At 42.5% G+C, this 240,894-nt stretch overlaps 12 protein-coding genes and 1 long non-coding RNA gene across 28 annotated transcripts; 7 read left to right on the top strand and 6 right to left on the bottom strand.

Annotated features, from left to right (window-relative positions):
* The first annotated feature begins 764 nt into the window (after positions 1–764).
* Positions 765–28,287, top strand: disp3 (dispatched RND transporter family member 3). Of its 2 annotated transcripts, XM_034090264.1 has the most exons (22): positions 765–816; positions 1,046–1,136; positions 4,553–5,539; positions 6,027–6,246; positions 7,264–7,400; positions 7,503–7,637; positions 11,380–11,540; positions 11,711–11,850; positions 15,785–15,876; positions 15,993–16,157; positions 17,012–17,173; positions 17,839–17,979; positions 18,059–18,195; positions 18,300–18,469; positions 18,831–18,961; positions 19,213–19,397; positions 19,491–19,617; positions 20,123–20,268; positions 20,370–20,529; positions 23,441–23,554; positions 25,788–25,960; positions 26,579–28,287. In XM_034090264.1, exons 3-22 carry the CDS (start codon positions 4,561–4,563, stop codon positions 26,933–26,935), a joined length of 4,032 nt encoding a protein of 1,343 aa, XP_033946155.1. In that variant the 5' UTR covers positions 765–816; positions 1,046–1,136; positions 4,553–4,560; the 3' UTR covers positions 26,936–28,287. The 2 variants fall into 2 exon arrangements, with proteins under 2 accessions (XP_033946155.1, XP_033946154.1); XM_034090263.1 differs by having other exon boundaries at positions 784–1,136.
* Positions 28,288–30,053: 1,766 nt separating this feature from the next.
* On the bottom strand, positions 30,054–65,452 carry bmp1a (bone morphogenetic protein 1a). The gene is made up of 20 exons (XM_034090292.2): positions 65,224–65,452; positions 55,558–55,671; positions 51,234–51,359; positions 48,939–49,056; positions 47,407–47,585; positions 46,973–47,078; positions 41,640–41,764; positions 39,016–39,131; positions 38,798–38,900; positions 38,274–38,390; positions 37,740–37,885; positions 37,458–37,653; positions 37,089–37,214; positions 35,625–35,785; positions 35,293–35,473; positions 35,075–35,200; positions 34,634–34,761; positions 33,920–34,133; positions 33,054–33,304; positions 30,054–31,259 (listed from the first exon to the last, which is right to left on the bottom strand). The coding sequence occupies exons 1-20, from the start codon at positions 65,366–65,368 to the stop codon at positions 31,125–31,127; spliced, it is 2,913 nt and encodes a 970-aa protein (XP_033946183.1). The 5' UTR covers positions 65,369–65,452; the 3' UTR covers positions 30,054–31,124.
* Positions 65,453–67,402: 1,950 nt separating this feature from the next.
* Positions 67,403–91,866, bottom strand: kansl3 (KAT8 regulatory NSL complex subunit 3). 6 transcript variants are annotated; one of them, XM_034091539.2, is made up of 22 exons: positions 91,797–91,866; positions 90,261–90,532; positions 87,598–87,768; positions 84,911–85,001; positions 82,961–83,146; positions 82,715–82,843; positions 81,540–81,656; positions 81,357–81,455; positions 80,629–80,700; positions 80,432–80,506; positions 79,858–80,015; positions 77,466–77,529; positions 77,137–77,325; positions 75,885–76,041; positions 74,707–74,784; positions 74,266–74,445; positions 73,672–73,753; positions 73,370–73,497; positions 72,920–73,026; positions 71,144–71,345; positions 70,178–70,293; positions 67,403–69,171 (listed from the first exon to the last, which is right to left on the bottom strand). In XM_034091539.2, the coding sequence occupies exons 2-22, from the start codon at positions 90,470–90,472 to the stop codon at positions 69,166–69,168; spliced, it is 2,619 nt and encodes an 872-aa protein (XP_033947430.1). In that variant the 5' UTR covers positions 90,473–90,532; positions 91,797–91,866; the 3' UTR covers positions 67,403–69,165. The 6 variants fall into 6 exon arrangements, with proteins under 6 accessions (XP_033947430.1, XP_033947429.1, XP_033947431.1 ...); XM_034091538.2 differs by having other exon boundaries at positions 67,406–69,171; positions 91,660–91,843; XM_034091540.2 differs by lacking the exon at positions 74,707–74,784 and having other exon boundaries at positions 67,412–69,171; positions 91,660–91,843.
* Positions 91,867–95,279: 3,413 nt separating this feature from the next.
* LOC117452788 (uncharacterized) lies at positions 95,280–95,757 on the top strand. Its single transcript, XR_011643865.1, has 2 exons — positions 95,280–95,366; positions 95,465–95,757. It is a non-coding gene; the product is annotated as an uncharacterized lncRNA (long non-coding RNA).
* A 9,925-nt stretch (positions 95,758–105,682) lies between these two features.
* On the top strand, positions 105,683–107,594 carry LOC117452785 (beta-microseminoprotein-like). The gene is made up of 4 exons (XM_034091548.2): positions 105,683–105,706; positions 105,996–106,077; positions 106,175–106,280; positions 107,308–107,594. Exons 1-4 carry the CDS (start codon positions 105,701–105,703, stop codon positions 107,435–107,437), a joined length of 324 nt encoding a protein of 107 aa, XP_033947439.1. The 5' UTR covers positions 105,683–105,700; the 3' UTR covers positions 107,438–107,594.
* Positions 107,595–108,471: 877 nt separating this feature from the next.
* Positions 108,472–110,382, top strand: LOC117452786 (beta-microseminoprotein-like). The gene is made up of 4 exons (XM_034091552.1): positions 108,472–108,495; positions 108,784–108,865; positions 108,963–109,068; positions 110,096–110,382. Exons 1-4 carry the CDS (start codon positions 108,490–108,492, stop codon positions 110,223–110,225), a joined length of 324 nt encoding a protein of 107 aa, XP_033947443.1. The 5' UTR covers positions 108,472–108,489; the 3' UTR covers positions 110,226–110,382.
* Positions 110,383–110,482: 100 nt separating this feature from the next.
* On the top strand, positions 110,483–112,571 carry LOC117452783 (beta-microseminoprotein-like). 2 transcript variants are annotated; one of them, XM_034091545.1, is made up of 5 exons: positions 110,483–110,633; positions 111,225–111,283; positions 111,573–111,654; positions 111,747–111,852; positions 111,958–112,571. In XM_034091545.1, exons 2-5 carry the CDS (start codon positions 111,278–111,280, stop codon positions 112,094–112,096), a joined length of 333 nt encoding a protein of 110 aa, XP_033947436.1. In that variant the 5' UTR covers positions 110,483–110,633; positions 111,225–111,277; the 3' UTR covers positions 112,097–112,571. The 2 variants fall into 2 exon arrangements, with proteins under 2 accessions (XP_033947436.1, XP_033947437.1); XM_034091546.2 differs by having other exon boundaries at positions 110,483–111,283.
* A 1,101-nt stretch (positions 112,572–113,672) lies between these two features.
* On the top strand, positions 113,673–152,363 carry LOC117453067 (anthrax toxin receptor 1-like). The gene is given in 19 exon segments (XM_034091924.1): positions 113,673–114,205; positions 121,448–121,519; positions 121,599–121,670; positions 122,175–122,256; positions 122,409–122,442; positions 124,449–124,528; positions 125,189–125,257; positions 125,814–125,894; positions 127,070–127,130; positions 128,206–128,304; positions 139,215–139,284; positions 139,378–139,456; positions 140,196–140,291; positions 144,260–144,301; positions 145,102–145,197; positions 146,233–146,400; positions 147,389–147,469; positions 150,736–151,028; positions 151,030–152,363. Coding segments are annotated over 19 exon segments (1,839 nt in total). The 5' UTR covers positions 113,673–114,047; the 3' UTR covers positions 151,136–152,363.
* Positions 152,364–161,466: 9,103 nt separating this feature from the next.
* On the bottom strand, positions 161,467–188,870 carry LOC117452461 (glutamine--fructose-6-phosphate aminotransferase [isomerizing] 1). Its single transcript, XM_034091115.2, has 19 exons — positions 188,793–188,870; positions 185,326–185,433; positions 184,720–184,827; positions 184,511–184,636; positions 184,323–184,381; positions 184,113–184,247; positions 183,964–184,025; positions 183,801–183,880; positions 183,613–183,721; positions 183,314–183,477; positions 181,006–181,101; positions 180,531–180,628; positions 180,251–180,371; positions 179,746–179,903; positions 169,963–170,077; positions 168,174–168,301; positions 167,581–167,748; positions 166,532–166,693; positions 161,467–162,997 (listed from the first exon to the last, which is right to left on the bottom strand). The coding sequence occupies exons 1-19, from the start codon at positions 188,797–188,799 to the stop codon at positions 162,953–162,955; spliced, it is 2,049 nt and encodes a 682-aa protein (XP_033947006.1). The 5' UTR covers positions 188,800–188,870; the 3' UTR covers positions 161,467–162,952.
* A 416-nt stretch (positions 188,871–189,286) lies between these two features.
* On the bottom strand, positions 189,287–192,788 carry nfu1 (NFU1 iron-sulfur cluster scaffold homolog (S. cerevisiae)). Its single transcript, XM_034091117.2, has 8 exons — positions 192,646–192,788; positions 191,522–191,622; positions 191,292–191,427; positions 190,559–190,625; positions 190,345–190,462; positions 190,180–190,243; positions 189,902–190,076; positions 189,287–189,670 (listed from the first exon to the last, which is right to left on the bottom strand). Exons 1-8 carry the CDS (start codon positions 192,702–192,704, stop codon positions 189,632–189,634), a joined length of 759 nt encoding a protein of 252 aa, XP_033947008.1. The 5' UTR covers positions 192,705–192,788; the 3' UTR covers positions 189,287–189,631.
* A 65-nt stretch (positions 192,789–192,853) lies between these two features.
* Positions 192,854–196,513, top strand: c9h9orf78 (chromosome 9 C9orf78 homolog). Its single transcript, XM_034091116.2, has 9 exons — positions 192,854–192,936; positions 193,669–193,728; positions 193,818–193,869; positions 193,971–194,041; positions 194,183–194,260; positions 195,061–195,258; positions 195,364–195,500; positions 195,899–196,003; positions 196,137–196,513. Exons 1-9 carry the CDS (start codon positions 192,860–192,862, stop codon positions 196,232–196,234), a joined length of 876 nt encoding a protein of 291 aa, XP_033947007.1. The 5' UTR covers positions 192,854–192,859; the 3' UTR covers positions 196,235–196,513.
* Positions 196,514–200,101, bottom strand: med22 (mediator complex subunit 22). 3 transcript variants are annotated; one of them, XM_034091118.2, is made up of 5 exons: positions 199,995–200,101; positions 199,629–199,785; positions 199,182–199,262; positions 198,351–198,559; positions 196,514–197,128 (listed from the first exon to the last, which is right to left on the bottom strand). In XM_034091118.2, exons 2-5 carry the CDS (start codon positions 199,749–199,751, stop codon positions 196,936–196,938), a joined length of 606 nt encoding a protein of 201 aa, XP_033947009.1. In that variant the 5' UTR covers positions 199,752–199,785; positions 199,995–200,101; the 3' UTR covers positions 196,514–196,935. The 3 variants fall into 3 exon arrangements, with proteins under 3 accessions (XP_033947009.1, XP_033947010.1, XP_033947011.1); XM_034091119.2 differs by having other exon boundaries at positions 196,514–197,122; XM_034091120.2 differs by lacking the exon at positions 196,514–197,128 and having other exon boundaries at positions 197,486–198,559.
* A 529-nt stretch (positions 200,102–200,630) lies between these two features.
* Positions 200,631–229,080, bottom strand: LOC117452017 (AP2-associated protein kinase 1-like). Of its 7 annotated transcripts, none has more exons than XM_034090425.1 (21): positions 228,222–229,080; positions 222,125–222,243; positions 220,392–220,500; positions 219,717–219,859; positions 219,458–219,579; positions 219,295–219,376; positions 218,522–218,654; positions 218,291–218,394; positions 217,755–217,834; positions 216,937–217,100; positions 215,231–215,412; positions 214,186–214,299; positions 213,398–213,585; positions 212,909–213,102; positions 212,752–212,820; positions 212,452–212,541; positions 209,952–210,056; positions 209,205–209,300; positions 208,415–208,570; positions 207,986–208,075; positions 200,631–203,121 (listed from the first exon to the last, which is right to left on the bottom strand). In XM_034090425.1, the coding sequence occupies exons 1-21, from the start codon at positions 228,379–228,381 to the stop codon at positions 202,319–202,321; spliced, it is 3,303 nt and encodes a 1,100-aa protein (XP_033946316.1). In that variant the 5' UTR covers positions 228,382–229,080; the 3' UTR covers positions 200,631–202,318. The 7 variants fall into 7 exon arrangements, with proteins under 7 accessions (XP_033946316.1, XP_033946317.1, XP_033946320.1 ...); XM_034090426.1 differs by having other exon boundaries at positions 214,186–214,296; XM_034090429.1 differs by lacking the exon at positions 207,986–208,075.
* Between the last annotated feature and the right edge of the window lie 11,814 nt (positions 229,081–240,894).

Below are 240,894 nucleotides of genomic sequence, written 5' to 3'. Positions count from 1 at the left end.
CACACACACACACACACTGATGTGAGCAGCAGCCTCTTACAACCTTCTTTCTTTTTTGTTTGACTCCCACACTGCACCACCTGCTAGGTAAAGAGATTAAAAAAAAGGGTGAACGTTCACTTCCCAGCTATCCATTCCTATTTAAATGACGGATTATTGGACTAAAAGCCATTTAAAACCTGAGCAGAAGTTGACAGGTGAGGCGATGGATGTGCTGAATGTGTCTGCAACAGAGGAGAGCTGCTCATTAATGTTCGATGAGAGTGCGCGAGGGCGCTACGGTACACAGCAAAACAAAAGTACATTTCAGAAAAGAACCTAGAATATGAACTGTTCACACAGCTGTCAGATTGCATCTCCAACCAGACACAACAAGCATGAACCCCGAGATAACATACTCTTCTTAGGTAATTGTTTTAAATTGCCTGCACTTTTGTCTCCCAAATGAAGCCAGTTATTATGATAAGCACCTCCCACAAACTAAGACTAGACGAGACCATACCAACTCTGACAGCATGGGAGGGGGGCTCATCTGCAGTGTCGGAACAACTGCATCAGCTTGGTGACATAAAAGCAGCAGCATTTGAGTGGAACAAGCCCAAGGCACTTTTGGGGTGATTTATAAAACCCCTCCAGGCTGTCATGCCGTCCTCCGGTGATTCACGGCAGGTTTTCCCACTGCTCTCCCTCCTCGCCTCTCCTCCACCAGTGAGCCAGTCAGCAGAGCAAGCTGAACAAAGCCATGGGAGAGAGAGAGAGAGAGAGGAGCTTCTAGGAGGAAATGTCTCTCAATGACTCTGTCGCCTGGACAACCGGGTAAGAGAGGAGGGGAGGGTGCACAGAAGCGAGAGAGAAAGGAAAGGGGAGCATAAAAGGAGAGGAAAACAACACATTATTAACTGCCGAGATTACAGGATTCCTATAGTGTGTTTGGGGGGCGGGATGGATTAGTTTGTCATTTTCCATTTGGGGTTCCCTTGGTGTGTCTCTTTCTTGAAGAGTTATTAACTATGACAATAAAGCAGTTTTTTCTCTTCCACACCAGAGCAGAGATGAAATTGCAGAGCACAAGTTCAGCACCTTTCAAGTGGACCCTGCAGGCCTGAACGCTTCACCTGTAATTCTCTTCTCATCAGGTAAGACCATCCTCGGTGTTGCAAGCATGTGCGTTAATAGGGACGCATGGGTTCGGGCCTGATTTACAGACAGCAAGTATTAATTGCTGAAGGGAAACTGTAAAGAAATCAAGGTACTGTAATGCTAGGAAAAATCCAAATATTGATTCAATAAGCTTTAATAAATCAACGAAAAGTCCTCATATCTGTGGAGTACAAGCAGATAAATTAGTCTTCTTATGTGTTTGAATATCTTGTCTTTATGAGAAAAAGAAAATATCATCACTGTAGCTTATTTACAATATGGTATTCAGGGGAGTGTGAGAGATAGCACGGTACAGCCTCAGGATGCTTCTCAGTAGACAATGAAAAAAATAGATCTCGAGAGTTTGTCTTGAAGACTCCAGATTCCCAGTGCGTAGAAGGCACGTCCGCTATCAACACCCTGCTGAGCACTCAAGCATGAGGAGATATTCATACAGACGAGTGGTGAAATGAATGAGGTGGTTTACACCTTGCTGAATGTGTGTGCAGGTAGCATGTGATATCCATATTGGATGAGAGAGGAGATACAACTGAGGAGGGTGGGGTTATTTTTAGCTGCTGTCAATAATGAAGGTTACCCATCTCACCTTTTGTGGGAAAGGCAGAGACACGGAGATAAAAGACAGAGACATTGGAGGGGAGAAAGGGGCAGGAGAGTGAGGCAAAGCGGGGATGAGAGAGAGAGAGGATTACAGGTGAAGTGTGTGAGGATCGCAGATTGCTCAGAGCTCCCTCTTCAAACACCAGATGCAATCCAGAGATGAAGTGAAGGGTAAAAGGGCTGACAGGCTGCTTCTGTGCGCCTTTATGGGAGATAAAACACACAAGAAAACCAGCTCCAGTGGAGTTTCACCCTTCTGTTGCTCCGACGGGCTCAACACATATCGCCCTGCGCAGCACAGCACATACTGCTGAAAAGAAGGCAGGTACAGATGGCAACACTTCTGTTCACATATTCAATAGAGAAAGCGACACAGAAAGTTCTAGATGAAGTCTTACATCTTGGATTCACACAAGCTGTGTACACCTCATGAGCTGCAATGCACTTGAGGCCTGTATCTTTCACGCAGCTTAAAACGGCATTATAGACAACGAAAACACACAGCCCCCTAATATAGACTGAGCCACGAGGGAGGCAGCGCTTGTTCCAAGGATGCCAAATTACACTCTTTTTTATCCACACCTGCACAGGGTTTAAACTGACTTTGTACTCGTGTTCTTTGCAGACAAAATAGCTTGGGAGCTTGTAAACACATTAGTCATAGCAGGCTCCGCTGCACACCGCTCATAATTATCGTGCGAGGGGCAATGTTCGTGGATGTGAAGACTCATAAAGAGAGAAAAGCATGTGTCCTGAAGGCACTGTGGTTACCGTTCACTGTACCTGCATGCAAGGTGCACAGTAAGGTTAGCATGCTGCACACAGTCTGCCCTAATGTCTAATGGGCACTAAGTCTGCACATCAGTCTCTAATGAGGTCCTCAAACTGTCACACTTTGACATCGGCACCACTAATCAGCCGGTTTGATGTGGAGACTGACAGAAATGGAGATGTGCCCGTAGCCCTCTCAATTAGATTTCCCATTTGAATATTAAACAGCCGAAAAGCAGATATCTGATGGTTGTTTGTTTGATGTCATTCCCCAGGCTTTTCTTTCCTCTCCTCGTCACATTTCTGTTCTCGTGTGCTTGCCTCCTCTCATCCTCTGTTGGTGAGAGCGCCATCATCCAAACAAAGCTGGAGAGGCAGAGATGATGACATGTAACAGGATTACAATAAGGGTATTTAAACCAGAGCTGGATTCCATTTCATGTACTCTAAATGTGGAATTACATCAATTACATCCAATATTTCTCCCTGGTTTTGCCACATAATTGTTTGGGCAGAAAAACATTCGAGAAAGGAAAAGTATCTCTCATGAAAGCAATACAGAAAACAACATAATTACGCTCATTTTGAAATATCAGCCCATGATGCATGCTGATGACCAAATGATGCCACCAAGTTACGGGCGATAACATTGAAGAAAAACGATTCCCGTGTTATTGTAGACGTACAAAGCACAGTGATGACCATGTTTGCACACTTTAGCGCCGAACCTCCCGACACCACAAATGGATTTGTCTTCTGAAATAGCACGTTCACATTCGCAGTGTGTGGGCAGATGTCGGTGTGCCGCTCTCCCATTAAAAGGTGCACTGGTGTCCTTGTCTCTGCAGCGCGATGACATGGCGATTCATAAAAGAAACGTTGTGGAAATTAAAACGATTGGCCCAAGAGTCGTTTTTCCCCCGCAGTGTATTAAACAGTTTGCTTTTAATCTCAACTAACTCAAATGTAGCTTACATCTCCATAAGCATACGTGAGAAAGCTGGCGTTTAAGTTCTTTTATCAATGTCTATCTCAAAAAGTATAGAAATACAAGTAACGCTGGTATCAATGTTGACTTCCTCCATTCGTAGTGAACTTTGGTGGTGACTTTTCTCCAGCAGACGCAAACACGTTTTTCCTTTGGCTCTACTATGAAATAAAGCCAGTCTCGGTGAAAAAGCACAAACACAAATCTCATAAATCCACCAGCCTCTTGTTTATTTATAGCTTCAGGGTCCTTCCCCGCTTTCCAACTCGAGCAGTTTTTATCATTTGTACAAATATCGACCGTTTGTAAGGTCTCCTTTTTTTTGATGGATTTTCACTTCAACTCCAGCGCGGCTATCTTTCACACATAATCAAGATTCCCTGTCGTACCTGGCTGACCTTAAAGCCTCGGCTCTAAGGAGAATAAATAAATGTCTGCATTTAGTGGGCTCACTGCCACTTGAATGCAAATGGCAGTATCTTGTGGGAAAGTAGTGCCACCTATTGACACTACTATTCAAAGACTGCCCGTCACAGGAGACACCCTCTCTTAATCCACCACTCGCTCTTCTTGTCGGTAATTAGACATGTGAGATGATTTGATTTTAAGACACGGCGGCTGTTGATATGTAAAGCCACCAGCAGCTCCTCTCCGGGTGATAACGGCTTGCACACGCTGACAGAGAGAAGAAGTAAATCACATCTTTAGCCTGTCTCGCCCCCAAACTGTGATCAGCATCCTAAAGCAGGCCATTTTCTCTTCGAAGCCCTTCTGAGAAGAAAAGGTCTCCCCTCCTCAATTATCGGCGAATGTGAGCCCTTTGTCAACAGCTGCTTGAGGACAAACGCAATTCTCACGTCCTTGCTCGCTTAGTGCAACTTCTGGAAGTTATCTTGTCCTTCAGTCTGTCTGATGCATTCACTTGTGTCCTTCATCCTGGAGTTCAAACGTCCGATGTGTTCTCCTCCGAAGATGGAAAGAGGGTGTTGGTTTAGTGAGTGAGGATAAAGTGGTGTTATGTGTCCTTGACAGGTGCCAGCATGGATGTGGAGGATGAGCCGCTGCTGTTTCAGACCAGCTGGGGAGGCGAGGAAGATGAGGAGGAGGAGCAGGAGGAAGAAGATGGAGTAGAACACGCAGCAGGTCGGAGGTGCTTCTCTGGGGAGGAGTGCGGACTGTGGAGGGCAGTGGGGTGGGTGTACACTCAGCCCTGGGCCAGTGGAGTGGTGTTAGGGGTAGTTGTGTCACTACCCTGCGCCCTGTTTGCCTACATGCTCCTCTACTGCCCTCCTCTGGACATAGACCTGTCCTACAGTGCCTTTGAGGTTCACAGCCACTTCTCTGCAGAGCGCTTCGACGCCCTCGCCATCGCTGTAAAGACTCAGCTGGGGTCATGGGACAGACGTCGGCGGGACGCAGAGGACAGCGAGTCGGAGGCCCTGATGGAGCTCCTGCTGGAGAGGCTGAGGGGACAGGACGTGTTCAACAGGACGCATAATGAGGGCGTCAGCTCCCCCGCTCCTCAAAAAGTGCTTTCACAGGCAGCAGCTGATCAGAGTAGAGGATCCGCTGTGAGCACAGATCCAAGCACAGTGCGTGATATGGGTCAGGATGAAACGGGGAAGCACAAAGACTCAAATCAAACAGCCGAGGAGGAGGCGGAGAGATCACAGGATGGAAATATGACTCTCATCAGGAGGCGCAGGTTCGCTCCCAATTACTACCTGCAGAGCCAGGCCCGGTGGAGGATCGAGCTGGTGTTTGTGGCTCAAGGCGAGGGAGACCTGAACATCTTCTCTCCTGAACGCCTGCAGACCATTCACCATGTGGAGCGCCTGCTCATGCAGCACCCTCAGTTTCATCAGTTCTGCTGGAAGCCTCTGGAGATGCTGAGGGATCTGCCACTGGGACCCTCCTACTGCTCCCCCCCCAGCTCCCTCCTGTCCTACCTGTACCCCAGTGAGAGAGGAGGCAAGATCTACTACGATGGCATGGGCCCTGATCTTGCTGATGTTCAAGGTGGGTCCAATTGAACAGATTTCAAGTGTGAAGAAATCAGAATCAGAAACAGGTTTATTACCAGATAGGTGGTCTTTATCTCCCTACATCAGAGGTGGGAAGTAGTGGAGTACAAATACTTCGTTACTGTACTTAAGTACATGTTTCTGGTATCAGTACTTTACTCCACTACTTGTTTTTCTGCTGACTTTTTACTTTTACTTCTTACATTTTAAAATACCTGTACTTTCTACTTCTTTCTAGGTTGACATGCAGGCATTTGACTTGATGTCGTGGTGCATACATAAAAGTAAAAAATAAAATAAAAAACATAGATAGAGAACTATCTATCTAAAATATAGTAAAAAATATCGTAAAATATAGCAGTGTTTACATAGAAATAAAATGGAATCATATATGGAATAAAATTCGGCAGTAATAAAAAACGAAAACGGAAATATAATATAAAAAGTCGTCCTAACATATCCTGTGTTTGTATTCCCTCCAGGGTCTCTGAGTCTGGCCATCACCCACCCACAGTTCTACTGGTACGTGGATGAGAGTCTGTCTCCTGAGCGTCTCTCCTCCTCTCTCTTACGCAGTGAGATCCACTTCGGGGCTCCTCTCCCTTCCTTCTACTCCCTGCAGGACCGAGCTCACGAGCAGAGGTCACGCTTCAAAGACTTTGTGGTTCAGTACGCAGACATCCTGGCCAAGCAGTCTACCAGGTCAGGAGGGAATCATAGTACATCATCCATCCTTTCAGGGTTCATTTCGCTGCCTTTTCAGTCACTTTTGTATTTTTATTTTTTATTAAATCTGCCCTTTGTGACCTACAGTTGAGGTTTTCTGGTAGAATATAAACAAATGCACTTTCTTGTGTTTGAACGTTAATTATTAGTAAAAAAGAAAGGGGGCATACATGTGGGTGAAGCGGGGAATGCTGGAGATGTACTGAGGTATTTTTAAAGTCTTTCCCAACACAAAAGAGTAGGCTCCCATACTTTGTCAGGGGTGTCAAACTCAATTTCATCTCGGGCCACATTCACATTATGGTTGCACTTAAAGGGCCGGTTGTGACTTTAAGACTATATAAAAATACATAAATATTTAATAAATATTTAATAATATAAATAATGTATTATATTACATGATTGCCTCTGCATTGGAACTATTAGCAGATAGGGTAATAATACTACGTCTGAAAGCAGAATTCTAGGGCAAATAATTGCAAGTCTGTTCAGTGAGAATGTCATAAAAATGGTTTAAAAAGAAAAGCCACATTCTGGAAAAAAAGTCAAAATCAAAAAACATAAGTGAAAAAAAAGTAACACTTTGGAAAAAAAGTCAAATTTTGAGAAAAAAGTCAAATTTGAGATGCATTGTGGGACATGTAGTTTATGGGCAACATGCTTCTGTAAATCGCCATGTAACCGTATAATAAACATATTATATTCTTTGTAAGCTCTTGTGGGGCCACAGAAAATGAAGTCACGGGCCGGATTTGGCCCCCGGGCCTTGAGTTTGACACCCCTGCCGTATATGAAACAGAAAAAATGTGTTATCCTTACACGTTAAATCCCGTTAAGTTACCTCATTGCAGCTCCGGCTCCTAAGTTTAATTCACAACATGCACCCTTTCTACTTGATATGCATTGAAGATCATGTAAAGGAAAATTAAAACCATAAGAGATGTTTGTAAATAAGAAACAAAATGTGATGTTATTTTGTATCTGCTGCCCCAGCCAGGTGAAGGTGCTGTACGGGGGCACGGAGCTGTTTGATGATGAGGTGAGACACACCTTTCACAACGACATGATGCTGGCTGTCATCAGTGGAGCCTGCATTACTGTGCTCGTCTATGTCCTCACCTCCTTTTCTGGTACAGTAGGACCTGCTCTTTAATCCACTTTCATTCATGTTTCCTTTTGTTTGGTCCTTTGATATCATATGAATGTTAACAAGCTCCTTCTTGTCTCTGTAGTGTTTCTGACTTTCTTTGGACTCGCCAGCATTGGACTGAGCTGCCTGATGGCTCTTTTCTTGTACCATGTTGTTTTTGGCGTGAGGTACCTGGGCATTCTCAATGGAGTTGCAGCTTTTGTTATTATTGGGATTGGTAAGGGAAAAAAGAAACATATTTAAACAGACCCTATTCTGCTCATTTTTAGTTTCATATTTGTATTTAGTGCCTCTACGGCAGGGGTGTCAAACTTAATTTCATCACGGGCCACATTCACATTCACACACTCAAAGGGCCGGTTGTAAGATGTCCCCCGACAGACTAAGCCTATATCAGCAAAACTAGGGGCTGAATCTAATCAGCCCTAACTATAAGCTTTATCAAAAAGGAAGGTCTTAAGCGCACTCTTAAAAACGGATAGGGTGTCTGCCGCCCGAACACAAACTGGAAGCTGATTCCACAAATGTGGAGCTTGATAAGAAAAGGCTCTGGCTCCCATTGTACTTTTAGAGATTCTAGGGACAACCAACAACCCTGCATTCTTGGAACGCAATGCCCTAGTAGGACAGTAGGGTATAATGAGTTCTTTAAGGTAAGATGGCGCCTGCCCATTAAGGGCTTTGTAGGCGAGAAGAAGAATTTTAAATTCTATCCTGTGTTCTATAGGGAGCCAGTGTAAGGCAGCCAGAACAGGAGTAATGTGGTCACTTTTCCTAACTCTGGTTAGTACACGAGCCGCAGAATTTTGAATCAGCTGAAGCGACTTGACTGACTTCTTGGTACACCCTGATAATAAGGAGTTACAATAATCCAGCCTAGAAGTAACAAATGCATGGACTAGTTTCTATGCATCGTTTTGAGGCAAGATATGCCTGATTTTTGCAATGTTACGTAGATGGAAGTAGGCGGTCTTTGAATTTGATTTTATGTGGGCGTTAAAGGATAAATCCTGATCAAATTCACCAAGATTCCTTACAGTCTCACTGGAGGCCAAATTAATGCCATCCATAGTTAGTATATCCTTAGATAATTTGTTTCGTAGATTCTTCGGGCCAAGTACAATAACTTCAGTTGTGGTCGTGTTTAACATAAAAAAATGTAAGGTTATCCATGTTTTTAAGTCCTTGAGGCAGTCTTGAATTTTATTTAGATGATTAATTTCATCAGGCTTGATTGATAAATATAGTTGAGTATCATCCGCATAACAATGAAAGTTTACAGAATGATTCCTTATAATATTGCCTAACGGAAGCATATATAATGTGAACAAAATAGGTCCGAGCACTGAGCCCTGTGGCACTCCATGGCTAACTTTGGTTTGCGTGGAAGATTCATCGTTGACACGTACAAACGGTACAAACTGAGAGCGTTCAGATAGATAGGACCTAAAGCAGTTCCCTTTATGCCAACTAAGTGCTCTAGTCTTTGCAATAAGATATCATGGTCAATAGTATCAAATGCAGCACTGAGATCGAGCAAAACAAGAATAGAGACAAGTCCCTTGTCTGAGGCTATTAGAATGTCATTTGTGACTTTAACCAGAGCTGTCTCTGTGCTATGATGTGTTCTAAAGCCAGACTGAAATCTTCAAATAAATCATTGTTTTTTAAGACTGAAAATCTTCAAATAAATCATTGTTTTTTAAGTAATCACACAGCTGTTTTGCAACCGCTTTCTCAAGAATTTTTGAGAGGAATGGAAGATTAGAAATAGGTCTATAGTTGGCTAAAACCTCTGGTTCGAGGTTGTGCTTTTTAAGAAGCGGTTTTATCACTGCTACTTTGAATGATTGTGGAACATAGCCTGATAATAAAGACATATTCATAATATTTAATAAAGAAGTGCTAATTAATGGAAAAACTTCCTTCAACAGCTTAGTTGGAATTGGGTCTAACATGCACGTTGATGGTTTAAAAGAGAGAATCATTTAATTTAATTGTTCAAGGTTTATGGCTGAAAAGCATTCTAGTTTACTATTTAGTGTAATATTAGAACTTACGTTTCCCGGAGCTGTTGATAACACTATACTGGTCAAAGGCAAGAGGTCATTAATTTTGTTTCTAAGAGTAAACATTTTATCGTTAAAAAAGCACATAAAATCATTACTACTGAGTGCTATGGGAATAGAAGGCTCAATCGAGCTGTGGCTCTCTGTCAGCCTGGCTACAGTGCTGAAAAGAAATCTTGCATTATTCTTATTCTCATCTATTAATGAAGAGTAGTAGGCTGCTCTCGCTTTACGCAGTGCTTTCTTATATTCATTGAGAGTAATATGCCAAATTAAACGAGATTCTTCAAGCTTAGTGGAACGCCATATCCTTTCAAGTTGTCTCGACTTTTGCTTTATTTTGCTGGTTTCGGCATTATGCCATGGAGCTAATCTATGTTGTTTTATTTTCTTCTTTTTCAAAGGAGCAACAGTGTCTAATTTTATTCGCAGCGCATCTGTAGCAATATCAACAACATGATCAATTTGGGGTGGTGTACATTTTATTACATGATTGCCTCTGCATTGGATTATTATCAGATAGGGTAATAACTTCAGAATTAACTACGTCTGAAAGCAGAAGTCTAGGGCAAATAATTGCAAGTCTCTTCAGTGAGAATGTCAAATGATTTAAAAAGAAAAGCAAAATAAATTAAAAAAGTAACATTTTGAAAAAAAATTCAAGAGAAATTGTGAGAAAAAAGGCATATTTAGAAGAAAAAAAGTCAAATCTGAGATGCATTGTGGGACATGTAGTTTATGCTTCTGTAAATCGCCATGTAACCGTATAACAAACATATTATATTCTTTGCAAGCACTTGTGGGGCCACATAAAATGAAGTCGCGGGCCGGATTTGACCCCCGGGCCTTGAGTTTGACACCCCTGCTCTACTGTGACACGATAACATGCTTTAATGTTCAAAAAGCTCTTTATTTTGCTGCAGCACCTCTTTTCACCTTCTGTCTGGGAGAGAAACTCCCTCTGGAGGGACTTTAGCCTTGGCAGACCCTTTACATGCATAACACATATATAACACTGCAGGAAAGAGAAAACCCCAGAAAGTGTAATGGGGCCCTAACCCTCCTGTTGTCTTCGGGTCAAATCTGACCGCTTTACTACTTTCATCAATCATCACTTTTTCTGTTTTACATTCGAGTTGCATTAAGGCTTTATGATATCAAATTGTTGATCACCACTTTCATTGACATGTGGATTGCTTAGTCAACTTTGTAACACCCATGGTGTTCCCGTCAAAAATGACCACCATAAAGAAAAGGGAATTAGCAACCATCTGATCAGATAACACACACACACACGCACGCACGCACGCACGCACGCACGCACGCACACACACACACACACAACACACACACACACACATACTCTAGATGTGTCCCCCCCCCTTATGTGCCCAATCCCCCCATGTGAATCACACCTGGCACACACAACAGAACAATTTGATACATTTCCCGCTCTTATGTGCCCATCCCCCCACATGGATCACACCATGCACACACAATACATGTTCAGTGTCTATTCTTTCTATATTATTTACTGCAGTTTTTCATGTATACCAGTATTCTGATACAATATTTGTAGTTTGAAAGGGTGTTGAATGACATTTGGTGATGATTAATGGTTTTTGTGTTAATGTAATAGCAGATTAGACCGTTAACACCAAAGTAAGGGGGAACACGAAGACAATAGGAAGGAATAGTTCTATATTTGTGAAGTGCAAAGACTATACATCTTTAAACATGAGAGTTTAATCTTATAAGCTAAAAAGTAAAAAAAATTGTTTTTCAAAATGTCAATCTAAACATTTAAAAAAACATTGACATCGTTTTTTTTCTTTTTCGGTACATTACGGATGAAATGTCACGAGGCTTTCCTTTTCTCTTGTTGCTCAGGGGTGGATGATGTATTCGTGTTCATCAGCACCTTCCGACAGGCTTCCCATCTGCGTCAGCCGCAGCAGAGAATGATCTACACAATTAAAACAGCCGGCCGCGCTACTTTCCTCACCTCCTTCACTACCGCCGCTGCCTACGCTGCCAACACTTTCTCTCAGGTATTCTAGAGGAGAAGGACGTTAATAGGATCAGCACAGGGAGTATAAATGACTCCCCTGCTATGGATGAACAGAACTGCCTCTCTCAGCAGACAGGCCTTTTCACACGATAGGCACAAATTAAATGTTTCAAGGTCCTTTACACTGCTCTTCGTTTAACTGACACTTAGATCCCGGCCGTGCATGACTTCGGCTTATTCATGGCCCTCATTGTGAGCTGCTGCTGGCTCTGGGTCTCCGCCCTGATGCCCGCCGCCCTGTGCATCTGGACTGAGGTGGTGGAGCCTCAGGAACACGCCTGGTTGAATTGGTGAGATGTTGCTCCCTTAAAGGTCTCCTATTATACTGTTTTCATCAACATATTACAGCTCTCAGATATATACAAACATGTGTCTGATTGGCTCCAAACACCAAACAGATCATTGCAGCATTACCCATAATCCCCTCTGTTTCAGCCCTGTTTCCAAAGTGCTGATTCTCTGTCTGTTACTTTAGATGAAAATAAGGAGCCCCTCCCCACGTCCCTCTGAGAGACATTTGGTTAGAAAGAACACAATGGAGCTCTAGGAGGAGACTCAGGTGATAAGGGGGGGGGGGGGGGTTACCTTGGTTGCTGATTGGCTAATGGTTACACAAGACAACAATCGTTATGACATCATAAAGTGGCCAAAATCTGATCAGCTCATTTTCAGACAGGTTTTATAGAAATGGATCAGGACAAAAAGAGAGAGAATCTTTTTTCCTGAAACTTTCAGAGTCTCTTTCCACAGAGGGGACACATGTTGATGTAGAAGGACATGAAGAAGAGGGGACACATGTTGATGTAGAAGAGACATGAAGAAGAGGGGACACATGTTGATGTAGAAGAGACATGGAGAAGAGGGGACACATGTTGATGTAGAAGAGACATGAAGAAGAGGGGACACATGTTGATGTAGAAGAGACATGGAGAAGAGGGGACACATGTTTGATGTAGAAGAGACATGGAGAAGAGGGGACACATGTTGATGTAGAAGGAGACATGAAGAAGAGGGGACAACATGTTGATGTAGAAGAGACATGGAGAAGAGGGGGACACATGTTGATGTAGAAGAGACATGGAGAAGAGGGGACACATGTTGATGTAGAAGAGACGTGAAGAAGAGGGGACACATGTTGATTGTAGAAGAGACATGGAGAAGAGGGGACACATGTTGATGTAGAAAAGACATGAAGAAGAGGGGACACATGTTGATGTAGAAGAGACATGAAGAAGAGGGGACACATGTTGATGTAGAGGAGACATGAAGAAGAGGGGACACATGTTGATGTAGAAGAGACATGGAGAAGAGGGGACACATGTTGATGTAGAAAAGACATGAAGAAGAGGGGACACATGTTGATGTAGAAGAGACGTGAAGAAGAGGGGACACATGTTGATGTAGAAGAGACATGGAGAAGAGGGGACACATGTTGATGTAGAAAGACATGAAGAAGAGGGGACACATGTTGATGTAGAGGAGACATGAAGAAGAGGGGACACATGTTGATGTAGAAGAGACATGGAGAAGGAGGGACACATGTTGATGTAGAAAAGACATGAAGAAGAGGGGGAAACATGTTGATGTAGAAGAGACATGAAGAAGAGGGGACACATGTTGATGTAGAGAGACATGAAGAAGAGGGGACACATGTTGATGTAGAAAATACGTGAAGAAGAGGGGACACATGTTGATGTAGAAGAGACGTGAAGAAGAGGGGACACATGTTGATGTAGAAGAGACATGAAGAAGAGGGGACACATGTTGATGTAGAGGAGACATGAAGAAGAGGGGACACATGTTGATGTAGAAAAGACGTGAAGAAGAGGGGACACATGTTGATGTAGAAGAGACGTGAAGAAGAGGGGACACATGTTGATGTAGAAGAGACGTGAAGAAGAGGGGACACATGTTGATGTAGAAGAGACATGAGAAGAGGGGACACATGTTGATGTAGAAGAGACATGAAGAAGAGGGGACACATGTTGATGTAGAAGAGACGTGAAGAAGAGGGGACACATGTTGATGTAGAAGAGACATGAAGAAGAGGGGACACATGTTGATGTAGAAGAGACATGAAGAAGAGGGGACACATGTTGATGTAGAAGAGACATGAAGAAGAGGGGACACATGTTGATGTAGAAGAGACATGAAGAAGAGGAGACACATGTTGATGTAGAAGAGACATGAAGAAGAGGGGACACATGTTGATGTAGAAGAGACATGAAGAAGAGGGGACACATGTTGATGTAGAAGAGACATGAAGAAGAGGGGACACCTGTTGATGTAGAAGAGACATGAAGAAGTGGGGACACGTGTTGATGTAGAAGAGACATGAAGAAGAGGGGACACATGTTGATGTAGAAGAGACATGAAGAAGAGGGGACACATGTTGATGTAGAGGAGACATGAAGAAGAGGGGACACATGTTGATGTAGAAAATACATGAAGAAGAGGGGACACATGTTGATGTAGAAGAGACGTGAAGAAGAGGGGACACATGTTGATGTAGAGGAGACATGAAGAAGAGGGGACACATGTTGATGTAGAGGAGACATGAAGAAGAGGGGACACATGTTGATGTATAAAAGACATGAAGAAGAGGGGACACATGTTGATGTAGAAGAGACATGAAGAAGAGGGGACACATGTTGATGTAGAAGAGACATGAAGAAGAGGGGACACATGTTGATGTAGAAGAGACGTGAAGAAGAGGGGACACATGTTGATGTAGAAGAGACATGAAGAAGAGGGGACACATGTTGATGTAGAAGAGACGTGAAGAAGAGGGGACACATGTTGATGTAGAAGAGACGTGAAGAAGAGGGGACACATGTTGATGTAGAAGAGACATGAAGAAGAGGGGACACATGTTGATGTAGAAGAGACCTGAAGAAGAGGGGACACATGTTGATGTAGAAGAGACATGAAGAAGAGGGGACACATGTTGATGTAGAGGAGACATGAAGAAGAGGGGACACATGTTGATGTAGAAGAGACATGGAGAAGAGGGGACACATGTTGATGTAGAAAGACATGAAGAAGAGGGGACACATGTTGATGTAGAAGAGACATGAAGAAGAGGGGACACATGTTGATGTAGAAGAGACATGAAGAAGAGGGGACACATGTTGATGTAGAAGAGACATGAAGAAGAGGGGACACATGTTGATGTAGAAGAGACGTGAAGAAGAGGGGACACATGTTGATGTAGAAGAGACATGAAGAAGAGGGGACACATGTTGATGTAGAAGAGACATGAAGAAGAGGGGACACATGTTGATGTAGAAGAGACATGAAGAAGAGGGGACACATGTTGATGTAGAAGAGACGTGAAGAAGAGGGGACACATGTTGATGTAGAAGAGACGTGAAGAAGAGGGGACACATGTTGATGTAGAAGAGACATGAAGAAGAGGGGACACATGTTGATGTAGAAGAGACATGAAGAAGAGGGGACACATGTTGATGTAGAAGAGACTGAAGAAGAGGGGACACATGTTGATGTAGAAGAGACATGAAGAAGAGGGGACACATGTTGATGTAGAAGAGACATGAAGAAGAGGGGACACATGTTGATGTAGAAGAGACATGAAGAAGAGGGGACACATGTTGATGTAGAAGAGACATGAAGAAGAGGGGACACATGTTGATGTAGAAGAGACATGAAGAAGAGGGGACACATGTTGATGTAGAAGAGACATGAAGAAGAGGAGGACACATGTTGATGTAGAAGAGACATGAAGAAGAGGGGACACGTGTTGATGTAGAAGAGACATGGAAGAAGAGGGGACACATGTTGATGTAGAAGAGACATGAAGAAGAGGGGACACATGTTGATGTAGAAGAGACATGAAGAAGAGGGGACACATGTTGATGTAGAAGAGACATGAAGAAGAGGGGACACATGTTGATGTAGAAGAGACATGAAGAAGAGGGGACACATGTTGATGTAGAAGAGACATGAAGAAGAGGGGACACATGTTGATGTAGAAGAGACATGAAGAAGAGGAGACACATGTTGATGTAGAAGAGACATGAAGAAGAGGGGACACATGTTGATGTAGAAGAGACATGAAGAAGAGGGGACACATGTTGATGTAGAAGAGACTAACAATAGGTGACCTTTAACTTTGGTGTCAGACATGATGTGTGCATGCTGTGCGAGAACACAGTGTACTGTCTGCAGCTGTCTCTGCTCTAAGCCGCCTCCTCCCCTCTGAAGCTGGAAGCTGTTTTCAGGACTGTCAGCGAGCCACAGTCCTTTGTCAGACGAGGACGACGATGTGGCGCTTCTGTCGGTGGAGATGGAGCCAGGTGAGATGATTATCTCCGAGCACCGAGACAATCATGGGGGATGGGAAAGGGAACGAGTGGTTGTAAAACACTTCTGTCAAAGCACCTCAAAGTCTTCTGTCTTTGTCTCGGGCCAGGCTCCTGTGACACAGACGGTGATGCATCCATTCTGTCCCTGTCGGTGGAGACACCTCCGTTCGCTCCGGGGCAGCAGCACGTGGGCGTGGTGAGCACTAACCTCCGATGGGCCCTGAAGCACTTGGCGGCAGAGCCAGCGGTGGAGCGGCGGAAAGCCGTTCTAGGTGAGGTTTGATATCCATGGTCTCGCTCCAAAAGAAATCAACGGAGACCAATCAGGACTGCTGAAGGTCTACACACTGAACACCTTGGCTGCAGACGTTGCACCTACACGTAAATAACAAGTGGTAGTAGTTGAAAGAGTTAGTTCAATTGAGAATCATTACGGGCATGGCTTATTTAAAGCTAATGTTCTGAGTGTGTGACTTTATCACACTTATTGTAAGAGGCTTTGGATACAAGCATCAGCTAAATTAAATGTAATGTGAATTATTTTTATTTTTGTGTTTCCCTTTATAAGTCATAAAATACTTTCAGCAGACGTAAAAATTATCTTTTTTTCTGCATGTTTTAAATGATAAAAATCTCCATAAACAAGACTGTAATTGATGTCAACACATCCCTTTGTAAACACCTTCAGAACACAGATAGTGACACTGAAGTGGAGGCTTCTGCTGAGAGAGGATTAGAAAAACTCAGGACTCACTTTTTTGACAAGGCAATATATTCTAAAGAAAACTAGAAAATATCAGGGAGTTGTATTTTGTTCCTCGGCTCATCAAGTCAATATCTTTATTGCTATTGTATGAGAAGCATCCAGAACAAATAAGTGCTAAAAGATACATGGAACTTAAAGACACTTATTTTCACATTAAAATGGAAGGCGTGAACACAAACAGACATCCAGCCCTTTCTTGTCCAGCCTGAGGCACTTCCGCCAGAGGAAGAGCAAACACCTCTCCCCCATTCATCCTCCCTCTTTTACGGAGTGACCGTAATTGATCGTTGCTCCTGATCGGTCTCACAGCTGCTCTATCTGCCCCTCCCCTCTGCTATCATCTGTCTTCCTGTCGCCCAGGTGTCTTCCTCCTGGTTCTGCTCTTATCTGCCGGCTGCTGCTGTTTCCTGAGGCCGGCCACTCACGCCCCCCTCCTCTTCCGCCGGGACACAAACCTCCAGACTCTGCTGGCTCTGAGGAGCAACCTCAGCGGGCAGGGCATCTCCTGCCCCATGTGCTCAGGTGAGTGTCCTGCTCCTCAGGTAAAGGGATACTTCACCCTTAAAGGGACCATTTGTACATCAATGACTCACCTTCTGTTACCTTCAATCTTACAAGAAGGCTTGGTTTGTCTGACGTGCCTCTACAGTCGTCGACGAATACGATACATTAGACTAGTTTCGGTAGATGTAAGTAAATGAGTGCCATGTCTAACAGCAGCAGAACCATAGCAACATATCTAAAATAAATATTCTCACACAACTGGTGCAGCATAATCCAAGTCTCATTTATCCAGATGTCTGAAACTTTAATATTTGAAACACTTCTACAGAAACAATCGCACATTTGCACGATTTTTTTATTGCACTAACTTACCTTCTTATATATTTGTAGGTCTTAAGTACTGCTCATGGTATGTTCCACTGATGGTGGAGCTTGGGACATGTTCATTGCCACAACTATGCTGTAGCTAGAGTGCATATGACAATAAGGGTTTTGAAAAATTGTTTTATGAACTGTGTGAACCCATTTACTTTAATCCATCGGGACTTTTTTTTTACTCTTTGTTCACCTGCAGGCATGTTAGAAAAATAACTATTTCTTCAAGATTTCAAGATAACAGGGGCTTAGTAATTAATATACAAATGGCCCTTTTGCATATCTAATAATCCTGCTGTGTCCTGCAGGTGTGTTCATGGAAAAGCCCCATCCTCTGTACACACACACTTCCTCCTTTAAGTTCTCCACACATCAGCAGCACCCGAGCACATCCACCTCCAATGCTCATCGGACCTCAGTCAAACCAAATTCAAACACCAACCAAACAGGTATGAATAATACATGGTTCCTCTTTATTTCAAACCTCTCTCAGTATTCTGAAATGTTTGACTTTGTTCTGTTGTTTAGACTTTTTACTCACAGTGTTCATATCCAAGTTGGACCACGTCTCCTCTGCAACCCTTTACCGCTTCTCCCTCAACACCAGCACCCCCTCCCCGTGGACACTGTGCAGCACAGAGCATGAACAGGTGTCATCATTTCAGGTGAGAGAGCAAACATGTAATGAGTATATGACGGAGATAATGTCTCCGTGCTGCCACATGTGGCTCTGAAGCGGCTTATAACTAATCTTGTTTCATCTGAATAGGCTTATAATCAGCCCCGCGGCAATTACACCAGCAGAATGACAGTGTGTGTTTCCCATGTGTACCACCCGTACCCCAGCTGGATGATCACATCCACCTCGTGTGAACCCCGGCACGGCTGGAGCCCAGAGTTTTCCTTTTATGTGGCGACGTCTGTGCAGCAGAGCAGCAGGTGAAGACTCCAAGGAAAGACATCTCAGTATAAGTAGATGAGCTGTAATGACTTTTGAATTGTAGTAGTTTTGAAAAGTTAGTTAGGTTATTTGTATTTGGGCAACAAGTGCCTTTATCTAAGACAAGTGAACGTATTGAGAGTGGGAGTCAGAGGGGATGACACGCAGCAAATGGTCCCAGGCTGGATTCGAACCTGGGTCCTCTGCATGGGGACCCAGCCTCACTTCATCTACCAACTGAGCTACTTGTTGGACCCTTTAAATAGATGTGTTGTGCGCCGAAGTTGCTCTGCAGAAAAATGTATCTGTCCATTGTTGTGCTGTTGAGGTATATTTTCAGCCCTGCTTTTCCTATCTCAGGAGATTGTACTTTGCGCAGCGCCACCTGAGACCTCATCCCAGCCGAGTGTGTGTCAACCCGCCCGGCTGTGGCATCAGTTTTGGGCCTGATGGACCCACGCAGGGATCCTTTTATCTTCCTGTTCCCAGCGGTGAGCAAGCAAGTCTCAGAAAGCAGTCCTCCAAGAAAGCTGTCTCCTTAGAGCATGTGTCACACTGCTGAAATGTATTTTTTCCCTCACACTGAGTCCTAATAATAGTGATATACACATCTTCTTTCAAACATTGCTTCTTAAAGTGGCACGTTCTCAACCCACGGGAGGATTTCCCCACAGAATTGCAGCTATAGAGATATTTTTACACCGTATAACTAGAGATTTTCCCTCTGGTTCTATTTTCAAAGATCCCTCGTCTGCTGCCAAGATGAAGTCATCCAAAACGCTTGGGTTCAACCCTTGCAGTGGGGGGGCATGTGGCCGCCCGGCGGTGCGCCCTCTGGTGGACACCGGGGCCATGGTGTTCGTTGTGTTCGGCATCCTGGGAGTCAACCGAACCGAGCGCAGGGACAACCACGTGATCGGAGATATGGTGAGGCTCATCTTAATAATCGACAGGAATGAATCAGAGCTCGATGTGTGAATAGTCTCGTGTGGCTGACGCGGTGTTTACATCTCTTCAAAGGGCAGCATCATATTGGATCCAGACTTCGATGTGTTCCAGGAAATGGAGCATCTTTGCAAAATCTGTAAAGCTATAAGTGCAAACACACAACTCGTGAAGCCTGGGGGAGCGCAGTGTTTACCTTCAGGTAACACTCACACACACACACACACGCACGCACGCACGCACGCACACACACACACATTTCATTAAAAAAAGGATCAGTCCCGTTTACCGTTATCCCTTGTTTGAGCCAAAGGGCACTTCCTGCACTGCTTCCCACTCAGATATTCATATGTGCTGCTTTTTCTTAATGATTTTTAATAGGAAATTGAATATTTTGGGCTTTTGCACTATAGCTTGGAAAAAAGTGTAAACTTCTGCAATCTCACGGGGATTTTATAAAACCAAATACCTTATTCTGTATCATTATCATTTCTTAATTCATTTATTTTTTATAAATGAATTAAGAAATGATAATGATACAGAATAATTGTGAAATAATCAGTCAAATAAACCCTTAAACTTTATTTTAGACACTATGAAAGACTTGACTTGGTAGACTTGCTGTAAAAATACTCAAATCCAAAGCAAGATCCCGGTAAACTATTACACAACATTCTTGACAATGTGTAATGTCCTGTCCCCCTCAGGTAACAAGCTGTCTTCTGTGCTGCCTCTGCTCCACCCTGAGTGTCTCTCCCTCCCGCAGCCCAACCTGCTCCCGGGGCAGCTCTCCCACGGGGCGGTGGGGCTGCACGGAGGAAAGGTCCGCTGGCTGTCCATGGCCTTTGAGTCCGTGAGTCTCTTCATCTCCAGCTTGTCATGTTCCTGCACCACAGAGCGGCACGTTTGAATTTCACTTTCATGCCTTTAACTCGACCTCTCTCTCATCCCCAGACCACATACAAGGGCAAGTCCTCCTTTCAGACCTACTCCGACTTCCTTCAGTGGGAGACCTTCATCCAGGAGCAGCTCGCCTCTCTCCCACAATCCTCCGCTCTGCAACGGGGTTTCCAGACCTGCGAGCACTGGAAGCAGATCTTCATGGAAATCATAGGCGAGTGACAAAAATACGTGTTTCTGTTCTGAAAACTTAAGATTTAAAGGTCACCTATTATGCAAAATCCACTTCTTCATGTCTCTTCTACATCAACACGTGTCCCCTCTTCTTCATGTCTCTTCTACATCAACACGTGTCCCCTCTTCTTCATGTCTCTTCTACATCAACACGTGTCCCCTCTTCTCCATGTCTCTTCTACATCAACACGTGTCCCCTCTTCTCCATGTCTCTTCTACATCAACATGTGTCCCCTCTGTTGAAAGAGACTCTGAAAGTTTCAGGAAAAAAGATTCTCTCTCTTTTTGTCCTGATCCATTTATATAAAAACCTGTCTGAAAATGAGCTGATCAGATTTTGGCCACTTGATGATGTCATAACGATTTTTTGGCTTGTGTAACCATTAGCCAATCAGCAACCCCCCCCCCCCCCCCTATCACCTGAATCTCCTCCTAGAGCTCCATTAGGCGCGTTCACACTGCGGTACTTTTCCCACAAAGGTTCATGCGAACTCTTTAGTTCTCATGAACTAAGTACAGATCGCGTTCACACCAGAAAAAGTCCCTGGGGATGGATTAGGCAAATGAAGCCGCTGACGTCACTTCTTCTTCTTCTGCTTTGGGTTTACTGGCAGGCCGCAAACTGCTTCACGGCGTATACTGCCGCCCAAAGTCCACGGCCGGAAGTCCCCGGAATTGGGGACTGGCTTCAGTAGAAGCTGCTGGGAGTCCCAGCAGCTTCTACTGAAGCCTTCCGAGTAAATCGCCAGAACGCCGACACCTCCTCATCTCCACCGCTCCCATGTTTTATTTTGTGTTGCCATAAATTAGTCTCTCTGCGTTTCTGCGCTGGGCTAATGCTAATAATGCTAATGCTAGGATAATAAAATGGCGGCTTCCCAAAACTTTTTGGGAGTTTTACGGGGCGTGGTTTGCAATCTGCCCAGCCAATCAGAAATATAGCTCTTTTCTCACAAAAGAGCCGCTCTTAACCCTTGTGTGATGTTCGGGTCAAATTGACCCGATTTCCATTTTCAATGAATACAAAAAAATACAAGGATATTTTCGTTCAACCTGAAACTCAATGGCCGGGGCTTATTTATTGTGAAGGACATGTGGAATTGTTTTTATTTTTTTCCACTTATGAAAAAATGCCCACCCGCATTTATGTCCTTCATAAGAGGTTCGGGTCAATTTGACCCGGATACAATACCAGGACAGACAGACAGAGAAAAACACACTAAAGACACACACACACACACACACACACACACACACACACACACACACACACACACACACACACACACACACACACACACACACACTTGTATGCATAGAGAAGCTGTTTGATCCTGTTTTCCCTTGATCTTTACCCTTTGTAGTGTGTACACAAAACTATCCTAAACATTTTAGATCTTCCCGAAATGTATAAACATTTTACATTTTCTCACTCTGCCCCCCCTCGCACCTGCACGCCGGAGGAGGGACTACGCAGAGACATAACCTCAGTGTAGTAACAGTGTAGTGCAGAACTACAATTATCTACCAACAAAATGGCCAAAAGATATTCTGCTCAGAGCCTTGGAGCTAATAATGGATGAGAGTTAGTGGAATGCATTAGAAGAACACGGTGAAGTGGGACAGGAAGACATTTCTGAAGATGAGGATAATGTGGAGGTAAACTCAGAATTTGACAGCAAATTGGAAGATTAATTTGACTCAGAGCCAGCTGCTGGAAGACCCCCACAGCCAGCGGCTGAAGGACCCCCACAGCCAGAAGACCCCTACAGTCAGCTGTGAGGTCTGTGGACCCTCAAAGGACTCCAAGACACAGACTACATGCAGCAACTGCAACAAGTACATCTGTGCTATACACACAAAGAAGTTCTGTACATCATGTGTTTCCTAAACGGAATTGCCCATTGACTCACATGATGTTCTGCAGCGTCACTTCATCAATATAGTTTTCGGATATACTGTATTTTATGAATAGTGACTGTTAATTGTTTTTATTTGCTTTGTGTTTATATCTGTTCTATGTAATTTATATGGATGTTTCATTCTCTCTATATTTCACAGCCAAATACTTTTGGCTGTGTGGTTCTTGTGTTCCAATTGCTGCTAAATTGCTTTATTTCCTTCAGGGCTTTGATTATTATATGACAGATTAAAAATAATAAACATTAATGACATTTTTTTTCATTTACATTAGTCCTAGAAAAGCATGAGCAAAATGTAAACTTAGTTTTTATTACAGTGTATTTTTCTTTAACATAAATTACATTTTTATCACAAAAAACGATGGACACTTCCATTGTTAAATTTGATCTAGCAAAGAGTATTTTCAAAAACTAATCATATATTTCATTTATATTGTTGGGGAATGAGTTAAAGACAATATATATAAGGAATTGTGCATGTTGAATTTAGTTCTGTATTTTTTTTTAACCCTGAAATATGTCCCGGGTCAATTTGACCCGAATATTACCAAAGGGTGCGAAATGTGAACATAACACAAGGGTTAAGGGTAAAAAGGTTCGCATGAACTAATTTTAGTACCGGCTCTTAAGTTCTCATGAACTAAGTTCACATGAACCTTTGTGGGAAAAGTACCGCAGTGTGAATGCGCCTCATGTGTTCTTTTTATCCAAATCTCTCTCAGAGGGGCGTGGGGAGGGGCTCCTTATTTTCATCTAAAGTAACAGACAGAGAATCAGCACTTTTGAAACAGGGCTGAAACAGAGGGGATTATGGGTAATGCTGCAATGACCTGTTTGGTGTTTCGAGCCAAACACTTCAGACACATGTTTGTATATATCTGAGAGCTATAATAGATTGATGAAAGACAGTATAATAGGAGACCTTCAAGATTTAATCTGTTAACGAAACTCTGATAATATTGTGTGTAGGAGTGGAGAGCGCCCTCTGGAGTCTGCTGCTGTCTCTGGTGATCTGTGTGGCCGCTGTGTCCGTGTTCACAGCACATCCTCTGCTGCTGCTCCCAGTGCTCGTAACCATTGTCGGTGAGGGATGAGAAGTTGTATATTCAATGATAATAAAGGTTTATTTGTAAAGCACAGGATGCAGCCCACAGTGGTTTAACAACTTGGCACGTATGATAAGACAAACAGTAAAGCAGTGATGTACCTGAACGCGTTCAATGAACGATCGTTCATGAACGCGTTCATATTTTGGGCGAACGTGAACTGAACGTACTGTATTTCCGCTAGATGAACGTAATTGAGAACGCGTTCATTCTCAGCGCTGTATAACGGCGTTCAAAAGTGCGTTCATTCTCAGCACTGTATTATAACGGCGTTCAAAAGTGTGCCAGATTTCATGCCTTTCAGCCGAAAACCCAGTTAAAACACACCGTAAACAGGCTTCAAAATAATGCGGAAAACCACCCAATCTGGCAACAGCAAGCTGCCTGTGATGCGTACGCGCCTGTCACCCCTGGCTGTCGCACTAAAATATAAATATACTAAATATATCAGACTCCTCACAACAAACAATGTGGAACCGCGGAACCGGCGAGCATTGAATGAATGAATTAGTATGGACGAAGCCGAGAGCAGCTGGAGCAGCACTCGCTCAGAGTGAGACTCTACGGCAGGGGTGGGGAACCTCCGGCCTCCGGCCGTATACGGCCCGCGAGACAATTTGGTACGGCTCTCGAGGTAATTTATAAACACACGCAAAAAATAAAAAAAGTAAAGAAATCTAGACCGCAACAAAATTAAACAAGCGAGTGCCTGATTTTCCTGGCCAAGGTCAGGGTCCTTGAACACAACACGAGCCTAACGTGTCATCACGTGGTATATGTCTCGACTGACAGGGTTGCAGTTCTGACGGAGAGCACCAGAACGCCACTCCAGCACTTCAGAAATTGCAGCACCGATAAGTCCATACACATGCCGCAGTTTCTGCGTGTCTGTGTCTTTAGTTGAAAGCCCAGTGGCGATCTGCTCATCTGTCATACTGATCAGACAGTCAATAACTGTGTTGTTATCATTAGCATCTGGTTTGCTAGCTATGCTAACGAATATAAGAAGCTTTGTCTACAACCAGTGAGGTAAAGGCACATCTTTATATGATCATTATAGTTATAAAAAAAATAAGAGAATAAAGTAAACAGGTATAAAATACTATATGACAGTTATTAATAAAGAAGAATACAGTTTGAAAGGGTAGTGATTTGTCAAATATCCATAAATTAAAAGAAAATCTGCTTACAGTTGTGTTTGGGTGTTGAGAGATGTGTCCATAGATCTCCTAATGTTGCTCTCAAAGTGCAACAAATCTTCCCAGGGGAGCATGCCCCCCGGACCCCCATAGAGGAGGTTAGGTCCCCCCCACTTAAACCATGTTCACATGGATAGGAAACTAAATACATTTGCACACATCTTGTGTCCATAAATTATCTTTCTGTTTTGGTGGTCACGCCACACCGTGCACGTGCATGCATACGCGAGTCATGGTGAGATATCTGGATGAAGAGGTTGCTTTTTCTTTGCACAGAATGAAATGAATGGGCTGTGATTTTAGTTTTTTTAAGCAGAGGTCAATAACTTGTACGGCCCTCTGAGGATATTGTAAAAATTGAAATGGCCCATTAACATCGTACAGGAGACAAATAATAGCTCGCAGCAACGTATTGAAAAAAGAACTATGAACTATAAATTAGTTCATTTTTGAAACCATGAACTTTAGTTCAACATTTTGAATTATGAACTATGAACTGAACTAGTTCATTTTAAAATGTGTGAACTGTGAACTGAACTAGTTCATGTAGAAAGTGAACTTTCCCAACACTGCAGTAAAGTAATACAAAGTCAAATGTTAAAACCTTTTAGCACACATGTTTACATATTACTCCATGGCATACAAAAAGGTAAATTAAAGTATAAATACAATAAAATAAAACAAAAGTTGAAAACAGATAACCCACTCAGTAAAAGCAAAAAAGACATAGTATGAAATAAAACAGTATAATACAATTAATAGATATATTTTACATGTCAAATATATAAAGATATATCAAAATAAAGGGAAAAGTTGCTTGAAAAGTTAGGTTAAAATGTTGGAAGTGTAGTGGATAAAAGCCACTTCCCTTATCTTTTGGGAGGACCTTAGGTACTTAAAACCGTATAGAAAAAGAAAATTGTTAAGACACTCAGGAACGGGTTTTAAAATGAAACATCGAGGCCTGGGTCTGCATCATATGTGTAATTCTGAGAGTCTGTCCTCCCTCAGGAGTGATCTGTCTGGTGGTGGCCATCATGTATTGGCTGGGCTGGGAGATGGGAGCGGTCGAGGCCATTTCTCTCTCCATACTCGTGGGATCTTCCGTGGATTACTGCCTGCACCTGGTGGAGGGGTACCTGCTGGCTGGGGAGACCATGGCCTCCACGCCTGGGCATACCTCGGTATGGGAGAGTACTTTCAATTCAGCAATTAGTTAAAGTTCTGTTCACAAAAAAGGCAAGAAGCATCCTGGAGGCGCATTAAGAAAAAGGAGCCGCTTCCAGTGGTGGAAATTAAATAAGTACATTTACTCAAGTACTGTACTTAGTTACAATGATCAGGTACTTGTACTTGAGTATTATCTGTTCATGCCACTTTATACTTCAACTCAACTGCATTTCAAAGGGTAATATTGTATTTTTTAGGTCACTACATTTATTTTACATATTTAGTTACAAATTAAGATTTTTTGCAAAAAAACATAGACGTTTATGAAAAGAAAATCATTATAAATGAAACCAGCCAACTGTCAGCTTTGTTATTAAATCTAGTCATTGAGAAATAATGAATTATCATCTATGACAATTTAGATAACTTACTATTTTACTGTGAACTATTTGTCTTCCATTGGGTACTTTTTTGCTGATTAAAGTGATTTACTTTGACTTAAGTAACATTTCCAATGCAGGGTTTGTACTTTTCTTTTTACAGTGTTATACGAGTACTTTCACTTCATTAAAGGATCTGAATACTTCCTCCCCCGCTTGCTGCTTGTACTTTAATCTGTGTTTTCTCTGCAGGAGCCGGGGGTCGAGAGGCAGAGGCGGACCCTGGAGGCAGTCAACCATGTGGGCGTTGCCATAGTGTCCAGCGCCGTCACCACGGTGATCTCCACAGTCCCTCTCTTCTTCTGCGTCATTGTGCCTTTCGCCAAGTTTGGCCAGATCGTGGCTTTAAACACCGCCGTCTCCATTTTGTTCACCCTGACCGTGACTGTGGCCATGTTGGCCTGGGTGGCCCCCCCCCACTTCAACCGCACCCCCGGCGCTGTGCTGAAGGCCAGCCTCGCCGTGACGGTGGTGTCCGCCTTGGGAGCGTTTATCTGCTGGGTGGGGGGACAGTTTGGAGCGTCGGCGTGGCAACCAATCAGCACTTAAACACACACCCGTCCTCCAACTCACACTGATGTCAGACAGGGGAGTCCTCTGTTCACCGAAAGCACTCAGAATAGCAGATCAGTAAATGATCTCTACAGCACAACGATGTCAGATTCCTTTATTAGAAGCTCATGACCAAACGCGTCTTTTTATCTTGTGTTAACCAGTGGATTGTGAGCACATGTAATAAGTGTTAACGACTCACTGAAGCGGGTCGACCTTTCTTGGGTGACTCAATGAATCAGTTATTTATTTGATCTCATGTGGCCTTCAGCCTGGAGGCGGAGATGATTCAGAGATCATTGGGAAATGGAGGCTGAGTCACAGTTCTCATCGAGTTGTGAAGAGCTGATGACTGTTCTGTGAACACCGACAGCGCGCTCTGACGTGTGCTGACCGGCGCTCATAGCGTGACACATCACCTTTCTTTCACTTGTTGTAATTTCCTTCTTGAATGTTTTTACAGCCACATTTGTAAAGCTGTGGCTGGATTACAAGTTGTACTCGTCACGTTTTTACTGTGCACAGTTTGGTGATGTAAATGTTTCAGTCAGCTGCTCGCACACATCGTGAACTGAACTCTTGATGCTGCCAGCACACACACTTCCTCTTAAGAGATGCTTACACTTAAAACCCCGTTCCCTTCACGTTTATGTCTTGGAGCTCAAACTGCTTTCCTTTCGTTATCAGCTCCAAGTGAAAGAGACCTCTTGTCAGCTCCTCAGGTGTACGCTCACATCGTCCACTGCACTTACACACTCACACTCACTTACACACACTCACTTACACACTCACTTACACACACTCTGCTCAGTCTAGAGTAGCACTCAAACACCCATCAACGCCGCTCCAGTGTGCCCCTCAGTGAGGGTAAGGGCCCTTTGTCAAGCCACAATAATGCTTAGGGAGAGGGACTCGACCGCAGCGAGAACAGTCCTTTTTGTTTCGTGTGTGTGTTACTTGTGAATGTCAAATAAAACAAGTGCATGTGCCGTTTTCTTCTGCATTGTTATGGAACGGAGACCTGTCACTTTCGTTCTCTACTGGGAGAGCTACAGGATCACATCTCCAGTTGGCCGTCGTTAATTATTCATGTGAAACGGCTCAGATTTGACATTGGATTGCAGGCATGAATGTTTCATGTGGGTCATTAAACACCGGGACAGCAGTTCTGCATACAGAGGCGTTTAGTATTCAGTGAGATGGGAGCAGAACTAATGTTTTGAGTTAAAAACATTAGCACTTTTGCCCTGGAGAGTCCTCGTGTTGTTGTTTGAATAAAGCAGCAGCACCATGTTCATTATGCGGCAGAAGGAAAATAAAACTGCTGATTTACGACTGATGATACGATAGAGTTTGAATGTCAGTGTTCCTTTTACATTGATTGAAATATGAAGGTCATTTTCCCAAGAAGATGCAAATAACAAGCATCTGATATATAGAAGCTGTATAAAGAAATGGTTTTACTTTGAAAGAGTAAGATGATGATTTGGGAAAAGATGTTTCCCAGTTCAGACACACTGTCTTTACTGAAGCGAACACATCATCTGAATAGCCTCCACATTTGTGTTAATTACTATTTATTGGATATCTAGCAGAGGTGGAAGAAGATTATTTACTTAGATAAAAGTAGCAATGCTACAGTGTAAAAATACTCAGCTACAAGTACAAGTCCTGGAAAGTAAAAGTAATAGCATCAAGATATACTTAAAGTATCACAAGTTGAAGTACTTATTATGCAGAACAGCCCATTTCAGCACCATATATTTTTAAATGATTGAATTGAAATGATTGGTGTATTAATGTGTTCATCACTTCAATGTTGCACTTGGTAAAGTTGGGGTTTCTTTGAATGACTTTATAGTCAAAGTCAACTTTAATGTCAATCTTACTGTGTTTACAGACAGAGATCAAAATGACGTTTCCCTACACTACTTGCTTAACCTATTGTAATATAGAATATGTTTTGTGTAGTAAAAGCATAAAGCAGCATAAAATGAAAATACTCACGTCAAGCACAAGTACAGTATGGTAAATGTACCTAGTTATATTCCACCGTTTATATTTAGTATAGTCGGGGGTATTTCTTCACAGTTTTAACGCTTCACTTAAATGAGAAACATTTAAATCTGTAACAGAGAAGTGTAACTAAGGTATATTATATAAATCCAGAAAGTGTTCAACAATCTAAATGATACCACGTACTTAACTAAATTCAATATGGACAGATTGAAATTGCATCACCAGAAGAAAACCAATCTTTGTTTAAAGATATTGAACCTTTCAGGAATCTCCATCAAATATTCATGAGTTCGTATTGATCTTCTTAAAGTGTGTTTACCGAGACTGCAGTCCGGGTTCATCTGCGTGTATTTTGCAGCATTTTCTCTTGGTTTAAGTTTAATGAATGCAAAGTGAAGTTGTGCCACTACCGCAATTTCCCCTGTAACTACACTGCTCTGACTCGCTTCGTTTGACTTGATTAACAGAATGGTAAAGGGAAAGCATTGAGGGGGGAGAGAGGTTATATGTCGGCAAATTAATATTCAGCAAGGCGAAAAATGAAATGCTTTCCTTCTGCAGTCTGAAATGACAAGCTCCGTCTATAAATAGTGAAGCGTAGATGAAAGGATGAATGAGGGATATTATATGTGGCTTTTTCTCTGTGTTCGTGTCAGAAAGTTATTTCAAACAGACCATTTAAGTCCTCAGCTCTGTATTTCTCCTACTCACATGTCCTGGATTGCACTCAAATCCGCTGGAGCGATGCAGGACAAGGTTTTACTGTAATGGCACAAAACAGTTATCAAGTAGTATTGTGCACGAAGGTCGGCCATCAAACGGATGCTTTGTACTCCCTCGATGTGACACAACAATATTCTCATCGCGTTGAGCAATAAAGGAAGAAAAGGAATGAGTGAGCAACATGATATATTCAACACAGACCAATGGCTATACATTAGAAGGCAATTATAGGGCTAATCCAACATCACCGTTCCACCTTTACATTAGAATTACTATCACAATAAATACCCAGGCTCATTTGGTTCTGGAGAAACACTTCATTGTACCAAGAAAAAGGCATTTTCTCTGGAGAGAAATTATTTTACATCAGAAGTGTAAATCAACACTGAAACAAATCATATCTTTATTACCCCATGTTGCAGGGCACACACAATGTTCAAGTATGCCTGAGGAACTAATTTGAGCAATTAAAAAAAGAAAACAATGTAGAATAAGAGATAAAATGCATTTAAAAATAAGTGAACTGGCATTGCATTTCACAAAAATTCATAAGCTCATGATTTTGGAACAATTCACTGTAAAGTGCTAATTGGTTTGAGCTGAGAAAAGCACATGTTCCCTTTGAAAGATCATACACATTACTTTATACATGTTGTACAGTAATAGCCAGTCCTCAGGCCAGCAATTAGCAACCAGAAGACATGGACCACAATTCATGTATTAGTCCTTTAATAAGATAACTGCTTCCTTAATTTCCTTGTTAATGGTAACAACGAGAATCTTGCCACTGGGTGCCAGGACAATGCCAATTACAAATGCTGGTGTTGTCACTGTACAGTTTTCCTTCTTTCCTTTTAATTACATGCAATTGACCGACATACAGTATCAAAAACCTCAAGTCAAGTCCTTTTACAGATAGGAATCCTTGAACCAAAGGGATGTGTGAGGAGAGGAGAGCAATTATTGAGGAGTGCAGGAGACCTTCCAATACTCCTCTTCCTCTTCCCCTCCCGGATGTGGTGGGCTGGCCCGACAAAAGCCCGCCTTCCTACAGGTCCTGAGAATCCACTGTTTTCCTTTGTGCCTCTCATTAGGATGCACATTTAAAAAAAAAAAAAAGAGTAAACAAAAAAATATCTGGAGTGGTCTGGGTCAATAAATCTTCCCCTACTGTCCGCCTAAGGCAGACGTTGATCCTCCCATCCCCAATCCTAACCATACAAAGGTAAAAACAAGGTGTACTGCAGAATGGCTTTACTCCTCACAGTCTGTGGGGGGCGCTAGAGCCCCTGGGAGCTGAGGTGCGGTTGGTGGTCTTCCGGCTGTTCTGTCGTGTCTGATTTATCTTGGTGGCCAAAGGTTTCCGAGCGTCGGGCTTGCGCCTCACCTGGGGGCCCCTCCGTTTGCCCCTCTTCCCCGCACGGCCCCTCCCGGCCCCCGCTGGTCACTTGCGGGAGTGCAGCGTGTCCTGGAACTTGGTGCTTGTGTAACGCACGTGGAATCCTTTCTTGTTGATGGTGTCGTCGGAGTGGAACTTGATCACAATGGAGTCACCGGCCGAGTAGATCTCCTCTGGAGGCTGAGGGGGGGAAACAAGAGATTCATTTGTACCGTCACTTTCTGCTCCTCGGACTGCACTTCGTCAGAGGTGGGAGAAGTAGGCATACCCAAATATTCTACTTAATTAAAAGTAGAAGTACCAGAGTGTAGGAATAGGCTACTCTCTATTAAAAGTCCTGCATTCAAAATCTTACTCGAGTAAAAGTAGAAAAGTATGAACATCATATATACTTAAAGTCCTCATTATGCAGATCGGCCCATTTTAGAATAATATATATTATATGTTTTGATCATATTTATTGATGCATTAAAGTGTTATCAAAGCTGGTAAAGGTGCCGCTAGTCTCAATGACTCGGCTTGTAAATGTACTAAGTGTAACTAATGTCTGATTTAAGAGTTGATTATGTTTTACATCATTAATCCAAATCTGCAAAGTAACTGAAGATATTAAATACATGTAGCAGAGTAAAAGTACAATATTTATCTCGAATTCTAGTGGAGTAGAAGTACAAAGTAGTGCCTCGAAATTGTAAATTGTACTTAAGTACAATACTTGAGTAAATGTACTTTACACCACTGCACTTCGATTAAAACTAAGAGACTCCTCACATTCTGATACTGAAGTCTGATCATTGAGCATGACGAAAGGCTTCTGACTGCAGAGGACTGCTCGTTCTGTAACAGCCAGGGGCCGCAAGGGTCTGGGACGGTGCGGCTTTATTCTGATTAAGGCTCTGGCTGCTATTGAAGTGAGGACAAAATAAAACTGAAGATTAGTTCCATGTGCAGCGCTCTCCAAAGCTCATTTCTCCCCTGAACAAAACCATACACTGCACAGCACTTCTAAAATGTCATGAGTGCAAAGTCTGCCCTCTCCAATGAAACAAAGGGGGGAATTAACTTTATTATGTGTTCATAGATAAATATGTAACACAGGACCTGGCTGGGGTATCACATTAATATTAATTTGAAACATTGTACTTAAGTTAATTACTTGAGGTGACACACTATTGCGCTGCGATGTCGGAGAAGGCTAAGCTTGTGCAACCAACTGTAAAACACCGGGCTGTTTAATAAAGCTGTCATTCATAACATGAATAATATATCTACAATAGCCCATAAATCCTGGTTTATTGGAATTAGGTTTAAAATGCCAGAAGAAAGGGGCCAACAAATCGCATTGTACAACCGGCTGAAATGCAGTCTGCTATTTAACTGAGAAAAGCCCCGGGGCTGAGAGTAAGCCTCCCCTCACTATAATGAGTTTTCACCCGACTTCTGACTGAATTGTGTCAGTTCATTTCGACCTGTTTTATAAAAAGGAAACTTGATTGAGGAGCTTCTCCCTGGGGTTCAGGGGGTGTCATGTCCCCTCCAGAAAACACTTCACTAGAACAGGCGTGAGTAAGAGGCCACAGCTTATTATTGAAGCGTTTAAATGAAACCAAGCTGTTCTCTGACCTGAGGAAACTTGTGTTTCTATTCCCTGCTGGCCTCATTGTTCCAGTCTCAGGCTGCAGCCTCAGCAATGGCTGATTAATTCACTCTTACAACGGGATGTGAGATACTCTGATAGGCTATCGGCTCCTAGGGGGTGATGGCTTTTGTCGACCCACAACCGCCTCCGCAGAAACATCGCCAAACCCAGAGGAACATGTTGACTTAAAGTAATTCAAGCCGGAGTTTGGACTGGAATCAAGCATAGTTTAAAAAGTCTTAGCTCAGCTTATTCCAGAACAATAGTCTGGACCTCCAGCTGTTATACTGTAAAAACTGTGCTGAAATGTGCTGTGATAAGGAACACGTTCTTACCCCTGAGCCGCAGTAGCGTCCGAGCCGTGGAGACTTGATGTCGGCTCCGTCAAACAGCTCCATGTAGTCGTAGCCGCAGTCCGCCTCCTCCTCGATCTCAAAGGTCTGGAAGATGAGCTCCACGCCGTAGCCTTTCTCCGCCGAGATCACCCACTGACAGTCCGAGGCTCCGGGGTAGTTGTTGTCCCCGAACTGTGCATGGGAGAACACGTCCTTGGTTTTGACCTCAGCCTTTAGGCGACCTCCACACTCTGCGGACGGAGAAGTTGAGCCGAGTTGGACATTTTGAAAACAGAGGCCAGGAACAGCTGCTGTGCTTGGGGGTCTTTAGCTCAGCTGTGGTTTTAGAGTCGCACAGATTCAAAGGATCCTTCCACATGCTCTGCAGTTAGTCGTAATTATTCTCAGACGGGGTGGCGAATTCTTTGATCATTTACTGGAAGGCCTCTTTGTTTCGCACATTCCTCATTAGTTTATTGACACATTGAAATAAATGGGTGCTGCGTGAAACAACAGCTAAACCTTATTATAAAGATCGATTTACAAACTCTCACAAGTTGAGCGGTGTGATGAAAGTGTCCTTTAAGCAGTTGTCGTCTCACTTCTTTCCAAACACACATTGGCTTTTCCCTTACACTTGAAAACACATCTGCATAAACAGACTCTCACGGATTAATCACTCGCCCGATAAGGTGAGAGACTGTTTATGCGGAGATGTACAACACTCTGCTGACAGATGTTTTCATACAGATTTGCGGTTGTTAAACACGGCCGCTATTTACTTTACGCAAGAGTACTTGATACATGCTTTCACTGAGTGTCCTTTCAAGAGAAGGAGAATCTGTTCCAGCAGCATCTGTTCTTACCTGCAGTATGGGAGGCCTGGAAGCCTTTCTTCTGCACCGAGTTATCAGAGAAGAAGCGGACGAACAGCTTGTTGGCAGTAGACGTGATGGGTGGAGGTTTCTTGGTGCCGCAGAACCGACCCAGACTCGCAGCTTTCCCATCTCGCCCGTCGTAAATTTCGATATGGTCGTACGCACACTCCAGGTGAGCCTCCATGTCGATCTCATTGAAGGCCTGCGACAAAACAAGATGATGAGTATGTGTGACCGTGTGAAAATTAAAATGTAGGAGTTCAAATGATAAGTACTTTGAGACTACCTTTTTTTTTAAATTCAATTCTTTTGACAGTGATATGGGATTTCTAGAAGATGTATCCGCACTGAAAAAACTGATTCTCTTCGAAGCACACAGGTGGTTTGACAGTATTTGACACCAGTTTTGAATTGTTATTGAGGACAAGAAGACATGCTTTGATGTCATAAGAGAGATCTTTTTATAAGCAAATGCTCAAAATAAAAAAGGATATTCAAATAATCTACATCCCGTCAGTGACACAGTGGACATACATGCAGAAAACAACAGAAGGGGGAGCCACACATCCTGGTTAGGGCTGGCATATCAGTCACTGACAGTAAACACAGATGTCGTCGGTGGATTTAGCAATTCACTTACGCAAATCAAAAACGTGACTGACGAGAGAAAAATGACAGAGAGCGGGAGGAAGTCACACGTACGATTTTGATGCGGTGGCCGGGGGTGGTGGTGAGAGCCCAGGTGCAGGCCTTCTTGCTGGGGTATTTATCCGGCCAATTGGGGCTGGTGATATCACCGCTCACACTGTTCACCGTGTGATCGCATCCAGCTGTGGACAAGCATCACTGAGTCAACCTCTGCATCACGCTGATATGGAACACACTGTTTTAGACTCAAAGCAATCATTGCATAAGTCCGGAGCAGAAACAAATGATCTGCCAATATTATTATTACTACTAGCTGCTACTTGTAACTATGTGCAATAGCAATTTCACTAATGTTATATACCACACTTCAGATTCAGACACTTAATTTGATAAACACTGCTGCTACTTTCGTCCTACTTGATTGTGAACATCTGTACATTGTAAAAAGTAAAAGGTTTTCTGATTCTGAAATAAAGAGACTTTGAGTTGAGATACCTTCTTTGCAGTCGTGTTTGTTCTCATGCAGCACGAAGCCGCTCCTGCACTGACAGCTGTAGCTCCCGAAGGTGTTCACACACTCATGTTGACAGCCGCCGTTCTCCTTAGAGCACTCATCTTTGTCTGAGGAAGCACAGAGGACACACGCTTGGTGACCGTTTCCTTTCAAGACTGGCAGCTAGCAGCAGAACAAACATGTTTCTCTGAGGACTCACCTGAGAAATACTGCGCTTTAAAGCCCTTTTTGGAAACGGTGTTGTCTGATTTGAACTCGATGCGCATGTTGTTGTACTGGGAGGTGATAGCTTCTGGTTTCTCCGCTCCACAGAACTTCCCGTGTAGCCTTGAATCCGCCGACAACCCGCTGCGCACCTCCACGTAGTCGTACTTACAAACCTGAGCAGAGAAACGCAGCGTGTGAGGAGGATGGGGCATTTTATTTGGCTTTAATCATGAAACAAGGAGGACAGGGATGCTTGTGCAGTGACAGAGAGAGAACACGGAACAAACCCACCCTGTGCCGATTCAAAATAACCCAAGTGCTCACGTCATTGCCCTCGGTCTCGAAGACGTCAAAGAGCAGGGTGATGCGGTACTGCGTGGGGGCCACCAGCTGCCAGATGCAGTTCTTGTTGGGGGGGTATTCTCTGGGCCACCCCGGGCTGGTGATGGACCCATTCAACTTGGTGATGAAGCCTCCACAGGCAGCTGGATGGAAACATGGGAAGAGACGAGAATAAGAAGTTTGATACAGATGCACAAAGGCAGATAGAAAATAAACAATATCAACAAATAACTCCGTAAGACGTCTTCGGCGCTGCAAGCCACACAGCTGAAATGAAAGCCCTCTGAAATGTCCTTTTGTGTCCGAAATAAACCCGATTACTGAGGACTAAGGCTTTGGTTATGCAAGACACACATGTTACAACGACTGGAGTTGCCCCTCACCTGGCTATTTTTAGCTAAACCTAACATGCGGTGCTGATCCGTACCAACAGATGTGATGTTGATACATGGACTGTGAAGTTATTAAATGTGGACATGGGCGAATTGTTGGAATATTAAAGGTTTGGATTGTTGAGGCCGATGGACTTCTTGCAGACAGGTGCGTAGGAGGAAATGTCCAAAGCAAAGAGATAAGAGGATTTTGCACACTGCCCTTTTAGTTGCAATTACATTTATTTAGAAATACAAATGTTTAGTAATAGTCATACACCTTCACTTTGTAAACCTTTTGGGAGGTTTGTGTAAGTGTAAATAACATTTAATTTGTAACAATTACATTGCATTATTCAATAATATTACATTACACTTCATTTAGCTGATGATTGTATCCAAAGCGACTTACAATAAGAGCAATAATCATAGAGATAGAAAAATGCAAATATATTCACTTCAAATAATCCAAGTGCTGGTGAATGAGTTTCAAATGGGCTAAACTCATTAAGTGCTCAACATTTTGTTTATTTATTAAATGAACAAGGTGCAAGCGAAACAGGAGGGCTTTTATAGTGCGATGACAGAAGTATGTTTTCTCCTGTCCTGATGTCAAAAGGGAGCTCGTTCCACCACTTCAAACTAATGCATATAACAAACTGCATTCAATCTTTCTTGTAAAATCTTATCCATGATTTATTTCACTTTAATTTGCTTGTCTTCAATTGTTACAGTTCAATACTCTTTTCAAAAACAAAACATAAAACAGCAAAAATGAAATATTGCCGTTCATAGCATAACTGTTGACCGCTGACTTTAAGGGAAGGAGCTGCAGCACAGAGGTAAACCAGATTTGGCCCAGCTTGTACACTAGCATTTAGGTCTTAAACGACAACATATCATTTGAGATAAAAATAACGCTTGCAATGTTATGACTCAATACTGTACAAAGGTTGTGCCCGGCCAGCACATACATCACTGTTGGCATCTGGATCTGGCTTTAGAGTGACTGTACTTATTGTATTTGGGTGGCTAACTGTGTAAATGACATGGTGACTTTTCTCCCTGTACTTACCCTCGCAGCTGCGCTTGTCAGCAGCCAGCTCATAGCCTGGGTCGCAGGCGCACTTGTAGCTGCCCAGTGTGTTGACACAGCGTTGCTCACAGCGACCGTTGTCCGGCTTGGAGCACTCGTCCATCTCTGAAAACACAAAGTTATGTTTAGGATCCTTTCCGCCGGCCCCCTGGCTCGCTGGCTTACAGGAGAAACCCCTCAACACAAGCGCAGGCACAGAGGGTCCCACAGAACACGGAAAGATATCTGATAAAAACGGACAAAATGTTTTCAAAAGATAACGAGACACAGGGAGCGAGTGCTGCAACATGTCAGATTAAACAGATGTCGACTTTCTTTCTTAAGAATTTACAACCCTCGACCTCTGACCTTTGAAGAAGTTGGCAGCAAAGCCGGCCTTGTTGACGGAGCCATCTGAAACAAATTTCATCCACAGCTGGTTGGAGCTGGTTTTGATGTCATCTGGCTTGTCGTAGCCACAGAAGCGTCCCAACAGGGGGCTGTTTTCAGAGTTCCCATCGCGCACCTCCAGGTAGTCATAGGCACAACTGTCATGTCGCTCAATCTGGGGTTTGACAACAACAACACCATCTCCAAATCAGTCATAAAACTCAACAATTGTACTAATAACTGACAAAGTACTGGTCTTACCTCAAAAGACTGGAAAGTGAGGCCTACATGGTAGCCCTGCGCTACAGTTATCTTCCACACACACACTTTGTTCGGCCTGTAGTCATCAGGGTAGTTGGGGGATTGGATCTGGCCGCTGTCTTTATTCACCTCGCCTCCGCAGATGGCTGCATGTGACAATAAAAAATAAATAAAATAAAATACTGTGCTCGCTCAATAGCAGTATCATCAGCACATGCCTCTGAAGATAAAAACGTGTGCTCCGTTTCTGATTTATGCAATGAGGATTAGCTGAGATGCCTCCCAGACACACACACACACACACACACTTTGCACGGTCTGGAAACAATGGAGCCGAGTGTGAAGGCCGCCCAAAATCTGATTAATGCAGCATAAAGCTCCGGACACATCAGCAGCAAGGGAGCCACAAACTGGATATGACTGCTGCAGCCTCCAGGCACATGGTTGGATGTGTGACTGGCCATGTGTTCAGTCAGCTGAGCGGCATGCGGGGATGGGGTGCAGCGGGGTGGGGGAATGGGAGTGGGTGCTTACCTTCATAAACGGCGGAGAAACCTTTCCCAACCCAGTTGCTGCTGCTGCGAAACTCAATCCACAGGCGGCTGTCGGTGGAGATGATTGACTCGGGCAGTTTATCCCCACAGAAACGACCTGAGTCACGGGTGAGAACACACCGGAGGAACCAACATTTGATTACAATACATTATAAAAAACTTAACACACAAGTGAACTAGAGGAATTCAAAGACATACAATTGGAAAAAAGAACTAAACAATTAGCATTTCATTTAGCTAATTCATTTACTGAATGTACTTCTGACAAGCTAAAACAGAATGTTACGTTTTACCTGCTTTATCCCTTTAAAATGTCTTTACCTAAAAAAAATGAAAATAATGTACATGTTTTTGTTTGTTTGAACACGTGTTTGAAACCTGCCATCACTACCGTAACCATCTTATTTGGGATTGCATATTCATTTGGAGACGTCACCTTTTCATCAGATAATCAAATGAATCATGGTTGCAGCCCACATACAGCCTTCTCCAGTTGAAACTGACCTTTGAGAGGCGCCTTCCTCCAGTATCCATCTCGAATTTCCACATGGTCGTACCAACACAAGTGGCTCCTGTACAGATCCATGGAGGTGAAGTTGAGAATGATCTAGAAAAGAACAAAGAGACACGTTTGATATACATAATTAGTACCTCATACAGCACATCAGTAAAACAGACAGCGAACTTGTTCTCTGGCCTCTCAAAGTGCTGAGTGCTCAAACCTTCTCCCCTGGCGTGACTGATATTCTCCAGATGCAGTGCATGTAGGCCGAGTATCCATTGGGGAAGCCAGGAGAGGAGAAGTTCCCACTGCTTTCCTGCATACTGTCCCCACATCCTGTGCGTGCACACACACACACACACACACACACACACACACACACACACACACACACACACACACACACACACACACACACACACACACACACACACACACACACACACACACACACACACACACACACACACACACACACACACACACACACACACACACACACACACACACACACACACACACACACACACACACACACACACACACACACACACACACACACACACACACACACACACACACACACACACACACACACACACACGTTAGGCCTGAGCCGTGAGCATGATGCGCTGCCAATTAGTCTCTGCCTGAGAACACCTAATCCACTAATTCAAGTTATACACACATCAGCTCTGAGGAGAATTCCCCCCCCCCCGCTGCGGAGACAGATGCTGGAATTATAAAACAGCCAATGTGAAGTAAAGGGCAGCGCTTTAATGTTCAAAGGCACATCTGCTGATAATATTCGCCCACACCTCACCCTCCCCCCGACTCCAGATGATGATCACACAAAGGAATAGTGTGAGACACTTTCTCTGAGCATCCTCTGAAAATAAACCTGGCCCACTATAAATAACTGAGCCTTCTGGAGGATGTGATGCATTATGAACACATGAAAAACCACCCTTCGTTTGACTGGCACAAGTTAAAGGGGCCCTATTATGTTTGTCTGTGTTTTCTCTCTCCTGTAGTGTGTTGTAAATGTTTTAGTGCTTTAAATGGTCTGCAAAGGCTAAAATCTCTCTCCCACACTCCCCCCCTGCCTGAAACGCCTCTATTGGACTCCTTTGTTAACTTCCGTACCATAAATACATAATAATACATTTTAATAATAATAAATGTAATTTATATAGCGCTTCTCATCTGCCAAGACAAATCTCGAAGCGCTTACATTACTATATAACTGGTGCTTCTATTGGCCAGCGGGGGGCTAAGGGGCAGGACATTGATTGTTGTGCTTTTATTAATGTGTGCATATGTATACATGTGTCTGTTGATTGGGTATATATATATATAGGATATACATATTTTATACTTATTTTTATATATATTTGTAATTTTGTATTCGGGATTGTGGGAAACGGTATTTTGATCTCTCTGTCTGTACACACAAACTGAAAGATTGACAATAAAGTTGACTTTGACATAGCGGTTGGCCAATCACAACAGAGCCGTCCAGCTAACCAATCAGAGCAGACTGGGCTCTGGTGTCAGACAGAGGGTGAAAAGAGGTGCTGCAGCACAGGCAGTGTGAGAAAAATAAAGAGCTTTGTGAACATGTCACAGTACAAGAATTATATACAAATATGAAGCAAAACATGTGCAAAATATGGCCCCTTTAAGTGTGCAAGTGTGCGAGGACTGATCCCATACAGCAGGCACCGCCTCGTGGGTCTGCTGAGGGAGAGACACATTTGATTAAGACGGGGAGGAAATAACAGAGAGTAGATTGCATCTCCTGCTTTCCATTTTGAGATAAATGTATGCATTCATTATAACTCCGTGTTATCTTCACCATGAGGGGGTGTTCTGAAGGAGTCGGGAAAACATCTCCAATTGTTCTCATCTAGCACTTCCCTTGAGGACTGTGTGTAAGCAATAACACGAAGAGCCCTCAGCCCAGGGTTGTGTGTAATAATGCTTGGCAGAGGTTCGCCGGTACTAAACCCTTCATAAGCTTCCAGGCACACACCGGGGATGACAAAGGCACCCAGGAATGCTTCGTGAATGGCAGATCTGTGGTTCTTTTAGGATCTTTCATTTCCCAAGAACATGTGGAGACTCGGCACCTCGTCCCCCGCAGCGTGCGTCACCTCATCCAGTCAGTTTCTTCCTCACGAGACAGAAATGGTCGTGAAGAAAGAGACGGAACGCTTCCAATGTTACATTTAAAAATTCCTCACTAAAACCGCATAGGCTGGTCCGGCTCCGGTGACCATGACGATGCTTATTTAAGGAGCTTCAATGTGAGGCTAGCTACCCTCGCCTGACTTACAATTAACTGTCAGTCATCAAATCTATTCAGCAGCAAGCTGATCTCAAAGTACATCTGTTAATGCCATCAATCCTATTTACTTCAACAGCATTAAACCCGCTGTAATTATAAACACATTGAGTGAGGTTTTGTAAAAGTACCAAGCTTATGTAACTCTCAGTACAGTCTTTTAGTTCACATTTCACATGCTGTGAAGTGCGCACATGAGTGTTCCCGAAAATGGTTTTAGTCATTGTCTTCTCGAGGCCAGCTGTTCCTTTGCGTCTATCTGGGAAAGAGTGATGACCAACTTCCTGTCCTTGGGTAGCGTTCACACTCCTCCCAGCTTGGGACTTTCGGACGCTGTAGCCAAGGACTGACGCCACATCAAGAGACGATGCTCGGCTAGGAGCTGCATCGAGGGGAAACAGGAGGCGTGGCAGACCTCTCTTCAGCTATGTTACACACACATGCAAAAATAGACAGGAAAACCCCATAGCAGACGGCATCTGTCATTTTGGTCTTACTGGAGCATTTGTAGAGTTTGCGTGCCTGTATGATATCCCCTTTGCTCAGTCTGGTTCTCTGGCCAATGGGTGGTCGCACTCCGTTCACATCGTAGCGTGGCAGGATGGTGTCCAGGAAGATGCCTCTGTAATTCAGCAGGAGAGACCAAGGTTAATGTCGCATGAAACCCAGACGCCTGCATGCACACATCCTGATGATAGTCCAACATACACTCACGCCACAACACACGTTCGCCTGAGGATTAAGTGACTTACCATCGGATAGCGCAATCACTGTCAACATTAAGGGTTTCTAACGGATTGGAACATCTGAACACCGTGAAAGTGGGTACTGCCAGTGTGGATCAGCCAAAGTAAATGTGGTTGTGTTGTTTAGCAAATCCAGCAGACAGACAACAGGGGACACAGAGACATTATTTTTCATATACACTTTAAGTTTTTAAACAGACATATAACCCTCGACACTAGGAACTAAAGTGCATTTTTCTACTATAAAATGTCTAAATGCATTTCAGATGTCTGATGCAAAACCCACCTCTAATGAAATCTTACTAAAAGACTGATTGTGATGAGATGTGGCAGCAGTTAACAGCATGAAGCTTTTCAGAATGCACCCCCACACCTATGTGTGAGTGTTACCATGATCCTGTCTCCTGCTCGCACTCTAAACTGAACATAATAAAAGATGTGGCACATTAACAAACTTCTTATCTATGAATAAACACTCTTATAACAAATAACCAATCAGGATGCATGTTCCACTTGACCCATCGGCCATCTGTAATGAGGTACATTAGACCAGTGATGTTATTTTAATGGGGCCCTATTATGCTCAATCTCAGATTCAGATTTGTATTGTGTGCCTCCACTATGACTTTACGGTTCAAAAAGCACCTCATTTCACCCTCTGTCTAAAACCAGAGGCTGGACGCCACTGTTGTGATTCGTCAACCGCTTAGAGATGTACAAAACCTATATAACACTACAGGAAAGGAAAAACCCTGAAAAGCATAACAGGACCTCTTTAAAACGGAAAGATTTATGATTTTGAATCTTTTTTATTGCCACATGTTCCTTTTTCTCCCAACCTGTTGATATGATTGTAAAAGTGAATGCGTTTCATTTGAAATCAATTTTGTTTACTTTCAGATATGACCACTTCTCGCTGAAAGGCAGTCGACGGACAGTTGCAGTCACTTATCAAAGCTTTCCTTTAAAGTCGGGGTCATGCTCTGTTTCTGAGGTGAACACTGACATCATTCTTCACACGCGTCTGCCTTACAGATGAACCCAAACTAAAAAGCCTTTCCCCAAAACAAAACGTAACAGATGTGAAAGGAATTATAAATCCATCAGGTAAAGTTTCTTTGTAGCTTTTCAGGTGAAAAATAGCAGAACAGTAAGAACAGAACAAACTCTTTCCACACCGTGCTGTCTCACATGACACATTGCTACTTTATCATCTCCATTTTCCTCAAAGTATTGGCGAGCAACGGCCGTTCCCATGGTGACATGCCTATCAACGCCAGGCATGTGCAAACAGAGCAGCCTGAGCTAACAGTTTAGATTCGGCCTGCACGTCCGTCTGTGAGCTTCCAGGAGCCCGTATGCTGGCTGCCGGTGAAAAAAACGCCACTCCAGCCGGTGTCAGAGCAGACAAAGGGCGCACTGGCAGGTCTCTATTTGAGTTGGCACCGCTCCATGCGTCAACCCTGAAAAAATATATCGCGGAAGCGAAAGAGGGGGCAGGCCGGGTTGTGGGCCGGGTAACACACCCCACACAAAAAGCACGGGGATCAGCCCTGCTTGTCCCCTGGAGACACGGCAAAACATCAAGACGCGCCATGAAATCTTCCGAACAACACCCGAGGCAAAGGCCCTGGCTTCCCACGGTGATTTACTGTAAAACACCGAGCAAACACACGGGCTAATAACGGGGTGACAAAGGGAGACACTGGCCCAGGTAGATCAGCCAATCAGCGCTCAGGAAAAGTGCTTGGAATGACTTGTGAAAAGCTAACAGGAGCCCCTTGTCTGCTTATACAGCTCTGTGAACATTCCCCAGCAATGGCAGCCATTTCTCTCTCAGTCTAAACAGTCTTATTGATCAGCACACTTCCGAGAATTAGGACTCCAGAGTAGGAGTGAAAACAGAACATGTGGGGATTACCCGATATAAACAGGGCTGCTGCTGTGTGCAGAGAGCAGTTGTGCATACCCAAAATGTAGAGGATCAAGAGTCCATTCGTGACCATGAGAGTGACAGCAACGACATACATATCCTGTTTCAAAGGGCTGAGCTGAAGGAAGATAAAACCGTCCTCTAAAAACAACTTTTTCTCTTATTTTCTAAAAAAAAATCAAACTATTAGATATCAGCTGCAGTGGAGGTCACAAACTCATCATGTGGACCTCAAAGCCCACACTGGAGGAAAAGTAGTTTTTGGTATGAACTAAAAAATATGTCTCATGGTATATCATCATATCATACCAGAAGCTATACTATAACTTTACGGTCCCTCATTCTCCTGCTTTTCCCCAACAAAGACAAACCAAACAAGAAAGGCCGTGGCATATTTCAGCTTTAAGTGCACTCTCAGTTTGGATGCACGGGGCCCGACAGGCATTTCTGTACATTGGCCGACACCCAGCTAAGCTTACGTTTACACAAAGATTCCCTCCCTGCTTCCCAGAATCTGTTTGCTGCAAGAGCATGGCGGTTTACTCGAGAAGAGGCCCATACACTCAGAGAGTAACACGGGGCATGGGAGAGCTGGTTGTGGGGAACAAATATATATATAGAGGACACATGTAAGTCCAAAGTTCAGTGTGGTCGTAATGATACTAGTCTGGATCACATGGCACCCACTCTTGCTTACTAAACGCTGTCAACACCACTCCTGCTATAGGTAGACCTTTGCCAAGTTGAAGTGACCTGCAGCTGTCCAAAAGGTTCCCACATGTGTTTATCTAAGCGAAAAAAATGCAGTTTTCTTACACAAAACCGTCATATCCTGTACATGGCAGCAGGAGGTAACCATAATATTTACACGGCTCTATGTAAAGCTCGGCTGTCACAGCTTGCAAAATAATGTAATGTACATGGACAGGTTGTCAGGAAGGCACTTTGCAGTGAGCGTGGCGATGCATGTGCATTTACAATGATGACTCGGAGTATGAATCAACTTCCCCAAGAGGTCTATTTTGGCTGTGCAGTCACCCAGCTGGCAAATTAGACTTTAAATCAACCACAGCCTAAGATGACTAGAGTAAGAGCCCAGACTGACCAGTATTCGTCATGAGGCTTTTTCTAGTAACATCTTTCCTCGCCGAAACAGCCCTGTGCCGTGCTGAATCATTCAGCACAACATCTGGAAAAGCTTCCTGTAGCATCTGACAGGGAGTAAGGAAAGAGAATTAAGGGTTAAGTAAGGGTTAGATATTTACAGTTCCCCTTTTACAAACAGGACGTTCCCACTAATTCAATACTCAATGCGCTTTAATCTGGTTTTAATAGTTTAGCCATTTAATCAAGGTATTTAGCAACTGTCCAAAGTCTAAGATACAGACATTTAGAGTCATGTGGCTTTATGTGCTGAGCCTGGGGGTCATTAACCGTTAGCAGAGCCTTTCCTTCATATGGGAAAACACAAAGGGAACATTAATGCAGACAATAAAATGCCCACGACTGCATTCCTTACCATGTGTAGGTGATTATAAGTGGTAGACCTAAATTGTGCTTGGAGTGCAAACCACATTCAGTAGCATGGCATGTATTATAACACCTGAGTGCTATGAAGGTGCTGAAAGGCTTTGCAGCAGGCGGAGGAAATGAATCTCGGAGTCCCTGCCTATGTGGACATCATGCTACTAATCGCCATGGCCTCTTCAAAGAGCCTTCAGTAGCATAATGAGGTGCTTCATGGTGTGAAGGCACAACGTTTACAAGAAGCTTCACATGGCCTTGAGAGTGGCACAAAGACATGTTGTCATGATGAAGCAGAGCTACTGTTGCTGGGCTCGCTCAGCCCCAGGACCGTGCTGCTGCTTTATTGGGGCTGCTGCTGCTGCTCGAAAAGCAACAGGAATCAGGAGAGGAGCCTTAATTTGAACAGGCTGTGGGAAAGAGCTGGCACATCACCGAAGAACACTTTCACTATGGTCTGAAGACTTGGCTTTAACTACGACAATAAGGAGTCCTTTTGAAATGATCAAAAACACACATTTCTCAAAAACCTAAAAAATCAGAGCTGCTAACGCGGGAGAAGTTGTGACCTTAAAAGTGTAGATAAAGTTGTTGAGGGCGCCAAAAAAAGGTCAAAGCCTGTGAAGTAAGAGCTCAGCTATTGAATCTTCCGGCCCGTCCACACAGCGGCGTGCGCTGACACTTGCCGGCGGGCGTGTCTGAAACTCGACCAACAACCAATCACATGAATCTCCCGCCCCTGACACACAAGCAGCGGTTTGATTGGCTAGAGCTTGTACTGGCATATGATTCGATTGGCTGACGCTTCTGCCGAGGCGTCAAAAGTTGAACATTGCTCAACTTTGCAGCGAGCCACGCCAGCTACGCTCCACGTCGCTTCCCACGATGCATTTCGGCTAAAAGTGACGTCACCCCATTCAAAGTGAATGGGGAAGCGTCAACGCACGCCGCTGTGTGGACGGGCCATTCCGGGTCTAATTTAATTCACTCTGGATTTGCAAGGAGCCAAATGGACCCAAACATGTCAGATTTCTTGCTAAGTCTTACTTCATGCACATGTATTATATTGTAACCCTCAGTATTTCCATTACAGCAATACGCAATTTAATCCAAACATTGAATAAATCACATTAGCGCTCCTACAGTCTCCCCAAGGCCCCGTAGAATGTGAGCAACACTTGTTGAAAGAAGGCCAGCCAAAAAAAGCTAAGAGAGCACGAAATAGAGTTTTTTGTTGTACCTACTGAAGACCTACTTTCTCCCTACTTTCTCTCTCTTTGAATTTAACACAGTAAGACAATTCAGATCCAAAACAGACGTTCAAAGAACAGAGAGCCTTCTCTGAACTTTTTTTGTCCTCAGGCTACACCGCTTTTTACGATTTATTATTGGAGATATTTAAGCGTTTCTTCTTCTCTTTGGGAATCCTGCCACATTACTCAGCAGCAGCCCATAGACTCAGACCCGGTGCATTACAGATCTATAGCCATAACAAACACCCGAATGGCCGAAATGGAAAACAGAGATAATAGGTTAAAAGGTTACAGCAGTGCGGGAAACAGCTTGGCCGGACTCGACTAGTTTTCATGTCTGCGCCGTAAGAAGGGGAACTTGGCCTGACTCCTACCTGGAGAATGTATTCCTGGCATAGTGCATGATGCTGTCAAAGTCATAGTCTTCTCCCAAAGAGTCCACCTCCCCCGGCTCCATCTTCAGAAAGTTATACTCTTGTCCTGTGAGAGGAAAAGTTTACATTTGATGCAGAGTCATGCTGTGTAGCCGTATGTATGTCAAAGGTGCTTTCAGAGAAGAGAGTCACGCAATAGGGCTTCAAACACACCCGATTTATATTAAAAAGATTGAAAATGTGACAATGGTGTTAAAAAACTGGCCTGGATACTGACTATCATAACGAGCTGTTTATATGCTGTTGAGCAAATCTATTAACACTTTCCAAGGACGATTATTTTCTACCTTAGGCCAGGTTTGTGTGCAAATGTGTTACCTTTATTATGTATCGCATCTTTCCAACATTATCGCTGCGGGACGGTTGAGCCTCACCTGGTTGGATGTTGTCCCTGATAATGCTGACGTGTTCATCCCTGTCGGGCCGCGTGTGTTCGTGCCAGAATCCGATCACGTGACCCAACTCGTGCACCACAATGCCGAACTTGTCACAGTTTTTCCCGATGGATATGGCCTGAGGACCGCCTCCGCGACGACCCACATAGGAGCAGCACCTATGAATCAACACACACACACACACACCACACACACACACACACACACGCAGTGTTAACAATGCCAAATGACTAGACGTTATGTTTTAGTACATTTAAAAAACACGCGGCGGGGTGAGAAGATGAGGAAAGATTGCTGGCTCTATAACGTTTACTAGCTCCTATATTTCAACAATTTGTTCATTTTTATTGGAGCTTTTAATGAGAGCAACATTATATCAACAACCTCTGCTCTGTTTTACAAGAGAGCTGCACGAGGAGGCCCGTCATCCACACACACAGCAGTGACATTCATTCATCCGCCTGCCAGTGCTAGCGCTGAGCGGCGGTGGGAGCTGGCGGGCTGCAGCGCTCCGTCGCAGCGGGACATGAAAGCTTCAGTGTAGGAGTACGGGCACACACATCGTGTCCTGTGGGCCAGACAGCCACTCTCTAATTACCGAGAGCCTCTCCTGAGATACGCCTTGAACTTTGCACAGGACAGATGGGGGCCTTCTGAATATGCAGCGTAGTCATGCGTTCCCACTGCTAACCGCTGCCGCCTGCGTGGATAATGTCATCCCTGTTGCCCCTGAGGCCAGTCACCGGGCTAAAAATGGCTATCAACTGCTGGCTGGGAAAAGCTTGCTTCCATGAGCTGCATCCGCTTTCTGTTAAGCCGCCTCTGTTGAATGATACATATCAGTGGGAGAGGTACATTGTGTGTAATGACATAATGACTCCAGCTTGTGGTTCATTTCTAATTCTGTGTGAGGTTAAAACATGGGGGGCTGGGAACATGTGAGGCTTCTGGGAACTTAATACCTCTCCTTCAAAATGAATAGGCTGCATTGGTTTGTCTTACCAGCAGAAGCAAGTGCTTTAATTTGAAGATATGTAATCGCTAAATAAAAGAGCACTGAGCGCTGCAAACAGGTTGTCAATCGTCGCTTAGCAACAACAAGAGCCACAAACAGCACTTTCCCCTGAGTATCAGTTAGAGAGAAGAAACGCTGAGTGGACACTGAGTCTAACTTCAGTGGAGTGCAGTACACAGTGTGATGCAGGAAGTCTCTCCCTTGGATGCACTTCTGAACACCGTGTTTGACACAAGTGTGCAGTGACTGATGCAGCGCACAGGAAACATTCCTGGCCACTGAATGACCGCTTCTCCCAGGACTGGCAGGGGGTTGAAATAACAACTCACACAGAGACTGCGGTCGGAGAGGATGAACAATGGTGAAAGGCTGCAGAGCAGGAAGCAAGGGAAATTAATCAGGGCGCTAAATAATTAGCCGTAGATAAAGAAGGCCCAACAGAGGCTGACCATTGTTCGGTTCCTTCATGCGGGAGCTTCGAACCCCACTGACTCACCCACATGGTCGGTAGGTGAAGACAATATAGCTCTCCTCCTGCGTCCTCTCGACAAAGGTCACACAGGTATGCTTCTCCCAGTGACGCATGGCTTGGCGGAAAATGGCCCGCTGGCTGCCTGAAAACAAAGACAGAGAGGGGACGGATCAGTGGAGCTGACCAAAGCTCACACATTTGATAGAAAAAGGAAGGATGAAAAGAAGCATCCGGAAACAGCTTTATGGCCTGAGATTAGACAGCCGGCTCCTGGAAATGAAGACATGGGACATCACAAGGTAGACCTCTTGTCAGTTGTGTCCTAATCTTGGTTTTATCATTTAGAAATGGCACCATGTACTTTGCTTTAAAACATCACCGAGCAATAGGGATGAAAGGATATGGGATTATATCATGGCTTGTGGTAAAAACACTGATTGTTGTGAATTTAAAAAAAGTAAGAAAGAACAGACAATGCTGCTTTCTAACAATGTTTTTGTTTTACATTTATGTGTCCTTTATTTATGAAGGGGGACTTAATATATCATGATTAGCTTATAGAGGGTATATGCAGGAATCCTGAAGTCAAATGTAAGACCCTTTTTTAAAGACCCTTTCCATACATTTTAAGACCTCATCGCCACTTGGAGTTTTAACCGGTTACCTTGGCGACACACTTGACCTCACATTGACTATATACAGTATTGATTGTCCTTCCTCCTTATCTTCCAACCATTTGGACTCAGACTTGCATTTCCCCATAACGATGTTGCTTAACAACCGGCGTAAACGGACCTTCGCGCGCTATCAAGCAGTGAGCGTGCGATGTCCTGTTCAGATGACGTCAAACCCAACGGGATGCCATCAATAAACTACACAGAATCACACTGCACACCTACGCCATGATTACACTCAGGCAGACTGTAGAATACGACCTCTTTGGACCATTTATATACCTATTGAAAACAAGCTACAAAATGTAATACCTTGGAAAATGCCGTTTAATACTTTTTAATAGCCTTAATTTTCACTAAATTGATTGATCAACTTTTAATACTTTTTAGGACCCCGCGGACACCCTGTTATATAAGATACTTTTAATGTACTTTATTCACTTATAAAGGATGCAATACAAATGAAGATTACATTATGTTTGACTGTCATTTTAACAGTTTTAAGAATATTTTGATGATTACGGGATACGCTAAGATCAGCGAAGGGAATTGTTACTTTAAAAGTTCATATTGTCCAATATCTATCCAGCACTGCTCCCATCATATGCATTGTCTTAAAGGTCGCTATATAAAAAGTTAAAACAGTTCATTTCTTTATTCATTTCATGTTATTGGGAATAAGTCTCAGTTAAAAAATATGACTTGAATAGATGATATATATATGCTTACTACATTCTGCAGCAACACTGCCTTACGTCATGTACCTCAGGGCTATTCACTTAGTTTGGAACGGGGGCCGGTTGATGATCCAAAGCAAGGGGCCGGGAAAAAGATGGCTTGATATGAGCAATCATATTAAGCGCTTCAGATACAGTAAATACTACAACAGCATAGTGGAGTGCATATATTGTGTTTAATTCAATCAAACAACATAGACCCAAGACCTTTTATAGATCTAGATGGCAAGTTCAGAACTCAGTAGGCCTACATGTGAAGCTGATTTAACCATCAACATCATTTAATTTGATTTAGGTTAAATTATCTAATCATTCACACAGAGATGCAATAAATGAGAGGAGTTGTCACTACAGTAGCTAGTACCGTACTTTTCGGACTATAAGCCGCGACTTTTTTCCCCATTTTGTTTGTACAGCTAACGGCCACTAGGGAACCTCCTAAATCTATGGATTTTACACGTAAAATTAACCACCTTTAACCCTACGGGCTCTATGACCGGTCCGCGCCCGCCACCTCTAAGGGGCGGGCTCCAGCAGTAAAAGCTGGAGGCCGGAAAAGAGTGAGACAGGTAGCGCGCCAAAGTAAAAGTGGAACCGAGAGACAGAACGAGAGCAAGACAGACGGACAATTTAGCTGCTGCGGCTTATATGCAGGTGCGTTTTATGGTCCGAAAAGTACGGTAGGTGGGTTCGAAACCCGAGCCCGCCGAAGTTTTCAGGCAATGTCTTCCCCTCTATCTCTCAATTTAACTCTCTCTCTGGAATAAAGGCACTCTGGCCTTTTTAACATTATATTCAAAGGACCAGTAAATATCACCCCGGGGCCGGATTTGGCCCGCGGGCCACCAATTGAATAGCCATGATGTACATGCTATGTTAAAGAGGACAGGATGACCCTTGTTACTCACCACTGAAGTTTCCACTGATGACATAGGGAATGACGCCTTCAGGCCACACTCGTTCAGGTCTGGATGTCGCTGCCCTTTTCCTGCGGCGTGAACCTTGCCTATTTTGGATACTCTGACCGGTTGATCCTGAGAAGACACAAATACAAAACAACGCAACATGAATCACTTCTCTTGGTCCGAGCAAATGCACTTTTTATGAAGAGAAGATATGCTTTGGATTGTTCCACTAATTAGACTTTTTATCTTGAACTACAGGACATTATTCAAAGGTTTGACTCCACATAGAAAGTCTAATTAATATTTCTAATTTTGGATATGAAATGCACTCCCTTTGTTCAAATAACATTGTTCTTCCAATTTTGCACAAATGGATTTTATTGAAGCTGAATTCTTTGTTCTTCCAAATTAATTGCATCGCTTTAATGTCACTCCAAAGCTCATAAATGCAGAGTAACCATGGAGACTAAGCTCCTACCTAAAACCTGGTGATAATAATAAGAAACATTCATAAATGATCCACATGTAGCAAAATCCTCCTTCTGTATGGTAACAAGCTGCACAACTTATATTAAAGCAAATAACTGCAATCATCTGGTGTTAGCGAGATATAAACCAACTCTCACATGATGTTTGAACAGCTGCAATGTGCATCAAAGAATATTAAAAACTAATGGCAAGTACATATGGTTTGTTGATTTTATTTTATTTACTTAAAGGAGCCCTACTATGTTCATTTTCTGGTTCATATTTGTATTTAGTGTCTCTACTGGGACATGTCTCCATGCTTTAATGTTCAAAAAGCTCTTTATTTTTCTCACACTGCCTGTACTCCTCTTTTCACCCTCTGTCTGAAACCAGAGCCCAGTCCGCTCTGATTGGTTAGTTGGCCGGCTCTGTTGTGATTGGTCAACTGCTTGGAGATGTACCGCCCCTTAGCCTATCACGTACAATATGTTAGAGCCCTAGCCAATAAGCGAGAGTGTTACATAGTGATGTCATGATGTTACAGAAGAAGACAAAGGACTCTGATCGAGGTGTTGTAGGCATTGCAGACCATTCACACAAACCTTTATAGGAAAGGGAAACACCCAAAAAGCATTATTGCAAAAGTTCCTGGGAATTAATTTGGGTTTGCATTGGGTCTGAGAATAAAATAACTAATGACCAAAGACCCAGATGTCACAAGGATATGTGCTGATTATTTAAATAAAGCTAAAATGTCAACCAAACACACAAAGACGTTAAATCCTGCTGAAGCTAAAGTAAAAAAAGCAAATGTTGAAATAGGCCACCATGAAAATGTTGTTTTCCTTTCATTTTAACCACATCCAAGAATAGTATTTTCTTAGTTTTGAGTATTTGAGACCTTAGTAGGAAGTACATGTTGTCTTTGATTATGCATGCTTCATTACATCACCGTACCAAAATAAGTCCTTTCCTTATAAGGCCGATAATAACTTCTGAAGAGGGAGGACCAAGGCCGAGAACTAGAAATCAGGCAGAGCAGGAATTGTAAGTGTGTGTTGGGTTGAGTCCTAAGTTCAAGCCATAAATATAACTATTGTATAAAAGTGATGTGCTGTTGATAATGTTATTGTTCTCCGATGTGCTTTAAGGGCCGGGACACTGCCGGTTTTATCTCCACATAAAGCCGCTAACAGCATTGAGTCTGTCACTTTAGGCTTAAAGATGTGATTTAATGAAAATCCGCAGAACTCCCTAGGCAGATTGATGCATGTCCTTGGTTCGGAAGTTAATACACGTTTAATTTAAACTTTTTTAAGTCAGTTAATTAACATGTTGACCTCTATCTAATGATGAGTTTTATGCAGAAACGATAGAGTAGGGGTTTCGGGCACGACATCCTTACTTCCATGGTGCATGTAAAAGGAAAATAGCTTGAAGAGGGTGAATCTCTAGCAACACTTTTAGTATTAAGAACGACGTGGAGGACCCTGGCCAAAGCCAAAACAATAAGGTTGTTCTTTCGCTGTAGGAACAAAGACAAGTACATCTGGTTTGAGTACATCCTGCACATGGGATTGTTTTTCCAAAACAAAACGTGTGCAAGCTGTGCGACTACGAGCTTTTCTATCCAAATTTGATTTACATGCGAGCCACAGTTTGCACCGTTTTTTTCTTGTTTAAATTTGATGGTACAATGTGTTCAGTCTGCAAGAGTACATCTTAGCAGCCTGGCGAGATCAATTAGCACGTACACTTGTGTTGAAGGAATGTCTGATAACAGCCAGATCTGCTCGAGTAGCTGATAGAAACAGAGTGCTGGGAGGGAAGACTTGTGGATGATGAGTTAATTACAATAATACGATTACATCTCCCACCTTCAATTAAACTTGGGCATGGGTGTGTTTGTTTTGGCTGGAGATAAGGATTAGATTTGGGATTAGGCGAAGAGATGCGACCACACCTGTAGCTGCTGTGTTCAGGGTCTACATTCATTTTTCATTTATCTGGTTTCCTGAAATACGATAGCCTGTTTAATAATGAACACTTTTGAGTAATTTGCATACACTGAGAACTAATCGTGAAAGACCGGGTAGAAAATGCTATACAATGATTGTCTTGCTTTAAAATGTTTGTACTGATTTGTTATGGAAGATGACAGTCCCTTGTGATGTTTGAAGGAATACTTTTAAATGCTGTTTTCTCTATCAAATACTCACCCTATGTTTTGTTCTCGCCTGCCTACAAGGTGAGTGAAGTAGTCTTGATTAAAGTACAGGGGCACACGATAAACTACAGCAAAACAGTACTCACACGGACGAGTAGACACTTATGTAACCCAATTCATTGTCATAAGGACGCTAATGCCTCATAGTACAGTACATTACCTGTCACATGTTAGACGCTTTTATCCAAAGCGACTTACTTACTCAATACTGTGGACAATCCCCACAGGAGCAATTTGGGGTGAAGTGTCTCAGGGACACAACGACATGCTGACTGCAGTGGGGTTTGAACCCTGATCCCAACACCAACGCACACCCACTGCACCACACGCCTCATATAATGTCAATTAAAACCACATTCTTTAATGAGAGCTTTCACCACAAAGCTGCACACTCAAGTAATTCAATGGTAACCTAGTATGTACTCCACAAGATTCCATTTTCTATGACATTGTTTGAACGATGGGTTTAAGAGGAGTTAAAGTAGCTGACGTCAGCAGTTATATTTGAAAAGAACAGTTTTATGCAACTGCACTGATAGTGTTTTTCACTCCCAACAGTGTCCTCTTCACTCGATAACAATTAGAAGCGCAGTGACTCACCTGCTCAACGGATACTCAGAGATGCGTGTCTCCTCTTAACTCCCTGCCTCGGGGTAACTATTTACGCTATAAATCAATCGTTCTTTGAAGAGCCGCATTGTATTTCTAATCCTAAAAAAACTTTTATTTTCCTCAGCATGCCAATTAACTGAAACACAGCAAATTGACAGCGTCAGTCGCAAACGGCCGCATGCACACCCTATACGGTTTATAGGGTTGTGGATTCTATTTGGTGGCTCCCGACTCACAGCGGTAGCTTAAATACCGCTTTTTATTTTTAAGAACAACATATAACCTGACAAAGCCTCGCAATTACCGTCGGTGCGTCGTGATAACTGGCCAATTGAAGGCCTAACCATTTAAAGAGGGCTTATGATAAACACACAACTGCCACCTGACAGGTGCTGCTGCCAGCTCTCAGTCTGAGAGGATGTGAGAGGCTGGACTGCTGCAGTGGAAGAGCGTGTGTTCCCTATTATGCTTTTTGGGTTTTGTCTTTCCTGAAGTGTGACATGTAAATGGTCTGCAGGCGGAGTTTATCTCCCACACACTACTACCCCCCCCCCTGACTGAAACGCCTCATTTGGACACCTTTATTTATTTCTGTAACTTTATTTATTTCTCAAACATCATGACATCATTGTTTAATACTCGAGATTTGGCTTTTGGCTAGCGCTCCAACACATTGTACGTGATAGGCTGAGGGGCGGGACATCTCTAAGTGGTTGACCGATCACAACAGAGCCGGCCAGCTAACCAATCAGAGCAGACTGGGCTCTGGTTTCAGACAGAGGGTGAAAAGAGGTGCTGCAGCACAAGCAGGATGAGACAAATAAAGAGCTTTTGAAAATGTAAGCGTGGAAAACACTAAATATAGAGATGAACCTGATAATGAACATAGTAGGGCCCCTTTAGAAACAAAATACTTTTCTAGAGGGGCCCATGATCGTTTCACTTGTTTTGTTAGAATTTCATTATATCACCATATGTTGTCATCTTTGAATCTGTTTTTGTTGTTGTTGTTGTTGTTACCTGTATCTGTGTGATTAACCATCTGGACGGTCCTCTGAGCCAGATCTATTATTCTGTCCACTTTAAACATTCGCATGTCCTCCTCGTCAAGAGCAATGTCTCCCAGAAAGGCAACTGAAACAGAGAAAACGGCACATGTCAGAGGATTGAAAGGCAGATGCACAAGATGGAGCGTCTGCCTGAGACGCCAAGTGGCCTGGAGCCTTTCCTGCGTCCCAGACAGAGTCGGCTGCACGGAGGCCCGGTCACTTGTGTAAGGCCGGGCCTCGAGCGTGTAACACATAAATAAAAACATATACATGACTCTTTCCTGACTCTCTTAGTTACCCTTTCCTTGCAGAGGGAATAGAGTTGTGAAACAGCAGTGGATGTGTTTGGATAACAGAAAGCCGCTTTGTCTGGACTCCAAATTATAGGATATGAGAAATATAAGCAAGCAGCATTTCGCGCATGGGTCAGGAAGGTTCATGCAATGAAGAGAGAGCATGAACTCAGAAACCTGACAACGTGATTAACGTAGTATGTTCAGATGATACCAAACAACTGCATTCACCACTGTGCGCCCGGCGTCCTTGGATAGTTAATGAGAGTTAAGATATGATACTGTAAGACCTCGATGGAGTAATATGGGGCACCTTGAACAAGTAATAGCTCTTTAATGAGGCCAAGGAGAGGGAACCATAACCAAACAGTCCCACTTTATGAGGCATGTGCTTTATTGGATTCTAAATGTCCCATTTCTATAAGCTAGGAGTCCTCTCCGCAGAACAGGACGCTCACTTTTACAGGCTTTTAACACCAGCACGTTTCTAGAATTTATGGCAGGCTTGTATGCAGTTGGGGGGGGGGGTGGAAGAAGCAGAAGGGGGGAGAGAAGGGCAAAGGGGTGGCACTGTAATCCATGTCTGAACAGGAGAGGACAACGAGAGGGGAAGGACAGAGAGGAAGACGACATCCTCTCTGTGCACACCGCAGCTCGGAATAGGGAAGGCAGATGTGGAGCAGAGAGAAAATGATAGCCTTCTGCATGAGTGTTTTGCGGTGGAGTGAAGAGCAACCCAGAGGGGTAAAAAGCCAGGAGAACCACTATAAAACCGAGTTAATGCGAGTGATTTACTGAGGCTATTTGTGAAAAGTTTGTAAAAAAATCCCTCCTAGTGAAAGCAAAGCAATCATGTGTAGATACACTTTATTTTATTTACTTCCAAGCTGCTCGTGGCTTTATATTTTTATTTTAATATGCAACAAAAACATCCTAAGGAAAAATCCTTCATCTCCCGCACTCCTATAAAAGTTTGACAAAAGTCAAGAGGGAAAGGGATGAGTTGCACAATAGAAACAAAGACACAACCAACTTGGCACCAGACAAGTATTATTAACACAATCTGGAGCTGATACAAGCCAGGCTTCCACGCCGCAGGATGTGGACGACACTCCGCTCAATGACTGTGTTTGGGATTAGGAGGCTAATGACAGCAATAAGAAAAGGTGTAGATCACGACCGGCATGTCCGGACACGCACAGAGCCCGGCTTTACATTCCAGAGGTCAAAGGGATCCTTTAATTCGTGCTCGCAAAAAACAACAACTCAAATCCCTGAGATGCAAAACACACTCAATCAGCACTAACTATTGCCAAAAACACCACTGATAACAAGAGGAAGCTAGCTATCAGATGTTGCGCAGTAAAGGATGGATATGCTGACTACGGAAAGACACTTTTTTCTTTTCATTTGATTCCGAGAACTGGCTGGACGCTGCAAAGAGCAGGCAGTCCCTAATTCTACGCTTGCTGTCATAACACTGATAAAAAGTATTCAAAAACATTACCATGAAACCGTTTTCCCCTCTAAAGGCCCTGACACACCAACCCGATTTTGGGAGTCAGAGGCCGTCAGAGGCTGTCGGGCATTCGCGGCGCCGTAGTCAGGTTGGTGTGTCCCGCACCGTCGACCGTGACACGCCTTATTTGGACTGCCAGACCCGATGCATGGCCGATTCAACATGTTGAATCGGCCATGCATCGGGTCTGGCAGTCGGACCAAATAATCATTCTGATTGGCTGTTCAGCTAGCAAATCAGTGCATGAGAAGCGAAGCGGAAGTGAGGGACGTAAACAAACGATTTAAGAAGGCACACTGCTATTCATTTTCATTTCATCATGGCGATCTGGAATGATGCAAACGAAGACCTGCTCATCACCTTGATCCAGGAGAGGCCAGCTCTGTATGATATTACGGAGAAAAGATACTCTTCTTCTTCTCTGTCTTCCGGTTGTTGCCTCTTTTGAATGACGAATACACACTACCGCCGCCTGCTGGTAAGGAGAGTTATTGTCACTCACGCACTGAAGTCGGTGCGGTGTGTTCCCGTGCGACACATGGCCAAAACGCAGGAGAACACGGCCAGGCAACAGCCGACTTCAGCGTCGGCTAGTCCTCTGGTGACTGCTTGGTGTGTCAGGGCCTTTAAGGACAGACAACAATTAATGGATTTTGATTTCCACCTCCAGTGTCACCTCGCACCATTAGCAGTATTATGAGCATGACCGAATAACGCGATGACCCCCCGCCCCCTCCAGCACCGTGCAGGAGACAGGCCGGTTAATCCGCAGTGTCATTGTTCTCAGACAACAGTGGAGATTGAAGTGAGCAAATGCCCGGCGGCATTAGGACTCATTTCCCCCGGGCAGCAGTCGTCCTGGAGACGCTGTTGCAGGTTTATGGAAAGACTCCCAGGGATTGTGAATTAATCCCCTTGTCTCCTGGCTTTAATTATCCACAGACGCATGGTTTGAAGGAATCTTTTGTACACAACTCCAGGCTGGGATTGAGGACAGGCCATGGAGAAAGGTGATAACTCATCTAGAGACAGAGCGCTGTGACGGTGTAAAGTACAAACAAGGAGAGACTTGTGTTTTACTGTAGATTAAAACCCAGTGAATGTGGCAGATGGCAAGTGATCACCGCAGAGCGCCGTGCTGCATATCTACCCAAACATTATCCATTACCTAAATGACAACAGCTGCAACTGTAATATGAATATCTATGCAGAGTAGTTGGGTAATGTTGTAGGGTGTGTTGCTGCCGTTGTAGTTTAGATTAAATCAGAGAAAACAACTGAAGAAAAGAAGAAGATGATGAAGAAGATATACTTTATGGGCATTTACGTTTAAATAAGGATTGATGTGCCTATATTTCACAAACGACATATAGGACCTTTAGCGAACATATTTGATATGTGATAAAGTCCAAATCCATTGAATTGTTTTAGTTAATCTAAACCATCCTAATCCTTCTCATCTCAGACTGCCCCCATCAATCAGCACAGATTACACATGAGATCTCAATCAAATTAATCCCATTGATTCGTGTAATGCCCTCGCCTCGACCTCTGCGGTGTCAAACACTGCACGGCTATTCCCATAAATCTCCTTCCGCGAATACCAGACCACGACATCTGCCACTAAAACCTGCACACACATCAATACTAAGCCCATACAGACACCGACAGCAGTCTATATTTAGAAGGCCATGGTTTACTCCTCACTGTGCTCAGAGATGTTTAGACAGCCTTTGCCTATACAAGACCTACTGATGAGGGATGAGAAAGCCTGGAATGCATCACAATACCTTGACACCGCCTTTCACGGCCTGTGTTTGGAAACAAACGTGCATTTGAATTTAAATGGAGGCCAATAGTGTATTGCAATAAGGTGATTACCATTTTATGACAGTGTAAGTACTTTTAGTCACCTTTCAGGTTTCATTCCCTATTAGCACTTTGTGCCAAATCCTAATCTATGAATCTAAAGTTTCTCCAAATGTACCAAAAAAAGTAGCAACATAATTACATGGAGAATAATTACTCATAAATACTGAGATAAAGTACGAAGAAAAAAGGGAAATGCATAATCCTAACTACAGTGAGATGAATTGTATCGTGCATTCCTGTTGTTATACCTCTCTCCTTTATTTAAAACTGTTTTTCTTTAGCAAATGCTTACCTAGACATTTCCTTACACTGCAATTTGCTACCCAAGGCAGGGGAGGGACAAAAAGTCCACTTATCTGCACTCTGATCATTTCAAAAGTTTACGACAGAAAGGTATACGATTAGAGGAGAGATTATTTGGGAGTCTCAAGCTACAGCCTGACGATTAGAGTAATTATTCTCCAATAAAAGACTCATCACAGCCGCAGATGAGATCAAGACCGAGTTCCTGTCACCACACTACAGCTCCAATCTATTGACAACATGAGAGCTGCAAAGGGCACCCAGCATGAGACGGACTCCCCTTTAACATTCCACACTCCATCAAGCCCATTAGCAGATTGGATTTCCCAGCTCATCCCTGCCGTTGATCACTGATATACCGACTGCCCGTCAAACCTCTAATGACTCATCAGCTCGCCAGCCGTTTGTCTCTTAATGCCACCAGCACTTCTGCTCCGTATAGATGAATAATTCATCGCCACAAGGAAAGGATTTTCACCTTTGACAAAAACTTATTTTGACCATTTGGCCTGTTCTGCATGTGTGGTTCACAGAGCAGACTAACACATACGTCATGCTGTCTGGCAGAGGACATTTCTCAGAACAGATGTCCGAAGCAAAGTTTAAATGGGGTTGCGGATTAACTAAATCTAGAAGACTCTTTGGAAAACTTTCCATAAATAAAAGACGTTTTTTTAAACCAGAGGTGGAGAGAACAGAAAAATATCTCTACCAGATGAACAGAAATGTAGAACTGCTGATTTATTTAGAAAAAACCTACCGAGAAAAATGCAAAAGTGATTGCTAAGCTGCTTATTATGGAAGGCTAATTGGGCATCATTCGAGTCATTTAAATTAGCCCTTCCAAAGCATTTGTTTTCACTGTAGCTCCGAACCCAGACTTGGTATTAATGTAATGCAAGATTAGTTATTACTTAGCTCTGACGACAAACATATTGTTCAAACTAATGCAGCAAGATCGTGCCAATAGATTGGCTCCCTAATCACCTGAACCCTGCAGAGAGAGGAGAGGCCTGTAATGTAAGAAAAACACCCAGTGTGGGCTCGGCTATACAGCCTGTATTCCATGATAAAGGAAAAGCATCTGCTTAAGTGTTGCTTAAAGGCCCAATCATGAAGGTCAACAGAGAGCCCATCTCATCGCCAGAGCAGGAGGCTGCAAACGAATGGGATCTGTTTTAGGCCACGTTTACACGGAGACGAAAAACGAACCTTAGTCGATATCAAAAAAGTCTTCCGTCCGCACGGAATCGGCTCAAGAAACGTGTCCGTCCACACGAGACCGGTCGACCCACTGGAAGCGCTGTAGTGGCGCTGTACTTCCGCCACAAAATACACCAAAAGCAGCGAATAAGACCTCCCGAGCATGGTTGCCATGAGAACTTAGTACCCCAGTACCAATCGAGTTCACTCCGGAATAAGTCCCCGAGGGAAGATTACGCAAATGAGCCGCTGACGTCACTTCGTCTTCTCCTGCTTTGGGTTTACTGGCAGGCCGCAAACCACTTCACGGCGTATACTGCCACCCGAAGTCCCCGGCCGGAAGTCCCCGGAGTTGGGGACTGGCTTCAGTAGAAAATGCTGGGACTCTGCAGCAGCTTCTAAGCCTTCCGAATAATTCGCCAGAACGCCGACACCTCCTCATCACTCCACCGCTCCCATGTTTTCTTTTGTGTTGCCATAAGTTATTCTCTCTCCGTTGGTGTGCGTAAATGCTAAAATGCTATTGCCAGCAAATACAATGGCAGCTTCACAAAACTTTTCAGAGTTTTACGGGGCGTGGTTTGAAATTTGCCCAGCCAATAGAAATTGGTACTTTTTTGGTACCAGGATAGTACCACCTCTCTAGCAGGCACTAAACATGAGGGTAAAAGTACTCTTTTTGGTGTGAACGCGCCTATAGTTGCCTGGTTGCCGTTCTGTTTATTCTCCACGTTAGATTTAGCAACATGTAGTTCATGTAGTTCTCCATGTCCACTTGTTGCTGATGGTTGTGGTCGAGGAGCTGTAGATGTTTGCACTAACATCTATAGCATGGTCAGTAGCGTCTGGAGCACGAAAGCAACCCTGTGATCCGCCATTGTTGTTGTTGTTGGCGAAACACATGAGCAATGACGCGGATGACGTGGGGGTGAGCACCTGTGGGAGAGGTGGGGCTATGGCGTCATCGTTATCAGGAAATGATCGTATAGGACGTACACACGGAGCCATTTGGCCCCCCAGAGCGTTTCGTCCGCAGATCTACCCACCTTGGGAGCCGTTATCGTTTGAGGGCTCCGTTTCCGTGGTTCCGTTACGGCCTCGTGTGGATGAACCGTCCAGAAGAGAACTGTAGCGGATACAACCCGTTCCCTCTCCGTGTAAACGTGGCCTTAGACGCCATTTTCAGAGGCATAAAAACAAGAGAAACAAATAAAACCAAATTTGAACCATTTGTGAGAGAAGGCAATTCATGTAAAAATTATTAACACTATCTTGTCTATGTCTGTTTTATATCTTAACAACATACTGTCAATGTATCAAGCTAAAAAAGGGAGTTTGCTAAGAGAAATATTGATGTACTATGTAATTTTAGTTGTAACCAGCAGCACAAAAGCGAATTAAAAACAGACTTATGAGAAAGTAAAACCTCTGAAACATTGTCAAAAGAAGTCCAGCAGCCATATTTCAAATGGCCATATCACAGTAAAGGCCTGACATCACGGGGCGAGAGTAAAAACACAAGCCTCTGTTGACACATTCTTCAGAGGCGTTGGATAACCAAGGCCTGCACTCTCCTCACCTGTGCTGCTGTGGCAACGTGTGGTTGGCCTGCCCTCCAACTTCCAGACAGGCTTTCCCTTGGCACTGGCTGAATGACCCACAGTCAGTGAAGTGTTTGAGCCAGTCACAGGACAGAGCCGGGTGCCAGGTAGACCAGAAAGCCACTTGCATAAGAGCGACCGGAGGAGTGGGGGCGTTCAGGTTTGTCTGCAGCTGAGGCCACAGCAGCTCAATGCAAAAAGCATGGGCTTAAACATCACTCATTAGTAGATTAAGGTGTTTGCTTCATAAATGAATGCATACATTCATGTGGAACTAGTCACTGCTTTCATGAGTATCATTTAAGCAGAGTAGACAATGAGCGTGACTGCTTCCCATCCATTTTTCATTTAGAAAATGAGTGGATCTAATCTCACAGGGTGGTTAGTCTTAAATGACTTCCTGGAAAGCTGCCAAGTTTGGAGTTCTGCAAACTAAGGAATTTTCCACTGATTAACTTCCTAAATAGATGGCATTACTTCAGTGTTATTGCACTGCTTGCTTCAATCAATGCACATTTCAACCATGTCTGATTCAGTGAGGACATTTTAATCCTTTGTGAATTTGAAACATTTATCAGGGGGTTTGTGTTGCTTAACTGAACATGTGTGGCACACATCTGGCAAGAAATTAAGAATGGCATTTGAAACAATCAGAGACATTAACAGAAATTGCCCCCATTTAGTCGATTATATAACCGACCAACCATTACAGATTATCTGTATATGACAACAATGTGAAGTCTTGTTAACAAATAGTTCTGAAATCCTGCAGTGTAACACAAGGACAGCCATACAAGCAAGAGATGCACTCCGATTTGAGCATTAATGCAATTGAAACTTCACACGGCTGGAAGCACTTTCCTGGGCGGAAGCGGCATGACATAAAAATGCTGCCCCTGAGCCCACAGAGGGCGATCGAATAGACTCAAAAAGTGCAGCGATTGGGTGAAAAATGTGGGTAAAAGAGAGGAAATCGATAATCCAAGAATCCTGATCCATCAGTAAGGAGTTGACGACAGTGAAAAATCTCTGGTGTTTCAACCGAATGAGGAATAAAGGGGAAACATGTTACTGTGACGTAGGTAGAAGGAGAAAGCAGGTGTGTGTTGGACGAGCTGGAGACAGCGAGGGTTAATAGAGTGGGAGTTTGTACTTGTGACCGTCTCCCCAACCACCTGCTTGCAGCCGAGCCCAGAGGACACCATAAACAAAACGGCACTCCATCCAAATTACACTGAAAACAGGATTACTAATAATGATAACATTCTCACAAACAAGACAAACAACAGTACTGCTTGAGGATTGTGATGTGGGTATGACGCAGATGAGACATGTTCGATAAATCGTAACAATTTCTTGGAAACGCAATGAAAAAAAAACCTCTTAAAATATAAACAAGATCATTGGCCTTTGGTTTGTTGACCCTTCATTCTGAAGTCTTCTGCGTTCATGAGTTATAATCCATACTAGTGATGCAAGACAATCTGCTATGACCACTTGAACAGTGAAGCAACAACAGGAAGCACTTCACTGACTTGTACACAGTTCTTCTGCAGCCTGACCTTTGTCATGTTTATGTGAAGCCACAAAGCTCCTGGAGCACAATCTTTACATCTCCCTCGACATGTACTCCTCCTCAGGGGGGGGGGGGGGGGGGGGAGAAGAAGAAGAAGAAGAAGAAGAAGAAGAAGAAGAAGAAGAAGAAGAAGAAGAAGAAGAAGAAAGATAGACGGGTAAAGCTGGAGGACTCAATTGTGTTTTATAATCGACAGCCACATCAGAAATTGACAAATGCCAAATCGGTAAACACTTCAAGCACTTTAGAGGTCATTTTGCGTGAAGCCAACTCTCTGTATCTGTAACCTGAATACTTTCACCAGATGGAAAACACAATCTGTTCAAACTCCCCCAAAGGGATTTGGCAAGACAGTGATTTCACACACACACACACACACACACACACACACACACACACACACACACACACACACACACACACACACACACACCACACACACACACACACACACACACACACACACACACACACACACACACACACACACACACACACACACACACACACACACACACACACACACACACACACACACACACACAAAGATTACTATGACAAGTCAGATATGCATTTGCCAAATTATGAAAAAAAATATGCATGTCTCACCACAGCAGAAAAGAAACTGACAACTGAATTATGTGCATAAGCTCCACTGTACTTTCCCCTCCTCCACTTTGTTTTAGTGGCCGTGTGGAAAGCCGGTGAAAAAAACCGAAACAGTATTTCTGCAATGACAAAAAACAACTAGAAAGGGAGCAAAAAAAGTCAAAAAATCTAAGTGCAAAAATGCTTCGTTTGACTAACAGCGATGGTTTTCTAAGTAAAAAAAAATAAAACCAGCAGACCGCCAGCAGGAACCAGATAATCGCATTTAAAAAAATAAAAGTGCATTTGCTGCAAAAAAAGCAGGCTCTAACTTTTTCAGTAAGAACAAAACTTTTCTGGAGGTATGTATTGTCATGCTTTTATGTTCACTCTTCCAAGCCTTGCACCGCTCTCGGAGCTGGGTTATCCGAGGCGACTCAGTGTGTGCTTCAAATGTTTCAAACTGCAAAAACTCCGCTTCTCAGTACAAAACAAATGCACACAATGTTCTCTGAAGCCTTCTTCAAAACTACATCCACTACTGTCATCTCTCGATAAAAGCGTGTGTGTGGCCGATCTGTGCAAAGCCACACAAAACAGATTCGTGGCATGTTTCCACCTCCACATAAAAGGTGAAGCACACAGCGTTGCTACTACAGGAAAAAAGAGGAGAAAACCTCACCAGCTTTGCAGGGATCCTTATAGTCGATCACCTCTGATGTGGCACTGGACTCCACATAGTAGCGCGGACCAATCGCGTCCAAATCGATCGCCAATATCACGCCGAGACAGGAGAGGACACACAAACATCTCGCCGTGAGATCCATTATTGTGGTGGGGGAAACGGCGAAAGGCGAGGGATAAAGGTAAAGGAACAGAGAGGGACAGAGGGGAAGAGAGAGAGAGACAGAAGAGTGAGTGAGAGAGAAAATGGGAGGTTTTTGGGGGAAACGAGATCCCTCCGGAGGGCGGGTTTTAAATCCAGCCTCTCTTGAGTGTCTTCTTGGCTCTGGGGGCAGGCAGAGATTTCTCTCATCCAGCAGAGCTGCCCGAGAAACTTTGATGATCTGGCAGCAGGGCGGTGAACAGCCCCATTACAGGCCGATGCCCCTGGGCTGCTTTATCGCTCCCTGGTCGGTCCATCAGGGGTCATTGAAGAGCATTTGAGGAACTCATTTTTGTATCTCTTTGTGAAGTATGAAGAATGTGGCCATAGTTCTGCTGCACTTTAATCTTCGGTGTATGGATCTTCATTTAATATTAAAACCTACCAAAGTTAATATATCATCATATTTAACTGGGGTTGAAACAAAAATGGCCCTGTGGCTTTCATTGTTGTCTTTAATATAAAAGTTAAAATGAAACTGTACTTACATGACAGGTTTGAGATTATTTTCCTATCTTTGTACAGTTTAATCAAAGTTCAAAGTCCCTGTTTGGTTTTCTCTTTTTCGCTTTTAACTTTAACACAGGAGAGCTCACACACAGCCTAGCAGGAACGCGCACTAATTACGCACGTGCGCATAGACTGCAAGCGCCCACTCGTGCTATAGCACGCGAGCACATCAACACAAACAAACAAACAAGCAGACTGAGCCTGACATTTGAGGCTTCACAAGCACAGGCTATCAAATAATTAGTCAGGAGGACATTGGAGTGATTAGAGCACCACCTGAAGGCGACTTACAGAACATACCGAAGAAGACTATTAATAGTAGAGAAACAAACCCCTAAACCAGTGCTTCTCAAAGTGTGCCCCCTAGTGGTCCGTGAGTATATTGGTAACATTTCACATTTGAAATAAATAAATACATTTCAGTTTTCCGCACTCTCGCGGGAATATCTCCGCAATGGAGCGAGCTTAAGTTTCACTTTTGATTGCATGATATAGCCCAGCGCAACACCTTCGTCACACATGTTGCCACTTGTTTGTACCATTTTCAGGCGATTTGTAATCTGTTCTATAAAAAGGATGTGTTTTTTTATATTTGTGGAGTTAGGTGGTCCGCGAGTGTTTTTTTATTTGTTAAGTGGTCCTTGGTATGAAAAGGTTTGAGAAACACTGAACTAAGCTTTAGTTTTTAAGATACTATTACCCGAGGTAGGACAAAGCACAACCATGTTTTTTCCTTACTTTAATATGTCATAACCGAAAATACCGAAAATGTAGGCTCCTCTGAAGGGGGCCGTGTCAGCCTAATCACATGTATCTCTGGAAATAATGATCAGGAGGCCACCAAATGTGGCTCTACAATGCAGGTAAAAAACCATGATGAAAAATACATTGTTTGTTTCAATAATTAGATGAGGAGCTCGTGTGGGAGACAATCCTCAGGTTCCTATGGACAGCTTTTTCTCAATCTAGTGCACCATAGTTCATTTCTTCACTTTATTTGTTCAACGTATTATCTTTTCCACCTTGAAAGTGTACTTATTTGTTTCTCAGTTTATCAAAGTGTGCTTGCCCCTTTGTTTAAAATGTCTACTCTTTTATTTTGTCTTCACAGTTCCCTAGCTGTAACAATGTAAATGTCCTGCTGTGCGAGAAATAAAAGGATTTCAGACTTGTATTCATATTCTGAACTCCTTCCTGTAGAAAATAACAGGATTGTGGTGAAGAGACTTCAGATTGATTGTGTGCATTTCCACTGCTGCAGATGATTATTATGAAGATGAGGATGATGAGGCTCTGCCAGCAGCTCCGTTGTTCTCTGACTGGCATCAGTTTTCCCATCCCAGCCAATTACACACAAAGCTGGCTTATATAACTTGTCTAATCAGAGAGGAATCAAAGACAGGATGTCAGCGCCGATGCGTGGGCTGTATTTACGCTGTTTCTGTAAACAAGGCCGTATAACTATCATGCGTGAGAGCATTATATTTTGAGGAGTTCTTCAGCCTGCTCAATACAAGTGTTGAACACAGAGGACCAAATATTTAGATTAGCAAACAGGGAACATAGTCGAGACACATCTATGTTTTTGACTGTTGCTGTTTCAAACAAATAGTCCGTATTCAGTGATGATACTTTGCAGATGGTAAATGTTGTGTTTATCATAAACATGGAGGGACACAACCTTTCCTGTAATGCAGCTTTTTACTACAACTTTAATTCCAGGCCTCAATGCATGTTTTGTACCGTCTGCATTCACATGATTGTGACACATGTATTTGAGTCAACCCTCCTGTTATCCTTGGGGTCAATTTGACCCCATTCAATGTTTAACGTATCGGAAAAAAGGGTTCACATTATTTTGTTTGCTTATTATTTCATGACTTTTCCTAATTTAGTGAGGACTAATGGGTAAACATAAAATAAACATGAAGATCTTTTTTAAATGTCCTGTATGCACTTTGTTGGTGTTCCTTGGGGTCAATTTGATCCCAGGCTGTTTTAGTAGTGTAAAACATATACACACATATTTGTGTTGATTGTGTCGGATGATATTGAGGTGACTATTACATGTGAATGTATCATTGTAAAAACAAAACTACCCTCTGCTTTAGTTATTGGTCCATTAACAACATCAAAAAGATGGTACTTTAACATTTTATTTCAGTACGTGAGATTTTATGGTGATTTATATATTTGTCGATATTCACATAATAGGAATTCTGGATGTATAAAGGGGTCTGTGGGGGGGGTAGTCAACTTTAGGTAGTCAACTAAGATACCTAAAGCACCAGAGACATACATGTTGGTTATGAGGATAAATTGACCCCAGAGGATAAAGTCAATCTGAGGATAATAGGAGGGTTAAAGTACATTTTTCCCTGTAACATATTTTAGGTCATCATAAGGTGAAGTTGTTTGTCACGGTGAAGGAAAACCGCTGCACAAAAAAGCTCGTATTATGATGAACCGCTGTAATCGTGTAATGATGAACCGCTGTAATCGTGTAATGATGAAATTACTGTGATAAACAATATGGAACCTCCTACCTTCCTATTAACCACACTTCTCTAGGGCTATGATAAATGAGATGCAAAAGAGATGATGGCAAAAGGGTTTATACTAAAAGGGATACTCCACCTACACAATTACTAATTGTTTAGCAATTACTCGGTTACTATGAATTCAAAGAAACATATCTGCTTTTCTTAAACCTATATAACACAATTCAGGAAATATAAAACCCCCCAAAAGCATAATAGATCCTCATTAAGAATTCAATGTAAAAGGGGCTGAGTAATGTATATACAAAAGACCATTTTGGGGGTGAATTGTTCCATTAATATACACTTATAAAGCAAAGCTATCAAGATGTAGGTGTAAAGTCAGCTGCAAGACTGTCCAAGTCCAGGTACTTTGCAGTTTATCCTCACATGATAAAGTGTCCTCCCTTGAGGATGACATGAGATCAGGTTTTCCTCCTGGCTGTCGGAGGTGTGAAAGAAGAGAGCCCAGACTGAAGCAAGGAGACACAGAGTCAGCGCTCCTCTGCTGTACATAGAGGTTAAGCAACGCCTGCATGGCCTTCTCCTTCTCCGCAGGGAGTCTCTGGAGGACGGCCAGGCGTTGTGAGAGTTGCGGGTTGGCGTGTTCATCATCTCAGGGAGGGAAAAGTCTCATCAGCAGGAAGAGCCCCAGCTTAGCTCAGGTGTAACGCCACATGGAAACCCTTCACTGCTGTAAGAAGGGCACAGTGGAATTCATTAACTCACACTGCGGAACATATAACAATAAGCCTATTTTAATTAAAGTCTTCGAGACAAAGGACTGTTTGACATTTACTTCTTTGGCACAAAGACTTTAGAGTGCATACAGCTCTTCAGTAATAATGTGAGGATATTTTCATAAGCGCAGATCCTTCTTGTTCACAGCCTTAGATGGATTAGGATAAAGTCTTTTTCACTCTGCACTTATGGCAGCATTTTATAGCTTTCTATGATTAAAACATCAAAAATGGAAAAGAAATATCCGTCAAAATATGTATGCCTCTAAAATGTGACTTTTTGAAGACACAAGTCGAACCAGTTTTCCACACTGGGACCTTTAGGGTTTCATCATGTCGAACAATAGGGAATAAGGTGCATTAACTATCTTTTGGGTTTTAAGCCAGAAGACACCACACTTAATTGGGTAAAGGTTAACCATCAAGCAGGTTATAAATATTCATTATTATAGTCTTCACAAAAAATAAATAAAAGGGGTTATTAAAAATATCATAGATTGTTCCATGTTCTTAGCTAGAAGAAATACTGATCATGCTTTCATTGAATTACGGGTGTTTTATTGAAATGTATAGTATCTGTGTTTTTCTGGTGTCAATTGCGTAACATCTTTGTGAGTACATGAGGTCGATTGATTCGGTCAAACTGGTGGCAATACGTGGGAATTGAGTTGGCTAAAAACATTATAGCTGAGGATTTGAACTATATTTTTATTAACTGTCAAACCGGGAGGAGGACACAAAGGTTCATTAATGGCATTGGAGTTGCCATAGCAGTTACGATGTTCACAAGCTTTCCAAAAGACAAATTCCCTTGAGTTTGACTGAAAACAAAGTGGGCACTGTGAAAACACGACAAGCTGACATCGCATGATCAACAAGCAGAACGCCACACGTATCACATCAAGAGTTTGAAGTCAATTGTGGCTTTATCGGTAGCCGTTAGATGTTTAAAGTACACACCTTTGGCTCAAGGGTGCGAATCGGCGTCACAGCCTCGTAGTCTTGGCTGAGAGATCCCACTCTACTCGACTGGGCTCCTCTCAGGGTCACCGTGATCGAGGTGGGGGCTTTCTGCCCTAATGACACACAAAGAAAACTGCTCAGCACTACCGTAAAGTGGTGAAGGAAGTCATCAGAATAACCTTTTTGCTTCGTGGTCAGGAAAGCAAATCAAAAGCAGGCTTGGACAATGAACATGAGGTAAAAGCACATTAGGAGTTTTAAAATAGGCAAAAGGAGTGAGAACTGATTGACACGGAAAGAAAAAGGAGCAATGAAAACATGATTTTGATTCCAGTCTTTATTGTAACAACATGAACAGAGCTCGGGAGGTGCCATGTGTAATGTGTTACTGCCGTTCTCTGGTCGAGGACAGCATGCATACATATGGATATTATAAGCAGGTGATTTGATGGAAGGGTTACACAATGTTACAACATGGATAACAAAAACATGAAATGCAGCTCAAATGGGACAAACAAAGCGATCTGGATTTTACTTTTGGGTATCATTTTAAAGTTGGTCAATCATACCCACACTGGTTTTAACTTAGTTCACAATTCTTCAGTATCAAATGGATTTATTCATTAATATTTATTTTACACATGCATCCACTTCTACATAAACATTATGCGTCAAACACGTTTCAAACACGTTTCTCCTCACATTTCCGTAATGGCTCTTTCTGAACATGAAAATAAATCATGCGGCACTGATCTGCCCTCCGATGCTGCATATCTGCACACCGCACAACAGTCAGGTTCTTCCAGGCATTCATCTACACACGGTGACAGCGCCGTCCTCTAAGGTCGTGTACTGCGGCTCTCTGTGGCCTACAGACGTCCTGAACTAGTATTTCCAAAACAAAGTGGGATTGAACTCTGAGCATTCAACGTGGCCGTCGTGTTTTGGCAGTTCTCGACATACCAGCGGTCTGATTGGTGATGTGCGCCAAGCCGGGCAAGCTGCTGGCTATTTTGGCCAACCCGCCGTTAGTGAGCAGCTGGTGGATGGCGGTGGTTTTAGCCACTCCTCCTGAGGCGACCACAGGCACCGCCCGGAGCAGAGCGCTGCTGCTGCTGGGACCGGCCGAGCTCAGGACCTGAGCCTGGGGCCGACCACAGACCGCCTGAGGGGGGGGGGGGGGGGGGGGAGAAGAGGGCAAACAGTTTAAGGTCTTGTTATATTTAAAACACTGAGAATAAACTTCATGATTTAGTCTTATTAGTTCACTTTTCATGTTGATTGTACAATTTACATTCAAAACTGAAATGTCAGGTCTGTTTGTTTCGACTTCAGTTGCTATGGATGGTAGCTCCCATGAGTGTTGCTACAATTCTGTCTTAATTGCTGCATTTTGGCATTGTTGCTCTCTTTGTGACCGAGGAGTGAGGGTAGTTAAACTCATCCAGATAGTTTTTTTTAACAAATAACCTTTTTGATATTAAATATGCCAGCCATTCTATCTACCCAGAGAATTTCTCATGTGTTTTTGTTTCTCTACAATGCGCTAAAACGTGTGCCTGTTAGTCACTTGGAAACAACAATGTTGACACATTAGGTGCAGGTTGAAGAAAACCAAAGCTCACCTTTATATTTTTGGAAAATGGCTCCAGTAGAGTATAGATACTTCTTAGTGACTGAACTTTAAATTAGGGATCGACCGATATGGCTTTTTCAAGGCCGATACCGATTATTAGTAATCAAGGAGACCGATAACCGATATTTGGAACCGATATACATTTGCAGTAAAATCAGAAAATCTTGGAGTCAAAATGTAGAATAACACAAACTCCAACACAACTTCTTTGAAATGCATTTAAGCATATATTATGTTTAATGAACTTTTAAACATCGTACAACTGGTTTCCTCTCGGTGCCCTTTTCTTTAGTGCAGCCATCTGCTGAGTTAGAGAGAGACAAGAAGTGGGGCTGCAGGCTGACATGCTTAACTGACAATAATGCTTAATTTATTATATCGAAACAATGCCTGTCTGTCTAGCATAACATCCCAATAAGCTGCTAGCAACTGCAAAACACTAGTGCTAATGTTTTGCAAACTATTAAAAGTGAGGCTATTGCAGTAGACCTAAGTAGACGTTAGTCTAGCCTCACTTCTAATATTTTGCTTAACATTTGCTAGATACATGTTGGCTAGCTAATGAGCTTCACATATCAACCTGAAAAACTGCGAGGCTCCACTCGCAACCCCCCCCCCCCTCCGCACCAGTTACTCCGCTGCACGCACCCCCAACTCTGACTTCCCTGTGTAACTGGGAAACTGATAGAATTGGATCATAAGATCGTGGTGTTTTTGCAACTTCAGCATAGGGGACAGGGATGTTTATTGAACTTCGGTTTAACACATGTATGGCTCTGCCGCTCAGCGCTGCTGCTTGCTTCAGTCTGTGTCTGCGTTCTTTCGCACCTGCCTGTAATCGGAGAAGGTCCCGCCTCTCTGGCTGGCTCCCAACCGGAAAATCTTCAGTGTTGATTGACACTTCAGTAATAGCCTATCAGATAGCGCTGTGGGCGGGACATTGCTCGTGTACTGCATCCAGAGAAACGGCCGCATCAGAGCCAAAGTTTTGACCGATAATCGGTCAAATGCGGAATATCGGTCGACCCCTACTTTAAATGAAGCAAAAGGTCCTTTTTGGTCATTCAAACGTGTATGTAATGTAAACATGTAACCATAGTTACCTGTGTGCTGCCTGTACTGGCATCCGTGGAGGGAAAGCTAGGCGTTTTGGTGACGATCTCCTGAAGACTGTAACTTAGGCCTTGAAGCAGACTGCTGGCGGAAGACCCTGCCCACAAACACAGACAGTAAATCAACGGTGCTGACATTTGGGAGGCATATTGACAAACAGCTCCCATCCAATCCCCACAGGCCTAGACTAGATGAACACACACATACACACGGTAGGAGAAGTCGTGTCCAAAGGGTAAGGCTGGGGACATTGACAGACAGCGATGGCGCAAGAGGTAATCAATGATGAAGTTGATCAAATATGTTGTCCTCACACACTGCTCTTATCCAGTGTTTATTCTCCCTCTACAAAGCGGTTAGAAGTGTGTAGAGGTCACTGTGCTGATTAGCCGCACAGTTGAGTGTTAACAAGCGTGCAGGGCAGGGCAGGACACAGATACCTTGGGCAGTAGCCGGAGCTTGCACCTGGACTGGTGTGGAGGAGCCTGATACCATGCACGGCTGCACGCTGTTGAAAGAGATGGAGCCTGACGACAGGGCACCAGAAACCTCTGAGAGACTACCAGACCTGCAGTGACACACATAACCAATCTACTCAGGAGCGTTGGCCACCACTCAGCTCCCAGACTACACCACTCATCAATCCCTCTGCAGCAGACACACTTTTGTCAAAAGAGGGGACCGTAGGCGTGGGTGTAGGCAGGGTTAGGGGGTCTGATACGGAACGTGCCTGATAGCTTACCGCTGGCCTGTGAGGAGTCCCGAGAGCTCCTTGGCTCCCGCCACAGTCTGTCCCAACGTCACCGTTAAGGGCTTCCTGGAAACTGCAGGGAGAAATAAACATCATGCTGATTTAATTTAAAACTAATGAAAGAAGATACTTCATGGAGTCATTATGTATGAACCAAGCACTAGGAAGTACCCGTGTCCGGTCAATCAATCAATCAAAGTTGAGTTATATAGCCAAATATCACACATTTGTCTCGGGAGGCTTTACAGTCCGTACAGAATATGAATACGACACCCTGTTCCAAGACGCTCACATCGGACGAGGACAAACTCAAAGAAACCCCACAGTTAAAGTACAAAGCTTTTGCAACAATTAATAAATACATTTCATCCTACTTCCTCACTTTAACAATACTGTAAGCCAAACAAAAACACAGGTTTATTTTCTTATCAATCATTTCTTAGATCGGTATGAAGGTGATCCGCTAAAACCTTTTACAAGTCAGGGTCCCTCCACAAGTGATGTTATCAACCCACAGGCAAAACAACAACAGTATTTGTTTACTATGATCATGTTTGTATAAGGTCAGGAGAGCCGGGCACGTACCTTCCTGTGCAGCAGGGCTGATGCTGCCCCCTGCTGACTCGCTTTGGGAAACGATGGTGACCTTGATCTTGGCTCTTTTGGAGGCTTTGCTTGGTGTGGGACTCGGCGCCTGCCTCCTCTTGCCATGGGGCCTCAGTTCATCTCGGTCCAGGCCCTCCATCTGATCGCTGCTCACTGGCACTGCGCCGGGCAAACCAACACAGACATGGAGCAGACTGCTGAGGAATCTCGTTTATCTGTGGCCTTTAATATCACACCTGTCTGTCTGGAATAATCTACTTTGAGTAATAAATACAAATGACTATTCTGTGTTTCATTCATGTCAAATCCAAAGTAGACGCCACCATGTGATTAGTGACGAACCGGGGCTGTTCATATGGAAACAAAGAAAGAAGTAAAAAGGCAGGGAGGAAAGAGAAAGGAAGAGGGACAGACACTTACCAAAAATACAAGGAGGAGTGCCAGGAGGAAGGTTTTTCCTCACAAGCATGTTTTGTTTCATAAAAGCAGCGAACTGAGCTGGAACGAAGAGGAAAGAAAGCCGGAAGAGAGACGTAGGAAGAGAAGAGAAGAGAAGAAGAGTATATCAGTCACATTCTATCCTGCCCCGTCAGATGTTGGGACGCGATACGCTTCATAATCATTTTCTTATCTCTCCCACGGCAGAGATGTGTGGTGAATGGCTGTGCACGTGGAGAGCAATGTGGCTGTGGACGGGGTTCCTGCCGGTTTCACCAACTCAAATGTAAGACTTTTTAAAGACCACTTTGAATAGAATTTAAGAACTATTTCACGGCAAGAAAGAATGAAGGAAAATTGCTATGAAAGAATAAAATACGTCCCATTATTGCTTTCGAAGTAAATGTATTCCAATCAACATGAGAACGACGACTGAACAGCATAACAGCACACAGAACTGTGTTAGCCAAAAAGCAGAAAAAACTGCCTAACCGTGAAAGTGTGTGTGTGTGTGTGTGTGTGTGTGTGTGTGTGTGTGTGTGTGTGTGTGACAAGAGCTATCTTCTGAGCTCTGCTGCCTTGGCTACAATCTTTCATCGTTGCTGTTGTAGGATTGGTGTTTAGCGTCCACAGCACCTCCGCTTTTAGGGTTGACGTCGACCCAAACGTCGCCCGGAGGCAAAAAGAATAATATCTGAAAGCAGTCTTTTCATTTTGACAGATTAGAACAAACTCGGAACAGCGGCAAAGTGTCCCCGCAGCGAGGCGCTGGTGTTATGCCGTGTTATGCTTTACGCTGTGCATGCATATATCGGCGGGAATTCATAACACCGGCGCAACGTCTCACGAGCGTGCTCTTGCTAGCTGAAGCTTGGTTGCTAGGTTACTAGCTGGGTGTTCTCCGATATGGGTCCCGGGGGGATGCAAAGTTAGTGATTACTGGTTCCATGTTGATTTATTTCAATACAAATTGATCGCAACACAGAAGTACCTTTCAAATCCGATCATTTGTAACTCCTTTTAAATCCAATTTAAGACCTTTCTAATTGTTTTGATCATATTTCAGACTTTTTAAGGCCTTAAATTCTGATTATCAAATATAAGAGTTTTTAAGACCCCGCGGGAACCCCGTGTGGAGTTGTGTGTGGTGGTGAACTAACCTTGAGCCTGCTTGTGAGTGAGCACTGTGCCCGAGCGCTGCATGTGTGTCTTCAGGAGCTGCGTGGCTGTGATCAGACTGGACTTCTGAGCTGGAGACAGACCCGACGTCTTGGGTTTGGGACTGGACGTGGGGCTGCTGCAGACACTAGACAGATCCTGAGAAAACAGCAAGAAGGAGGAACAAAGGATGACTCATTGACGGCCATCATTCCTACTGCATGTAAACCTACTGCTATTTAATAATAATAATAATAATAATTCATTTATTTTATATAGGCGCCTTTCAAGGCTCTCAAGGTCGCCGTACAAACACATAAAAACAAGATACACAATACCTAACACCAGCATAAGAAACATAAACAAGACAATGCAGTATATAACAAATCAAATAAATAAAACAGAGGATGTGTGATGGATAACGATCAGGGTGGATATGCGAGTGTGAAGAGATATGTTTTGAGGCGTGATTTGAAAATGGGGAGAGAGTCCCCAGAGTATTTATCTTCATTCAAAACATTTTGTATTATTGGAAACGGTTGCAGCAAGCCAACACGAGGGTCTGTATTTTAAAATTCCTCCCAAATGCAGTCAACACAATGTTAGATTACAGAGAAGACATGCACATGTTTATTCCTCTAAATTATTTTACTCAGCTGAGCAAAGATGAGAGAATTTCATTAAACGACATTCTGATGTCTGGCAGATACAATTTCTCATTAGCACTTGAGAAAAAGTGAGAAGCCATCCTTTTTTAACCCTTAAATGGGCGAGCACTTAACAAATTATTGATTTTTATTTTCCAACGAATATAGGCATTTCATGATGAAACTTTATTTCACCTATATATCACACCCATAAATAATATCCATGTAACATCCTCATTGCACTGTTATTACACAATATCACACCCATGTGTCACATGGACAAAGCCTGTCAAATTAATGTGCACCCCAGGATACAGAAACCATGTAAGGGACGAGGAAGAAGTGATTAGTTTAGTATCTCAACCGCTTCTCTTATTTTCATAAGATGTTCATGACTGGACCGCTTTTCTAAAACGTTCCCAATGTTGGGAATACAAAGCAAACCAAGCCATTATTACACAAAATCAAATAGTTAATTATTTAGTTCCATTTAGAAATATAATGAATACTTCAAATATTCTTATCAGGTGGTTCTTTTTAAAGCCGAACATTGTGACACTTCCAACCAGTTGATAAATGGCGGTGAATGTAGCGCCTGCTAACTGACCTCTGAACCTGACGGTGAGATGGGAAGTCTGAGTGCAGGAGAGGAAGGTCGCCCTCTTTCCAAGTCGAAGGGAAGCTCCCGCCGAGGCCTTTTCTTCTTTTCTGTGTCCTGGTCCCTCATCTCCCCGGAGCCGTGGCCGTGACCCTCCGCTCGAGTGAGGACGCCTGACAGGAAGTCAGAGATCTCGTCCTGCAGAACAGTGATGGAAGAAAGAAAACGGTTTGTTAGCACCATCAGAGCAGTTCTTTAGTTTTAAAAAAGTACTGCAGGGGATAAGAAACACCCCAGACCAAATGAGAAATGATATAAGTCCTATTACAAGGACGAACCTGAATGCAGCGGTCAACCATTGTCTGCGTCAGTCCTTCTGATTTCATCTTTGCTGAATTAATCCTGTGTAGGGAAAAGATTCACTGTTACAATAGCGCTTTCACACCGGAGTACATTTCCCAGTATAGTTCCGAATATGTGCGTTCACACCAGAGATGGGGACTCGAGTCGCACTTAAGTCGCACACACAGAGTCTTCAGACTCGACTTGGACTCGTGTGTTGGGACTCGTGAACAATCATTGTGTTTTCTATTGTTGGCGTATTAAAGGTGGGGTAGGTACATTTGAGAGAAACCGGCTCGAGATCGCTAGAATTTGAAAATACACAACCGGAGATAATCTGCGAGAGGCTGCTACTTCCTTATAGAGCCCGCCTCCTCCAACACACACGAACGCGCACATGACCAATGAGGGCACGAGATAAGTTTGTGCCCAGATGGAAGGCTGACAGGCAGGTAGGCCATCCAGTTACTTTAGCCGGGCTCATTACGCAGACGTGCGCGCCTCTGTTACTACCTCGTAGTAACACAATGGCGGCACACCTGCGGCTGTACCGCTTGTAATTAGGTTCAACTACAACAACTTCGAACAAAACGCCGGCGGCACCAACAAAAGGAGCGCACACTGCAAAGTCTGCAATATCAAAATCAAGGATGCTGGCGCAACAACGTCGAATTTCATCAGGCACTTAAACTCTCCCGGAGAGGTCAGTCACATTAACGCATGGACGGTTAGCAAACATGTTTAGCTCAGCATCAGCTGTGTAATGTCAACTTAGCTTGCTACTGGCTTTGTAACTGAATATTTAAAAAGATTAGTGAATGTTTGCTTGTCACACTTGTTTGAGTTGAGTGGCGTTGACATCCAACTCTTGACATGACATAAAAAAGGTCGGTAACGTTAATCATTACCCGCTTTTAAGTACTTTTAACAGTTTCCCTGCGGGGGATTAATAAAGTATTTGTGATACTGATTTCTGATTCTGAAGTGTTTTGCTTATAAGTTGTTTGAATTTAGCTAAAGTGTGATGTTTTTCCTCATATTGCAATAGCCTGTTTAAAGTGCTCATATAACAAACAACTAGTCGGTACTGATACTGTATGCTAATAGATATAGGAGTGATAATAACACAGTAAATGCTTTGAATGTCTTAGATATAGCGTGCAGTATTCTTAACAGACTGGATAGCAGCAGACAATAGAAGGCTTATTACAACCAGAAGAGACTTGAGACTTTTATTTTTTAGAGACTTGAGACTTGACTTGGACTCGTGACCAAAGACTTGAGACTTGATCAAGTCTCACCCCACAAAGACTTGAGACTTGACTTGGACTCGTGACCAAAGACTTGAGACTTGACTTGGACTTGCAAAAAAAGACTTGTGAACATCTCTGGTTCACACCAAAGAAATCCGGAACAAGAACTTAGTTCATGAGAACCTTTTACCCCCTTTTCCGTCCCTGCTAGAGAGCAGGGACTTTCATGGGAGAAAAAGGTTCCTATTTCTGATTGGCTGGGCGGATTGCAAACCACGCCCCGTAAAACTCCCAAAAGGTTTTGTGAAGCCGCCATTTTATTTTCTCGCATTAGCATTAGCATTATTAGCATTAGCCCAGCGCAGCAACGCAGAGAGACTAACTTATGGCAACACAAAATAGAACGTGGGAGCGGTGGAGATGAGGAGGTGTCGGCGTTCTGGCGATTTACTCGAAAGGCTTCTAGGTAGCTTCAGGTGGCAGTATACGCCGTGAAGTTGTTTGCGGCCTGCCAGTAAACCCAAGGCAGAAGAAGAAGTGACGTCAGCGGCTTCATTTGCGTAATCCTCCCCCAGGGAATTATTCCGGTGTGAACGCGATCTGCTCTTTAGTTCATCAGAACTCTTTAGTTCTGATGAACTAAAGAGTTCTGATGAACTAAGAACGGCAAAGTACTTGGTGTGAAAGCGCCTATTTACTACTGAATTATATTAAAATCTTTATACTGAGCTCATATTTCTTGCAGCTTAAACAGCCACTGTAGGAGCCATTTTATGGTTGTTGTTGTTGGCGTGTCAGTTTATTGTATTTATATTTATAGTGCAATATTATTTTGAACACTTGGTTGCGGGGGTTAGCTGCACTGGGTGTGTAAAAGGGGTCATAGGTGACCAGAAGAGCGAGGACACAGGAGGAAGAGCACAGCGATCTAACCAGCCCAGCAGATGCTCAAGATACAACCATTGACTCAGTAATTAAACCTTGGTAATGTAAACGTTCAATAAACATCATTCTAAACGGCATCAAAGCATCCGTTATGTGTCTGCGTCTGGATCGCTCATAATCCTGTGAAGTAATATAGGACATTGGAACAATAAAGTTGCCATTACAGCCACCATTAAGGGTCGTGACTGACCTGAGGTTGTCGTCGGATCCCCCCACCACCACCATGCTGTTGTCCGCCCTCAGCTTCTCTCTGAACTCCTCCATGCCCTCGATGCTGCTCTGCAGGGCGTTCTGGCCCAACACAAACAACACGGGGGTCTTCATGTCCAGCAGAGGGTCGTCCACATCCTGCAAACCGGTAGAAATTCATTCAAATCAAGTTCAGTTTTTCTGATAGAAAGAATGAAATAAAAGAAGTATTTACAAAACAATAGAAACAATCCATAAAATAGAGTGGTGCAGTGATGACGTATTTTTGTAGGCCGACCCGGAAGTAAGATAATCTCCACATGTCTACCCTACTTTTATAATTTTCAATCTATCGAATAGATTTATGATTCGAAAATTGTAAAGGTTAGACATGTGGAGGTTATCAGGGTGAACAAAATGTGGATTCATCAAACAGGTTCATTTTCCACAGAGCTTAGTTTTTTACAATATTCAAATGCCGTAGCTTTTTTGTCGGGGAACCCCATTACTTACGGGTCGGCCGACAAAAATACGTCATCCCTGCACCACTCTATGATTGAAATATGATTGCTTACCCCTCGTGGCCCGTTGACTGTCAGCAGCGGGAAGCCGAGACACACCACACCGGTGAGATACTCCATTAGGGAAACCTGTAATACATTTGTTTTTATAACAAGTGGTGCTTTAAAGAATGGGGGGGGGGGGGGGGGGGGGGGGGGGGAACTGTTTAGCCTCACATAACATTGCAGCAATAAGTTATAAGGAACCTTACGTGACAGGCGATGAGAGCACCCGTATTCCAGCCAACCAGGATAATGGGTTTGTGGGGGAAGTGACTGTGAACCTGGTGGTTAAATGTATGACATACTTATTACATCTGCATACACATAATGTACAAAATAAAACAGAAGCTGTATTCAACATGGTATTATCCTCCATTTTGTCTTCAGACATGAATCCTGAAGTGTTGGCGAAACATTGTTTTCCCAAATTAAAGGGAAATAAAAGGTTGGGGTGATCATTAACTTTCTGGTAAGCTAAACAACCAATCAAAATCCATTTCTGAAAACATTTTTGTTCAAGAAACAGGAAATGCAACTGCTGAATATTGTTTCATTTTAGGACAAGTTTCGTGAGCCATGATGGGTGGGGTTATTTTTATACGATTCTTTCTAGAGCAACCCCCTTAATTTGCAACCTCTTCTCCGGCTTTAATAGGAAATTAATGGAAAGCAAAGATATGCCCTCTGTGCTCGGATCTGGTGGAAATGTGGACATTTTAACACCATTTTTCTAGTAGGTCGGCTTGTTGGCAAAAACTGAGCATTGCAAGTTAATAATACACAAAAGATACTCTGCTCGTTTGGCCAGTATCTGGATGACCTTTTATTGATGTTGAGATGTGCACATTAAAACCAAATCGACTACGAAAGTTGTACAAACACCATCACACTGCAAATATAAATCACATAAGTAGCAAATAAGGACAGAACATCCTACCTCCATGACCTTGGCCCTGACGGTGCCCAACATGTGCTCCAGACACTGTGTGATGCCAATATTGGCTCCGCTGCTGACGTGACTGTGCACTGGAATGACCTGAGAGAGGAACAGTTGTTATAGGTTCTTTCCTGGGATTATTAATAATCAAAATGGTGAGTAACAGATATAAAGTTGACTGACCTTTCCCAAACACGACAGCTGAGACTGCCAGAATCTCATTCGCCTCGAGGTAGAGAGCGCGGGATTGGTTGGGCTTGATGGTGCAATTAGGATGAGAGGGGATCCATGAAGCTTGCTCTGAAACAAGAGAGAAGAATATGAGACAAATTAGTTTTTTTAGATAGACAGACAGATGGATAGACAGATGGATGGATAGATAGATAGATAGATAGATAGATAGATAGATAGATAGATAGATAGATAGATAGATAGATAGATAGATAGATAGATAGAAGGGGTGTAACGCTAAACGTAAAAAATTGAGAATGTGAACAACGTTTTGGAAGTAATCTCAGGTGCTGCGTCGCAGCATTCAGAGTAACTTGCTCACATTGGGTTCAACGCGTCATAGAGTGACCAAGTTATTTGATTGGACGAGAGGCATACTATGAGAGCTTGTCACAGGGATGCGTTCAAATGTAGTCAGTAATTAGAGGAACTGTCGAAATGGCGAACGCAGATAAAGTTGAGCTCGAAAATCCTCCAGCATCATTGAAGTCTCCGGTTTGGGAACATTTTGGTTTCGCAGTTACGTACAAGGATGACGGACAAAGACAGGTGGACCGAACCAAAGCTGTTTGTTGGCATTGTTCAACTAACATTGGTTACGCGGCTGGCAACACATCACACTTGCACACTCAGTTGAAAAGGCATCACCCGAACGTGAATATCACCAGTACCAAAAGAAAAATTACTGAAGTGCAAACCCAACTCCCGCTAGCATTTAAGCCTCCACCACTCAAAGTTCAGACCGAGCCAAAGCTATTACAAACGCCAAATATCCTTAGGTTGCCATGGATAGATGGATAGATAGATAGATGGATAGATAGATGGATGGATAAGTGGATAGATGGATGGATAGATAGATAGGTAGATGGATAGATAGGTAGGTAGGTGGATAGATAGATAGATGGATAGATGGATGGATAGATGGATGGATAGATAGATAGATAGATGGATAGATAGATAGATGGATAGATAGATAGATAGATAGATAGATAGATAGATAGATAGATAGATAGATAGATAGATAGATAGATAGATAGATAGATAGATAGATAGATAGATAGATCTTTGTCCCTGTCCTTGTCCTAATTCAAATAAACAAGCTTTCTATTGCAATAGTTTAGCGTTACCGGTTTGTTTTGCGACAGGACTCCAACAGCTGGGTCCCAGGGCCGTTTCAGCAGCAGCGACAGGGCCTCGGCACTTGGAGCGCCGGTCTTTGTAGTCGTTAGCAACATTCTGTCAATCAGCAACGGCAACTTCCAAGACACAAAGAGGCAAAAAGTAATGAATCACCAATCCCAGATCTTGTATTACTGCTGCAGACATCTGAGGGGAAATATTTCTTACATGTCTTTTAACTGCACACATCATACCTTGCTTTTGAGAGTCTGCAGAACATCCAGGTAGGCAGCTAGCATCGCCAGGCTCAAGGATTCAATCATGGTAGTGTGTAACCACTGCGTCAGTTTGGTGTCCCAGCTCACACTGGCTAATGCATGGCGCACCTTCCTGGCACAGTTGTCCACGGCTATCCTCCGCAAGATTGGCTCATTGGAAGCCTAAAGGAAGCAAGAGCCCAAAGGGGCCAATTTACAAATGGCTTTAGATTCACATATGACTTCACAGGAAGACGCTTTGCCTTAACTTTAGAACCGTGAAACTGAGAATAACTGGGCCCCAATAATGCAGACTATAAAATGGTAGGCTGTCGTCACTAATTTGTTATATTGTTAATGATTTACTCTCTTATTTGTTGGCCTGTTTTTACAAACTTATATCAGTGCTTTTAGTGTCCAAAACAAAAGGGTCAAGGTTTTGTCCTTGGCAAAATGATATGTTTACTCCAAAGAGGGTACACTGCTTGGCAATAGTGTTAATTTCGTCAGCTATTTTTTAATTTAGTTTTAGTCTTAGTCCTGTGTTAAATTTCCTTTTTAGTTTTAGTCATATTTAGTCACCTTCATCCTGTTTTTATTTAGTCAAGTTTTAGTCGACTAAAAGTCTGAGCATTTTAGTCTTATTTTAGTCAAAGAAAACTAATTATTTTAGTCTACTTTTTGTCAATGAAAACTGTTGAGTCTTTTTTAGTCATCAGATTATATAGAACATTTCAGTCAAACTAGTCTAACCAAAACCAATAATTTGTCATTTTAGTATATAAATAAATAAGATTATCTTGTCCTTATTTGATGAAAAACACAGGCTGTATGATTTAAGAATGCAGCTTTGCAGAGAGTATCAGGTGTGTGGTGTTTTTACCAGCTGTGTTTTGGCCACATTGCTTCCCTTCTGATGAAACAATGCATTCGCTTTTTTTCTCCGCCTCATTGTAGCGAAAATGGGCCCAAATATCACATCGTTTCTTTCTCCCAAGCAGTGGTGGCTTTAGACTTTTTCGTTGTCAGTCATTTTGACGGACAGGATTGTAACATTTCCGTCATAATCCATTATTATCCGTCGAGTGCACAATGTATCGCTCACTCGCGCTGACGGGGGGTATTCGGTTAACGCGACCACTGCTCCCAAGCCCTGTTGTTGCCATTTTATTTCCTGTTAAATAAGGTTAGTTAGACCATGAGTTAGACCATGAGTTAGACCATGAGTTAGACCATGAGTTAGACCATGAGTTAGACCCGAGTCTTCCTGACAGTTCATATTGTGCCGCTGCCCGGTGTAATTCAAATGTACCGCCGCGCGCAGCACAGAAACAGCTGCTGCTCTGCCGCAGCACCGGAAGTGGAACTGCTGGGAGAAAAACTAACTATCAGAGATTTAACGTTATCTTTGATAATATTTCGTCTCCTCATTTTTCGTCAACGAAAGTAAAGAGAGATTTTGTCATAGTTTTTATTTAGTAAACTACATTTTCGTCTCGTCACTTTTCGTCAACGATATTGCATGATGATTTCGTTACAGTTATTGTTTACTGCCGTCGGTGCCGCCTCGTCATCGTCTCGTTTTCGTCATGGAAAAAAAGGTCGTTGACGAACATATTTCGTCATAGTTTTAGTCAACGAAATTAACACTACTTGGCAACAGCCTCCGAGATAGGGCTGCATTGATTTGTCTGGTGCATTATGTATAAAAAAAATCCAATAAAACATAACGTAAGCTATATACTCTTTAAAGTCCAGTCACCAATGCACAATACATTTGTGCCTATGTTATATAGACTAAGCAAATGACACACCATAAGTCTGCAATAACTGATTTCAGAGAGGAATAACCATTTCAATCCATCGCTTATAAATGGTGCTTGAACAAAAAAAACACTTTAAAATGCATATGGCTTGAGAACAGTATTAGCTATGAGCTAAACTTACATGTTCATTGGCAAGACGCGCTAGTCTTTCAGCTTGTAAAGCTTTAAGGACTTTGTTGAACAGCTTGTTCTGGGCCACTGACCATCCAATCCTGAAACACAATAATAAAAACGTTAAAAAAAAAAGTACTTTAACATTAAAGGTGACATGTCATCACGCTTTTCCGGTTATTGCCCGTCCCCTTGTGTGTTATGAAGGTTTTTATGCATGTAAACGGTGTGCAGAGTCAAAACCCTCAAAGTACACCATGTAGCGAGTAAAACTCTAACACAGAAAATACCTCCCCAAAACGCCTCGTTGGAGATACGTCACTGTCCATTTGATTCTTCCGGGGACATCATGATGTCATGTCGTCTCCGGAACGAAATGGACCAATCCGTGGAGCCGTTACGTTACGTCCGCGGAGCCGTTACGTTAAGCCCCCGCTGATTGGTCCAAATTGACCAATCCACGGACTTCCTCACACACTCAGTGCATGCAGCTCTGCTGATCTCTCCTCCCTGGCTGCAGGCTGATAACAGACAGTTGGGATCTTGGGGAAATTCTCTCTGCAGATCCATTCTCACAGCGTCTATCAACCTTTTTCTTACTCAATATCAAGCCACACTTATTGTTTTTACTTCGGCTGTGACTTTGTGTGTGCTCAGGGCAGAGATGGGGACTCGAGTCTGCAACTCGAACTCGAGTCGCACTTAAGTCGCACACACAGAGACTTCATACTTGACTTGGACTCGTGACCAAAAGACTTCAGACTCGACTTGGACTCGTGTGTTGGGACTCGTGAACAATCATTGTGTTTTCTATTGTTGGCGTATTAAAGGTGGGGTAGGTACATTTGAGAGAAACCGGCTCGAGATCGCTAGAATTTGAAAATACACAACCGGAGATAATCTGCGAGAGGCTGCTACTTCCTTATAGAGCCCGCCTCCTCCAACACACACGAACGCGCACATGACCAATGAAGGCACGAGATAAGTTTGTGCCCAGATGGAAGGCTGACAGGCAGGTAGGCCATCCAGTTACTTTAGCCGGGCTCATTACGCAGACGTGCGCGCCTCTGTTACTACCTCGTAGTAACACAATAGCGACCGGCGGCACACCTGCGGCTGTACCGCTTGTAATTAGGTTCAACTACAACAACTTCGAACAAAATGCCGGCGGCACCAACAAAAGGAGCGCACACTGCAAAGTCTGCAATATCAAAATCAAGGATGCTGGCGCAACAACGTCGAATTTCATCAGGCACTTGAAAACTCACCCGGAGAGGTCAGTCACATTAACGCATGGACGGTTAGCAAACATGTTTAGCTCAGCATCAGCTGTGTAATGTTCACTTAGCTTGCTACTAGCTTTGTAACTGAGTATTTAAAAAGATTAGTGAATGTTTGCTTGTCACACTTGTTTGAGTTGAGTGGCGTTGACATCCAACTCTTGACATGACATAAAAAAGGTCGGTAACGTTAATCATTACCCGCTTTTAAGTACTTTTAACAGTTTCCCTGCGGGGGATTAATAAAGTATTTGTGATACTGATTTCTGATTCTGAAGTGTTTTGCTTATAAGTTGTTTGCATTTAGCTAAAGTGTGATGTTTTTCCTCACATTGCAATAGCCTGTTTAAAGTGATCATATAACAAACAACTAGTCAGTACTGATACTGTATGCTAATAGATATAGGAGTGATAATAACACAGTAAATGCTTTGGATTTCTTAGATATAGCTGCACTCTTAACAGACGGGATAGCAGCAGACAATAGAAGGCTTATTACAACCAGAAGAGACATGAGACTTTTATTTTTTAGAGACTTGAGACTTGACTTGGACTCGTGACCAAAGACTTGAGACTTGATCAAGTCTCACCCCAAAGACTTGAGACTTGACTTGGACTCGTGACCAAAGACTTGAGACTTGACTTGGACTTGCAAAAAAAGACAGATCTCTGGCTCAGGGTGAGTTTGGCTGTGTTTCGCTGTGTATCGCTAAACAAGGAAATCACACCTCCACGGAGCTCAGCGCGATTCACAACGTCCCGACTGGTCCCGACCAATCGGAGCACACTGGGCTCACAGGGAGGGGGGGGGGCAAGAGCTGCAACGAGCCGTTTAGTGGAGAGAGTGAATACACATACTTTACAGAGATGCTGTATGCGAAACCAATGTGAGTTTGGAAAATTGCACAATATAAATCTATTCTAGTAGACCACAACAATGGAATTATGATCAGTGGAAATGGCCATGACATGTGACCTTTAACATTTAAAGGTGGGGTAGGTAAGTTTGAGAAATCGGCTCGAGATCGCTAGAATTTGAAAATACACAACTGGAGAAAATCTGCCACTTCCTTATAGAGCCCCTCCTCCAACACACACGAACGTGCACATGACCAATGAGGGCACGAGATAAGTTTGTGCCCCGATGGAAGGCTGACAGGCAGGGAGGCCATCCAATCTGTGGAGCCGGCCCGGCTAAACGGATTGGATGTACTTTTACAGTATTACGGCTTCTACAGATGACATTTTTTATGGATTTTTTGTCAAAGCACTTCAGATATTCATTGCTATCGGGATGTTAAGAGCATTCCATGGAATATAACAAAAAGTGTATCTCGAGCCGGTTTCTGAAACTTACCTACCCCACCTTTAAAGTAAATAATAAATGAACAGGGGTTTGCTCGAGATGATTGCTTACTTGTTTACATGTTCCTCCCAGTCATCGGGGGGTGGGGGGCTCTCAGCGACGGTACGAGCAAACAGAACATGTCGCTCACACTCCTTCATCACACTGAGAGCTTTCTGATTATCATACAGAGGAACAGGTCTCGGTGTCACCGTCTCCACATCCAGAAGTGAATCAGGGTCTCTGCAGACAAAGACAAGGGTATCAAGTAAGTTACAGCAGAAACACCGTCGACCCAGTCGCGCACCTTTGCATCACAGCAGCTCCATTTGCAACATCAACAAGGGCAAACATTAAGACACGATACAAAGGAACATTTAATAAAATATCACGATCATTCAGAAGATAACATTCTCAAAGACCCTCTAACACACATTCTATAACACATAGGTTTGAGCAAGCTCTCTGATTGGTCAATAGGCGTGTTTGATTCCACGATCAAATAGAACGTGCCTAATCACAAAGTATCCAGTGGCCTACACACGCCACTAGCCTACCGAAACTACTTCCATGAGCCTACATCGTGTGGTTTCCATAGCGATGTTTAGCGACACACAGCCGTTACACTGTTATACATTGTCTCTCGTTGGAAATCGGCCAGAGAAATCATGGCCGTTAGCCGACATAAAAACGAGTCATCGCTTCGCAGCTACTGGGCTCCATCTCTAGACAACAGAAAGATGTGGAGCAACGCGCTTTTTGCCGGTCCGGGACACGCCATGAAACGGCCACTGGAGGAAAGCTCTTCCTATAACGTAGTCCTACCCGTGAACACCACAGCACCACCTGCAAAAAAGTCTGGCATGGAGTTCATGGAGAGCTGTTTCAAGAATTGCACTTTTAATGGCAGCATGAACATCCACCTTCATTCTGAACCCAAAATGTTTCAGCACCATGGACAGCCTGATTTGATTTGTTCCGCTATTCCCACACAGTGATTACTCAGATATTTAAATAGCCTAATTCAAGAATTGTTTTCAATAAATTGTTTTCAATAAATTGGTTAATAATATATTATTTATTATAATTATATCAATAACTGTAAGCGGGGTAGCAGGAGTGTTCGATTGATCGGCTATACATTATGAAATTATTTTACGATATTGTTGATTACAATGATAGTTTGTGTAATAGAATCGCAATCATACACTTGAGGCCGTTCTTGAACGTCATTATTGGTACGACAGTACTGCGGCAGGACCGAGGCGCTTGCGCCGAGGTCCGTACGCCTGTACTGGAGTTCAAGAACGGCCTCTCGTGTATGATTGCTTAATTCAAACGTAGTTATTTGTACTTAAACCGATATATTTCTGCACTTTGTGTGAAACTGAGAATAACTTGGCCCCAATAATGCAGACTATAAAATGGTAGGCTGTAGTCACAAATGTGTTATATTGTAAATGATTTACTCTCTTATTTGTTGGCCTATTTTTACAAACTTATATCAGTGCTTTTAGTGTCAAAAACAAAGGGTCAAGGTTTTGTCCTTGGCAAAATGATATGTTTACACTGCTTGGCAACAGCCTCCGAGATAGGGCTGCATTGATTTGTCTGGTGCATTATGTATGAAAAAATCCTCATGTTTATAACGGCAATCCAATAAAAACGTAACGTAAGCTATACTCTTTAAAGTCCAGTCCACATTCCAGGGTATATGCAGTTGACCGATATGTGTTGACCTTACTTTAAAATAGCAGATCTCTGTGACCGGATATAGTTTGGCTTAGACCCCGGCCCCACGAGGACGCATACAGTAATACGCAAACGCAAAAAAGTCTTCCGTTCACACGCATTCGATTCATTCACGTGTCCGTTCACACTAGACTGCTGGAAATGCTGGAAACGCTGTAGTACATATGACAGGCCTGTAAGTGGCGCTGCTGCCGCCACAAAATACACCAAAAGCAGCGAAGAAGACCCTGGAGCATGGTTGTCATGGTTGCCCTTCTGTTTATTCTCCTCGGTCGACGGCGTGTTCTCCTGCTGTATATCTCTCAGGTAGTCCACCCCCCCCCACAGAGCAGAGCAAGGCAACAAAACTTAAAATAAGAAGCAGCATTTTATGGCACACTATGCACGGGGCCACCTTGAGGGGGTTTCCCGACATGTTGTTGCAGTAAATTAAAGGGTGTTTCATGTCGTTGCTGTGGACCTTCTTAATACCTTGGAAAATGCCGTTTAATACTTTTTAATAGACTTAATTTTCGCAAAATTTATTTATCAACTTTTAATACTTTTTAAGACCCCGCGGACACCCTGCATTCAAACACATTTATTTGTACTTAAACCGATATATTCCTGCACTTTATCTGTATATTGAAATATGAATGCTTGTTGTTTGTATGTTGTCTTCTCGTGAATGTTGTACGTCTCTAGTTAGTTTTTTGTATTTTTGATGGCACCTTCAAGAAAGGAGCATCTCTACTCATCTCATTGTACCTGTATAATGATGACAATAAAGGATTCTACTCTATTCTATCGTACATTTCACCTGGGATTTGGCTCTGTATTTAACTTGAGGATTGACTAGTGCTCAAAGGAGTGCTTCAATCTGAACTTATTAAATCGCGGGACCCTGTATCTCCGATTTGATGGTAATGTGGTCATAGATGATGTTGTTGGACAGCCTCCATATGTTGTTATGGTTGTTTATGATTAGGATATATTTGACTCACGACACGGGTTCAGGCTGGCGACGAGGGGTAACAAACAGCGTCCGTGTGGGCCGGGCGCTGCTGGCGTCTGGATGGGCGTTCCAGGGCTTGGCGTAGCTGTGGTCCAGAAATACCAAATCCAGCTCTCTTTCATGCGCTGACAGCTGGAAAAGCAGGGATGTTCCCATCTTCCGTGCTGATATCTGGAAGTCTTTATCCCCGCCTCGATGCATCCTCTTCCTGGGCCCCAAAGGGACCCGGGAAGAGCTCGGCAACTTGGGATTCAGACCAATCTGGCAAAGAGGAGGAAAATGTATTATTTGAGATATGCTGAGAAAACAAACAATGCTTTTGTTACATTCCACCAAGGGGCATAATATATTTATAATTCACGAGGACGAAATACCTGTAAATAAATGCATTAGGCAAGTCCCCTTACTTTATCGAAGTGCTTCACTACATCACATCAGGCTGTGAGACATTTCTATAAGGTTGTTATTGCGTTGTTATGGGGAAACCATTTTAAATAATCAAATAGACATATTAAAATACACTGAATCATGCCTTTGAAAAAATAAAATATGCTGATTTAAAATAAAAACAACCTCTACGGTTATACATGTAAGTGTTGGACTGTTATCAAAACAAGACATTTAATATAACTTTGGACTCTGGTAAGATTAAATGCTGTGCTCTCTTAAATGTTATAGACTAAAACAGGAAATATCCTTAAGATTAACTGATAAGAGAAATAATCCACCACAGGTAAATAAGCCTGATGAACTCCTATCTCATGTCTATGCATCAATCTGCATTTCACACATTTATTTATGTATTACTACAATAATCAGTATTTTATCTTTGTACAGTATTACATTTCACATTCTGTTTTTAGCTCATCTCTTTGCTTTTATTCTATTTTACATGTATATAGTTGAACCCCAGCACATTATATTCTATTCGGTTCCTCTGCAACTCTTTTTTATTTGTTTTATGTTTCATTGTTAAAGGAAGTGTGGGACTTAAGATATTACATTTTGAACCTGTTTACCAAGAATTAAAACAACATAGTAGAACTTTTAAAACCATTATGATTTTTTTTTTAAAGGCAATAAAACCTTTAAAAAATAATCGTTAATGTTAGTGTAAACCCACATGCAGGTGCTTTGTCCACAGTGAGCTCCACCCATTGCCATGTACAAGGTATTATTATTGTTTTTTATAATCTAATTGAACTGTTTTAGGTGTAATATAACTTCCAAACCATTAAAACGTAGCCTAGATATGATAACTTTGCGTGGATGTTAGCTAAATATGCATCAATAATGTTAACGCTGAGTAAAGGGGCTGGCTGGCCTAGCATGCTAATGTTAGCATAGCATGCTAAAAGCTACCCTAATATAGCTATTTCGTTGCTCACCTTTACGCTTTATAATTCCATGTTGATCGAGACGGTTTCAACTCTTACTATGATCCAAATAAATCACAACAAGCTCGTATTTTTGTTAATTCTACACGTTTTAAAAAACAAAAATGATTAGTGCGTACAAGCCTCACTTCCTTTTGTTGTGTGATTTGTTGCCGTGTTGAGCTCCAAAACCCCCTTTTCCGGGCTGTTGAAAACAAGGGGACAGTCAGGGCTGCATTTTCAACAGAACTGGCAACCCAGTTTGTGGCGCGTCTGTGAGTGACGCAAAACGTGGACAGGATTTTAGCGGAATCTGCATCTTTAAATAATATTCAGTGGTAAACTAAACACGTTTTGGATAAAGATGTTTTTCGAAGGAGTTTGCTTCGAGGTTTCAGAAAATTAGGTTAAGTGATAGATCGATTTAACAGCAGTTTTTTGCGGGAGAAGTTGACATAATATATACTTTTGAATAAACACATTACATATGTATTGTTTTATATTGTGTTACGTTGTGCATATTTTTACTCTGAATTCGCTATGATTGTATACTTTTTTTAATGTTATTCTAAAATTGATGAACTTCTGTGAAATCCATTTCCCATATGTACATGGTTTAAAGCAGGGGTCTTCAACTAAAATTCAACGAGGTCCAGTTAGAGAAAATCTCCCCATGCAAAGGTCCGGAACATCAAAATGTCTAACTTGCTTCATGAATTAGTGTGATATATATTGAAGTGACCTGTAGCTTTATCAACGTCTGCATGTAATCAACAACTGACTGACAATCAAATAAAGAAAGTACAAAAACAACAATATTTATTGTAAATTAACATTACTTAAATACTGTGGATATGTGTAATGTTCCTCTCGGGCTGCATTTACAAATAAAATAGAGAAAATAGCTTTTGAAAATATGTGCATCTTAAAAGTGCTTAATTTGAGATAAATCAAATAAAGCGTAGCAGCAGCTTGAGTTTCCCTTTTTCTTTGTTAACCATTTCACATCATGACTTAACAGTTTCAGACGATTATAGAACAATATCAGTCTTTACACATCATAACAATTGAACAGTTTTTAAAGTTTCTCTTTCTTTCCCTCTTATATTGCAGTCCCTCACTCACTTTGTTTAAATTCAGTGCGAGAATTGAGCTGGAGCTTGTCCTGCCAGGAGTTTGTAAATCTGGGCTGAAATGGTGTCAGGGCCATTCTCCTACACACATGCAGGTGCTCATTGGTTACAGTGATGCAAACACAGGTATGGTGAAAAAGAGAGAACTATTCGAAGAAGGAAAAAAACAGCATAATATACCATCTGACAAAGGCCTGTGCTATAATGCTTCAATTAACTGGCTATTCTACTGAGATCATAGGAGACAGAGATGTTAAGTTATAAATCAAGGGTTTTTATTATTATTTACAGCAGGGGTGTAAATAATAAACAACCTTTTTCCTTTCAATTTTTACAACATCCTACGAGGGCCGTACAAATTATTGAACTCAACCTCTGCTTAAAAAAACTAAAATCACAGCCCATTCATTTGGCTTTTCTTTCATGCTGTGCAAAGAAAAAGCAACCTCTTAATCCAGATATCTCACCATGACTCACGCATGCATGCATGAGCACGGTGTGGCATGACCACAAAACAGAAAGATATGGACACAAGATGTGTGCAAATGTATTTAGTATCCTATCCATGTGAACATTATTTAAGTGGGGGGGGACCTAATCTCATCTAAGGGGGTCCGGGGGCATGCTCCCCAGGGAAGATTTTTTAAATATTGAAGTTAAATGAATCAATCTGGTGCACTTTGAGAGCAACATTAAGAGATCTATGGATACATCTCTCAACACCCATATGAAACAGAACTGTAAGCATATTTTTCTTTTTGGATATTGTACAAATCACTCCCCTTTTAAACTCTATTCTTGTTATTTTTAACAACTTTTTTGTTACTGTCATATCATATTGTATACCTGTTTTTCATTTAGTCTCATTAATAACTATAATGATCATATCAAGGTGTGCCTTAACCTCACTGAGCTGAGATTATTTGAGCCTCTCAGGAGAGAGCTCTCTTCCACCTGGTTTTAGAAAAGCTATTTAAATTCGTTAGCATAGCTAGCTAACCAGATGCTAATAACAACAGATCGCCACTGTGCTTGCTTACAACTAAAGACACAGCCACACAAACACTGCTATGTGTACGGCTCCTTATGGGTAATGCAATATTTTAACGGCTGGAGCGGCGTTCAGGTGCTTTCTGTCAGCACTCCTTTCAGACGAGACATATACCAAGTGAAGACACGTTACGCTCGTGTTGTGTTCAATGAACCTGTCCTTGGCCAGGAAAAACAGGTAGTCGCTTGTTTAATTATTTTTACGGTCTCGATTTCTTCTTCTTTTTTGAAGTGAGAAGTTGTCCGTCAGTCGGACTGACGGACGGACAGACGGACGGACTCCCCCCCCACCCACCCACCCCCAAAACGAAAACTCTTCGGTTCTCCACAAATTACACAAGTCACCCAAATCAGCGTTAAAAAAGTTAAAATCCCTTATTAATGTATTGATTATAGCTCCGGGTCCGTGTAGGTCGGCGTCTGGGTCCGGATCCGGACCGCGGTCCGCCTGTTGCCGACCCCTAGTTTAAAGGCTACATTTATTTGTTTTATTTATTTAAATGTTTTTAATAGACGAGATGATCTGACTTCAAGATTCAGACATATCTTCCAAGAACCACATATATATTTATCCACCATAAAACATAAATAATATGAGTAAAACAATGGTGTATTTGAATTTGTATCACATTTGTCACCTTAAATATGGCGTACACGTCTTCCCCAATGCCACCAAACAATTTAGATATTTCAAGTAAAATAAGTTGTTAACAAAGAACTAGGATTGTCAAATCTTAAAATTAACAAGGCTTTCAGGAAAATGACGGTCACTATATATTTTTTGACCTCCAGTAACCTCTCTTATTTAATTCCAAAGATCTCTGCAGATCACAGTTTAAAAGACAGAGCAAACACACACTTTAACTTTTCTCCTCTTACCTGAACACAATTCAGACCCGACAAGTTCAACTGCCACCATGGTGAGTGGATTTTAGTACTCAATCTGAAATTCTGGTTACAGATGTTATTTGCAGCTGTACAGCGGTAATAATGGCGGTAAAGACATTTTATGTTAAAAATGTTATATTTTCTACTGAATAAAAGTGATATCATTGGGTTTGTATCATTTTGTGGCATGGACCTCAAGTTATGGGTTATCAAAATGGGAGCAATTTAAAGAATGACTCGTAACATATCTTAACATACTATATACCAAACGTTTTTGCCTGATTTTTGCCAAATGCTTGCTCGGATACATACTGTATATGGATGCTGATATCAAATGGTAAATCGTTGTTCCTTTTTTCCCTGTGAAGAAATATTTGGCTCTGGCTTTGCTATTTTGTGCTTTGGCGTCGCTATCAGATGCTCAATGTTATGCTAAGGCCTTACTACCAGGTAAAAGAAGAGATGAACACATACTCACAGAATATTTATAGTAAATACAAAGCTGTTTTAAAATGTGGAAAACTTTTCCTTTCCACAAATAGGCATGACGCAGTGTCAGGACGACATTGATTTTACCTGGCATCCAATTGGATCTTCATGGAGAAACAGCAAATGTTTTGACTGTACTTGCACTGAATGTTGCTCTGGGTAAGTACACGTGCCAAATTATTTCAAATTTTTAATTGGATAGCATTTATATTTGACTTTTGTAGTTACATATTCCACTGTTGACTGTGTCTTTGCAGGTTTACAACCCCCACACGGTTTCCTTCAGACTGTGTGTCAGTGTTCGACTCTGCGGCTTGTGAATTCATAGTGCACAAGAGGAACGACCCGACTCAACTGTGTCCAATTTTTGGCGCAGTAGGGAAGTGAGGCAGTGGTGTAAAAGTCTGATGTGATTTCTTAGGGGGAGGAGGGAGAGACATGCAGATGTAATGCCTCTCTGGCTTCTCAACAGAACTCACTGCCTGTTTTTGTTTGTTGTAAAGACGACCAAGAATAAAACTAATAAAAGCGAATAAAAGAATAATTTCCATATTGTCTGTTTTTGCACATTCTAAATGTATTCTGAATTATAACCTTTACTCTGTATGTTCCAGTATGTATTTGCTGGGTTCAAAGAAACACTAAGACCGGTAGCTTCTTCGAACGATGACCATCCTCCTCTTATTCGGTTTCAAAGGTCCCTGCACACACATTATAAAAGTCAATAGCATTCAAAACACAGTTTAGTTTCTAACATCTCTCCTGAACACTATTCAAACCGGACAAGTTTGACTGGTGAGTTGATTTCAGAGTACAATTCTGTTTGTTGGTAGCTGTTTTTGTGGGTTAAAGGTTCAAATATAGCCTAAATCATGGAGGTTAAGGTAGTTGTTATAAAATGTGAATTTTACGAATAAATAAAAGTGATAAATAGATATTAATGAATCATTGTATGGTATAATTGCCATGTCATTGTTGTCAAAATGAATAAAGTTTATATAATGAATCATATCAAGTGCACGTATCATATCTATTAAACAAAGATCTACTGTGTCCAATTTATGGCGCAGTATTGTAGTGATGCAGTGGGGCAAAAGTGTGTTGTTATGTATTGGGGAGAGCACAGAGAGACATGCATATGTAATTCCTCTCTGGCAGGAGTATTGTTTTGAGATTGAGAGATTGAAATATATTAACCTGACCTTAGAAACTGGGAAGAACTAATACGCTGTAGCTGGGCTGATCTGTGCTCTGCCTTTACTGTCAAATGTTCAATGTGGAAGGATGTTTCTTAGTCATGCTTGCATGCGGAGAGGGGTGTGGCCAGCAGCAGCTAGGTTACATGTAAAGGGCCAGACGCAGCATCAGCACTTTTGTAACAGGGCTGAAATAGAGGGGTATGAGTGTGTTTTTATAATAAATACACATATTTGTATACAATATTGACCACTTCTTCCTTCCACAAATAGGAATCACACATTGTCAGGACAACGCGGATAAGACCTGGCATCCAGTTGGATCTAGATGGAGAAACAGTAAATGTATGGACTGTACTTGCGGAGGGTGTTGCCCTGCGTATGTACACAGATAAAAACATTTCAATTTTTTTTAATGGGGTGCATTTTTATTTGACAGTTTCACTCACATATTCTACTTTTAACTGTGTGTTTGCAGGTATGCTGCCCCCACTGTTCCTGACGACTATGAGTCAGTTTTAGACTTGAAGGCTTGTAAATACATAGTGCACAAGAAGAACGACTCAACTGTAGAGTGTCATACATATGCTATGTCAGGACAACCATGCCCAATAGTGCTGTGTAATTATTGGGAGACATCAGAAAGATAAATATAGATGTGAACCCTCTCTGGCTTCTCACCAAAAAACAATGCCCGTTTTGTTGGTATTAAAAAACGACCACAAAATATGAATAAAAATAGTATATATAATAGTAATACATATAAAATAGTGCTACAAACTAAATTTCATCTAATAAACAAATAAATAAAACATGTTTTCATTGTCTGTTTTTCTGTTTGTTTTAGAAAGTAGCACACAAAAAACCCATCACTGGAGCATTGCACCATGGGTATTCACTTCAGGTTTCATCATTACCATAACACGTACCGTAACATCTCCCTTGTTAAGTTATGTTTTTAAGCTTTTCAGTTGTAATCTCCTCGCCCTAAAATATTTTCCTGCAACTGCTTGAGTTGAGCATAAAGGATTTGCCTTTTATGACCGATCATGGCTCTTATCCCATGATTGGTTAGGGGTTAAGGCCCTTTATGGTTGTTCGAGACAGCTAAAACACATTTGATTATGAGTATTGTTTTGAGGTCGATTGAAAGATATTAACAATATTCCATTTGGAAAGATGTTTCTTAGTTACGAAACATATAGACCAAAAAGAAAAACAACAAACAAACTCACTACAGTTCTATAACATTAAAACACATGTCATTGAAGATAAATACTTGAGCAAACTTGTGACAATCTGACACAAAAATACATCTTAAAAAGAACTCGGCTTGTTAATTAGAGTTTATACAAAGCAACATGATGTTCAAGCTTAACTTGAATATTCCACTAACCTGTCTTTGCTTATGGCATTAACCCATGCATTAACCACATATATATTTCTCCACCATAAAACATGAATAATGAGTAAAAAAACTGTGTATTTGAATTTGTATCACATTTGTCCCCTTGAATATGTTGTACACGTCTTCCCCAATGCCACCAAACGATTGAGATATTTCCCCTCTTCAAGTAAAATAAGTTTTTAACAAAGAACTAGGATTGTCAAATCTTAAAGTAGACCTATCATGCTATATTTCAAAAATATATTGTAGGGCCATACCTATATAAAACATGTCTGTGAAGTTTTTTTTCAAAATTCCAAACAGATCACGCATTGTAGCCATGCCTCATACTGCTCATACCCCTCTTTTGAAGCCCTGTTAGAGAAACGCAGATTTCGGGTCCTTAGCTTGAAAAAAATAAATAAGAGGAGGCGGAGCTAATGCCTGATCAGAATTCTACCGGAGATAAAGTTAAATTCGGTTGTGATAAAACGCCATCCTGTTTAAACCACGTCAAGGATTATTTCTGAAATAGTATGGAGCTCAAATGTTTTTTCTCTTGCGGGTTTATCACAAGGTGAGTTCCTTTTTTATTTCCTGCTTTTTAAACACATGTGCTCTACAGTACAGGTTAGCTCTGAGTGTTAGCGAGGCTTGCTAATGTAAACACAGACGAGATTACGTCCAAAACACGTCAGGCATTGTTTCTGATAGCAACTTTCTGTGGGTCCGCCGACGTCAGTTCGGATGGACACGTCAGTTCGGATGGAAATCTGTATCCGCTCGTTGTACACCCGTTTACAAAGTGCATTTTGCATGATAGGTCCCCTTTAAATTTAACAAGGCTTTCAGGAAAATGACGGTCACTATGTGTTTTTTTCTGTTGGGTTAACTCAGTGGCTCTCAAACCTTTTCTGTCAGGCCCCCCTTTAGGAGAAAAAAAAAAGTCGGGCCCCCTCAACACAAATAGTCACGTAATCGGCTAAGTTAACATTTATTAAAATACATCAATATGAAAGTGAGCATTCCTTTAAAAATGTTTTAAAAAATCACTTTGCTAAAACAGTGATAATAAAACAATGCTCACAAAATAAATACATAATACAATTGTGCAATCCCTTTGCTAGAATAATAATAAGTGTCTTCTCGCAATTATCACTGGCCCCGTGTATCTCGTAATCGATATAACCGGCCTGCTCTCGTCTATCCCACATGCTCCACTGAGATCCAACATCTAGTTTCAGGAAGCCTGTGGAACTGCCAGTCAGCTGTTCCTAAGGCTGACTTCATCTCTGGCTACGCCTCCCTGCAGTCTCTGGATTTCCAGACATGGATTACTCCATCCAACACATCCACCCCAGCAGCTCTCTCCACAGCATATTCCTTCTCCCATACACCCAGACCCACTGGCAGAGGAGGTGGCACTGGTCTCCTGCTCTCTCCCAAATGGAGCTTTTCACAGTAACGCATCCTATACAATTAACCATTGTTGTTCTCTACCGTCCACCAGGCGCCTTGGGGGACTTCTTGGAGGAATTAGATCATCTCCTCTCACACATCCCTGAAACTGGCCCTCCCGCTGTACTTCTCGGAGACTTCAACCTCCAGACAGGGAAGATAGCTGAACTAACATCTCTTTTAACCGCCTTTGCTTTCTCACTGTCTCCGTCCCCACCAACTCATAAAGCTGGCAATGTACTTGATCTCATATTCTCAAGGAACTGCTCTACTTCTAACCTTTCTGTAAACCCGCTCTAAACATCCGATCACTTCTTCATTTCATTCTCTCTACCCCTTTCCAAACATAACAAACTAATCTCTACTCATCCTGCACCTGTCCGCCGTAACCTTCGTTCTCTCTCCCCCTCTACCTTTGCCTCATCGGTGCTCTCAGCCCTCCCTTCCTCTGACTCGTTCCAACTCCTGCCTCCAAACTCTGCTGCAGAAACTCTCCTCTCTACTCTCTCATCCTCTCTGGACTCTCTCTGTCCTCTCACATCTCGGCAGGCTCGTCAGTCCCCTCCTGCTCCCTGGCTAAATGACGCACTGCATGCTAATAGAACCGTCCTTCGGGCAGCAGAGTGGAAATGGTGGAAATCCAAACACCGCGACGACCTCCTAACCTATCAGGCTCTTCTCTCCTCTTTCTCTGCTTCGATCTCTCAGGCAAAAAGCACTTTCTTTCAAGATAAGATCTAATCTTCCTATTCCAATCCTAAAAAATTATTTCCATCTTCTCCACCCTCTTGGACCCTCCCAAAGCCCCTTCCCCCTCCTCACTTCTGTCAAGCGACTTTGTTAACCACTTTGAAAAAAAGGTTGATGATATTCGCTTTTCTTTTTCTGACTCACCTTTACTCACCGCTGGGTCACCAGACCCTCTTTCCACCCGCACACTAACCTCCTTTTCCCCTCTCTCGCCAAGTGAGGTTCTTACCCTCATTACCTCTGCCCGCCAAGAACTTGGAGTTTCAGGCTCTACACTTTCCCTCCTCACCTCATACCTCAAAGACCGTACCTACAGGGTAACTTGGAGAGGGTCCGAGTCCGACCCTTGTCAATTAACTACAGGGGTCCCTCAGGGCTCTGTTCTTGGTCCCCTCCTCTTCTCCCTGTACACAAACTCGCTCGGATCTGTCATTAGCCCGCATGGTTTTTCATACCACTGCTACGCTGACGACACCCAATTAATTCTGTCCTTTCCCCGCTCAGAGACCCAGGTCGTCGCACGCATCTCTGCTTGTCTAGCTGACATCTCTCAGTAGATGTCTGCTCACCACCTCAAGCTCAACCTTGACAAGACTGAACTGCTTTTTCTTCCGAGAAAAGATTGTCCCACTCTTGACCTGACAATCAACATCGGCCCCTCTGTTGTTTCCCCGACTCAGACTGCAAGGAATCTGGGTGTGACCCTAGATAAGAAACTGTCCTTCACTGCAAACATCGCTGCTACAACCCGCTGCTGCAGATACACGCTTTACAACATCCGGAGGATGCGTCCCCAGCTGACCAAGAAAGCGACGCAGGTTCTGGTCCAGGCTCTCGTCATCTCACGCCGAGACTACTGCAACTCCCTCCTGGCTGGTCTACCTGCATGTGCCATCCAACCTCTGCAGCTCATTCAGAATGCAGCGGCTCGTCTGGTTTTCAACCTTCCTAAATTCTCCCACACCACGCCGCTCCTCCGCTCCCTTCACTGGCTTCCGGTAACTGCTAGAATCCACTTCAAGACAATGGTACTTGCGTACCATGCTGCGAATGGATCTGGCCCTTCCTACATCCAGGACATGGTTAAACCGTACACCCCAGCACGTGCATTCCGCTCTGCATCAGCCAAACGGCTCGCTGCACCCTCGCTGCGAGGGGAACCCAAGTTCCCATCAGCAAAAACACGTGGGTTTGCTAACCTGGCTCCAAAATGGTGGAATGAGCTCCCCATTGACATCAGGACAGCAGAAAGCTTACACATCTTCCGGCGCAGACTGAAAACTCATCTCTTTTGACTCCACTTCGAGCGATAGAACTATTAACAAAGCACTTATATACTAATAAAGGACTGGCTTATCTAAAGCCAGTTGAGTAGCACTTGAAATGTTTTGGCTCTATGAAACCTGAGGTACTTATATGATTCTGTTTTCTTCAAGTTTGTATTTTGTTGGTCGAACGCACTTATTGTAAGTCGCTTTGGATAAAAGCGTCAGCTAAATGCAATGTAATGTAATGTAATACTTTGCCACTTTGCAATCTGTGCAAAAAAATGAAAAGAAAGAAAATGCTGATATTTGGCAAAGTGTGTCTTATCACAGCATTAGTGACTGCAATGAGCCTATTTTGCACTACACATGCTCAAAACTGGGTTGCAGGCTCAGTGGCGGCGCCAGAGATTTATTTTGGGGGTGCTGTGGGGTAGCTTGACGTTTCATAGAGGGTGCTCAAACATTTAGGGTTTCCCATTAGTACCGGGCGCTACAGTTTAATTTTCAACTGCAACAATCCCCACGCATATACACAATGTACCCGCGACTGTTACAACGAAGGCTCGATAATCAGCTCACGGCATATAGGTGTAAGCAGGGGTAAAGTGCTATTTTTATAAGTGGGGAGTGGACCTAACATACTCTAGGGGGTCCGGGGGCATGCTCCCCTGGGAAGATTTTTTTTTTTAAATATTGAAGTTAAATGCATCAATCTGGTGCACTTTGAGAGCAAAATGAACAGATCTATGGATACATCTCTCAACACCCATTTGAAACAGAACTGTAAACAGATTAACTTTTTCTTTATGGATATTTTACAAATCACCCTTTTAAACTTTATTATTTTTTCATATAGTATTTCAAACCTGTTTTTCATTTTTTCTCTTGTTTTTTTATAACTATAATGATCATATAAACGTGCCTCGGAAATAATTGTTTACATTAATCGTGACCAAAACGTTTGAGACCCACTGAAATAACTAAAGTTAACTAAACATTGAGAGAGTCCTTTAGTTCCCTGAGCTTCTCAGTCTGACAGGAGAGGACTCTCCTCCACCTTGTTGTTGAAAAAGCTCCTTATATTCGTTAGCGTAGCTCGCTAGCACCAGAAGCTAACAACAACGATCTCCGGTACCGGTGTGCTCTCTCTCTCGCTCGCACATGCACAATAAATGGCTCGTTCCACACACACAGAGCTGAGCTTGAATGAAACACAGAGACCCAGACGTAATTGTACTGTACTGTATCATATTATTTTCGAATCAATAATTTTTCAAATTATGATATATTTTTTATTTTCTTTAATAACCATTTTTCCTCCTGGTCTCTCGCGCCCCTGTCATGCCTCTGCGCCCCCCACTTTGAGAAACACTGGGTTAACTACAGACAGTGGTGACCTCCAGTAACCTCTCTTATTTAATTCCAAAGGTCTCTGCAGATCACAGTTTAAAAGACAGAGACCTACAAGCAAACACACACTTTAACTTTTCTCCTCTTACCTGAACACAATTCAGACCCGACAAGTTCAACTGCCACCATGGTGAGTGGATTTTAGTACTCAATCTGAAATTCTGGTTACAGATGTTAACCGTTTACTGTTTTTCTGTGCTGATGGAATAAGGTAAAGCAGTAGTAATGGAGGTTTTTGTTTTCATAAGAAATGTTATGTTAAAAATGTTATATTTTCTACTGAATAAAAGTGATATCATTGGGTTTGTCTCATTTTGTGGCATGGACCTCAAGTTGTGGGTTATCAAAATGGGAGCAATTTACAGAATGGCTTCATATCAGATGAATTGTATATTCAACAAAAAATATCTTAACACACTGTACCTACCCAAAGTGTTTGCCTGATTTTTGCCAAATGCTTGCTAGGATACATACTGTATGTGGATGCTGATATCAAATGGTAAATCGTTGTTCCTTTTTTCCCTGTGAAGAAATATTTGGCTCTGGCTTTGCTGTTTTGTGCTTTGGCGTCGCTATCAGATGCTTCATGTTACACTAAGGCCTTACAACCAGGTAAAAGAAGAGAATGAATGTGAACATACTCACAGAATATTTATAGTAAATACAAAGCTGTTTTAAAATGTGTAAAACGTTTCCTTTGCACAAATAGGCATGACCCATTGTCAGGACGACAGTGATCATACCTGGCATCCAATTGGATCTTCTTGGAGAAACAGTGAATGTTTGGACTGTAGCTGCACTGGATGTTGCACTGCGTAAGTACACGTGCCAAATTATTTCAAATTTTTAATTGGATAGCATTTACAGTGGGGCAAAAAAGTATTTAGTCAGCCACCAATTGTGCAAGTTCTCCCACTTAAAAAGATGAGAGAGGCCTGTAATTTTCATCCTAGGTACACTTCAACTATGAGAGACAGAATGGGAGGAAAAAATCCAGGAAATCACATTGTAGGATTTTTAATGAATTAATTGGTAAATTCCTCAGTAAAATAAAATGTGGTCACCTACAAACAAACAAGATTTCTGGCTCTCACAGACCTGTAACTTCTTCTTTAAGAGCCTCCTCTGTCCTCCACTTGTTAACTGTATTAATGGCACCTGTTTGAACTCGTTATCAATATAAAAGACACCTGTCCACAACCTCAAACAGTCACACTCCAAACTCCACTATGGCCAAGACCAAAGAGCTGTCAAAGGACACCAGGAACAAAATTGTAGACCTGCACCAGGCTGGGAAGACTGCATCTGCAATAGGTAAGCAGCTTGGTGTGAAGAAATCAACTGTGGGAGCAATTATTAGAAAATGGAAGACATACAAGACCACTGATAATCTCCCTCGATCTGGGGCTCCAGGCAAGATCTCACCCCGTGGGGTCAAAATGATCACAAGAACGGTGAGCAAAAATCCCAGAACCACACGGGGGGACCGAGTCAATGACCTGCAGAGAGCTGGGACCAAAGTAACAAAGGCTACCAACAGTAACACACTACGCCACCAGGGACTCAAATCCTGCAGTGCCAGACGTGTCCCCCTGCTTAAGCCAGTACATGTCCAGGCCCGTCTGAAGTTTGCTAGAGAGCATTTAGATGATCCAGAAGAGGACTGGGAGAAGGTCATATGGTCAGATGAAACCAAAATAGAACTTTTTGGTAAACACTTTTTGGCCTCATCTTTTTAAGTGGGAGAACTTGCACAATTGGTGGCTGACTAAATACTTTTTAGCCCCACTGTATATTTGACTTTTGTAGTTACATATTCCACTGTTGACTGTGTCTTTGCAGGTTTACAACCCCCACACGGTTTCCTTCAGACTGTGTGTCAGTGTTCGACTCTGCGGCTTGTGAATTCATTGTGCACAAGAGGAACGACCCGACTCAACTGTGTCCAATTTATGGCGGAGTAGGGAAGTGAGGCAGTGGTGTAAAAGTCTGATGTGATTTCTTAGGGGGAGGAGGGAGAGACATGCAGATGTAATCCCTCTCTGGCTTCTCAACAGAACTCACTGCCTGTTTTTGTTTGTTGTAAAGACGACCAAGAATAAAACTAATAAAAGCGAATAAAAGAATAATTTCCATATTGTCTGTTTTTGCACATTCTAAATGTATTCTGAATTATAACCTTTACTCTGTATGTTCCAGTATTTATTTGCTGGGTTCAAACAAACACTAAGACCGGTAGCTTCTTCGAACAATGACCATCCTCCTCTTATTTGGTTTCAAAGGTCCCTGCACACACATTATAAAAGTCAACAGCATTCAAAACACAGTTTAGTTTCTAACATCTCTCCTGAACACTATTCAAACGGGACAAGTTTGACTGGTGAGTTGATTTCAGAGTACAATTCTGTTTGTTGGTAGCTGTTTTTGTGGGTTAAAGGTTCAAATATAATCATGGAGGTTAAGGTAGTTGTTATGAAATGTGATGTTTACGAGTAAAAAAAGTGATAAATAGATATTAATGAATCATTTTATGGTATAAATGCCATGTCATTGTTGTCAAAATGACTAAAGTTTATATAATGAATCATATCAAGTGAATGTATCATATCTATTAAACAAATATCTACTGTGTCCAAGTTATGGCGCAGTGGTGCAAAAGTGTGTTAATTGGGGAGAGCACAGAGAGACATTATGTAATTCCTCTCTGGCCAACAGAACCATGCCTAGAAAGTTCATGTCCTTATTGGCAGGGATGAGAAAGAGAGATGCAGATACGAACCCTCTCTGGCTTCTCACCAGAAAAACTTATTTAATTCCAAAGGTCTCTGCAGATCACAGTTTAAAAGTCAGAGACCTAAGCAAACACACACTTTAACGATTCTCCTCTTACCTGAACACAATTCAGAGCGGACAAGTTCAACTGCCACCATGGTGAGTGGATTTTAGTATCAATCTGAAATTCTGGTTACAGATGTTATTTGCAGCTGTTTTTCTGTGCTGATGGAATAAGGTAAAGCGGTAGTAATGGAGGTAAAGACATTTTATGTTAATTTTTTTAATATTTTCTACTGAATAAAAGTGATATCATTGGGTTTGTATCATTTTGTGGCATGGACCTCAAGTTGTGGGTTATCAAAATGGGAGCAATTTAAAGAATGGCTTCATATCAGATGAATTGTATATTCAACAAAAAATATCTTTACACACTGTACCTACCCAAAGTGTTTGCCTGATTTTTGACAAATGCTTGCTAGGATACATACTGTATGTGGATGCTGATATCAAATGGTAAATCGTTGTTCCTTTTTTCCCTGTGAAGAAATATTTGGCTCTGGCTTTGCTGTTTTGTGCTTTGGCGTCGCTATCAGATGCTTCATGTTACACTAAGGCCTTACAACCAGGTAAAAGAAGAGAATGAATGTGAACATACTCACAGAATATTTATAGTAAATACAAAGCTGTTTTAAAATGTGTAAAACGTTTCCTTTGCACAAATAGGCATGACCCATTGTCAGGACGACAGTGATCATACCTGGCATCCAATTGGATCTTCTTGGAGAAACAGTGAATGTTTGGACTGTAGCTGCACTGGATGTTGCACTGCGTAAGTACACGTGCCAAATTATTTCAAATTTTTAATTGGATAGCATTTACAGTGGGGCAAAAAAGTATTTAGTCAGCCACCAATTGTGCAAGTTCTCCCACTTAAAAAGATGAGAGAGGCCTGTAATTTTCATCCTAGGTACACTTCAACTATGAGAGACAGAATGGGAGGAAAAAATCCAGGAAATCACATTGTAGGATTTTTAATGAATTAATTGGTAAATTCCTCAGTAAAATAAAATGTGGTCACCTACAAACAAACAAGATTTCTGGCTCTCACAGACCTGTAACTTCTTCTTTAAGAGCCTCCTCTGTCCTCCACTTGTTAACTGTATTAATGGCACCTGTTTGAACTCGTTATCAATATAAAAGACACCTGTCCACAACCTCAAACAGTCACACTCCAAACTCCACTATGGCCAAGACCAAAGAGCTGTCAAAGGACACCAGGAACAAAATTGTAGACCTGCACCAGGCTGGGAAGACTGCATCTGCAATAGGTAAGCAGCTTGGTGTGAAGAAATCAACTGTGGGAGCAATTATTAGAAAATGGAAGACATACAAGACCACTGATAATCTCCCTCGATCTGGGGCTCCAGGCAAGATCTCACCCCGTGGGGTCAAAATGATCACAAGAACGGTGAGCAAAAATCCCAGAACCACACGGGGGGACCGAGTCAATGACCTGCAGAGAGCTGGGACCAAAGTAACAAAGGCTACCAACAGTAACACACTACGCCACCAGGGACTCAAATCCTGCAGTGCCAGACGTGTCCCCCTGCTTAAGCCAGTACATGTCCAGGCCCGTCTGAAGTTTGCTAGAGAGCATTTAGATGATCCAGAAGAGGACTGGGAGAAGGTCATATGGTCAGATGAAACCAAAATAGAACTTTTTGGTAAACACTTTTTGGCCTCATCTTTTTAAGTGGGAGAACTTGCACAATTGGTGGCTGACTAAATACTTTTTAGCCCCACTGTATATTTGACTTTTGTAGTTACATATTCCACTGTTGACTGTGTCTTTGCAGGTTTACAACCCCCACACGGTTTCCTTCAGACTGTGTGTCAGTGTTCGACTCTGCGGCTTGTGAATTCATTGTGCACAAGAGGAACGACCCGACTCAACTGTGTCCAATTTATGGCGGAGTAGGGAAGTGAGGCAGTGGTGTAAAAGTCTGATGTGATTTCTTAGGGGGAGGAGGGAGAGACATGCAGATGTAATCCCTCTCTGGCTTCTCAACAGAACTCACTGCCTGTTTTTGTTTGTTGTAAAGACGACCAAGAATAAAACTAATAAAAGCGAATAAAAGAATAATTTCCATATTGTCTGTTTTTGCACATTCTAAATGTATTCTGAATTATAACCTTTACTCTGTATGTTCCAGTATTTATTTGCTGGGTTCAAACAAACACTAAGACCGGTAGCTTCTTCGAACAATGACCATCCTCCTCTTATTTGGTTTCAAAGGTCCCTGCACACACATTATAAAAGTCAACAGCATTCAAAACACAGTTTAGTTTCTAACATCTCTCCTGAACACTATTCAAACGGGACAAGTTTGACTGGTGAGTTGATTTCAGAGTACAATTCTGTTTGTTGGTAGCTGTTTTTGTGGGTTAAAGGTTCAAATATAATCATGGAGGTTAAGGTAGTTGTTATGAAATGTGATGTTTACGAGTAAAAAAAGTGATAAATAGATATTAATGAATCATTTTATGGTATAAATGCCATGTCATTGTTGTCAAAATGACTAAAGTTTATATAATGAATCATATCAAGTGAATGTATCATATCTATTAAACAAATATCTACTGTGTCCAAGTTATGGCGCAGTGGTGCAAAAGTGTGTTAATTGGGGAGAGCACAGAGAGACATTATGTAATTCCTCTCTGGCCAACAGAACCATGCCTAGAAAGTTCATGTCCTTATTGGCAGGGATGAGAAAGAGAGATGCAGATACGAACCCTCTCTGGCTTCTCACCAGAAAAACTTATTTAATTCCAAAGGTCTCTGCAGATCACAGTTTAAAAGTCAGAGACCTAAGCAAACACACACTTTAACGATTCTCCTCTTACCTGAACACAATTCAGAGCGGACAAGTTCAACTGCCACCATGGTGAGTGGATTTTAGTATCAATCTGAAATTCTGGTTACAGATGTTATTTGCAGCTGTTTTTCTGTGCTGATGGAATAAGGTAAAGCGGTAGTAATGGAGGTAAAGACATTTTATGTTAATTTTTTAATATTTTCTACTGAATAAAAGTGATATCATTGGGTTTGTATCATTTTGTGGCATGGACCTCAAGTTGTGGGTTATCAAAATGGGAGCAATTTAAAGAATGGCTTCATATCAGATGAATTGTATATTCAACAAAAAATATCTTTACACACTGTACCTACCCAAAGTGTTTGCCTGATTTTTGACAAATGCTTGCTAGGATACATACTGTATGTGGATGCTGATATCAAATGGTAAATCGTTGTTCCTTTTTTCCCTGTGAAGAAATATTTGGCTCTGGCTTTGCTGTTTTGTGCTTTGGCGTCGCTATCAGATGCTTCATGTTACACTAAGGCCTTACAACCAGGTAAAAGAAGAGAATGAATGTGAACATACTCACAGAATATTTATAGTAAATACAAAGCTGTTTTAAAATGTGTAAAACGTTTCCTTTGCACAAATAGGCATGACCCATTGTCAGGACGACAGTGATCATACCTGGCATCCAATTGGATCTTCTTGGAGAAACAGTGAATGTTTGGACTGTAGCTGCACTGGATGTTGCACTGCGTAAGTACACGTGCCAAATTATTTCAAATTTTTAATTGGATAGCATTTACAGTGGGGCAAAAAAGTATTTAGTCAGCCACCAATTGTGCAAGTTCTCCCACTTAAAAAGATGAGAGAGGCCTGTAATTTTCATCCTAGGTACACTTCAACTATGAGAGACAGAATGGGAGGAAAAAATCCAGGAAATCACATTGTAGGATTTTTAATGAATTAATTGGTAAATTCCTCAGTAAAATAAAATGTGGTCACCTACAAACAAACAAGATTTCTGGCTCTCACAGACCTGTAACTTCTTCTTTAAGAGCCTCCTCTGTCCTCCACTTGTTAACTGTATTAATGGCACCTGTTTGAACTCGTTATCAATATAAAAGACACCTGTCCACAACCTCAAACAGTCACACTCCAAACTCCACTATGGCCAAGACCAAAGAGCTGTCAAAGGACACCAGGAACAAAATTGTAGACCTGCACCAGGCTGGGAAGACTGCATCTGCAATAGGTAAGCAGCTTGGTGTGAAGAAATCAACTGTGGGAGCAATTATTAGAAAATGGAAGACATACAAGACCACTGATAATCTCCCTCGATCTGGGGCTCCAGGCAAGATCTCACCCCGTGGGGTCAAAATGATCACAAGAACGGTGAGCAAAAATCCCAGAACCACACGGGGGGACCGAGTCAATGACCTGCAGAGAGCTGGGACCAAAGTAACAAAGGCTACCAACAGTAACACACTACGCCACCAGGGACTCAAATCCTGCAGTGCCAGACGTGTCCCCCTGCTTAAGCCAGTACATGTCCAGGCCCGTCTGAAGTTTGCTAGAGAGCATTTAGATGATCCAGAAGAGGACTGGGAGAAGGTCATATGGTCAGATGAAACCAAAATAGAACTTTTTGGTAAACACTTTTTGGCCTCATCTTTTTAAGTGGGAGAACTTGCACAATTGGTGGCTGACTAAATACTTTTTAGCCCCACTGTATATTTGACTTTTGTAGTTACATATTCCACTGTTGACTGTGTCTTTGCAGGTTTACAACCCCCACACGGTTTCCTTCAGACTGTGTGTCAGTGTTCGACTCTGCGGCTTGTGAATTCATTGTGCACAAGAGGAACGACCCGACTCAACTGTGTCCAATTTATGGCGGAGTAGGGAAGTGAGGCAGTGGTGTAAAAGTCTGATGTGATTTCTTAGGGGGAGGAGGGAGAGACATGCAGATGTAATCCCTCTCTGGCTTCTCAACAGAACTCACTGCCTGTTTTTGTTTGTTGTAAAGACGACCAAGAATAAAACTAATAAAAGCGAATAAAAGAATAATTTCCATATTGTCTGTTTTTGCACATTCTAAATGTATTCTGAATTATAACCTTTACTCTGTATGTTCCAGTATTTATTTGCTGGGTTCAAACAAACACTAAGACCGGTAGCTTCTTCGAACAATGACCATCCTCCTCTTATTTGGTTTCAAAGGTCCCTGCACACACATTATAAAAGTCAACAGCATTCAAAACACAGTTTAGTTTCTAACATCTCTCCTGAACACTATTCAAACGGGACAAGTTTGACTGGTGAGTTGATTTCAGAGTACAATTCTGTTTGTTGGTAGCTGTTTTTGTGGGTTAAAGGTTCAAATATAATCATGGAGGTTAAGGTAGTTGTTATGAAATGTGATGTTTACGAGTAAAAAAAGTGATAAATAGATATTAATGAATCATTTTATGGTATAAATGCCATGTCATTGTTGTCAAAATGACTAAAGTTTATATAATGAATCATATCAAGTGAATGTATCATATCTATTAAACAAATATCTACTGTGTCCAAGTTATGGCGCAGTGGTGCAAAAGTGTGTTAATTGGGGAGAGCACAGAGAGACATTATGTAATTCCTCTCTGGCCAACAGAACCATGCCTAGAAAGTTCATGTCCTTATTGGCAGGGATGAGAAAGAGAGATGCAGATACGAACCCTCTCTGGCTTCTCACCAGAAAAACTTATTTAATTCCAAAGGTCTCTGCAGATCACAGTTTAAAAGTCAGAGACCTAAGCAAACACACACTTTAACGATTCTCCTCTTACCTGAACACAATTCAGAGCGGACAAGTTCAACTGCCACCATGGTGAGTGGATTTTAGTATCAATCTGAAATTCTGGTTACAGATGTTATTTGCAGCTGTTTTTCTGTGCTGATGGAATAAGGTAAAGCGGTAGTAATGGAGGTAAAGACATTTTATGTTAATTTTTTTAATATTTTCTACTGAATAAAAGTGATATCATTGGGTTTGTATCATTTTGTGGCATGGACCTCAAGTTGTGGGTTATCAAAATGGGAGCAATTTAAAGAATGGCTTCATATCAGATGAATTGTATATTCAACAAAAAATATCTTTACACACTGTACCTACCCAAAGTGTTTGCCTGATTTTTGACAAATGCTTGCTAGGATACATACTGTATGTGGATGCTGATATCAAATGGTAAATCGTTGTTCCTTTTTTCCCTGTGAAGAAATATTTGGCTCTGGCTTTGCTGTTTTGTGCTTTGGCGTCGCTATCAGATGCTCAATGTCAAACTAAGGCCTTACAACCAAGTAAAAGAAGAGAAAAACACACACTCACAGAATATTTATAGTAAATACAAAACTGTTTTAAAATGTGTAAAACGTTTCCTTTCCACAAATAGACATGACCCATTGTCAGGACGACAGTGATCATACCTGGCATCCAGTTGGATCTTTATGGAGAAACAGTGAATGTTTGGACTGTAGTTGCACTGGATGTTGCCAAGCGTAAGTGAACAGATCACAACATAACAATAATGTTTTTTATTCAGTTTTCATTTATCTCTGTTCTTATATTCTTCCCTTAACGGTGTGTTTGCTGTGTAATTTCAGGTACATAACCCCCACAGAGGTCCCTGAAGACTGTGTGGCAGTTCTGGACACACAGGCTTGTGAATACATAGTGCACACAAAGGGAAACTCAAATGGACTGTGCGAAGGAGTGAAGATATGGAAAATGTCTGCCGTCTAAAAACGACTATCCGCGACCCCTCTGCTGGGCCATGATGTTCGTCCTTTGATTGGCTAGAGAGTACTGGAAGTTATGCTTGTTAAAGGCAGCTTAAACAAAACTACATTAAATAAAATATTATATTGGAGAGCTTTAAAAGAACGAATAGTGTCATGTCACACAGAAACATTAACACAAACATTTTTAGTTGACAATGGAATTTATATAGTTGTTCATAAATTCGATACAACTTCTGCATGCCATGCTGACTTGCGTTTAGAATATCGTTTTGCATCGTTTTCGACTGTGACAGTCTAAAATGTGCTATTTGTATTCTTGGAATAAGAAATGATTGATTTGTGCACATATTCAATATTTACCAGTACTTGTTTCCTGCACAATTTCAAATGTATTGAGAAGAAACACCACTTCCAAGAAGAACTATCAGCTTGTAATGAGTATATAAAAAGCAGCATCATGTAGGTGTAACAGATCATCATGGAGATCATATTTATTTGTTATCTTTTTAGTTCTTTTTTTTAATGTACATATGTGCCAAATTTCAACATTTAAATCTTGTGTGTCCAGAAACAGTTTTTATTTGAACTGACTCAAACTTGTTCCTGCAGATAAATGTCATCAGCAGGGGCGGAGCAGCAGCCAATAGGATCTCCCTAGTGATGTCACCCTAAGGGACAAATCACTGTAATCACATACATCACACATTAAAGAAGAGTTAAAGGGTGTTTGTGAGTTAAGAGAGATAAGATAGACCTTTACACAAGGATAATAAGGATAAAATAAGAGTAAACATGTAAGTGTGAATACAAATATCATAAAACAAAGGTAAAACACTGATCAGCTGAATGTACAAATATACAGATATGAGTTAAGATTGTATACATATATATATATATATATATATATATATATATACATATATATATACGTATATGTCTCAGTACTGTACGATACCAGTCACCTCTGTGGAAACATTGGTATAACTGCCTTTTTTAATTTATATTTGAGTGTTTTTAAAATGGACCTAGAGTCTCTTCAAATAAAACTGATGATGATGATGATAATAGAATGGAGGAGGGATGAAACCCTCTGTAATAGGCACACAGTGAAAGTTGTTCTCTGCTTTGAACCCATCCCAGTACCAGGAGTCCAGTACTAGGAGCAGAGGGCAGCTATTGTACAGCGCCCAGGGAGCAATGGGAGTGAGGGGGAGGGGGATGTCCGGAGGGCAGGAGGTGAACTAGGACCTCTCTAAGTAGCAGTCCACACTCCATATTTAGATCTGGTCGGGGACTTGAACCGGCGCCCCTACAGCTCCCAGTCCAAGCCTCTACTGACTGAGCCACTGATGATGATACATGTATATGTGCAGGTGCAAGTGAAAGTCATATGTACACAATGCAAATCGTGTTAAGATAGTATTTTACAATAAGATAGTGAAGGTAGTATTTAGTGCAGTGTACACAGTATTCAGGTTCACTGCGATTGTATTTAATGATGTGGTGGTTGAAAAGCAGCCCCCTCTCACCACCAGGCGGCAGGACCAGCCAGCATATTCTGGTGTATTGTCTTCATCAGTCTCTTCCTCTTCAGATAGAGGGAGGGTTACATATGAAGAGAGGTTTGCAAAGACTCAGGACCTCTCTGTTGCACTGTCTTGTGATTAACGAAAAGCAGCAAGCGTGTGAGGTGGTGGAGCTCCTCTCATCTTTGAGCACGCTGAGTGGTGAGAGGGTCCCAACACCAGCAGAGACCCACAACACTCATGATTTCTGTCTCCCCTCCACTTCATTCTCTCACTTCAACTCATTGCTCAACTTTGGATTACTGCCTCTTTCCATACTGAAGACACCTGTGGAGGATTAAGAGAAGAATCTCAAAGGAGGATTCACTTTGCAACTTCCTTACATTCACTTGTTTTGGTTTTAGGAGTTCTTCCTCAGCTGGAATAATGCCTTCATGGTGGAGTAGCACCTCCTGGTTGGCAGTGTTGTGTGGTGCTGCGCTGGTTGTTCTTACTGCCGCTAGTGCTGGACCGAACCAGGACCGGAGGCAGGACGGGCCGTCTTCATGCTATGGAAGCTTTGATCTCTACTTTGTTTTGGACAAGTGAGTTCACGGTCACGCTTTACCTGAGTTGCTTAAGAGGGGAAGGATGGATGGGATGGTTTCAGTGCCATTTACGTTAAGGTCTATGACACACAGCAGTTAATATAGCAGGTTGAATAGGAAGCGTTGTGTTTTGTTTTCCTGCATGTATTTAACCATTGAGTATAACTTGAATATTCCACTCACCTGTTTTCGCTTGTTGCTTAAAAAAGGCACTTAATGCATAAAGTACATTTGCATTATTCTTGTCGTAGTTCCGGTGCTTCTCGCATCATGGTGACAACAACATATGACATAATGTCATTACTGTTGGTTACGCCCCCTGGTGCCATATTTCATGCGGGAATATGGATGAAAGGACTGAGGATGCATTGCTTTACCTTGATATGCATTTCTGCTTGGCATGTGTCTCTTTGATTAGTGTTCCCCATTCCTCAGTATCCTGCAGGCTGCAGCTGTTTTGGTGTTCATTCTCATTAACACACATTTACCATGTGGGCTTTATTTATCCACAAATGCTCGCCAGTAAATGCATCTTTTTATCTCCTCATCTTCTTTGAGTCCTCTGTGTATCCACAGTGAGGGACAGGATGTTTGCCTCCCATCCAAGTTGGATACATTTGTCTTTATTTAGAAACGTCCATGTTTATCTTACCTGTTTTTTGGTAATCACTGAGTTTAATTTAGCTGTGCATCATGGCCACCTCATCAAAACTACCAGAGTGAACATAAACGGGATCATATTCATGACATGTTGATGATAAGTCTCACTTAATGTGGTATTGTTTTGCAGTTATTAGATGATAAATATAATGTATTCGGGTTTAAAACGGCTCGCTGCACCCTCACTGCGAGGGGGACCCAAGTTCCCATCAGCAAAAACACGTGGGTTTGCTATCCTGGCTCCAAAATGGTGGAATGGGCTCCCCGTCGAAATCAGGACAGCAGAAGGCTACACATCTTCCGGCGCAGACTCAAAACTCATCTCTTTCGACTCCACTTCGAGCAATAGAATTACTAACAAAGCACATATATACACTGAACAAAAATATAAACGCAACACTTTTGTTTTTGCTCCCATTTTTCACGAGATGAACTCAAAGATCTAAAACATTTTCAAAATACAAAATAACCATTTCTCTCAAATATTGTTCACAAATCTGAAACAATCTGTGATAGTGAGCACTTCTCCTTTGCCGAGATAATCCATCCCACCTCACAGGTGTGGCATATCAAGATGCTGATTAGACAGCATGATTATTGCACAGGTGTGCCTTAGGCTGGCCACAATAAAAGGCCACTCTGAAATGTTCAGTTTTATCACACAGCACAATGCCACAGATGTCGCAAGTTTTGAGGGAGCGTGCAATTGGCATGCTGACAGCAGGAATGTCCACCAGAGCTGTTGCCCGTGAATTGAATGTTCATTTCTCTACCATAAGCCGTCTCCTAAGGCGTTTCAGATAATTTGGCAGTACATCCAACCGGCCTCACAACCGCAGACCACGTGTAACCACACCAGCCCAGGACCTCCACATCCAGCATGTTCACCTCCAAGATCATCTGAGACCAGCCACTCGGACAGCTGCTGCAACAATCGGTTTGCATAACCAAAGAATGTCTGCACAAACTGTCAGAAACCGTCTCAGGGAAGCTCATCTGCATGCTCGTCGTCCTCATCGGGGTCTCCACCTGACTCCGGTTCGTCGTCGTAACCGACTTGAGTGGGCAAATGCTCACATTCGATGGCGTCTGGCACGTTGGAGAGGTGTTCTCTTCACGGTTTTCGCTGTACAGGGCAGATGGCAGACAGCGTGTGTGGCGTCGTGTGGGCGAGTGGTTTTTTGAAGTCAATGTTGTGAATCGAGTGGCCCATGGTGGTGGTGGGGTTATGGTATGGGCAGGCGTATGTTATGGACGACGAACACAGGTGCATTTTATTGATGGCATTGTGAATGCACAGAGATACCGTGACGAGATCCTGAGGCCCATTGTTGTGCCATTCATCCACGACCATCACCTCATGTTGCAGCATGATAATGCACGGCCCCATGTTGCAAGGATCTGTACACAATTCCTGGAGGCTGAAAACATCCCAGTTCTTGCATGGCCAGCATACTCACCGGACATGTCACCCATTGAGCATGTCTGGGATGCTCTGGATCGGCGTATACGACAGCGTGTTCCAGTTCCTGCCAATATCCAGCAACTTCGCACAGCCATTGAAGAGGAGTGGACCAACATTCCACAGGCCACAATCAACAACCTGATCAACTCTATGCGAAGGAGATGTGTTGCACTGCGTGAGGCAAATGGTGGTCACACCAGATACTGACTGGTTTTCGGACCCCCCCAATAAAGCAAAACTGCACGTTTCGAGTGGCCTTTTATTGTGGCCAGCCTAAGGCACACCTGTGCAATAATCATGCTGTCTAATCAGCATCTTGATATGCCACACCTGTGAGGTGGGATGGATTATCTCGGCAAAGGAGAGGTGCTCACTATCACAGATTTTTTCAGATTTGTGAACACTATTTGAGAGAAATGGTTATTTTGTATTTTGAAAATGTTTTAGATCTTTGAGTTCATCTCATGAAAAATGGGAGCAAAAACAAAAGTGTTGCATTTATATTTTTGTTCAGTGTACTAACAAAGGACTTATCTAAAGCTTATCTAAAGCCAGTTGAGTAGCACTTGAAATGTTTTGGCTCGATGAAACCTGATGTCCTTATATGATTCTGTTTTCTTCAAGTTTGTATCTTCTTGGTCGAATGCACTTATTGTAAGTTGCTTTGGATAAAAGTAATGAAATGTAAAACGTCCCCGCCCAAATGTAGCTTAACAGGAATTAAAGCCAGTCAAGTGAAAACTGTTCTCAAAAGGGGTCAACATGGTATATGAGCCATGTTTACATGAGCTTCCCTGACTAGACATCCAAGATAAAGTACTTAATGCTGCAGATAAATATGCAAACAGCTCCTCTGTCACTGACTCACCCAGGCTGTTGCTTTTGGACTTTAACAGACTGCTCACCCTATGACAGTTATGGTTTGCAAACCTTGCTCAACACAACTTGTTTTTAATCCTTTTTCTCCACCACCAGCCAAAAAGGTTAGCCAACTAGATCAACAACAAATGTCTTGTGCAACTCATAATTTTCTTAACTGGAAGATAGGAGTCTGACATTTCCCGCTCTCTTATAACACTCCCTCCAGATATGTTGATGGGTTTCCAAGTTGTCCTACATTAAATATCAGTGCCACCTCCAGACACACTGCTGTTTTCTCACGGGGGAAATTAGGCAATTGTGTATAATGCAGAGTCATTGTGAGCATGAGCCATGTTTTAGCGACACATGTATACTGCATTTGTGTAGCTGATAGGTAGATGTTCCTTTAGCTTTCATTTGACTGTCTTTTCTCTTGGTTCGCTCAGCTTCCTTTTAGCAGTGATGTCCTCCAAGTGCCCTCAATGCCCTCTTGCTGTATCCTCCTTCCTTATCCCCTTCCCTCCTCCTTGTCTCTGCACTGCTCTTTCTCTATTACATCCAGATGTTTCAGATTGTCAGCCTGTTTGCTGTGCTGTTTGTGCTTGGACTTGTGTCATGGTGGTAACAATGGAAACATAGGTGTTTTGTTGCAGGGGGTGTGGAGTTTTTAATTAAAATACATTTTGATAAGCATAAACAACGATTCATGCAAGCTTGCAAACTGTTGTTAATTAACCAGATTCAACTGGATAGTCATTATAAAGTTCTCTCCTCCAAAATGTTTTATCCCCACATCTGTATTTCCTAACAACAACTGAGCAGGATACACGTGACTTTGTGTCTCTAAAAATCCAATACAAATGTCAAATAAAAGTGTGGGAGACACCACCGGGTCAAATTGGAGATAGCGAAGAGAGAATACAGTGTAAGATTATTCAAACTATCTAGATGGTATTTGTGAAATGGTAGAAATACAGCTGAGTGTAAGAGCGAAATGTATTTCATGGGAGACCTGAATATCAATGCCTTCAATGAGAAATGCCAACAACAAGATACAACAGTACAGCATCAACTATCTACTTAAAATAGAGATTAAAGCCATAGCAGACTGGGTCCACAATAACAAACTGGTACTCAACATTACAAAAACAAAAGCAATGGTGTTCGGATCCAGACATATGTTAAGCAGCAATCCTCAATTAAGCCTGACGCTGGCTGGTCTGCCAGTGGAAGAGGTAAACGAGACTAAGTTGCTTGGCATTGTTCTTGATTCTGGTTTACAGTGGACAAAGCAAATTGACAGTATCGTAACTAAAATGGGAAGGAGCATAGCTGTGACGAGAAAATGTACAAAGTATGTAACACCAACCACTTTGAAACAAGTCATTCAGTCTCTGGTTTTGTCACATCTTGAGTACTGTCCGGTCATATGGTCATCAGCAGCAAAAACACATTTACAGAAATGACAAATATCTCAAAACAAGGCTGCCAGACGAGCTCTCCACTGTTCGAAGAGCACTCATATTGGAGTTATGCATAGAAACCTATCATGGCTTCCGGTTGAGAAACGTCTGCAATCTCGTGTTATCACTTTTCTAAATGATGTCCAATTTAGCAAAAAAACACTGTATTATTATGATCAAATAGTTTACACAAGAGACGAGCATGACCATAACACTAGACAAGCTACATCAGGCCATCTACTGGCACCTAAACCCAGGACACATCTTCTGAAATCTTCTCTAGCTTATAGAGCTATAAAGGAATGGAACTCATTGCCAAACTACCTTGCTGAAATAGAGTCTAGAGCAGCGATACTCAACCCGCGGCTCGCGAGCCGCATGCGGCTCCTTTAAGACTAGTTGCGGCTCTTTTAAGTCCCACTTAAAAAAAACGAGAAAAAAAAACATTGTCAGCAGAATTCATCAACATTTCATTATCACTCACAAGTCTCACATCAGTCTATTAAGCCGCCCCCCCCATCCCTCTGAACAACCAATCACAAATTATTTCAGGTTTCGCGCTCTGATTGCAGGTGCGCGAGATAATTGCGCCGTCACACTGGGAAAACTAGCTTACTATGCAAAAATGGTAAAGGAATATAGGAAACGAAAATATGAAGAGGAATATCGAACATTTAAAGAGGACTGGGAACTCGAGTTTTTCTTCGTCTCCACCGGTTCGGGAAAATGCATCTGCCTGCTTTGTGACAACGTCATTTCACAATTTAAAAGGTCCAATTTGCAGCGCCATCACGACACAAAACACCCGAAGTTCAGTACCGACTTTCCGAAAGGTGGAGAGCTGAGGGCGGAAAAGCTGGCGAGACTCAAACAGAACCGAACTGCTCAAAAAAACGTATTCCACACTAATACGAGTGAAAGAGCGACAGAGGCATCCTGTGATGATCAGTAAACATGCTGTCTGTTATCTGTTGTTATGGGCAGTCAGCCATGTGTGTGTTGTGGTTGCAGTGAAAATAATAAATCACAGTTATTGCACTGTACATTATGCTTTTCATTCCTTAGTAACATATTACTATTATCCATATTCTCAAATGCATAATGGTTTCAGGGAGGAAAGGAGCGTTTTTGGATTGTGGCTCTTGCAAAAATATTTTTTCGTCAATGTGGCTCCTGATTAGGACAAGGTTGAGTACCACTGGCCGAGAGCCTCTTTCAAGAAGAGATTGAAGTCTCTCTAGGTCGTCCTCAGACGAGCCCTCCATCGTCGCTTCCAGTCATCCCAGTTCTCCATACATCTGGCCAGTTCATTGGTACTTTGTGCTCCTGCGTTGTTTTTGAGTACGTCCACGTATGTTAGTGCGGGACGTCCTCGTGACCGATGCCCGTGTGTTGGTTCCCACAGCACCAATTTGCCGGCTGGCAGCTCTTGATGCCTTTGGCAATGTCCTGCTAGTCTCATTCTCCTGGCTGCAATTTTCGCGCTCACCCTTGGTATTCCCTCGTACAGGATGTTGTTGGTTAAATGTACACTCTTGCTGATGTTAAATACTGCTCGCAACATTCTAGAAGTGCCATCTACTAATGACCATGTACCCTTGTGAGCTGTGAACCCTAATTGAATGTTACCTCATGCTTTGTACTGGTGGGTGTCTTGTGCACTCATCCTTAGCTGAGATTGATATTGAAAGTGGATGAGATTGTTGTTAATGTTGTTAATGATGTCACGACTTATGTCCTGAATGTTGTTGTATTATTGTTGTATTATTGTTGTATTGTTTTAAGTGTCGAACCCCAGGAACAGTAGCTTTTGTCAAAAGCTAATGGGGATCCTAAATAAACATAAACATCAACACTGATTCACCCGGATCCAATGACTACAATCTGGTTTGATTGTAGATGTGTTCTACAGATGTTAACTGTAATCTGGGGATCAAAGCACTACTGCTACTTCTCCGTTTAATGTGAGAGGTAGCCTTAAGAAGTCCATTGTTAGACTAGTGACCTATAGAGAGGCAGACCTCGGGGCGCAAGGTCAGGAGACGATGCAAAGAGATGCAAAATGACCACATGAAAAGTTACGTCACGTCACATGCTTCATCTAAGGCAGTGTTTCTCAAACTTTTTCATACCAAGGACCACTTAACAAATAAAAAAATACTCGCGGACCACCTAACTCCACAAATATCCAAAATCACATCGTTTTTCTAGAATAGATTACAAATCGCATGAAAATGGTACAAACAAGTGGCAACATGTGTGATGAAGGTGTTGCGCTGGGCTATATCATACCATCGAAAGTGAAACTTAAGCTGGCTCCATTGCGGAGATATTCCCGCGAGAGTGCGTAAAACTTTAATTTATTAAAAATGTGAAATTGTACCAATATACTCACGGACCACTAGGGGGCGCTCACGGACCACCAGTGGTCCGCGGACCACACTTTGAGAAGCACTGATCTAAGGAGAAGCAGTATAGCTACAAGGAAACACAGTACTAACAAACTCAAAACAACTCCAAGCATACGCATAACAAAGATGAAACGACAGGAAACAAAGGAAGGTGCAGATCAGCTTCTAATAGACGTAATTGAATCATTTTAACATATTTTGTAGGCTAAGGGTCTTGCTCCTATGAGGCTTTTATGGCCCTTTAAATGTCTGCGCCCAGGGGCCTGTTGTTCGGTCTATTGACAACAGTCCAACAGCGAGAAGAGGTCACGTCGCATACAAGCACAGCAGTGGTTGAACCGACATCCTCACGTTACTCATTTGGCTTTCCTCTGCCTAGATCTGGGAGTGTGCAGCATCACTGGACAGAAATCTACAACTTTGTGGAACATCTAGCTCATAAATTCATAAGGTAAAAATCCTAATGTTGCCATTGAAAAAGAAATGACCACTGATCTAACAGTATGTGGTTCTCTTCTCCTCGCCTTTAGTCCAGAGTTGCGGATGTCCTTCATTGTGTTCTCCACTGAGGGACGGATCCTGATGCGCCTGACAGAAGACAGGTGGGTGCAGATCCTCTCAAAGTCATTTTTAATCCGTTGCTTTTTTACCACGCAGCTGAGAGGAATGAGTGTTATGCCAGATTTGGACAGTTATATTCCAGACAGACACTTTCCCTGCCTGCGACCCCTCTTTAGTGTCGTCGGTCTGGACAACGACTTCATCCTGTGGTTTTTGACACTTGGTGGGCAGTTTATGTGTAATCCTTTCTCATCAGAGTGTCACATAACATTTTCCCGGCTTCCCAAGTATCTCATCCGACAAAGGACTCATTTCCTGCCTATCTGCGTGACAGCTTCTCAAGCCAATTCAAACCAATACTGTTTCAATTTATTCATCTGTTACACATTGCTGTTTTTTTTCGCCGCCCTTATGGAAGCTATTATGTTCACAGTTTCTGGATGTGCTCAAAAGTAGTTTCACAATTGAATCTGACAAAATAAATATTTTTAAATAGATAGTATCATCAACAATGTGATTTTCCTTGTCGTCTGTCATTTGATCAGGGATCTCATTCGTAGAGGTCTGGAGGAGCTGTACAACGTCCGTCCAGGAGGAGACACCTTCATGCATGAAGGCATCCTGCGGGTGAGAAGCCGCTGCATATTCTAATTTGTTCTGGCCTCCACTTTAAAACAAACATCACATGGCTAAATGGTTGTTGTGTTGGAGGATTGAGACACACTTGATGCTACAAGATATAAAGTCTAATATTTAAAATCTGTTTTTTATTTTCACAGGCCAGTGAGCAGATATATTATGGAAACACTGAAGGTGTGTATTACATACAAAAAGCACAGCACAAAAACACATTTAATATGTATCCCTTTCCTGTAGTGTGTTATATTGTGCATGTAACATCCCAGCTACACACACACACGCACGCACGCACGCACACGCACACGCGCTTCAACGCCTCCATTGTTTACTTTCCGTAACATAATGACACCTCTTTGTAACACTCACACTTCTATTGGAATACAGCTTCAACACACTGTATGTGATAGGCTAAGGGGCGGGACATCTCTAAGCAGTTGACCAATCACAACAGAGCCGGCCAGCTGACCAATCAGAGCAGACTGGGCTCTGGTTTCAGACAGAGGGTGAAAAGAGGTGCTGCAGCACAGGCAGTGTGAGAAAAATAAAGAGCTTTTTGAACATTAAGGCTGCGGCCACACGAGGACGAAAACGGCTAAACGCATAGGATTAACGCAAACGCAATCGCAAACAAGCTTCCGTCCACACGCAATAGTTATCCGGATAGTGTCTGTCCACACGAGACCGCTCCGTTTAGCTCCAACCGCTGGAGAAGCTGCAGCACGTGCAGGAGCCTGTACGTGGCGCTGTAACTTCCTCCACAAAAGCAGCGAAGAAGCATGGTTGTCATGGTTGCCCTTCTGTTTATTCTCCGCGGTGGGGGCCGAGGGAACCGGGCAGAGTTTTTCGCCAGTCAGCGTGTATTAAAGTTTAAATCTTCCGGACAAAATTATAAAAGTGCCGGTCAAAGGTCTTCTTTGTTATTTATTGAGCTTTAAAACAAATGAATAACGACTCTATATAATATAATAATAAAATACACGGAGCCTCTCTTTTTCCTCCCTCTCTTCGGACAGCGTCAGTGTCTGTCTCATGCAGCAGCTGGTCCAGTAATGAGTGACCCGGCCGACAGTAAAAATAAACATATTTAAAACTAGTTTAGGGAGTTTGAGAGGTAATTAAAATAGCTAAGGGTGATGATCTGACTTGAAGTGTGTGTTTTGCTGCAGAGGGAGGAGCTGCAGGTGAGCAGAGCTGCGTGTCTCCGTCCTGTCAGATTACACTTCACTCGCGAGAGAAAGATAAATAATCTGAATTCAGGGTGCAGTTTACTTTGACGTGGGGGTGAGCAGCAGAGGTGGGGAGAGGCGGGGCGATTGCCTCATCATTATTGCTGTAGATGTTGCACAAACAACTGTAGCATGGTCAATAGCGTCCGGAGCACGATAGCAACTCTGCGATCCGCCATTGTTGTTGTTGTTGGTGGCGAAACACTTCAGCACTGGCGCGGGGTAAGCGGAGGTGAGCAGAAGAGGTGGGGAGAGGCGGGGCTATTGCGCAATCACTATCAGTGATCTGAAAATGTCCGTATAGGGCGCACACACGGAGCTGTTTGACCCCCCAGAGAGTTGCGTATGCCTTTCTATCCACCTTGGGACCCGTTATCGTTTCCTCAGTCGTTTAGTGCCGTATTCGGTCGTCCTCGTGTGGCCGAACGGTCTATATGACACTAAACAGTAACGCAAACGACCAAATTCGTCCTCGTGTGCCCGCAGCCTAAAGAGATCAAATAATATCGTCAAGTAATAATAATATGAACCTGGAAATTAGCATAATAGGGCCTGTTTAAACCAAACTGTTATGAACGTATAATAATTATTTTATTTTCCCAAGACACACCTAAGGAGTCTTGAGGTGATAGGGGAAATACAATGTTTCTGCTGTTTGAAATTACACTAGAAAAAATGCCAACAAGGTTATATATGAATCTTGAATAAACGTATTTAGTTTTTCACAAGCCAAGAACAACTGCTTAAGTGACAACTGAGATTCCTCTCTTCGACTCCTACCTTTATGAATGTGTTTATTCTAAAATTGGAAGCCTTCAGGGATGTAACTCATAAGACAGAAAAGCAAGTAGATTAGGACATACTACAAAATAGCCGCAATCTTAATAATGTTTTCTGCAAAATAGGATAAGATAACAGTTGGATATTTCAGCAGTGAATTATTTCTGTCTGCAGGGTATCGCACTGCCAGTGTGATCATAGCTCTGACCGATGGAGAGCTGCACGGGGATCTGTTCTACTACGCTGAGAGAGAGGTGAGATTAAGAGAGGCTGAATGGTTCACACAAATGATAACCAGGTGAGGCTGCGCGTGTGATGGACCAGATCAAACACTGACACCCTATACATCACCGCTTTGATCCTCTTACTTCAGTCTTGGAAAAGTGAGGTCAGGGCGTCAGACGTATACATCCGAGCCCAGTCGTTCTCCTCACATCTGCACTGGGATCTAAAGATTTATTTCCTCCCCGGACCATTCAGGCTCTGAGGTGTGTGAAAGTCTGAGGCTTTAATCAGCTTTGAGAGCCCTCACACACATGTTGACGGCAGACATATAGTGGGGTGACGTTTCCAGAAGCTGGAAATGTCCACTTTACGGCCGTGGGAGGTCTTACTGAAGCCAGTGTCAGCACCATTAGTCACAGGCATTACAACTTGTAAACCTATGCTATGGCTTGTGTTTTCCGTTTAGCCTTCAGGCATCCGTGTGACATTAGTGTTTTATATATATATATATATATATATATATATATATATATATGACGTCTCAAACGTATTATTCACGAATGGTGATGCACAATTTCACTTGCATTTCCCGATTGTTTTGGATGATGTTATGCAATGCAAAAGTGTAATTAAAACCAGGTGCTGAGCTTTTTCCTGTTTTCGCTGTGAATCTGTGTCAAACTTAACAGGCGAACCGTTCTCGAAGCCTGGGTGCCTCGGTGTACTGCGTGGGGGTGAAGGACTTCAATGAGACGCAGGTGTGCTTTTTTGTTTTGTTTGAGTCTGTACCTTCATTTATCATGATGTCAAAGCGGTAAGGGAGTTGAATGGTTGGACAAGTGGGAATTCAAAGCTTTGTAAATCAAACCTTTTGAAAATAATTGGCAATTGAGTGTTTTAGTGGTGATAACGTGCCCTACATTACTTAAAGGCCTATTTTCCCCCATTTTGAAAACAAATTATATCAGTCATTACGCTTTATCGAACCATCAAAAGTCAAGCTCTCTTCCCAGTGAACGGAAGTCAATGTTTCCAAAAAGGACATTAGCTGCACATCAAATGCTTACATCCACTTTATACAGCGTCCTTGTTTTTGGTAGAGTAATGATTACAGTGTGAATCAAGAAGGCTTTTTATTTCCTCCATTATGTCGCGTGGAATTGTATTAACTGGCCTTATTACTCTAGGACATGAGGTAATATCATATGAGCCACTCCTGTCATCAATTATGCTGTAAGCTTAACTAAATCTGTGTGTTGGATGAATAAGGGTGCAGTTGTCTCTTGTGATTGTGATAACTTGTTTCCTCTCCAGCTGGCAAATATTGCTGACAGCAAGGATCATGTCTTCCCCGTAAATGATGGATTTGAAGCCTTGCAAGGGGTGATCGACTCGGTGAGCACTTAGTTATTTTTCTCTAAAATGTTCAAACAGCGCTTGTTGTTGTTGTGTTGACAATAATACCAATAACACCATTGAAGAGTGCTACAAAAGTAATGTCTCTTAGAGGACCACAATACATCGTCTTGCTTTAATGTACTTCATGTAATCGCTCCCATCAGTTTCTCTTTATTCGTCACGCTGATTAGGCAGCAAACTAGAAAATAAGACAACATCGATGTAAATCAAGATAAATGATTTCATCCATGGAGCCCGGCCAGGGACAGACTTCCAGGAAAACCTGCTGCGACTGTGACGATCCTGCTTTTGACCAACGCAGCACACGTCTATCCAAATATGATCATAGCTTATCTGTATCTCTTGCTAAACACTTGCTTGTTGTGAGGGTCTGTTTTCACTGTTTGTTGAGCAGGGTCAAAGGTCAGACAGCTGACTGTCATCTGGATCAGATTTACATCAAACTGAAAGCTGTTGTTTCTCATGTATGTGAGTCGAGCAGTGGGTCATAAATCAGACTTCTTAGTACGCTAGGTTACAGTTGGCATATGTTCCTGGAGAGCAGTGAGTACACATAAATCTGCAAAAGACAAATGAGAATAGACGGAAACTTCAAGACCAGAGACCCCAGTGTCAAAAGGTTAATTAATAGGCACATAAAAGTCAGAGGTGTGGCTAAAACCAGTCACTCAGCGACACAAATACCCTCCATAACAGTACCAGTATATTATAGTCAAATTGAACTGAAGATGTGAGTGAGGACTATATATTTAAAAGTCTTCTTGTCCGTCTGTTATTTGACTGCTGGATGCTGAAATGTGTTTTTCCTGAAGAGTTTAGTACTTGCATAATGGTGAACCATCTTTACTGCTTTCTTACATTTATACTGTGTTTTTAAGCATTATTGAGTACTAGCTATGAAGAGGCACTGGAATATGAAGATGGCATCTTGCACTTTAAATACAATGTTTCTTAACTGTTAACAATTCCACGGAAACATTATTATTTATTTGTGATACATTCAGTGTAGAAAATTACAAGACAAACACACTAAATAACAATACCAGAATATTATCCTCAAATTGCAATGAATTCACGAGTGAAGGACTATATTTTCTTGTCCATCTGAGAATAGCTAGCTACTTACTCAAATGTGTTTTTCCTCTCCTCAGATCCTGAAGAAATCGTGTATTGAGATCCTGGCTGCAGAGCCCTCTAGTATCTGTGCAGGAGGTAAGACAAAAAGATTGACACCACCCCATTTGATCCTCATTAGGCGACTTTTAAATGTGGGGTAGGTAAGTTTCAGAAACCGGCTCGAGATACACTTTTTGTTATATTCCATGGAATGCTCTTAACATCCCGATAGCAATGAATATCTTAAGTGCTTTGACAAAAAATCGATGAAAAAAATGCATCTGTAGAAGCCGTAAATTTACCGTAAAAAGTACAACCAATCGATTGGATGGCCTACCTGCCTGTCAGCCTTCCATCGGGGCACAAACTTATCTCGTGCCCTCATTGGTCATGTGCGCGTTCGTGTGTGTTGGAGGAGGGGCTCTATAAGGAAGTGGTAGATTTTCTCCGGTTGTGTATTTTCAAATTCTAGCGATCTCGAGCCGGTTTCTCAAACTTACCTACCCCACCTTTAATACATCAAGACAGTTGCACATCATAGTTGACCTTGTATGTTAAATGTTAAAATATTATGTATCTATGGTAATCTTTCCATTTGCTACAAATTATGCTTGCACATTTGAAACAAGTGATGCAAAAAACATAACAAGGAATCATTTTGTGATTTATATGTTGTTATATGAGCAATATATGAAAACATATTAGCTTTAAAGCCATGTTCAGGCCAATACATGTACAGTATGTAATCCTAAATACAGTAACTTTACTAATTCATGTCAGATATCTTGTGAATAAATTCTAATAAAGAAATCAAACATCGTGAGACATAGTTCTGCAGAACATACATAACTGTAATATAATGATAATGGCATTATTCAAAACATATGCTGCAGCTTTAGTAGACACGATTAGACATTAGTAGATCTGACAATAATAGGTCCCCAGTTTTCAGTTCATGAAGACAATTGATTACATCTCAATATAATGTTACTGTCGAGGGACTTATTACGACATGTGTTGAGCATAATACTCACATGTGTTTGTTTCGCTCTGCCAAGACGACCAGATCTTGTTGAGAGTGTCACATATTGTTCTTACATGTTTTCGTGTTAATTTAAACCAGATGTCAAACCATTCAGGAGATGTTTGTGTTTCTCCTGTCTTTGCTCAGAGTCTTTCCAAGTAGTGGTGAGAGGAAATGGGTTTCTACACGCCAGCAACGTCGATAAGGTCCGGTGCAGCTTCCGCATCAACGACACCCTTACTAAGAGTGAGTTAGTGAACCATTTCTGAAAAAATATTCCTATTTCATGCACTTTCAATGTCCTACTTTTATATTGGTTAGCTGTAATGTTCATAGTGTACAGATAGTCTTCAAATATATATCTTTAACTATCAATATGAATATATTTGACTCTTTAGTTGTGTTTTTTTTTTCTATTTTGAGATGTTTCTCTTTTCTATTTATGTCTGTTTATTTAATACTCTTGTTTAGATGCTGCTTTCCCACATTGGGATCAAAAGAGTTTATCTTATCTTATCTTAAACTCAAGACACATCTACTCTAAGCTAACCACATTAAAAAAGCTGAGCACATGAGTGGCATCTACATAACATAACCGTTCTTCCCGAAAGTCAAACACCAAGTCAGCCGCACAGCTGGAATCATCTGGGATCAAACAACAGGCCCACTGGTGTTACTGGTTGCATGTTTATGTTATGAACAGCACACGTTTAATTTTACTGCCGGAAACACGAGATAAAGGAGAATAAGTACCACACACGAGGCAGAAGGAGGAAAATGTGTTTTACTGGTGGCCTACTGTAATAGATGTTAAAACCACTTCCTACCATGCCACAAGAGCTTTAAGAGGTGCTGGTCTAATTACAAAGCACAATATTCACCAGCAACATGTCTGCTCCTCAAAGGGAGAGGTGGTGAACTTGCTTTTATCTTTTCAATCTGACGGCATGTGGGTGCGTCCATGTCTTTATCAGTCTGATATATTGCATTTTATTAGCCTTTTTTTTATGCAGGACATTCCTGCTGTCAGCCTTTTTTGCTTCTATCCGAGTGGTCTGTTTGGAGTTTAGTACCATCTTGCATTAGGGTTAACCATATTTCTGCTTTGTCACGTTTATACGGTATTTTGTATGCATGATAGCGCACATGCAGTATGAATTCATTGACTACGAGAAGGCGCTGAAAGTATGACGATTGCATCTTGAAATTTAAATGACATTTTCACAGTATTAATTGTATTATTATTATTATTACAATTACTCAGAATCAAAATTAGTTTCAAGTGTGATAAATCATCAAACTTCCTGGAGACAAACAGCAGACATGGAAGTAATTTGAGCAAAACAATTTCCTTATGTCAATCCCATTATACTTGTATATTCCAGATTCATTCACTTCTCTAAATTGCTTTAACACAATCCTCTGGAATTTGGTCAGAGGAACTTTAAAGGTCCCATGTCATGGCCATTTCCACTGATCATAATTCCATTGTTGAGGTCTACTAGAATAGATTTATATTGTGCAATTTTCCAAACTCACATTGGTTTCTCAAACAGCATTTCTGTAAACTACGTGTATTCACTGAATTTCACTCTCTGCCTTTAACGGCTCGTTGTAGCTCCAATAGCTCCAGCCCCCATCCTCCCTGTGAGCACAGTGTGCTCTGATTGGTCGGGACGTTGTGAATCGCGCTAAGCTCCGTGGAAGTACCGGAGACCATAAACGAGGCGTTTTGGGGAGGTATTTTCTGTTTTAGTGTTTTACTCGCTACAGGGTGTACTTTGAGGGTTTTGACTCTGCACACCGTTTACATGCATAAAAACCTTCATAACACACAAGGGGACGGGACTCGCCTTCAGATAAATTGGCTATAAGGAAACTATTTATCTTCTCTCTAATACTGTTCATCTTTGTGTCTCCAGGACAAAGTAGCAGCAGATACATTCAGACGGGCTGGGATTTGGCAGGCACTGTCGTTAGCTGGCCATTGTTTTGTTGACAGATATTGCCATGGATACTATTTTAAGTTTAAAAATGGGACACAATACTTCAAAGATATAATGCAACATTGATATTGTTGCTGAATAAATATAGGAATATTAGTACCTATCGCAGGCCTGTATGTTAAGTATGAAGCTACAGCCAGCAGCAGCTAGCTAGCTTAGCTTAGCACAGAGACTAAAAACAAGGGGAAACGGCTAGTTTAGCTCTGTTTAAGCTAGCTGTAAGGACAGACATATGCATCTTTTTAGCTTAGTTTATACATTGTTTGTTTAATATTCACAAAAATGTAAATGTAAAACATACCTTGGTATATTAACTGGTTTCTGTCTCTCCTCGCCTTAATAGTATCCAGGAAGTATCGCTCCCGTCCAGGAAATAGTGTTAAAACCATGTTGAAATGTTTTTTTTTGTAACTATCGGATGTTATTCTGCACTATATGTTCCCTTTGGACGGAGTCAGACTAGCTGTTTGAGTTTTTATGTTTAGCTAACCATCGCAGGGCATCGTAGCTTCTTTGATATTTATTTGCCGACAGTGGATTAGACAGTGAATAAGCCAAACATTTGTACTTCTCCTTGGGAGTCTGGAAAATGAAAAAACACTTCACCATAGGCAACTGTAAATTGACCTTTGACCCTCTCAATAAATATTCTCAGAGATTGAACATCTGCCATCATTTTAAGCAGTTACTTCAATCAACTAAATGGTTAAATGTTGACTCTTGCTAGTTCGTCTTGTCTACTACTCACTGTAAAACATTACCTCTCTTTGGGGTAAGAGAGCAAACAGTCCGATAAAACATCCTGACATGAACTCTAGATCAGTGGTTCTCAACTGGTCGCGGACCCGTTTCGAGTTGGTCGCGGATGGGGAAAAAGTCAAACTTTTATTTTGAAGGCCCGATTTTCTAACGCTGTGCATGCGTTAGTGGGCGTTGGATTGGAAGTACCGGAGAACATAAACGGTTTTTTCGAGTCTTCTGGCCAATCAGAATCAAGATTGTTGCCGGAAGTCCCCACGGAGAATAACTTTGCGGTAGAACTCTTCTTTATACATCCATGGTTACAACTTCAGATATAAATGAACACATAATGAAATATGACCCCCGGTCTGATGATTGACAGGTCACAGAACAATGGGAGCTATCTACCCTTACCCACAATTTAAAGTAAGTCACACACACTCCTCTTTACTCTTCTCGCAGCAAGATGTCAGAACAAAGTGAAAAACAAACAATGGCATAAAATATTATTAATATGTCGGGTAGGAATAGATTTATTTATTTTCTTCTCAGTGTACCAGACCCCCCTGCTGGGGTTGGGTTTTCAGCATGCGTGCCTTTTTATATAGTTCAGCTTTGATTCCATCATCTCATTAAACCTTTTTTAAAAGCATACTTTAGTTCTGTGAAGGGATATAAGGGATATATGCACTGTACTTAACTTTTATTAATATTGTATGCGGAAAAGCGTATATATTACAGCACGATTTTTTGTTGAATAGATTTGAGTGCTTCAAAATGTTGGGTCGCGATGTATTGGCCAAGTAAAAAGTGGGTCCCGAGGCCTGACCAGTTGAGAACCACTGCTCTAGATGGTTTGCCAGCATTTTACCCTCGAGGGGTTTAAACAGTGGAAATGTGCAGAATCAGCTCCTACAGCGCATTACTGAACTCTGCTGTAGTTTGACTTTTAGAAGACTCTCAGGCCTTTTCGTCATGCTGTAAGGCAATTCTGAGTACAAGGTTGATGCCGAGATGAACTCCGAGTAGGATTATCTAGACAAGTTTTTGGCAGCGCTGATCGCCCAACCCACACCCATCCATTCCTTGCAGCGTTGTGGTTTTAAAGAAGAGCGGTCGAGGCCCATGCGGCTGCTCTTGTTGATTTCCTCAGTTCTGGGGTATGCTCCCCTCCTGCCAGGATAAACAGACAGGCTTGGCCGATGATGTTTGTTGGAGCTGCTTTACTAAAAGACAGCTGGATAAGGAGACGACTAGATTCCCCTGAATAATCAAAAGCTGTGGTGATGTTTCTGAGTGTCATACAGATGTCTTTAGACAGTAGACAACAAAGGCAAGGCAAGGTAAGGCAAGGCAAGGCAAGGTACGTTTATTTATATAGCACTTTTCAACACAAGGCAATTCAAAGTGCTTTACAAAAAATGAAAGACATTAGAAAATGGCATTTAAAATCAGTCATTAAAAAGAAAAGCTAATAAAAGAAACATTAAAAGAAAAAATACATGGATAAAAGTTACAGTGCAGTCTAAGATATGAATAGTTCAATTAAAAGCAGCGGCAAAAAGAAAAGTCTTCAGCCTGGATTTAAAAATAGTCAGAGTTGCAGCGGACCTGCAGGTTTCTGGGAGTTTGTTCCAGATATTTGGAGCATAATAACTGAACGCTGCTTCTCCATGTTTAGTTCTGACTCTGGAGACAAAAAGCTGACCAGTCCCTGAAGACCTGAGAGATCTGGATGGTTCATAATTTAGCAGGAGGTCAGAAATGTATTTTGGGCCAAATCCATTCAGTGCTTTATAAACCAGCAGCAGTATTTTGAAATCTATTCTTTGACACACAGGAAGCCAGTGTAAAGACTTCAGAACTGGAGTGATGTGATCCACTTTCTTAGTGTTAGTGAGGACTCGAGCAGCTTTCTAATAGATTTGTTAGTGAGACCTGTGAAGACACCATTGCAGTAGTCGAGTCTACCGAAGATAAAAGCATGGACAAGTTTTTCCAAATCCTGCTGTGACATTAGTCTTTTAATCCTAGATATATTCTTTAGGTGATAGTAGGCTGATTTAGTAACTGTTTTAATGTGACTGTTGAAACTCAGGTCAGAGTCCATGACTACATCTAGATTTCTGGCTTTATCTGTTGGTTTGAACATTGCAGACTGAAGCTCAGCGCTAACTTTTATACGTTCTGCCTTGGCTCCAAAAACCATTACCTCAGTCTTATCTTTGTTTAATTGGAGAAAGTTCTGACACATCCAGTCATTGATTTGTTCAATGCACTTACTCAGTCTTTGAATTTGAGCATAGTCTCCTGGTGAAATTGTTACGTAGATTTGTGTGTCATCTGCATAGCTATGGTACCTTATTTTGTTGTTCTTCATTATCTGAGCCAGTGGTAGCATGTAGATGTTAAAGAGAAGAGGCCCCAAGATGGAGCCTTGAGGTACCCCACATATCATATTTGTCAACTCAGATGTGTATTTACCTATAGAAACAAAGTTGTTTCTGTCCTGTAAGTAGGATTCAAACCAATTTAGAACTGTTTCCGAAAGTCCCACCCAGTTTTCCAGTCGGTCTAGTAATATGCTGTGGTCAACAGTGTCAAACGCAGCACTGAGATCTAATAATACTAACACTGAAGTTCTGCCACTGTCTGTGTTTAAGTGGATGTCATTAAAGACCTTTACAAGAGCAGTCTCAGTGCTGTGGTTTGGACGAAAGCCTATATGAAGTAGATCTGAGGCCATGCAAGGCAAAACATCTTTGAAAAATCCTGTTGGAATAATATCAAGGCAGCAGGAGGAGGACTTCAGAAGTTGAATAATGTCCTCTAGGTTTTTATCATTAATCTGATTGAATTGTGTCATGGTGTCTGAATTGATGTTAAGTGGACACAGAGACAACACATTTGCTGTTCCTGATGCAGAGGCACTGACTGCTTGTCTGATTTTCTGAATTTTGTCAGTGAAGAAGGAAGCAAAATCATTGCACGCCCTGGTGGATAGAAATTCAGAGGCTACTGACACTGGGGGGTTAGTTAGTCTGTCGACGGTAGCAAACAAGGCACGTGCGTTGTTTTTGTTGTTGGTAATGATGTCAGAGAAGAACGATTGTCGTGCGTTTTTCAATTCCAAATTATAAAGGCCAAGTCTCTCTTTATAGATTTCAAAGTGCACCTGGAGATTTGTTTTTCGCCACCTGCGTTCAGCTTTTCGACATTCTCTTTTTTCTGTTTTAACGGTCATGGCCTTTCTCCATGGAGATATTTTCTTCCCAGTCACTTCCTTTACCTTAATTGGAGCAATGGCATCTATAACATTTTTAATTTTTGAATTAAAATGATCTACTAGCTCATTTACTGAGATGTTAGCAGGGGCAAGTGTGGAAGAAAAATTCTGAGTAAACATTTCCCTAGTATTTTCAGTTAAATATCGCTTTGTGGTTATCTCTTTTTGAAAAATGTTGTGAACAGAAATAGAGCTCTCAAAGAAAACACAGGAATGGTCAGACAGTACAACATCAGTCACCACAACCTTAGAGATATTCAAACCCTTTGAGATAAATAAGTCCAGAGTGTGCCCCTTATTGTGCGTGGGCTCCGTCACATGCTGAGTCAGTCCATAGCTACAGTCCTGCCATCTGCAGAAGTTCTCAGATGACTCTGCCATTGTGGGCTGTGTCATCAGAGACCAGGAAGCTGAGTACAGGAGTGTGGTGGACAGTTTTGTGGAGTGGTGCGGTCAGAACCATCTGCAGCTCAACGTCACAAAAACCAAGGAGCTAGTGGTTGACTTCAGGAAGCGGAGTACCGCCCCAAGCCCAATTACCATCGTGGGCATGGATGTGGACATTGTGGACAGCTACAAGTTCCTGGGTGTCCACATAGACAATAAACTGGACTGGAGTAAAAACACTGACGCCCTATATAAGAAAGGCCAGAGTCGCCTGTATTTCCTCAGGAGACTCAGGTCCTTCAACGTCTGCAGCACTATGTTGCAGATGTTTTATGACTCGGTGGTCTCCAGTGTGATCTTCTTTGCTGTGGTGTGTTGGGGCAGCGGGGTGAAGACAGCTGATGCCAACAGACTCAACAAGCTCATCAGGAGAGCAGGCTCTGTCCTGGGAGTGGATCAGGAGTCGTTGGCAGTGGTGTCGGAGGGAAGAATGCTGAGGAAACTCCTCGGCATTCTGGACAACGGGTCTCACCCCCTGCATGCCACGCTGGTTTCCTACCGGAGCACTTTCAGCCACAGACTGAGATCACCGATAACCACCACACAGCGCCACAGGAGGTCTTTCCTCCCAGTGGCCATCAAACTCTTTAACTCTTCACCCCTAAGTAAAGGGCGCTGAGAACTTCCACACCATCCTTGCAATTACACTCACAGCTATATATAACTATGTGCAATATTATATTATATTATTATTATTAGTATTAGTATTATTATTAATAATGCTATGATAATGTGCAATTACGTAACTGCCACTACGTTTTAATTTTTGCACTACTAACTACTGAAAACTACTGAATACTGCTAATAATGATTGCATTGATTGTGTGACCATCTATGTTTCTATGTTTCATGTTGTCGGTGGATGTTTGATTGCTCTTTTTCTGCTGTGTTTATTGTGTTTGTTGTATTTCGTTACTGTTACTGTTACTCTGGCACAACAATTTCCTTCGGGATGAATAAAGTCTTATCTTATCTTATCTTATCTTATCTTAGATATTTAGGAACAGAGCTCGAGAGGAGCATTTCAGCTGAAGGGCCACATTATTCAAAAGAAGCAACGTTTCCATACGATGTCTTCCTGCATTGAAGGGAGTCATTGAACAGAATAGCAACTCCACCCCCTTTCTTATGCATTCTTTCCTGACTCATAAAACTAAAGTTGGTAGGGGTTGATTCGATAAGAACAGCTGCACTGTTATTTTGTTCAATCCAAGTTTCTGTTAAAAACATAAAATCGAGATTGTGCTCAGTGATAAAATCATTGATTAAAAATGTTTTTCCTGCCAAAGACCTGACATTTAATAAAGCTAGTTTAAGTTCGTTAAACACACTATCCGTCAGGTTTTTTGTAACAAGCTGTGGCTGACATGGAATCACTGCTAAATTAGATAAACTCACACAAACGTTTGAGCGCTTCCTGTATCTAAGATGATTCACCGCTCTTAATTTATTACCTATCAACACAGATATCGGCAAAGCTACAGGGAGGCAGGGCCCCGGCATGTCCTGGAAAGAGTTGAGAGTGCCATACGCCCTTGAACCTGGACCCAGCAGATATCAGTTTGCAGTGTTTTGTACACACACATCCCTATCAGGCTTTGTAGGGGAGGGAGGACCCACCACCCTGCTCCTCTCATAGGAGGGCAGGGTGAGGGCTACACTGTAGAAAGGGGGGTTTGTAAATCTGCTTCCATCTTCCTTGTACTGTTTTGGTTTGGATGATTGTGGTAGGCATGGTGAGGAAGCCGGGGGAGATGGTGCGCATCTCTGCTTCGGTGATTTTGGTGGGCGTCGTTGAGGGGCGGGGGTAAAGGACATGCTGCCAACCCTGCGCGTCGCCTTCATGCGGTCATCGAACTCCAGGGGGGTGGGCGAGGGTGAAAGGGTGAGCGGAGAGTAGAGAGAGCTGGGGGATGAATGAAGAGTATCCTCAAAGGCGTTGACAGGGAGGGTGACAGGCAGTGGAGACTCCTCCATTTGTGTCATAGGTCTCCCATAATCAGAACATTCCTCAGGCGGGTGCAGTGATACTTCTTCAGGGTTTTCTGTGCGAGGTGTTGTCTTTCTCCTGTTTTGATTCCTCTTGCCGCTTGTCCTTGGCAGAGGGAACAGATTGATGACGCAGGCAGTTGAATATATTAGAGATAAACAATTTCACTCCTGACTTGTTCAGGCAAACTCCATTTGTCTTAAAAAGATGTCTGCAATCCCAGAAAAAGTTAAAATTGTCAATAAAATGCACAGAATGGTCAGTACAGGCAGTTGAAAGCCAGGTGTTCAGTGCAAACAATCTGCTGAATCTCTCCACTCCTCTTCGGACTGGCGGTAGAGGGCCACTGATGAACACCTCTGCATTTAGAGAGCTGGCAGTTTCCAACAAACATTTAAAGTCTTCTTTCAGCACTTCTGACTCTTGTTTCACAACATCATTTGTTCCAATATTTAGTACCACATTCTTCACAGTCGGATGTTCGGCCCCAATATGCAGGATCTTCTCAGTAGTGATGGCAAAATGAAGCTTTGAATGAAGCGTCGAACCACTTGGACAATTGTGTCGGAAATAGGTTCATTTCTCGAAGCTTCAGTTTCAGCGACCTCTCCTGGCGAAGTGCAAGGCTGCAGTGGGTTTAACGTATCTTTGCCTTGAAATAATGAACTGAATATTCGATGCACACACACTAAGACTGAATATCATGTTCTATTTGCAATTAAAGATTGATAATTGTGTGTATTGGGTTATTGAGAAGAGACTTTTTTTTGGGCGGAGAGGGCCTTTTATCAGTTATTAAAGTATTAAAGTTGAAAAGCAATGATCAAAAATGTAACTATTCTGGGCTTTGAACCAGGTGCGAGGAGGACATCGCCGCACCCTGGCCGCCGGCTCTACCCACTGGGCTATCTATTCCTTAAACTATTCAAGTGTTTTTATAGTAATTATTGTCTTTTTGTTCACAACTTCTCCACATTTCGAAGTGTTTCACGAGCCAGAACGACCTATCTTTCTTCCTGGCTTGCTCTATAATGATCCAATTAAAATGCAATACCAACAACTCAACACAACAACGCAAACTACGACAACAACCCACACATTGCGCATTGTTTAGAGCGGTTATAAAGTGTTGAAGCGCTCAAATTCAAAACTGTTTCAACCTGTTACCTGTCAGAATCGAGACGAGGCAGTGCATTGAATCACCTGATTGGACGGCGAACCAGTGAGTTGATTCATTCAGGAAATGAAGCAGTTGCTGCTTCGGACGTCACATGTCACGTGATTTGAAGCAGTTGCTGCTTCGGACGTCATATGTCACGTGATTCGAAGCAAGCTTCGAAGCACTGCTTCTATAGAATAGAAGAAGTCCAGGGTTGAAGCTCCGTTCGAAGCTTCAGTGTCAAACTGCCATCACTACTACTTTGGTGTTGTTCTTATTACACAGACTTTTTACATCTCTTACAGCAGAGTCACCCACAATCAGAGTTTCAGGCCCAGTCGTTAGCTTTCCCTCTAGCCTTTTACTTTTGGAGTAGCTATTGGTCCTTACCCTGCTGTGTGAAGAGGACGGGTTATCCAGGTCATCAGAAAGAGATCTCCGGCTCTCGGTCAGCGGAGCGTATCTGTTCTAGATTGGCACACTTGGTGGTTTAGGAGGATTTTTTGTAGTTCTCCCTTTAGCAGCTGTCCATGGCTGTTTCCTAGTATGAATAGGGGTTGAAGAGGCGTTCTTCCTGGGTGATAACAATGCAGGCCAGCCGGTCGCATCACAGATTTCAGAGCGATGGGCTCTGCCTGTTATCCGTCCTCCCAAATCCCATGGAAATGATTTACTCTTAGGCTTTGCACCCAGAGAGTTCCAGGGAGGACTACCACTTCTAGATTTATTACCCAGTACACAGCCCTCCTGTTCCTTGGAATCCTTGTAGCTGCTAACTAGCTTTGAGTTAGCATGCCCTTTTTTTCATTATTTTGCAACACTGGTAAAGTGGTGTCATTCCCACAACATAGTCCATTCACTTCCACGTTAACTTACAACCGTTGCATTTTCATTTCCAACACAGCCATCTTCTGTATAAGTTTGTGGAAGTCATCTGTAGAGAACGGAGGCATTTTGCTACCAACTAGCTTAAGCTAAATAGCATGCAGTAGCCTTCCAGGCTTTAGCTGTTGCTAGGCCACGCTACTGTAAGACTGAGGTCGTCGTAAAAATGTTGAAATATGGCTGAAACCCTCCGTTTATTTATGAAGATGAAATGTCCCAGTGATAAGTTAATGTCCAGGAGCCGCTGCTCGAAGTTTTCAGAGAATAAGAGTAGGAAAATCAGCATAAAAAGTAAGCAGAGGCAGGAGCAAGCAGAAAAGCGTCTGCACTGTAAGAAAGATAAGAACCGAAGTCCAAAGAAGAAACAAAGCAGAAACGCCTCTCTGAGAGACTGTGTTTATCGAATTACAGTTAGAGATGTGACATAATTTTACTGTAAACAAGTGTTTACTTATTAAATTACCAGGAAGCTATATGTCAATTCTCACTCTATAAACGTACGCTGTATTAGGCTAAACAATAACACACTCTGAGAGGTGATTCAGGACATGGTTTGTGGTTAAAACGGTTTCAGGAGCTGTTATATGTCAAGGAAAACTACTGAATGTTTTTCTATTTCTTTCCACTCTTCTTTTTCTTTAGTGGTGAAGCCCTTGATTGTGGAAGATACATATCTTCTCTGCACTGCACCAGTACTTCAAGATGAAGGAATGTGAGTATTTTAATATGTGAAATGTGTATGTGAGTTCTCATAGGACACCAGCTACTCATTACAGTTGAGACATTACTGCTTTTGTTTTTGCAGGGCAGCAAACCTTTATGTCAGCATGAACGAAGGTCTCAGTTTCATCTCCAGTTCGGTCACCATTACCACTGTGGGCTGTGTGAGTACAATTTAATGTACCGGCTTATAGCTTTGAAGGCATATTATAGTGGGTAATGGTGCATTTAAACTGGTAAAAAAGCACTAACAAGTAAGGATGCTGTTATCCAATACTCAGTATCAGCATCAGTCCTATACTTTCGAAATAATTGGATATCGGAGGAATAAAAAAAGAAATATACAAGCTGAAACTTTCTGAAACAAATGTATTCTTATTCTAAACTCTCAGGTTTAAACAGAAAGTTGTATTTTACATTTCATTGTGAATGTTTAAAAATGGTTGACCAATCAAAAAAGCTACAAAGGATTCTGTGTGAAAAGTGTAATCAAAGAGATTTAGCAGTATTGCAAAGTGAGTCGGGTTGCAAGATTTGTACTTAGTCCTTTAAAGAAGTAGTATATTAGTTTCAGAGTTTAAACATAATGTTAATTAGATTGCCATACATTTGTTTGCATCCATACAAATGTATCATAAGCAGCTTAAGTTTTTAAGAAAAGAAAAAGGACATGAGACATCAGACTGGTATCTGTTTTAGCAGATACTTAACGTTGCAGACGCAAATCAATTTAAGTGTTTCAGTAGAAGCTGAATCACAGTCATCATGTACTGATTCCATGGAAGATAAAACCAAAAGATTTCTTCCCAAAACAAGCATTACGCCATTAGGCTTCGTGAAGTGGTTGAGGTAATGCTCTGAATGTTGAGAGAGTCTGTGTTGACGTGTCTGTCTCTGTCACAGTCTGATGGGACCATCCTGGCCATAGCGCTGCTCATCCTGATGCTGCTCCTGGTCCTGGCTCTCCTCTGGTGGTTCTGGCCTCTCTGCTGCACTGTGGTGAGTTCTCTTAAAGGTCTCCTATTATACTGTTTTTCATCAATATATAATAGCTCTCAGATATATACAAAACATGTCTCTGAAGTGTTTGGCTCCAAATACCAAACAGATCATTGCAGCATTACCCATAATCCCATAATCCCCTCTGTTTCAGCCCTGTTTCAAAAGTGCTGATACTCTGTCTGTTACTTTAGATCAGTGTTTCTCAAACTTTTTCATACCAAGGACCACTTAACCAATAAAAAAACACTCGCGGACCCCCTAACTCCACAAATATCCCAAAACACATCAATTTTTACAAATCGACTGAAAATGGTACAAACAGGTGGCAACATCTGTGACGAAGGTGTTGCACTGGGCTATATCGTGTAATCAAAAGTGAAACTTAAGTTCGCTCCATTGTGGAGATATTCCCGCAAGAGTGCGGAAAACTTAAATGTATTTATTTTAGAGCCGGGACTCGATTAAAAAAATTAATCTAATTAATTAGAGGCTTTGTAATTAATTAATCGAAATTAATCGCATTTTTAATCAAATATACATATTTGACCTGAGAACAGTGAGAAGCAATTTTCACATGGATTTGACTCCAAGTGGTCTACAGTCGAGTGCAATCCAGTGAGCCAGGGAGTTGGTTATTTTCTCAGACGTGGACTTCCTTATCCTGGCCCTGAAACCAGTCATCTAGTTGAGTGTGGGTTGGGTCAGGGTGTGGTTCCTTGCACTCGGAGTCGGGCTAACGTCCACGCTAGCTGCTACATGCTTTGCATTTAGGTGATACTTTAGGCTTGATGTGCTGCGGTGATATGCAAATTCATTTTTGCATAATTTGCACACAACCGTGCTCTTGTCGACGCTTCCATCCGTCCGTTTTTTAAAACAAAATTTCCCATCCACGGGGCCGACCAAAGCGGTCTCATCAGCTTGTTCGTTCATGTTTGACTATTGTTCACCGTGGTTTGTTGTTGTTTGAAGTCCCATGCTGAAGTCATGGTGCTCCAGTATAATCGGTACGCCTGAAACTCATCCAGTGAGAAACGTTCCGCTGTGCAAAAATAAGTGCGATTAAAGTGCGATTAAAATGCGTTAATTTTTTTAACGCGTTAATTTTTGTGTAATTAATTAATCTTAATTAACGCGTTAAAGTCCCGGCCCTAATTTATTTATTTAAAATGTGAAATGTTACCAATATACTCACGGACCACTAGGGGGCACACTTTGAGAAGCACTGCTTTAGATGAAAATAAGGAGCCACGCCCCTCTGAGAGATATTTGGTTAAAAAGAACACAATAGGCGCTTTCACACCGGAGTACTTTTCCCGTTTAGTTCCGATAGTTCCTGGAATTTTGCGTTCACACCAAAAAGAGTATTTAGTTCAGAGAACTTTTACCCCCATTGTTAGTGCCTGCTAGAGAGGTGGTGAGGAGGGAGGAGAGAAAAAAGTACCAATTTCTGATTGGCTGGGCGAATTGCAAACCACGGTCCGTAAAACTCGCCATTTTATTTCCTCGCATCAGCATTATTAGCATTAGCATTAGCCCCGCGCACCAATGGAGAGAGACTAACTTATGGCAACAAAAAAAAAAACATGGGAGCGGTGGAGATGAGGAGGTGTCAGCGTTCTGGCGATTTACTCGGAAGGCTTCAGTAGAAGCTGCTGGGAGTCCCAGCAGCTTCTACTGAAGCCTTTCCCCAACTCCGGGGACTTCCGGCCGGGGACTTCGGGTGGCATTATACGCCGTGAAATTGTTTGCGGCCTGCCAGTAAACCCAAAGCAGAAGAAGAAGAAGTGACGTCAGCGGCTTCATTTGCCTAATCTTCCCTCAGGGAACTTATTCCGGTGTGAACGCGATCTGTACTTAGTTCCATGGGGGTGCTAAGTGCTGGCACTAAGTACGGCAAAGTACTTGGTGTGAAAGGGCTAATGGTGCTCTAGGAGGAGATTCAGGTGATAAGCTGATTGGCTAATGGTTACCAAGCCAAAAAATCGTTATGATATCATAAAGTGTCCAAAATCTGATCAGCTCATTTTCAGACAGGTTTTTATAGAAATTGATCAGGACAAAAAGAGAGAGAATCTTTTTTCCTGACACTTTCAGAGTCTCTTTCCACAGAGGGGACACATGTTGATGTAGAAGAGACATGAAGAAGAGGGGACACATGTTGATGTAGAAGAGACATGAAGAAGTGGACCTTTAAACACCAGCACACATGCTGCTCTCCAGATATCTTCTGGTCTTCCCTCTTTAAAACGAACAGATGTAGATGTAGGTAGCTTCAAACACTTATGGAATGCGTTGTTTCTTGCAGACATTTGGACACAGAGAAATGTCTTTTCCAGGTTTGTTTTGTCTGGCTGACTCCCTAGTCTAAGGCATCTCATTAACCTGAACATCATGACCATGGTGAGAAAATTACAGTCAGTGAATGGTCTTTTTGAATTCCTGCAGCTGAATTTAGTCCACAGCCAGACGAGGTCAAGGCCATCGTGTGTTTAAGTAATTGTGCTGCTGTAGAAATAATTTGTGTTTCCAGAGGTCACAGCCTCCAAGTCTCACCTCTCGGTATTACTGTAGTGTATTCACTGGAGGACTATAACTGGTAAAAATAAAAATAAATACTCCATCAGTAATATTTAGAATTGTCAGCTGGTGATGTGGAAACCAAAGCTTTAAATACCCGGTTTTGGTTGTTACTTTTTGGTCGCAAGATAACTCGTCATAAATAAAAAAGGTTTTATGATTAGTATATTTATTTATAGATGACAGCCATCTGCTCTAGCTACAGTAAAACGAGGAAATGGTTGAGGAAAATATCTTTGCCAGTATTTAGACAGTGGTCCACCTGCCAGCATCGCAATATCTCACATTGACGCTCGCTGTCAGAATTTGCATTCTCCTTCAAATGAAAAGCTTGGAGTCTCTGCAAGATCCAGTCCAATGTGTCCAGCGCTGGATCGGGAAAGTTGAGAGCTGCCAAACAGAAATGTCCGCTTTTACAACATGGCTGTTTCGTCTATGAAGTTGCAAATTCAAGTCTGTGCGGTGATTCTGTTTAGGAAAGTGATGCAAGGTTACCATGGGGAATGGTCTGGTGTGCCAGGGGTTGGAGAAGCGCGGAGGAAAATCCCAAATAAGAATCAGAATGGCGTTATTTGCCAAGGGCTGTCCGTGTGTTTTTTATATGATGAAAAACACACGGACAGCTCATGTGAAGAAGGGGAAAGACACAAGGGCATAGTGCGGACTAAACTGTATGTTCAAATATAAATGTTTATGTGATATTAATCAGCTGCAGACATATGTATTAAGCATGGATAATATTGCTTCTTATAGAACGGAAGAGCAAACAATACAGTATTTATGAGCATGTAACGGCCCGTCCACACAGCGGCGTGCGCTGAAGCTTGCCGGTGGGCGTGTCTGAAACTCGACCAACAACCAATCACATGAATCTCCCGCCCCTGACACACAAGCAGCGGTTTGATCGGCTAGAGCTTGTACTGGCATATGATTCGATTGGCTGACGCTTCTGCCGAGGCGTCAAAAGTTGAACATTGCTCAACTTTTGCAGCGAGCCACGCCAGCTACGCTCCACGTCGCTTCCCACAATGCAGTTCGGCGAAAAGTGACGTCACCCCATTCAAAGTGAATGGTGAAGCGTCAACGCACGCCGCTGTGTGGACGGGCCGTAACTCTTTCCTTCTCCGAATCAACAACCTCAGGCCAGCAAAACAATCTGGAAAGCATATTTCTTTGTCCGTGCATCGCTTTTGTGAAGTAGAGATAGGAAAAAACAACTCCTCAGCCATGTGTTGTTGTGTAACCCTCTTGTTGCACACGGAGGATGTTGTAGTTGTGACATGCCGATCCTACGAAAAAAACATTTGATAGATGTGTGACTTTTCATTGTTTTCTGACGTATCACAATATTCCACCAATGCTATTTTCTTTTCCCCCCTGCACAGATCATCCACGAACCCCCGCCTCCTGCGGAGGAGGAGAGTTCGGTAGGAGCGCCATCGTCATTGTTTCTTGTGATTCCAGATTCATTATTAAAGAATTAGACAGCTGCCAGTGTTTAGGTTGTGTAAGTCCTCAGTTTATCCAGACATTCGAAACCTCTATGACCATGAGGCGTAATTCCCTTCTTGGCAATAACCTCAGATTGGACTCATTTGGTCATTCATCCAATGTGAGTTGACGCCCTCTTAGAACAACAGTGACATCCTGACCCGAAATGCTTTTTTCCTACTCATTATGTTGTATGTTTTCCAAATCTCTCTTCCTCTGGAGTTCTTTGGACTTCAGATTCAATAAAACTGACGAATAACATCAACACAATCATGTCATTAAAATACATTTTGACTGCTAACACTCAAAATGCAATACGAGTAGGCTGACATGCAACTGTGGGATGCATCAGGCGGCATTTATTTGCACCAAATATAATGAAAATAAGGTTTAACTGGTAAATCTATTCCAAAAGCAGACTCGAATAACAACCGAGGCCTCACATCCTGCTATGAGTCAGACTGGGTTTAATAAAGTACTAAAACATAACAAGTTGGCTTTGTGATCTCCTCTGATCCGGAAACCAGCACACAAAGAAGAGATTTGAGTTAAGAGGGGAGAAAGAAGTATTTACTGTTGACCAATTAAAGGGCATTAATAGTAGCTCATTTACCCATTCATGTAAAAACAACACATTTCCCTTTTATGGTGCTTTAATTTTTAGCTAGCTCGACTGTCAAATGGCTTATTTCTAATTATATCATAATAAAATGTACTTGCTGTCACTTCTCCACAGGATGATGAAGACTTTGAAGGCCCTAAGAAGAAATGGCCGACGGTGGATGCATCCTACTACGGAGGAAGAGGAGTGGGGGGAATTAAAAGGATGGAGGTGAGATCAAGAACATCTCATGTATTGAAAAAAGACATTCTGGTGTTATTTCAAAAGGATAGGAACCGTAGAAGCAACATGCTGAGATGTTAGATGTTTATCACTTGGGTTGCTGAAAGCTTCTCTAGAGTTGAAACACTTTCAAAAAGTTTAACGCTTTAAATGAAATTCACTTCACTAATTGCCCTTCACTGAAATTAAGCATGTTATCGATATATTTCAAGGACAGATTCATAATCATACCCATCTTGCTAGGTGTATTAACATTTCCACCGTGATATTTAAAAAAAAAAAAAGTATTGATATCATGTTGATATGCCTATGTTGTAAAAGTCCTTTTTAAATCAGTTTTAACTTTGGTTAGGGTTACACACTTTCTTTTCACCTCCTACACGTACACATGCGAGCGTAACTAATTAGCCAACAAAAGAAATAAAGCGCACAATCAACAAATATAAAGATGACTAATAGCATTACTAATTATTTTCAAACAAATGTGCTATAGATCAGTGCTTCTCAAAGTGTGGTCCGCGGACCACTGGTGGTCCGCGGACCACTGGTGGTCCGTGAGTATATTGGTACAATTTCACATTTTAAATAAATTAATAAATTAAAGTTTTACGCACTCTCGCGGGAATATCTCCGCAATGGAGCCAGCTTAAGTTTCACTTTCGATGGTATGATATAGCCCAGCGCAACACCTTCATCACACATGTTGCCACTTGTTTGTACCATTTTCATGCGATTTGTAATGTATTCTAGAAAAACGATGTGATTTTGGATATTTGTGGAGTTAGGTGGTCCGCGAGTGTTTTTTTATTTGTTAAGTGGTCCTTGGTATGAAAAAGTTTGAGAAACACTGCTATAGATATCTCTGTCAGATTGTTAGCATGAATAAATTGGCCACGTTAGTTGTTTAGTTGAAATTGTTACCGCCCTAATAATGAACCCTTTTCCCCCTAAATGTCCACTTAAGTACAACATTAGATGTTTTGAATGATACGTCATTCGACCCTCCTTATGCTATATGATCAGGTCCGCTGGGGGGAGAAAGGGTCCACCGAAGAAGGAGCAAAGCTGGAAAAGGCCAAAAATGCCAAAGTGAAGATGCCTGATCAGGAGTATGTGGACGCACCGACGCGGGTCCTCAACAACGGCATGCAGAAACCCCCCGGGCCCAGGAAGTGGTACTCACCCATCCAGGTACGAAACCAACAGAAACAGCCAGGAGGATGATGCGTTAGGTCACATGCTCTTTCAAACATCCTCGTTGACAACATCTCAAAAGGGCACATACATACAGGATTCAAGATTCAAAGATTCAAAGGCTGAATCGTACAGTAGATGAATGGAAAATGGTAATATCTTAAGCTTACAATATATTCAAGACATAAAAGGAAGAAAAGACAAAGATAGTGTATTAAGTACGGCTCATTGCAATACTTTGTAAATATGTGGACTGTAAACTGATATGGGTGCTATCAACAAATAATAAGGACTGATGAGTTTCAACTGCTCAACATTAAAAAAGCAATGGAGGAGGATTTGGGAGATAACTGTTTGAAGAAGTCAGGGAAAGCTGCTCAGCTTTCATTAATCAAAGCATTCATGGTTGTTTAATAGCATGCGGAGACAAATGTGTTTCTTTCTTCCAGCTGTAAGCATGTGTACTGCATGAAGTGAAACATCTGTAACAAATTACTCCATGACAATGTGGCTGAGGAGTTATTAACACGCTGCAGTGGAATTAGCATGAGATGTGTTAAGGTATTAGCGCTAAGGTGACTATTGGCACACAGTCCCATCCTGCAGGACCAGCAGGGGTTAAGGGAGCCGCTGTGAAGCCAGCAGTCAGCGGGGGATTGATAATAGGAACCAGACTCCTGTTGGACTGACCTCCAGGGAGCGGAGCTGCACAGCCAGCAGTTCTGTGAGGGAAAACAGCTGCCCTTATCCTCAAAGTATTTACTCTTTCAAAACTATGAAGAGTCTGAACTGAAACCCATTTAGTTGGTCACTGTGAAGTGGCTTTAGGGATTGGATAAAATGGGTAATTTCACTGCAGTTCGGTGAGGTTTAGAGCTGTGACCAGGAGAGAAAACAAATCGATTGATAGCAGACAATGCATCTTAAGAATAAAGGTCGATAATTGCATTGGTTTCAAAGTTCGATTTCTTCTCTTTTTCCTTAGAGCAAACTGGATGCATTGTGGGTGCTTTTAGGAAAAGGCTACGACCGTGTGTCTGTAATGAGACCTCACCCGGGTGACAAGGTAAGAACAACTCAAAGCTGCACAATCAGGCATGAAGCGTGCACGCTGACGTCAGACCTGGGCTGCGTGTCAGCATTTGGCAACGGACAGGATTATTTTGTATCTGAAAATGTTGAGAAAATTAACCAGCTGTTAGCAATGAATTGTGCACAGCTTAGAGGCTATTTGGAAAAGCTGCGGTGAGTTAGGATTTAGACTGAATACAGTGCGCTGCAATGTAAAGACGTCTGGGGAAGTCATTATGAAAATGTTATTCTTCACGGGCCAGCTGTAGCGGGGGGGATAACAACGTGATGACCTGTAGGCTACAGTTGGCAGCTGACGTGAAGTCTGAGACTCTGGGATCTACAAGTCTGAGGGAAGCCTGCATATAATAATGCCTAACCCACAAGCGTTTATGTACTCCATCTTACCCTGAGTAAGACATGGCGATTTAAGAGCAGCAGCCATTACCCTCAAAGTCAAAAAAGATTAGCAGAAACTTTCACATGTTTTGCCAACTGTACATTTCACATATTTCCTATACTAAATGGAGTCTGGTTCAATTGTGAATGTACAAACAATCCTAAAATGCAATGTCAGCTGTTAAACACAGGCCTTTAATAGTTTGGGGAAAAGCTGGTTTTCTATTATTTTCCCACAGCTGAATAGCACACAGCTGCGTTGACACTCAAGAAGTCAAGAAGAGTATATAGCTGAATTGGGAAGGATGGAACTCATGTGGTCATGGCTCAGAGAAGTCATAATCATCGTCAAGTGCTGCGGTTTGAACCCACAGGAACACATAGAGGAGGAATAACACTGCCCCGTGAACATTTGATTTATTTGAGATACTAACTATGATATCTCAAGCTGATGTGTAGTTTGGCAATGTGCTTTAAACCACGCAATACATGTAATCACATATGTCTATCTGATGTGATGGTGCAGGCAGTGCAAGCCTTACAAGTAAGGGATACACTGACTGTATGCCATAGTACATACAGTGTTTTAAAGATGTCAGACTTGGTAAGTGTTCATTTGAACGTGTTTCCTAAACTAGCAGACAACAACATCTTACTAACTAAAATCTGATATGGTACCACAACGTGTTGCGTTACAATAACTATGGGTTTGGCTATGATTGAAACGATCATGACATTCTCCAAGAGTGCAATGTACAACAGAAGTGGATAGCAGGAAACTACTTAGACATACAAGAAAAAGGAAATACATTTGTGCAAGTAGAAATTCTAATTAAGTAGACTATGGAAAAAATAAAAAAATAATGTTAAGTTAAATAAAATATTGCTTATTGTAATAGTGTATAAATATGTGGACGGTAACAGATGTAAGGGCTACAAACAAATGATTTTGTTTGTAGGCCGCACGCCCGTACGCACGCACGCACACATATTTTGCATTACAGTAAATAGAGTTTGGCTATGATTTAAGCTTTGTCATCTTTTCAGATAGATGTAATACTCTCTTGTTTACTTGCCAAACAGTCAGCAAGGCCAGTGTGTCTTGGTTCCAGGTCACATGCAGTTAGTATTGGACATGAAATGCAGAATCAGAATGCTCAGATTGTGTAAGCAGGGAAGCTGAGGCCTGCCGGTGAATCACCAGCCTTCAACGTGAAGCTGCTTTACTCTCATTGAAACAATGAAGTTATATTCAGAGTCACATCCCTTGCTTTTCTCCCCCAGTACACTCAGTCCATCTAACACACCGCTCTGTAAACTGAAGTGCACCAGAGAGTCCTCCACTCCATTAAGCAGAGTCCTCCACTCCATTAAGCTCTTCATTAGTGCACTGGAAAAACAGCACGGCTCTAGCATCCTTGATGATTCGCAGTAAACAAGCTCGCTCTGGTTGCAATTAGGAGACTCTTGTCAAAGCCCTGCTTTTATAACTTCCCCTGAATGAATGCAGTGCTGGGAGGGAGGAGGCCGGTTGCATGCCTGAGAGAAACTAAAGTCAGGTTCCCGTCATGTGTTGTAAATATCTGAGCCTCTCAAAACGAGTGTGTTCAGTAATTAGTGAAGGAATCAAACGGGGCACATAGCAGGAACAAAAATGCATTAGATATCTTTAAACAATTCTCTATAACATATTGCCATCAGGATTGACAGACCTTCTGGGTTTTCCATCAGAGGTCTTTTGGCCCCGCTGGTTAATGAGAGGCACAGAGCAGCGCTGTCATCTCTTATCAGTCCAAAGCTACTCCCTGATCCTGCAGCTGCTCCCAGGGCGGAGCGTGTTTCTGGAGTATGATCGTCTCTTTAGCATGACCTCACGTTGCTTTGGACGGGGGGAGAGTGATGGCAGGTCCTTTTGTCAAGTTGAGTAGAGCCCACTAGCAAACCTAAAAGCAAGAAATACAGCATTCGTAGAGGTGTGTTTACATTAAAACATGTAGGTGTGTGTGGACAACTGGAAAGACTTCAAGTGTGAGTCACAGAACTGCTGGATTCATCAGTCCATGTGAATTGTGACAATACGCAGCAAGGGACATTTTTATATCTTCAATACAGCTGTGAAAGAAGAAAAATGTGTGTGTTATTTCAAGCAGCAATGACTTTTTCCAAGATCCAAGACTATGAAGTTAATATTTTTGACAAAAGAGGTATTGAGAAGCCTCCAGAACAGTTAAACGATAATGTATCCCCACATATGGTTGTCTGAATGTGAATGGTGACTAACATAGTAGGTCCTACAGATTATTTCAAAAGAAGTCTGATAATGTATACAACCCTTCTTATGTGTGGCCTTAGTGCCTATTGTTGTTTTATGTTATTCGTTCCCATTTGTACTTGTCTATGACATGATATGTACCTGCCGCCCATCATAAGACCTGGATTCCTTTGCAGGAGATATTCGGTTAAATATAGGATAGATACAAAAATGTGGTGAAGAGAATTTAAAATGTTGTGTGGGGATAGTTGACCATTTAGAATGACTGAAATCCAAGTAAAACCCTCTTTCGGATGCCATACTATGCTCATGTATCCTCAGGTTCATGTGTGTGCCACTACTGTTACATGTTTAGATGCTATGTTTAAAAAGTCTCCCAACGGTGGGAGAGAAGCTTCTTCTGGAGGGAACTTTGGTATTTTAGCCTTTGCAGACCATTAACATGCACTAAAACAGACACACTACAGGAAAGGGAAAAACCCGAAAAGCATAATAAGGCCCTTCAACGGAAAACATAATGACATCTTATTTTATATTACAACTTTGTTATGTCACTAAATGTTCCTCTAAAATCTGTTTTCGAATTTCAGGGCAGATGCATGAACTTCACCCGCATGAAGTCTCCCTCTCCTGCCTACCGAGACTACAACCAGCACCCATCTCCCATCTACAACCCTCCCAAAAGCCCCCCTCCCCCGCAGGGCACCCTCCCTCCGAGCCCCAGCAGCCCCCCGTCATCTCCATCGTTCTCCTTCTCCAGCCTCCCACTGCTGCCTCCCACCCCTCCTCCCACCTGCTCCCCTCCCAACACGCCACCTCCTACCCGGGCTCTTCCTCTGACCAACCTGTACATACCTGACCCTCCAGCTCTTCCTCCCACCCCCCCCACCCTCCGCCTCGCCCACTGGTTCCCTGCCTCCTCTTCCTCAGGCGCTTCCTCCTGGACGCGCCCCTCCACCTGCCCGTCCTCCACCTCGCCCCGGCCTGTAAAGCTCTGGGAGCAGAGGGTGGAGAATTGTAAAGGATTTTATAAATTATATTGAGTCCCCTCAACAATCAGCACATGACCGCCCTTGATTGTACCTGCGAGGACCTGTGAGCGCCGTGCCTTCCTGCCTTGTGAAGTTGAAGCCGTGAGGACTTGTTTTCAGCTGTTTGTCTACAGCGTACACTAAGACTAACAGTGCAATTGCTGATGCTTGAATTACACAGACATTCCCTAAACATGAGGTCATGCAGGCCGGCTGAAAGACATTTGGTTCATGGTCCTCGGAGCTGCTGCAGGCCCTGTTGTCCCCTGCATGCGCACGCACGATCGGACGCATCCCGAACAAGCAGAGGAACAACAGCTTGAACTGAAGCCTCTGTACAAGGAGGACATTATGTTACACTAAAGTATGTGTCTATAACATTTCCTGATAAGAGATAAGAGACTCAAGTTGCAAATGTTCCAGATACATTTAGGATGACTTAGAAGATTCTGAAAACACACATTTGTGTACTCTTGAATGTTGAGCGATTGCATGCAATAATGTTTAAGTTGTTCTCTTTATAACATGTCTACCTTGTTTTATACAACATAAATGCATTTTGTTTTTAATTGTCGAGTAGACACATTTTTGAGGTTAGCAAACATGCTGATTGTTCAGCGTATTGAAACAGCAATGCAACCTTTTTGTATGCCATAGTAAACATTGTGGGTCACATCTGGGCCTTTCTTGTGCTCGTCGTCAAAGTGAAGAATGATTTAAATTAACTTACCAAGATGATTGTGATCGCTGCACATGCTCCACCTATTATGTGGATAAAGAGTCAGGGGAAAGCTGTGCATCATCTTCCACACATGGCCTCGAGCAAAAGGGTTTTATCTAAACAATACTTTTGATATAACCATGTGTGTAGATAGATATAGATGCTTGCGTGTGTGTCAAATAGAAAGAGGCTACTTTACGTATTGTGACATTTTAATCCACTTAAACAGAATCATCTGTTTTCTTGCACAGTGTGCTTTTAGTTCCTCCAAGCATGGCACATGGTGAAAGCAATGCCGTCTCATGGGCCATAACAAGTCAAGTTTAGATTAAATAAAAGTTGATATGAGATCAGAGGAGTTGCAATGGCCTGCTCCTCAGAGTCTTGAATGTCACGGCAAAACTCAAAGGAACGTTTTCAACTTTCCAGCGATACAGTCGAATGCTTTGTTTGTCTCCTTCAAAATGAAAGTAAACAATTGAAATGTACTGAAGTGGATTCTGTCTTTCTCTTTAAATACAATTACTCATCCGTAGACCATTGTGAAATACTTGCTGACAATATGAAAACATGGGGGGTGAAAACTCCACTTAAAGATTGTAGCCTTTGCAGACCCAAAAACCTATAACACACTACAGGAAAGGGAAAACCCCAGAAGGAATAATATGGTTGCTTTAAGGAATGTCTACAACATGCCATTCATTCTACAGTAAATGGAGATATGATGGTAAAACTCTAATTGAACTTTTCCTCGTATTTCCTTTATATAACAGTAAGAAAGAAAACTGATATTGTGACTGGGATCACCGGGTTTACAAAGTGGGCAGGGGCTGTTTGCAAAGAGCACAGAGCACCTCACTCCCTCGCTGTGATGGAAAAAAGGGAGAACAGAATATGCAGAGCATGGCTAACTAATCCCAGATGTTCATATGTTGCATTATGTCACATGCACGAACGGAGTGAGCTATCTCGGAAAATCTTAGACACCATTTAATCCTCAGGAAATGTGGACAGGCTGCTGGGAAAGTGTTTGCGACAAATTCTGGGGACAGTGGACAGGACCGAGAGAAATAACGATCTGCAGCTTCTGAATGTTTCAAAGAAAATGACTTTGATTATGATTTGATGTTGACAATCTGCAGGGACATTTCAGATCAAGTTGTGAATATTCAATGCCAGACAAACCAGTAGCGTAGGCAGAAATGTACTTTAGGGTGGACCTGTAAAAAATAGGGTGGGCCAGATTTTTCTTCTGCGCATCAGAAGCTAACAACAATCCCCGCCGGTACCGGTGGCAGAATACTTTTGGAATACTTTCTTTTTCCATAACAGATGCGGGTATGTTTTGGTGAACAGGAGACACGCATTTTACTGTTTTAATGGCTTATCAAGAACTCAAACACGACATCTTGGGGTCATTCTGGACAGCTCTCTCGTCTGGTCTTCAACCTTCCTAAATTCTCCCACACCACACCGCTCCTCCGCTCCCTCCACTGGCTTCCGGTAACTACTAGAATCCACTTCAAGACACTGGTACTTGCGTACCATGCTGCAAATGGATCTGGCCCTTCCTACATCCAGGACATGGTTAAACCGTACACCCCAGCACGTGCACTTCGCTCTGCATCAGCCAAACAGCTCGCTGCACCCTCGCTGCGAGGGGGACCCAAGTTCCCATCAGCAAAAACACGTGGGTTTGCTATCCTGGCTCCAAAATGGTGGAATGAGCTCCCATTGACATCAGGACAGCAGAAAGCTTACACACCTTCCGGCGCAGACTGAAAACTCATCTCTTTCGACTCCACTTCGAGCGATAGAACTATTAACAAAGCACTTATATACTAATAAAGGACTGGCTTATCTAAAGCCAGTTGAGTAGCACTTGAAATGTTTTTGCTCTATGAAACCTGAGGTACTTATATGATTCTGTTTTCTTCAAGTTTGTATTTTGTTGGTCGAACGCACTTATTGTAAGTCGTTTTGGATAAAAGCGTCAGCTAAATGTAATGTAATCTGCACCACACATAAAAAACATCACCCGGACTGCATTCTTTGTACTGTCTTAAAACCTTTCCTTAGAATATGTTATGAGTTGTAAGGTGTCCTTGGGTGCTTTGAAAGGCGCCCCTAAATAGAATGAATTATCATTATTATCTGAAACGATGTAATAACTTTTAAAACGGTTTCCAGTCACTGTAAGGAATCTTGGTGTTATATTTGATCAGGATTTATCCTTTAACGCCCACATAAAATCAATTTCAAGGACCGCCTACTTCCATCTACGTAACATTGCAAAAATCAGGCATATCTTGCCTCAAAACGATGCAGAGAAACTAGTCCATGCATTTGTTACTTCTAGACTGGATTATTGTAACTCTTTATTATCAGGGAGTACCAAGAAGTCAGTCAAGTCGCTTCAGTTGATTCAAAATGCTGCAGCTCGTGTACTAACCAGAGTTAGGAAAAGGGACCACATTACTCCTGTTCTGGCTGCCTTACACTGGCTCCCTATAGAACACAGGATAGCATTTAAAATTCTTCTTCTCGCCTACAAAGCCCTTAATGGGCAGGCGCCATCTTACCTTAAAGAACTCATTATACCCTACTGTCCTACTAGGGCATTGCGTTCCAAGAATGCAGGGTTGTTGGTTGTTCCTAGAGTCTCTAAAAGTACAATGGGAGCCAGAGCCTTTTCTTATCAAGCTCCACATGTGTGGAATCAGCTTCCAGTTTGTGTTCGGGCGGCAGACACCCTATCCGTTTTTAAGAGTGCGCTTAAGACCTTCCTTTTTGATAAAGCTTATAGTTAGGGCTGATTAGATTCAGCCCCTAGTTTTGCTGATATAGGCTTAGTTTGTCGGGGACATCTTACTTCTTCCTTCTCTCTGTCTATACCCGTGTACTCTCATGTTCCGATTAACCCAGCTTCCCCACATGTCTTTCTTTTTGGTGTCTATATACGCCGGGATCCGGAGTCATGGATGATCCTGCGGTCCTGTGTCCTGAATCGCGAGCGCTGGATCTTGAGTCGTGGCTGTGGTCCTGGATCATCGGTCCTGGATGGATATCCTCGTTGTGAGGGTCTAAGGACAGAGGGGTGTCGTATTGTCATACTGATATTCTGTACACACTGTGAAGACCACTGAGACAAATGTAACATTTGTGATATTGGGCTATATAAATAAACATTGATTGATTGATTGATTGATTGATTGATTGATTGATTGATTGACTTGCCCCATGCATTCAGCAGCAGCAGGCCATTCACTTGGATTTGATCCCGTTATAAATGTCATCATTTCGACAATAAAGAAATGCTACATAAACGTTATCTTGCACATTTTATCTAACCATCTCCGTTTCTAACTTTCAATATATTTTAAAAGAGATCTCTCTCTCTCATCTGCGTGCGGGGGCGGGGCCTCACAGACACGCTGCAGCTCTCTCTCGCTCACAGACACGCTGCAGCTCTCTCTCGCTCACAGACATGCTGCAGCGCAGTGTGCACACAGTTCTGCCGGTAATGAATATTACATTTCCCACCAATAATTCCAATAAGTATTCCAAAATGTATTCACTTCAGGTTTACGAAAGTAACTGTAATCAGATTACTCGTTATTCAAATGTAACGCCAGCTGAATACACTTGATTTTTGTATTCTGAATACGTAAAGCCGTTACATGTATTCCGTTACAACCCAACCCTGTGTATATCTCTCCGGTAGTCCACCAGCAGATGAAAAACACCCACCTCTCCGCCTCTTCCAAGGGACGAGGGAACCGTGCGGCAGAGTTTCCGTTAACATTTATTTTCTTTGGCAGCCCAGCAGCAGGAGAGGTGGGGAGAGGGAGGCGGGCTTATTTAATCGTTATCAGAAAATGATCGTATAGATCGCTGCTAGATGAGGGCAGTGGGGGCTCTTCTTGGAGTCTGGCTTTTTAAAAAAAAAAAAAAAGTTCATTAGTGAACTTTGAGCCATCATTTATTTTGCAGGCAGCTTTCTGCCTCTCTCACATTATTATGGCGCGCGCCGGAACCAACAATCAGTTTTACCGTAAATGAGTTCGGTTCAGAGGACAAAGCACATACAACATTAATTAAACTCGATATTTGTTCACTTGAATTTCACTTTGAATTCTTGGATATTCTCAATGGGTGAATACATTTTTTTATAATAATAAAATAAAAAATAAATAGGCCTAAATACTTTTTTTTTTCTTCTTTAAATGACACTGAAGCTTTCTCAGTGTGGGTCCATGAGTAAACTGGGTGGGCCTGGGCCCACCCTGGCCCTATGGTGGCTACGCCACTGAGACAAACCCAATGCAAGATGTCTGGCGTCTGCTGCCAGCTTTGTTTCCAGGCTGTGTTAAGAATTACAGCACATATCATATGTCCAGCATATACTTTATAAACATTACATCACATATTATAACTATTACACAGACGTCTCCCATATGATAAAAACCCAACAACAAAGGCACTGTTATACTGACTGCTGCCTTTAAAAAGAAAACCGCAACTTCTTCAAGACATTTGGGTGCTGTTCTTCATCAGTATGAAACATTCAGATGTGAGATGAACCACCACAGACCTTAATAAGTGACTGACAGTTCATTTAAGATTGTCTCCAGACTTTGTCAGCACTATTAAGTGAGGTCAGCTTTTCTGGTAAACCAACATTCACAAGTGTCTGGTCTAGTTTACGTAGTTGATGACATTATCAAAAATCATCTCATAGGCTATGTGTTCACTGAGATCACCCAGTAGTTAAACTCTACGAATATCCACAATATCATTAAAGTCACTTCTTACACAGTGATACGATACCAGTATACCGTTACAGCCCCACTTGCTATGAGATCACAACAATCGTAGAGCCATACCGAGCCCAAACCTGGAGCAGCACCCATTCTTGAAACACACCTAACTTTGAACTCAGCATTCATTTTGATTTGTTCAGATATAGACAAAATATAAACACCTTGCACTCTAACTGGGCAAAACCGCTTCTGTGGCAATGTCCTGCTACAGTAGGTGTCTCCTGAAGCACATTTTTGAAATAGGACATACACTGAAATACCAGCGTCTTTGTTAAAATAAATAAAATATGTGCCAAAAGAAGAAGAAACACAACAGATTTCTCATTCCCATTTTCCACTTATAGAGTTTACCTTTTGGTTTATTGGAAGTAAAACACAGGTGTAGATAATCACGTAAACATGGCTTTGATCAAGGCCGGATTAGTACCTCCAGGGGCCCCTGGGCACTGAGCACCCATGGCCCCCCCAACCCACGTACCAACAAGTAACACCACGCCTACCCAATCCTACCAACATGACCAAGATTTAGAATTTTCAGTCAATCTGGCATGCAAATGGCACACCTATTTGTCAAAAGCAGGGACGCAGCCACATAGTTCAACCAAAGTAGGTCTAGCCTTTTGCCCTTTCAGTCAGGAATCACAAGACAAAGATACAATGGATAAGATCTCAAGACAGTGTACGGCTCAAGAAGACCTAGGTAATATCAATCAAAACCTCAGAGCAGCGCCCATTTAATGCCAAAATATGACTGGCTGGCTGTACAAGAACACGAGGAGTTCTATTAGTCACAAACATTGAGAGTTACAAAAGTAAAATATGTAGTGAAATTGTGTGGTTGCTCAAGGGTGGGGCTGTGATTCGGCTATACACCGCCGCCGCGTAGTAATAAAGTTGAGCGCGTACATAGTGAGACCTACAGTACAGAGACCTACAGTAATTTGACCCTATAGAAAATGTGTGTTATTTATGGCGAAGAGTGAGTGTAATTTAAAACAATGTACGATGAGGGAAAAAAATATATAGATATATACTTTTTATCTTGTCACTGCCCAGGTTGCCCATATGGTTAATCCGGCCGTGGCTTTGATCCATTTAGGTGTTCAGGCTCTTGGATATCATTGGTGGCTCAATTGGACACAATGGACCCATCGTTAGCGTTATTGAATACACCTGTGCTGTGTTCCATCAGCATACTTCAGCCATGTCACAGAAGATCTCGTTGGTTAAAACACCTGCTACCCGTTATCCAATCACAAAAAGCAGCTGTGTGTGCTAAACTACGCCACAGCCATGTGCTCTTTGTGGTTGGAGAATGGAGGACGTTTTTCATCAGAGCGGTGGCCAGCTTCAGAAACTACTCTGCAGCTGCACTGGAAGACATCATTGTGGTTAGTCAGTGCAGCGAGATCTTGCTGAAGGTTGCACTTGCCTTCACCAACAGCTTACCGTTTTACCTCTCCACCCTGCTGAGCCTGAATGCATTCCTCAGGCTCACGCTGTGTGCTGTTCTCACGAAGGAGGCAGGACCAACATGGACGCTCGAGCTGCTCCACCTGGGCTCCATCAGACCTTCAGAAACAGCTGTGTGTGCAGGGGAGGAGGGAGAGCTGTTCGGTGGTTAAAGTCAGCGCTGCATGTCGGGCCTGATCTCTGCCAACGTTCACGCTCTGTTTGCATGACCATCATCCTGACCCTGGCAACTCGCCGCTTAGACCCAGTGCCTCCACCATGACCATTTATTTAACTTTTAATATCATACAGAATGTTATATAAGTTGATTTCTACTGCCTGTTTTCATTCTAATAAAATGTTGACGTTTGCTGGCATCTTTGTCAGGATGTGTGGCACCAGGGACGTGCACAGGTACGGGCTAATGTTGCCCGGGCAACGGCCCTTTTGAACTTTTTGGCTGACCTGCCCCTCTGGAGAGCGAAAGTCTTTTATTTCTGTTGTGGGCGAATAAACATGATAAGCCCTCAATTAGTATTGTAGAGTCTCGCTACGATAAAACACACCTTGTCAGCGCTGTCATCTGCCCCCAGTCACGTGACTTTGTTTACAATCTGACAGCTGAAAAGCAAATGAAAGCCCTCCGAGTCCGGCCTCATATGGCTATGGTGATCATTTGGTGGCCAATCCTTGGGTCAATCTGTCCCCGGAAATGTCCCCGTTTTTAAATATGCTTTTAATGATTTTGAGTTTTCTCATGGCAGTTAGAGTATTGGCTAGTTGCACAAGATGGCGTCTATCAACTTCCGGCGGCTGGGTGTGCGGTTGTAAACTTCCGGTCTACAGTAGAGCGGTATAATCCATGTAGGGTCCAATTATCTGTATTGGCCAGTGTTAGGTAAGTGCTGGTTTTGTACCCTACATCTATGTTAAGCTGTTCAACATTCTACTAACACTATTTTATGTAGTTATAATACATTGAGAGAGCTGAGACAGGCTATACAAGCGTATCTGTTTGAATGTTCTTAAATTACAGTATTCCAAACAGCAGAACTTCTGTGTATGTGATGTGACTGACAACCTGACATGGTTTAGCCTTTTCCCACACCTACTACTTGCCTGATCAGCCTGCTCTCAGCTTTCTCATTTGTCTGTGTTATATTGAAGCAGTGTCCTAAATGTAAAATGACTGACATTTTGTTTTAAGAACTGCTCACCTGTGGAAATTGCAGTGGCAAAGTGTTCCTGTGTAGCTGGAACAGCATTCTGCAACCACAATGTTGCACTGCTGTTCCAGACCGCACAGGCGCACACAACTCCACACTCAACCTGGCTGCTGTCCCCCTGTCCTCAGCTGCACTGAAACAGAGCAGCGATGGCACAAGCCAAGAACCATGGTAAGTACAGTATGTGTTCACAACCAATCCACGGTTTAATGAGTATTTCCTTTGTGCCAAGAGCTGATTTAGTATGTTGCATCAACAACCTTTTCAATTAATTTGACAATTCTTTTGTAAAACCAAAGCAGTTTACAGTTGCTGACGGTGTAAGGTAATATGTATTGTCCTAAGTACTTGTATGTAGCCTGCTACAACTTTGTGATTGTTGTCCGAGTGTAAAATTGTTCTTAAAGTCCTAATTATCATGTAAACATGTTACAAGGCCGTGCGGGGGGAGCTGCCAGACCCAGATGTCCTCAAAGTCAGCGAGACATACAAGGACTTCTCAGCAGACATCGCACCACGAAAAAAAAACGAATGGCTCACTACTCAACTCAACGACTAACACTCTTTCAGAGGATATGTTGGAAATGCACACATTATACATATTTTTTGCATCTACTTTCTGGATATTGTACATATTTTCATCTGGTATATAAACTAGCATTACTTAAATATGCAGAGACTAATTGAAATGTTTAAATATGTATTTCCCCCCCGATATAACATCAACCTATGTTTTGTAAACGTTTATTAAATTAATCTGTAAAATGTTATCATATTGTGGATTTATTAAATTATGTATGCGTTTGTTTTGAGGATATAATTCATTAGTACCTAAACATAGTATGGTAGAACTGCTTTTTGTAATGAAATACACAATTGGTTTGGGAGCAACAAATCTTTTAATCGTTGTTGCCCAGGCTTGCCGAAATGAATGGAAACTTATCTCCCGATTATAACATTAAATTGTGTAACTTGCTGCTGTTAAATACCGTCAAACTATGTGCTTTATGTGCAATATATACATATGCCATCTTTAATAACTAATATATATACCGGGCTGCTAAATCCTAAGAACTGCTGCAGGATTTGATTTGTATCTCTTTTTTAGCATATTATTTATTATATTATAACTTAGTACTTTTTAACGCAAGATATTCAACACTAAGCTGTCTGTGGCTCTTTCCTGCTTCAACGCTGCAAATGTCCCCTCTGTGGGACTAATAAAGGTATTCTGATAACGGGACGAATTTGTACAAAGGGGCACACAGCAATGTAGTGCCGACTTTCTTACACGCTGGAAGGCCAGTCGCTTTTCTTTACCCCGAAATCCGCTCATTCTTGCTCTCGGTGTGACATAACAAACTGTAAAAACTCTGTCCTCAAACCGGAAGTACTCAGCCGCACACCCAGCCGCCGGAAGTTGATAGACGCCATCTTGTGCACAGAGCCTATAGGGGACAAACCTTATTATACATCTATGGGACAAACCAGGGGACTTTACTTCCTCTTGACACCGTCGGTTATTTACAAAAAAAACACCTAAATACACTTGTTATTGTGTTTCTGTGTCTTTTCATCTGCTCCGTAAACTCCCTCACCGCTCTCCCTCTTTTCTTGATCGCCCTCTCTCACATACGGGAGAACACTTCACTGTCCCGCTTCATTGTAGGATTTCTGCCATGTCTCAATAATTAGATACCTTACCGGCATGTGCTCATAAAGAATGATAAGAATAATGCGTATTGAACTGGTTTAAATCAATTAGTGAGTTTATTTAAGGCACAGCCGTTACAATGGTCAAACTACATTAAAACAGAATTGTCCGCATTTTGTCTTTAATATTTACTAACATTCGATATGTTAATGAGATATGGACCGCAAAACAAAAAATGTCCATGGTTTTAATTTCTTTTTTATAAAAAAAGTTCTTACGTTTTCGGAGGAGTGGGAGGCCCTTTTTCTAGTTTAGAGCAATAGCCCCTCCAAATGTCTGTGCACATCCCAGTGTGGCACCTTCACAAGAATGCACATAATGAACTGCACCTTCTGAACAAATGAACTCGGACACTTTAAAAGGGAAGTACTTTGCACTTTATTGCATCGGGTCCACTAATAAATAGTAACAGATGTTGCTAGGATTCAGTGCAGCATCTGTGCTTTTTTTGTTGTTGTACCTGTAACATTGTCCAGTTTTCAAAACCTTACACTGGTTCAGGAGGAACTCAATGAAGGGGGGGGGGGGGGGAAATTAAAGTTAAGGCTGGATTGCATAAGCAAGATAAATATATTTTGAACCTAACATGTGATGACTAAAAAGGAAAGCAAACAAGCACTTTCTATTTATTCACTGTGTGTGTGTGTGTGTGCACGCGACATCTCCCTTTCCAATACAAACATTATGCGTCACATACAGCTGACTTTTTTTATCTAAATAAACATCTGTAGCATGACACCCTGCCATAAAACTATACATGTCCGCTTTAGGCCTCAAAGCATCCTTCCATGACACAATCTACCAACATCAGTACACGTTTGGCTACAATATACGATGAACATATAAAATATATGTTTTGGTTTACAACTGCCAAAGCGATTTTTGGTACGACAGGACATTTCAAATGACAGTAAGATTCACATTTTAAATCAGAGTAACTTCAATAATACAAAAAAAAGAAATGAAACCTAAGAAAAGAAAAAAGGTTAGCTACAAATGGTCCCAATTGCAGGAGTCGTGGTGGAGAGGCATGGGCTGGAAACTTCTACTCCATGTCAGTAACTTCATCTCACTTCAGATGTAAACCTTAGCTCAGCAATAAGGTCAGTATAAGAGTCATTATGCAGAAAAAGCGTTCAAGTAATAGCAGAGTGAGTGTGAGGTAACACGATCTCACACTCGGAGTAAGAGGCTTCTTCTCGCAAACCAATCCCACCAAGAAGACTCGGGTTTAATATTGAAACGCAAGGTTCATACAAAGGACAAACGTGTGTAACCTACCCAAGAAGCTTTTTCTGTGATTTTGCTCCTTTATTGAGATGAGAGTCCTCAGAAGAGTGTAACAAGGTAAACACAGGCAAACTGCCTGCAATTACGTGACGACCTGTGGCTTGGAATGAATTAAGGCGGTCGTTTGCTATAGATTAAAAAGACACTTCAAATGATTAGCTGCCAAAGAAAAATATCCATATTGCAGGAAAGGAAGAGAAAAACAAAAGCCATGAAGGTCTGTAAAACCAACTCCTGTCAGCCAACAGCAGCTCCTAGTGACGCTAATCAGCACAACTAAATATGTAACCGTCAGTTGCTACAGATTCACAACCAGCCCAGACCTCCCCACCACAGACAACCGCTTCTCTAACGGTAAAATAACAACGATGCCATTGGATTCTAGGAAAATATAGACAGTGAGACAGAGAGAACATGCAACAGTGGGATACACAACTGTTGGGTAAAAGATTGCATTAAAAATAACACGTTGCTTTCTGCATACAGGCGCTCCCTCGCCGTCTGTATGAGTGAGCGTCCGCCGGGCTTCTGTTGTGATGAATGTGGCGTCTCACTCCACGGTCACTGACTTGGCCAGGTTTCTTGGGAAATCCACCTGTAGTTAAACACAATAAGTTATTTACTACACGATGAACAATAGTCCTTTAAATGAACAACAAGTCAGACAGGGTATACGCAGGAATCCTGAAGTCAGATGGAACACCTTTTAAGGCTTTTTTTAAGACCCTTTCATACATTTTAAGACCTCATCGCCACTTGGAGTTTTATATACAGACTATACAGTATTGATTGTCCTTCCTCCTTATCTTCCAATCATTTGGACGCAGACTTGCATTTCCCCATAACGATGTTGCTTAACAACCGGCGTAAACGGAGCTTCGTGCTATCAAGCAGTGAGCGTGCGATGTCCTGTTCAGATGACGTCAAACCCAACAGGATGCCATAACTAAACTACACAGAATCACACTACACACCTACGCCATGATTACACTCAGGCAGACTGTAGAACACAACCTCTTTGGACCATTTATATACTTATTGAAAACAAGCTACAAAATGTAACACCTTGGAAAATGCTGTTTAATACTTTTTAATAGCCTTCATTTCGCTAAATTGATTGATCAACTTTTAATACTTTTTAAGACCCCGCAGACCCCCTGAAGTAAGAAAGGTTTTCTGCTGACTAAATGCTAAGTTGGATTTACCAAAAAGACACTTTAATGCTCCTATGAGTCATTACTTTAAAAACAGACTTCAGATGCTTGGACACTTTTATAAAAGAGAGTGCAACAGAGCTGTTTTTGCACACATCTTTGCTTCCCTGTCAGAACAGCAGCCCAATATGGCACAGTTATAAATAGCTATGGCTTCAAAGCAAGAGCTAACTGGGATGCAGTGTGAGGACATGTCTCTGAAGTGAAGTGCTCCACACGGACAATATGTACTTCAGTTAAGCTGTGTACTTTGTCCTTTGACATCGTGTTATAAAGCAGAGCCAGGGAAGTGTACACAAGGTTCAACAGCTAGCCCAATGCTGTTGAAAAACTAAGCAACTTGTGAAAATGAAGAGACAATAATACGGTCACATACGGTTCTTTATCAAATCTGTTAAACTAACAAATGATATGCCTCAATTTCAGGGCTCGTATAGTCTGAGACACAGATGCATGGGAACATTGGGAATAATTAAACTAGCAGGCTTTACGAAAGCTAACAATTCATAAAAAGTAGTGCTTAAATGTGTGCCGTGTTAGCAGATGATGTGGTCCTCTCCAGCACAGCAAAACAAAATGTGATTTGATCCCATCCTTAAATTCACATACCTTTAAGGACCACACACACACACACACACACACACACACACACACACACACACACACACACACACACACACACACACACACACACACACACACACACACACACACACACACACACACACACACACACACACACACACACACACACACACACACACACACACACACACACACACACACACACACACACACACACACACACACACACACACACACACACACACACACACACACACACACACACACACACACACTTTTTACGACAGCTAAACTTATTATCTCCAGTGTCCTGAGTTATGAACTTTACACGCTTTGACTTAAATAACAATAATGGATTGAGTTAAGAGCACTCTGATCTGCACACAAACACTGCATGTGGTTTATTTCTGGCAGTGGATGTCGATGCCTTTTCCACCGGACGGGTTCACAGACAAATAATCCAGGAGACTGAAAGTACAAACGCATCTCCGCTAAGATAAGGGGCTTTGAAGTCCACATCTTAATGTAAACTTGTAAAGTCTTACTGAACAACGGCAAAGTCTTCATTGGTCCCTCTTCTTTAGAGAAGACCAGGAAGTGATGGATACACGGATCGTGTTCAAATCAAACGGCACGCAATGACTCAAAAAAATGATCACGCCACCAAACAGATTCAAACTAAAGGAACCAGCCTGTTTTCAAGTGTAAGAAGTAGAAAGTAGGCCTACAGGTATTTGTGTTCAAAATGTAAGAAGTTAAAGTAAAAAGTCGTGGAGTAAAGTACTGATGCCAGAAAAATGTATTTAAGTACAGTAACAAAGTATTTGTACTCCACTACTTCCCACCTCTGGTCTTAAGTGACAGATGAGTAGGGATGGGTATCGTTAAGGTTTTAACGGTACTACTACTTTTATCGATACCGCTTATCGATCCGGTCTTTTAACGGTTGTTACGTGCCGTAGTGTGTGTGTGTTTTCCTCTCTCCCTCTGATTGTCCCCAGGTGCAGCCTCTCCCCAGGTGATCCTAATTGACAATCAGGGCTTCCATATAGGACCGGAGGAGGACGGCAGTGAGGCCCCTTCTTTCTCTCCTTCTCGTCTGGCAGCATGTGTGCAGCCTGTCTCTGTGTGAGACCCAGCATAGTTGTGTGATGTTTATTGTAGTCTTGTTTTGTAATTTGGCTGGTGAGCCGCCTTACTTATTTTCTAATTAAAACCTCACTTAAACTCCTTCAGCATTGAGTTTTCTCTCGTCCGGCTATCTTGTGTGTCGCTACTTCCCTTGGTACCCCTAGATCTACCAGGGAACGTAACAACACACAAGATAGCCTAGGTCTAGTCTAGGGGTATGATTCTCGCTTGGGGTGCGAGAGGTCCCGGGTTCAAATCCCGGACGAGCCCCCATGTTACGTTCCCTGGTAGATCTAGGGGTACCAAGGGAAGTAGCGACACACAAGATAGCCGGACGAGAGAAAAAGGAGAGGAAACTGGATGGGGCTTCAGAGCTGCGAGAAAGACAGTGGAACCCGGTGCGTTCCTCCGTCTGAATGTGGAGCACTTTTGCTAAATGTTTAGACAAATTGCTCGTGTTTCCGCCCTGACATGCTAAACTCTTATTGCTACGAGCATTGTCCACCTCGAGACGGGTAAAGTTTAACCACACCTCGGAGCGCGTTCTCTCCGCCATCTCCTCCGTGTGTGTGTGTGTGTGTGTGTTGCTGCATGTAGCAGCTACGTGTGTGTAACAGCTCCGCCCCCTCGCACACAGACTGGGGAGAGAGATCTCTCGTCTGGATTGGAAAGATCGGAAATACTAAAAAATAATCATAGACGCATTTTGCAGACTTTTTGCGTATTAGAAAAGGAGATAGCGACACTAAAACTGCAATATAATGTGTGTGTAGCAATAATACACATGACATATTTTTTACATGTCTCCAGTACCGATAAAAAGACCGATAACGCCGGAGCTTAACGGTACAGCGGTCTTTAATCATTCAGCCCCGGGGCCCGTTTAATACCTGGGCTCGGTACCCATCCCTACAGATGAGGCAATACATCTCAACTATTAAACACCTGAACCTTTGAAACAACATCCATAACATTCATCTGGCTGCAATTTAGAAATTATTTATCTAATATATCATACTCCAATCACTTGTATATAGACTCTTATTGCACAATTTCTTTCAGTTTTTTCTGAGTTGCACTGTTGGAGGAGCCTGTGACCTAAGATTGTCATCGTCATAACTACACTGTAGCTATGTAGGCATGACCAATAAAAGCCTTGAACCGTTGGAACAGTCGGGACACTCGGGGCCAGTACTCACGTCGTATCCTCGGAGCACGGCCAGGTGGAAGGAGAGCAGCTGCAGCGGGATGACGCTCAGGACGCCCTGCAGGCAGTCCACGCAGTGCGGCACTTTGATGGTGCGGCTCGAGTTCTTCGCCGTCTCGTAATCATCTTTGTCGCAGATCACGATGGGGCGGCCCTGGAAATCAAATGACCCGTCAATGTGGTCCTAAACTTGGATCTGTAAAAAAACACCCTCCTTCTTCCAGCAATGTCAGCTGATTTTAACACCTCTTAAAGCCACATCTGCTGCAGATTACCAACAGCGGTGAAGTCACGCTGGACCCCTCCCTTGTGTTTATTGAGGTGAAGGATCGGGGGTGTGGCGCAGGACAGGACTGTGGAAATTAACCTGACGTGCTAAATGTGCTGCGGCCATCAAGGGTTCAGAGAGTTAAGGTTTTAATACGGGACGCTTTAGATGTTCTCAATAACAATGACGGGATCACAGATTAGATTTCGATGTTTGAAAATGTGTTTCATCAATATTTTTGGGAGTTTTAAAACAATCTGCAAGGTCGATCACCGGACATTGCAACAGTATATTTAAATCTTGATTGTTTTTGATTCAAAGTTGATCTTAATACATCAAGATTTAGTTAATATTCAAGGTACATTTTATTATCCCAATAGGGGAAATGAGTGGTCGAGGTGTATGAACAGACAAAAAGGTCATAAAACAGATATCATTACGTCTGCAAGTGCAAGATATATTCTTCAGATTTTCTCAGTCACGATGACGGCACAAAAAAAAACATTCTTGTCAAATCGGAATAAAATGTAGATCCGTTCCCACAATGTATTGTTCATTTGTTAACCGTAATAGATTAGATGTTTGTTTCCAGAGCATTTCATTCCCTGAAGTCAAATGTAATACCTTTTAATATTTCCTATATTCTTTGTATCCTTATTTAGTGAATAAATAAAAAGGTGTACAATATGTATATAATCACAAACTGGGAAATTGTGCAGGCATCCACTCGTAACATTCATTACATCTGATTTGTTGAGGTGTGTAGTTCTTACCTGGCGGGCAACAATCTGCTGCAGTGCGTTCTGACATTTGTTGTAGGTGTGGTCCCTCATGATGATCATGATAACCGGCATGAGTTTGTCCACCAGAGCCAGGGGGCCGTGCTTCAGCTCTCCAGCCATGATGCCCTCTGAATGCATGTACGTGATCTCCTTGATTTTCTAAGCAGAATAATGGAAACAAACACGGGTTCAGTAAATCTAAGCTTACGTAAAACCACAAAACTCAGTCCATCTCAAAGTCAACTTTATTATCAATCTTTCAGTTTGTGTGTGCAGACGGAGAGATCGAAATACCGTTTCCCACAATCCCGAATACAAAACAAATTATATATATATATATATATATATACACACAATCAAAAGACACATTTATACATATGTACACATTAAGACCTACATATTGGTATGAACCCTAGTTTCTAAGATTAAGATGCATATTCAAAACAATGATCTCCAATATTAGATATCTACATTCTTTGGTTTCTTAGTGTAAATAAAAGACAACATATTTCCTGCAGTTAAATATAACTTTTATGAAGCCCTTAAGGGCCAGCAGTCAGAGAGAGAAGGATGTGTGTTCTCACCAGAGCTCCTTCCAGGCAGGTGGCATAATGGTAGCCTCGGCCCATGATCAGCACACTCTTCTGCTCGTACAGCTCCATCGCCAGCTTCTGGATCTCATCATCCAGAGCCAGCACGTCCTTTATCAGATCTGGAAAAGACGTGACCAGAACAAATGTGCAATTGTGGATTTGACATTTGAAATGTTTACTTTTAAAAAAGTAATATGTTACACTACTTCGTTACTCTCTACATAAAGTAACTCGTTACTTTACTCGCAGTAAAGTACCGACAGGTAGATCACGCAGACTGCGAAAGTTTCAAATGTTCTCTTTAGTTCAGTTTCAATTGTCGCATAAGACTGATCCAGATAGCTCCTGAATGTTTTCCTATCTGACCATGGCTGTCCTCCGTCTCCTGCCATCTGTATTTTGCGCAGTACATCTCTGACCGATGGTGATTCCACTTTGCAAATGGGCAACATTTCCTCTACTATGAAGGATGCTACAAGCCTGTCCATCTCTGCTTTGGTTACCCGTCCTCCAAATTCTAATTTTTGCTGCTTCGGGGTCGGCGGCGGCACACTCACAACATCCTACATAAGGGACGGGTGGCGCAGTGGTCTGTGCATCTGATCATCAGATCAAGGGGGGTGCTGGGGAACTCCAGTTCGAAACCCGCTCCTGCGTCGGGCCGTTGTGTCCTTGGGCAAGACACTTCACCCGGATTTGCTCCTGTGGGTATTGTCCACAGTACATGTATGATATCAATGTGTACTTGTAAAAGCCCCTTCGATGACTTCGAGGCGTGAAGATGGACGGTGTGGCGCAGTGCGCTGTGCAATGATCATCAGATCAAGGGGTGAAACCCGCCGCTGCTGCGTCTGTAAAGCCGGTGTGTCCTTGGGCAAGACACTTCACCTGAACTGGCTCCTGTGGGTATTGTCCACAGTGACCATTGCATGTATGATATATGTGTGTATTTGTAAAGCGCTTTGAGCATCTGGAAAAGCGCTATAATAAATGTAAGGAATTATTATCCTCACTCTGGGTTCGGGGGTCCTTAGCTATTAGCTTCACATTAGCATGTGTTCTTTGGAGGCGTTTGTTGAGGTTTGACGTGGTGTTTACAGCAGTGGATAACAGCTACTGGCCTGGACACAGTTTGTACCTCACCGCCACATTCCCGTCTATTCTTCGGACGAACTCAAAATAATGGGCATCCCTCCTCCACCCCTCGAAAGTTATCGCTGACTCAGCCGTGTTTATGCAGCACTGCATGTGGGCGCGCGCGCAGATTACGTACATATAAACCTGCGGCGGAAACCCCTCTTGTCTGTCAGTGTGATGACTGATTTTAGTAAGTAACGAAGTAACGCGTGTCGGGGCAATGTTAGTAACTGTAGTGTGATTACTGAATTATAAAAGTAGCGCGTTACACTACTCCGTTACCGACAAAAGTAATATTATTACAGTTACACGCAACTCTGGTGAGGATGTCAACTGTCTTACTGTCGACATGCTGCTCCCATCAAATGCTGGATTATGAACTCATGCTGTTGTGCCGGCATTAGTTTGCAATGAGGGAGATTCTATCATATGCTTTAGATCCAGAGAAGCCACAGCCTACAGCGCTCTCTTCCCCTGATCCCGCTCTCATCGAATCACTTCCTCATCCAAGAGGATTGTATAAACAAACAAATATGAACCATGCTTTGGGTTCACTTGATCTCTGCTCGGAGGGCTGGCTTTTCATCCCTATACATTTTGATCTCCCGTGTGATCAGGATTTCCGTGTCTTGGCTTCATTTACCTGGGAGGACTCTCAGGCCCTGGATTATCTCTCGGCGTCGGGGCTGCATGGAAATCCTGTCGTCGCTCATCAACAGCGCGAACATGATGAGGGCCACGAACTGGCTGGTGTACGCCTGCAGAGCAGTCAGAAGAGCAGTGTGTGATTAACGTTAGATTTACATTTCAACTTCGGGGTCGAATTTCAACTTTGCAGAATCTTTATTTAATTGATTTTTTTTTTTTTTTTAAATCCTGGGTTATGTTTGGTTTCATGAAAAGTGCTCAATTTTACAATAAAATAAACATAAAATAAACATTCATATAAACTAAGTTCAAGTTAAAAGTGCAATAGATACGTTGGAAAAAATGTGCACATTGTACTACAATATATACTTAGAAATGTGAACATTACAATGTATATAGTGGTGTAATATTAATAATTAAACCAGAGTATTCCTTGAAATGTACAGTATAATACTTAGTGAATATTATAGGATTAGAATAAGTGATAGGAAAACAGCCATCTAATTACCCTTCTAACAAAATACAACTGTGCTAAAACACGAGCTCAGTCAGTCAGTCAGTCTCTCTCTTTACAACTTTTCAAACCATTGTCAACAATTCATTTTTTCTCTGGGTGATAGTTTATGTCTTTGTGCATCACTTCACTGACTTTGGTGTTTTTTGGTGGTGTTGTTTGGTTGCACTGGTGAATTGTTTGTCTAATTGTTTGTCTAGCGGCTGCAGTCACGCCGCCCGGCATGGCATTCCGTGGCAGCTGCGCTGTGTTAGAGAAGCTGACTCGCCATCAAGCTCTCTCCGTGTGTCGGTGGAGGAGTGTGGTCTGGCAGAGTTAAATCTGCCTCCCGCACGAACAGTGGTTGTTTTTTTTAGACTTTTTTTTAGGAGAGCGGGCTAGTGATTAAAGGGACGCTGTTACCCGTGCTACCCCTCGTCACTCCAGCTAAAAAAAGTCATCATCTCTAATGTACCCCCGTTTCTGAGAAACGAGTTGTTGGAGAGAGAGCTGGCTCGACACGGGCAGCTTGCGTCTCCCATTAAGTTGATCCCCCTGGGCTGTAAATCCCCGCACCTCGTGTCTTTTAGGAGACAGGTGCTTATGGTCCTGAAAAAGGATAAAAGGGGAACTTAATCTGACTCTCAAGTTTAAAATTGATGATTTTGTGTATACTGTCCATGTTACGTCTGACATTTTGAAATGTTATGGTTGTGGAGCGGCAGGACACCTGATTCGCGTGTGCCCGGAGAGGGCGGGTGACGCGCCCGTGGTGTCCGCGCTCGCAGCCGGTATGCTGGTGCCTGCGGCGGAGCCGCTACCGGTTGCCTTGTCCACGGCCGGGCCGCCGGTGCTGGGGTCCGCGCCAGCTGCGGAGCCGCTGCCGGGTGCTTTGTCCACGGCTGCGCCAGCTGCGGAGCCGCTGCCTTTGTCCACGGCCGGGCCTGCGCCGGAAACGCCGGTGGTGGAACCGCAGGTCAGTCGGTCCGTGGCAGAGCCAACGGTTTCACGCGTAGAAAGCACACAGGCAGCCGGTGCACACAGTATCACACACAAAGCAGATAGTGAGCACACTGCAGCCAGAGTGGCTGAGTCTGTTCTGGAAGATGTGGTAATGGATGAGGATTTGTTAAGGTTACCTGTTAAAAGGAAAACGAACAAGTGAGCAAAGGAAGTGTGGCTCAGAAAGGGAAGGTGTCAAAGAGGGAGTCGCTGTGTTCCTCCTCTCAGCCAGAGGGAGTCCCAGAGGACGCAGAGGACAGTGACAGCGAGTCATTCTTTGACATCGTTGAGGTAGCAAAGGGAGAGGAGTACTCTTTCCAGAGGATCAGATCCTTTCTGGCGGAAACTAAGGGGTGGAGGGGGGTGAAATTAGATGACTTTTTTGCAGATCTTTCACAATACTGCCAGGGTTCTCATGCGGCGCAAAGAAGCCTTAGGGGAACCTTTCTTCACTGGCCCAGAGAAGGCTCGGTTAAAGAAGATACTTCAGAGGATTAGAGAGGAAACTGCAAAGAATGATGAATAAGTACATCTTGGTTTTATTTTTTATTTTTCTTCAGCCAGGTTTTTGATTTTGTTAGGATGCAACAATAATTTCATTATGAGTGACATAAAGCTGGGCTCTTTAAACATTAACGGTGCTCGAGGGGATGCTAAGAGAGCATCTTTATTTACTTTATTAGGAAACAAGAGTTTAAATGTGACGTTTCTCCAGGAAACTCACAGCACTGCTGAGAACGAGAGTGACTGGAGGAGGGAATGGGTGGGGGGGGGGGGAGGGTTTCTTCAGCCATAAGCGCAGCAATAGTGGAGGGGTTGCCATTCTCTTTGCGAGGGGCTTTACACCCTTCTCCTGTGCGGTCGATGAGGTCATCCCAGGACACTTGCTCAAAATAAATGCCGAATTTTAAAAAGTTAAAATATGTTTTTAAATATGTATGCTCCCAGTGTGGGCGCAGAGAGGCTTTTGTTCTTTGAGAAACTGAAACACACTCTTAGCACCTGTGATAGTGGGGAGTATCTGTTCCTGGGGGGTGACTTCAACTGCACAGAGAACCCTGTGCTGGATAGGAACCACCAGGAGCCGCATGCTGCCTCGAAGAGTGCCTTAATAAGACTAACAGAAAGCTTTGAGCTGTGTGATGTTTGGAGGCACTTCCACCCGGGCCAGCGGCAGCACTCTAGGGATAACCTGTTGTCTCTAGCTAGGCTGGATCGTGTCTATGTTTTTAACCATCACATGAATGTGAGCAGAAGCTGCTCCATCAGTCCAGTGGGAATCTCTGACCATTCCCTCGTACAAGTCTCAGTTTTTATTAATCATGTTAAGTGCAATAGTGCGTATTGGTACTTTAATGCTTCTGTTGGCTGACAACCATTTTAAAAATGTTTTTAAATTATTTTGGGAAAACTACCGTTTATCTGAGTGAGTACAATTCTCTTCAGCAGTGGTGGGATGTAGGTAAAGTGAAGATCAAGCAGCTTTGCCTGCAGTACACTTTCAATGTCACAAAGGACATGGCTAGATCTCTGAGAGCTCTGGAGAGAGAAGTGGTGGAGCTGCAGGAATTGGCAGACTCCACAGGAGAGCGAGAACATGTTGACGTTTTCAAAAGTAAAAGCTCAGCTCTGTCTGACCTGCTGGGGTTTTCTGCTCAGGGTGCTCTGGTCAGATCCCGGTTTCAGAACATCGTGAAAATGGATGCTCCCTCTCACTTGTTCTTTGGTCTTGAGTGTAAGAATGGTCAGAGGAGGCTGATGCACTCCCTGCGATCCAATGCTGGGCAGCTGCTTCAGGAGTCCGCCGACATTCGTCAGTGTGCTGTGGAGTTCTACAAAGAGCTCTACAGAACAGAGTTCCGGGCCGAGCCAGAGGTGGCGCAGTCGTTCTATGAGGGCCTTCCTAACGTCCCTGAGGAGGACCATGCTGAGCTGGAGGCGGAGCTCTCTGCCCAGGAGCTGCAGAGCGAAGGCTCCTGGCATAGACGGCCTGCCTGCAGACTTCTATAAGGCCAGTTATAGGTGATGACCTGCTGAGTGTGCTCAGAGACAGTCTAAGTAACGGGAGGTTGCCTCTGAGTTGCAGGAGAGCTGTGCTCACTCTCCTCCCTAAGAAAGGAGACCTGCAGGAGATTAAGAACTGGCGTCCTGCGTCTCTACTCTGTACCGACTACAAGCTGCTTTCCAAAGTGTTAGCGACGAGGCTGAGGAAAGTGATGGAGCATGTCGTTCACGTAGACCAGACATACTGTGTACCCAGCAGGTTGATAACTGACAACGTGACTCTAATTCGAGATGTTTTGGACCTCTCCGGTTCATTGGGCTGTGAGCTTGGTCTGATTTCTCTAGACCAAGAAAAGGCTTTTGACCGAGTTGAACACCAGTACTTGTGGCAGACGCTGGAAGCTTTTGGGTTCAGCTCTGGTCTCATAGCCAAGATCCAGGTCTTGTACAGGGACATTGAGAGTGTACTGAAGATAAACGGTAGTTTGTGTGCTCCTTTTGAAGCTCAGAGAGGAGTCCGACAGGGCTGCTCTTTGTCCGGGATGCTCTACCACCGGTTAAGGTCAAAGTTACAGGGTTTCTCTCTTCCTGGCTGTAGGGATGTTTTTAAATTGTCTGCGTATGCAGATGACATAATGGTCTGTTAAAAAACAAGATGACATCAATGTTTTAAAGGTGACATGTCATGCTTTTCCGGGGTTATTACCCGTCCCCTTGTGTGTTATGAAGGTTTTTATGCATGTAAACGGTCTGCAGAGTCAAAACCCTCAAAGTACACCATGTTGGGAGTAAAACTCTAACACAGAAAATACCTCCCCAAAACGCCTCGTTGGAGATATGTCATTGTCCATTTGATTCTTCCGGGTACATCATGATGTCATGTCGTCTCCGGAACGAAATGGACCAATCCGTGGAGCCGTTACATTACGTCCGCGGAGCCGTTACGTTAAGCCCCCCGCTTACTCAATATCAAGCCACACTTATTGTTTTTACTTCGGCTGTGACTTTGTGTGTGCTCAGGGTGAGTTTGGCTGTGTTTCGCTAAACAAGGAAATCACACCTCCACGGAGCTCAGCGCGATTCGCAACGTCCCGACCAACCGGAGCACACTGGGCTCACAGGGAGGAGGGGGCAAGAGCTGCAGCGAGCCGTTTAGTGGAGAGAGTGAATACACATACCTTACAGAGATGCTGTCTGCGAAACCAATGTGAGTGTGGAAAATTGCACAGTATAAATCTATTCTAGTAGACCTCAACAACGGAATTATGATCAGTGGAAATGGCCATGACATGTGACCTTTAACTGAAACTGTGAGCAATTTTTGCAAAATCTCATCTGCTCGAGTCAACTGGGGGAAAAGTGAGGCCTTGGCGGTAGGAGAGGGCAGTATTGACAGCTTGTTGTTACCTGGGGGCCTTGGTTGGAAAAGGGCAGGGTTAAAGTACCTGGGTATTTATCTTGGTGATGACACATTTTGTTTGAAGAACTGGGACGGGCTTATAGAGAAAGTGGAAGGCCGGTTAAAGAAGTGGAAGTGGATCCTTCCCAAACTTTCTTTTAAAGGGAGAATTCTTATTTTAAACAATCTTGTTTCCTCCATGCTGGCTCACCGGCTGGCGTGCACCGACCCACCCGTAAACCTGCTGTCCAGGGTGCAGGCTCTCATGGTGGACTTCTTCTGGGACCGCATGCACTGGGTCCCTCAGAGTGTCCTGTTCCTGCCAAAGGAGGAGGGGGGACATGGCCTGGTTCACCTGGCAAGCAGAGGGGCGGCCTTCAGGCTCCGGTTCGTCCAGAGGTTCCTGACTGGACCTGCTGACCTGGTCTGGAGACCCGTAGCTCGGGCCTTATTGGAGCGCTGTGGTGGGCTGGGTCTGGCTGAGTCGCTGTTCCTAATGGACCTGAAAGGATTACGCCTGAACAATCTCTCTGGTTTCTATGGAGGTCTCTTCAAGGTGTGGGGACTACTCAGAAGAGAGAGACCAGAGTGCTGTGGCTCACTGTTCTGGCTCCTCAGAGAGCCGGTGGTCCGTGGATCTCGTTTTGTGTGTGGAGTAGGGCCTTCTCTACAACAGAGACTCTGTGAGGAGAGGATCCTCACGCTGGGCCAGGTGGTGGAGGTGTGTGGCCCCCGTCTGGACAATGCTGCAGGCCTGGCCTCACGTCTGAGCCTCAGGTCAGTCCGGGTGGTCAGCCTCCTGCTGCAGAGCTGGAAGCAGCAGCTCAGCCAATCAGAGCTGGCGCTGATCGCTGCTCACTGTAACGGACTGAAGTCTCCAAATAACAATGACTCTTTTCCAGAGATGCAATGTTTTCCTGATCTCAGTTGTGAGGGGTTTTTGGTAAAGTTGGACAATGTTACTGATTTTAAGTTAAGCACCATGTCCAACAAAACATTTTATTATTTGGTGACAAAGGTGCTGAATCAGAGCAGACTCCAAGAGCGAGTGGACACCCGGTGGAGAGCCCACCTGGGCCTGACGGAGGCTCAGAGGCCTGAGTGGAGAGCGCTCTACAAGCCTCCGCTGACTAAGAGGGGTGGGGACCTCCAGTGGAGGATCCTCCACGCTGCGGTAGCTGTTAATGCTTTTGTTTCAGTGATCAACCCTACAGTGTCTGACGCCTGTCCTTTCTGTGAACAGAGGGAAACCATTTTTCATTGTTTTACAGAATGTGGTCGACTCCTTTGTCTTTTTCAGTTACTCACTCAGATGTTGATTTTGTTGATCAAGACAATGTTCATTTTGGGTTGTCGGTACAGCCAGAAGCAAAAGTGGAAAAGTCAGCTTTTGAATTTTTTGTTGGGGCAGGCTAAAATGGCCATCTACCTCAGCAGGAGGAATAAAGTCGCGGGATCATTGGATACCGATGCAGTTTCGATTTTCAAGCGGACTACGGTTACTTTTGCTTAACAAAAAATGTGGGAGAATTTGAGGCCATGTGGTGCTTTAAAAATGCTTTGTGTTCTGTGGAGAATGAGGATCTTATTTTCAGTCGTTGTCTGAACTGACAATGTGTGTCAATGTGTCTGGTTATTTGCTTTGTGAATAAAAGTGGTTTGAAAAATCCAAAAAAAAATCTCTGTACAGTTCTTTGTGCTTCATGTCTCTCCGTTTTATTATACTGAACTCTGTCTCAGTAATAATCTGCAGCAGATGAGAATAGAAGGAGACTTTGGATTTAGTGCAGTGGTTCTCAACTGGTCAGGCCTCGGGACCCACTTTTTACTTGGTCAATAAATCGCGACCCAACATTTTGAAGCACTCAAATCTATTCAACAAAGAAATCGTGCTGTAATATATACGCTTTTCAGCATACATTATTAATTAAAGTGAAATACAGTGCATATATCCCTTCACAGAACTAAAGTATGCTTTTAAAAAGGTTTAATGAGTTGATGGAATCAAAGCTGAACTGTATAAAAAGGCACACATGCTGAAAACCCAACCCCAGCAGGGGGTCTGGGGGGATTGTCCCCCAGGAGATTTTTAGAAATACTAACAAACTACGCATTCTGGTACACTCTGAGAAGAAAATAAATAAATCCATCACTACCCGACATATTAATATGTTATGCCATTGTTTGTTTTTCCACTTTGTTCTGAAGCTGAAGTTGCTGCTCCTCACAGAGAGAAGAGCAAAGAGGAGAGAGTGTGTGTGACTTACTTTAAATTGTGGGTAAGGGTAGATAGCCCCCATTGTTCTGTGACCTGTCAGTCATCAGACCGGGGGTCATATTTCATTATGTGTTCATTTATCTGAAGTTGTACCCATGGATGTATAAAGAAGAGTTCTACCGCAAAGTTACTCTCCGTGGGGACTTCCGGCAACAATCTTGATTCTGATTGGCCAGAAGACTCGAACAAACATCAGCAAAGATGTTTTATTGGAAGATGATCACTATGTGACAGACGTTTTCAAAGCCGTTTATGGTCTCCGGTACTTCCTGTCCAACGCCTACCGCATGCACAGCGTTAGAAAATCGGGCCTTCAAAAATAAAAATGTGACTTTTTTCCAAAAAAAGAGAGGGTTTTTTTCAATTCTTTTTCTTCACTTTTTCCGCGACCCACTCGAAACGGATCCACGACCCACCAGTTGAGAACCACTGATTTAGTACAGGTCAAGCAGCATGCAGAGGAGCTCACATCCTGGAAAACTGTGGACACACAACATCCCGTCAGAGCGCACACCCTCTGATCATTCTGCAAATGTCACCGCTCACACAACCGCGGCACATCCGAGACTCCATGCCTGCCTGCCGTCATCCCCGCACACTTTGTCTCCTTTCCTTCATCTGCAGGCATGTTTAGAGGCCTTCCATGCCCATTAGGGAGATTGAAGCAGTGCTCCAGTGAAGCAAAGTCATTTCACGGGACCCTCTGGACTCAGACATGCCAGTGTCTCTTGCCAAGAAAATGGCTGTAAAACCGTTACACTGTTTTTTCCCTCCTCCAGACAAGACGCTAACCACAGCGCCTCAGAACTCTGACCGTCTGTGCGAGCGAGTCAGAAGTGGCAACATATTTATTCAACATAGTCAACTGTGGTGTCCTCCAAGTGTTCATGTCATCAACCTTGTAGCGTGTTTCATGCATAACATGCCAACGGTTCCCCAGCAGAGATGAACCCCCTTACATAAACACATTTGTTTTCAAAGAGACGCGAGAGTTGTTTATTAGAACCGAATGATGCAACGCTGTAAATTACCAACGGATACTGCGCTGTAATCCATACAGTCTCCATTTCATTAGTCTCCATTTTGACAGCTTCAAAATGTTTTTGTCTCCATTTATTCCGTAAATCTTGAATATGATCATGCGAATTGGAAAAGGCTGTTTTCTCCTTTTTATTTTTGCGTATCCATTTGAAAATAGAATCAATGTAGAGGATTTGTGTGTCACATGTAGGGCTGCACGATTTGGGGAAATAATCTAATTGCGATTTTTCTGACAGATATTGTGATTCGATTTGCGATATTTGTTTTTAAGCGACCCAACGGAAGTTTATTGTAAAATCCGGCCATAACTCCGGCTAGGAAGGTTGGATCAATGTGCTCGCATCTCTAGCACCCCCGCAGCCCGAGCTACGAGTGAAAGAACTAAACTTACATGAAACTTGCGTTGGGTTGCTTTAAAGTCAAGCTTCAGTTTAAGACTCACCCTGTCATAGAAACATGTGATGGAGCATTACTAACCTGACTCAGATGGTTTGTTTCACCAAACCATCTAAAGCTCCATTGGAAGCCATTTGGAAAAGTGTTTCAAAAAGACTTGGCAGGTGATTGGATCAATCTGTCTATCACCTTCTATAATGGGCCAATTCTGATTGGTTAACAATGGCTGGTACATGTGGAGCACAGCACTTCTGATTGGTGTGGATGACTGACGCACAAGAAGAAAACAAAATCGCAGGCTTTGCGATTTGATAAATTGCATCATTTCAAATCGCGATTCTGATTTAAAAATCGATTAATCATTCAGCTCTAGTCACTTGTATGTATAGTGCAGGGATTTGACGAGCTAGGTTGCAGCATTTGGTGGAGTTGGGTTTGGGTGTGTGTGTGGCCCAGGCAGCCAAGCAGTTAATGATGGCGTCTCCGAGGCGTGCACTGGGACTTTGGCGCAGAGAGAGAGTCCCGAGCCAAACCAGGGCCGGGCCAACTGGGGCGGGGGCTCCTCTAATGGTCCAAATGAGCAAAACCTTTTGGTTTAGCAGAAGGGGATATGGGGGGGGGGGGGGTGTCAAAGTCAGTATAAAAAGGTCAGTTCATCAAAGATATCAAGTGTTTTCTCCAAACCAGTTGCCATCTACGCAGGCAATTACTTTCAGGTACACCTCCTCACTCAGGAGAAAATGGGACAGTTTTCCAGGGACACATCTGGGTTTTTTTTCTCAATTGAGCAATGGAAAAGATGTAGCTATATCTTTGTATTAAATGTAATATTTGATAACAGTTCATGTCACATGTATATTTGTCTCCAACAGGTATGTACTGTCCAAAGGTATTGACAAACAGCCAGGTAAGACAATGTCAGAGTGTAGCAAGGGCGAGAAAGAGAGAGGGGGGGTGTGTGACATGCAAAGGTCCCAAGGCTGGAATTTAAACCAGGGCATTGCCGTTATATGGCAAGCAATGCAACTCAGCTAACAAGCACCTCCAGGAAAACAAGAGTTATTGCATTTTGTGCGACCTTACCCTTCTGCCTGTTTGCAGAGGAAGATACTGTACACAATCCCCAGACATTGCAGCTCTCTAGAATACACAAAGACAGGCTCACCTTGGTGCTGGCTACTCCGATCTCAGGCCCAGCGTTGATGTGGACTCCGCAGTCGGTCTCCCTGGAGATGGAGCTGCCCACGGTGTTGGTGATTCCCACGGTCAGAGCTCCTCTCTCCTTAGAGTAGCGCAGGGCCATGAGGGTGTCGGCAGTTTCCCCTGGAGGATGGGCAGGAGTAGAAAAACATTTAGACAACGGTTTATGCAATGGAACAGAAGCAACAGCTCTGACAATATAATAATGCTGATCTATTAGTTGGTTAGGAAATGGTCTTTTCACTAAAACAGGGCTGATTTGAAACAGCTTAAATATCAGACACTCATAAATAAACCTCACACCAAAGAAACCGAAGACTGCAGCAGAACAGAGAGAAAACTCAGCTGTGCTGCAGACGTTTTACAAGGCTCAAGATGAGCACAAGAACAGATAAATCTTCCAGGAGGGGAAAGTGGACACATGGGGAATGTGTATTCAGATTAAGTCCAGATGGCCCCGGCCTGCACACCTGACTGGCTGATGAAGAAGCAGACGTCGTCTCGGAAGACGGGGGTGTTTCTGTCCAGGAAGTCACTGGCCAGCTCCACCATGACCGGCAGCTCGGTCAGCTCCTCCAGGACCTGCCGGGTCTGGGGAGGAAAAGCACTCTCAGCATCATCCAGCACAGAAAGTGTGCTCAAACCTCACCCGTGTCCACATTACAGACACGACCGACTAGTTAACGTGGAAACACAAAACAGACATGTTTCCCGTAACTTGCGTTTAGCACTAGGCGAGCGGTTACTCACCGCTACCCCAGCATGGTAGCTGGTCCCGCAGGCGATGAGGATCAGCCGCCGACACCTCTGGATCTCTTTGATGTGGTCCTTCAGTCCACCCAGGGTCACTGAAAAGCAAAACAAATAATCCATCATGCTACTCTATTGGCTTCCGCCTCATTACTAAAGGTCCACACGGAGCCCATGAGAGAATCTTTTAAGACAACAAGTGTGTAGCTCATTCAAATGTTCTTAAGCACAGTGAGACAAAAGCACATGTATAGTTCATCTTGGATACAAACTTAACTTCCCTTGTTTTCAAACTAAGATTGTTATAACAAAGTGGCAGCAAGGCTAGTCATCTGAACAAACTAATACATGTGCTTTGCTTATAATGCATCCTTAACAAGAGACATTTGAGCCTGCGTTTCAGCATCATGCACGGTAGAAAATAGTGCACCCATTAGCCGCTTTATTACATGAATGCCCGACTGAGAAAACTAACCCGTGTTGTTCTCGAAGTTGATTCTCCCCCTCATGGTATTGACCACAGACTCGGGCTGCTCAAAGATCTCCTTCTGCATGAAGGAGCTGTAGTTGCCTGTGGTGGGAGGATCAGAAATCAGTTCAACATTTCCACTCTTAAGAACACTGATGGACTTTTTAATAAAGTGTGAGCCCACACGTGACCACCTGAAAGGGTCTTCTCGACTCAGATTAAGTGCCTGAAAAGCTCCTGGAGAAGCACGGACATCTTTACAATGTGTTACTGATAAATCAGGCTTTGTTTGGAACGCAGGGAGTTACTGTTGCTTTGTTAAAACGGTCATAGCCAAAGGGTAAGGCATCCTTTAAATGTTGTAAAAGCAAACCGATAGTGTTTTTCCATCAATAATAATCAGTGACACTGAAGTATGCATCGAGTGTTTTCGAGCCGGCCACTGACAGCTATTTGGGTCATGCGATGTTGGTTATTCAGCAGAAAGGCTCCAGAAAGTGAAACGGAGGAAAGGCCGAGTAGTGACAGGACCGCAAAGGAATGTCGAGAGCAGCCAGCATCAGTTTCCCTCTGCCCTCTGCTGGATCACTCAGGAAGAGCGAGTGGAGAACAACGTGATTCATAAAGTCACATTTCTCTTTGTGTGGACGGCCAAGAGGTTTAAGTGTCCACAGCTATCTGGGATACACAGGGAGGCACGTCACCCATTTTATGCAACATTTCACCCGGATAATGAACACATGTTTTTATTCAATCAATATCTCCTTTAAAAACTGCAACGATTAGCAATTTCTTTTTTCCAGGTTCTCACATGAGGGTGTTCTGCTCCGTTTGCAACCATGAGCTCTAAAGCTTGCTCGATGTGTCGGTTGACAAAAATGTCCCCACCCTCTGGCGGCCTCAGTTTTTCGCCCAGAGAAACATTTGGAATGAGATCAAGTGGATATGAAGTTTTGTGTGAATGCATGAATGCTGGATAGCTGTTGCCAATTTGTACTTGTTGTCATACAGGACGGTCTGCTGTTTGGATAAAATACCAATGTAAAGACATCACTGAGAGGTCGAGAAAGCCGTTTCCTCCACTTTGGACCAAATACATTAATTAAAAAAATATTCTGCAGATTAATCAATAATTAAAAAAGTGAGATCATAACAATGCAGCCGTAGTCCAAATTGGAGCTGAACGATTAAGCGATTTGAAATGATGCAATTATCAAATCGCAAAGCCTGCGATTTTGTTGTTGTTGTTCTTGTGTGTCAGTCATCCACACCAATCAGAAGTGCTGTGCTCCACATGTACCAGTCATTGTTAACCAATCAGAATTGGCCCATGATAGAAGGTGATAGACAGATTGATCCAATCACCTGCCAAGTATTTTTGAAATACTTTTCCAAATGGCTTCCAATGGAGCTTTAGATGGTTTGGTGAAACAAACCATCTGAGTCAGGTTAGTGATGCTCCATCACATGTGTTACATCTATTACAGGGTGAGTCTTAAACTGAAGCTGGACTTTAAAGCAACCCAACGCAAGTTTCATGTAAGTTTAGTTCTTTCACTCGTAGCCCGGGCTGCTAGAGATGCGAGCACGTTGATACGACCTTCCTAGCCGGAGATATTGACGCATTTTACAATAAACTTCCGTTGGGTCGCTTAAAAACAAAATCGCAATATCGGTCAGAAAAATTGCAATTAGATTATTTCCCCAAATCGTGCAGCCCTAGTCCAAATCAAAAGGAGTATTTTCCCCTTTTGAGGGGAGTTTTGTGATATAACTGATACCTCTCTTATGTCTGTAGAGTAAATATGAAGCTAAAGCTAACATGCACTTAACTTGGCTTAGACAAAGAGTGAGAACAGAGGGAAGCAGCACGAAGAGGCAACCAGCTGAGACCCTGGGAGGTTATTGGTCCGGGCCAACAGTCTAATGGGAGATTTGAGCCATGAAAGTCCCACTTCTCATCCAAGTCTCAACAATAAATAAACTAAAATGTAACTTCTCTTCAATTACAGCTCAAATATACACTTTAAAACTCATTACCCTTTGTTTAATTAACAAAGCTATAAACATTAAAATATGCTCCTCTGTACTTCTATCTTTTGACTGCACTAAATGTCAGCTCCGGCTCAGATAGGGAAGTCGAGGGCGATACATTCCTACAACAATCATTGTATTGCCAGTGGCTGGCCCGGGGGTGCAGCTGATACAGTGGGTTTGAAACGAGCTGGATGATAAGAAGGGCAGGAAGTTAACAGCCGGCTCAGCTAAACAAGCAGTTGAAACAAACAGATCAAAGACTTGACCCTCCACTCACCCTTCATGATCTGCTGCAGCTCCATCTGCAGGGTCTGGATGGCGCGGGCTGGATAGTCTCCGGCCGTACGCTTTATCCTGTGAATGGACAGGCGGCCTTCCACCACGGCGGCCACATCGTCGTCCTCCAGGAAGATCACCCGGTTTGTGTGCTCGATCACTGCGCTGTGGTGACAAGAGCGGAAGACGACGTCAATCATTTGATTCAAAAGTTATGGAACTTCGGTGAGAATCTTTGAAATAAAATCAAATATTGCTTTGGTAAAAAAGGGCGAGACAAAGATGTGGGCATGTGCTAACCTTGCATCGGAGGCAAAGTAGTACTCCACAGATTTCTCATCCACAGGGAACAAGCAGCTGTCCCGGTCCAACCTGGGTACGGCAGTGCAGCCTTTCTTGTCTTTCGTGGCTGAAGACAAAAAGAAATGAGCCTCAGTCACACTTCTGCAGTCACACATGGATCATTTAGAATACAAACTGAAACTTACTGGAGCGGTAGACCACGGGAATATGATCCGAGGACAGCTTGTGATCACACCTCACTCCCATCAGCAGGGGACTTCCCCTCCTACACAGAAACTATTTTATGAGCAAACAAAACTTCAGTCTGAAGTAGTTGCCATACGTTTGACAGCATCAGTAGGAATGTACCTTGTGCCAACTGCCTCTCCGGGGTAGTGGACGCTCTTGAAGACCAGGGCAAAAGCTCCTTCCTGGTGAGGGGAAGAACAAATAAATCAGACAGGCTTTTTATCTGCTGATCAATAGAATAGCAGCAGTGTGCATGAGCAGGTCCTCACCAGCTGCTGGGTCACTCGTTCCACCAGTGTTGCGAAACTGATGTCGTTATTCTCCCTGTTGTCAAACATGTACTTCACCAGCTTGGCAATGCTCTCCGTGTCAGTCTCTGACTCAAACTCGTAGCCTTTGCTCTCCTGTGGAGGTGGGAAAAAATAGTTGGTCCCGTGTCATATCAGAGTGGTCAACAAATGAAAGAAATGTATGCCTACCAAGAATTTCCTCAGGTCTTTGTAATTGGTGATGATTCCATTGTGAACGACAATGAACTCTGTAGACCAGAAAGATAAACAGAAACTTTAAGACACCTGAAACCAGATCAAAAAACCTGACCTGCAAAATATTTAGCTTTGTTAGCTTCGTTAGCTTTGTTAGCTGACAATCTTCAAACACAACTGACCATTGGTCTTGTCAGATCGGTGTGGGTGGCTGTTAACTGGGCTTGGCGCGCCGTGGGTGGCCCAGCGGGTGTGAGCAATGCCCAGATGGACGTCGAACTCCACATCCATTTCAATATCCTGCTGCTCTAAAGGTCAGACGGGAGTGTTTAGTATCCAAAATGCACCAAAGAATGAAAATTCAGGTGAATGTTTGATTCACGGTACTTACTGTTGATCTCCTCATCAAGCATCTTCACTTTTCCACGTTGCTTGATCAGTTGGATGGACTTGGCATTTGTCTCCCAGTCCTTTCCATTTCCAGCATCAATTCCCACACCTAACCAAATACAAAAATAAATTAGCATGAGAGTGAATTAGAGTGAATGAAGTATACAAAAATGTATATGATAACTGTATGGTTCCCACTTGTTGTGGTCCAACGCCAGAACAGAACTCCAACATAACATGGAGCTACATTTATCCAAAACATTAGAACAAAACTTCTTCACATACAGTACATAGTCTTCACATACAGTACATAGTCTTCACATACAGTACATAGCTACATTAATGGTGCGTAAGTGTAACCCATAAATACAATAATGGCTGTTCAATTATTTAGAGTCAACATCAGTCTTGCTTAGCGGGAACAAAGAAAAACAAATGGTGATAAGGCGATTCTAACGCTGCATTATTGTCCAAATAAACACTTCACCATCAGCAAATTGGGCATTATCAGAAAAAAGCTCTCCTGGAAGACAGTAAGGGGAACGTGAATAAAGAGGCCTGATTAAAAAAGTGTGTTGTTGATATGAGCTTTTTAAATGTCTCTCACCGGCTGAGTCGTAGCCTCGGTACTCCAGTCGGTGCAGACCTTTGAGGAGGATCTCAAGGATGTCCCGACGAGTCCTCGGCACATGGTAGTTGAGATATGCAAAGATTCCTGGGCAGAGGGAGGAATAGAATATCAAGCCACTGAAGATTTAAGGGAGAAAAATGACTATCCCCGTGTGAAATGGCTTAGCATAATAATACAACACTATAAATACCTTTTTTGAATATTTATATATAGATTATCAGGAAATAAAAAATGTGTGCAAAAAAGGAAATAATCTTGTGTTCTACTGTCATTACATGATACTAAAATCTTCTTGGAATTGTTTATTTGTAAAACTTTAAATTATTAAATATAAAGATATTGATGCCATGAGAATATTGCTGAAGAGACCTCGATGGTCTAGTGCAAGTGAAATGTGTGTGGCTGCAGGAGTCAATACTCTACAAGCTGTCTTAAGAAATCTTATGTATAAATGTATTTGCCGGCTTAATGACTGATAATGAAATCCTCTTGGCCTTATCGAACATAAGGTTTAGTACACGCTACCAATCGCAGCTGTGGAGACATTGGTATAGTTGTCTCTTTGTAGGACACCGATTTAAATTATTCTTAAACTATGAATAATTTTTATGCTGTGTATGTAATTTATTATATGTAATGCCTTGTCTTTTATCTGGACCCTGAGTCTGTAATAAAGTTCTCATTCATTCATTCATTGACAATCCAACAAACACTTACAAGAAGAATGAATATAAAAATGCGGCTGATGAAACCAATGACATTGTAATGCGATTCTTACGAAGTAGGACAAGCTTTGAGATGACAGCCACGCTTTATTTACAAGTCAGATTGTCCCACTCTGACAACATCGGCACCTCTGTTGTTTCCCAGACTCAGACTGCAAGGAATCTGGGTGTGACCCGAGATAACAACCTGTCCTTCACTGCAAACATCGCTGCTACAACCCGCTGCTGCAGATACACGCTTTACAACATCAGGAGGATGCGTCCCCAGCTGACCCAGAAAGCCACACAGCTTCTGGTCCAGGCTCTCGTCATCTCACGCCTAGACTACTGCAACTCCCTCCTGGCTGGTCTACCTGCATGTGCCATCCGACCTCTGCAGCTCATCCAGAATGCAGCGGCTCGTCTGGTCTTCAACCTTCCTAAATTCTCCCACACCACGCCGCTCCTCCGCTCCCTCCACTGGCTTCCAGTAACTGCTAGAATCCACTTCAAGACACTGGTACTTGCATACCATGCTGCGAATGGATCTGGCCCTTCCTACATCCAGGACATGGTTAAACCGTACACCCCAGCGTGTGCACTACGCTCTGCATCAGCCAAACGGCTCGCTGCACCCTCACTGCGAGGGGAACCCAAGTTCCCATCAGCAAAAACACGTGGGTTTGCTATCCTGGCTCCAAAATGGTGGAATGAGCTCCCCATTGACATCAGGACAGCAGAAAGCTACACACCTTCCGGCGCAGACTGAAAACTCATCTCTTTCGACTCCACTTCGAGCGATAGAACTATTAACAAAGCACTTATATACTAATAAAGGGTTGGCTTACCTAAAGCCAGTTGAGTAGCACTTGAAATGTTTTAGCTCTATGAAGCCTGATGTACTTATATGATTCTGTTTTCTTCAAGTTTGTATTCTGTTGGTCGAACGCACTTATTGTAAGTCGCTTTGGATAAAAGCGTCAGCTAAATGCAATGTAATTTAAATACATTGGAGGTGTGTTGTGCATAATGCACACAACCAGTCTAACAGGAGCACAGACTAAACTAAATCATTGGCAGTAAGACCTGCTTAGAGACAATGGAGTACATCTATATAATGGATGTTTCCCAAGCCGATATCTTCTGTCTAGGGAGCGAGGTGTAGGTGTCACAACAACACGTGACATCTCATTCAAAAATATTCCTGTTACTCAATGGTGCAATAACCGACCCTCATCAATCCCTATTTTAGTATTTCAGTGACACATTTCAGCAATAATCCGCAGTCTTTCCTGAAGATACTTTGAACTCCTCTGCGAGTCCAGCAACTTACTCACACTGACATCAATGTCACCTTAATTAGCCAAAGGCGGAAGGAATGAAATACAGCCCAGTTACACAGCTAAGCATTAACAGATGCATGCAAATGTAGAGCCAGAGAGCTGCCTGGTCCAACAGAGCATTCATTCAGATCAGCAGGAGACGGGGGGAGGCAGTGAGGGGAATCTCCACAGGAAAGTGTTGCAGCAGCAGGCAGAAGGCACAAGACCAACCTTTGTTAAAGAAATATGTTGATCATAGAAAACTGAACCCGAGGAAAGTGGCTTCTTGCCTACATGTCAGTAGATAATGAAATAGAAGCATGTGTATTGGTTCCCTGAGAAAACCAACTCTGGTCTGATGGTGTGATTGAGATTGTAGTGACAGTGATGGGAGACGACATCAGCTATCAGGCGTGAAAGAAGAAGACAATCAGGGACATGGACAGGTACTTGCAAAGTATCTCAAATACATTTGCCAAACTGATGATGACAAAAGAGTTGTTTTCCGGATACTTTCTCGATCAAAGTTTAACGTAATGACATCGGTATGACCAGTGGTGTAAAGCAACTCATTTTGAGGTACTTTACTTGATTAATTTCATTTTATGTTAGTTTGCATTTCCACTCCACTAAAATTCAGAGGTAAATATTGGACTTTTACTCTATTACTTTTATGTAGTACCTTTAGTTACTATGCAGATATAGATGAATGATAAACAATATGATCAACACTTAATTAAAACTCAAGTTACAACATGCTCTTGCTACCCAACAGTAAATAAAGTATTTCAAATAAGTTCCACCTTGATAAACACATTAATACATCAATAATTGTAATGACAACATATAATATAGGATTGTGAAATGGGCCATTCTGCATAGAGTACTTTTCTTTGGATACTACGTATATTTTGATGCCAATACTTTTGTACTTTTAACATTTTGAAATACAGGACTATAACTTGTAACCAAGTTGTCCTGCTCTCTGCTAGTTCTACTTGTATTGAAGTACACAATCTGAGTACTTCTTCTACCTCTGAAGACAACAAACCAGTGACAGACGCGCAGTGGGAAGTATAGAGATGGACGTCATGTCACCGCAAACCACGTAAACTGCGTTGACAGGATGAAACATCATATCCCCAGATATTGACTTGGCGTTAACGTCAAAAAGACAGATATCATGTGACGTTGCAGCAAAAGGACACAGTGGTTTCTTTATATGTGGATAGCTAACAGCATCTCATGTAAGCTAACTCGGGTTAGCCACCCTTTAGCTAATTTCAACTGACTAACCTTTAGCCTGAGCCAATGATGCTAGCAGTACTTACAATTATACCGTTGTTGTTCTGGGAATCATGAAACAAACTATTTTTTACGCTGTATAGTGTAAATGTAGAATTGATTCAGAACTCACCACACATGTCTTCAGTTCAGTTTCGCTGCCAGATACAGCTACTACGGTAGCCGGGAACGCCTGTCAGTTCAACTTCGCCCACTTATATGTTTTCACGCAGAGCCAACCGCCGTCCACCATGGCAGCTTTTGATTGGTCGAAAGGCCTATCAATCAAGGTATACCTACCGACGTAGACACTCCTGACGTGGCATCAGGATACAGATCCGTAGGCAGCACAGCCACCAGACACACAGCACACCTAAAGTCAACATTACTGCGCAATGCCTAGCCTGTGCCCTCTGCTACTGCAAAACCATGCAAAAATAATTTGTCAATAACATTTAAAATTACACAAAGGACATTATCCGGGTTTTAAGCAATGGCAAACTTATATTACGTTAAACCTGCCCTGTAAGTAATATCTCTAAAATTGTAAGTAATACATCATTTACTGAAAAAATATCTAGATGTAAGGAAGCATACTGTGACAATAAAAAGGCAAAACTGTCAAAACATATTTCGACAAACTTTATTTAAATACATACAGTATAATTATTTAAAGCCTTTTTAAGGTGAGTTAAGTTTAGTGACTGAAATTAAAAAGGTGTGACATCGTGAAAATAATAATCACCTTTCATTTCAGCTCTATGGCAATCAGTTCCTATGACCAGGCTCTTCTGTCCTATATATTTTAATTTTGTAATCACTGTACAGAAAATAGATATCAAAATCACTGGCATCTGGATGAATAATGAGGACAGCTATGCTGTGCTGTATTCCATTTTATTGTAACTACGGCTTGAATCAAAAGAGTTGGTGGGGGGAGCGAGGAATGTGTAAATGTGGTTTCAGTGCAAGTCACACTTGAGCAGCTTCCTCCTCATCCTCATCCGTCACCTGTGGAAAAAATAACAAGTTCAATTCACACCTTAAGTAGCACAGACTTTCCCAAACCACATATTGCCTTTATATATTAATTAATGTATGCTAATTGTAGATGGCAATTTGTGAGTCATGACACCAATGTGTCTATCTAATGATACAAGAGATTTAAAATGACAGTGCTTATACAACATCAAATAAAATGTATGCAGGTTATTACAACAACAATGAGTCAGGAGAACAAACCTGCTCCACTGATTCAACTTCGGGAACGTAAAACTGCAACATGTTTTGGATTCCACTCTTCAAAGTAACCATTGAACTGGGACAGCTGGTGCAGGAGCCCTGCAGCTTCAGTTTAACAATGCCGTCCTCAAACCCCCGATACACTATATCACCTCCATCCTCCTGCACTGTTGGCCTGGGGGAGAAAAACACCAGTGAGCGTGGAGAAAGGACAGGAAGCCATGGTCAACAGAAAATATACTTATACAGTATCAGAGTGCCTCCTCACAAGCAGCTACCTTATTCGAGTGTCCAGCAGTTCTTTGATCATAGCGACTACTTCATCGTCATCCTCTGATGGTGCTGAGAAGACAAATGGAGATTCCTCAGCATTCACAAATAGTCTGCCCAATTCATTCTGTCTATTTCAGTGTTTTCCCTGCACATCTGGTTAACATATATACCTGTATCTGCACTTGGTGTGCTGTCCTCATTCACCACAGGAAGTCCAGATGTGAAGAAGTCCATGATGGCAGCAAACACATCTGGCTTGATAACTCTCCATTCCATATTTTCATCAGACTAAATGGAGGCAGAGAGAAAAAACAAATGATTCTCAGCAATGACATTATAATGTGCCACTATGTAAGGGTTCTATAAGATTTGACCTGGTTTTACCTTTGATATGGTGATAAAGTCAGAGCCTAGGAAGACACCCGTGACTCCATCGATCCTAAACAGCTGCCTGAAGACAACACAGAAATTGACTGAGGTTTTGATACATTTGTGAAATATTAAGAGTTTGACACTTAAAGCACTACAATACAAAATATGTTATGCAAACCAAACCAATAATAGATATGATGCTAAAAGACAGATTTATTTTACATAAACAGCACCCATGTGTAATATATACATGTTACAAGTTATTACAGCATATACAGTTATGTTTGGAATATTTAACAATTAAGTGATTTCAATCAAATCAAGTTTTATTTATATAGCACATTTTTAAAACGATTTTTGGTCGAGCCAAAGTGATTTAAAGCTCAAGGACATGAAAAAAAGCTCAAAATTAATAAAATCTACTGATTGTATTGTTTGACACATTTCTTGGCTTGGGACTCAAGGACAACCAGAGGAGAACACAGAAGTCTTATATCGTCTTGTTTTGTGAGTACAGATGCAATTGGTTGTCATGCAGTTGAATAACAAATCAAACCCAAGTGCCACTGATACATAGTGTAATGGCTGCATTCCTTTGACTATGAAAAGTTGGAACACAGCCAACATCAATAAGCACCACTCAAGTGTCATTTGTGCAATTGCTCCTACTGTGTGTCTAAGTGCCGGCTGTGAACTTGATACTGAACTAGCTGTTCAGTAATTGTTTACTTAACATGTAATATACCTGGCTAAGGGTGAGCAATGAGCATCACGAGGACCCGCAAAATTCATAGTCCCAGATTCAAGAACTGTACGACCGGGAAGAAACTTTAGACTGTTTGGGTTTGGTGTGTCCTGCGTGCGCACAAACATGGTCCTTGCTGGAAAAAACAAAAAACAAATATGTAATCAGTTAATCATTATTTAGTGTCGTCCCAAGTCAGAAGACCACAAGGATCTTGAAGGCATACAAACCAGGAACAATCCAATGGGGGTTTTGTGGCCATCTGTTTTGGACTGCTGTGTTATGTGAAGGCAAGTGCAATCTGGCGCACTGATAAGCACTGACTGCAAGACTGGGACAAAACAAAAGAAACATGTAAAGAGTTACAACAGCTTAACTCAATATATGCCGCGATAAATCTGAATATTCAGTGCCCTTGCAACCCTGTTTTATTTCCTCCCTCCCACTTCTGTATGTAACAGTTTCAAAGAGGAATCAGTTCACTAAGAATCAGGATTCATACACTTTTTCACCAATGATTTTCAATGAATTTTCCATGACCATAAAAATGACTCTTTCTCAGCGTACCACTGAAAATGGTTTATTTTAACATGGAACAGGAAAATAAGGTCTGCATATGAAACATGTTGTGCCGATCTAAAACAAATCAAATAGTAGGCTTACTAGCTTCTACAGGCGAAAGCCACTCAAATCTCTCACCAGCAAAATACCTCGTCAGTTAAAAGCCATTTTACGTTTCATTACTATACGATACAGTATTTATTATCATTATAGTATTACTATTTCGGGGATTAGATAACATATAAATTATATTTGATACAACTTTAGTTACATTTCCATGACTTTTCCAAAACTTTGGGAAAAATATTGTTTTCCAAAACTTTTCCAGGGCCTGGAATTAGCATTTTGAATTTCCATGACATTTCCAGGTTTTTAATGACCGTAAGAACCCTGAAGAATGTTCCAGATTCAAAGCTTTTATTTGCATATGAACAATAGCTGCAGTGTAGATATGGCAATGCAAATCTAAATGATATACATGACAGGAAAAGAAAGAAAAAAAGCTACATGTTGCAGTTTAATCCAATTGAAAGAAATGGTGCAAAAGGGATAATACAACACGTCAATTATTTTAAGGGCAATTCGTTAAGAATAATAAGTAATAGAAGACACACCAATTACATCATGCTTGTTATCATGCTGCTCTGATAGGTGCTTTCTTTCTGCGTCACCATGGAACTGCGCTAACTAGCTAGCTGCTCTCAGTTAGGTACTTTAGAGGTCGTTGCTCTTGAAGTATTACAGCAAAATGACAGACATTACACTTTCACAACTGACAAACAAGGACACTTACGGACGGGAAAGCCTTGCTGAAATTCCCAATAACGTGCCGACCTGCTTGTAAGTCGCCATGTTTGTTATGGTTATTTAAAAGACGGAAGTGGTCTGTCATACATCCGGAAGTGACGCAGTATTATTGTACGTGCTACATTTCTCCCCTGAAAATCTAACCATCTGCTATCGTCAACAAGCGTACTTTAGCAAAACGCTTAGAGATAACATACAACATGCCGAGTGGTAGAAACTTTAGACAAAGAAGGAACTCTTCAGATGTAGAAGAAGATGAGACAACCAAAGAAGTCAGGTAAAGTATTATTTTGAGACTCTATTTCATGTACAAACATACTAGCTAAATCAACCTAATGTTAGCTAACGGAGCCAACTGCTGCACCCGTTAAAATACATTTAAACAGATGAGGGAGAAGTACTCCGTTCTTGTACTAAAGTAAAAATAGAAGTAGCAGATTGTAGGAATACTCTGTCACAAGTAAAAGTCCTGCATTCATAATGTAGTCCGGTAAAAGTACAACAAGTATTAGCATCAAAATATACGCAGTACCAAAAGTATTCAATATCAAATTGGTCAATTTCAGATGAATATATTATATGTATTGATTATAGGTATTGATGCATTACAAGTGTTCATTGAAGCTGGTAAAGGTGCAGATAGTTGTAATTACTTTGTATACTGTGGGGTAGATTGTAATTTAAGTTGTATTTAAGGGTTGATTATATTTCACTTCATTAATCCAAATCTGCGAAGTAAGATTACAAATTAATGTAGTGGAGTAAAAGTACACCATTTAGCTCTGAAAAAGTAGTGAAGTAGAAGTACAAAGTAGCATAACATGTAAATACTCAAGCAACTATCTGGGGTACTTGAGTAAATGTACTTAGTTACTCCCAGCTCTGCCGTTAAAATACACTTAGAAACCCTAACTACGTTTTTCATTGATGGAATTGTTGTCTGTGGTGTGAATGTTATCGTCTCAACTAATATCATTAAAAAATATATGTGTATTTCTTGGTCGTTTAGGTCAAAAGTAGAGGAGGCTAAGGAGCTTCAGAGTTTGCGGAAACGACAGACTGGAGTCAGGTAATGTGAATGAAGCACTTGTAACGCTGTTTATAATAAAGCATAATGGAACATATGGGATTTAACTTGATATTCCCTTTTTGTTTCAGTGTGTCCGCCCTGCTGATCGGGGACTTACTGCCACCAGAGAACGATGCTGATGTAAGTAATCCGTTTGGATCTGTTCATTTATTTGGATTGAATCAAAATGGTTTTAACAGCCATTTGTATACATCGTTGTTAAAGTATTTATTTGTTTACAGGATGACCCTTTTAAATTGAAGTCTGGAGGGGTTATAGACATGAAGAAAATCAAAGAAAGGAATATGGGCCTGTAAGTAAATCTGTGGCGGTCCAATTAATTGCGTCAGTGTAAAACATTGTGTAGGCACTTGAATGTCATCACATAATAAACCATGCCTTTCATCGCATAGGACAATGATTTGACTCGAGCTACATTTTGTTCCGAATGCAGGACAGAGGAGGAGACGGACCTGAACCTGGGCACTTCCTTTTCTGCTGAAACAAACAGAAGAGACGAGGATGCAGACATGTATGTTTTTTTTGTATTTCTTGAATTCAGAAATGTCCAGACTATGGACACTTATGGCGCATTCCCACTGGTTGCGTTTCCACTAGGCGTAGTTCCGGCTAGCGGGTACTTTTTCACAGTTTTCTGGCTCTCCAAAATCGAGGTTCTTTCCGGGCCAACAACCGGGCTGAGTTGCTAAACTAGTGAGAGAATCACTGGCAACTACAACAAAATGAACATATTTGACCGTGATTTAATTGTAATACACGTTTCAAAATGATGCCGAAGTAACAACATACTGATACCGGTTAGTAAAAACCATGAATTAATGCTTTGACAAGTCTGCAGACAGACGGCAGGCGAAAAACCTGTTAAAATGCGTGTTTTCTGAATAGAGATCGGCTAACGCAGTATATGCTCCGACCGTCCACACTCACAACAACGGCCTACAGACATAAATAAGCCAGCGACTGTATTCGCCATGACACAGGCAGTCTGTGGTTTGTACTTGTTTAACTTCTGTCTAGTTTCTGAACAGATATGAGGAGCTGTGATCTCTGAGGGCGAACAGCTAACGGCTGATGTTGGTTTTGTGTTTCGCATTGAAAATGACGTCACGGCTCCGCCTACACTGCGTTACTATAGTTACTGCCCCAGTTCCTAAACTGTAATGGAAACGCAGCATAAAGTGAGCCTGGCCTAACTATACCGTACTAAGCCGTGCGAGGCCTGCAGTGGAAATGCGCCATTACACACAGTTGTTTTTCAAAGTTTGTCATTGAAATATTTTGAAACCCAAATGTTTCTATCTACCCTCACAGGATGAAATATATCGAGACAGAGCTGAAAAAGAAGAAGGGTTTGGTGGAAGCAGTGGAACAGAAAGTGAAGGTGAAGAATGCAGAGGACCACCTGTATGAGCTGCCAGACAGCATCAACGTCAATTCTGCCAAGAAGACGGAGGAGATGTTGTCCAATCAGATGCTGAGCGGGATCCCTGAAGTCGACCTCGGCATTGAGTACGTACAGGACAGTTTAAAGATAGTCCTGTAGATGCATGGACGTGACCAACGGACAGAAGAAGGAAACCACTCTGTTACTGACGGTCTGTGTTTTCCTTTCAGTGCGAAGATTAAAAACATTATCCAGACAGAGGATGCAAAAGCCAAACTTCTGCAAGAACAAAGGAACAAGAAAAAAGACAACGGCACCTCATTTGTTCCCACCAACATCGCCGTCAACTATGTCCAGCATAACCGCTGTAAGTGCTGCAATCTGTAGACGTTAGATATCAAACGGTAAGAAAGTAATAGATATTTGATTTCTTATTGGGAAATATTTTCGTCGCAGCAGCAGCATGTTAAAACAAGTAGAAAATAAACAAATATAAACATGTTGATAGTGAAAGATACAAATCTGTAGACTATCGGTCAAACACTATGAAGGGCCACATTACAGCTAACGCAATGTAAAAGTAGGAGATTATTTACATTGAGCGAGCAAGGAATAGCATATTAAATTAAATGTACAGTGTGAAGAAAAGTCCAGTTATCAAAACAGAAACTATGGATCAGTGAGTTCTCTGCCAGCCAGAGGTGAGTTGTTGTTGTTGTTAATGAGGTGAAAGGTTGGTTAAATATGTAATATGTCTTTTCACAGTCTATCGTGAGGATGTGAACGCACCACAGAGGCATCAGAGACAAAGAGAGGAGCCCAAAGCGAGGGCGCTGCGTGTGGGAGACACTGAGAAACCAGGTCTAGAGGGTAAGAGACCGCCACACGCTGATGTACTCGTTAGCACACCCTGACAGGATTATATACACTTGTACTTGCTTCTATAAACTCTATGGATTAGACTTCATGTGTTGCTCACTCCTCGTCTTGCTTTTCTCCACAGCTCCGTCTCCACCCAACTATCGCAAGCGTCCAAACAACGAAAAGGCCACAGATGATTACCATTATGAGAAGTTCAAGAAGATGAATCGACGATATTGAGAAGCTCGATGTCTTTTTTATAACCCAACTTGAGTCCATCTTTTTGAAGATAACATTTGCAGACCAGTTTCTCAAACAGCTCCCAAGCCAGTAGTACTTTGTAAAATGTTGGGGTTATTCGTCTACTCAACATCATTGAGGGGATCAAGGAACAGCATATCAATTGTTAAATGAGGTGTATTACGTAAGCTTTGCCTGTCAGTGCATTGTTAAATGTTGACTTTTAGTTGTAGAATTGTATTTTTGGCATTCAAACGATTAATAAAACGTAAAACCAAACGCTTTAAGTTGTTCTTTAATGTGCCCAGTGCTTAAAGTAAAAAAACAGAAATAAAACATGACATAAGAACATTCAATACTGAAGCTAAGTCCAACATAACATAAAACATGTGTACGGGTTATTAAATGATGACACAAGAAGTTGTCTGATTTGTGTTTGCCTACCTCAGTATTGTATAAACATCAAATAAGCCAAAGTATGCAGAAACACATTCAATTCAAAAACAACATTAAGCTGAGGGGAATGATACTTCTGATACATTTTGCATGTCATTATTTGGACTAATAATTATTCCCATGTATTGTTCTGGTTTATTGCCCTCTTTATTTGACTAATACCTGTTTGAGTCCATAACACATCACTCTGGCAGACGTTACTTCACAATGTAAACTAAATAAGAGCTCAGAGTCCGTAATTCTCCTCAAGGTTTCTCTATAGAAGACGTCCCGTGTCCGTTGAGGTGGAGCTGGGGGTGGGCCTCCTGTGAGGGGGGGGCCTCCACGTCCTCCCGCTCCCCCAGGGAGGAGCTGCCGCTGCTGCCCGGGGACGCCCAGCTGTCCCGCCGGCGGTACGCCTCACACAGCGGCAGGTCAGTGCTGTCCCACTCACTGTAGCTTTGCAGAGCGGAAACCAGTAGGAGGCAAAGGGTCAGCGCAGCACAGAAAGAGAGGAGCAGAGCGGCAGGTCAGAATAAGCACATTCATCCACATGGAGGAGCACATCAAAGGGCACACATACAGTAGAAGCATGGAGGTTATGCAGAAGCGCTGGAAACTGGACCTTACAACAGCTGTGTATTCAAGTAGTAGTTAGAGGTGTGACGGTTGATTTGAAGTTCAGCAAAAAGGTGCGATTAGTTGCCGATGGAGGGGAAAGCAGAGCGAGTGCAGTGAGGAAGGAAGGCCCGCACCCAGCATGCTCCAAACAGCTCTGAGAGACACTCCTCACAGAAAACAAGACAAACTACTCCAGTGTTTTGTCTCTACTTTATTTCTTAATCATTAAAAGGTCTACAGGTACAACCACAGCACGTGTGACTGACACAGCTTGCATGGCAACAACTTGAGTCTTAAGGAAAGACGAAAAAGTAGGATCTGATTGCTTTTACAGAAAAAAGAAACTCGTAGTAGTTTCAGATTTGATCTCGAATAAATAAGAGTAAACAGTAATGTCTAAACCAATCATTCATCCAAAGTCCATCCTTAAAATCTGCCTTATCGGCCATCACTACGCCATTTATGATTTGAAAATGACAAGTCAAACCCTTACTGCTTTATCCACTAAACCATACAGCTCTCCCATGAGAGATGTTACAATGTCTTTATTCTATTTAAGGCTGCCGACCAAAAGGCTGATCGCCTCTTATCATTTCATTTAGCAGTTTATCAACACCAAGGATTTAAAATGCATCCTCGTTACCAAGCAGCATCAATGAACTGCTTTGAATGCTCAAAAATACACAAAATGTGGTCGTTTTCCCACCGGTCATATTCTGTTGCATTGTTGATGCTGACGTCCTCTCTATTTGACCAATTATGACACGTGTCAGAAGAGAACAAAAGTCAAGGCACTTACTGATCAATAACAAATCCCTCAGTGAGATGATCTCCATCACAACGAGCCCTAAACGGTGATCTGAGTTGATGAATGGTACCGTTTGGATATGATGATGATGATGATGATGATGATGATGAGATACATTCAACCTGAAAGGTGTTTGATGTTGGCAGAATGAAACCCTCCCTGGGCTCAGCAGTGATGGTAAAGGTGAGACAGGACATGGTGTCGCACAAGAGAGGGGCGTGGCATGGGGGGCAACTATGAGCCTACTTGTACCTGGAGGAGTAATATTCTTCCTCTAGCTCATACAGGTCGATGGCGATCTCGTCCCGGAGCGAGGTGAGCTTCTTGTCGCACTCCTCCTGCAGAGAGCGCAGGTGCTGGTTCTGCAGGCTGATGGCGTCGTTCACCGAGGGGAAGTCGTTCAGGATCAGGAACTGCTTCAGGTCGGACACCAGCTTCATCAGGGACTCCCCCGCTCGCACCTGACACACAAACACAGGAGAGGGGAAATTGGAGATTAATAATTGTATTTTTTCACAACTGGGTAGATAGAGTACAGATACATTTCCCTTCATCTTAAAACAACCGTTCTCTTCTCCAAAACTTGATTTGAAATTCTGGTCTACATCCCAAACTTTACAAAGATACCAATATCATCAGGCTGAGTATTTAAATTAGCCATCAATAATGTTTCCATTTAAAAAGAATGGTACGAATTCAAAACACATGGTCTGAACAAAATTTAAATCACTAAAAATAAACAATATATATCGAATCTTGGAAAAAGTCAATACCGAAGTTAGACACGTTTGTTTACAACCAAACAGTAATTCAACATAATAACCGTTTTGTTTAACTGAGAATTGCATAATCTGTCTTTACTTATAACATCTTGATGAAATGCTTTCTATTAATGTGAGCGCATCTTTTGATTTCCAACAGGTCTACATTTTTTTTAAATATTAATGTCCATGTAATTGTCGAATTCTATCATTGTCCTTGCCGTCCGGACATGTGTTTGTTCCTGTTGTAACCATGTGAAGCACTTTGTTTCTAAAAGGATGTGTGACATTTTATGAAAAATGTGCTTTGCTCAATCCTCACGATGTTGGCAGCTCTGACGTGCATCTCGTAATGATCCTGCTCCGCTTGGGTTGCCCTGGAAACCTGAGTCTCATCCTCTATCTGCAGGAAGACACAATATGAGGACAATATCACATACTTAAATTAATCACAACCAATTTCAATAATTTAAAGGGATGCAGAAATGTGACAATAGAAATGCTATATAATAAAACAATGATTGGGAAACTTTTGAAAAAAATGTCGTTACACCAATTATTGTCAGATCCTGTTCCTTTGCGTTTCAGGCATGATAACATAATAAATAAAAGGATCCAGGTATTTGTTGGAAGGTCAAACCGGAACAATAGTTAACACAGAAATAGGAGACATTCAGACAGATGCAGATCAGAAATAAGTTGTATGGTTCCTGCTTTCATTAAACACATAGAACACTTGTTAGACAGCAGAGAAACGTGATGTGTGTACCTTGGCTGTTTTGATGATCTCTGTGAAGTTGTCCAGGATGGACCTGATGTCGTCCTTCAGTCTCTTGTTGTAGTTCTGCAGCAGAGACTCTTTGCTCTGAGGGAGAACTCTCTGAGCAGCCATCGAGCTCAGGACAAAGCAACACAGCGAGCCTTACCTGTACACATTACATTAACACACAGAAATCCATTCAGAGGACGAGATTTGTAATAAAAAACATGAGAAAACATCACTGTGGAAAGAGCCACTCGCGTGAAGAGGCGCGCTGTCTGATACGAAACGGGAGAGAAACGTGCACATTACGCAGTTTTTATAAATATTGTATTAAGATATTTTATTGAAGGCTCTGTAAAAGTTATTACTTACTTCTTACTGCATACTTTGACAAAATGTTGTAATTGTTTTCAAAGAAACCCAGCTTCTTCTTCTTCGACGTAATATTTAATGGTGGCTAACTTCCGGCGTGTCTGTGTGCTTCCGCCCTCTAGTGGACAATGATTTCACACTGCGGCAACTGGTCCGGTGGGTATTTTTTAAAGTCATGTTAGTATTTATATTCATTTATTTAATTTATTAAAGCAAAACTCAATGCAAAAAAATATGAAAATGAACCCTTTGAGCTGGATTTTAATTGGCAAAAGACATACATTTCAAAGCAAAAGCACACTAAAACATTTACTTGAAGTATGACAACTTGTAGTTCTCATTATACAGTGCCTGTTATATGTTATATTATTGTTGTTGCTTGCATGACTATAAATATAAAGGCAATTTAATCATGTAGTGGGTCGTGGTGAAGCTTTGCAAGTAAAAACTATGATGTACAAAGCATAGCAAGAGTACACAGTTTCTCAAAGAAATGTAACCGAGGTATGAAGCTATTCAATCTAATTAAAATGCCTCATTCTGTAATAAAAACACAATACTAGAGTATGTGTGCTTAGTAACATCCACAACTATATGTTTCAAAGCTGCCAAATGACTCAAAAACTGTGCAGAAAATAGATTTACATTCATTTAATAGTTTTTTTATGACATACAACATAGTTTTCAAAGGCAGGCTGTGCAGCATAACAAGTATTTAGAGTGCTTTTGATGTCCAACAGTATTGTAAGTTGTTGAATCCTCCTATACTACACGGGTTGTAATACATTTTACAGCTGTGTTACAATCAAAACACATTCTTAGGGAACACTGACTCTGTGTCAGGTTCTATGTGCAACCTTCGTGTATACAAGGTGGGTGAGAAAAGTGAGCAATTATAACAAAAAGATTGTACACCTCAAAAAGAAAAAGAATACAGGATTTGACATTGCAACAGAGGAATACATGAATTACACTTTGGGCTGAAACCGGTTGGATCCCCTTTCTAAAAAAAGTGCCATGGTGGAAACCCATGAAGTGTTCAATGATTTTACAGAGCACAAAGACAACAAAACATCCCTACATGTCGACGGAAATAAGTTCAAATGGAATGTCATCAATCAGTCACCATTCAAGATCTCACAAGATGCTACTAATACAATCCCTGCCTGGAAATGCAAATCATAAGTGCTGTAGATGTGTGTGTGACTGCAGGAAAGCATTTCTCTGTAAACGTGTCTCTTCAGTCGTTGATAAATCTCTGTTGCTACACATTTGGAGTTTACAGGACCGTTGATAGAGATGCATTACAGAAGTGCATTATCATACTGCAGGCAGCAAACGAGAGATGTCCATGACTGTATGCCAGGTATTTGGTAAATGTCAATGCAGCATTTTTTTTTAAGGAGGGCACCAAAGGCAAAAGTGATGAATGCTTGACGCGGTCGGAGGGACGTACTGTAAGAGTGTAAGGCTTGTAGAATGAGTAGAAACCAAGAAAGTGAGTTTACATTGATCTAACATAGGAACTACTATTATGTATTTTCTATGCCTAACATTTAAACAAGGTTTGTACGATAACACACATGGAGAAACTCTGATATTCCACTTTCATAAGACAGGACAAAGACCACAAACATAATACACATGACACCATTTTGGAATCAAATCAAAAACAACATTTCATATCAACACATGTTATCCATGTCTTGTCTATGCATCATAATCCAGCACCTGCCTCATACACTGTCAAAGCCCACAACTCATGGCTTGAGCGCATCATTTTCATGTTGTTTACACATTTCGTGTTTGATATAAATGCCATCTTTACATCTTGTCCTCTTCCGAGCTTCTGTGACGTCATGATCATTTGATTCAAGCTAAATCACACATTTCTGAGAGCTATGGAGGAACGAGGCGTCATCACATCACAGTTTCACAGTGAAGCTCAAACGCACAGGAAATGAAACCCAAGGTGCAGAAAGACTACAAACCCCCCCTCTGTGTGGTGTTTCAACGCTGACACACAAGAGTAACTGAGGTAGGCAAGAAAACAATCAAATGCTTTACCACCATGTGTAGATGTACGTACCAAAAGGAATAAGGACAAAAGAACATGTCAGGAGGAATACAGTGAGGCGGAGGCATGTGATGATGTCAGTTTTCGGAGCATTCAAGTGTAAAGAAGCGCTATCACTAATCAGAGCCAGGTAAGAGTGAGACCCATGCGTGCCTGCAGTCCAGCTGCAGCGCTGGTGACAGCATGCAGTACGCCCGATACAGTTTGCATAATTCAGTGATGAGTGCCCTGACCTCCGAGTGTGCATTTAGGGCTTTTCTTGCGGGGCCTTGAAGTGAAAGGGCGCCGAGATGAAAGGGTCCACAGCGCCCACTTCTGAGGTCCATGAGTGAAGAGGTCCAGCAGGCACTGAGGCCGCGTTCGAAGCGATGCGCTGAGCTGCTACTGGCAGCTGGGGCGCGGGTCCCTCAAAGTGTCGCGAATATTTGGCCAGAGCTTGTGGGCGGAAAGGCTGTTGGGCAACTTGTCCCAGCGCTCCTGGGTCGGGGGTCACGAGATGAGGGAACGAGGGCAGAGACCCTGCGGCCTCCTTTCTCTTCCCAAACGGAGCCTGAGCAAACACATCGAACGGCTGCGGCGGCGCCGCAACGTAGGCGCATGGAAACGGAGCGTTGGCGAACACATCGGCCGATTCATCTTGTGTGATGGGAAAAGGGGCTTTGGAGAAAACATCGGCAGCAGCATCTGCCGCTTTCGCTGGCTCGTGTACATGATTCTGAAAGAATGTGCTCGGAGGAGGTTGGTGGAAGGTAGGTGGTTGTGTTGGTGCAGCGCTGGGGTCCGGCGACGAGCTGAGGGCTAAGCCGGGTTCTTCTTCGTCCTCCGAGTCCATCAGCAGAGGTCTGGAGCCGCTGCAGTCCAGAGCTGCTGTGTCATTCTCAACGGCTTCCTCATCCTGCTGCTCCTCTTCATGGGCTTCTTCTTCTTCCTCCTCCTCTTCCTCTTCATCATCGCTGGAGTGCACACAGACCTGGTTTGCTTCAAAATCTCGAGGTTCAGTCTCCTGTCCCTCCCCAAGCACAGAGTAGCCATTACTCTCACCTGGAGCATCTGTATTAGAGAGCAGAGATGGAGAACATACATATCAGAGGTGAACTAAAAAGGTCAGAAAAGTATGAATATGCTCAGCTTTACCACCTGAGGTCCAGCTGCTCACTTATCTACCAAGCCTCGTTCACGTTATTCTATATGACCGAGGTACCCACTGAAGCATCACTAACTACCCAACAGTGAGAAACCAGCACAACAACATATTCTACTCTGAACGACTCACATAAGACAGACAGGACTAGCCAGCGACATCACATAACCTTGTTTCCACAAATAGGTTTCAGCACAGCTTCAGGCAGTGCCTCGTGTTAGGGGAGTTAGGGTTGCTTTTAGTGAGAATGTATTGTGTTAAGGCAGAGGGCGAGTATTTATGTGGAAACAAGGACAAAGAGCCTTCACAGAGGTATTGGGGACAGACAGGTTAGCACAGAGGAGCAGAGACAGATCAGTCTTACCTCAGCAGTGTCGGCAGAAGAGTTAGCTGGCAGCTCTTGGGAGGATGTTAGTGGCAGCCATTAAAAGGTAAACACCCGTTTTTGTTTTACTACTTAGGTAATTCCCTTCATCATTCTTCTATTTCCAACTGTCCACAGCCCTTTTCACAGTTGATGAAAAACTGAAAAATCCCCTAAAGATCTTCTCACGGGTAGAAGCTTGCAAAATGATAACAGTGACGGCTGGTGTTGAATAAGAGCCATCCCCCACAATGCAGCTCATGGGTTCGATGGTCTGTCCTTGGTACAATCTAAGTATTATGAACTAATGCCTCAAAAGGTCTGGTCTTGAATCACAAAAGCAGTCAAGAGTAGTGTGCTTTTTCTTTTTTAAATGACTACCAACATCAAGGAAGCCTAGAACAAGGACGGCGAGAAAGACGAGTAGGAAAACACCTAAAAAAACCTCTGAAATAGCACTTTAAATATTGGAGTAAAGTTCTAAAAGGAGCAGCAGAAATGTCCAGTGTCTGGTGATGCTTTCGTTAAGAGTTGCACCAATTTTACCCACACAAATTCATGTTTGATTACTGAAATCAAAGCAAAAAAGGCCTCGGTGGATACCATCAAGCAAGTTAGATTAGAGCAGGGGTTTTCAAAGCGTGGGAAGGTGAGCCTCCCCTCAGAGAACATAAGAACAGCCGCGACCCCCCTCCCAATTATTATTGCCATTATTATTATTAATAATATATAATTGCATTGAAGTGAACTGTCAAGGGGGGGGGGGGGGGGGGGGGAGAAGAGATCCTCGTCGCGGGGAAACGGTGGACCTCTGTCGCCTGTCAGCGCAACTTCGATGATGCCGTTTAAAAACACATCAAATTAAGGGCGGTGCCGGCCGTCAGCGCTCCGAGCCGACCGGCGTGTGATTCTCCAGATGGCCAGTCCGCCCCTGGGTGGAGGTGAAGGGAATGAGCACTTTTACAGCCTTTTTGGCGAGGTGCGGGAACTCGGTCTCTCTCCACAGACAGCCAAAAGTGTGCAAGTGACACACGTTTTCTGCCAGACGCTGTCTCCTCTCTCACTTTAGGTAATTTCACTAAAAATCGATCCATATTGCCGCTCGCATAAAGTTAGCTGAAGTTAACTAGCTAGATTTCACTGTTCCTCGTTATTTTTTTCTCACGCTGCGCCCCCCCCTGAAGCTCTCTGGCGCCCCCCCCCGGGGAGGAGCGCCTCACACTTTGAAAACCGCTGGAGTATATGTAATCTAGTGTGGTTTCTAGAACGAAAATAATCTGTCTGCTAATTAAAAACCATGCAAAGGAAGAATCAGTTTTCATTGTCAACAAAGACGGCTCGCGCCTACATGCTTTTCCGAGAAAAATCCTAATGACAAAGAGGGAACATTTACATTCACATTAACACGTTTTATTCAGAGTCTCTCTTCTTGAACCTTAATTCATAAAAATAGAAGTACACACTCCACAATGGTCCTGCTGACATATTTACACGAGCCAAATCATGTCAAACATTTTGGATCCAACCAAAGTCATTTCAACCCAACCAGCACAACACGTACATTTTGTTTCACACGGCAACACAAGTCAAAGTCTACGACCAAGGCGAGAGCTCTACAGGAAACAGCGCTGCAGTGTCTGATCGAAACATGAAGCGTTTTTGTAGGATTGCATAGATTAGCCACAAAAATGCCAATGACTGAATTGAACAACATTTGATGGAAAGAAAAGATAAGCATAGTTTTATTTACCCATGCCGATTCTAACATTATTTGTATGACTAACCTCTACAATATGTACTGTGGGGAGGAGAGAACTATTTATATGAAGTTTATGTGAGGGCATATCAGAGAAATCTTTTTTTGTTTGCATCCAAGGCAATATGGACCCTAAAACGTGCAATAGACCAACCTTGGCTAAATCTGAGTCTTAATATGAAGGTACTACTTGTGATTCATCTGTATTTAATCAGATGTGATGTAACTTGCATGTTTACAGCTGTTTTTTTAAGTCACGCTAGCCTTCCTTCTGATCATCTGCCTCATGAAAGAGAAAAGAGGTGAAGTTATAATCCAGAGATGTCAGGAAGTAAATTCCGTCATTAGCTCTGTTTTGGCGTCTGTTAAATAAAATCTCTAAAAGTTATATACAGTATCTTACAAGTACCAGAATTGTGAGTACTGCATATTCAAATACTACCCCGTCAGACAAGTCATGAGCACATTTGAATCGATGATGATATCTAAAACAAAAGCACTATCTGAATGCTTGACATGAGAAAAGACAGAGGGGCTTTGGACAAAGAGGGTCTGTGCACTCTTAAATACAGCTTTATACACAAGGCTTTTTTTATCTATATATCCTTATATATTTTAAATAATGGTACTCATACATTCATTCTAGAGCGCCATCAATAAAAGTCACATTTATTCGTACCATGATAGATGAAATGCCGCTAATTATTACACACACACAACAAAAATGCAACTTTGACCAGTGCTCACAATACATTTTAAAAGTGATTTTATGTACAGGAATGAATCTAATTTTCTTTTTCTTCTGGCTGAAATGAACTCCCCCAAATGAACTCAATGTAGGTGCGTAAGTGAGATAGAGAGGATGACAATGGGAAAGGGAGATTTTCATGTAAAGCTCATAATATCTACACAAAAATGTAATCTTCCTCCCTCTCTGAAACAGTGCTAAGAATCTGCTCGTCCTCACTGACCTGAGGGCAGTTTGACACATGGCATTAAATAGCATAATAATAAAGTGTTTCCTTTAGCTTTGGCATGGCTAATAAATAATTGGATTCCTTGTTGTTTCCGCTGAGCTTATCTTGACAATCGGTCGAAGATATGAAGGTGATTTACGACTTTCCCACCATAAAAGATGTCATTATAAAATCATGAATGGAAGCAAATTATGAAGTGTTCTGCACAACAATAAAGCGTCCTGCCATGGCAACGGATCCCAGTACATCAGCCATGTAAACAATGATTTCACAAGTTGCAGACGGACATATTTACAGGTGTAATTTTAGGAGAATGAATACTCTGTTAGCAGCCAGGAAGAGGAGGCAATACACAGTAATGCTGAAGCTGCAGCGCTGCATATATTTGCACTTGGTTAGCTTTGAGAAGTAGCTGTCAATAACAGGATCACTGATCGATATTGGAATAAAAGCCCATCATTGGAAAGATTTGACTTCCTAAGAGGTTAAGGTAAGACTGTTTTTGTCTTCATTGGTTTGAGAACTGTGAAGTGGTTCACTCCGGTTGCAACGTTGATTGACTAATAGTTGAGTTTCAACAGGAAGGTGCTTCACATTCTCCTGTTGCCTGCTCACTCTTTACTCAGACCCCCGACACAGATGCCTGCAGGTGGCTTATTTAAATAAAGCTTGGACCCTGGACAAAGTGAATACGATGAATGGTGATCCCCATGGCAGTGCACTTAATGAGGGGACATTAATGCGAGCATGAGGTAAGCATGAGAAGACCATGGTGTCGTGGGGCAGAAGCAAACGATATGCTCAGGCATTAATGAAAAGGTTTTAAAACCGGCGTGGGAATGTGAGCGGCCGGCAGAGTTACACGAAGCCAGCTTATCAGGCGAGGCCAAGGAGGTTTCACTGAACCAACGTTTTAAGGTGCTACACCCCATCTCTATCCCCCACCCTCCCCCTGTTCCTTCTGTTAGAATTGCACACTGCCCCTTCGACCTCTCCCACCCCCTCTAGAGGTCGATGAGCTGATCCACCAGCAGAAGGGATCGGGCCAAGTTGGGGATGCTGGACTCTGAACTGCCACTGTTGCTGCGTGAGTGGCCACCTGGAACGTGCCAGAAAGAGAGAGAGAGAGAAAGAGAGAGCGAGAGAGAGCGAGAGAGATGGAAATGGAAGGAGAGCCAAAAGGGAGATTGTGAAAAAACGAGCAAAAGAATAAGTCATATTAACAGAGATGGTATGGAGAAAATTAAGAGTTGACGGAGATGAAGGGGAAATGATGGCAGAGCAGAGAGATGCATGAACGGGGGGGGCAGAAAGAGAAAGAGAAACAGGCAGAGAGTGAGCCGGGGTCATCTTTACACAGCTGCATCATTACAGGGGGAGAGTAAGGGAATGCCATTGTAACATGAGGAGACTTTTAAGATAAGCTAGAAAAGAGCCAAACACCTGCAAGGCGGAGGATCACTGGCAGGATAACATTAGAAACAAAAGAGATGGCTAATGTGAGAGCTCCATGGGGTATAAAGCCTGAATGTGACAAGCACACCCATACAAGCCTTCACTTCAGCAGTCACAGGAAGGAGCTATTCAAACTGAATTAGGGGGATTCATCTCTACGGCTCAGAGCCTGGGCTTCAGCAGGTGTGAGTGCTCATCTCGGGACTTTCTGTTAACCTTACCTTGGTTTGAGTTTTTGGAGATGAGCACAGGAATAGGGTCAAACTCGTCGTCATTGCCCTTCTCCCCACACGACATGAGGAAAGTAGAGTCTGCGGTGAAGGAAGAGGAAGTGGAGGAATGGTGGAGGGGGGGAAAGAAGTTAACTCAGCCAAAAGAAAGAGCAAAAGGAAAAGGAGGATGCAAGTCGATTAAAAATAGATGAAGCCAGGGCACGCTCAGTATTTCAAAGCCATGCATTTTAGGTGGCTTTTGGCTCTTTTACACGAGTCAAGGGTCTGTGAAGCCGTCATTTAAAACGTGCCTACTTCTGTTTTCCATATCACATTTGAACAAACCCTCCATTTTTGGAAGGATCTGTAGTCTGATTGTTTCATGGTACAATACGCCCGTTAGACTTGCTGGGGGGTGCTGCAAATAGCCGCTCTTACCAGAAGCTGTCTGAGCAGCCGGCAGCTCCTCCAGACAGGATCCAGGAGGAGCTGAGGAGGAGGAGGGTGGGAGAGCAGAAACACACTGGTTTCCGTGAAGAGTAGCACGAGAGAACAGATCACAGCCCAGCAGAGAGTCCTCCCCAGTGAGAGAGTCTGAGACAGGATGAAGCAAAGCCACACGGACAGTCACAACAAGATTGTTAGCTTAAGTAGCGGAGGAAAATGCATTGTGTTAGTAAGCCAGGACAATGTTGTATCTGTGAAAGCATATAATCATCACTTGGTGGGAATCCCATAATAAAAGATGCTGCCAGGAGCAGGAAGTACACTTGGCAGCAGCTGTGGGTCCAGACTTTACAGTTTGCCACAATCAACCATTACAGCAGAATGTGGACTGTGGATGGATCAAAGCATGTGTTGCGTGTTCTCATTCATTAGATCGCTTCCCACCCTAGAAAGCCGAGATGAAGCAACGGTTCCATCCGCTAAAGTGCCGCGGTGACAAATTAAACGTGCCGTAAATTGTTTGTTGTTGCAGTGTTTTTGTCAAAGCCGCGTGATCTGGCACAATGATGGGGATTGTCAATGGTAAACGAGTTTGTGAGGGGAAAAACAAAGTGACTGCAGCCGTACAACGTTAACGAGGTTACAAAAAAACCTTGGGGATGATATCAACAAGTGACGAGGACATAATGACCGAGGCTGGGAACCATTATGACTTTACGAGATTACTGCAAACAATTGATGCCAAGATGTGTTGCTGTTGGGTCCAGGTCAGGGCGCTAACCTGTTATGCTGGCGGGGATGAGCTCAGGCTGGCCCGAGTGTCGCCGGGGGGCTTCCAACCCGGGAATCAGTGAATCCACACACATCTCCGAGTTCACTACAGGGACACAGAAAGCGGAAGAGACAGCGGTACAGTTAGGAAACAAATCACTCGTCAGCGGCTTGAGCTTCAATATCAGGACACATGTATTTATTATCCTTGCAAGAATGGAAGTAGTCATCACATACAGAGCTACGTGGGATAGATAGTTCCCGAATAGTGTCCTTGACATGCTTTATATACAAGAGAGTGTTACGGTCACAAGATGGAGGAATACCGGTTCAAAGCAGTATTCAATGCTTAGTTCAGATTAGCGAAGCCCTGCGTAAGCAATAAACATGACAGTCATATGTCTGACTCCATAGAGGCTGAATCATCATGTTAATCACATAGCTATCATGCCTAAAACAGTCCTGATCGTCTTCTAGGTAATCATACATCCGGTCACGTACACAGCTACGTAGGGCTTTTGTTATCATGTGCTACTGGAAGGGTACATTCAGTATTTTCCCAACAGGTACAAAGAAATTAGTAATGATAAAGGTGAGATCGTCTCTGTAGGAAGACAATCACTTTACCCCTTTCTCCCGTGGGTATTTCTGACTTTGTGACCAGGTGAGTGAGAGAGGAGAAGGAAGACAAGAAGGACACATGCAGAGCATACTGGGAATGTAATGGCAAGGCCTGGGAGGAAAACAGCGCTAGTACCATGGCTGGAGCTCTCTGAATAACTGTTGAAGGGGTTGGCTGGAGTTAGGAGGTCGGCGAGCAGCAGAGAAGATTCAGGGGACTTCAGACCCTCGATCAGCTTCTCTGTGAGCAGCCGAGAGGAAAGGCAGAGAGACGTGACGGACAGGACAGAAGGCGAGAGAGAGAAAGGTGACGAGAAAAGAGTTCATAAAAATAAGAATGCAGAGAAACACTAAAGATGAGACTCTAGTAATGTGGGAGAATATTACATCATGACGAAATGAATAAAGATACAGTTGGCCAATGTGTGAAGTGTTGTAGACTCCAACATGCCTACACGGCCTAGACTGTGAGGGAATGAATATGGTTAGGAGGCACAAAGAAACAAAATATTATTATGGATGATGACTGCAAAGATGTGATCTAAATGTGAGAGTTACATGACTAAACCCATAATGCAACAGTATAAGTATTGTGTTATCTGTTAGTTGTTAAGATCTGCTGTCCACAGCCATACACTGCAAGACCTGTAAGTTCTGTGAGATTCAACTCAAATGGAAAACGAGCTTTTCCTAATAGAGGTATGGTGCAAAGAAAGTGTTCACGCTCCTGCAGTCAAAACATGTAATTATACAAAACGAGCCACAGCATTCAGTGAGTTGCTTCACATCGGTCTTAGGTTGCCACGACGCCACGCCACTGTCCACGCATGCAAACCCTCTCAACTCACTTTCAGGACTGTTGCTGTAAAATGACGCACTCGTATTAATATATATGTGAATTAATCACCCGGAAATACAGTCCATGCATGACATGACAACAGACTGGCTTTTCACCGCAGGTCATACTTACAGGAAACTGCTATGGGACAAATGTGGTGGAGGGGGGGGGGGGGGCAAGGAATGTGTTGGCTCAGATAATGGCACAGCAGATGTGACGCTTTGCCCCCTGCGCTATTGGAAAGAGGCCAACACTTATTAAAATCCGTAATGCCAAAAAGCTCATTCCAATTAAAGTCAATATGAAACATATTCATATTAAAATGGCTGTAAAATATGCTTTATTATTTAATACGTAGTTTTAAGAGTAGTTATTAGGGATGTAACGATATATATCGAATATCGCGATAAATAAATGTCTCAATACCGTCGTGAGACCGAGAAAATCTACTGCGATTTTTTTGTTTTTTAAACGAGGTGGTCCTGGTGATCTCTTTCTCAAGGGAGACCTGTCCAACACGGCAGCAAGTAGGTTACACCATGAACATAAAACAGATAACACAAAAGGACCTCGTATTTACAGGGCTACATGCACACACCTAGAGACACTGACAAGTACCAACAGTATATTTATATCCCTGTCAATAAGCCTCAGCTTCTTGGCTACAACTGTATTGTGTTTGAAGTGGTGGAGAGACAATGCACAGTTTGACCCACTGCGGTCACCCATGGCCAAAGCATATCTCTCCGTCCCAGCAACATCAGTACCAAGCAAGAGAGTCTTTCCACAGCAGGGGATTTTGTAAACGCCCAAACATCCCATCTTCTACCTGGAAATGTGGACGTGCTCATATTCCTAAAAGATAACCTTGATGATGCTGAGTGAGCGAAAACTAAAGTGAAACTTGATTTATTCTATTGCCGGGTCTGATTATTATATTTTTGACACTTTAAAATACTACTATCCTACTAAAATGCTGTACAAATCAGATTTATTATTTAATAAAGAACATTATTTCAAGTAAAACAAAAAAAGTCAATACATTTTTCTTTATTTTTCAATATCGTGATAAATATCGTACCGTGGACTTGTCATCGCGATATTATCGTTCCGTGAGTTTTTGGTATCGTTACATCCCTAGTAGTTATCGAAACCGCTGCTCATTAATCCCGCTCTGCTCCATTAGCAAGAGTCAGACGGTGTCTGCTTGTGTGCATCCAGCTTAGTCTGGGAGGAGAAGATTAACCGCACCCTCATTATGTAATAGCCTCTTCATTTCCATCCTCTCAGTTGTGGCTTGAAACAGTAAATACAAAAAGGAGGTTGCGCAGTGAAGAAGAATGCACTTCCAAAAGGACTAAACAGAGGACAAGGTAAAAAGCTTAGATCATCACTTAAACAAGGCAGCATGCTTAACTTTCTCTCGTTCTTTGTCGCACTGTTAAGCAGCTTCCTCCAGCAGTGAAGCAATCCAATTAACAAAGGTGAATTTGTCCTTTGCGTTACCAAGCAACAGCCAAAGCACAGATCTGCAAATGAGATGCGTTTGAGCTGCAGCCTGTATTCATGGTGCCGACAAGGAGCCACTGTGAGGCTGGATGCTATGTCAACAAGAAAGGACTGGGTACAAATCCAAACCACACAACTAGCACTCATAAACTAACCTCCGGGAAGTGTGATATCCAGGAAACTACTTCGGTAAATAAGAAAAATGAATCATGAGCTCTAAGAATATATTTATTTAAGGTCTGAGAATATCAACAAGCCACGGCTCGGTTGTGTGATGTAGGAGATTTACCTGCGGTGTCAGAGAGGGAGAGGGGATTAAAAGGGTCCGGGGCTGGCAACACCGCTGAACCTGCACTCATGATGTCTGACGGTCTTTCGGCTTAACATTGCACAGTGAGTAAAGATGAAGAACAAATGAGGGAACGTGAAAGCATGAACAACAGAAAAGAGAAAGCAGGTGGGGACTAGGGAGTAAGAAGCCATATGTTAATGTGTTTACTTTGCAACACAAAGAAGTCACAATGAAGAAAGAAGGGTTCCACCACTCTTAATGTCCGCTTGATGACAGAGTGAGGAGGCAAAGACTTACCAGGAAAAGCATTGATCCCGGATATGAGATTTTCATTGGAGCCCGTGACCTTCTCTCCTGGCGCAGCAGCTGTGAACAAGCAGACAACAAAGAAGTGATTATCTTTAGACCACCCACATATGTATATGTGAAGTCGCACTGAACGAGTTGCACTTACTCTCGGCGAGCTTTGCAAAGTCTTTGTTGAGCAGCTCCTCGGCTGTGAGCTTGGAGAAGTTATCGTCCCCAAAGGGGTTCCAGCTGGGCTGATTGTTGGCTGCAGTTGGGGCGGATTTGGCGTCAGAGTCACCTGGATGATAGACGCTCTGCTGGGACGAGCAGGGGGAGCCGGAGGGAGTCGTGCTGGCTGATCTGCAGTGCACAGAGCAGTAAACGTAAACATGCTGCACAGAGAAATGTGATCATGGTTGTTAAGTCTGTGGACACTGGCTTCCTGATGTATGCAAATACTAGAGAGTGAGCAGAGCTATTTAAAGACTCAATCGAGTGATTCTTCCTAAGCTGGAGGCTGGAGGAAGCAAAAGGGTTGTTTATCCTCCGTCATGTCATATGAATGGACCGTCTATTCCCCCTTTCAGCTCACTCAGTCAGTGCAATGAAAGGACAGTTCATCCTCAGATCACTGAAGGGACTTCTTTCTGCTCACTTGGACTTGTTGAGGCTGGCCTCAGCTGCGGCCGCCTGCAGGAGCTGGGTGGACTTGCTGACTGGGACCCCGAACACGGCGCTGTGAGTGACATCGCTCAATATGCGTCGGTGGCCGCTCTTCGGGGCCATCTTTGGCGACGAGGGGGGTGTCAGGGAGCCGACTTTGTGAATCAACCGGCCGGCCGTCTAGAGAGTAAACAAGAGACAGATGGGGAAATATGAGATGAAATATCCGTGATGCCAACGGAGAGAAGTTCTGTTTAGCGCACAAGGACAGAACAAACAAATCAGAGCCTGAAACATACACAACCAGGCAAGCGAGATCAACTGGGAAATAAAATCTGCAAAATAAGATTGATTATAGATTCCAAGAAAACCACCACCACAACAAAAAGAGGGGGAACTGTTTCCATACATAGATTGTATAAAAACATCGTATCAAAGAGTACAGGCAACACACATTGAGAAGGACGACAAAGTAATACAGATAACCCCATTTAGATAGTTGAGCGAAGCAAGACGAGCACATACTGATTTGGTTATCATGTGATTTGTGCATCAAACTGAAGCAATTAAGTATTTCCAACATAGCAATAATGAAAGCCTTTCTAGCCACACCACAAAAACATTGTCACATTCAATATTTTCCATATGAGAGCATTCTGGCCTTCCCTGTGCCCAAGAAGAGGAAAAGTAATAGTAAGGATGTGAAAGACACGAGCTGGTAATCATCTCCGCGGCACAAAAGAGCAGCAGACGGCATCAGGAGAAGGATGTTAGCCCAACCTCTGGGTCCGCCGAGGGACCAACCGCTGCAGACTCTGGGATGGGGGTCAGGTGAGAAGCTGTGGGTTCATGGACAGGAGCTACATGCTGCTGCTGCTGCTGCTGCTGCTGCTGCTGCAGGGCAATAAGAGGAGGAACAGGCTGAGCTTTGGACCGCAGCAGGGTGAACGCCTGAGACGCTGCGTGCTGCTGGACGCTCGGCGCCAGGTGATGCTACATAGGAATATCACACAGCCGAGCATGAGGAAGGCCCAGTGTGTCATGATTTATAGTTAGTGCAGCCTCCTAAAGCAAAGTACTTATGTTCTACCTGTTTGACAGTACAATGGAAATGAAGACATAACATGAGAAAGAGGGAGACGGACAGAGAGCCTTAAAAGCATAGATTCTATCCAAACAAACCAGAGATAATAGTATTGTAATTATGTTACATTTTAATATACCAACCATTTCTTGAAGAATACATTTCCAAATAGCTTACAGAGCGAGCGAAGGCCAACAAACAACAACAGAAGGTAAGAATTAGAGGGGGTCACGGTCCATTCCTGGACACTTAAATTACAATCATGGTAGCTGCATATTACAGTCTGAACCGCGAGATAAAAAGATACCCGGGTCAAGCAACCGGGCAGGCCTTCTGCATGCGTTTGTATGTTTAAGATTCATTCAGGTCAATAGAGCAAACTGTGTGTTGCATCACATTGCTTCTCTTTTGCATGAATAGTGATATAGTGAATTAGAGCAGGGGTAGTTAAACAAGGTCTAGAGGAAGAATGAATGTGCTCTACCTCTACAGGAAGCAGTATTGCCCGAATAAAGGAACATCTCTCCCTACATTAGTTACAAACATTTTACCTGGAGCTATTTGCTTAAAATCCTCGGATGCTGTTTTTCTAGTTTGGAAATAAGCCTAATTTGCTCGAGGATGTGTCGCCACATGTGGACAGCATCGCAGCACACCGTCCATCGGGGTCCCTGTGAGATGTTTTAGCACACTCAATGTGGCCAAAGCGTATTTACACTCCTGCTCTGCCCGGACGCATACCTGCTGGTTGCTCTGTGGACTCAGGAAGGCGGCGGCTTGCTGTTGCTTCATGAGGAGCTGCTGGTGCTGAGGGGTCGCCTGCGGCTGCATGTTGGCGGTCGGAGGGGTCTGAGGGGCAGCAGGAGTCTGTTGAGCTGCTTGGACAGCGGCTGCAGCTGGAGGAGGGACATTGATACCAACACCTGGAAGGGATAAGACAAGGGGAATGAGAATAATGTAGAACTGAATGTATTATCTTTTCAATTTACACACGGCAGCTTTTGCACGATCCTCCTCTGTTGCTCTCTTCGAGGTTTCTTCCATTATCCCATTAACTGTGGGGTTTCTTTGGAAGTTTTTTCTTGTACAATGTGAGGGTCCGAGGACAGAGGGTGTCATATTCATATTCAGTACAAACTGTACAGTCTGTAGCGATTGATTGAACTATCTACTAAGATTATATTTTGAAGATGCAACCCTTGTATCTGGTGCCCTGAAGAACCGTGTTCTTGTTTTCATCCATTTGGCAAGTACACACACTTGAAATTATGTGAAAATAAAAAGGGATTTAAGTGTTTGACTAATCTTTAAATGTAAAAAACAAGACCCTCCAATTAGAAATTATTTTAATAAATGGTAATAGTTTTGGTCCAAAATCCACTTTAATCTAAAAACAAACTTAACAAATGTATTAAGCATAAATCATTTGGCTCAAGTTTTTTGATTTCTCTTTGATATAGTATTTCACACATAAATTACACACATTATTTCCTTTGAGAAGAGTACCCAGTGCTGCAGTAATTAATGTGACATTACTCCACACCGTCCTTGCTGTCTTTGTGACTGACACTAATGGATATGTAAAAGTGTAAATGTCAAATGACTGTTAACTGAAGTTAATTAAAAGCCTTACAACAGGGGTGTCAAACTCAAGGCCCGGGGGCCAAATCCGGCCCGTCACTTCTTTTTCTGTGGCCCCACAAGAGCTTGCAAAGAATATAATATGTTTGTTATACGGTTACATGGCGATTTACAGAAGCACGTTGCCCATAAACTACATGTCCCACAATGCATCTCAAATTTGACTTTTTCTCAGAATTGTTCTTTTTTTTCAAAATGTCACTTTTTATATATATATATATATATATATATATATATATGACCTCATAAAACTAAGCCTTTAGACAGCTTTGATATCAAGGTAGTTCATATTATATTTTCCTCCTTATTGCCTCCGTCTGGAGCTGCAGAACTGTTATCTAAAGCTCACATACTTTTTTTTCAGAATTTGGCTTTTCTTTTTAAATCATTTTGTGACATTCCCACTGAAGAGACTTGCAATTATTTGCCCCAGACTTCTTCTGTCAGATGTAGTTAATTATGAAGTTATTACCCTAACGGATAATAATCCAATGCAGAGGCAATCATGTAATATAATACATTATTTTATATATATTAAATATTTATATTTATAAAGTCTTAAAGTTACAACCGGCCCTTTGAGTGCAACCATAATGCTGATGTGGCCCTCGATGAAATTGAGTTTGACACCCCTGCCTTACAAGAACGAGCTAATTGAACCACTGGGAATACAAGCCCTTAATAGGAATGAGCATTTTACTGTGCTGAGTTCAATACAAGATGTCACTGAGTCAAGGATAACTGTCTCCATTAACACAGGGCCCCTTTAAGTAGTATGAATAACACAGAGGTATCACAGATCATACCTATGGCCTGGGGGGCTCCAGAGGACACATTGGGTCTCTTGCGGGGGGTGAGAGCTGGCTGGATGGGGAGGATGCATGATATCGGCTGAGGTTGAGCCTGGCCAGCTTTGGGTCGTTGGCGAGGTGCGATTGAGGTTTCCAAGGTAGGAGTGGGGTCTGAGAGCCTGATGGAAGGGAAAGAGAAATGTGACGAGATATGTAAACGTTTTTCCCCAAAAAATTAAACTTAAAGGTCTCCTATTATACTGTTTTTCATCAATATATTCTAGGTCTCAGATACAAAACATGTCCCTGAAGTGTTTGCCTTGAAACACCAAACAGATCATTGCAGCATTACCCATAATCCCCTCTGTTTCAGCCCCGTTTCCAAAGTGCTGATTCTCTGTCTGTTACTTTAGATGAAAATAAGGAGCCCCTCCCCACGCCCCTCTGAGAGAGATTTGGTTAAAAAGAACACAATGGTGCTCTAGGAGGAGATTCAGGTGATAAGGGGGGGGGGGGGGGGGTTACCTTGGTTGCTGATTGGCTAATGGTTACACAAGCCAAACAATTGTTATGACATCATAAAGTGGCCAAAATCTGATCAGCTCATTTTCAGACAGGTTTTTATAGAAGTGGATCAGGACAAAAAGAGAGAGAATCTTTGTTCCTGAAACTTTCAGAATCTCTTTCCACAGAGGGGACACATGTTGATGTAGAAGAGACATGAAGAAGAGAGGACACATGTTGATGTAGAAGAGACGTGAAGAAGAGGGTTTTGCACAATAGGTGACCTTTAAATACTTCCCTCACCTTGTATTGTGTGTGTCTTATCTTACCTGGCTTTGATATGACTCTTTTTGGCCACTGCGTCACTGGCTCTGATGGGCTCGGGAAGTTTTGCGGGAATCGGGGAATTCTACAAGAGCAAGAGGATTTGAATTTTTGCATTAAATCAAAAAGGTAATCACATTTCTTAAATTGCTTGAAACACTGGGGTATTAGGAAAGATTTTGAGTGTTAAAGATACAATCCAGTATTTATTTTAAACTTCTGCACCATTACTGCCAAGTTTAATACAATTTAAAAAGGTGAATTTGGCTGACATGTTGCTGTGTTACTTTGAAATACTTTAGAAAAATGGGTATGATGGATGGATGGCGGCCAACGCTACAAAGCATCCCTTCTCTTTAATATCATTACTTCCTAGATAACTTTTCTTAGAAAGCAGCAAGGACACGGAAACCACTTTATGTGAGATACATAAGAAGCCCTATATGGTTATTAAAATAATAGTTGTGTTAATATATAACAATAACCCTACAGAATATCATCATCTCAAATTCCTGGCATTGCTCTTGCCATGGTGACTTACATGTACATTCGGGACTGGACACTCTCGTCTAGCCAGTTTAAAGGCAAAGTAGGATATTTGGTAGATGTCTGGTCTCTTATCTGGGTCAGGTTCCAGCATGTATCCTGAGAAATCAATAACAAAGCAAGTTTGTTTAAAAAAAAACGTCCAAACCTACAGTTACTGCACATATACAGGATGCATAGGCTGAAAGTAGGGCGTGTGTTTATTGTGACGATCAAGGTTACTCACTGATGAGACAGTGCATGTCCTGGGAATAGCGGGAGTTGTCTGGAATAGTGAAACTTCCATCACAGATAGCCACCTGGCTCTCCCCGAAAGGAACCGTGAAGTAGCACAGCTTGTAGAGTAGACAACCCATGGCCTGTATACACAAGAAAATCAAGTCACTTTATGTAAATGAAAGGTTACATGTCCAGTGTTTCCCACACATTGATTTATTCGTGGCGGGCCGCAACAATTAAATATCGTCCGCCACAAATAGAAAATAATAATCTTTTTTTTTTTTTTTTTTTTTAAATGTTGTTGGTCTACTCTAATGGATAGTGAGGTGGGCTGATGATCGGAAGGTTGCGAGTTCAAATCCCGCCTGGAACACCACTACTAGTGTGCACTTGAGTAAGGCACTTAGCCCTCAGTTACTCCAGGGAGAATGTCCCTGTAAGTGGTCATTGTAAATCTGTGGAATAAGGCGTCGGCTAAATGCCTGAATTGTGAATTATATTTCTGGGAGAACAAACCCCACAGATCCTCAACTCTGGTGTGTCACTCATTAACAACGCAACACAGAGCAACAAGAACGTTGTCTACAGTAGCCATGAACTCGCATGTATTTTCTTATTTGAGGGGGGGGTGGATGCGTGGGCCACCCGAATAGGTTAAGGGGCCTTTGGCTTTTCTTGTCGGGGGGGGGGGATCAAATTCTGTGGGAAACACTGATGTCACAGTCATGGTGAATTAATATTCGCTATGTGGCAGAGTGATAATAAACACAGCTTTCTCACCCAAATGTCAGCCTTTGTAGTGATAATCATTCCAGCGTAGAGGTTGACCATCTCTGGAGCGCGGTATGACAGAGTCGTGTACCTGGTTTAAAGTACACACTAATGAGCTTTGTATTTTTTTAAGCAGAGAAAGGATCATAAGAGTAAAGAGAAAAAAACCCACTTTTTGATTTCCTCCTCCACCACTGGCACCCCCTCTGTCTGAGGGTTTTGGAAGCGGTTGGTGGCACTTCCAAAATCACAGAGCACATAATGTCCCCGGTCGTGCAGAAGGATATTTTCCACCTGCGTGAACAAGATAAAAAGAGACCTGTCAGAACTTATAGTGCATGAAAAGACCTCACATTACAGTTCTTCCAAATAATGACCAATTAACTATCCTTATGCCGTGAGAAGCATTCTATAAAGTGAAGTAGACTTGCCTTAAGATCTCGATGGACGATTGGAGTATTGCACTGGTGGAGACGAGCGAGCGCCTCGCACGTGTCACAAAAGATCTGAAGCACCTCGGCCTCAGTGAAGCCCGTCTGCAGCCGCTGGTTCATTAGGTTAACCACCTGCCCACCTGCATAGAACAGATGCAGTCAACTAAGGTATAATGAATAACTTTAATGTGTCATTTCATATTTGAGTTACTACATTTTTTTTTTACTATTTGAATCAGTGAGAGATACAGCTTACACCGTTCTTTTTCAATCAATTCTTGAGACACTTTAAAACTGAAAAATATTGTAAAGAAGATGAAAGAATTGTTTAATTACTGTAAATTCAACACTGCATTAACATTGTGGGTTTTATGGAAAGTTTGTTTGAATGGAATAGATCTCATGTTACAAGCACAAGATATATTCGATTGAGAAACTAGACAGTGATGTAAATATTTATACATTCTATTAATAACACCACTCAGCAGCGTATTGAATTAAACAGACGTTATATTGACCATAGACAGCTGTTGTCTAAATATTTGTATCGAACTGAACAGGAATCCGTGTGAAGATGAGGGTAATGGAGCTTTGAGTTCAATAGAGACAGAAAGACAAATAAATAAACCAGTCGCTGGTTTATTTATGTTTGTAGGGGGGGGGTGTATTTACCTCGACAGAAGTCCATTAAGATTAGGACTTCCCAAACATCGCCAGCTCCAACTGCTGTAATGCTGGAGTCCAGGAAACCAACTATGTTTTTGTTGCCCACTAGGTCCCTCTGTGTACAGAGAAAGCAACAGTGACAGACAATTTGGATACAACATAATCATACATTCTACAGGCTTTGAAACATTTGGGTCAGTACATAACAAAGAAAACACCCATTTTATAGATATTTAGGTTGCAGTCGAATAGTCCAAAGATCAGCTCCTAAGTTCTAACCCTATCGTCTATTCCTTGACCTCTGAGTGAAACGTCACGGGGTTAAGGGATACTGGATAGGAGAATTCAAAAGGATTTAGGAGAAGAGACTGCGGTACTTTAGAGAATCCGAATGCACTTTCACTCTCCGACGTGTTTATGATGCGCCAGCGGACGTCATGAATGTGCGTCTGCTGCTGCGGGGGAACTATGGAAACCACAGTTTTCTATACAGCGGACTACAACATGGATGTTTAATAAGAACGAGGGACTACTGTAAACTCATCTAGAGACTCTGCACCGTGCTCTGATGCTGCTGCTTTGCTTTATGAACGTGGACAACAGAGAAACATATTCTTCATGACCAAAGTTGGAATTGAAATAAAAAAGGAAAGTGAAACTTATGTTCGTCACCCTCTCCCTCCGGTCCACATTAATACCAATACGTATGATTGATGACCTAAAGATCTTAAAATCAATACAAATGTATTTATTATAAACGTTAGTCCTTACCATCTATCACTGTGTATATCACCATTCAAACATCTTTTAAAAGTTGAACAAACCCCACACAGCTCAGTAAAGACTGTGAGATGTTGACTTTATTTGATCATTTCAGTAAAAACTAACGTTCATATTTCTCTTTTTGATTTGAATACTGATGAACGTTAAAAAAAAAGCACTTTGGCAACTTACCACCTATGTTTTAAAAAGCTTAATAAGCACCGTAACTTTCATGATATCATTTCTCGGTCATAATCGGTTATTTCCGTGAACGGCCGACTGTTGAGTGACGGCAAATGCTGCGGCTGCAAGGCATTGTGGGGCAGCATTTTCGCTTCTCCTGTCGGTTAGGGAGGTCCAGTGGTTCCTAAGCTAAAGGCGGTTATAAAGGAAGTTTGAAACCTCCTTTCCTATCATTCTCATCATTCTAGAGAATTGGAACGGCACTTATCATGGCTGCCACTGAGGGACTTCCGGGTCATTTCACTCCTTTAGGAAGGTTCCTAAGCTAAATGGACTATTCGACTTCAGCCTTAGTCTATTTTTAACAGAGTTGCTGATTCTCTGCCAAAGGTCCGGACGTTATGATGATAGCCATCCAGCGATAGTCATGCCACCCAGGGTGTGGCTCTAAGGTCTGCAGTGAGTAGATTAACTTCCAAAGGAGCTGAGATTGCATTTCTTACAATACAACCCTTGAGCTCGGTTCTGTTACTATCACTATTCCTGGGTCAAAGAGTTGTCTCAGATAAAGTGTTTCTACTTAAGGTGCATAGGTCTTAAAGCATTTAGGGCTTGGTCACATTCAGACCACAGATTTCAGAAAGTATTTCAATGAAAACTCTTTCAACTGTTTGTGTTACACTACTTTTAATCTATAACAGGTTAACATAAACACACAATAACACAATCTGCTCCTACATGACCATCTACAAGTAGTGTCAGAAAATGAAAATATACTGGACCGTGTTACTCACCATGATCTGAATCTCAAGTTGACAGACTTGCAGATCATTGTCATTGTTGACATACATCCGTTTGAGCGCACAACGTACGCCTTGATGAGTCCGCACCAGAAAAACTATGGCAAAACCTCCTGCAAATGAATGGAGAGATGGAGAAGGAGACATTAGAACAAAGAAATATATATGTCCTGAAGAAAAACACCACCTAAATACACTGTAGTCGAGAATAACTCGTTAAAAATGTCCTATTGCAGTGTGTTATTTGTGTAGCTATAGGAGGAGCAAGTAAATACATGGAGACAGTTCTTGAAGTGAAACTGGTTGTTTTAAATTATCACTACGGTCCCTGTCTGTTGCAGATATTCTGTAGTACTAATAAAAAAAACTATTGGGTGTCAAATACTGATTCTAACGGCTACATTTTTCTTTTTTGAGAGCGTCTCAAAACGTCCCCCAGCAGTACTCTGTCAAAGCCTGACATATTTTGATATTGGTAGCTAATGCGGCCGATTAATGGAATTAAGGAATAGGATTATCCTTAACTAAGACTAGGGTTGCAAAGGGGCGAAACATTTGAGGTAAGTTTTCGGTACATTTCCATGGGAAGTTAAGCTGGGGAATTTTGGAAATATTCCAGTGTTTCCCCTACCATTGTCTTGGAGGGGCGCTGCACCCCGCCAACGGAGCCCCGCACCCCCCCTGAAAATCAAGGTGTTTAAAAAAATTAAGAAAATTATTAAAAAAAATGTATATAATCTTTTTTTTATATATGGTTAGGGTTATATATATATATATATATATATATATATATATAGCACCAAATTGCAACTAATCTATATCTACTGTCACTTTTCACATTGAACATGTGCTCGTTTATTAAATAAACTAAACGCTTTCATTTGAAGTTGTGAGTTTAGTGTTTTTGACCCTAAGAAACACTGATGCATTAATCACTAACAATAATCCACAGCTCCTCTCTCTGCTCCAGAGGATTAAAAAAATTAAAAAAATTCCCATGTAAAGTTTCCATCTTTGAAAATTCCCGGAATTGTGCAACCCTAACTAAGACATGGATTTCATGTTATTATAGTGCTAAGGTTGGTAGGGAGTGATTAACGGGGAACAAACTGTGAGAAATAGATGAATGGTGGGCGGGCAGGCGGGCTGGGAGATTGGTACGAGGTGTACAGCACTGTGACCAATTTGCTGCCCTACGCAAGATTTTTGCTGTTTTTAATTTCTTCTCTTATTTTTGTACATCTATAATGATCATATGAAGGTGTGCCTTTACCTCACTGAGCTGAGGTTATCAGAGCCTCCCAGTCTTTCAGGAGAGAGCTCTCTAAAGCTCTCCCCCCCCGCGGCCGCTTACACAGTAAATTCCAATGTTAATAAAAGCTGTATATGGTTTTTGGGAGTTTGAGTTATTTTAAATTAACACAAATACTAAATGAAAACCTATAATTGCACACTAAAACTATTATTTCAAAAGAAGAACTATTTCACATAAACCTACCTGGGGCAGTTTTGGGGGGGGGGGGCGCCAGTTTATGGGTGCTGTATGCAATATAGGCGTAGTTCTGTTAGTATAAGATAATAAGATGTACTTTGTTGATTCAAAATCGGGAAATTGTGTTGAAATAAAAATATATATCTTTTTAATTTCTTATTTTTTTCCCCAATTTCCGGCACCCCCGATGGGTTGATGCGCCCTTAGCATTCGCCTATACTGCCTATGCCAAGGGCCGGCCCTGACTGTGTGAGTCAGCAGCAGCACTGAAGAAAATTATGCAAGAAGAAGACACAACTGACATAGGATACAGGAAGTGAGAGAATGAATCATCCCACCTTCGCTCGCAGTGATGCTGACACATGGGGGAAACTCCATGACAGCTGTATGTATCCTCGAGTCACCAGCAACCACACAAATGAATAAAGGACACGTCTTTCAACAGATATGAATAACTATACCGGTCAGGTCACAAGGAGAAAGCATTTACCAATGAAGCTTACATTGCAGGTTTTTCTACAGACTGCACCGCACTGGAATGTGAACTGTGGGATAATCTATTGTCTTCACTGGATTGTAGATATGAACTGGCCACCGCTTGCATTTTGTTATCTCTTCTTTTTATGTAGCAGGTTGTCGTGTTAGTGCAGCTCTTCTGTTCACAGCTTGTGTTAATGCCATGCACTGGGCTGACTCATCCAGATTGCTATAGTAAACCCAACGCAGCTCCATGTGAATGGTCTGGATGACATTTGATAAGGACTGCCTTGGGACTATGAGCAGGCTTGCCTAAATGATTAATTGAATACAACAATCCTCACACTACAATTAAATCATGTTTGCTCAGTGTTATATCTTGGTTGGAACAGGGTGGAGCTGGTTCAGCATTGATGACCACACACCTCACAATTTCCCTTATGTCATCAGCTATAAACTCAATACTGGAAAATTCACAATGAAGTGCAAAAATGTGCAACACAGAGCTGCACCAACAGACATGTTAGTGTCCGAGCACTTGGCTGAGTGGTTGGTGTTAATAAGACACAGAGAACTAAACATTGTGCTCCGGAACATGGGTTCTAATAAGGACACTATCAAACTAACCAGCCTATCGTGAATTAGAATAAAGAGACGTCATGAACAGCGTTTCCGCCAGGGGGGGGGCCTCTTGCCGTCAGTTGACGCCCTTATTCAGCTCGGAACGCCCTGAACTCGAGCCGAGTGCGTCCAACAAACAAAAAAAATCGAGAGAAGGTCGAGTTTTTATCGCTTGAAATGACGAAAAGGAAAAACGAGAAGGACATCCCTCTGTTGGAGGGGGAAAGGAATCTGGTGGGCTTCTTTTTGCCGCCAGCAAAGCGTGTTCCTGTGACGGAAAGTGTACTGCTGGCGAGCCTTGACGGGGGGTGCTAGTGGAGCACGCGCGTGAACTGCGAGCGCCGGAGCCTCGCAGCGCGAAACCGAGGCTCCGTGGTAAACTGTGGGAACATGAGGAGCCGTTTAGGAGCCGAAAGAGCCGGCTCTTCTTAGTAGGGATGTCCCGATCACCTTTTTTTGCTCCCGATCCGATTCCGATCATTTGATTTTGACAATCTGCCGATACCGATTTTTCCCGATCCGATCTTTATGCAATGCATTAAGAGAAAAAAAAAGGTAACAGATAACGGCTGGTCATCCAACGCGATGAATTCAGCTATCTTGGCTGTTATTGTGTTGGCCTTTTCACTGTTCTGGGGCAGCTTCTCTTTCCTTTTAAAAGTCTCTGAAAGCGTCGGTTGTTTCAGTGCCGATACCTGAGTGGCCGCTGTGTACTCGCCGTGTTGTTGTTGGTGTTTGTTTCTCAGGTAGTGTATTAGATTGGTCGTGTTGAACGTAGCTCTGTTCTTTCCACCACGCAGAACCTCTGCCTTGCAAACATTGCATCTGGCTGTTACACTGCCTTCGCTTTCAATTTCATAATACTTCCAAACTCCTGACATTTTCTCTGTCCCGACTCCCGAGTCACCAGCTGAACGTAGCCTCTCGTTAGCTTGCTGCTACTATTAGACATTGCGCCCACTCTGTTGCCAGATTTTAGAGAAATAAGCAACCAGGTCTGAAAACAAGCCCAAAGAAAGCAACACATACATGATGTTGTGTCATTTTAAACCAAAACTAAGTCCTCAGGATGACTTTAAGACGTGAACATGGTCATTTTTGTTTTGTAACATTAAATAAAAAATAAAAAAATCCCGATCCCCGATTTTTTGAAAATCACGTGATCGGCTCCGATCCCGGATCACGTGATCGGATCGAGACATCTCTACTTCTTAGTGAGCCGAGCCAAATGAATTCCCATCACTAATACGTAAAGAGATAGTATCTATATCTCAATTCAAAATTCAAGTTACGTGACACGACATCACACCCCCCGCTCTCGGGGTGGACGCCCTCTCAGCCCTGGACTGGCGGAAACACTGGTCATGATGAACACATGAAACACGCTTGTGAGTGTGTTTGTGTGTCCTCAGAGTTCAGACAGATGACTTTCAGAGCCTAATCTGAAATGCCGGTAGGAAATTAAAAGGATTAGCGGCCTTCTTAAGCAACATTTTTAGCAGTGGTCTTCAATCTCAGCATGTGACAGACAGTGCGAGCAAATAGTTGTAAGTAGAACTACAAATAGCCACTGCCTCGTGACGTAACTGACTTTAAGGATTATACCCCTCTAGCTGTTGCCACGCTCAAGCAAATGCACACAAATGTAAACCTTCAGGCACTGCTATGAAAAGCGCAGAGATTGGTAAAAGTGTCCCGTTACAAGTTCTCATCAGTGTAATGGAAGTTATATAACTACCATCACATGTCCTTACAACTACTATGTTGTTAACAAACATGCTTGCAGCAGGGTTACATTGACCCCGCAGTAACTGGGGGGGGGGGGGGACACACACACACTGATTCAATGCAACATGTTACATTTCCAGAACAGGGGTAATGGTAGGAGGAGTGAGTAACTCTATGGACAGAAGGAAACACACCTTGTTGATGAAGACAGAAAGCTGTCTCTCGGAAAGTCCTGTGAGGACAAATTACAGACAGCTGCCAGAAGCCCAAATGTCTAAAAAAAGGACTTCAATAATGAGATTCCAGACAAACCTTGAGGCCCAAAGCCACCAGTATGTCCTTCTGACTGCGTGTGTCTGTTTATTGTAAAACAGGCTTCATTTCAGCTAAAGGCAACAGAGTTTAACAATAACAACAAAGGGAGCCCACAGAAATGAATAGCCCAGACTACAACCAAAACCATCTGAACAAATAGACGTAGTGACACAAGGGGGGAGTCACATTGCAAGCAGTTGGTCCACTCCCAAAGCAAGATTAAATATGATCTGCAGAAAAAACATTCCAACCAGGATTTTGTGAAAGGATCTATAATTTTAGGGAACTAGTATCTTTCACGGTCTACGCTAAATCTGGTTGATGAGGATGAGTGGTGCCTCTCTCGAGTCAATGTCTCTAGCAGTTCCAACTTTTATTTTTTCAGAACTGATTAGAAAACTCAGATGCACTGACTCTGCACAAATTCCACTATAGGTTTCCACTGGCATGTCAATGCGGGTATAACTGCGGTTGGATGTCTAACACATTCATAAAGGTAAGATGTGGCCAAACACATGGGGCCCATCTATAGTACTGATGAATTAATCAGTCTGCTTTCATCTATTATTCAGTAACAGCCACTCTTCGCTAACAGGGCATGGCAGACTCTCATTGCAGACAAATGACCATAGGAAACTTGTTCGCCCAATATCAATACGTTTGTTTAACCATGTTCTGGTTAAGACCAGTTTTCAGCAAAACATTTCTCGGCCTTCAGCTCAATGACTGGGATTAACCTACACAGCTAATACACATTGCTTTAAGATAGATAAGTGCAGGCCCCAGGTATGATATGAAAGTCCAGGTTTGTCACAAGGTCAGGTTTTATGTGTCTGCCCATCCCGATAACCTTTTCCTCTTTTTAAACCAACATCAAAACTTCTAATATCTGCATTTGTAATTTGTTACTCACTCTGTAAATATCAAGACAGATGAGTCAGCATGGCATTGGTCCTTAACAAAATAGTAGAAAATCCAGTTGTACAATTAGGGTTCCTCCCAGCCTAGAGCTAAAATGTGCTGTATTTCAAGGAACATACAATCTGAGTAACTGACAATTATATTCCCACCCACTCCTAAATTTAAATGATTTTTCAATCGAGCAATTAAACAAAAGAAGAAAGGATAAGAAAGTAACCTAAGGGCACACAAGTAAAGTCTGACTGGAAACTGAAAGAGCATTAAAATAGTTTCCTTGGTGGTCACAATTAATACAACTGTCAGGCAATGTGCCAATACGAATGACCATTGCCTTTCTCATAATTAACATATGATAAATGTATATATGTATATATCATTTGGTTTGTAGTCTACTCAGGCCATAACCCCCCAAAAAACAGGCCCAAACATAATGTTACTTGACTCAAAACAATGTGGCACAGGGCAGACTGTGGATCTAGATAAGCATGTTTGTGTGACATGGGTGTAATCCACACAACAGAAAGCCACATAGTTCACCTTCTGCGACAATTTCCTCCACGGTCACCTGATACCGTCCAATGGTGAAGACCCGTCCGATGAAGCTGTCTCCGCCGCCGGATCCAGCGCCTCCTCCACCGGCTCCAGATCCAGGCCCGGAGCTCACCAACTCCCGACGAGAGTCAAAGAATTTCTTCATTTCCCCCCCAGAGGTTATTCAAAGCAAGTCCAAAATGTATTAGTATCGTAACAACAGTTTGGATTGAAGCAGTCCCGGTGCGCTGTTGTGCTGGTGTTAACGCGTAAGCAGTTTTTCAAAAATTGAATGAAAGCTAGCTTCGAGGCTAAATGCTAGCTTACTTAGCTGGACCTTAAATATTCCAAACACTGCGGTCCGACGCACCTTAGCTAACTCATGGTTTGAACAGCAGGCGGAGTCAAATTCTGTTGAGAAAATAATACGATATAACGTCCATGCGGAAGTCAGCTATTTTCCTCTCTGAAGCGAAAGTAGCACTGGCTGGCTAATTTAGCCCGAAAAAAACACTTGTTAGCAGTTAGCACAAAGCTAGCTCAGCAGCTAGGTGCGGTGACAGCTGTCAGTTGATAGGCTGGAAGCCAGGGAGGTCCTAAGTGTCCAATGCAGTTTATTACACATCTCCAATTATATCTTCCACCTGAAATAAACCTTTGTTCATCTGCTGCCCTTTTAATCTTTGTCGCATAAAAAAAAACGACAGACCTCCACTGCTTTTGTGCGTCCAGCAGGCTGTGTGGAGGCTGGTCCACTAACTTAATGACAGAGCTAACGTAGCTACAAACAGAGAGGATGCTATGGGGATAGTCTCCAATGCGGACTGCGCTGCTGGACCTCTCTTCATGTGATTGGTCAGAGAAACAACAACTTCCTGTCAGTCCACGCTAGTCTCCTGCTAATACATGCTGGTCCCTCTGGCAGAGGTGTAAAGTAACCAAGTACTTTACTCAAGTAAGGTACAATTATGAGATACTTTACTTGAGTATTTTCATTTTATGCAACTTTGTATTTCTACTCCACTACAATTCAGAGGTAGCCTAATTCGTGTAATTTTACTCCACTACATTTATTTTATACCTTTAGTCACTTTGGATTTGGATTAATAATGTGAAATATAGACAACACTTTAAAAGGACTTTGGTTACACCTACAGTAACATTTTCAAGTTACCCTGTAGTATACAAAGTAATTAAAACTAGCTGCATAGCTTCGGTAAACACATGAATGCATCAATAATCATAATCAAACATATTAAATATGTTATTCTGAAATGGAATTAAATAGAGGAAAGTGAGATAGCATATTTCTTTGTTCGTGTTTTTATAAGACAGGCACTTCCCCGCGGAGGGGCGAAGGAGCAAAACATGCATATGTAAGAGCAAATATGCAAATTACATTTTCATAAACCATCTGGGAATATGTAAAAAGGAACAGCGGCCAATGTACTTGAAAATCATGTATAATCATAAGATGTCATGAAGGTGTTTGCAAGTGCTCCATCACTAAACTGGGCTGGCTCTCAGGCTGGCAGACACAACAAGCACCCATTATCTATCTGTGTCTTCATTTTCCTCTGCTAAACAACAATTTTGCTGCCAAATATGCACTCGCAGGGCATTATTTAATGATCCCTGTTGATAAAGAGGCCATTAGCACACCTACACAGTAGCCAAAGCTGTGACGGAGCAGAGCAAACACAGAACATACTGTAGGCTGTTTAAAAACTATAATACACAATTCTCTTGCAGTACTAGATGCAAGCAAAAGGTGAACACCTCAACCACTGACATACACATATAAACGCAACACTTTTGTTTTTGCTCGCATTTTTCATGAGATGAACTCAAAGATCTAAAACATTTTCTATATACACAAAATAACCATTTCTCTCAAATATTGTTCAAAAATCTGAAAAAATCTGTGATAGTGAGCACTTCTCCTTTGCCGAGATAATCCATCCCACCTCACAGGTGTGGCATATCAAGATGCTGATTAGACAGCATGATTATTGCACAGGTGTGCCTTAGGCTGGCCACAATAAAAGGCCACTCTGAAACGTGCATTTTTGCTTTATTGGGGGGGGTCCGAAAACCAGTCAGTATCTGGTGTGAGGGGTAGGGGTAGGGGTAGGGTTAGAGTAATGTTGTGAATCGAGTGGCCTGTGTTCGTCGTCCATTACGTACGCCTGCCCATACCCCCACCACCACCATGGGCCACTCGATTCACAACATTACCGTAACCCTAACCCTACCCCTCACACCAGATACTGACTGGTTTTCGGCCCCCCCCCCCCAGACCCCCCCAATAAAGCAAAACTGCACGTTTCAGAGTGGCCTTTTATTGTGGCCATTCTAAGGCACACCTGTGCAATAATCATGCTGTCTAATCAGCATCTTGATATGCCACACCTGTGAGGTGGGATGGATTATCTCGGCAAAGGAGAAGTGCTCACTATCACAGATTTTTTCAGATTTGTGAACAATATTTGAGAGAAATGGTGATTTAGTGTATATAGAAAATGTTTTAGATCTTTGAGTTCATCTCATGAAAAATGGGAGCAAAAACAAAAGTGTTGCGTTTATATTTTTGTTCAGTGTAGTTGCTGGGGCACAGAAAACCTAATTCACAGGGCTCTAAGCCTTCTCGTATTTTAGTGTGAGATCAGAGTCTTGAAAACAAAATAAACACACAACAGTCTTGTCATTAGTTGTCTGTCCTGATATTTGCAGACATAACAACAGTTTCAAGTTGTTCAACCAACACCAAGACGATTTATATTTTAAATTGCATATGAGCTGCCTTGCATTCATCAGTCTGGCTCTTTTTTTTTCTTTTCTTTCCTTTCCTTGCCTTCTCTATCGATTTATTTCCTTTGATAAATATATAGGGTAGGACACAGTTAAATACATCCTTTCCTTCTTGTCTATATGAACTAAAACCTACTCATATCACTATTTGAAATCTTGCTGCAGAGACAGTGAGGAATGTTCAACTTTAAATGCAACCCCACTGGAAATGAACTAGGACCTTGTTTTTCAGTTAGAGGAATCCCATTTGGTTTCGATGTCTTATCACACAATACACACACGATTAAATACACAGTGACACATGAAACAAGAACTCTGCTCATGTGTCAACCCCCTTGAATATTTATAGTAACACAGAGATAACAGAACTGATATTTCATCACTCTAGACCTCCTAGTTTCTAATATGAAAATGTGGGCCACAACATTCATATATGGTCTGTTGTGAATACACATCCCTCCTCACACTGCACGTCCATGTTTTTATAGTTTCATGCTTTTTTGTAACCACAGACACAGTTGGTCTTCCAGTATCTTTTAATAGAAATGTAGCAGATATATTCAGAATATCAATTTGTTTTTAGAACTTCTTCATACTTGAGTGAAATCCAGTGAGCCAGCTCAACGGTTACACATTTTCTGAATTGGTTTTCAAATTGATAAAAGGCCTGGTTGGCTGCCTTTCTGACTGTGATAATGTCTCCTGCAGGGGGCCCTGTTTCATTACTTTATACATGTATGCAGGACCTGCTTTTTTAACTCACCAACTTACAGAGCTTCATTCAAGTGTGATCATTATTCATTGCTTATCTCAAAAGTTGCACAATATTGAGTTGCATCCATCATCCATCTGTGTGTGTTTGTTTTGGGGGAGTCATGTTAAGCTTTCAACAAACTTCTGCAAAATACTTGTCAAGCTATTTTATTGATGTTTGTATTAATTGACGGACAGTTTAAATTCCACAGCGACAGCTTTCCTCATTCGTTCCCACATCCCTTACTACCTGTGCAACTCAACGTGTTTGAAAACTATAATAATCAAGCACTACATGCATGTTTTACATTTCAACTGTTATGTTTTACTTAATGCACAACGAGCTGCTGTTGATTCATAACAATCTCTCATGTATCTGTCTGTAACAATGTATGTATGCATGACTATTTGTTTAAAGAGTACAGGATGTTCATTTTAGCACAGCTAATGCCTTGGCATTCATGTAGCCACACTTTTAAAACATGTGGTGACCATTTTCTAAAATAATAGAGTCATTAAAGAGCCTGTGACACGGTTTTCCCCGATCATCCAAACCCATCAATTTGAGTACATATTGTCCCATTGAAAACCGTTACTGAACTGATTTTGGATATTTGTACTTTGATAACCATTAATCTGCCTTCAATGTTGACAATTTTCTGGATCTTCTCGCGGATTCTTCAAGTCCCGCCAAATGATGGGTGACGTCATTGCGGGCACAGCGCTCCAGCTGCACCGTCCAGGATCCCAGCATCTGCATGTAAACCTTTATATATATACAGTCAGATGTAAACGCACGACGGCGCACACAGCAGCAAGCTCAGACAGCGACGGTTAATGTTGAACGTGTCTGAGAGCTCATATGAGGCTGAAGGATCGGTTTATGTTGTATCTGTTAGAAGTTTAGGAATGAGGTGCGTCAATATGGGCGATCATATGGTCATGTAGCCAGTGGTGGAATGGGACTAAAAATCATCCCGGGACTCTCGACCGGCCCACTTCGGTACCGCTAGTAAATTGTCAACGGGGGGAGCGGGGGATGTAAAATACAAATATAATGTATAATGTCTGTGTCTTTGACATTAGCGCTGCTAGCCACCTGTGCCCTGTACTACGAAGCCAGTTCAACAGACCCTGGATATGTTTGAGTAACAAACAAACTAACACACAAGATCTCGCTAAGCGGTCATACGACGCTGGTTATCAACTCGGTAAATCAAGCCAGGGTTTCTCTCTCCTGCTGAGAGCGCGTTCACGTCTAAGACACGAGTGGATCTGACTTTAATTACATTTGTCTCGAGTGTTTCGTCAACATAATGTGTTAAATAATACTTCTGCATACAGTCTGTGACACTGTGAGTGTTGCACGGCCAGATGAGGCTGGAGAAGCTGACTCAGATAAGGAAATATATGATATATTATGATATTATATGATCGATGATCTGATTGATGATGTAATATGAATGATAAGTGCGACACGTCGGCGTCTTCTCTGCATACGGCAGTTTAAACTGTATTTCCTTTATCCTGTAATATGACTTGAGAGATTTAAACTCCGCACACTGAGTTCATCTCTTTTCTATAGACGCCGGAGGCGTGCAGCGTCAGGTAAAATAAGTTATTTAGCCTTCTCAAACCTGAGCCTCACGCGCCGCCTATGGGGGATGTGCTAGTTACTTATCCGACCGGCCCACTTCGGTACCGGCCATCGGATTCGTCCCGATGGCCAGTCCGCCACTGCACCCAGCCCACGTAAACTGTCAACGGGGGGAGCCTCGCTGCGGGGAAACGGTGGACCTAGTGTCCCGATCGGAGTGGGAATAATAATAATAATCCGTGCATTTTATCCATTAATTTCCCCAACATTGTGGTAAAAAACCACACATTTAATCCACGTGGGTGTACTACAACTACAAAAAGCATCGGTTTGTTTTCTCATCAGTAAATGCAGACCGGCTCAAACAAACGATTTTTAATCATCATCCTCACTCATCATTTAATGTATCATATGTTCGCCGAATTGACATGAAAGCACTAATAAATGTAGTTTCATCCACTTGAGTTTATAACCACAAAAATAATCGATTTGTTTTTATATCACATCCGACGGGAGGAAATTCAGCAGCTCTCACTCCCGATTTTTAATCCTCATGTAATCATCATCTTCACCACGATCATTTATGTTTATGTCGCCGAATTGACATGAAAGCACTGACAAATATGAATATACTGTAGTCAACTTCATTAAAACGTTATCAACGTGCCTAAACTCAGTAATTCACCATTTCTACGCATGACACAACACACTTTGTCCGTGTTTGGCTCTCGAAGCGTTCCCGCATTGACGTCACTTCCGGCTTCCCCCAAAACTTCAAAATGAGTGAAGGAATTTCCCCGCGATGTTCGAAATTATTGATATTTAACGAAACGGTATCGCTTTTTCTTTTTTAAACTGACGGTTCGAGATTACTAGTAGCCCAATATTTCATTGCACAACAGTTGTTGGGATGGTGTCACAGGCTCTTTAAGCTATTTGAGCCGGAGAGTCGTTAGTGCTCTGGTGATAAATGACAAAGCTGTGATGCATTCTTTCCTCTGCGTTCATACAATATGCTAGATCTCTGCTGACCAAAAAGCCAAAAGCAAACATACTGTGTACTTATTTGTTGGAGTTAGATCATGTGAAATGCTGGGTCAGAAAAGCAAGCATCGTGTATGCATGCCAGAAAGTACTAGAACAGTCTCTAACAGGGCCTGTGAACTGAGTAGAGTGAGAATTACATCCTTAGAGACAAGTCTGTCCCTTGAGTTTACAAATAACTCAACAGCTTTGATATTAATCAATGTCCTTCTCTTAGTTTATTTGTGGTCACTTAAATAAACCTCTTACACATGCAATATTCAATATTATAAAAATATGGGAGTGATCCTCCAACCAAAATCTATCTTTGGAGTGTAAAACCCTCTGTAGACTTGAAAGGCTGTCAGAAAAATCTCAGGAAAAGCTGGTGGACTTTAAGGCAGGATGTGTCAATGGAGACCAGTAGCCTACTTCGCTTCCAAGAATAGTATCAAAACATGTGGAAACACTTGTGTTAAAATCTGTATGGCTTTTATACATCCATACTCTATACTCGATATGTTCCATATATTCCCTGTTTTGTCAAAATACATCAGAATCACATTATGGCGCACGAGTTTGTGGTGCATGCGTACGGTGAAACTTTAATAACTTTTACGCTTTAACCTCAACTTCGACCACAAGAATGCCTCCTTAAAGATTGAGATCGCAAGCCTGATAATGTTTTAACTCCTGAGCGCACTAATGAAGATGAAACCACTTCACATCAATTACGCAGCCTGACCTTTATCTTTTCCAGGTTGTTCTCCTTTGGATGTCCTTTGTTCAGCTCAAAATGACCTTTCATTAAATATCCATTGTTCTTAGGTTAATGTCAGTCTACTGTCTGTCCCAGCTAGGTGTCACAGCTAATTGTTAAGATGTATTAAGGTGACTCAATACCAGACAGTAGAAATAACTTTTCTAATGGCAAAATGTTTTTTAATGTTGTTCATGCATAATCACATTACAAAAAGAATACGTCTACTTATGCATACAATTAAAAACTCTTTAAACAACATCCAAGTTTTGATTAGGTATTCCGTTAAGCTTGCTAAAAAACAGAACAAAGTAGTCACGAAAGAAGTCTGTGTATATTTAATCCAAATCAAAGCAGATGGATCCCAGTTCCTGATGGATAGTTTATTTTTGAAAAACAAATCAAACACGGTTGTTAGAAGAGGTTCGTCAGCTTCCTTCCTCTCTGCTGGTTTGTTTGGCATTGACTACTATTTTAGAGTAGCTGATTATTCAACTTTTTGGAGTGTGTGAGACAGAACTGGAGTGCCCTCTTTCTCTCCAGTAGCAGACACACTACACATCTGGATCTCATCCCTCTGTAAGGAAAGCCAATCATTACATACCTGAGCATACACTCTTGACTTTCCACGGACACGCCAATAGAGGTTCAAGCCTTAATTATTGTGCCCATTTGTCAAAGTAAAGATTTTCATAAGCACAGTCCAAACTCTGACGTTAAAAAGAGATGCTGGAAGCTGAGCAGGCACGTTTAGAAAGAAATCTGGCTCTCTAAAGACTGCTGACATTGTGCAGTAAAGTGCATAGAGAGAACAAAGGAACATTTTGGATGAACGAGATGATGAATTCCTCTGACCTTACCAGATTTAGGTCATGGTTCAGGGTCTATTCTCCTCTATATTCCGGCATCATGGATGTGTGTCTGAATGCGTTGAATAGGACTCCTTTAATAGATTTTCCAACCAAATTGCACCAAATTGGTTTTAGAAAAAAAATACACGGAGTAGCAGTGCATAAAATTGAGAGCAAATTTCCTTTTTGCATTTCAAGTTTGGTGGCGATGCGTATAAGCTTCCTGTATCACCAGCCAACACAACTCCTTTTTAATTCCCCTTGAAGTGATATTTAACAGAAAAGGTTTTTCAAAATCCAGGAGGATACAGACATCTTTTCATGTCCAAATATAAAAACTGCTTAAAATAAAAAAGGGCCCGCTTTAGTTGCAGTTTATTTGGTTTTTATCGTATTTATATTCATAAATTATCATTAGGCCTAAACTTATATCTGCCCACTGTATCAGGACCTTATCTCCTATTGAGGACACATGGTCAACTTCTTGGTAATTTAATATGTTGGGTTTAACTATTCTCATGGTCCAATAACAGACTAATAACAAACTCATTGATGGGATGTTATAATTTGATTTTGAAAAAATATAAGGGTGTTTTAGCAACGGCATTGTCAAATGAGTTGCGTATGAATGCATCCAAAGAATGAGCACTTTTTGAAGCAATGTAAAAAATGGACCAATTATGACCCCCTGCTGTTATCTCAGAGTGCTGTAAGCTATTAGCATCAAGTGATCTGTTGGTCAGAGCCCAGGATTTTAACAAGATGGTGGATTGTCTTGCTGTGAACATTGCATTACTATTTCTGGCAACAGCCCTTCCTGATAAACAGGGGTCAGCAGGTCGGGAAACCCTGTGTTAACACTGATCCACTGATCTGATCTATGCATGTACAGTATTTAGAGAGGGAAAGCAATGCAGACCCCATGTTGTGAGGCCAGGGCCGCCCCTTCCTACAGGCCAATCACGCAGGCTGCATGGGGCCCCGCCCTGTGCAGGGGGCCCCGCCCATAGGGCCTCAGCTGCTGTGCGCAGTTCTCCGCCCAGTTCTCTGCGCACCCCCCCCAAGAGTGAGAGTGAGAGGTGACAAGGGGAGCACGTCTGTAGCCCGACGCCTTTGCAATGAATCGACATCCGACCAATCACAGCTTTGATACGGCCACTAGTGCAGGTGAAGAGATGTTGGTGAAAAGACAGTTTCAGTCCGGCGCAAGCAAGAGGGAAAAAAACAAAACATGAAGAAACTAGAGCATCACTCGAAGGTGGGTTATTGTATGAGTCAAATGTACAACTTGCGAATGTTGTATAAGTCAAATTACCAAATTAAAACATCAGCTGCAATTCACGACATGAAGAAGGCAGTCTCTGCATAGCATATAGGCTAATGGAGATGCAGTTATTTCCAGCATTCTTTATTTACCATTCAAGTATGTGATGTCTTTTATCTGCTAATGTACAGGAGGAAGAGTGATTCACTGTCTGTCTAGTTGGCTTACATCACAGTTAAAGTTTACAGCCTAAAAAACATGGAGCATTTTCCCCCCTTTTATTCATTTTGATGTCAATTTGCACATTTCATGGTGATGCTCAGCCTCTCCCCTTAACTCCTAACAGTCATCATCATGTCAACCACAACACAGAGAAATACTGACAGAAATGTGTGTGTGGTTGTTGATACATTGCTGACAGAGGGAACTAGAATACAGATTTAAGAAATATCAGTTTTTGAGCATGTCATAAGCATGTTTTGTCTTATACTATATTACAACTATATTATAATAAAATATAGTATTTATATTATTGAATTGATTATGATTATTATTATTATTAGTAGAAGTAGTTTATTTGCATTAATTATATTTTAATCTTTTTGAGGCTAGTATTTGGCAGGAAATGCAGACGTATTCACCTGTAAACGCATACTGAACGACATACATGCACATTTACCTCACAGTATTCGTAGTACAGGCCCCAGGGGCCTATACTACGAAGCTGGAGAATCGGCGTAACCCTCGGAGCACACTCTCCAATCACAGAGCTTGAGGACTATCACGGGGTTTGTCAAACAGAGCACATGGTGTAGTCCAAACGATAGCTGGGGATTCTGGGTAGTGTTCTGCCATCCTTTACTCCGAAAAAATATTTGTTTCTCCGAATCGAACGGGAAAAATACAAAAGCATTGCACACAATTTAAACCAATCAATGTTGTGTAATTAACAAGGATAATCTAGTGTTTTTTAGTCGATGAGTAGTGCAGATATCACTGTAAAATCAATCGACAGTAAGGGGAATACTTACTTCCGGGTGTACAATTCTCCGTTATCCAATGGGAATGGACGCTCACATTGCCTTTAAGGGCAGCCGACACAAACGAATGTCGTGCTTCCATGAGGGTCAAATCCCACCGCAGATGGGAATACATTGCAATCAGTTGAAAGCTATTTGCGTCCCTTTATGACGCTGAAGGAGCCTAGGAGCGTCACAACTGGACGCCACGGACACTGACCAAACGTCGCTCCTGGACGCTTAGGGAGTGAGAGTGTGTTGGTTTAATCATCTGATTCGTCTGTACATTGCTGTTTTAGTCTGTGTTCTTCTAATTAGTGTCTCCAGCAGGGGTGGGGAACCTCCGGCCCCCGGGCCGTATATACGGCCCGCGAGACCATTTGGTGTGGCCCTCAAGGTCATTTATAAACACACGCAAAAAAGAAAAAAATTAAAGAAATCTAGACCGCAAAATAATTAAACAAGTGAGTGCCTGTTTTTCCTGGCCAAGGTCAGGGTCCTTGAACACAACACAAGCCTAACTTGTCATCACGTGGTATATGTCTGACAGGGGTGTAGTTCTGACGGGGAGCATCAGAACAACACATCCTCACTCCCAGGTCGGCCTATGTTGACGTTATGTCAAGTCCCCTGTGTCGGCTTTTTCCAACGCAAGGGGGGGCCCTTAGCGTACATTTTCAACTTTCAGGGACGTCCATAGGCTTCTATATAGCTCCCTAAACGTATGTTGTAGACGAATTGAGATCGCGAGCGAATGCTACCCGCAGATCCATTCTCACAGCGTTCTTACTCAATATCAAGCCACACTTATTGTTTTTACTTCTTTATTTTAATTGAATAATGTAGGACTTTTGTTGCCGTCAGTTCTGCGGCGGGATTTGACGCTCATGGAAGCACGGCATTCGTTTGTGTCGGCTGCCCTTAAAGGCAATGTGAGCGTCCATTCTCATTGGATAACGGAGAATTGTACACCCGGAAGTAAGTATTCCCCTTACTGTCGATTGATTTTACAGTGATATCTGCACTACTCATCGACTAAAAAACACCAGATTATCATTGTTAATTACACAACATTGATTGGTTTAAATTGTGTGCAATGCTTTTGTATTTTTCCTCTTCGATTCGGAGAAACAAATATTTTTTCGGAGTAAAGGATGGCAGAAGACACTACACTACCCAGAATCCCCAGCTATCGTTTGGACTACACCATGTGCTCTGTTTGACATCACGTGATCTTCAAATTTCTCCCTGCAGAAAAAAAAAACATGGCCGAACTTCGTTTTATTCTCCCATTATTTCAGGCGGAGGTAAGTCCCCTGTGCGCACGGAGACAGGAGCATCCACTACAGTGGCAAACACATTATTCTTTAGCAAACAAGCCCTTAAGTTCGCCTTCACTAACTCTTTTACTCTCTTATCGCCAACCTCATAATCATAAAACTCAGCTATTTTCACCAACTGTTCCTTGGTGCACTGATCCAAAAACCTTTCAGACGGTGCCGCAAAACAAACGCCCCCACAATATCCTCCATATTTATAAGACAACCGCTATTCTTAGAGAGGAAATGCAATTTCTTAGCCCACCTGTGCACACAGTAGGAATGAGCAGCCCCACTTGCTGACTTCCTAACCACAAACTTACTAGGTAACTCCCCCCCTAGTCTTCATGAGGCGTAGCGGTGGGTATTTATGCACTTACAGCCCGCTGGACTGAGAGAGGCTACCAGGTAACCGGCAACCCCCCTGACCCACGGAAGTGCTCCCGAGCAAGTTTAGGGAAAAGGGAAAGTGAAGCTCTAACCGCCGTACCCCAACACTATCAAGGCCCCCCCAGACGAAACCCAAAGGGGAAACGCCTCTTGAACCTACCAGGGTAAACACTCCTACAGGTATTGTACACACAGGCGGGACTATACGCGTTCAAAATAGTGGATACAACACCCTATAAGGCCACATACGTCACTGTCATCCGAGGGAATCCCCAACACGTGACAGTCATATGGGCGATACTGCTCCCCCAAAAGAAATTCAGGCTACCAATTAGCCACGAACACAGGCTAACTCAGGTACAGCTAATGCCACACCCACCCAACTAACTCCCGGTTCCTACTCACGATAGACGAGCCCTCAGTTGTTATGACCGGCCCGTTGGCCACAACAGAAAAACCAGGAGAGACGCTCAAAGTTTCCAATAATCTCCGCACTTTATTCGGCAACACCAAAAACAGCAGAGGGGAAAGGATCACGGTGAGTCCCTCCGCAGCAGGCTTGGAGAGAGACATGACAGGGCTGGTGACTCCGGGCAGCTGGGCTTAAGTAGCACCTCCGGCCAGGTGTCCCCGATCACGCTGATTGGCCTCTTCAGCTCCACCCCATCGCAGGACCTGCAACATTCACACACACTCACAGGCCCCAGGCTCTGAGTCCGTCACAGTCGCGTTGCTCGCAACAAATCCCCAAGCTTCAGATACGCCCACCTCCAAGCGTCAACGCACGCCGCTGTGTGGACGGGCCCATGTCCCAGTCCGGCCCTGCTGCAACCTAACCTGGGGGGTATACTACGAAGCAGGATTTTTGTTTAGCAAGATAACTTCTGGGATT

Source organism: Pseudochaenichthys georgianus, chromosome 9, assembly GCF_902827115.2.
Source record: "Pseudochaenichthys georgianus chromosome 9, fPseGeo1.2, whole genome shotgun sequence".
NCBI classification, from domain to species: domain Eukaryota; kingdom Metazoa; phylum Chordata; class Actinopteri; order Perciformes; family Channichthyidae; genus Pseudochaenichthys; species Pseudochaenichthys georgianus.
This window is presented reverse-complemented; position numbering and strand designations above follow the sequence as displayed.

Excerpts from the sequence above, each read along its gene's own strand:
- nfu1 (XM_034091117.2), bottom strand. The coding sequence starts at position 192,704 with ATGGCGACTTACAAGCAGGTCGGCACGTTATTGGGAATTTCAGCAAGG. Across the intron at positions 190,626-191,291 it reads CATTGCTCACCCTTAGCCAG|GCAGCTGTTTAGGATCGATG; the intron begins GTATATTACATG and ends TGTTGTCTTCAG. Across the intron at positions 190,077-190,179 it reads CTGCTGGACACTCGAATAAG|GCCAACAGTGCAGGAGGATG; the intron begins GTAGCTGCTTGT and ends TTTCTCCCCCAG.
- c9h9orf78 (XM_034091116.2), top strand. The coding sequence starts at position 192,860 with ATGCCGAGTGGTAGAAACTTTAGACAAAGAAGGAACTCTTCAGATGTA. Across the intron at positions 193,729-193,817 it reads AAACGACAGACTGGAGTCAG|TGTGTCCGCCCTGCTGATCG; the intron begins GTAATGTGAATG and ends TTTTTGTTTCAG. Across the intron at positions 195,501-195,898 it reads CTATGTCCAGCATAACCGCT|TCTATCGTGAGGATGTGAAC; the intron begins GTAAGTGCTGCA and ends GTCTTTTCACAG.
- LOC117452783 (XM_034091545.1), top strand. Across the intron at positions 111,655-111,746 it reads AACTAAGGCCTTACAACCAA|ACATGACCCATTGTCAGGAC; the intron begins GTAAAAGAAGAG and ends TTCCACAAATAG. Across the intron at positions 111,853-111,957 it reads TGCACTGGATGTTGCCAAGC|GTACATAACCCCCACAGAGG; the intron begins GTAAGTGAACAG and ends GTGTAATTTCAG.
- kansl3 (XM_034091539.2), bottom strand. The coding sequence starts at position 90,472 with ATGCATCGAGGCGGGGATAAAGACTTCCAGATATCAGCACGGAAGATG. Across the intron at positions 83,147-84,910 it reads CGCGTCTTGCCAATGAACAT|GCTTCCAATGAGCCAATCTT; the intron begins GTAAGTTTAGCT and ends TGCTTCCTTTAG. Across the intron at positions 71,346-72,919 it reads CCAGTACAGGCAGCACACAG|GCGGTCTGTGGTCGGCCCCA; the intron begins GTAACTATGGTT and ends CCCCCCCCTCAG.
- LOC117452786 (XM_034091552.1), top strand. Across the intron at positions 108,866-108,962 it reads CACTAAGGCCTTACAACCAG|GCATGACCCATTGTCAGGAC; the intron begins GTAAAAGAAGAG and ends TTGCACAAATAG. Across the intron at positions 109,069-110,095 it reads TGCACTGGATGTTGCACTGC|GTTTACAACCCCCACACGGT; the intron begins GTAAGTACACGT and ends GTGTCTTTGCAG.
- disp3 (XM_034090264.1), top strand. The coding sequence starts at position 4,561 with ATGGATGTGGAGGATGAGCCGCTGCTGTTTCAGACCAGCTGGGGAGGC. Across the intron at positions 7,401-7,502 it reads TGTCCTCACCTCCTTTTCTG|TGTTTCTGACTTTCTTTGGA; the intron begins GTACAGTAGGAC and ends TTGTCTCTGTAG. Across the intron at positions 11,541-11,710 it reads CTGCCAACACTTTCTCTCAG|ATCCCGGCCGTGCATGACTT; the intron begins GTATTCTAGAGG and ends ACTGACACTTAG.
- med22 (XM_034091118.2), bottom strand. The coding sequence starts at position 199,751 with ATGGCTGCTCAGAGAGTTCTCCCTCAGAGCAAAGAGTCTCTGCTGCAG. Across the intron at positions 199,263-199,628 it reads AGATCATCAAAACAGCCAAG|ATAGAGGATGAGACTCAGGT; the intron begins GTACACACATCA and ends GTCTTCCTGCAG. Across the intron at positions 198,560-199,181 it reads ACGTCAGAGCTGCCAACATC|GTGCGAGCGGGGGAGTCCCT; the intron begins GTGAGGATTGAG and ends TTTGTGTGTCAG.
- LOC117452017 (XM_034090425.1), bottom strand. The coding sequence starts at position 228,381 with ATGAAGAAATTCTTTGACTCTCGTCGGGAGTTGGTGAGCTCCGGGCCT. Across the intron at positions 220,501-222,124 it reads AACTTGAGATTCAGATCATG|AGGGACCTAGTGGGCAACAA; the intron begins GTGAGTAACACG and ends CTCTGTACACAG. Across the intron at positions 218,395-218,521 it reads GGACATGCACTGTCTCATCA|GATACATGCTGGAACCTGAC; the intron begins GTGAGTAACCTT and ends TTGATTTCTCAG.
- bmp1a (XM_034090292.2), bottom strand. The coding sequence starts at position 65,368 with ATGGATCTCACGGCGAGATGTTTGTGTGTCCTCTCCTGTCTCGGCGTG. Across the intron at positions 49,057-51,233 it reads CATCAGTGGAAACTTCAGTG|GCAGCCAGCGGGCCATTTTC; the intron begins GTGAGTAACAAG and ends CTTTGTTTTCAG. Across the intron at positions 37,654-37,739 it reads TCACTTTCCAGTCTTTTGAG|ATTGAGCGACATGACAGTTG; the intron begins GTAAGACCAGTA and ends GTCAAACCCCAG.
- LOC117452461 (XM_034091115.2), bottom strand. Across the intron at positions 184,382-184,510 it reads CCGATCTGACAAGACCAATG|AGTTCATTGTCGTTCACAAT; the intron begins GTCAGTTGTGTT and ends TCTGGTCTACAG. Across the intron at positions 179,904-180,250 it reads CTTCTTCATCAGCCAGTCAG|GGGAAACTGCCGACACCCTC; the intron begins GTGTGCAGGCCG and ends CCCATCCTCCAG.
- LOC117452785 (XM_034091548.2), top strand. Across the intron at positions 106,078-106,174 it reads CACTAAGGCCTTACAACCAG|GCATGACCCATTGTCAGGAC; the intron begins GTAAAAGAAGAG and ends TTGCACAAATAG. Across the intron at positions 106,281-107,307 it reads TGCACTGGATGTTGCACTGC|GTTTACAACCCCCACACGGT; the intron begins GTAAGTACACGT and ends GTGTCTTTGCAG.